This window comes from Schistocerca gregaria, chromosome 4 (genome assembly GCF_023897955.1).
Source record: "Schistocerca gregaria isolate iqSchGreg1 chromosome 4, iqSchGreg1.2, whole genome shotgun sequence".
Taxonomy (NCBI): domain Eukaryota; kingdom Metazoa; phylum Arthropoda; class Insecta; order Orthoptera; family Acrididae; genus Schistocerca; species Schistocerca gregaria.
The window spans coordinates 712,443,043-712,731,400 of NC_064923.1; the positions used below are offsets into that span (position 1 = coordinate 712,443,043).

Genomic DNA, 288,358 nt, shown 5'->3' on the forward strand with positions numbered 1-288,358 from the left:
TCTTGGCAGAATGAGATTTTCACTCTGCAGCGGAGTGTGCGCTGATATGAAACTTCCTGGCAGATTAAAACTGTGTGCCCGACCGAGACTCGAATTCGGGACCTTTGCCTTTCGCGGGCAAGTGCTCTACCATCTGAGTAACCGAAGCACGACTCACGCCCGGCCCTCACAGCTTTACTTCTGCCAGTATCTCGTCTCCTGCCTTCCAAACTTTACAGAAGCTCTCCTGCGAACCTTGCAGAACTAGCACTCCTGAAAGAAAGGATATTGCGGAGACATGGCTTAGCCAAAGCCTGGGGCATATTTCCAGAATGAGATTTTCACTCTGCAGCGGAGTGTACGCTGATATGAAACTTCCTGGCAGATTAAAACTGTGTGATACTGGAAGAAGAAGTAAAGCTGTGAGTACCGGGCGTGAGTCGTGGTTCTGTAAAATGTGAAGAATTGGTGGCTGATACACTTCACATTTGGATTTGCTAACGTAAAAAACATAAGAATAAGGTATTATTAGAAAAAAAGTTTTTCCATCGGTGGTCTGTGCTATTAATAACAATGGTCATCAATGTCGACATGTTCATATATTCCAATTATGTTCATTTGATCGTTGCTGGTTAACAGGCAACGAAATCACTATCGTTATCCAGTTATTCCTTACTCAGCCTTCACATCCCACTGGCCTATTCAAAAGTTTTTAAGTATGATTATCTGAACAGCAATTGCAGCTTGGTGGTCACATTGTTAGTGAAGATTAAATGACACTTGGCTTACTCGCATTTTACCTGGAAAAATTTATTTATGTGGTCATCAAAAGCAGCGTGATTTCTTCCAGGCCACCTTATTGCAAGTGATTGTAATTAATATAGGAATGCCTGCAGAGTGCCACATTTCCGTTGCTGATATGCAGTCCATGTCATTTTTAGAGCCGTGGTCACACATTGTTTGGTGCAATTACAGAACAACGAGTATTAATTCATTTCATACACATTCAGGTTACCTTCAGTTTTAGTGTATGTTTATCCTGTATGTCAGTAAATTACAGTTGTTAGACCAAACGTACTGCTGTATTCAGAGTACCGTGTTGAAAAAAGTATTGTCTTGCTCCACACAATATTTCCGTGATTAGTTCAGTCATGAGTCAGCCTTGCACAGCCGCGGATGTAAACGCCGGTTTCATTAACGTATATACTATTTTACTATTTTTTAAAGGAAATTATATTCGCCGTTGACTGTAGAATTATTTATTTCACTACTGCAATGTCGGCCTTTGGGCTATTTTTAAGTGTTACTCCGGAAGATTTTGCTTAAGCATCTTTTGAAATACCACATGAAAATGGTTCAAAGGCCGAAATTTTAATATTGAAATAAATAATTAATACTGTCAATGGCGCATATGATCTCCTTAAATAAATTCTACGTGAATGTGAACTCCGACTGCGCGAAGTGAATCATATACACCGCCGTTGCACAATTAAAAGATTATCTAAGTGTTCTGTATCAGAGGTTCAAATATAAAGCCTACGTATAAAGTTAACACTGTTAGACAGCAGTCACATCCAGAAGATGAGATGTTTCAGCACCACAGAGACTGGGAAGTCCATATACTCTAATTTCACATAGTCCCTTCACAGTGGTTACATATTGAGAGCTAGAAGTGTAAAGGTCATGCCTGTTGATCTTTCTGTCTACGATCACGATTTCATTGGTAGCTTCCGGTTCAACAGTTAAATGAAGAGCTCTATTCCTCTAACTGCACTTGCCACAAAAATGTACGTTTATATTCCGGCCTTTTTCTAACGTATTTTACGAATTGTATTTGTAAGCTGCAATAACACTGAAAGTGAGAGAGAATTTCTTATTTGTGAGCATTTGTGATGCATGCCGCTGTAATATTCTATGCCTCACCCATATAGATGAACAGTTGGTAACATTGTGGCTTTTTAAATTAAAACACAAAAACTAGTTACGTTTGTACTTTAATTCTGCTGTTCCAATGTGATACTTTTACTTTTGTGACCTTATCATAAATTATGGGAACGCATGTTGTTACTGTGTGAGAAACCGTAATAGCCTCATTAATGTAATAAATGTTCAAAATGATGTCCTTCAACTTCAAAGCATTTGGCAATACGCGTAAGAAATTCCTCTCAACAGGAAGTAGATCGCCATGTGCAATTGTCGCACATGCATTGACAATGCGCTGACACGTTTTCAGGCTTTGTCGGTGGATTACAGTAAGAAATATCTTTTAATTTTCCCTAAAGAAAGAAGTCCGCAGATATAAGGCCCGGCGAACGTGCAGGCCATGGTAATTACGACCAATTCGCCTGTCATTCAATATTCTACTTAATACTGCTCCAACTACACGCGTGCTATGTGCCGGACATCCACTATGTTAACAGTGGATCTCCATACTGTGATCAAGTGAAACATCTTGTAGCAGAGTCAGTAAAACATTAATTAAGAAATCGGCATACATTGCACCATTCAGATTGTAATCGATAAAATAAGGGCCAATTATATGTCTTCCCATAATTCCACATCATACATTATCCCGCCAGGGTCGCTGACATTCCACTCGTCGCAGCCATCGTGGGTTTTCCGTCTGTCACGATAACGATCAACATACATAGCACAAACTTGTTGGGCATTTTGTTCACAATAGCCATTAATCAACATCATCTCTGCCTTTTCTGCACTGTTAAATGTTCCATTTTAACAAGAGTATGACTTCCGGGTAATTATTGTGACTGGACAAGCGTATTCTCACAGATAATTTAGGTAATGAACAGCTCACAGTGCGTTGTTACATTTGTGATAATATTACACCACGAACATGACGTGCTACAGACGCGAAATTCAACCGACTGAAAGAAGATGCTGTCATATGCAAATGATAAGCTTTTAAGAGCATTCACACAAGGTTGGCGCCGGTGGCGACACCTACAACGTGTTGACATGAGGTAGTTTTCCAACCGATTTTTCTTACACAAACAGCAGTTGACCGGCATTGTCTGGTGAAACGTTTTTGTGATTCCTCGTGTAAGGAGGAGAAATGCGTACCATCACGTTTCGGATTGTAGCCTATCGCGATTGCGGTTTATCGTATCGCAACATTGCTGCTGTGTTGGTCGAGATCCAATAACTGTTAGCAGAATATGGAATCGGTGAGTTCAGGAGGGTAATACGGAACACCGTGCTGGATCCCAACGGCCTCGTATCACTAGCAGTCGAGATAACAGGCATCTTATCCGCATGGCTGTAACGGATCGTGCAGCCACGTCTGGATCCCTGAGTCAGCAGATGGGGACGTTTGCAAGACAACAACCATCTGCATGAACAGTTCGACGACGCTTGCAGCAGCATGGACTATCACCTCGGAGAGCATGGCTACGGTTACCCTTGACGCTGCATCACAGTCAGGAGCGCCTGCGATGGCGTACTCAACGACGAACCTGTGTGAACGATCCAGGTTCTGTTTACAGTATCATGATGGTCGCATCCGTGTTTCGCGACATCGCGGTGAACGCACATTGGAAGCGTGTATTCGTCAAGTCCATACTGGCTTATCACCCGGTGTGATGGTATGGGGTGCTGTTGGTTACACGTGTCGGTCACCTCTTGTTCGCATTGACGGCACTTTGAACAGTGGACGTTACATTTCAGATGTGTTACGACCCGTGGCTCTATCCTTCACTTGATCCCTGCGAAACCCTACATTTCAGCAGGATAATGCACCACCGTATGTTGCATGTCCTATACGGGCCTTTCTGGATACAAAAAAATGTTCGACTGACGCCCTGGCCAGCACATTCTCCAGATCTATCACCAACTGGAAACGTCTGGTCAATGGTGGCCGTGCAAGTGGCTCGTCACAACACTCCATTCACTACTTTTGATGAAGTGTGGTATCTTATTGAAGCTGCATGGGCAGCTGTGCCTGTACACGAAATCCAAGATCCGTTTGAGTCAATGCCCAGGCGTATCATGGCCGTTATTACGGCCAGAGGTGGTTGTTTTGGGTTCTGGTTTCTGAGGATCTATGCACTCAAAACGTAATCACATGTCGGTTCTAGTATATTATATTTGTCCAACTGAACTATTCACAGTAACACACTCTGTACTCTACCTTCCTATTCACAACGAATCCTTCTCCCATTATACCATTTTCCGCTGCTGTTGATATTACCCTATACTCATCTGACCACAAATCCTTGTTTTCCTTCCACTTCACTTACTGACCCCTACTGTATCTAGATTTAGCCTTTTCAATTCCAGTTTCAGATTGTCTAGCTTCCTACCACATTCAAGCTTCTGACGTTTCACTCCTCGACTCGTAGAACATTATTCTTTCGTTGGTTATTGAACGTTTTTCTCATAGTCACGTCACCTTGGCAGTCACCTCCCGGAGATCCGAATGGGGGACTGTTCCGTAATCTTTCGCCAGGGGAGATATCGTCATGAGACTTTTCTCAATTACAAGCCACATGTACTCTGTGTACTCGTTACGTGTCTTTAATGCAATGGTTGCCATTGCCTTCTCCATCCTCATGCCGTTGATTCTTCCGCGTTTAGGTGCAGTTTCCAATCCCAAAGGCTAGGGTGTGCCCTGAACCTGGCCTCGGGTTTCGTACCTGCGACCTATGACGTTTGGATTATGAACCGAAGACGCAATGTCTCTCTCTCTCTCTCTCTTTTTTTTTTTTTTTTTACCGGGATTTCCTGCTTGCATGGCAGACGCTCTATCCGACTTTTTTTCTCCCTTCGAATCACTTATTTAAGGCAATCAATTAAAAATAAAACAGGTCATTTAAAACAAAAACAAAAGGGTTAAATCAGGAAAAACGGATATGAAGGAATGTGGCGTTAATTTTAACGTGCCCATACCGTTTATCCTCCGTCACTCCTACATCGTGTAACATTTAAATCCAAACAAGAGTGTCCACAAAAAAGGGGGGAGTTCAACTCATCCAACTCCTTGCCTATGAAAAACAAGATACAGCATATTAGAAAAAAAGCTCTTGATAAAGTGGCATCCTAAGCCACTTCCAATGGGCTGTGGGCATCCATATATTGGGAAAAGGAGTCATATCTACTCAACAGCACGTAGCGGTCATACTATCCAACAAGCCACATGACGGCATTGTTCTTAGATCGGGGAAAGAAGGTTGAATCGGGACGCATGAGAATCTCCCCCAACATAGCCGCCTCCGACGACCTGAGGAGAAAAGCCAGTTGTCGGCGAAGCCATCTCCAATGGCCTTGACCGCAGGAGATCAACCGATGATAGAATGTATTAGTTTCATGGCAACGATTGCAGCGATTCGTCACACTGAGGCCAATATGAAAAAGTCGCACGTTGGAAGGTACAATATCATTGTAACCTCCCCACAAAATATATTCTGTAACCTCCCAACAGTAAAAAAACATATAATATGAGTAGTATTCTCCCAACAGTAAAAAAATATAAGTATATAATTCACATTCAGCGTAAACTCCCAATAAGTTTATTATTCCGTAAGCTAGGAATAATAAAAATGTGACTGACTTATAACCTTTCAATAATTGACTTTGAATTTAAACAGGTAAATTTTGGACGTCAGCAGTCCTGCGTCATGGCCCTGAAAATTCATTCTGAATAAATTGAAAAATCTTACATCAGTTAGGTCGCCGGATAACGCGTATATATCTGCTCCTATAAGAAATTTTTCTGGCGCAGCTCAGTGCAATGCTGGCCGATAGATTTGTTATGTATAAAAAGAAACAACTGATTTTTCTTTTCAATAATCGGGATGACCAAGGATTGGAGAAATTAGTAAATTCTTTAAACTGAAATGAAATATGGTCAAAAATTACTTTTTATGAGAAAGATTATTATTAACAGGTTTTTTTAAAAACATTTACATGGGACTTGATATAACAATACTACATATGCGCGCCGCTGCTTTTACCTTATATTACAACGCTCAGGCTCCGGCATTGCTCCACACGACCGGCCCAGCCAACACGAAACACCAGACTGCTCGCTAGCAACTACTTACTCCTAGTGCGTACAACACTGCTCTCTGGTCTGAGATTCTCTAATATATTACATATCGCAAGCAGCGCGTGAGCAATCTATCGAAATTACATCTGCTCGAATACGCTACCAACAAATTCCTTAATCATGGACCTCTTACATCATGAACAACTTGGTACCACGAGGACCCCACTTCCATCGGTAAAATCTGGAGGCTAACGTTAGACCAAACAATTTTCCTGTTCGTTTCTGGCGACAGGGCTGCCACAGAGAGATTGTTATGAGGAATCGGCCAGTGGCATAGCATCATTTTTAGGGACAGATTCGCTTGGATAAGAATATTTGCTCCTAAATAATTGACTTCAAGAAAAAATTCCTTAACGTGCCTCAGTTTACATCTAATCCTATCAATACCTACTGGAGGTGTTAAATTCGCAGGTCGGATACAGTCATGAAGGAGAGTTGTAAGTGACTGGGAGGGGGGGGGGGCGTAGACGTGTTAAAACGGTGCGACGGATGAATAAGGCAAAAGCCCTAACTCGAATGTCAGGGAGGGCCAAACCTCCCAGCAGACGGGGGTGCACCGTTACCCCACAATGCACGCGAAATATACAGTTGCGCCAGATAAACCTGCTAGTTAAACTTTTGCAACTTGCAGTACATCATCGCAGGAAGTGGAAAGATTTGTGCAATAAAATAAACCGTAATTAACACATACGTTTCCATGGCACGTACCTTATGAACAAGTGAGAGGGAGCGACGCTCGTGTTCATTGACTGCTCCCTGAATCTTAACCGTGACAGACGTCCAGTTTATCGTAGCCATCTTTAGCGGACAACTGTCAATTATAACACCTAGCGATCGATATCGGGTGACTTTCAAAGCCAATGGAATTTTAACAGCATCAAATCCTCGCAGAATGAGTAAGCGACATTTCTGGTCATTAGCCCGCGCTAACTTAAGACGACAAAAAGCATCCCAAACTTCCTTCAGCAGTGGTATATCATACTGAATTACGGAGAAGAACCATAACATCATCAGCATAAGCACGAACGATAAACCTTTCTCTTAAAAGCGACCAACCACCCAAACGAGCAGCTATATGTTGCAATAAGGGTTCCAGGAACAGAACCTAGAGCGACATAGATAGTGGATTGCCTTCAAGGACTTCCTAACACGCCGCGATGGGGGAAGTAAGACGACCATTTACGTAAATGGACGCCCAAATAATAGTAATTAGAGAGCTAAACAACGGTCGAGCAACATCGTTAAAACCAACAGTCGTCAATACTCACATGAGAAATCCGTGATTAACGCGGTCGAACGCATTGTGAAAATCAATGAAAAGCAAAGCGCTTGTCACGGGTATGGTGGAAGCAATCGAAATAAGACCACGACATTCAGCAACGGGAGTCAGCAGAGTACGACCCGGAAGAAATTTTAATGGCTTACGATGATGGTAGCCAACATCACCGATAGTCTGCTATTTACCACTCGCGCACTATTTTATAATCATAGTTAAAGAGGGTTATCGTCCGGACCAGATCTACACGCAAATGTCCCGGTTTCATGGGGATCAGGACAATTTCAGCAACTTAAAGAGGGGCGGGATAAGGCCTCCGTGGAATACTTCATTCACCATAGAAATTATCGTATCTCCTATAAGGGGAAAATTGAATATAAAATTCTTTGGGAAGGCCGTCGAAGCCAGGCGATTTGTGGGAGGGAGAACGAGCCACAGTATCAAGTATATCGTCGCGTTGGAATACAGAGAAAAACTCTTCCTGGAGAGTTGTCGTAACAATACTATCAAGGAGGGAGGTAAAGTTCACGCATGATATCAGATTGGGAGGACCACTCACGCCCGTCTAGAGAACGAATGGTAGTAAGTCACGTCCTTTGAGATCGTGTGTGAAGCTGAAGGAGATGATATAGAGAGGCCAACTCATGCTGTACGATTGAACGAGGCTGGGAACGCAGGCGGACACTATCGATCAGCCTACGTTTGAGTTGTAGAAGTTTTGCCTTCACGCGGTGGACGCCTACGACTCTCAAGGGGGCATCACGAGTTTTATTGTAAAGATCGCGAAGGGAAGCAAATAAAATTCCCTAGTTGCCTTATCCCCCCCATGAACCATGGACCTTGCCGTTGGTGGGGAGGCTTGCGTGCCTCAGCGATACAGATGGCCGTACCGTAGGTGCAACCACAACGGAGGGGTACCTGTTGAGAGGCCAGACAAACGTGTGGTTCCTGAAGAGGGGCAGCAGCCTTTTCAGTAGTTGCAGGGGAAACAGTCTGGATGATTGACTGATCTGGCCTTGCAACATTAACCAAAACGGCCTTGCTGTGCTGGTACTGCGAACGGCTGAAAGCAAGGGGAAACTACAGTCGTAATTTATCCCGAGGACATGCAGCTTTACTGTATGATTAAATGATGATGACGTCCTCTTGGCTAAAATATTTCGGAGGTAAAATAGTCCCCCATTCGGATCTCCGGGCGGGGACTACTCAGGAGGACGTCGTTATCAGGAGAAAGAAAACTGGCATTCTACGGATCGGAGCGTGGAATGTCAGATCCCTTAATAGGGCAGGTAGGTTAGAAAATTTAAAAAGGGAAATGGATAGGTTAAAGTTAGATATAGTGGGAATTAGTGAAGTTCGGTGGCAGGAGGAACTAGACTTTTGGTCAGGTGAATACAGGGTTCTAAATACAAAATGAAATAGGGGTAATGCACGAGTAGGTTTAATAATGAATAGGAAAATAGGAATGCGGGTAAGCTACTACAAACAGCACAGTGAACGCATCATTGTGGCCAAGATAGACACAAAGCCCATGCCTACGACAGTAGTACAAGTTTATATGCCAACTAGCTCTGCCGATGATCAAGAAATTGATGAAAAGTATGATGAGATAAAAGAAATTATTCAGGTAGTGAAGGGAGACGAAAATTTAATAGTCATGGGTGACTGGAATTCGTCAGTAGGACAAGGGAGCGAAGGAAACATAGTAGGTGATTATGGATTGGGGCTAAGAAATGAAAGAGGAAGCCGTCTGGTAGAATTTTGCACAGAGCATAACTTAATCATAGCTAACACTTGGTTAAAGAATCATAAAAGAAGGTAGTATACATGGAAGAATCCTGGAGATACTAAAAGGTATCAGATAGATTATATAATGGTAAGACAGAGATTTAGGAATCAGGTTTTAAATTGTAGGACATTTCCAGGGGCAGATGTGGACTCTGACCACAATCTATTGGTTATGACCTGTAGATTAAAACTGAAGAAACTGCAGAAAGGTGGGAATTTAAGGAGATGGGACCTGAATAAGCTGAAAGAACCAGAGGTTGTACAGAGTTTCAGGGAGAGCATAAGGGAACAATTGGCAGCAATGGGGGAAAGAAACACAGTTGATGAAGAATGGGTAGCTCTGAGGGATGAAGTAGTGAAGGCAGCAGAGGATAAAGTAGGTAAAAAGACGAGGGTTGTTAGAAATCCTTGGGTAACAGAAGAAACATTGAATTTAATTGATGAAAGGAGAAAATATAAAAATGCAGTAAATGAAGCAGGCAAAAAGGAATACAAACATCTCAAAAATGAGATCGACAGGAAGTGCAAAATGGCTAAGCAGGGATGGCTAGAGGACAAATGTAAGGATGTAGAAGCTTATCTCACTAGGGGTAAGATAGATACTGCCTACAGGAAAATTAAAGAGACCTTTGGAGAGAAGAGAACCACGTGTATGAATATCAAGAGCTCAGATGGCAATCCAGTTCTAAGCAAAGAAGGGAAGGCAGAAAGGTGGAAGGAGTATATAGAAGGTTTATACAAGGGCGATGTACTTGAGGACAATATTATGGAAATGGAAGAGGATGTAGATGAAGACGAAATGGGAGGTAAGATACTGCGTGAAGAGTTTGACAGAGCACTGAAAGACCTGAGTCGAAACAAGGCCCCGGGAGTAGACAACATTCCATTAGAGCTACTGACGGCCTTGGGAGAGCCAGTCCTGACAAAACTCTACCAGCTGGTGAGCAAGATGTATGAGACAGGTGAAATACCCTCAGACTTCAAGAAGAATATAATAATTCCAATCCCAAAGAAAGCAGGTGCTGACAGATGTGAAAATTACCGAACTATCAGTTTAATAAGTCACAGCTGCAAAATACTAACGCGAATTCTTTACAGACGAATGGGAAAACTGGTAGATGCGGACCTCGGGGAGGATCAGTTTGGATTCCGTAGAAATGTTGGAACACGTGAGGCAATACTGACCTTACGACTTATCTTAGAAGAAAGATTAAGAAAAGGCAAACCTACGTTTCTAGCATTTGTAGACTTAGAGAAAGCTTTTGACAATGTTGACTGGAATACTCTCTTTCAAATTCTGAAGGTGGCAGGGGTAAAATACAGGGAGCGAAAGGCTATTTACAATTTGTACAGAAACCAGATGGCAGTCATAAGAGTCGAGGGGCATGAAAGGGAAGCAGTGGTTGGGAAAGGAGTGAGACAGGGTTGTAGCCTCTCCCCGATGTTATTCAATCTGTATATTGAGCAAGCAGTAAAGGAAACAAAAGAAAAATTTGGAGTAGGTATTAAAATTCATGGAGAAGAAATAAAAACTTTGAGGTTCGCCGATGACATTGTAATTCTGTCAGAGACGGCAAAGGACTTGGAAGAGCAGTTGAACGGAATGGACAGTGTCTTGAAAGGAGGATATAAGATGAACATCAACAAAAGCAAAACGAGGATAATGGAATGTAGTCAAATTAAATCGGGTGATGCTGAGGGAATTAGATTAGGAAATGAGACACTTAATGTAGTATAGGAGTTTTGCTATTTAGGAAGTAAAATAACTGATGATGGTCGAAGTAGAGAGGATATAAAATGTAGACTGGCAATGGCCAGGAAAGCGTTTCTGAAGAAGAGAAATTTGTTAACATCGAATATAAATTTATGTATCAGGAAGTCGTTTATGAAAGTATTTGTTTGGAGTGTAGCCATGTATGGAAGTAAAACATGGACGATAACTAGTTTGGACAAGAAGAGAATAGAAGCTTTCGAAATGTAGTGCTACAGAAGAATGCTGAAGATTAGATGGGTAGATCACGTAACTAATGAGGAGGTATTGAATAGGATTGGGGAGAAGAGAAGTTTGTGGCACAACTTGACTAGAAGAAGGGATCGGTTGGTAGGACATGTTTTGAGGCATCAAGGGATCACAAATTTAGCATTGGTAAAAATCGTAGAGGGAGACCAAGAGATGAATACACTAAGCAGATTCAGAAGGATGTAGGTTGCAGTAGGTTCTGGGAGATGAAGCAGATAGCACAGGATAGAGTAGCATGGAGAGCTGCATCAAACCAGTCTCAGGACTGAAGACAACAACAACAACAACAGTTGCCTTATTTCATCCGCTTTTTCTGCGCTAAAATGCTTGAGTGTATTTCGAATCCGCAAAGGAACCCACCACTCTAGATTTGAGGTAGAATTGAGGGATAAAGCGCCTAGGACTGGATTGTCCGCCGCCATACGTCTGCGATAATGCCTTCCAGAGAGGGATCGGTGAGATGCAGAGTGTTTAGCTTCCATAAAGGGCGCGACCGATGGACCCACTGCGGGACGTGGTTAAAAGTCACTGAAACAGCACAGCGATCAGTGAAACTGGCAGGAATTACGTCAATCGATAGAAGCTGACTACATATGGTGGCAGAAAAATAATAGCGGTCCAATCGGCTACTTGAAGTAGCTGTAAAAAACGTAAACCGCACCAATGTAGGATATCTGCAAACCCAAGCATCTTGGAGATGCAAAGACGTCACCATATCACTAAGTTCACGACAGTATGTATAATTAGGGGTCTGTTTAGACGACGTAAGACGCAGCTAAAATCACCCCCAATAAAACTTTTCGCAGGTTCCGTCGGAGTAAATAAACAACTTCTTCCTTATAGAAACGCGCGCGGTCGGATGAACGACCGGATCCAGATGGAGCGTAAAGAAAAATTAAGGTGAGGTCATAAAAACTACAGTCTTTCAGCAGGATTCCATCTCGATAAAGTAAAGCCATATCGGTAGAATTATCTGGCGTGAAAAACATAGAGTATCCAGAAAGACAGAACACATCAAATAACTCCTCTTGTAAACACACGATATCAGCTTGGAAATCGTAAATAAACTGTCGTAACGCAGCAAGTCGTAATTTGGAACATATCCTATTAACATCGAGAATTAGAAATGTGTATGCCTGCATCCGTCAACACATGTAGTGTCAATGAAACAACACTTAGGAAAATGCACTCATCACGCCCTTCTCTCCTAAACGTCCGGAGGTGGTGGAAAGAAGGTGTAATTCTAATCCTTCCCATCTGGAAGTCGAGGAATCCTCGTTTTTCTTTTTACGACGCGCCGCTGCACGTGCAGGTTGAAAACGCTGTTTCACACCGATCCGTGAAAACATACACACTTGATGTGGAAGGGTTGGGGACACGCGAAGCTCCGAATTGAGAGAGGATCCATTTCCACAGCACTTATCAGAACGACTTATAGCAACATCAGGTACAGAAGAGACAGTGCCGGTGTCGGAGTGTGTAACTTGATCATCAGGACTGGAACACGTAGAATCCCGTTACCCCGACGTCTCAGGGTGGAGGAGATGTGGTGTTTCACTGGAACAATGTAAAGACTCGCCAGCAGGCAACGTCTGTGCGAGAACATCTGAACTCACGGGAACCATTGCGTTTACAGGTGAAAGTGTGGGACGCAGATACAACACACATTTCAACATCAACAGTAGCATCTACATCATCTCTGGTAATACTCGAATCCCAATTAATGTCAGTTGGAAACTCAGTACCGCCAGAAGGTGCACCCTCTGTCAACGCCGTATCAGAAGAACGAGACTGGAGTGTGACGTTCTCGATATCTGTACCCTCCTCAGTCCGCCGGCGTTTGACTTGCGCTTCAGGAGCCTTCGTCCCCTCATGGACAGAGGCCGCACCGGGACGCGCCGGTAACAGTGGCAATTCGCGAGGAGTAGGGCGTAATGGTTCCCCAACATCGCTTAAAGCTGGAGATTGACTGACAGCTGACTCGAAGACACTATGTCTGCTTCTTCTTCTTCTTCTTTGGGGATGGATCACTTAGGACCATGCGTAATCAACATTTGTTGGCCTTCCATTTCGCCCAGTATTCCTTCATAAACAACGAATGGGCTAGCTTTCGTTGAGTAGACCATATATTTCGGTTAGTTTTTCTCTCTTCTTCCTCAAAACCCCGTGTGTTTGTGATTCTTCTGATTTAATTTCTATCATGTACATTTGGAGACCCTAATTCTCTCAGGTCTTTTTCTGTCTGTTTGTACCAGTTCGGTCTTGTAGTTTTGTTCTTTAAAAACGTATGGATTTTGTGCGTTAAGCTGTTTGAGTCCATTCTCTCTAGATGCCCCATGAATTGGATTCTTCTCATGCGCATTGTGTCTGTTATTTTGGACATATTTTTGTATATTTCTGCATTGGGTTTTGGATAATGCACACCATCTTGAGTTCTTGGTCCTAGGATTTTCCTCATTATCTTACGTTCTTTCACGTCTAATTCCTCTTTTAGTGTTCTGTATTGAAGGTTTAGTGTCTCAGATGCGTAGAGATCTTCGGGCGTAATTACTGTTGTATAGTGTCGTATTTTGCAGTTACACGAGAGACTCTTTTCGTTGTAAATATTTTTTTGCTAACTGAAACGCCGTCTCCATTTTCTGGACTCTTGATCTGACAGATTTCTTTTCATTACAATTATCTGCAATCCATTCACCTAAAAATTTAAATTCTTTTACTCGAGAGATGTAGTTATTACCAAATTTGAGATCAGAAGGTGTATCTTTGATGTCAGTCATAAATTTCGTTTTTTCAAATGAAATTTCTAATCCTATTTTTGCTGCCTGCGTTTGTAATAATTCTAGCTGTTTCTGTGCATCGGTAATGTCTTGTGCGAACAGTGTCATGCCATCGCCACATGCTAAACACTCTAATTCTATGCCCTTACGTCTTGATCCCAGTCTGTGCGCTGCTGCACCTGTTTTTTTCCATTCTCTGACAACTTTTTCAAGGGCACAATTGAAGAGCACTGGGGACAGTACATCCCCTTGTAGTATTCCTGTGTCTATTTCAAATTCTGTGCTCAATTCTCCCATAAATTTTACTTTGGATTTGGTCTCCGTGAGTATTTCTTTTATGATGTTTGTTGTCTTTTGATCTAGTCCAAATTCTGCTAATACTTCAAGAAGGGATTCTCGGTCTATGCTGTCATATGCTTTTTTAAAGTCGACAAACGCGATGACATAACTTTTGCTTGAAGTACTATGCAAATATTTCATCGAGTTTTTCAAGTTAAGGATTTGTTCTACGCATGATCGACCTTTTCTGAACCCACCTTAGTATTCGCCTGGTTTTGAATCGAGCTGAGGTTCTGCGCGGTTTAGTAGGGCTTTAGACAGAATTTTGTATGTTATTGACAATAAAGAGATTCCACGATAGTTGTTGGGGTCTGTTTTACTTCCTTTTTTGTACAGAGGATGTATTATTGCAGTCTTCCAATCTGTGGGGACTTTTTCAGTGTTCCAGATTTCATGCATAATTTCTTTGAGTTTTGCAATAAGATTTTCTCCTGCATTTTTCCATAATTCTGCGATGATTTGGTCTTCTGCTGATGCTTTGTTATTTTTTAATGACTGAATTATCTCTTTAATCTCTTGTATACTTGGTGGCTTTGAGTCTGGGTTTCGTTGTGTATGATGGAACTCAAATTTTTCTGCAGGCTTTTCACAATTCAGTAATTTAGAAAAGTATTTTGCAAGAATTTCACAGTTTTCGGTGTTGGTATGAGCAATTTCCCCATGGACATTTTTGAATTGGAGTGATGGAGGAGAGTAATTTGTTAATTTTTGTTTGAATACTCTGTAGAAATTTCGGTAATTGTTTTTCTTGAAATGATTTTCTATGTCTTGCAATTTTTTGTCTTGGTGTTGTTTACGGACTGTTCGTATTGCTTTTGTGACTGTTTTCCTAGTATCTTTCAGATCATCCTGGGTCTTTTGATTTTTTTGCACAACCAATTTTGCCACGCCTGTTGTCTGAGATTTATCAGTTGGCCTCACTCACCTGTCCACCACGGGTGTTTACGTGTTCTTGTTTGCGGTGCTGCAGTTTCAGCTGCTTTTAAAAGTTCTGCTTACAGTTGTTGCAAATTTTGTGGTTTTAAATTTTGCGTTCTTTTGTAAATTGTTCATTGCCATTTATCTTTTGTACATCATCTTTACGGTGTGGAGATTTCTTAGTGATATTTCTTTTTTCTGGAATGACATCTAGGGAGAATTTTGTTGGGTAATGGTCGGAATCTAGGTCTAGTCCATTAAGGACGTTAAGTTTCATGATTTCTACTGTATTTACACGGGAGATCATTACATGATCCAAGTGATATTCACCTAGTACTGGATTAGGTGAGATCCAAGGTTTTGTTTTTGAGGCTCTTTTCTTGAAAAATGTTAATTAGAAAAATAGGTCATGGTTTTTGCAGATTTCAATGAGTCGCATGCCATTCCGGTTGGTCTGTGTATGCCCTGACCATTTACCTACCCAATATCGATATTTCTTTTCTGATTGTGCACTGAAATCGCCCATAAGGATTTTGACATGGTTATTTGGGATTTTTTGGAGAACATTATCTAATTAGTTCCAGAATTCTTCTACTTCTTCTACTTTGTTTTTGTTAGTGAGGTTAACTGGTGCATGTCCGTTGATTACAGTGTATATCTTATTAGCTGATTTTATTGTCATCGTGGAGAGTCGACCCGAGTAAGATTTGAAGGTCGCGACTGAATCAATTATTGATGTATCTACTATAAATCCAGTTCCAAATTGTGGACAATTTGCCATGGCTCGTTTTCCAGGTTTTCCTTTGTATATCCTGTATCCTTCCGAATCAAAAGGATTTTCATCTGTGTATCGTGATTCCTGAAATGCAATAATTTCGATTTTACGTTCTCTGGATTTGTCCAGGATGTTTTTTAGTTTTCCCATTTTTAAGAGAGAATTTACATTAAATGTCATTAGCCAAATTCTAGATTTTAATTTGATTTTGTTATTACGGGGTTTTGAGGTACTCCGATTTACCTCCGTGAACACTTCTGTGGTCTCCCCACAATCCGAATAGATCACTTGCCGTTTTTCAATCGTGGAATTTGACCCACTGGGGTAAATTGTCTTTGAAGGTGCTGTATCCATGTTGATTTAATTGGACTCGGTTTGTGACTGAAATTGAGATTTCAGTCTGGTTAAGCTTGGAGTTCCACTTCTGAGTTTTATAGATCAGCCGCCACTAACATGTGGAACAGACACTGTAGGGGTACCGCCACTAACCTGTAGAACCGTCGTACCCTTTTTCCAAATAACCTTGGACGACAGCTTTTATAGGATCCCAAAAAGCAAGGTTGCCTCTTCCGCCAGTTCCGCCGTACCGAAGATCTTCATCTCCGCCTTCACTGCCGTTGAGGTCTTCACCGTGTCCCTGGCAAGGGGTCCTCACGAGGTACGATCGTACTATCACCCGGGCCAGGTGAACCAAGGTTTTTTTTTATGAGGTGTTACTCCTCCCCCTCCTCCTTTTTCAACCGGGCATGGGACCGGGTATGTCTGCTAATGTTAAAGAAAGACGTTTTTGATAAGACGACGTCTGAACTGTAGTACGGCGAGAACAATCGGATCGTAGATGAGCGCTTCCGTTACAGAGACAATAGGTACCTTCTCGCCCTGCATACGTAACATGGGTGCGGTAACCACAAACAGTTAAGTGGGAAGGAATATTCTTTTTAACGCACATGTCCACAGTCCGGATACCATTATAACACTGGAAGCGGTGATGTGCTGACCAGCGTTCCCATCGGATATGTCGTATTACTCCAAACGGAAGCAACGCTGTTTTAAGAAATGAATCGTCCACTTAAGGAGGAAGGTTATAAACTCTAACCGAATCGAGTGCCACGTTTTCAAGGAAGGTAAACAACACTTTAGAGCCAACCCGAGAGCGAAGCCGTTCTACTTGAATGGGATCGTAAAACTTCACAAAGAATGCATACAAATCAAAATAAGTAGTATCTACCTGATCACGTGTAACACGGCTAACATCAGCCAACCAGTAGTGAATTTCTAGACCCGGGCTGAACACGATGCATTCTCCTGCCAAAACTGAAACGAACAGTAGCTCGACGAAGAATAGACTTAGGAGACTCGACAGACACCATGGCGCGGGCAGTAAACACCGCCGCCGAGAGATAAACGACAACAAACTCCGCTACGATGTGACTCCTGCCGATACACCAACAAGACTGAGTAATTTAGACACAAGCGGCGCTGCGGCACAGGCGGAAGTTAACTTCGACCTGCTCTCTCGACGCTCAAGGCGACACTACCCTGTTAAACACGCTACTAAATACGAAGGAAAGGCAAATATGGATGTTTCACGTAGTCTGACAGTGGTTTCATATGGGCTGTTAGAAGGATAAACATTATGAAGTATAGAGAAATGTGAACGTGTTTTATACATGTGAGTTCGATTCTTTAAATAATGGTAGTTTACTAGTGTAATGAGGAACGTCTACGGACACACTGTGGAAATCAATGCCGGTAGAATCGTAGCCTGTCGAGACTGCAGTTCACTGTTAAGCGATATTGCTGCTGGCGGTGGTCTGAATCTGATAACTGTACTGTGAATACACAATTTATGGATTTAGGAGGGCAAATTTTAACGTCGTGCGTCTCTGGGCAACAAGGGATTGCTCAGTCTGTCATGCAGTATTGTACAGCCACATCAAATACCGTGGTCAGGAAATGTGCTTGTTCCCTGAAATGTCCACGCGGACATTGCGACTACGTCCGCAGAACTTAGACCACTGCTGTGGCGACAGCACTTGAATATAAGAGTGGCACAACGTCGTTTTTTCAGTTGAGACCTGATTCTGAGCCGGCCGAAGTGGCTGTGTGGTTCTAGGCGCTACAGTCTGGAACCGTGTAACCGCTACGGTCGCAGGTTCGAATCCTGCCTCGGGCATGGATGTGTGTGATGTCCTTAGGTAAGTTAGATTTAAGTAGTTCTAAGTTCTAGGGGACTGATGACCACAGCTGTTAAGTCCCATGGTGCTCAGAGCCATTTGAACCAACCTGATTCTGAGAAGAGCGTCACAATGGATGTGTTCGTGGAAAACACTGCCAGATTGTATTCGCCATCGTCAAATGGGGCCAGCATCTTTCATAATGGCATCGGATGCCAATAGGTAGCCAACATAGTGTTCTCCGGTAATTTGGACCGCAGCTATTACATTTCTGGTGTGTTAGTGACAGTGGCACCGTCAGATATTCGACGTCTTCGTGAGGGGATCTTTCGTCAGTATAAAATAATGTTTGCTGATATTCTGTGGCGTCACCACTCACCTCCCTGTATGATTAATGCAGTCAGGCTCATACATAGTAGGTATGTAGCTGGATCACCATAGGACGGCGTATTTATCTGTCTTCGAAGTTCAGGTCACCTCGATGACCCGACGAGTCACAGTTACCTTTCCTGACAAAGACAGCAGCTCTGCACACACAATTTCACATTCGTATGCAGTCGCAAATTACCTATAAATTTAAAAAAGGATCCTTCCTATCATATGCTATAAGCGCTATATGTAAAATATGTCTTCGCTACCATTCCTATTGTTCCGGTTTCTTTGTTCATTGTGTAGAAAACGAGAAGAAAGTGACTTCATACATCAGGAGACGAGTTGTTCATGATGAACAGTCCCTCATTTTCCTCACTCATCAGACATTCCACTTAATTTGTGTCCTCCATCTTCTTCTATCTTATGCTGACATTTGTATCTCTGCTTAACTAAGCCACCATCGCCCTCTTCAGTATGTTTATCATATTCAAAATTTTGTCCATAACTACATTTCCTCTCCATTGCTGCTTCCGGTACTATATTGACGACTTCCAGATTGTGTAGCAGATATCGCTATAATTCGTCTTTTTTTCTTGTTATAAGGATATCCCAAAGGCTTATTTATCTTTAGCAGCTCTTGTTTGCATTTGACCTACGTCTATTAATCCTGATTAGTAAGGGACACAATATAAGGATAACAATACGATCGCCAAAATTCATAAATCAGTCTAATGGATAACAGTTTGTGTGCAGTTTCTTTCATGGCTGAGTTACATTTCCTTAACATTCTCCCACAAAATCACAGCCTGGCCTCTGTATTCCCTAACCTCCTTTCACAAGCATGTTTAGGTCGCTCTGCACGGTGAACTTGCAGATATTTCACAGTTGTTACTGTTTCGAAAGTTGCGTTTCCAGTAATTTTAATCGAACACCCTAACGGGGTTTCCCCCATATTTATGCGGTTATCTACATTGAGGAGTGAGTGGCAGTCTCTGCATGCAGATTCTCTCCTTTGTAGGTTATCCTGCGATTTTCTACAGTTTTGTGGCGCTGAAACGTATCTTCTTTGTGTGCTACCGAGTGAGATTGTGCAGCCGTTAGCACACTGGAATCGTATTACGGAGGACAGGGGTTCGTATCACCACCCGGTCATGCATGTATGGGTTTTCGGGGTTTTATTTAAATCACTTAAGCTGAATACTGGGATTGTTCCCCTGCCGGCCTGTGTGGCCGAGCGGTTCTAGGCACTTCAGTCTGGAACCGCGCGACCGCTACGGTCGCAGGTTCGAATCCTGCCTCGGGCATGGATGTGTGTGATGTCCTTAGGTTAGTTAGGTTTAAGTAGTTCTAAGTTCTAGGGGACTGATGACCTCAGAAGTTAAGCCCCATAGTGCTCAGAGCCATTTGAACCATTTTTGATTGTTCCCCTGAGACGGACCTGTTTTTTTCCCCCATCCTTCCCCAATCGGAGCTTGTTCTGCGTCTCTACAGACCTCGTCGTCGGCGAGATTTTAACCGCTAATCATTCTTACTTCCTTACTTTCTACCGAGATTAAATACGAACTACCTGCCACACATTTACAATGGCCTGTCATAATATAACCCAGTGCCACAGTGATATAGCTGCCTAATTTCCAGACACTGTTTACTTCTCCGCGTTAAGACGAGCAGCGTTTTACAGCTTTCATCTTCCGTACACTTGAGAAAGTGCCAGACTGCGAAGGCGGTAAAGCAGTTAGTTGTCCTGAGAAGCCCACTTTTCACACAACACTGCCGCTCGTCACGCAGTGAGGGGCAGCGAGCTTATTGCAGAGTCACCAGTAGCAGCTGGCCCAGCGGCAGGTGGATGCACAGGTTGCGTCACGGCCCCTGGGATGGGATCCACTTCACGCCTTGTTGCAGAGCAGGAGCCCCACGCGGCCGTGTGAGTCATTAGGACTTGGCAGCTGCTCGGTATTGGCGCAACACTGAAGCCCTTCACTCTCTCCCGGCTGCTCTGCCAAGTTCTCACCAACTGCTCCAACAACGCATCTGAAATGGAACGAAACTTCCTCTTTTCCTTTGACTGTGCGTTGAGGTACATGCAATTTTGCCGTTTTGCTTTTCTTTACTCCCTTTCTCTCTCTCTCTCTCTCTCTTTCTCTCTCTCTCTCCCTCCCTCCATCTCCTCTCTCTCTCTCTCTCTCTCTCTCTCTGCCGGCCGCGGTGGTCTCGCGGTTCTATGCGCGCAGTCCGGAACCGTGCGACTGCTACGGTCGCAGGTTCGAATCCTGCCTCGGGCATGGATGTGTGTGATGTCCTTAGGTTAGTTAGGTTTAAGTAGTTCTAAGTTCTAGGGAACTGATGACCACAGCAGTTGAGTCCCATAGTGCTCAGAGCCATTTGAACCACCTCTCTCTCTCTCTCTCTCTCTCTCTCTCTCTCTCTCTCTCTCTCTCTCTTACACACACACACACACACACACACACACACAGGACCAATGTAATGTAACTGAATGATTGAGCAGGCGTAGTACTAGCACTTACCTTGAAGTTCAGAAAATATGTCACCCTCCTCACACACACACACACACACACACACACACACACACATATACGCAAATAAACCAGGTGCTCCTCCTGGAGAATAGGGCGAACCAGAACTCCACCAAAAAACTTTCATAGTTAGTAGTAAGGAACTAAACAAGCAAATAGTCTCCTAAACATGAGCTTTAAAATATACTTGTTCACCGTCAGTACTGCAAAATACATCTCTTCTACTTCAGTTTATTCGCTTCCTATATTTTGGAAGGAGGTAGTACAGACCAAAATAAGAAAAAAATATGCAGTATACATAGGCTCCAAAAGGCATACCTTAAAAAGTTTTATCACTTGCTCAGTTGAAGAGATCTGTTTCATAGTTGCAAATATGAAGTGCTCTTAGCTCTTACGGTATGCAGGTTTGCCTGTGTAATTCTGGTACACCCTGTATACTCCTGTTGCCAGTTGTTGAAGAAACAAAAGGCCTGTGAACAACTTGTGCTATGGTTCTTAAATAATATCATTCATAGATTAAAAGCATTTTCGTATTGTTAATATGTTGTACCTCCCACACATTCTTTTTTTTTTTTTGCTTTAAATGTTTGTTCCAGAGCAAATCGAAACTATCATTTCGTAGTGGATGTTCATTGCAATGTAAACAAAAACATCGAACATAAAACACATGTCAGCCTGAAAATGACATTATCAATGTTAAGGAGTATTTATGCGCCACAGTAACTAATTTAGAATGTCTGAGCTGTTTGCACTGCCTCGGCTTCTACGTTGTGCTGAAAAAGCAAAAGAACCATGGCAAGACAAAGAACCGTTGACTGGAACATATATAATTGTGTTCAACTGTTTCACCCTGTACAGTACAGGCACTTTATCATGTAGTTAATATAAAAACAACAAGTAAAGTGACGTTAAATATCAAATATTCTTGTGCATTGTAGGAGCAGATGACATTGTGCTGGCGGAAACGTTAATGTAATCGTTAGCCATATTGAGATAGGAATGATAGCCGGAAACAGATTATGGCATTGAAATAAACCATTTTAAAAGTATTTGTACGTGTTTGCGATATTTACCAACAGTCATTAACAGCCGCGGAGTTCACGCGATGCAGCATGGATAAAATATCGTCTTGCGAATTCTTTGGTACCTGAAGCCCTCTGGATATTGTATTCTTTTAATATCTGTGACAGAGTAAAGTGAAATCATATGTAAAAAATTATATGCCACAAAACACAACAAGGACGTACAACATTTTGTAAATAGCAATTACAGAAAGTGCATTACTGAGAACGTATACCAAGTCTAGTACGTCTTTAGCAAAGAAGTTACTTCTAACTACTCTCGTAAGATGACATGCCTTCAAGTCACAATGTGGATAACGGGAAGCCATTCGGTAAAAAACAATTTTTTAATAATACGTCTTCTGATCAGCGATCACAATAAAACATGAAGCATATTTGTAGTTTTAGGTGCAAAACTGAACATTAGACGCAATCTTGTTTGATATTATTACAGAAATAAAAAAGGGACACACATAATACAACATGTACGTGTCGAATCATGTATGGTTAAGCAACAATGAGAAGGAAAATTATGTGTTTCCATAGGTTTTTTTAATGTTCTTGTTGGCAAATTACATCTGAATGCTGGACCGGTGCTTGGACTCATCTTCCTTACGCGGACAGTGATCGCACCGGCAGAGCTATCAAGATACGATTCACGGTAAGTTCCCGAAAACAATTCTAGTCCGTCGCAAACAAATCTCCGTAACACATTTACTGCCAGGAGTATAGAACCAGAAGATATCCATAATAGTTTCCGAGTAGTTTATGAGGTAATAGAAATTTAATAACTCATGCAAATTGTCAGATGGGTTGACAGTCGTGCTGGGGGATTTTAAATGGAACAATGACTACTGGCATTAACGTTCTGAAAGCAGGGTAAATTAAAATGTCAGTGGTTGCAGCATTTTAGGGCAAGTCGTTCAAGAGATATCGCATTTTGAATGTCCCCACACCGACACTTCTAGAGTAGCTGTTGTAGCACGCGCTAAAGAATGCCATGAGTGCATACACTATTTATGTGGATTCTGAACAGTAACGAGGCAACTGATGATCACAGGTTTTGTTGAAAATGACCACCGACAGTGGCAATACACACTTCTACACTGGTTTGGACAGACGGCTGGACACGTACTTCCATTTCAACGGAGAAGTCCGACCAGGTTGCAGTAATACGTCGTTGCATATCATCAGGTGTAGCTCGTATGTCCATGCAGAAAACATCTTTCAGATTTCCCCATAGAAAATAGTTTACATGCCTCAAATCTGGCCAAGGTGAAGGTCCTTTTACTGAAGGAAGCTTGCCCACAACCGATGTAAATGTCCTTGATGCCTTTGGTAGTGGCACTTGGAAGAGTTGATATCAGAACAGGTCCACACATGGTCAATAAAATTCTTCTTCGCTCTTGACCGCATTTTCAATGTGCAAAAGTGTTGCAACAGTGGCTGAAACGTCGGACAGATTTATACATTGACAATGCGGTCAACAGCCCAGAAGAATTTTATTGAGTGACAACGGCAGCGGGAACCTACGCTTACATGGTCCACACATGGTACATTGGAGACAAATATGGGTATCTTGTTGTCCACAGAAGTACTTCGGCATCACGCAGGCAGACTATAGAGATACGTGTAGTGGGTAGACGAACATTATCCTATTGATAAATGGCACCACAAGACTGTTGCATGAAACGATGTACGTGACGTACCATTGTGCCGTGACATGAAGTCAAACCCGATGCCTTCCCACGCCATGTACCCAATAATAACTCTGTTGTGCCTTTCCAAAACACTGGAATCGTGGGACCTCTTGCCAGGTCGTCGCCATACTCCCCAACGATGGTCTTCCGGGGAACTGTTGAACTATTATTCGCACCTGAACTTAATGTGACGCCATTCATCAGCGGTCCTTGTTTCCCGGTCAGGTCGTCACGTCGAACTCAGTCGTCTGTCTTGTGTTATTAACGGCAGTCCCTAAGCACGGGATGGTAATTCCCTAGTCTAGCTGCTCTTAGTCCACCACGAGTGGTGACTGGGATGACACGCGCGGATGAGAAGCGGTTACGATGTGATCGGAAAAACGGTGACGACTGGTATCCCTGACCTCAAATACCTGTGCAGTCAAACACTGAGCGACTGTCAAAGCTGAATGCACCAAAAGTCTGTATTTTGCACAATTCGATCAGCGGCCAAATGGAGACACACAATGAGGCCCCATTGAAACTCTGTCAATTAGTGATAACCTCATACGAGTACGTGGCATCTCCGTGTTCTCCACACCGATCACTTAACACCTGACGTTGTTCACAGTCGTTACATACCCTACCACACCTGATGACAACACGAGTAACGGTAATGCACTCTGGTGGTCGTTCTACCTGCCACAGGGAATCATCACTCTTGTCGTTTACATACCTGCCGATGACATGTACATGGAAGGAGATACAATGACATCCAATGATGCCCTCTGGGAGCTTCACCTTGTCAGGCAGGAAATATTTCGAGGAGAGAGACGGGAGGGTACATTGTACTGGTTCACGATGTGACAATCTTGATCCAATTTGCGGAGAATACATGTAAATGTGGACTTAGCTTGTTCAGTAGGTCTGAACATTCCTGCGAAAGGTGATCCTCTGCATGAGACTCCTGGCACGTCACGCAGTTTCATTTTCTCAGGAAGTTTCGAGAGTTAGACACTCCGTCGGTTCAGAATACTACTGATTATCAGGTGATGTTAAAAGTAAGCTTTTCCAAGTAACATATCGCGAATTTTATGGCGGAGAATCAAAAACAATTTTTTTCAACGAATGAAAAGTACTACCAAAAACAACCTTCACTTTCAATTCGGAACAATTTCTACACATTGCATTTCCTATTCTCAAGACACAAGAGCCTAATACAAAGCTTTACTCATTTTCTGCGAATTTCAAGCTACTACATCCACTAAGTAATCATAATATAAATTAAGGTTTCTTATCACATTTGGAGTCATGATGATTACCTGGGATTGTCAGCCGTATAGGAGGCGATCTCAGAATCTAAGCATAGTCGTTAACGAAATGAATTGGCAGTGTAAAAATTTTTTCGTCACAAATTATCTGAATATGACGATTTAATTACGCTGAAACTAGTAATCATTGTGTATTCGTTGTGCGAATTGGGCAAATAAATTTCTGCAATAAAAAGAACAATCATGTTTACATTTGTAGTTCAATGAGGCCGTGTTCGCTGACCTAATGAACGATATACTTTCAAGGTCCATGATTCCAGTTTTGACCTCTCCAGTAACTGCATGATCGGCGCTTTTGACAGTTATTTAGAGGACCTTGGTTGGAATTCTGGTACTAAAAACAAAACACCGTCCAAACAGGCCTTGGAAGGCCCAACAGTACTGACCGGCTGTTGTGTCATCCCCTCAACCCAGGGCTGTCACTGGATGAGGATATCTGGGGGTATGTGGTCAGCACACCGATCTTCCGGAGATTGTTAGTTTTCATGAACTGAACTGCTACTTCTCAGTCAAGTAACTCCTAAGATTGCCTCACATGGGCTGAGTGCACCCCGCTTGATAACAGCGCTCGGCAGACCGGACGGTCACCCATCCAAGTGCTAGCCCAGCCCGACAGTGCTTAACATCGGTGATGTGACGGTAACTGGTGTTAGCACTGCAGCGAGGTCGTTGGACGAAATTCTGGCACTACTTTCCTTTATTTTTAACACCTGTGGCTCTACTGGTAAGAATAATGAAGGCACCACTTACAGCCAAGGTGAAAACTCCAGTTTGGAACAGCCAACAGCAAAAGCCATGTGAGAGGTGTGGTAATTAAATGTCATTTCGTTTATCTGTTACCCTCTGAGCCTGACAAATTTTTACTTTTAGCTACGACTCTATTTTGGTGTTTTCAGTTTCAGTGAAAGTTGATGTGTACGTATATTCTTTCTCTCTGATAGATCTGGTTCACACTCACCAACCCGTCGCTAGTAACTTTTTCAGTTATAATCACAAAATGAGGTAAAATAAGTTCACTCACGCTAGATGCTCGTGTTAACCCTATGGCATAAGAGTATTTTACAGAAGCTACTGTAGTGGTGATGACATTACAGTAATTACAGCGCTCACAGGGGCTCTTAAGCAATCATTCCTTCGACACACCAAGGGTGAATGGAATGCACAGAAACAACATATGTTACAAAGCGAAATGTCCGCTACCATGCAACTCACAATGATTTATACATCCGTGTTCAGAAAAAACAGCACCTTGTACGACTAGGGGTGTTCGCAGGACATATGTTCTGCAGAAATTATCAGAATTTGAACCATGTCGGCCCGCGGGTACAAGGTCAATGTAGTTATCGCGGCGCAATACCACCTACTGATAAAATGTACCAACGGCTCTCGCTGTCACAATAAACCTATGGTAATGGATCAGTGTTACTTCACCAGATGTGCGGGATGCCTTACAGACATGTACGCGAACCGTACCATCAAATCAATGAGTTTGAAAGAGGGCACATTATTAGCATGAGATAATGTGATGCATCAATCCGGGAAATTGCTACTCGTGGGGAACGAAATGTTTTGGCTGTACAACGAGTGCGCGCAGAGTGGTTCACGGAAGGCCGGAGGACACGACGAGATGGGTCACGTGGCACACTGAGACGCCTGCTGGACAGATCTGCACCCTCCGCGCCTCTGGCCCAACAGTGTAACACATCTTACACTATCAGGGGTGACAGACTGTCGCCGTGTATTATGGCTTGTGTTACGTGCGTCTCGTCCACTTGTCCGTCCACGTCCAACGAATCTACAGATTGGCAGACAAATGGACTGGATGTACTGGCCAATGTAAGTCTCCAAATCTCGAAACTAGTCGACTATAAGTGGTATCACGTAACGATACCACACTATGGGTATCGCGAAGTTGGTAACGGCATTGCATGTTCCCTTCAGACGCTAATTCGACCGTGCGGGATGTGTGGAGCACCTCCAATGAACTACGTCTTCATTGGTTTTAGACTACGAACGGCCTTCACCGCCGCAATGTAGGACGACCAGCGTCATCAAGTCAACCCAATCGCTCTTGCATCCTCTTCGCTGCGACACCATCGTTCAAATGTTTCAAATGGCTCTGAGCACTATGGGACTTATATCTGAGCTCATCAGTCCCCTTAGACTTAGAACTACTTAAACCTAACTAACCTAAGAACATCACACACGTCCATCCTTGAGGCAGAATTCGAACCTGCGACCGTAGCAGCAGCGCGGTTCCGAACTGAAGCGCCTAGAACCGCTCGGCAACAGCGGCCGGCACACCATCGCTCCTGCTTACCTTAGGAAGCGCCATCCTTGTTGACACTCTGACAGCTGGACTCTTGCTCTTGCTGCATTATTTAAAATAAGTCTTCAGATTCTTGGTGAAATACAAGTTAAATAATATTCAGTTTGGTGCGTTAACTTGTTTGCTAATCATGTCTGCTCCTGTCGAACTTTGCTGTGACGACAGTTGTCACACCATTCTGTAGCCCATCTCTCCTTAATGTTGTGTATCAAGTCGTACATAACACAGGAAAATGACGGCAAGCAACTTTCAAGGCCGAGTGGGCCTTATGAGCCTTTGTTCCATCCTCTTGGAACCATACGTCGTTGTTCAACTTTTGAAGCAGGAACTTATCATAATCATCTCCTTCCAGGAATAATGTGCTGTAATCATCTGTTCCGGTCTGTAACATCCATCCATACATCTCATAAGAGTTCTACCTAGTTCTCTCTTTCCAGACAGATGATAATTCATTCTCTTTTCTTGCATTCAATTTTTTGCCATTTCATTCTATTTTCTTCTATCTTATCATTAACTGAAAATATTTTCAAATCTGATGTTATTGGCTCATTACTTAATTTATCTATTTTATTACAGCCTCTTACATATCTCACGAACTTCATCTCTGCTACTTCTACAAGTGATTTCCATTTTTCTGCTATTGTACATGACTCGGAACCATATACATAAGTAGGTAAAGCCGTAACTGTACAGAATTTCGTTTTTGTTTCTGTTTTTTTCTTTTATTGCTTCAAAAATTCTTCCAGTTGGTTGCACATAGCTTGATATTTATTAATGTTTTTTTCTCAGTATTCTTGTCATAGTTAAAACTAATATCACATCCTAGATACTTGTTCAAATTTTTTTTCATTTTTATTACTTTCGATCTGACTGGATTCTGTAATTGAAAGCCGTTGTCTTTGACTTATTAGCAGATGTAGTTAAGTTGTAATGTATTATGTTTTAGCTCAATCGATATACTGGCCCTTGTATCTTCTCTTTGCTGTGTTATTATCTGGTGATCAGCATTTAACAGAGTATTTAATGGTATGCTAGAACCTGTTTTAATTCCTGAGGGTGTTTTATCTTTCCACTTCATAACTAGGTCGTCAGTACACAAATTAAATAAATTGGGTGATCGACTGCATCTTTGACGAAAGACAAGTTTTATTAAAATTTAATGTGATATTTTCGAACATGAACTTACTACAATTTTTGTATATACGTATAGACTCTCTATGGTATTAATAATACGTTATGCAAACCTTTTATTGCCAGAGATTTCCACAACACAGAGTCCATTTAACCCTCCCAAAGGCTTTCTCAAAATCAATAAATGCTAAACCTATTTCTAAGCCAAATTCCCGACATTTTTCAGTAACTTAATTTATTATAAATATACGATATTGAAACGAAAATCCCTTTCTCAAACCTTATCACTCTTCTGAGATTATTGCATCAGCAGTAGTTTGTAGCCACTCATTAAGAAATTTTCCCATATATTTTATACCTTGCATTTAGTAAACTAATTCTTCTATAATTTCCTGTATCTTTCTATTGATTTTTTTAAATACAGAAATAACATTAGCTGTTTTCCATTTTTCAGGAACAGAACAGTTCTTCGAACATGTAGATAAAAAATGGGGAGTGTAAAATTTTTAAATGCCTTCTTCATATTTCATTAATTCAACATTAATGCTATCACTATCAATTTTTATAGCATAACTTTCTTCACTATCTTCATTAAACCGTAAATTTCACGTAATGGTGTATCCATTGATCTTATTTCATTATTTTAATTCTTACAGTATCTCTCTTCGTTTTATTGAGATGCTTCGTAAGCATAAACGCTATATTCTGTCCCTCCATGAATGACATGTTCAACACTACCAGAGAATCTTTCCCGTGATATACTATGGTATCTTTTTATTAGACTCTCTGTTTTATTTTTACTCAGGTTAGATATTTTCCATGATCCATTTGTTCATATTTATAAACGAGTGCTATAAGCATTTTGTTTTTCTTAAATATTCTTAGCTGTTTCTGTATTCGATATTTTCAGACTCCTTTTCAGGTATGATAGTTTACTTTTCCTAAGTACATTTGCAGTTACTTTCACCATTGATGTTTTTAATACTTCCCATTCGTCGTCAGTATTGTCTTTAGTTTCAACTATTTGCAATTCCTGGTAGAGTCTTTGTTGATATAAGTGCCTTATGCTTTCTTTTTATTATTTTGTTGATAGAAGTGCATTATGCTTTCTTTTCATTATTTTATGTTTCCAATTCTGGTTTTGGGTTTTCTTGTTTGTTTGCTCCATCTTCCCATATTTCAATGTTTGAAATTACTAGAAAGTGATCAGAACCTATATTATTACCTGTAAACACGAGATTATCTCTAATTTGAGAATTTTTTGTGAGCTACAACATAGTGTACCGTTAAGGGCGAGGCTCTTGAATTCCAATTGACTTTATTTGTGTGTTTCTTTCTGAGAAGGGTATTTGTTGTTTTTATCTAATTAAATATAGCAAAATGTCTTAAGTCTTGCCATTTTCACTTAAAATTATTTCACAATATGTACCGAATGCAACTACGAGGGTTATTCGGAAAGTAAGGAAAGATCGGTCGCGAAATGGAAACCACAGTCAAAATCCGATGAAGATTTGCACAGGTGTGTTGGGCAGTATCGGTAGTACAGAAGCAGTAACTTATACAGCCAGGATCGCTAATTATAATTATAATTATAAATAGCTATCTTGGATGTAAGCATTTTTACTTGTATACGTAACTAAAAAGGGAATTTGAAAATTCTGCATTACTGAAAATGAATAAAAATGCGCCATGTCCGATATAGCTTACACTAAAAGGCATGTTTCCAACAGAATACAACAAATCGCGTTTAGTCCGCCACAGACTTCGAAAGTTAAGCAAAAATGTTACCGTTTATTTAAAACGTCATGACAAACAACCCTATATGAGTATTTTGTATAAAATTCGTAAAAATTAATAAAACGCATTTTGTCGTATAAGTTATTAGTTTTCTTTGTTTCTCCTGCAAAGTACACATTCTGCGATATAATACGTTATGAAAAATTGCTCCATTCAAAGGACGCTGCTGGATGACCGTTACAAATAACTCGGTTGTAGAAGTCTACTTTTTGCCAATTTAGGAAAAGCTTAATCTAGAAAACCACCTAATTACATCTACATCTACACCTACATCTACATCTACATCCGCACTCCGCAAGCCACCTGACGGTGTGTGGCGGAGGGTACCTTGAGTACCTCTATCGGTTCTCACTTCTATTCCAGCCTCGTATTGTTCGTGGAAAGAAGGACTCTCGGTATGTCTCTGTGTGGGCTCTAATCTCTCTGATTTTATCCTCTCGGTCTCTTCGCGAGATATACGTAGGAGGGAGCAATATACTGCTTGACTCCTCGGTGAAGGTATGTTCTGAAAACTTCAACAAAATCCCGTACCGAGCTACTCAGCGTCTCTCATGCAGAGTCTTCCACTGAAGTTTATCTATCATCTCCGTAACGCTTTCGCGATTATTAAATGATCCTGTAACGAAGCGCGCTACTTTCCGTTGGATCTTCTCTATCTCTTCTATCAACCCTATCTGGTACGGATCCCACACCGGTGAGCAGTATTCAAACTGTGGGCGAACAAGCGTACTATAACCTACTTCCTTTGTTTTCGGATTGCATTTCCTTAGGATTCTTCCAATGAATCTCAGTTTGGCATCTGCTTTACCGACGATCAACTTTACATGATCATTTCATTTTAAATCACTCCTAATGCGTGCTCCCAGATAATTTATGGAATTAACTGCTTCCAGTTGCTGACCTGCTGCACTGTAGCTAAATGATAAGGGATCTTTCTTTCTATGTATTCGCAGCACATTACACTTGTCTACATTCAGATTCAATTGCCATTCCCTGCATCATGTGGCAATTCGCTGCAGATCCTCCTGCATTTCAGTACAATTTTCCATTGTTACAACCTCTCGATATACCACAGCATCATCCGGAGAATGCCTCAGCGAACTTCCAATCACATAATTCGTCTGGTAGTCTATATGCTCTTACTTTGTTCATTAAACGACTGTGGGGAACTGTGTCGAATGCCTTGCGGAATTCAAGAAACACGGCATCTACCTGGGAACCTGTGTCTATGGCCCTCTGAGTCTCGTGGACGAATAGCGCCATCATCTTTTTCGAAACCCATGCTGATTCCTACAGAGTAGATTTCTAGTCTCCAGAAAAGTCATTATACTCGAACATAATACGTGCTCCAGAATTCTACAACTAACAGACGTTAGAGATATAGGTCTATAGTTCTGCACATCTGTTCGACGTCCCTTCTTGAGAACGGGGATGACCTGTGCCCTTTTCCAATCCATTGGAAAGCTTTGCTCTTCTAGGGACCTACGGTACACCGCTGCAAGAAGGGGGGCAAGTTCCTTCGCGTATCCTGTGTAAAATCGAACTGGTATCCCATCAGGTCCAGCGGCCTTTCCTCTTTTGAGCTATTTTAATTGTTTCTGTATCCCTCTGTCGTCTGTTTCGATATTTACCATTTTGTCATGTGTTTGACAATCTAGAGAAGGAACTACAGTGCAGTCTTCCTCTGTGAAACAGCTTTGGAAAAAGACATTTAGTATCTCGGCCTTTAGTCTGTTATCCTCTGTTTCAGTACCATTTTGGTCACAATACATTTTGTTTTGGTCCACCTACCTCTTTGACATAAGGCCAAAATTTCTTAGCATTTTCTGCCATGTCAGTACATAGAACTTTTTTTCCGAATTCATTGAATGCCTCTCGCATAGCCCTCCTCACACTACATTTCGCTTAGCGTAATTTTTGTTTGTCTGCGAAGGAAATGCCTGCCACGCACTCGTTTCTTGAACCGAAGAATCCTGATGTAGTCACGGGAATACTGGGTGATGTTAAATTTGATAGTCCATTTAAGAAGCATGTGTGGCTGTATCCCGTCCCTAGTAATGTTGTTGATGAGCCAAATCGCACCACTGACAGCTTTCCGCAACGCTCCTTTTCCATAGGATCCGTTGATCCCATCGGCGGTTATGGTGGTAGGCTCCTATGACGATTTGATCTTTACAAGTGTAATCCGCTAACACCGTACCATGTCAGTTCCTAAAACTCACCTTCATATGGTCAATGATGGCTGAACTTTGCCTGTTTTGCCAGTGGTGAGTAGACGTGTTTCCACTGTTTGCTCCGTTCCTTAGTAATACACTCACTTTAACACGGTTAAAGCAGCCATCTGGACTGGCCTGACAGCTGCTGCCTCGTATAGGCGGAATTCCTGTGTGGGAGTGAGCAGTCGCGGTTCCCAATGGGTGGTGACATTTTTAACGTTAAAAATGTGATACAAGATATTAAAAACTGATCCGACAGCAGCTTTTACTTTCACGACCGTCGTCTCGATGATGATACGCCGGTCTTCGAGAACCAGGGTCTCTACTTCTCATGTGATTCACGGTTCTTCATAGCTAGATGGTCTGCCACTTCACTTTACGTTATTCAGACTTCCTTAACCACAATGAAAATGTCTCGAGTGCCTAACCATTGCCTTAAATGATAATACAGGATCCTGCATAATCAATAGTGGGATTTGACTGACGTAGTGTGCCCTCGGTGATTTGCCTTTGCAAAGTAAGAATGAGTGCACTGGTTGAGGAAGGACGGCAATTTTAATTATGACCCTGTAGAGTTCGGCATTTCGAGTTGAAGTGGCATGATAAAGCCCAGGATGGTCGGATGATTGTACTATGGGTGAAACTATTCACGACTACTGCATCCGTGCAATGAAGACGGCGACGAAGGACTGAGCGGACCCTGGAGCGAGTGTAGGAGGCGCGTCAAGCGCTCATTGAAAGTCCTCGTCGTTCTGCTGCTAGACGTATCTTGGCGCTAACACTATCAGATCGCTCCGTGTGGAGCATCCTCCGTGATAACCTCCTCTTCCACCGATCAAAATTGTGGGTCGTCCAGAAAGTAAACGAAGAAAAACGTTCCCGACGAACGACACTAATCCTCGCCGGCAGCATGAGAACACCCTGCCCTGTGAACATGTAACACTGTTGTGCGATGTGGCTTTGTTAGGCATAATCATTACATACTTTATTGAGGATCGTCGTGGTCGTGCAATAGCGATCACTATGACGAAATTTTAAATGACTGCCAAAGCCGGTCTCAAGCTTTGCTAAGAAAGGAGGACATGGAGGACTAACACCTTTTTAAGACATCCTGGTTCACCAGGCTCGTATGATAGTAACGTCTGAGGGACCTTGGAGTTGCGGCGAAGACTGCAACGGTCGACGAGGCAATGTGGAACCAGGTGCCCCTACACTGACTCGAAGAGCGGAAGCAGCAACACTCGCTGTTGAAGTTTAATTAGCAGAGAAGAAAAGGGGAGATAGGTGTCTTAAACCCTGGTCATTCTACCTAAGAAAAGGTACTCTGATTAAAACCCAGTTCTCCAGGGTGGAGATGTGGGATGGGATTAAAAGAAACCATAACTCATGGGTCCTTAAAGAATAAGCAGGATAGTTCTCAAAGGCGACGACAAGACCGTGGCATAGTAAAACGAGGTGTCGTTATAGACGTATTGGTTATAAGTACCTGTAATGTAAAGCACTCCGTCATCAGGCCACAAGTGGCTCATCGGGACCATACGACCGCCGTGTCATCCTTAGTTGAGGATGCGGATAGGAGGGGCGTGTGTTCAACACACCGCTCTCCCGGTCGTTACGATGGTTTTCTTTGACCAGAGCCGCTACTGTTCGGCCGAGTAACTCCTCAATTGGCATCAAGAGGCTGAGTGCACTCCGAGAAATGACAACAGCGCATGGCAGCCCGGATGGTCACCCATCCCACTGCCAGCCACGCCCGACAGCGCTCAACTTCGGTGATCTGACGGGAACCGGTGTATCTACTGCGGCAAGGCCGTTGCCCGACCTGGAATATAAGAGGACGTTTTAATACAAAGGAATTAGAACTTATAGAAAACTTGGAGCAAAGAAATATAAACATCATTGAAATAGCTGAAACAAAGAAGAAACGTGAGACGAACAGAAGATTTAAGTACCGTAATTAAACGTTAGTTTACAGCGCAGTCGAACAAACGAATGGATCAGGCCCTTTTATAGGTGAAAAATGGAAAAGAAATGCGGATTTTAACTACTACATAAATAAGAGGATTATAACCGCTAGTTTCAGAATTCATAAAGAACATTTATGTGTCATAGCAGTATAGGCACTTCAAGAAGAGCTCAAAAAACAGCACCAAAAACAAGAAATAGATACAATAAAACAGATGATTTGCTAATATTAGGAGACCAGGAGACTTAAATGCAAGAGTAGGATAGGTACCAATAGTATGAGGGCTATTCGGAAAGTAATGGAAAAACACAGTGAAAATTAAAATTGTTTTATTTGCAACCGTTAGCTGCAACTTACAGCTACATATCACAATAGTCTTCCGACTTAGACGTTTGTCGTAGCGTTGTACTAACATTCCAGCACTCTCGTTATAGAAGGATCCGCCAGTGCTTTCCGAAAATTCTCTACGCTGGCCTACAGCTCCTTGTCTGTGACAAAACATTGTCTTCATAGCCAGTGGTCCATGTGGGCAGAGATGAAAATCAGAGGGAGAAAATAGTTGGCTGTATTGTGGGTAATCAAACATGTCAAATTCAAAACGATCCAAGAGCATTTGCATTTCCCCTGGAGAATACCGCTGAGAATTGTCTTGAAGAAGAAAGCGCACAACAGTTATGTAATGTTGGCTTCATAGCTTCAGGCGAAATTTCTCACCAGGCCCTCGTACTTGGCGGGAGAGACTATTATTCTAGGTATCTTTAAGTGCTCCCTGTTTGCTGAGAACTAAAAAGACCGACGAAACGCGATCGACACTGCCAAAGACACCTGTTCAAAACTTCATCGGATTTTCGCTGTGGTTTCCATTTCGCGACAACAGGTCTATGTACAAATACCGATTGGTCGTTGTCGATCAGTTACAAGGTATCATTTCAGACCACCAATCTTACATTGTAGCCAATGTTGCTCAATAAAACAAAGAAAAAAAAACAAAGTGAGGTACATTTTATGCAGTCTGATACATTCATACCACAGGAAAAAATGCCATCTGCTGCATATGCTAATTTTCGTAGAAATTTTTGGGGAATTTATACTGCATTTTGACGGGAGATGATTGTGGAGGATGTGCAGAGCAGGTCAGAAAATACATGATTTACATCAAACACAGTTTTATCCACCACTGGAGATCATGTACGCTACTGGCCATTGAAATTACTACACCAAAAAGAAATGCAGATGATAAACGTGTATTCATTGTTCAAATATATTGTACTAGGACTGACATTTAATTACATTTTCACACAATCTGGGTGTATAGATCCTGAGAAATCAGTACCGAGAACAACCACCTCTCGCCGTAATAACGACCTTGATACGCCTGGGCATTGAGTCAAACAGAGCTTGGATGGCTTGTACAGGTACAGCTGCTCATGCAGCTTCAACACGATACCACATTTCATCAACAGTAGTGACTGGTGTATTGTGACGAGCCAATTACTCGGCTACCATTGACCAGACGTTTTCAATTGGTGAGAGATCTGGAGAATGTGCTGGCCAGAGCAGCAGTCGAACATTTTCTGTATACAGAATGGCCCGTACAGGATCTGCAACATGTGGTCGTGCGTTATCCTGCTGAAACGTAGGGTTTCGCTGGGATCGAATGAAGATTAGAGCCACGGGTCGCAGCCCATTTGAAATGTAACGTCCACGTTCAAAGCGTCGTCAATGCGAACAAGAGGTGACCGAGACGTGGAACCAATGGCACCCCATACCATCACGCAGGGTAATACGCCAGTATGGCGATGACGAATACACGCTTCCAATATGTGTTCACCACGATGTCGCCAAACACGGATGCGACCTCATGATGCTGTAAACAGAACCGGGATTCATTCGAAAAAATGACGTTTCGTGCACCCAGGTTCGTCTTTGAGTACACCATCGCAGGCGCTCCCGTCTGTGATGGAGCGTCAAGGGTAACCGCAGCCATGGTCTCCGAGCTGATAGCCCATGTTGGTGCAAACATCGTTGAACTCTTCGTGCAGATTGTTGTTGTCTTGCAAACCTCCCCACCTGATGACTCACGGGTCGAGACGTGGGTGCACGATCTGTTACAGTCATGCAGATAAGATGCCTGTCATCTCGACTGCTAGTGATACGAGGCCGTTGGGATCCAGCTCGGCGTTCCGTATTACCCTACTGAACCCACAGATTCCATATTCTGCTAACAGTCATGGGCCCTCGACCAACGCGAGAAGCAATGTAGCGATACGATAAATCGCAATCGCGATAGGCTACAACGTGATGGTACGCATTTATCCTCCTTACACGAGGCATCACAACAACGTTTCACCAGGCAACGCCGGTCAACTGCTGCTTGTGTACTAGAGATCGGTTGTAAACTTTCCTCATGTCAGCACGTTGTAGGTGTCGCCACCGGCGCCAGCTTTGAGTGAAAGCTCTGAAAAGCTGATCATTTGCATATGACAGTATCTTCTTCCTGTCGGTTAAATTTCGAGTCTGTAGTACGCCATCTTCGTGGTGTAGCAATTTTAATGGCCATTAGTGTATTTAAAAAACTTGTTTCTCTTATTTTCAGATTTCATGTGTGAACGCTTCCGCCTCACACAGGCCCAGAGGAAAGAGCCTGCGGTCCTTGCTGCGTGTTTACCAGCACCTCCGCGCCGCCGCGTCCACTGCTGCGGCCGCAGAGTGAGCCAGCAGGTCCGGTACGGCGCCTCAGCGTCCTCTGCAGAAGAAAGGCGCGTCCCTTCACCGGCTGCCCATCACCAGGGGGGCTCCGTGCACGCCGGCACAAGACTCCTTGACACGTTTGTGGGCGCAGCCTGGTTTCCGCTTCACATCCTTGGTGATGAGAACCGACGTTAACAGCGCAACACGCCGAGTTTCGTCATAACCCAACTCATCCGCTCTCGCTTAGCCTTCACGCTCATTTGAGGAAATCACTAAGGTGGACGTATTGCTCCACACCGCGCATCAATCGTTTCTGGCTGTTATCCATGATTCCAAGCGCATCTTCCACGTCCATAAGCCGAAAATCGGCTTACGGTGTGTGGCGGATATTATTTTAGGTAGAAATATCGTTTGCCTCCTTTCCTGCACCCGTCGTGAATAGTCTGTGGGAAGAATGCCTAGTTGTAAAGCCTCCGTATGAAATCTGATTTTTCCTGATTTTCCCGGCGTGATCGATTCGCGAGAATATGCTATGGATCCTATCGGACTTTCAACAGTAAAGGAATCTGATACTGATCGCCACAACACCTCTCTCATATCGTCTGTCAATGGCGTTTGCTGAATTCTCTAGCGCTTACAAAATGAGCCCGTGAAGAAATGCGCCGCTATTCGTAGAACCTTTATTAGTCCAAACTGATGACCGTTCTGGACTCCGAGGCAATACTGAAGAAATGGTCTAGCAAATTTTTTTCAAGCTCTCTCTGTTCTATGTGAATTACGTTTCCGTAATACAGCGTGTTTCAAAATTAATATACGGGATTTAAAGCCAAGTAGCACATATTACATTCACTTTACAATTATAAATAATACACCAAATGAAAGAGAAACACAAACAGTTTTTGTTACAGAATGAGATTTTCCACTCTGCAGCGGCGTGTGTGCTGATATGAAACTTCCTGGCAGATTAAAACTGTGTGCCGGACGGAGACTCGAACTCGGGACCGCTGCCTTTCGCGGGCAAGTGCTCTACCAACTTAGCCAAGCACGACTCACGCCCCGTCCTCACAGCTTTACTTCCGCCAGTATCTCGTCTCCAACCTTCCAAACGTCGTTCAACCAGTCGCGTTCTGAGTTATTCCTGTGAGGCAGCGCACCATATTGCTCCCAAATAAAGATGTGCTGTTCAGCTTCTTCCAATTGAGGCACGGACCATAGCTGTAGCAACCCGAGATAAGAAACTTCAGTCGCAGTTGATTCACTGAAAAAGAAAGGCTCATAAACTTTCCGTGGGGATACTTCTTGGGGCTAAGCGTGAAAGACTCACAGTAGTTCAACACGTTTTTCAGTCACTCTTTGTCATTCCACAGACTTCCCATTGTGCACAGGCATGCAAACAAAACTATTTTAGTTGCTATTTCGTTTGGTGTATTATTCACAGTTGTACGTTTAACATATTAAATGCTACAACGCCTTAAAACCGCTATGTTAAATTTGAAACACCCTGATTTATTATTATTATCATTATTATTAGTGAAGTGCAACCAGCGGTATTTTCTGCCTTTTGGCCGCTGACGCCCGAGCTACCTGCCCTGGAAGTTAGCATAGTTTTCTGGCAGCTTACCTTTCCTCGTCGTATTGATGCCATCCGACACGGCGTGTAGTTCGACAGCCTCTTGAATGTACTGTGCATATGTTTTTGGGAGGTCTACCTTGGTTCTAGTGTTTCCTTCGGCCTTGTGTGTGTTTCTGAAGACGTGGTACTGTCCGTCTCTGCGCCCTTGCCTCAAAATATTCGATCGTTGTACCCGTGATCGGACGTTAGGCTAATTGGGTAGTCGGTCACTCGGCGCTTAAGCTATCCCTAGTGTGAGATGCCATCCTGTTACGTGAGTACAACTCTTGGCTGCCTTTCTCGCCGCTTACACAGCTGAAGTCTCCTTCCTCAGGTCGACCCAAGTTACACTGTCTGTGGATCACTCCGTCTTATTTGGACAAGTTGTCATAACTGTTTAAAATTTACCCTAACCTTTTAACATGGTATTGTCTTCCCCACTTGTAATTCCGGCCTTCAGCCGTTGAGTATTCTGAAAATTGATTGTGGCCTTCAGCCCACAATAAATTTTAATCCATTCTTAATCTGGGATTCAGCAGTTAATTGTTTGTAACATTGCTTGTGGCCTTCAGTCGATAATAACTTACAGTTCTTCTAATAAGGCTGTCAGCCGCCAGTGTAGTAAAATCTTTTTAATAATGATGGTTGAGAGTTTTTTTAATGAAGCGTATGTGTTTCCTGTGCAAGCAACAGTAACTGATTAGACCACGTCCACATCTTTCCTCTTTTCCCTAAGTCCCACGTATCAATGTCTTTAAACTGGGCTTCGTAGTCTGTAACGATTAATGTTTGGACATAATAACTAAACACCCCATGAACCATGGACTTTGCTGTTGGTTGGGAGGCTTGCGTGTCTCTGTGATATAGATAGCCGTACCATAGGTGCAACCACAACGGAGGGTTATCTGTTGAGAGGCCAGACAAATGTGTGGTGCCTGAAGAGGGGCAGCAGTCTTTTCAGTAGTTGCAAGGAAAACAGTCTGGATGATTGACTGATCTGGCCTTGTAACAATAACCAAAACGGCCTTGCTGTGCTGGTCCTGCAAACGGCTGAAAGCAAGGAGAAACTACGGCCGTAATTTTTCCCGAGGGCATGCAGCTTTACTGTATGATTAAATGATGATGGTGTCCTCTTGGGTAAAATATTCCGGAGGTAAAATAGTCCCCCATTCGGATCTCCGGGGGGGGGGGGGGGATACTAAAGAGGATGTCGTTATCAGGAGAAAGAAAACTGGTGTTCTACGGATTGGAGCGTGGAATGTCAGATCCCTTAATCGGGCAGGTAGGTTAGAAAATTTAAAAAGGGAAATGGATAGGTTAAAGTTAGATATAGTGGGAATTAGTGAAGTTCGGTGGCAGGAGGAACAAGAATTTTGGTCAGGTGACTACAGGGTTATAAACACAAAATCAAATAGGGGTAATGCAGGAGTAGGTTTAATAATGAATAGGAGAATAGGAATGCGGGTAAGCTACTACAAACAGCACAGTGAACGCATTATTGTGGCCAAGATAGATACGAAGCCCACACCTACTACAGTAGTACAAGTTTATATGCCAACTAGCTCTGCAGATGAAGAAGAAATTGAAGAAATGTATGATGAAATAAAAGACATTATTCAGATAGTGAAGGGAAATGAAAATTTAATAGTCATGGGTGACTGGAATTCAAGTGTAGGAAAAGGGAGAGAAGGAAATGTATTAGGTGGATATGGATTGGGGCTAAGAAATGAAAGAGGAAGCCGCTTGGTAAAAGTTTGCACAAAGCACAATTTAATCATAGCTAACACTTGGTTTAAGAATCATGAAAGAAGGTTGTATACATGGAAGAACCCTGGAGATACTAAAAGGTATCAGATAGATTATGTAATGGTAAGACAGAGATTTAGGAACCAGGTTTGAAATTGTATGGCATTTCCAGGGGCAGATGTGGATTCTGATCACAATATATTGGTTAAGACCTGTAGATTAAAACTGAAGAAACTGCAAAAAGGTGGGAATTTAAGGAGATGGGACCTGGATAAACTGAAAGAACCAGAGGTTGTACAGAGTTTCAGGGAGAGCATAAGGGATCAATTGACAGGAATGGGGGAAAGAAATACAGTAGAAGATAAATGGGTAGCTTTGAGGGATGAAGTGGTGAAGGCAGCAGAGGATCAAGTTGGTAAAAAGACGAGGGCTAGTAGAAATCCTTGGATAACAGAAGAAATATTGAAATTAATTGATGAAAGGAGAAAATATTAAAATGCAATAAATGAAGCAGGCAAAAAGGAATAAAAAAGTCTCAAAAATGAGATCGATAGGAAGTGCAAAATGTCTAAGCAGGGATGGCTAGAGGACAAATATAAGGATGTAGAGGCTTATCTCACTAGGGGTAAGATAGATATAGCCTACAGGAAAATTAAAGAGACCTTTGGAGATAAGAGAACCACTTGTATGAACATCAAGAGCTCAGATGGAAACCCAGTTCTAAGCAAATAAGGGAAAACAGAAAGGTGGAAGGAGTATATAGAGGGTATATACAATGGCGATGTACTTGAGGATAATATCATGGAAATGGAAGAGGATGTAGATGAAGATGAAATGAGATACGATACTGCGTGAAGAGTTTGACAGAGCACTAAAAGACCTGAGTCGAAACAAGGCCGCCGGAGTAGACAACAATCCATTGAAACTACTCACGGCCTTGGGAGATCCAGTCCTGACAAAACTCTACCATCTGGTGAGCAAGACGTATGAAAGAGGCGAAATACCCTCAGACTTCAAGAAGAATATAATAATTCCAATCCCAAAAAAAGCAGGCGTTGACAGATGCGAAAATTACCGAACTATCAGTTTAGTAAGTCACAGCTGCAAAATACTAACGCGAATTCTTTACAGACGAATGGAAAAACTAGTAGAAGCCGACCTCGGGGGAGATCGGTTTGGATTCCGTAGAAATACTGGAACATGTGAGGCAATACTGACCTTACGATTTATCTCAGAAGAAAGATAAAGGAAAGGCAAACCTACGTTTCTAGCATTTGTAGACTTAGAGAAAGCTTTTGAGAATGTTGACTGGACTATTCTCTTTCAAATTCTAAAGGTGGCAGGGGTAAAATACAGGGAGCGGAAGGCTATTTACAATTTGTAGAGGAACCAGGTGGCAGTTATAAGAATTGAAGGACATGAAAGGGAAGCAGTGGTTGGGAAGGAAGTGAGACAAGGTTGTAGCCTCTCACCGATGTTATTCAATCTGTATATTGAGCAAGAAGTAAAGGAAACAAAAGTAAAATTCGGTGTAGGTATTAAAATTTATGGAGAAGAAATAAAACTTTGAGGTTCGCTGATGACATTGTAATTCTGTCAGAGACAGCAAAGGACTTGGAAGAGCAGTTGAATGGAATGGACAGTGTCTTGCGAGGAGTATATAAGATGAACATCAACAAAAGCAAAACGAGGATAATGGAATGTAGTCGAATTAAATCGGGTGATGCTGAGGGAATTAGATTAGGAAATGAGACACTTAAGGTAGTAACGGAGTTTTACTATTTGGGGAGCAAAATAACTGATGATAGTCGATGTAGAGAGGATATAAAATGTAGACTGGCAATGGCAAGGAAAGCGTTTCTGAAGAAGAGAAATTTGTTAACATCGAGTGTAGATTTAAGTGTCAGGAAGTCATTTCTGAAAGTATTTGTATGGAGTGTAGCCATGTATGGAAGTGAAACATGGACGATAAATAGTTTGAACAAGAAGAGAATAGAAGCTTTCGAAATGTGGTGCTACAGAAAAATGGTGAAGATTAGATGGGTAGATCGAATAACTAATGAGGAAGTATTGAATCGGATTGGCGAGAAGAGAAGTTTGTGGCACAACTTGACCAGAAGAAGGAATCGGTTGGTAGGATATGTTCTGAGGCATGAAGGGATCACCAGTTTAGTATTGGAGGGCAGCGTGGAGGGTAAAAATCGTAGAGGGAGACCAAGAGATGAATACACCAAGCAGATTCAGAAGGATGTAGGTTGCAGTAGGTACTGGGAGATGAAGAAACTTCCACAGGATAGAGTAGCATGGAGAGCTGCATCAAACCAGTCTCAGTACTGAAGACCACAACAACAACAACTATCTGTGATACATTCGACGATTCCATCAAGAATCAACTTGAATTATCTATGCCTATTAACACAACTTCAGAAACATACAGAAAATTTACTGGTGGTCACTGTTTTTTAACAACAACGCTCAGAATTTCGTCTTGGCCCCACGGTTGATCCTTACCTGTGCAACTGAAACGCTACTCTTCTCCGCTTTACTGCTTGTAAGAGAGTCACTAAACTGCAAGTACCCGTACGAATGCTTTTGTGGCTGACAAACTTACAACTTACTGTAGTGGCTCATGATGAAATAGTACATTCTCAGGCACGCAGATAGATGATTACGCACTCAGCACACTTGATCAGACGTACCATTGTAGCGTCATAGACTGGTGCGTCAGATCCAGTGAGTTGAGCTTCTATGTGTTCAAGACTACATGCCACTGTACTACATAGAGTGGCTCAATGTTTCACGTATGTAAATTTTCTGAAGATAGCAATAAAAGCTCTGCGAAAGAAGTAGCCCGTATGTGTAATTTCTGCGGCCTCGACAAATAAAATTTCTTTATTATAAGATTATATTTTTTACAATAAGAAGCGTAAACTTTGTTTTCATTCACAAGCCGTTCTCAGATGTTAACCAACTTTGTCACGCACTGCACATATCTGTTGTTAGAATTACGGGAAATGAAAAAAAAATCAGTAGCGAGATTCGTTCCAGAGACGTAGAGATTATGAAACTAAGAATTTACATTCTCGGATGCGAGCTTCCTACACTTCTCGGGCCATCTTACGAAGTATATAAGCATGCCTGAAATGTTCATACAGTTGAAACCTAAAATGTTCAAACAGTTGATAGTTCAGTCTCCCTCTTTATAAGTGAGGTCCTAGTTGTACCCTATAAAACCTGTCAATATAGATAAAATCCACGAGGGGAAGCTTTTGCGGACCCCTGGTTAGCTCCAACCTTGGGGGTTGTTTTCAAAATGAATTTCCACTCCTCAGCGGAGACTGCACTGATTTAAAACTGTGTGCCGTAGCGAAACTGGAACTTGAGACCTTCACCTTTTTCGGGAAATTGCTCTAAAAGTTGAGTTAACCAAGAAAGAAACTTAGAAAATGGGAGATGAGATACTGGTAAAATTGAAGCTTTGAGGGCCAGTCGTGAGTCGTGCTTGGATAACTCAATCGAAAACTAGTATCGACATTGCATCTCCAGACGATCAGCGTCGGACATATATATATCTCCCGTTAAGGTAAATGCGACGTTCGTCGTTGAACACAGTTACGTTCGGACACATTTACCGACGTCCCGACCGCCGACATCGAAGGACGTGTACAATCAGATTCTTCGACAGATCGCCCGGAACAAGGTAGAACAGAAACATTATGGTGGTAATTGGGGATGTGTTTCCATATCTGAGACTTATCAGTTTATCGACATCGTTTTTATTTTCTTGTTTCAACCTCATCGGTGATGACACTTTGGAGATATTCTACGCTTTGTTCAAACTTTATCCACGTTTATCTAATGGCAAAAAGAGTTTTAAAGGATCATCAGAATAGCAGGTGATGTGCGTTTTCATTTTCACATCATTTACCCTTCATCCACCATATATTTCTTCAAATGGATCCTTTTCAGTTCAGTGATCCCATCTACAGGCCTCAAAATTGTACTTAGTTCCTTGAAATCAAATATCTCCAAGTCTTCCGCTAAAATCCTTGTTTCGCTCACTTCTGCACAATGTCCTGGTACGTGTTTTCATTCAATATTTCTGAAATTATACAAGTTTCTTTTATACTCGACCAAATACTCCGTCAGGCGTTAAAAAGGAATGTCCTCGATGTGGAAAGCTGAGAAGTACATCAGTCACAAGCTCTAGAGATTCTTTGAATAACGAGGCAGCAATTGTATGAATAACGTGCTGAATTTTGTTTTAGCCAGTACATCCATCCTCCAACAATCTCAGAAATGTGGCAGATGTATCAATGGTCAATTTCTTTAATAAATCGGTGATGGCCGAGGAAATTTCCTGTGACCCTCTACGTGCCTGCGTTTCGGTTCAAATGTAAAACGTAGTTTCTGTACCAACCACATTTGTTACACAAAAGTAGTATAGAGATATCTGTCTTACATAACATGCCTAACGAATAAATAAGTTTGGGAAAGGTTGTAGCTGCTGTAAATCAAAGGCAAATGTCAGGTTACAGTCATACGTTTGCTTCATTAATTTGTGCTGACCCAAGTACAATCATTAGCTTATTCTTTATGTTGATGTCTGTAGCAGTTTTCATTTTGTGATACATTTAATGGCAGAAGGTAAGGGTATCACTTGCTGGAGTTCCAAAACCTAGATTAAATTTTGTGTTAAATATTTTCGTATAAAATGTTCTCTTCACTTTCACATCAGATGTGACTGAATTGTTATACGTGAGCAAAAGTTCGTTTATACTCAGGTCATTTGTCAGATAGAAGCTCTGGCTCTTACTTCTGGAGTGGTGAACCTCCCTTGTTTGTAGATGAGAAATAAATTCAGTTTCCTTTCTCCTTTCCAGCTTTATGGTCTCCTCCTCTCTTTCCAAGCACTCCTTCACCTGTTGTAAGGCCATGAACGATGGCATGCACTCTTCTTTGACCAATACCAAAAAGGTTCCTGAAGAGAGCAGCACACACAAGAACCATACCACCTTTTAAATAAACCTGAAAAGCATTAAAGGTAGCAATTACAATATTATTGCTATAACACGTTTTATCAGAGTAATAAATCATAAATTTGATGGTTTTTACTTGCATGATACTGCACTGTTAGAGCAGCTAGTATATTTTTCGTATCATTCCGTACTCTCCTGCGCTTAGGACTGTTCACATTGAAAGGAAGGAAAGCCTTTTATCTTGTTCCATTTGTCTAGTTTAGCAAACACTAGTTTTATGTAGACTGTTAACAGTAATCGATCAACAGCAGAAGAATGCTGCTTTATGCTGGCAAGGAGGAGATGAGGAGGAGATGAGGATCCTGACAATGAAAAGCTACAAGAGAAATAATTCTACAGGTAAGTAAAAATAGATTAATTTGTATAGCTTAGCAATAACACTAATTTTGTTACTCTTTACTATTACCTGTTTTCATACTCTAATTTCCTTTCTCATTTGCTCTTCATTCATTGTATCGTTCCACGATTCATTTCTTCTCCAACAGTCACACATTCACTCGCTATAAAACTCCTCCCTCGGGCACTGGTGTGTGTGTTTGTCCTTAGGATAATTTACATTAAGTAGTGTGGAAGCTTAGGGACTGATGACCTTAGCAGTTAAGTCCCATAACATTTCACACGTTTGAACAATTTTAATACTCCTCATCTTAGCACAAAAACGTTTTTACGTCTGACTTCTATACGTCTAACAGACAGTACAATAAACGCTTATACACAACGATGTTGTAATACTGGAAAATCATATTAACTGGTCATTTTTCGTCAGTTAGGATTTCGCTTTAGTCCACCAGTCTTACATTGTAGCCAAAATAGCTTAATAGAGCAAAATAAAGGCAACTGTTGGACTTACTGCAGTTTGATTCAAACATACTAGAGGACAAAATGCTATTTGTTGCATCTGTTACTTTTCAGCGCATTTTTGAAGGAGTGAAAATGCGTTTGGACACAATCTGATTGCAAGAGTGTGTAGAGCTGGTAATAAAATACCGAATTTCACATCAAACTCAATGTTGTCCTCCAGTGGACATAACGCATTTTGAAAGGTTGCTCCTCATTTAATGAGTGCTTATGATCAGGTAGTTCCCTTGCAACCCAACACAATTTATTCGTCTTCTTCCCAGTCAACAATTATTTATCTTCAGTCCTGAACAGCCTTCTCTGACCTGAACGACACAGATTTGTTTAAGTTTCGTCTCATGGCCATAAATTTATTCCATTTAGGAGTTTTTTCGACTTCCTGCACCGTATTGCACCAAATGTTAGATGATTACGTGCAAATACTTTGTAGTAGACAACTTGTCCTGACTTGCAACCAATGGCCGGCGAAACTGTAGTTCTTTCAGGCCAGCGCAATCAACATTGATGCAGAAGGTAGCTGTTTGCTACGGAACATAAAATGGTTGCAAACACATATCTGACACGCATCCCTGATTCAAGTCCTTATACACCTGAAATACTCACTTCCTACCATTGGTTCCACAAAGAAGTGAAGGATCCTCAATAATCAGTCTAACTATTTAGAACATCATTTCTATACATAAAAGAAAAGCTACAAAAGGCTTTTGCACGCTTATACACGCATCGATAGGCCTTCATACTTTTAAATTGACATGCCGAAAGCGATTCAGATTTTTACATATCTAAATGCTTCAGGTTTCAGCGAAACAATGAAATGATACTTGTTATTTTGTTTTTATAGGTTTACAAACAGCACCATTTCTGGCTTGCAGACATATCTCATTCTATTTTATTCATCATTTGTAGGCCAATACACCAAGTAGTGGTGTCAATCGCACTATGCCACTTCAGTTGACGGAACTTCGTACATGAATCACTTTCTCTTGGTGCACTTATAACGTGAGTAAAATTTTACGATGGGGATTTACTTCGATTTAACCATCCCCAAAAAACAGATAAGATCAAAGATATGTATTTGCAACGTTAGCATATTGGTAATACAACCTTTCATGATAGTTCCGTTGGTCAATTATTTGAAACTGATTTCTTTGAGATGTGGTCCATCCATGCAAAGACCCGGAAGTCTGCTTCTTTTGCCCCAGAAGCATATCACTTCATTTAATTTATGAAACATGTTCAGTGGCATCCAATATATATTGCAGATGTTACCATATTAGTTTTTTATTATTATCTTACTGTTAACAAGAACAAGAACAAGTAGCACATCTTAAACACTTCGATCCTTTTCTTTTCCGCTTTTCCCACGACTCATTATTCATTCCCATTCAACTCTGTGCTCCAAGGGTACATTCTCAGGAATTTCCTGCTCAAATTTAAGACGATGTTTTAAACTAGCAGATATCGTTCTCCCAGGACCATGCCCTTCCCGTGTGTCAGTTTGCATTTTATGTCTTTCTTGCTTTGTCAGTCGTACGTTATTTTCCATCGAAGATAGCAGAACTCTCTCACGAAGTTTATTTCTTCGTCACCAGTTTTGCTGTTAAATTTGTAGATGGTCTCGTTTGTGGTATTCATTAGACTACCTTCACTATCTTCACTACCTTCACTTTTGTCGGCTTATCCTCAATTCGCATCATGTACTAATTAAACTGTTGTTTCTATTTATTACCCCCAGCGCTCTTGACATTCACTAAGGACAGCAATACCGCCAGCAAATCTTACCATTGACATCCTTTCACCTTCAACTTTAATACAGTTTCCGAGCCATTTTTATTTCCGTAATTGCTTATTCAAGATTTAGATTCGACACTAGTGGCGAAAGGCTGCCCTTTTCAATCCTAGCACTTCGTTCTGGTCTTCCCTTCTTCTTAGTTTCTGTTGATTTTTATATATATTTTATACTAACCTGTTTCTCTATATCTTACAATTTATCTAAGAATTTTGAATATTTTGTACAATTTTACAATGTCGAACACTTTTTCTAGGTCGACTAATCTTGTGAAGGTGTCTTCATTTTACTTACGTCTTTGTTTCATTTCCAAGAGCAACGCCAGAACTGCTTCTCAGGTGCCTGATATCAAACTTATCGTTATGTAACAGACGTTAATTTTCTATTTGTTCTTGTGTGTATTATTCTGTTCACCAACTTGTATACATTAGCTGTGAAGCTGATTGTGCCATTATTCACGCAACTATTAACCTTTGTCATTTTCGAGATTCTGTGGATGATATGTTCTGAAGCCCCAATAGTGTGCCTCTAATTTCTCAGTTTATACACGCGACCCTAAATAACCGTTAGGTTTCCGCGTCCCCAATGACGTTTTGAAGCTTGTAAATAACGTTCATGATCCCTTTTGCATCGTTTTATTGATAATTTTAACAACGTATGTCACACTCATACTCTAATTGTGGATTCCTTACATGTTCCATATGAACTTCTATCTAATCTTCCTTCATGTCATCAGACCATTCCTCTCCCTCGTAGAGGCCGTCGGTGTACCCTTTCCACGTTTCCACATTTCCATTTGTAGTGAACAACGGAATTCCTTTTGTACTCTTAATCTTGACAAGTTTATTTTTAATTTCAGTGATGTTTGTAATAACTTTTCTATATGCTGAAGACGTCTTTACGACGGCAATTTCTTCTCATTTCTGAACTTTTTTTCTTCTTCGCAACAGTTTCGCCTTGGCTTCCCTTCACGTCTTATTTACACCATTCTGAAGTGACTTAAATTGTGGTGATCCTGTCTTTGCCTTGGCATTTTCGTACCTCATTCTTCCGTTCATCAACTGATATCTTTTATTACCCAAGGTTTCTTTCCATTTACCACTCTTTTATCCATATTTCTCTATCCCATTTACTTGATTTTCCATTTCAGAGATGTCTAATCATCCTCACGAGAACTGCCTACTGTGGTATTCATTATCGCAATATCTATGGCCTAAGAGAATTTCAAACTCATCGCATCGTTCCTCAACACTTGAGTACGCACTTTTTTGCACATTCATTTCACCGGGTGATTCTCTTAAACTTCAGCCTACTCTTCATCATTACTGAACTGTGATCTAATCTGTATCTGCTCCTGGGTACATCTTACAATACGATATCTGATTTCTAAATTTCTGTCTCACCATGATGTAATGCAACCGGAATATTCACGTGTTCTCAGCTCGTTTCCAAGTATACATCCCTCTGGTGATTTTGGAGGAATGCATTCGCTGAAGTTTACTGGAGATCTTCATCACTCTTCCTCCTCTCTCATCCCTACTGCCACGTCGTTATCCTCCTCTAATTCTATCTTCTACTGAGTTACAGCCCCATCTGTTAATTAAATTACATCTCCCGTCACATATTATATCATTTGTTCATTCTCCTTACACACTTCCTCTGCTTTTCGTCTTCTGTTTGTGACTGTTAGTGGCCCTGGCTTCCTGTTGATTTTGATGAGAACAATCCTACTGCGCAATTACCCACAGGAATGCTCTCTCTGCCTTACCTTCCTATCTGCGACGAATCCTACTCCGTTACACCATTTTTGCTGTTGTCGAAACGTCTGACTAGAAATTCTAATTTTTTCCCATTTTCCTTCATAGACATTCATTATATCCAGGCTGGTCCTTTACATTTCCCTTTTCTAACTTCCCTACCACACTCAAACTTCTGATATTCCACTCTCGGTTTGGTAGAATGTTACATTCTTGTTGCTTATTCAGTCATATCCTCACGGTCCGCACCTCGTTGATAGTTCTCTTCTGGAGATTATGACTGGCGTCTAACACGGGAGCATTTCTCAATGGAGGGATTATCATGGAACTTTTCCAGTTACAGACAACATACCCTGTGTCTTTAATGCAGTGATTTCCGCTGTCTTCCGCACCTTCATACCATTGACCATTTCTGATCCTTTCAGGGCTATTTCCCATCTCAAGAACCCATGGATGCACCCAACTTCTGTCCACTCGTCCACCGTCTTTGACAACGTTGTTCTCAGAATGAGGGAAACTCCTTATATCGGATGTCGTCGGCCACCATTGCTGATTATTTTTGTTCATAATTTAAGCAGCGGCTGCGACCGAATTCAGGACCAGCCGAAAATGCTAACCCTAAGTTCTAGAAATCTAATAAATATTGTTTACTGTTTCAAGCTAAAGCTAGCGGGGAGAAGCATTGATTCTAAGATGGAACTACTGAGTGGAGGATTCGGATTAAAATCCCTGTCCAGACATTGAGATTCAGATGTTCTATCTGTTTACTAAAAACGAATTCTTGACTGCTTCCTTTGGAACAACGAGGGCCGATTTTATTTCCCATCGTTAGTGACCTCTTATTCGCCTGGCGATTAACAGTACTCTCTATCCATCCTTTCCTCTACGTCGAGTTTGAGTTGCCTTGTTATCTGTTGTGGTATTGAAGCCGAAGACTTACGACTGGTTCGATGTTGGCTTACATGGTGATCTATTCTTTTTCTTCTGTGTATTTTTTTCCTGTCTTTCATTCCGTGTCTTCATGGGGTCGGCCTGTTTATCTGGATCTATGAGTGTTAGGGGGAGAGGGAGGCCGGATGCCCTTTCTGCCGTTCTTCAGGAAGAAAATCCAACAGAGGACCGAGGACTACAATGTTTGGAACCTTTATATCTTTTGTTCTTCACGAAATTGCAAATCACATCGTACTGTCTCGTCGTTTTACAATGAAAGATAGCATGGAACATCAGCATGTCAAATATAAAATATCGTAAATATATAACATATATCCTGTTGTGCTGATGTCCTACTGACGCACTCGTTCATTTAACACCGCAGTGAAAACTCAGAGAAGGTATTTTCATTGTGTATTTAAGCATATATGTATCAGTCTTAATGGCAATGATACATGGCATGAAGTACGTGAGTAGGGGGTGGACTATGTGAGGAAGACGTTCTTACACTTATTGTATTACCTACATTTTGTCATGCGGCAATACCAGTTTATTTTAAGAAATGTAATTATTAGCAACGATAATGATGGAGGCTGAAGATATGAATTAAATTTTGTGCCCCGGCCGGGAGACGAACCCGGGTCTTTTTGCTTACTAGGCAGAAATCTACAGCTACATCTACTCCGCAACCACCTGAGGGTGTGTGGCGGAGGGTACCTTGAGTACCACTATCGGTTCTCCCTTCTATTCCAGTCTCGTATTGTTCGTGGAAAGAAAGATTGTCGGTATGCCTCTGTGTGGGCTGTAATCTCTCTGATATTATCATCATGGTCTCTTCGCGAGATATACATAGGAGGGAGCAATGTACTGCTTGACTCCTCGGTGAAGGTATGTTCTGGAAACTTCAACAAAAGCTCGTACCGAGCAACTGAGCGTCTCTTTTGCAGAGTCTTCCACTGGAGTACATCTATCAACTCCGTAACGCTTTTGCTGTTACGAAATGATCCTGTAACTAAGCGCGCTGCTCTCCGTTGGATGTTCTCAATCTCTTCTATCAACTCTATCTGGTACGGATCCCACACCGGTGAGCAGTATTCAAGCAGTGGGCGAACAAGCGTACTGTAACCTACTTTCTTTGTTTTCGGATTGCATTTATTTAGGATTCTTCCAATGAATCTCAGTCTGGCACCTGCTTTACCGACGATCAACTTTATATGGTCATTCCATTTTAAATCACTCCTAATGCATTCTCCCAGATAATTTACGGAATTAACTGCTTCCAGTTGCTGACCTGCCACATTGTAGTTAAATGATAAAGGATCTTCCTTTCTATGTATTGGCAGGTCATAACACTTACCTACATTCAGATTCAATTGCCATTCACTGCACCATGTTATCCACAAGGTCATTTATATATACTGTGAATAGCAACGGTCCAACGACACTCCACTGCGGCGCACCTGAAATCACTCTTTTATCAGAACTAGACATGATTGTCTTATTTGGGAGTTCCGCGATCGTTCATTAAATAAAATATGGCGTTTCAGTCTTCGATCGCTATTCATTATTTTCAATCATTTACCGGTTTCGGGCTAGTTGCCCATCTTCAGATCATATGTTGTAGTTACAGAGTAACTTTCTGTAACTACAAGATATGACCTGAAGATGGGCAGCTAGCCCGAAACCGTTAATTGATTGAAAATAAAGAATAGCGATCGAAGACTGAAACGCCATATTTTATTTATGAAATCACTCTCACTTCGGAAGACTTCTCTTTATTGAGAATGATATTCTGCGTTCTGTTATCTAGGAACTCTAAAATCCAATAACAAAATTGGTCCCATAGACCATATGCTCTTACTTTCTTCATTAAACAACTGTGGGGAAGTGCATCGAATGCCGTGCGGAAGTCAAGAAACACGGCATCTACCTGGGAACCCGTGTCAATGGCCCTCTGAGTCTCGTGGACGAACAGCGCGAGCTGGGTTTCATACGACCACCTTTTCGAAACCCACTACACCATCGCAGCACTGTTTTTCTTCTTTCATTGTTTGTTTGATTATTATTCGTTCCATTTGTTCGTATCGGACATCCCATGACACCCCTTTAAGACATAGTTGACCCAATTACTCAGTTTTTTGTTACAGAGCACTATGGGCAATATTGCTGCGTGAACTACCCGTCCGTGCCATAAGTTTTAACTCATATCTTCAGCCTCCATTATAATCGTACATAAAGATGAGACTTCAATATCTCGGGGAAAATTTGATTATAAGAATTATTAGCAATTTATGTAATCAGTATTGTATTGTTATAAATCTACTGGCGAATGGTGATGTGTCACGAGTACTTGCCACCTGTCTGAAGACGTCAGCTACAAGACTGCAGCCTTCCTGCTGCGGAAGGACTTCGTCGCTGCAGGCGTCGCGGTTGCAGCAGTGACTCACAGAAGGTGTAGGTCCATGGAACCTTCCTCTGGTGAAGAGCGTAGCCGACCGACCGCTAGCCGCCGTCTCCTACTTGCCGGGTGGGCAGCTGGGTGCAGTCTCCCAGCCTGCTCGTGTGCCGCCTTCCTGACTACGCTGTGTGTGCCGAGGGAGATGTGGTCTTACTCCTCCACGAAAACCGCTGTCCGGAAGATGCTGTGGTATAAGCGCGCTTTCTCCTTCGAATGCACTGAAGCCTTCGAGCTCACAGCGGCGCATTCTAGGGCCGCCACACGTTGTGGCTGCTGCGTATAGCCGTACAGGCATCCATCTAAATATCAGAGTGACAATAGCGGAATGAAACACAACGTGTCGTGGCCGCCTCCGCGCTGCTTCAGACAGGGTGCTGAACTGCCGCAGGTTCGCCAGCTGTTTGGCTGCTACGTCCGGCGTTTCTCACCGCCGCGTAGGCGAGCGGCCGGCGGTATTCCCCGACCAACAGGGAAGACAATATTCACTGTAGCAAACATGTTAATGAAATGTTATTTCAGAAACCATTGTATCTCTGGAGCGTCACCAGCACTTGTGGTTCGGCCCACTACACATTGTAACGTCACCGCCTCACCTGTCCAACCTGGTCGCCTCTCCTGACCCGATAGGTGACCCTTACAACATTTTCTTACTTCATATTGAAACAGTAGCTGTCACTTTACGTGTTATGGAGACTTTAACTGAAATTAAAAAGATTACTCTGGAAAAATAAGGTTTTCGCAAATGTGGGAAACTGCTCCATGGTACTACACGGTCATGTACTTGTACCTAGGAACAAACATTCCACTCAAATTTAGAAGTGTTGCCAGTTTAGAAAATCTTATTGATATTGTTTTGTAAAAAAACACTTTGTTCGTTGTAGGCTGTATTGTTCTTTACTGAAACCTCGCCGTTGGCTAATTTCGGCCGTGAGCCATCACAAGCACGTTTGCTAGGTCATGTAATACATACCATGCTCATATGTGACACGGGAAATGTGCTTCATAATGGCTCACGGCCGAAATTAGCTAATATCGTGATCTCAATCAAGCACGATACAGCCACTCCATTCTTTTATTAAACACTTACAGGCTGTGGATCCCCACAGAAGCAAAATCATTATTAATACTCTATTTGATTAGTGCGTACATTACCACTCTGCTACACCCCAATAATCAGTAAGTGAAATGAAACAGAGAATTACCATTATCAAACATGTTATAAATAAATTTAAAAAAAAACATTTTGAAATAGAAGCTATTAGCGATTGAAACAAATTCCCATTTTCAAGACAGGGAAAAGTATTAAGAAGTTAAAGAAACTCATTTGCAAATATTACGTGTTCCTTGGTAAAAGACTTGGTACAAATGGCTCTGAGCACTATGGGACTTAACACCTGGGTCATCAGTCCCCTAGAACTTAGAACTACTCAAACGTAACTAACCTAAGGACATCACACATCCACGCCCGAGGCAGAATTCGAACCTGCGACCGTAGCGGTCTTGCGGTTCCAGACTGAAGTGCCTAGAACCGCTCGGCCACACCACCCGGCGGTAGAAGACTTCCTGCCGTTTAAAGGTACAAGATGGAGCACGGATGCCGAAATATAATTTAACAGTCTACATGCTATGTACTATCTACGTTTCAAAATACACGGTCTTTTATTCACAATAAAACCCTGTAACTTAAGAATTAACAATGTCCTCTAAATGGCTTTAGTGCATTATCCAGTCCTCAAACATGTAGAGTTCGTAATATTTACAAACGCTACACAAAAACAACCTCATGTCTCACTACATCGCAAACAGTAGAAAATGTCGTAAACTACTTACGGCGCGTTCCAGGGCGCATTCCTTCGTGTGACTCTAGAACCAGTCACTAGACTTAAATACCGACCGGGAAACACCACGTGTCCCTAAGCACACTGTCCTCCAGGTGCAATACACTATTACATTTTCCTTATCTCTATTTCATTCCACTACTGTCACTCTAATATCTACATGGATACCAATACGCTACTCTACATGTAGTTTACCTATGACTTTTTATTTCCATTCTCAGTCGAATTTTACATTGCTGTGACAGAAGAAGAGTTATGCGTCTACGTTATGTATGCTACTTGTCTTGACTAATCTTACAGTTATCATTATACCTAATGTTATTAATAAAGTTACAACAGCATATACTACTACAGCATATACTACTACTACTAGTAGTAGTATAATAACAAACAATATAACTACTAAATTTTTTTAAAAAAATTCTTGATATTTTTATCACCGATTTAGCGACTGCTATATCTACTCTAAATTTTGTTACTGATTTTAATACTAATACTTCTACTACCACTACATATCATAATGTTAGGCAAACTGACTCTCGTAGATAAGTTAAACAGCAAAATGCCTTGCGTACTTCACTATATCTCTTTACTGTACTCCGAGATTGACACACCAACACAAGTTACTGTTAACGGAATATGTCTGATATCTCTATATGTTTCTTACCAGATCGGCCAACTCGTCGGATCCAGCAATATTTGGCTACAGATCAGAGCACACCATATATTTCGACGATTCTTCCGGTCTTCTTAGATATGCTGGTGTTCACCTTCCTTCACTCTTCCATCACTGGACCAAGCGATCGTAGTGCTATAAGGCCTCGTTCTCCTTCGCCAGGGTCATACAAATTCCTTGCTTGTCTCTGAAGCGATGTCTATTCGCTATACTTGCACCTTGCTTTTTTTGAGATAGGATGAGCTACAAGATTCACAGTATCCACGCCATCTTTTATATCGTGCCATAAATATTTTTGTAGCGAGCACAGGAAGGAAAACAAAACCTCCTTTACGCCCATTTTAATAAATTCATTAATTGTAGAACTCCCTTTCCTTTCTATAAATACTAGTGGACACTGAGTGTTGAGTGTTCCTCCAGGTGCACACCTAAATAATTGCTCCCAGTTCGCCGTCGAATAATCTTGTGATTTATTTTAATGGACGGATTCCTAATTAGTCTTGTTTTAAGTAACATGTATGTCGCGCTTGAGTAGCACAGTCGGCCGAGCACTCTTCGCGAAAGGCAAATGTCATGCCTTCGAGTCTCGGTTCGGCACACAATTTTAATGTGCCGGGAAGTTTCATATCAGCGCACACTCGGCTTTAATGTGAAAAAATTCATTCTGTAAATTCATGTTGATGTTTGTAGTCCTACCTTAAATGGCACCTTCGAGCACCACTCATACATGATGCCAAGGAGTTTGTCACAATTGTTTTCTAGGGTATCTCGAATTTTTGGTGTGCACTAAGAGTTGTACCATGCTCCAGGGCCAGCGTTTTCGATTATTAATCAAAACGTCCTCGGACCTTGGTTCACAACTCGCCACCACTTAGACGTTAAATGAAAATCATCAGCAATGACGGACGAAGACTTCCGGTACAAAGAGTCACCCTCATGCAGCTAACGGTCATGTCAAAGGCGGAGAAGTGGACAAAGCTTCAGGGCACTCTCTTACCCTTGGGGCAGGAAACTGCACATAAAAAACAGAAGAGTCAACAATGATCGATGTATCCACAGGATATGGGCTGTAATTGAAAAAGTGTCTTGATCGTCTCTCCATTAGCAAATGATAGTGTGGGCTGTCATAAGTCAGATCGTGGTAGGTGGATAGAAAGTCTGAGAACGGAGATGTTAAGGCTCAGTCTAGTGGATGTCAGTGAAGTGAAATGGAAAAGGAACAAGGATTTGTGGACAGATGATTATACCGTAGTATCAAGAGCAGCAGAAAATGTTTGAATTTGTTATGAATAGAAAGATAGGTGATATGACTGGGGGCAGGATACAGGGGCTGCTGGATTGGATGGCTGAGCAACAATTTGAGGATACAATGTAAATTTTAATTTATTGCGCAAGAAAAGTCCTGCAAGGTACTGGTAACAACATAGTGACATAATTTGTTCAATTCAAATGTACATCAGCTGATTTAACAGGAATCATCAACAAGTTATCTAACATCAGACAACCTGCAAATATGAGACTTAAACCATTCCCAAAATTGTAATGCTTGTAAAATTTCATTACGAAACACAGAAAATTACCAAACTGATCACTGTATTTAAGCCTTATATAACCCTATGAAATGGCTCTGAGCACTATGGGACTCAACTGCTGTGGTCATTAGTCCCCTAGAACTTAGAACTACTTAAACCTAACTAACCTAAGGACATCACACACATCCATGCCCGAGGAAGGATTCAAACCTGCGACCGTAGCAGTCGCACGGTTCCGGACTGCGCGCCTAGAACCGCGAGACCACCGCGGTTGGCTAACCCAGTGAATACAATGGCTTACAGGAAGAAATATCACAGACGTATAGCAATATCTGTCCACTACAGCACTGCGTTACGTGATACTGTGTGCCATAATGATTCAAAGAACCAACACATATAGTTAAATGGTAAATATTGCCCACAACGGCGCTTGCGTTATAATCTTACGTAGCACACCGATTTACCAAGACAATGCAGTTAACGCCAAGGAAAGTCTAGTCCAGAATAACCACTGATTAAACTACTGAGAATCAGTAATGAACAGTTTTACAGGGCAAGCACATTCAGTTCAGACAAATTAACAATGCAGTGCCTCCATTTGAATTTTACGACAGGAATCTATGAATAGTAGTAGGCCCACAGGTAAACAGCGGTGTCACAGTAGACGTAAACTTTACTTGACTAGCGTGACAATTTGGGCGTCCCTTAACTGACATAAGTTCAGTAACGAACTGAAATGCAATTTAAAGACACTCAAGTAAGTGTATTGTGAAACACTTCATCAACAATTTAAGCAAACACGCCCACATAGGCACTCCATTCATACGTAAATCAACCAGGGCACAAGTCAGTATTTCGACACTCGACGTGGAAACACTCACTGCTCAGCAGCGCAAGCCAGAATACGCCGGAAAGAAGTCTCGCTGTAACTCCACCAGATGAAGATGCACCAAACTAACAGCTCACCTTTAACAATACTAATCGAAATGCCGCTAATAAGGTAATGGCCAGAGTAACACCAGCCCGAGGCCACAGCGTGAGGAAGGTTGAACTCGTGAACAGAACGAACGACAGCGAGTCACTGCAGCACCTCCAGTTCCGCTGCTCTGCCGGCCCCAATGCAGCTGCCACACTCACACTATTTGCCGAGGCGACTTAAGCGATCTTCCGCCCAGGTCCGCTCGTCTCTCTATCTCTCTCTCTCTGTCTCTCTCTCTCTCACTGCGCCCGAGACTCCCTTTCGGCTTCCTGCACGGAATCCCAGAGGGCGCACCAACCCACGCACCGCAAAGCCAATCGAAAGAGATCGAACACACTACACCGGAACAATCAAATCGCAAGAGCACACGGCACAATAGGGCAGGGAGTGAGTTACTGTTATCAGTTCAGTGATGGAGTTGTTCTCGTCAGCATGGACAGCAAACCGACACCGATGAAAATAGTTCAGGTATGCATGCTGAGGTCGCAGGCTCACGATGCAGAGATAAAGTATATGAGGATACTGAACAGGTAGTTCAGTACCTAAAGGCATGTGAAAATCTAATAGTCGTGCGGTTTCTAATTTAGTTGTAGGGGAAGAAAGGGTTAGACGAGAATATGGGTTTGGTACTAGGAATGAGAGAGGAGAAACACTAACTAGTTTCTACAACGTATTTGAGCTAGTAATAGCGAACATTCTGTTCAAGAACAACAAAAAGTGGAGGTATACGTGGAAGAGGCCGGTCAATATGAGAAGATTTCAGTTAGATTACATGGTGGTCAGGCAGAATCCCAAAATCGGATACTGGATTGTAATGCATACCCAGGAGCAGATACAGACTCAGATCAAATTTAGGAATAAACGTAAATATGGTCAGTAGCAGGCTGTAATGCGATGTTTGTTTAATCGTGCGATTAGCTAATTTCGACTAAGGGTCATTGTCAAGAATATTTGGCATATCTGCATTTCATGTCATTTTCAAATCACTCTTGATTACATGTCATTGTAATTACATGAAATACATATCGCACGATTAAATAAACGTCGCATTACAGCACACTACGGACCATATTGACGTTTATTAAGCATCTGGAGGCTGTGGATCCTAAAATGCAAATTTTTGAATTTAAGAATAATGAAAAATAGGCTGAGGTCCATCAGACTTGTCAGGAATAATCAATGCGCAAAGGAGTGGGGTCTTAACATCTGAGGTCATCAGTCCCCTAGAACTTAGAACTACTTAAACCTAACTAACATAAGGGCATCACACAAAGCCATGATCGAGGTAGGATTCGAGCCTGCGACCGTAGCGGTTCCAGACTGAAGCGCCTAGAACCGCTCGGCCACACCGGCCGGCTGGAAAGTAGTAAGGAATGAAGAGATACGCTTGAAGTTCTCTAAGGCTCTGCGTTAAGGAATAGCTCAGTAGTCAGTTCATTTGAAGAGGAATCCCAGTCACTAAGAAGGACAATCACAAACCTGGAAAGGAAAACATTCGTACGTCAAAGGTGAACGAGGAAGGTAATTGTGAAGAAACAACAGAAGAAATGCTTCAGTAAATTGACGAAGCAAGGGAATACAAAAATGTTCACATAAATAAGGTAATACAAATATACAAGTCAGATGGACATGAAATACAAAGGAAGTGCGGCGAACTGAAGGTGAAATGACTACACGAAAGCTATGAAGAAATCGAAAAAGAAGTGATTGTCGGAATATTTGACTCAACACATAGAAAAGTCGAAACAGTCTTCGTTGAAAGTAAAGGCAAGAGGGGTAACATTAAGAGTGAAAATGCAAAAGGAGGACATTCCAGGTCTCCGTGAGGGAGAGGACTAATCTCATGACGTTACGGCAACAAAAACGGGAATAGATGTACAAGAGATAGAGGATCCAGTGTTACAATCAGAATTTTACAAGAGCTTTGGAAGACGTAAGATCAAATGAGCAGAAGGGATAAATAACATTCCATCAGCATGTCTAAAGTCATTGGGAGAGTAGCAACAAAACGACTATTCACTTTGGTGTGTTGAATATATGAGACTGGCGAGATACCATCAGACTTTCGGAGAAAAACTTCATCCACACAGTTCTGAAGATCACAAGAACTGAAAAGTGCAAAAATTATCGCACAACCAACTTCATACCTCTTGCATTCACATTGCTGACACGAATAACATACAGGAGATAGGAAACGTAAGTTGAGAATGTGTTAAATGACGATCAGTTTAGTTTTGGGAAAGTTAAAGGTAACAGAGAAGCACTTCTGATTCAGTCGTTAATCGGATTTGATGACAATGTTAAACGGTACAAGACGCTTGATCTTCTCAGAAAAGTAGGGATAAGGTAAAGGGAGAGACTGGTAATTTACAATACATACAAGCCGACAGGGAACAGTAAGAACGGAAGACAAAAACAAGGTGATCAGATTACAGATTCCGTCTATGAATCGAAGGACCAACGACGGAAATAAAATAAATTTTCGAGAGTGGAAATAAAATTCAAAGTGAAAGCACATCAACGATAAGAATCGCTGATGACATTCTTCAATGAAAGTGAAGAAGAATTAGAGGTTCTGTTGAATGGAATGAACAGTCCAATGAGTGCAGAATCTATATTGAGAATAAATTAGAGAAAGCAAGAAGTAATTAGAAGTAGCGTAAATGAGAACTGCGAGGAATTTAACATGAGGTTTGGTAATCACGAAGCAGATGAAGGTAAGGAATTCTGCTACCTAGACAGCATAATAATCGAAGACGGATGGAGCAAAGAGGACATGAAAACCTAACTATCACTGGCAAATAGGGACTCTGTGGCTAAGAGAATTTTGCTGGTATCAAAGAAAGGCCTTAATTTGAAGAAGAAGCTCCTGAGAATGTTCGTTTGTAACACATAATTGTGTGACAGTGAAGCATGGACAATGGGAATACCGGAACAGAAGAGAATAGAGCCTTTTGAGATGAGGTGTTAGAGACGAATGTCGAAAATTAGGTGGACTGATAAGGTAAGGAATGGAAAGTTTCTGCACAGAATCGAAGAGGATAGGGATGTTTGGAAAGCAGTGACAAGGAGAAGTGGCAGGATGGCAGGGCATCTGTAAAGACATCGGGGAATGTCTTCCATGGTACTAGAGGGAGTTCTAGAGGGCGTAAAACTGGAGAAGGAGACAGAGATTGGAGCATATCCAGCAAATAATTGAGTACTCACGCTGCAAGTGCTACTCTGAGATGAAGGGGTTGGCACAGGGGAGGAATTCGTGGCGGGTCGTGTCAAACCCACCAGTCAGAACACCGAGGACTAAAAAGAATTTTAAAAGAAGCAAATAGTCATCAGCATATGCTACAATTATTAACACTTCCTGACTAATTTTTAATCCACCCATAAATGGTCCTTGGTTAACTTACCAGAGTTTGGGACCGCATTCAGTGCCCTGAAGGCATCCTTTCGCAATTCGAAGAATCAGAAAACTGGGCTTGAGTGGGTCACGAACTGAGTGCGGTAAAGAAACCATGCGAGTTTCAGGCATCGGTAAAACCCTACTTCCAGCATCACGCCCGTTGCTCAGAAATGAATACATATAATTTGAGACAGCCCTAGTGCACAACGAACAAAGGGTATGAGTACGTCGAGAACTACTTTAGATGAACCGTCCCGGTAGGCACCACGGCTCCTTGCAAACTGACCACGAAGCTAGTATCTGGAGGGGATAATTGTATGGGATAGGATGGCGCATTCTGACAAGACTGCCATGGTTTTTCACAGGCGAACAACGCAGGAACCGGGTTACAGTTGTTTGCATCCGGTTGTTCAGCTGTCATAGTCCGCAGGTGACCTGTAGCTACAGAAAGATTCCCAGAATGTGTCGCATTGGTTTCAGCAACGCTCAACCTGTTCAGGGAATGCTTGTGTGACATCCTCAGGCCCATTGAAACAATTCCTTTTCAGGACATATGGGACACGATGAAGAGTGCGTTTGACACAGCTCCAACACAGCAGACAGTAGAGCGGTTATGGATCTGAACGACAATTTCGATGTCTCACGGTGGAAATTATGACGCAATGGACCACCGTCGATATCAGACAGAAAGCGAGAGCGATATTATACTAGATGGATGTTTGACAATTTCACGAGGACGATTTTCGAAATATTGTCAATATGTGGCCAGGATGTAAACTCACTTTAATCCGATTCTTTAGATCTCCCAGCCTACAATATCGTACGATTTTATGCTACGTTTAAGGTAACTTAGCCTTTGAATACCTGGAAAAACACCAATAATTATCGTAAACTTTACTCGGCTCTAACGTGAACTGTTAGTAGGATGAAAACTGTAGGACAACAGAAGTGTTTCTTGCTCAACATTTATATACAATTAATCACATTGGTTCTCCGTTGACTTAGAGTTTTTCTTGGAGATCAGTAAATTACACTTTTCTATGCCGGCCCTTACTTGGAATCTACGCACTATCTCCTTATTCAGATGGTTGAAATTGGAAGTAAACATTAACAACATTTGTATCTAGAAAGTAACTACAATCATGTCATTTCAGATAACAGTTTTTATTCTAGAAATATTTACAACTGATAATCACAATTAAGATTACTTTTTATACTTAATCAATGCGCTTTCTCCTTTTTGTTGGTAGTAATTTAGTGTATGTAGTCTAATTTCCCCCTAATAGTAACCTGAAACATCCCAAAAAATTTCAGACTTCCAACTCAAATATACACATCAAAAATATTTTGCATCACCTCGGTTCCGAGAGTTCCGGAACCTGTACAGAAAATTGGAGTAGAAATGACCATAAACATCATTTCTGCCCTTTTTATTGCTCATGAAAACCGCACAGCGAGACGTTCAGAGGTGGTGGTCCAGATTGCTGTACACACTGGTACCTCCAATATCCAGTAGCACGTCCTCTTGCATTGATGCATGTCTATATTCGTCGTGGCATACTGTTTGAGTCGTAACACGACGTCCTGTGGCTGCATGAAAAGCATTATTCAACATGGTGGCTTTGCTGTCAGGATTTGTTCGAGTCATAATCCATAGGTAGCGGTAATCCACTGCAGTAGTAGCCCTTGGGTGGCCTGAGCAAGGCATGTCATCGACGATTCCTGTCTCTCTGTATCTCCTCCATGTCCGAACAACATTGCTGTAGTTCACTCAGACACACCTGGGCACTTCCCTTGTTGAGAGCCCTTCCTGGCACAAAGTAGCAATGAGGACGCGATCGAACCGCGATATTGACCGTCTAGGCATGGTTAAAAACAGATAACACGAGCCGTGTAACTCCTCCCTGGGGAAATGACTGGACCTGATCAACTGTCGGACCCTCTCGGTGTAATAGGCGCTGGTCATGCATGGTTTTTTACATCTTTGGGCGGGTTTAGTGACACCTCTGAACAGTCAAAGGGACTGTGTCTGTGATACAGTATCCACAGTCAACGCCTGTCTTCAGGAGCTCTGGGAACCGGGGTGATGCAAAATTTTTTTGATTTATGTAGATTTTTAGTGCATAAAATAAACATGTCAGAAAATTTAACTATCGGGAAATTCAATTAAAAGTTTCATTTTATCTGTGACTAAGCTCTGTTGTTCCTAATTCACCGCAGTTGCATAAACATCATAGTTTATGTAGTGCTGATCTTCTCTCTTCCGTTTCTTATTTCTTCTTGTTATACTGGCGTATTCAATTGCTTCTAGGACCCACTTTACAGCTTCGAACACACTCACAGAATCACTTGTCAACAGTCAGTGTCTCATATTACACTCACGATATATTCTTAGCAGTTCTAGAATGTCACATCTGCTAACTGCCCCACGTTATAATAGATTACAGGCATAAAATCTTTTGAGGATGACAAAATAGCAGCAACTCAAACTACCGAACAGTTTATAAGGAAAACAGTGCTCGAAAATCAAAGATACAATGTGGAAACATGAGAGCGCTACAAAGCCTATCTTCTAACATTGCTGCCAACTTGATAAACAGTTGTGTAGTACACGCTTCTCGAATAAGAGTCTAATGACAACAATGATGTGTGGAAGCACCATAAATATCGGTGTGGACTCACGCCGAGAGATCTTTACCTTGATTTTCAAACAACTTCTTGATGTTTAATTCAGTTCTTTTAACGACTATTGTCCTGGAAAGAAAATTAAATAAATAAATAAGACAAACCTATAAAATAAATCTTTAAACATCTATTCAAGATACGAAACAAAAAAATCGCTTTTTTTTATAAGTGTATTCACAGGCAAGTTACTTTAAAGCCTCAATTTTAATGTCAATCAGTGGAGGAAATAGGAATACCGCTTGTGAGCGCTCAGTAGATGCTGTCACGCGCTTATCTGTTACTTTTCAAAATACTTCGTGCCTGAAAAGGATGATTGAAACATAGGCAGCAATGGCTGTCCTTGATAGGCCGCTGACATAGTCCGCAGTCGAGGCTACGTGTAGGCTTGGTTGCCCTTTAACCTTCTCAGGGCGGGCTAATCTCCTGCTAATAATTTGCGTTGGAGGCAAAGTGCAGCTGTGAGATGCCTGGAGGGAAATTGGCGGTCGCCCAATCCCAGAGTTAAGTCCCATGTCACGTGCTGTATTACAGCCTGATGTCTCATATTCCAGCGTTTAGTACGACATCAAGACTGATACGTAATTTAATATCTGTGTCAGAATGCTATTATCCACTATTGAGATACAGGCTGTACAACGTTACAGGTGTTTCAGCAGCAAAGGAAGGTGTAGTACGAAAAATCCGAAGGTGATTTGGTGCTATGCGATCTCAGTAAACTCATAAAAATCATCTGTTAATTTGTTTAGTAATTATTCTGGCACTGAAATGGAAGAAGACTGAGAGAAGGCCGAATTACTGACTAGGGAAAGCCACGACGTTTGGAACGGGGATTCGCTTCAAACTTTGTACAATCGTAGTACTCCATTAGGACAACAAAATGTGTAAGCAGTAGAGCGTACTTCTCAAGCGTTATTGAGAAAATTGCAAGATAATTTCAATCGTCAAATATATAACTGTGCATGCCACCGAGTGGGTAGCGTTCAAGCCACGTAAGCGCTGGATCGTTGGATCGAGTCCCGTTCATCAGTTTTATTTTATTTTTAACAAAGTCATTTTCATTACTAATTATATTACAGTTGATGTAATGAGAAAAATACGTGCAATCGGATGAACTTTTATTAAAATTATAATGTTATTTGACAGTCTACAAATTTTTATTATCACAAATAATATAATATCGTAACTATCGACTAGTAAGCGACCAAACGCGTAAAGTGATACTGAAGATGTATGCTTGTCCGTGAAATCCCTTACACCTGGATGGAGCCCGAAACTACTTGTTACCTCCAAGTTTTGACCGGCACAGACGGCTTTCGAAAGATGTACAATTAATCGTCGCTTTCGACATTACGAGTCCAATGGCAGGACGGTTTTTGTCGTAAAAACATGGAAAACATAAAGTTAAACGGCACCAGCTGCATTGAATAATTGCTGTTTCCGCATACGCAAGGTCTTTTGAGGTTTTCAGTGGAAAAACAAACCTCGTTAACATTTTCAAAAACCTCTCTTTCAGACGATAATCTGGAAGCAGAACCATGGATAACGCAGCATTTCCTCAAATATCGCCGCTGATATTTGATGATTCAGTATCGAGTGTATTTTAACAGCGTTTTCAGGAGAAGCAATTTCTCGTTCTTTTTCAATTAAATACGAACAATTTTGAAGACACGGACAAACATACATTTTCAGCACCATTTTATCCGTTTTGTCGTTTACTATTCGATACTTATGTATATTATATTATTTGTGATAATAAAAATTCGATTACGGGCCTTGAACGCTACCCTCTTTTTTTCTTATTTTTCGTCGGCTGCCGCCGCATCCTGGTAAAAACGGCCACGCACAGGTATATCATTGACGAACGAAATTATTTTGCGATCTTCTCAATAATGCTTGAGAAGTACGCGCTTCTGCTTACACATTTTGTTGTGCTAATGGATAGATCACGTAACTAATGAGGAGGTATTGAATAGGATTGGGGAGAAGAGAAGTTTGTGGCACAACTTGACTAGAAGAAGGGATCGGTTGGTAGGACATGGTTTGAGGCATCAAGGGATCACAAATTTAGCATTGGAGGGCAGCGTGGAGGGTAAAAATCGTAGAGGGAGACCGAGAGATGAGTACACTAAGCAGATTCAGAAGGATGTAGGTTGCAGTAGGTACTGGGAGATGAAGCAGCTTGCACAGGATAGAGTAGCATGGAGAGCTGCATCAAACCAGTCTCAGGACTGAAGACAACAACAACAACAACAAATGGAGTACTACGAGTGTGCGAAGTTTGAAGTAAATCGGCGTTCCAAACGTCGTGGCCTCCCCTTGTGATTCCGCTCTTACTAATTTTCAGCTACAGAAGGTCGTAATATGGATCTCTTTCTAATAAAAGCGCAAATACTGGGATCGCAGATATTGAGATAAATGATCGCAAAATATAAAACCAAATAAAATCAAACTGATAAATGGTAACTGGTGCTGACGAAATGCCCTGTACGTTTACTTACAGGTAAATTGCTCGCTTTCTAGCGGTAACGTAGGTCGCTGAAACGAAACAGTGTACCAAGCAATATAAAACTATCATCACTGAGCCATGCTGCGGCTCATGTCGGTGCTGTTTGTAGGCTTCCGCCTCTGTTGCAGGCCAGACGGTATCGTTTATTTGGCATGGTTGCGGTTGTTCGTCTTCTTCTTGTGTTGACTGGTGCCACTGGGGTTCGCAAGCGTTGCCTGTCCGCTAGTGGCAGCAGCGGCGGTTAGCGATGTGTAGTAACTGTTGCCCTATCGTTCAGGCGACGTGGTTATGTTTCAGGGCCGTGTGAGTGGGCCACTTCGGTGGGGGCTGAGGAGAAACCAGGTCCGCGCTGGGCGCGAACGCGCCGGGACCACTGGTGGCGCATATGGACTGCTGGATGGAGGGGGTGAGCTCACGAGGATGCACGACCTGGTCGTAAACCGGGTCCAGCAAGCCTTAAGATGAATGCATTTCCATCCAAGTAGAGCGGAGTCAGTCACCTGTGTGGGCCCTGTAGTACGTATGTGACGTTGTGACACATTATCATCGTGCTGTCATGTGCAGTTTGGTGGGTCTGCGTACCGCCTGGTACTTGAAGACCCTACTGTGTTAAAAGCACTTGGATCAGTGACTAGATGGTGTGGTTACTCAACTGTGAATTAATAAAGCAGTGAAGAGATTTGTTTCATTCTGCCAACCGTCGCCAGCCGCTGTTGCCGAGCGGTTCTAGGCGTTTTACTCTGGAATCATGTGACCGCTACGGTCACAGGTTCGAATCCTGCCTCGGGCATGGATATGTGTGATGTCCTTAGGTTCGTTAGGTTTAAGTAGTTCTAAGTGCTAGGGGACTGATGACTAGACCACGGATTTTTAGGTCGTAAAAAAGTGTGTTTTAGGCACCTAAAATAGGCTCCTTCAGTAGTTCATTTAGGCTATATAAAACCTAAGATAGGTTCTAAATAAAAATGATGCAGAGAAAATAAAAGTAAATTAAAATACACAGTGTTGACAGTATGAACATCTTATTAATCATTAAAACAAGGGGAATGAATATTTACACAGTTACAGAGCACATCAACCTACAACATTAATGTTGAACATAACTCCAAATATTTTTGAGTTCCTGCAAGATAAAGATCTCCGTAAAAAAAGATGTCGCAATTGTATAATTAGTACATTCGTAGTTTCACATATTCTGACCATACTGGGCTTCACAATAAATAACCAAAATCTTTTCTAGGTTTTCTAGTGAAAAACTGTGGCGCTTGTCAGTCAGAATCAATTTATACGCTGAAAAAGAACGTTCTACATCAACAGACGTGACAGAGGTGCACTTCATTTTCAGCACATGTTGGACAGGATTGCTGCACGCAGGAGTGCTAGATTTTCCACTAAGTATGTCGGCAGCTGCACACAACTCCTTCAGGGTACTTTTTAGGATTTTGATGCCGAAATAGGCAAAATTAGGCGTCAACGTCGAAATACGCAATTTTAGGTCCTATAACACTAACCGTATTCAGTTTAGTTAGTCATGAAACGCAGAAGTACCAACGTATGTGCAAATTGGCAAATTGGAGCTTAGGGAAAAAAAATAGGTTTTTACCTAAAGATCCGTGATCTATTTTTTACTTGTGAATAATAAAACACCTATAAAGAGTATTTGGTATTAACAGGGATAGCGATATAAAAAAATAAGAAAGACCGAAATGTTAGGCAAATACGAAGCGTGAGCGCATATCAGCTAGCCACCTTGGTCCACGCTGGGCAAAAAAATATTTTTTCTCATCTGACGTATAGTTGGGAAAAACTTGGAGCCACTGCCTTATATTATGAAATAGGAACTTTTTAGGATATTAAAGCCGAAATAGACAAAAATAGGCACTAACGTCGAAATAGCCTTTTTTTTAGGTTCTATAGAATTAAAGCTATTAAGTGTAAATAGTCATGAAACGCATAAGTACAAATTTTTATGCAAATAGACACTCAGGAACAAAATAGGTTTTTACCTAAAATCCGCGGTCTCCTGATGACCTCAGAGCTTAAGTCCCATAGAGCCGTCTGAACCATTTGAACCAACCGTCATCAGAGTTGCGACAGTGAGTTCAGTGTGCGTTTGTGTGTCTAATGAATTTGATGTCACTCATTTGGTACTTCGTTTTGGTTCACTTTGCGACTCTTTCCGCAGTGACGTGTGGTTGCTGATTCTGTTTGCCTCGCACGCAAATCGAGTGGTGTTTTAGTTACTGTTAGTTTGTCTGGTCTTCTGTACTGTGACTTGTTTGTTCAGATTTTCGGGTGTGACTTGTTTGTTCAGATTTTCGGGTTTGTGGAATCAACCGGAAATATGGCAGTGGTTCCTTTCTCGTTCCGGGCGCTCTAAACACGGGATTCCTGGGACGTAGTGATGAGTGACGGTTCCGGCTTTGACGTACTGTTCCATCGTTGCATTTGGTTTATGGGACGTCAGGTAGCTTCAGCAAGATTATCATTAGTCATTCGTTAGATTGCCACTAATCTGAGTTACCATCTTGTGAAGTTAATGCCACTCTTGTCTGCCTATCTCATCGCTCGTAAAAGTGTTTGTTGCCGGACCTTCTCGGAGGTCCATTCCTGGAGCGCCGTCTGTGGCTGGTCCTTGTGTTTTATTACTGTATTATTTATTACAATAACTTGTAATGCCTACATTGAAGGTTATGTATGTCTACTTAATAGTTCCGGTCGCCTTCTGGAATACATCTACCGCTGTGAGGGTTGTGTTACAAGGTTACCATCATCTTATTTCACCCGATTGGTGGTCAGTTCCTTGTTTCTTGTAATTAATGTTTGCTTGTATTTACTATTTTGCAGCACGTTTCTAGATTTTATATATAATTACCGTTCCTGGCGTGTAAGGCCTTCAGTCGTGACTGAGGTCATTTGCTTTGAAATAATAATTCGATATTTGTATTTTAGCTAAATCACATATGAGTAATGCAGGACTAGGTTTAATAATGAATAAAAAATAGGAGTGCGGGTAAGCTACTACAAACTGCATAGTGAACGCATTATTGTGGCCAAGATAGACACGAAGCCCACACCTACTACAGTAGTACAAGTTTATATGCGAACTAGCTCTAAAGATGATGAAGAAATTGATAAAATGTATGATGAGATAAAAGAAACTATTCAGGTAGTGAAGGGAGACGAAAATTTAATAGTCATGGGTGACTGGAATTCGAGAGTAGGAAAAGGGAGAGAAAGAAACATAGTGGGTGAATATGGATTGGTGGAGAGAAATGAAAGAGGAAGCCGTCTGGTAGAATTTTGTACAGAGCATAACTTAATCATAGCTAACACTTGGTTCAAGAATCATAAAAGAAGGTTGTATACATGGAAGAATCCTGGAGATAATAGAAGGTATCAGATAGATTATATAATGGTAAGACAGAGATTTCGGAACCAGGTTTTAAATTGTAGGACATTTCAAGGGGCAGATGTCGACTCTGACATCAATCTACTGGTTATGAACTATAGATTAAAACTGAAGAAACTGCAAAAAGGTGGGAATTTAAGGAGATGGGACCTGCGTAAACTGATTAAACCAGAGGTTGTATAGAATTTCAGGGAGACCATAACGGAAAAATTGACAGGAATAGGGGAAACAAATACAGTAGAAGAAGAATGGGTAGCTCTGAGGTATGAAGTAGTGAAGGCAGCAGAGGATCAAGCAAGTAAAAAGACGAGGGCTAGTAGAAATCCTTGGGTAACAAAGGATTATTGAATTTAATTGATAAAAGGAGAAAATATAAAAACGTCTCAAAAATGAGATCAACCGGAAGTGCAAAATGGCTAAGCAGGGATGGGTAGAGGACAAATGTAAGGATGTAGAGGCTTATCTCACTAGGGGTAAGATAGATACTGCCTACCTGAAAATTAAAGAGACCTTTGGAGATAAGAGAACCACTTGTATGAACATCAAGAGCTCAGATGGAAACCCAGTTCGAAGCAAAGAAAGGAAAGCAGAAAGGTGGAAGGAGTGTATAGATTATCTATAGAAGGGTGACGTACTTGATGACAATATTATGGAAATGGAAGAGGATGTAGATGAAGATGAAATGGGAGATACGATACTGCGTGAAGAGTTTGACAGAGCACTGAAAGACCTGAGTCGAAACAAGGCCCCGAGAGTACACAACAGTCCATTGGAACTACTGACGGCCTTGGGAGAACCAGTCCTGACAAAACTCTACCATCTGGAGAGCAAGATGTATGAGACAGGCAAATACCCTCAGACTTCAAGATGAGTATAATAATTCCAATCCCAAAGAAAGCAGGTGTTGACAGATGGGAAAATTACCGAACTATCAGTTTAATAAGTCACAGCTGCAAAATACTAACGCGAATTCTTTACAGACGAATGGAAAAACTGGTAGAAGCCGACCGCGGGGAAGATCAGTTTGGATTCCGTAGAAATGTTGGAACACGTGAGGCAATACTGACTTTACGACTTCTCTTAGAAGAAAGATTAAGGAAAGGCAAACCTACGTGTCTAGAATTTGTAGACTTAGAGAAAGCTTTTGACAATGTTGACTGGAATACTCTCTTTCAAATTCTCAAGGTGGCAGTGGTAAAATACATGGAGCGAAAGGCTATTTACAATTTGTACAGAAACCAGATGGCAGTTATAAGAGTCGAGGGACACGAAAGGGAAGCAGTGGTTGGGAAGGGAGTGAGACAAGGTTGTAGCCTCTCCCCGATGTTATTCAATCTGTATATTGAGCAAGCAGTAAAGGAAACAAAAGAAAAATTTGGAGTAGGTTTTAAAATTCATGGAGACGAAGTAAAAACTTTGAGGTTCGCCGATGACATTGTAATTCTGTCAGAGACGGCAAAGGACTTGGAAGAGCAGTTGAACGGAATGGACAGTGTCTTGAAAGGAGGATATAAGATGAACATTAACAAAAGCAAAACGAGGATAATGGAATGTAGTCAAATTAAATCGGGTGATGCTGAGGGAATTAGATTAGGAAATGAGACACTTAAAGTAGTAAAGGAGTTTTGCTATTTAGGAAGTAAAATAACTGATGATGGTCGAAGTAGAGAGGATATAAAATGTAGACTGGCAATGGCAAGGAAAGCGTTTCTGAAGAACAGAAATTTGTTAACATCGAATATAGATTTATGTATCAGGAAGTCGTTTCTGGAAGTATTTGTTTGGAGTGTAGCCATGTATGGAAGTGAAACATGGACGATAACTAGTTTGGACAAGAAGAGAATAGAAGCTTTCGAAATGTGGTGCTACAGAAGAATACTGAAGATAAGGTGGATAGATCACGTAACTAATGAGGAGGTATTGAATAGGATTGGGGAGAAGAGAAGTTTGTGGCACAACTTGACTAGAAGAAGGGATCGGTTGGTAGGACATGTTTTGAGGCATCAAGGGATCACAAATTTAGCGTTGGAGTGCAGCGTGGAGGGTAAAAACCGTAGAGGGAGACCGAGAGATGAGTACACTAAGCAGATTCAGAAGGATGTAGGTTGCAGTAGGTACTGGGAGATGAAGCAGCTTGCACAGGATAGAGTAGCATGGAGAGCTGCATCAAACCAGTCTCAGGACTGAAGACAACAACGACAACAACATTTTAGTAGTAAGCCTTAAAACCTTATTTACTGCCATTCCTGGCGTCTCATACCTTCTCCTGTGCTTGTGGCCACTTACGTTTTAATATTTCAATACCTGTAAGTTTTAATTCCAGCGGGTTCTTAAACATTCATATTTTATTGCCATTCTTGTCGTGTAAGGCCTTCAGCCGTGATCAAAGTGGCTTGTTTCTTTTTAAACATTATCTGCATCTGTATTTCATGGTGATTTGTTAAACTGTAACGCACTCGAAACACTATTATTTACACAGATGTTTATTCCTTCATTAACAATGTGTGGTTTTTTTTTTTGTTTATTGATGAGTCGGGAATTACTGTTTTAAAAATAAATGTGTGTAACTGTAAAAGGCAACCAAAAGTAACTGATTATGGCCCCGTCCACAATCGTAACCGAATCCTGCCTTCCCTTGACTACCAGTTTTCAATCACCTACATCTGTTCGACGATATTTCAAGCAAAATTTATCCCTGATATAGATATATACCTAATGGATGTACGAGTATAGGTTGTATACACAAGGTTGACGACACACAGAATTTCTGGTCTGGCCGAGATTCGAGCTCGGATAGCCAAATGGTAAGGCGACCGCTAACGATAAGCGGTAGACACGGGTTCGAGCCCCAGTCCGGCATACATTTTAATGGCCATAATTCCATAATACAGTGCAGCTGATGGTTGTCCGTATTCACAACTGCGAATACATTTCGTGTACCTAGGTACTTGTATGAGTTGGATTCCAATTATTACTCACTGATATTATGGTCATAGGATACTTTGTTTTTGCTTTGTGTGAGGTGCACAATTTTATATTTTGAACATTTAAAACAACTTGCCAATGCTTGCACAACTCCAAAATCTCGTCAACATTTGACCTGATATTTGTACAGCTTTATGCGCATAATACTTCATCACACGTCCACAAAATTCCTCAGGTTACTTTTAATATTGTGTGCATGCTCACTAATACACGACATGAAACAACAAGCGTTCCATCAGACATTCCTGGCACTGCTAATCCGTCAGCAACTCTCCAAGACATCACGCTGCTAACAAAAAATCCTCCATATAGTCACAAACTTTGTTTGCTACGAAATATGATCTTAATTTCGGTTATATACATGAACTGTTTCAGAAAACTTAAACCAGATATAATTGTAGACAATCAGACAGAGACATGAACCCCACCCCTCCAGAAAACGAACAGAAATACGGTCGTTCATCTACAGTAAGGGAAGAAACAATATATATTTTATTTTGTCGTCAGAATGACTACCAAGATTTCCGAGCATGCAGATTGCACGAATGGCAAGCTCTCACGCGGTCCTGATTTACACAAAGAGAATGTTGCAAGTAAGCGGGCCGTTATATTCCCGAAGGGAATTGTGTAGCCTAGCAACGCACGTCAGGCAGTAACTGAAGTGTGTCAAGGTTTGTTGGGCAGTCGCTCTCCGCTGTCCGTCCACTGAAAGCTAACCCCGACCTATCGCCCGGTGACTATCACACATCCAAACCGCCCAAAAGAAATCCGTCAAGGACTGCCTAGTCGTTAATAACTTTCGACTCAAATAACTCAGTAAAGGCTGGGGTCCCATTTCCAAGGTGCCTCTTTGCTCGTTGCATCGGCAGTCTCGCGATGTGACTAGAATTTGACTTCAGTGAAGACAACAATTTGTGAGGTACCTGATCCCTTTTTCATAAATTGCTATACGAACAACTAACAATTTTCACGTGGCAAGCCACGCGGGATTAGCCGAGCCGTCTCAGGCGCTGCAGTCGTGGACTGTATACGGCTGGTCCCAGCGGAGGTTCGAGTCCTCCCTCGGGCATGGGTGTGTGTGTGTTTGTCCTTAGGATAATTTAGGTTAAGTAATGTGTAAGCTTAGGGTCTGATGACCTTAGCAGTTAAGTCCCATAATATTTCACACACATTTGAAGATTTTTTTTTCACGTGGCATAAAACATTACTGTTGATTATTCCTTGGATACCTTCACACTGCTCACTAACAGCCGGCCGCAGTGGCCGAGTTGTTCTACGCGCTTAAGTCCCGAACCGAGAGACTGCTACGGTCGCAGGTTCGAATCCTGCCTCGGGCGTGGGTGTGTGTGACGTACTTAGGTTACTTAGGTTTAAGTAGTTCTAAGTTCTAGGGGAGTGATGGCCTCAGATGTTAAGTCCCATAGCACTCACAGCCATTTTAACCATTTTTTTTTTTTTTTGCTCGCTAACGCTTACTCACTTACTCCGTTACGTGCATTACCTCACAGTAATATTAATGAATCCATAGATTCATCTGCACATCTTGTTTAATACTAGATTCATATGAACCTTCCTACCTCAGTCTCATCTGAAATGGCAAATCCTAAGAATGTGAGCTTCTTAGGCAATACCAACATGGGCTCTAAAAGGCAAAAGAGAATGAAAGGGCGTAGTGAGCACCAGGATTCGAAATCACAATCAGCTATAAATAGGGGCACTGGGCCAAAAATAGTTCAGAAGTACTCGTAACAGCACAGCTCGCAGCAACTGGAAACGACGACTGAATTGTTCGTCGAAATATTGAGCATAAATTGGGAACAACAACTTGGCTGTACACCCAGAAGCACATCGGTAACTTACACTGAGACCAAAAGTCACGGGATATCGATATGCGCATGCATAGATGGCGGTACTATCACGTACACATAATATAAAAGGGCAGTGCACTGCGGGAGCTGCTATTTCTACTCAGCTGATACACATGAAAAGGTTTGCAATGTGAGTATGGGCACACGAAGGGAATTAAGAAATTTTGAACGCGGAATGGTAGTTGGAGCTAGACGAATGGGACATTCCATTACCTAAATCACTAGGGTATTCGATGTTTCGAGATACAGTGTCAAGAGTGTGATGAAAATAACAAATTTCAGACATTCTCTATCCCCATGGACAACACGGTGATCGACGAGCTTCACGTAACAACCGAGAGCAGCGGCGTTTCCGTAGAGTTTTCAGTGCTAACAGACAAACAACTCTGCTTGAAATACCCGCGGAAACCAATGTGGGACGTACGACGAACGTATCCGTTAGAACAGTGCGGCGAAATTAGGCCTTAATGTGCTACAGCAGCAGAACACTGAGGTGAGTGCATCTGTTATCAGCAGGACATCGCCTGCAGATCCAGGATTTTAGTATGTTCATCCTCTGCCACCCTTCTATTCTATGCCATTATCGTCACTGGGTATCTGGACAGACACGTTGCCTGCTTACTAACTTAATGTAAAACGTCTTATGATTTTCTGTCAGATCGGTTAATAGTACTTTAATTTCGAATGATGTGAATTTTGACAGAAGGATCCTTTCAGGTTTTCATCGTCCACGAGGTTTTGGCTACGATTCAATATGTAGTGTAGCTCTTTCTTTTCGGAGAAGCTTTCTAACGTAGGTATCTAACCGACCTAGCCTCTCCATTTCTCAAAATTTAACTCCGCATGTTGCTGTCGCGGAGCGAATGGCCCTGGTAGCTAAGACAAAATGGCTGCAGGAAAAATGTGCATACATCAAAGAAAAAAAAAAGTATTGTCGGAAGGACAGAACACAGGACAGTAAACACAACCTTCGGTAACATTAATAGTGCAACGGAAATACTACTGTTAAATGCAGTGGAGACAACGGATAGGTGGAAAGAATACATTGAAAGCCTCTGTGGGGGGGAAGAAGAAACAGAATTCCATTTGGAAGAGATATCGGTTCCAGTATTAGAATCAGAATTTAAAAGAGGTTTGGAGGACTTAAGATCAAATAAGGCAGAAGGGATAGATAACACTCCATCCGAATTTCTAAAATCATTGAGGAAAGTGGCAATAAAACGACTATTCACGTTGGTGTGTAGACTGTAAGAGTCTGGCGACATACCATCTGACTTTCGGAAAAGCATCATCCACACAATTCCGAAGAAGGCAAGAGCTGACAAATACGAGAATTACCGCACAATCAATTTAACAACTCATGCATCCAAGTTGCTTACAAGAATCCTATACAGAAGAATGGAAAAGGAAAATTGAGGATACGCTAGACGACGATCAATTTGGCTTTAGCAAAGGTAAAGGCACGAGAGGGGCAACTCTGAGGTTGCGGTTAATAATGGAAGACATGTTCATAGTATTTGTCGACCTGCAAAAAGCGTTCGGAATATAAAATGGGGCAAGACGTTCGAAATTCTGAGAAAAGTGGGGGTAATCTATAGGGACAGAGGGGTCATATACAGTATGTACAACCTCCACGAGGGAATAATAAGAGTGGATGACCATGAACGAAGTGCTCGTATTAAAATGGGTGTAAGACAAGGATGTAGCCTTTCGTCCCTCCTGTTCAATCTGTACACTAATATCAAATATTGGCCTTAATTTGAGGACGAAATTTCTGAGAATGTATGCCTGGACTGTAGGATATGTATGGTAGTGAAACATGGAATGTGGGAAAATCGGAACAGAAGAGACTCGAAGTGTTTGAGTTGTGGTGCTACATATGAATGTAGAAAATTAGGTGGGCTGATAAAGTAAGGAATGAGGAGGTTCTGCGCAGATTGAGAGAGGAAAGAAATATGTGGAAAACACTGATAAGGAGAAGGAACAGGATTATAGGACTCCTGTTAAGACATGAGGGAATGACTTCCATGGTACTAGAGGGAGCTATAGAGGGCGAAAACTGTAGAGGAAGACAGAGGTTGGAATACATCTAGCAAATAATTGAGGACGTACGTTGCAAGTGCTACCATGAGATGAAGAGGAGAGGCGTGGCGGGCCGCATCAAACCATTCATACGACTGATGACCAAAAAAAAAGGTTTACAAATTTTTTATTCACCCAACGTAATGTTTATTTATAACTATTGATAGCATTTATAAGACACTACCTTAGCTAAAATGCACAAGCCTTTCTGAATGGTGTAATTTTTTGTAACTGTGAAGGAAAAAGTAATTTTGTCTGCTGTAACAATTTGCATGAAGTTAGGAAAAATGCAGATCATAAAATATTCCTTGTGTATTCTTATGTTAGTCCACTTTTTGTGCTTTTAGTTCGTGTTTCAGATAAACTGATTAGTTAAAAGAAGAAACAGCTGTTAGGGATTTCACAGTCAGTAGAGAATGTAGGATACATGAAAAATATTTAGGAGTACTAAACGAACCTTTCATGACTAAAATTGTTATACAATAATAGGTACTCCTAATTTTGGGGTTCTATTGTGGATTACATTCTCCTGAGCAACAAACACTGCAGTGAAATTTGGAAAATGTAGGAGTGAAAGGGGGGAGGATTTGAATGTTTTCAAAATAATGTATGTGATTAAAATCGGAGAAAATTTCGCTTGCATTTAGATAAACATATGATGACCATGATGCATTTTTTCATACTAAAGGGACATTTAGTAATTGAATATTTCACTATGTGCGTAGAAAGCTATAGGTAGGTCTGGAGATGTTTTCTGTGATGTAAGAGCAACCCATTTGCACATCAGTGTGTTGGATGTTGATTTAATAAGAAAAGAAAGTTATTGTATTATATTACAGAAATGCAGTATAATGAATGACTGGATTACACTTCCAAGGATAGAAAAAACTATGATGAAAACTGTGTTTTATTAAAGAGAATGTTTTGTGAGATGAAATAATGGTGAAGTTGTGGCAGAGTTACTAATAAATGATGTGGTAGTAGATGATATCGATACGATGATGATATGTTAGCGATTATTATTAAACTGAAGATCCAAAGAAACTGTTGCACCTGCGTAATATCGTCTAGGGCCCCGCGAACACGCAGAAGTGCCACAACACGACGTGGCATGAACTCGACTAATGTCGGAGGTCGTGCTGGAGGGAACTGACACCACAGATACGTAAGATCATTAGGGGGTGGAAATCTGCAGATCTGCAATCTCTGTGATAACTTCACATGTAGCAAATCCTTTGGGTGTGTGTGTGTGTGTGTGTGTGTTTGTGTGTGTTGTGTGTGTGTGTGTGTGTGTGTGTGTGTGTGTGTGTGTATGTGTGTGTGTGTGTGTGTGTGTGTGTGTGTGTGTGTGGCGCTGTGCACACTATGGTGATGTACAAATTATATGATTGCTGGATATACTTTGGAATATTCGAAAAATACAATCCTGTAACTTCGCAACAAAATCGCGCGGAATTTTCGACGGCAACAACACACCACAAATCCTTTGCCAGAGTGGAAGAATAAAAATCGAAAATGGACGATAATGTCAAGTATATCTTGAAAATCATGTGAACAGCCGTCTGATGATGAACTTGCCAGTTCGAAACCGGTAACGGTCCTATTTACCTTAATAAATGGCAGTATTAATATTGGCTGGTTGCTGTCTTTATTTATTTATTTATGCATTTATTTTACCTGGCAAGATTAGGGCCTTCAGGCCCTCTCTTACACCTAACCAGGCATACTCAGATTGAACGAGTTACAGTTTCTAAATAACATTAAGGACATTTAACGTATTATGCAGTATTGATGTTAAACAAACAAATTGAGATTATAACAGGAGTACAATGATAATTATAACAATAAAAATAATTATAACAATCAAGAATAATAATGATAATAATAATAATAATAATAATAATAATAATAATAATGATAGTGACTATGTATATGAAAGTAAATATACTTTTCTTTTGTGAATGACAGTCCCATTGTTAGTTGGGAATTTTCTCGTTATATTGTTGCAGCTTGTGAGTTATTCTCATCGAGCAGAGACATAAGACGATAGAATGGGGTGAAAGAGATATATAAGAGGTAGATAGGTTAGAGGACGAGAAAAAGAATGGTAAAATTGGAAGCTGTGATGGAGAGGAGAAAGAAAGAGATGGGAGGGGCACAACAATGGTGGCTATACCGTCCCTAATATGTAAGTTTTGAGTTCCCTCTTCAATGTTGAGTAGTTCTGGATAAGACGCAGATCACAGGGGAGTGCGTTCCATAGTCGTATGGCTGAGATGGAGAATGACACGGAGAAAGATTTTGTGTTATGTAAAGGTACAGCCAAGATGATAGACGTATCCGATCTGGTATTGCGATTGTGGAATGATGATAGGTGTTTAATGTGAGAAGATAAGTATTGGGGGCACCAGTGGCTAAGAAATCGATGAAGTAAGCACATCGTGTGGAGATCGCGTGCCTTATGTGGGCGTATCAAACCTAGCTGGGAGTATGAAGGACTGATATGATCATACAACCGAATATTGCACACGTATCTAACGCAAGCATTCATCACTAGCTCGAGGCATCTAGAATTTTCACTATTTGTGCCGTGTTGAACTACATCGCAGTAGTAAAGCTTAGGCAAGACTAGTGTTTGGACTAATTTTTGTTTAACATGGGTTGGAAATATTTTTCTAAATTTTTGAATTGCATGTAGGGAGGAGAGCGATTTCCGGCAAGCTGTGACTGTTAGTTCTTCCCAGTTTAGGTGTTCATCCAAGATTATTCCAAGGTCTTTTACTGTTTTTTGGTATGGTAGTTGGGCACCATTGAGGAGTATTTTAGGGACCGTTTCGCGAAAGTACCGGCTGATTAACTTTGGATGAGATATAAGTGTGACCTGGGATTTCTTGGGGTTTAGTTTCAGACCTAGGTTCTGTGCCCATCGAGAAACAGAGCAAAGATCTGCGTTCATACTCGCTACTGCGCCAGCAATGTTTTTGGGGCTTGCACTTATGTACAGTTGGATGTCGTCAGCATATAGATGGTAGCTGCAGGAGTGAATCACTGAAGAAATATCATTAATGTACAGTGAGAAGAGTAGTGGACCAAGGACGGAGCCTTGGGGAACTCCAGAGTGCACGCTTTTCCATGATGACTTTTCCGACCCACAAACGACTTGTTGACTTCTGTTTTTGAGGTAGCTGTCGGAGCAGTGTATTGCGCTGATTGAGAAATTCAGCTGTTTCATTTTAATTAGTAATATATCGAAGTCAACTGTGTCAAAAGCCTTGCTAAAGTCAAGCAGTGTTAGGATAGTAGCTGCACGTCTGTCCATAGCATGTTTAATGTCATCAGTTACTTTGATTAATGCAGTTGCTGTACTATGGTGCTTTCGAAAGCCTGACTGATATTCGTCATCGATGTTATGAGTTTTGAGGTTATCCGTCAGCTGTTCATGGACGATGTATTCTAGGGCTTTAGATATTGCAGGTAGTATGCTGATCGGCCTGTAGTCACCTGGCGACTTAGGGTTGTCAGTCTTGGGTATAGGCTGGATTAAACTTTGCTTCCACTCAGTAGGATATATACTACTGACAAGAGACAGGTTGAAGATGTCTGTGATAACTGGAATAATAGTGTCTACGACGTTTTTAATCATGCCAATGCTCACTACATCATTTCATACTGCCTCGGAAGAGCTTCTCATAATTGCCTTGTGTACTGTGCCGGTAGTGACATGTTTTAGGAAAAACTTGTCTCTTGAGAGATTGATATATTGGGGCTGGTAATTTGTCGCTGCGTGGCAGATTACAGCTGTTGAGAAGAAATCGTTTAATTCTTCTGCAGACGCTTGATAAACAGCGTCATATCTTCGCTTCCCTATACCGAAACTGCGCAGCTTTTTCCACAGTGCAGCAGGTTTTGATATGCCGCATACGACAGAGCGGGCATGTCTGATTTTGGCATTCCTCACGCTTTGCTTCGTTCTGTTTCGGAGTTTCCTATAAGCTTCGTACGCCTCGGGAGTTGGGTTACGCTTGAAGGCCCTGTGTGCAGCATCACGTTTATTCATTAACTGGCGTAATGCAGTGGTGAGCCATGCAGTGGTGAGCCACGGAGCAGGACCTCTCTTTACCTTGACAGTGCGTTGAGGAGCATGTTTATCATACAGTGCAATAATTTTGCTACATAATTGCCGAATTTTTCCGTCTAAAGTCGGTTCATTGCTTATATCATGCCAAGGGATGTCTGAGCAATCCTTTTGAAGAGCGTCATGTTTAACATTTTTTAAGTTTCTGTAGGTTACCAGGTGAGATTTTTCTTTGGTAGTATGCACTGAGTAATTTAAGAATATCACGTCATGAGCAGAGAGTCCCGGAGCGGATGTCTGATTGGCGCGGATTATTTTATCTGGTCGCTTTGTTGCTATTATATCTATGAGTGTGTGGCTGTGTGGCGTGTGATGAGTTGGGTCCAGCGGTGTTAAACTCATATCATTGGAGTGGAACAGGTGCCTTAGTTTTTCGGCAGAGGGAGATTTTAACTGTAAGTCGATGTTTGTGTCGCCCATAATGATTATGTGTTCATACTGTGTCACGAGTGAGGACAGGGCAGACTGAAAGGAGGACATGGCACCGACGTTTGGAGGTTTATAGATTACTCCAATTAGCAGTTTCTGATTTGATGTATTTATTTCGAAAAACAAGAACTCTGCTTCTCCTTCGCCCTTTGCATCCGATGTGCATAGTACAGTAGGTGTCAGATCAGAGCGAACATAGGCACCCACACCACCCCCGCGTCGTGTTTCACGATCTGCCCTTAGGAGAGAGTAACCAGCGATTCGGATAGCGTCGGAAGAAATGTTTGGTTTCAACCAAGTTTCAGAGACGAGGATAATGTGGAACAGCGACTGGCAGCACAGGTCACAGAACTCGTCGAAGTGAGCCGTTAGCGACTGCGCGTTCGCGTGGGCCACAAAGAGCCCGCCGCCTGAACCGGTCCGTCCCATTGTGGCCGCCTGTAGTACCGAGCGCGCTCCGTTTACCTGCTGGCCGGAAGAGGGACAAAAGCTGGATTTCGCGGGGGAAGACATGTTTACAGGTGTCCAAGGTCGTGACTGACTCAAGCGTCTGTGAACTAAAGGTGAAAAACACGCTGGAAGTATCGGAGAAGGGAGCGAAAAGAAAGGTGGAAAGTGGCAGTAGTGGTTACGAAAAAGATAATAGTAGTAGTAGTAGTAGTAGTAGTGGCGAAGATGAAAATAACAGATATAGAAAGGCGGTTGTAAGGAGATTCCTGTTAATGGAGAATGTTAATTCCCATTTGACTGACAATATGAATATACATGAGCACTTATGATAGACAAATAAAGAAACAATATTTTTGTGAAACAATTGACTGATTTTAAATAGAGTACTTATGGTACTTATAGAAATAACGGAGCAGTATTTAAGCTAAAAAATGAAAAGAAAGAATAAAAATTAACTTATATTAGACAGATTACAATATGAGACTTTGTGTCTCGCGAGATTTCGCTCAGTCTTTCAGTTCGAACATGTACGTCACCGTTTTCCTCCCTCCTTCCGTCTTGACTACGATCCTGCCGTCCTGGGTCCATACATTTTGAAGGCCGAACTGTGTGATCGCAGCGTTCAAAACTTGTCTTTCGCGCGTCAGATCTTCCCTCAGGGTAACCCCACTCTTGGCGAGTTTTCTTTTCTGAGCAAACACTTCAGCTCTTTTCCGGTAAGACACAAATTTAATTATTATAGACCTGGGTTTCGTGGCGCCTGGTATCCTGCGCCTAACACGATGGCTTCTGTCAATATCGGCCACGTCGATCTGCACGCCAAGTTTCTCACGCACGAGGCTAATGGCCAGGTCGTCGGTGTTTTCGCGATCGTTTTCAGCTACCCCGAACAAGCGCAAGCTGTTCCTTCGCTGATACTGCTCAATTTCATCGGTGGCAGCAGACAGTTTAGCTTCTAGCTCGGCGGCTTTTTTCTCTTGTGCGGCCAAGGACTTTCTAAGAGACTGGATTTCGGTGCTGTTGCGCCCGACAGACTCTTGTAGTTTGTCCATGACCGCGGCCGTCACAGAATCCGTGATGGATTGCACGATTACGTCTAGCGTGTCTTTGCTGTGCAGCGCCGCACTCACCTGGGACCGGACGAGCTCCCCGATGTCTTCTTCTTTGTAAGAATTAACCTACATTAAATTGTATTAACAGCAGTTAGCAGGGTCCAGTTTGAACTACTCACGACTACATTCGCTCTTTCCCCTGCGTAACACATACCTGCATATCCTTTTTCATAATTTCCCGTCTGGCATAGTTCACATTCTCACTTGACTGCTTTCCACTGTTATCGGTCAAATACTGTCACACTGGACTCGCATTCGGGAGAACAACAGTTCAATCCCGTGTCCGGCCATCCTGATTTAGGTTTTCCGTGATTTCCCTCAATCGCTCCAGGCAAATGCTTGGATGGTTCCTTTGAAAGGGCACGGCCGACTTCCTTCCTCATCCTTCCCTAATCCGATGAGACGGATGCCCTCGCCTTTTGGTCTCTTCTCACAAAACAACCTACATAAATATTGTCTGAGCTTAGTGACTATTCACTGTAGTAATAAGTCTCGCCCTAATATGGAACAATAAATAGGTCCCTATCATTGCGAGCAGTCGTTTTTTGTGTCTATGTAGTATTAAGCCCACTTCACTATTTTACGGTCTCTTTTTTTATTTCGTTTGATTTGCTTTGTTCTCTTCTATCCATGGACAATCAATGAAATCCTCCACATCTTCACTCTTTTAATTATTTTCTGCCGATTTCAACAAATATCATTTTCTAAATTGACTCTTTGTTATTTGTGTAACGTTTCCTGTGATGAAGCTGTCACTCACTGTTGCTGCAACATTTGTAATTTACAGAATGTATCTGCTATTGGTACAGAAATATGAAATCCGACATTCCCGAACGCGTTCACTAATTAAATACAGATAGCATTCCAGAGATTCCACATCGGTTGAGGGAAGTATCATACCAGCACAGAAATCGAATTCAATAACTTTCTGCCATATACAAAACCCTCATCCTTGTGCACGATACATGCCATTCTATTTTCATTATATGATGCATCGTTCAGTTGTCGGAACAGATGATTAACCATGTTTTAAGTTACTGATAAAACTTTGCAATGTTTTCATCAACTTCCAAAATAAGAACTATTACAAATTGAATAATGATACAAATTAATGTATAACTAATTACAATGCTTTTTATTTCTGTTTTTGACTGGGAACATCATTATGAAATTTAATTCGATGGCACAGGGTATTGGAGGCGATCTTTTGGTAAGGAACTGTCTCTGTATTCAACTGATATGATTTAGGAAACAAAGGAGAACGCAAATCAGCAAAGGTTGATGGAGTGTATTGCTAACAGTAAACAAATTACCAACTGAATCAGCCATTTCTTCAACTAGGGCATACGCCTTCCTCACCGACTCAATGGTAACATATCTCGATTTTGTCTCTGTACCTTTTAAGTACCAATTGTTACAAATGTTCGAAATAGGAAATACACCACAAAAAGCAAAATCCTTCCCACTAAACTTGTTCAAGTGGCAAAAAGGATGAGATTTTAGTATCATCATATCATTAACATCTCACATAATCACATCATCATTATCGTATTGCTGTTATCACCATCAGCAGCATTAGCCGTCCAACGTTCATCCCTCCCCCTGCACCCCCTCCCCCTTCCCCCTCCCACCCCCCTCCCCCGCACGCCTGTGCACCCACTTTGGCTTTCAGCCATATGCTACTGTTGCATCATGTTTCCTAGTCAGGTTCTATTACGTCGTTTAGATTCATCCTCCGTCCTTTCGCTCGGAAGCATACCCCCCCTGAGCGCCACATAATTTTTGCTACAGTCTCCACCTCAAATGTGTTTTATGATTGTTTCTTTTTCTGCCCTATCTAGTAATTTCTAAGACTCATCTTTCTACTTACGGCTGAACACAGTTTCTGAAATGCTTCCTCATTAAAAGACAATTTCTTGCAGCCATAATTAAAAACTGACAATACCAACTTATTACATACTTCCAGCTTTCTGTTACTGAAAACTTGATTCTAAGAAAGTCATTCCAAACTATAATTCCTCTTATGATTTATTTTATTGTTGCATTCAGTCGTTGCCTTTACATGGATTAAATACAAGAAAATCGTTATTCGATTCTATGGCATCCCTGTTAATATGCGCTTCCTTCCATTCTGTGTATTGATAATACATTATTTTGCCAACTTTTAAACACGCCCTGGTAAGTTGATCCATTGCTGAATGTTATTTACACCTAAGGCAATGGATTAGTGTAGCAAGGGAAAAAATAAAGACTGTTGTAACATATTGCTTTAAAGTACATTACTTTCATTTTTCCGAGTCTGGGGAGTACTTCCCTTAAGCTGCTCAAAATAGTTTGGTGGAACAGACGGGCTTTCCCTACAAGGGCCATTTTTTGAGTTCGAATTTTCCGCTGTTATGCACTACTGACGGCACATAAACATATGTTGAGTCAGTTCCTTAATTATCACGAGCTGTCACTACAGATTTCTTTTAATCTTAGTGAAAGACCTCCGCAAAATATACGACTCCTATATAAAACGTAAAACAGTTGCTCTGATTCACAATTTCGTTTACCGATTTCTTGTTCTACATCTACTTTTACTTAACTTTTTCATTGAAAATTGTCAAAAATTACCTTTTTACAGCACGGTTTTGAAAAAAACATTACATTATTCAAAAAGGTACAACAATTGGACCGTTGTTACAAAAGGAAACACTAAATTATATGAAAAAATATTAAATGCAAAACAAATTATTGAACTTTTGTTTGGTCCCTTTGTTCAGTGCAAGTTCCATGTTATAGTACATTCTTATCCCACAGGTGCTTATAGAGGGTTTTGTAGCAAAAGACTAACCAACTGTTGGCCAGAAATTTCGTCGTCGGGAGGATGTATAAAGTTATTTCTCCCTAGCTACTGTACGGCTGTGCGTCACAAGTCATCGCGGTGATCCCCAGAAAGGTAGATTCTTTTTTAAGATCCTTACCTGAAACTATAGGCCTGTTTCCATTCGCTTTTACTATTTCGTTGGGTATTTCGAACTTACTCCAGAAAAGCTGAAATGCATAGTTTTTGGCATGTTAAACTATTTTATAACCCATTACTTCCATTTTTGGTTCAAATGGCTCTGAGCACTATGGGACTTAATATCTGTGGTCATCAGTCTCCTAGAACTTAGAACTACTTAAACCTATCTAACCTAAGGACATCACACACATCCATGCCCGAGGCAGGATTCGAGCCTGCGACCGCAGCAGTCGCGCGGTTCCAGACTGTAGCGCCTAGAACCGCACGGTCACACCGTCCGGCCACTTCCATTTTTCTTTGATTTGTTGTTTCACCTGCCCTTTGTAGATTAGTGGAATACTCTAGGGCTTTGTGAAAAGCTTATTATGCTCCCTAACTCTGAATTTATAACTTAAACTTTTATAGGTATCAGTGTCAACTCTAAAAGCTTCCACGTGTTCTGTCATATTGGGGATGCCTCCATAAAACTCACCTTTTTCGACAGAGCGTAAGGGTCTCTTGTCGTCCTTTGGCATAGTGCTTTTGACAAACTGAATACACCGAGTTGCTGATTACATTTTTAATTTCGTCGAAGTACGCTGAGCAAGTGTGAAAACAAGTTACTGCTGGTGTCGGAGCTTTTCTGATCCTTAGGCGTCCCCTCTTTTATTTAGAAGTGAACCAGTAGCTTCCTGATTCCAACTCAAATTCTGCAAAGCTAGTACAGTGCCGTGTGATTGGTAACAGTTTCGTGATTACATTTCCAGTTACGTGGGTACTCATCAGTTCCTTTCTTCTTCCGAATTGCAGGAGTTCGGCAGCCCGTCTTTAAACTACCCAATCCATATTTTGATATGCGAGTCTCTGCCTATGCTATAAGTTAGGAATTTCCTCAGTGAGAAGAAATGCAGACGGACGGAAAGCCCGATGCTGTACGCTATTTTCTCACGCTGGCCTTTTCTTGCAGTGACACTAGGTTGTAAATTTTCTTTTCTTGCTCATTACTCTCTGCTGCGTGTCCTAATGGCGCCTCCTTAAGAACCCACCAGTGCTTTTGAATGAAATTAAGTCTTTCCGTGAGTTCAGCTGGTCCAGTAGCTACACATGCGGATCACTTGTCAATATGTTGCATAATGAGATATCAAGGAGTTAATTTCGTCTACAAACTGCGTCTCATGAGAAAATAAGATGTTTGCTTAGTCATTTTTCTTAAAATTTCACTCAACCTAGACTAGCTAACTTGTGTTCGTTTCCAAACTATCCATCATTTCTGTTATCTTATCAACTATTCGTCCAATGATTTCAGTTGGGAATCCAGTTTCCGTTGTAGGCCCCTCATCTTTTCCAGAAATTCTTTCCAATCATCTTTGGCCTTTTTCGCATCTGCCTCAGCTATCCTGTCTTCCTTCCGTGCTTCTTTCATGTCCGCTTCAGCTTTCCTATCTCTCTTCTGTGCTCTCTTGTCTCTCTCTCTTCGATTTATTTGCTACATGCTTCTGTTTATTTATCTATCTTGTTTGGCTCTCCTATCTTCCTCATGAATTTCTCCCTGATTGTTTCGCTTTTTGTAGCATTTCTTTCATCCGGAATTGAGAAGCCCCCATGTTTCCGAGATTCGAGCTGCTCTGTGCAACAGGCGACTCTGTTTCAGAAGCTTCGCTAGTTTCACACCGCCCGGCTGTCAGGGTAGTCCCCGAGTTTCGGGCAATACAACTACTGCTGATGCCTCCTCCGCTGAAAATTTTGACGCGACTTCCTCCGCCGCTTCCTTTGAATATTTCTGGCTAAGAATTCTCCTTGTCTTTTTATTGCCTCGACTTGCCAACCCCTATCCACTTAAGAGAAATAAAAAGGTAAAAGAAAAATGAAATCAGAATTTAAGAGTGTTTTCCAGGAAGTAAGTTTCTTGTCGTAGTGTTTTATCAACTTTCCAATATCCTCGTCATGAAAGCAACCGCCTGTGCTTTTGGCCATTTATCTGCACTTGTCTACAGCTCGTTGTATGTGGAAAAATTTTGTCTTCACAGCCAGCGGTTCTTGTGGGCAGAGATGAACCCTAGGGATAGCCAATTACGGACTGTATCGTGGGTGATCTAACACTTCCCATCGGAAATGCTGCACGGGTGTCTTCATTGTCCCTGCAGTGTGCGGCTTAGAACTGGCATGAAGAAGGAATTGCTCGACAGTTATGTGGGCTACATGACACAGGGGATATCTCTAACCAGGCCCTCTTACTTAGCGGGAGACGCAATTCCCTATGCTTCTTTACTTGCTCACTGTTCACTCAAAACTGAAAAGAGCGACGCGCCACGATCGACGAGCATACTAGAGATACTGCCCAACACATCTGTGCAAAGTTTTACCGGATTTTCCTAATGGTTTCCATTTCACGACCGACCGGAACTTACATTCTGGACAACCCAAGTATTACACAAAAAGCTACCGCTATCGCAAATTTCACCTCAGAAAATTATCCTGAGCACAAAACCCAAATACCTTCTCACGTAACAAGAAAATAATCTTCACATAAAAACAAATTTTTACACCAGAATCTCCCTAAATATAGGCACCTACGCAAAAGAGCAAATTTTATATAGGTCTTAGATAGCATGGACCGTGCTAGCTAGTCCCGTCCTGCACATTAATGAATACCCTAAAAATGAGACAAAAGTGATTGCTACAACCTTTTGCAACCCCAAGATGTCTCACTGTACCTCTTAACTGCAGAATGTCAAAAGAAGCCAAATGTGTGATCGTGGATAAGGGTCGTCATGAAAGTTGTGTCCCACCTCTGGACCAGAGTCAAGGAGCGTAAGTGGTTACTAGCGCAGTGTTCACCTAGTGGGACGCCAGGAAGCGCCTTAAAACCATGCCCAAGCTGGCTGACACAGCGGTCCTCAACGTTAATCCACTGGTCGGACTCAAACTGGGGTCGGCAGGCCTCCCTGTCCCGGAAGCGGGAGCTGTAAGACACACTGCCATCCGGGCAGGTGACTTGTTGAGATCGTCTGGGGCTCAATTGTGAGTAATTGCAGATAGCTTAAAAAATAAAGATTCAAGTACAAATTTTAAAAGTTTGTTACTTTACGTCGTACCATAATCCTCGAATCTGATCGGCCGCAACTACATTAGGCAACATGGAATGTATAGGGCACGACTTCTGACACGAATGTGCTCAGGGCCTGGGTAGCGTGATTTACTATTTCATATTTGCAACGACCAAACAATAGTACGCTCAATATGGACTTCTGCTGCCAGGTAGGAGACCCTATCCTTTGGCAGCGAGCAGCACAAAGGCCGTCCAACGGCAAGCGGGGCACAGGGGTTCGATTCCAGGAACACGAGCACCATTCGCAAATATTGACGGGCACGGCAAGGATGCCGGGAGCAAAGGGATCAATCAAAAAAGCTGGTTTTCTCCTCCCACATGGTGTTTGTAGGGGAAAGAAGCAGAAAAATCCGGCAAACTGGAACAATCTGTTTCTGTTATAGTGGCAGAAATGAGAGCTCGTTGATGAGAGAAAAATGGAAATTTAGCAAGCAACGTGCCAACCTTAGCCCCAGTCTTCGCGGAGGTGAATCGTGTTGGTAGGTATCTTGGTTTCATTGCAGTAGGCAACATGGAGTGCATAGGGCACGACCAACTGAAAGTGATGTAGGTCGAGGACATTCATTTCATCATGGCGTAGTTCGATTTAATTATGAGCCTGGAGTAATTCTTTTAAAAGGTAGACATGAACTGTCTTTTCTGTAAAGGATTAATTACACCTTGTGCGACCTCCGTTGGGATGATAACTGACGAGCCCTTCAGACAATATATAAACAAACTTATAAATATTGTAGGACACATGTAGCTGAATAAAAACTGAAACTCGTCTAGTTTGTTCATTCAAATGTTCAAATAAAAATCGAGTGAATGGACCTTAATCTCAAGTGTTTAACTTTAAGATAAATTTTTATTTCCTATGGTGAACACGTTATACACTGAAGCGCCAAGGAAACAAGTATGGGCATGTGTGTTCAAATACAGAGATATGTAAACGGGCAGGATTCGGCCTTGCGGGTGGCAACGCCTCTATAAAACAAGTGTGTGGTGCAGTTGTTAGATCGCTTAATGCTGCTAAAATGGCAAGTTATCAAATTTTAAGTGAGTTTGAACGTGGTGTTATAGTCGGCGCATGAGCGTTGAGACAGCATCTCCGAGATAGCGATGACGTCTGGATTTTCCTGTACGACCATTTCACGACCGTAACGTGAATATCAGGAATTCGGTAAAACATCAAATCTCCGACGTCGCTGTGGCCGGAGAAAGATTCTGCAAGAACTAAACCAATGGCGACCAAAGAGTATCGTTCAATGTGAAAGAAGTTCAACCATTCCACAAATTGCTGCAGATTTCAGTGCTGGGCCGTCAACACGTTTCAGGTTGCGAACCATTCAACGAAACATCATCAATATAGGCTTCCGGAGCCGAAGGCCAACTCGTGCACCCATGACAATTGCACGATACAAAGCTTAAAGCCTCGCCTGGGCCCACAACACCGACATTGGGTTATTAATGGCTGGGAACATGTTGCTTGGTCGGACGAGTCTCGTTTCAAATTGTATCGAGCGGATGGACGTGTACGGATATGGAGACAACCTCATGTGCCCACGAACCCTCCAGGTCGGCAGGGGACTATGGAAGCTGGTGGAGGTGTGTGCAGTTGGAGTGATATGGGACCTTTAATACATCTAGATTCGACTCTGACAGCTGGCACGTACCTAAGCATCATGTCTGATCACCTGCATCCATTAATGTCCATTGTGCATTTCGACAGACTAGGGCAGTCCCAGCAGAGCACGTCCGTAATTGCTACACAGTGGTTCCAGCAACACTCTTCTTTGTTTAAACACTTCCGCTGGCCACCACACTCCCCAGACATGAGCCGTGCGGAGTGGCCGCGCAGTTTGAGACGCCATATCACGGATTACGCAGTTCCTCCCGCCGGAGGGTCGAGTCCTACCTTGGGCATGGGTGTGTGTTTTGTCGTTAGCGTAAGTAAGTTTAAATTAGTTTAAGTAATGTGAAAGTCTAGGGACCGATGACTTCAATAGTTTTGTCCCTTAGGAATTCACATTTGACAGTATTTTCCCCAAACACGAACATTATTGAGCATATCTGGGATACCTTGCAACGAGCTGTTCAGAAGACATCTCCACCCCTCGTACTCTAACGGATTTATGGACAGCCCAGCAGGATTCATGATGTCAGTTCCCTCCAGCACTACTTCAGACATTAGTCGAGTCCATGCATGTCGTGTTGCGGCACTTGGGCGTGTTTGTGGGGGCCCTACACGACATTAGGCAGGTGTACCACCTTCTATGTCTCTTCGGTCGTGCTATGTAGGAGAAATGACCACGAGACGAAACTCTGAATTCACAACAATGAAGCGTTGCCTTACACTGCTTTCTGACAACACACGTCAGACACTCCATTTTTAGTAAGGGAAAGGAAACTCCTTGTTTTGTGAGAGGAAGAATCACCCATTTAATTGAAATTGAGAAGATGAAAAACACTGCATCAAGAACTGTAATATTTGGAAACTAATCAGACGTGATAAAATCTTTGTAATAGTTGCTTCGAGTGGGATTAGGTACACATCACATTTTCTACTAGTAAAATTATTCAGATAGTGTAACACATGAAAAATAGCGTATATGACGAAATGGACGCTAGAAAATTTGCTTATACGGTCAGTAGCCTCTTGTTTAGAAGAGATTGTGACTGAGTTCACGTAGTGAAACGTCCCCTTAGAAAAAGTGTTGAATTACTGTGCAGATAAATCTCTTACATTATTTGATTTTCAAACAGCTGAGTAGAACTGAACGTACTCAGACATTTCGCTCTTTACCTATTCTGATCAACACTAAACCGACACACAATATTTTTAGCGCAACGCAATCTGACTTTCAGTAATCCCTACAAGAGAATAGCCCTGACTAACATTAACCTATACCTTTCACAAATCACTTACCTCACAAAAATCGTCGTTTCTAGAAATACTGCAATACAGCGAGAGCCACTACTGCGAGCTAACTACAAGATTCAAATTACTGAAGGCACTAACTATTGATAGACATAGTTAGCAAATGAAAGATTTTGATAGAGAACAAACAATGTATTTACCTTAATAGAGTTCAAAAGTCATAATATGTATAGCAGTTCGTGACATCCAGTCTTACAAATTTCAAAACTCCGCCATTTCTCTCCCCACATCCACCACTGCTGGCGGCTCACCTCCAACTGCGCAACGATACGCGCTGTTCACATCCAGCTGCCCAACACTACAATAGCAAAGAACAATGCAAATCAGCCTCAGACTGGACATAGCACAGCCAGTGATTTTCATACAGAGCGCTATGTGGAGGTGGCGTTACCAATATAAAAACCTAAACAGCCTACTTACATAGCCCCCATGCTCCCCACAAAAAATTCTACAAATAGTTTTGGGCACTGGTCAATACATATTTGTTAAAATTTTTTCACAATTACAGTAACAAAGAAATCAAATGCACACATTTATTGACACAATGTTGGTCAAAAACTAAAACATTCTCACAATCCATAAAGACAGTCGTGATCGTTCATCACAGTAAAATTGCAGTGTTTTTTTTTTTTCAAAGTCTGATCAGTAAAAGAAAATTCACATAGAAGTAGTGGATTTCCATACAGTCTTGAAGAAGTAGTGTTGTCTATCGAACGGAAAGACAGTGCTGATTCTTGACATGCAGACAGGAAATGGGCCACAACAGACAAACCCACAGCAGTGTCAGTCGAAGTTTTGAAGAATATTGGTAAGTAGGTCATCACAGAGCAGAACCACTGTAGTCGTGGTAGAGAATATGGTATTGGTTGGCCACCAGAGGTGCAGACCCACTGCAGTCCTTGTAGAAATTATAGTATTGGAGAGCCATCAGAGGTGCAGACCCAGTTCAGTCCTTGTAGAAATAATGGTATTGCAGGGCTATCAAAAATGCAGACCCACTGTAGTGCTGGTAGAGACGGCCAACAGCCATCTGTTGCGACTGTGCAGGTTCACAATCACAATCGATGAGTCTTGTACTATATAGCAAGTCCATAAACCACCACTTGTGCACTCACAAAGTTTTTGGAATTATCCTTAGAACCAGCAATGCTGTTAACCAGTCCCTTGCTGAATTATCAACACACGTGCAAACACTAACAGTCCCAACTTGTCACATATTGTGCATTTACTATGACCAACGGAACTGTGTGCAGTGAAATGAATGCTTACAAGTTACTTAATTTGATGAACTGGTGTCCATTACAATTTTATAACATGAGAATACAATTACAAAGATACAGAAAACATCATTAAAACATAATAATACAGATAATATTTGCAGTAATACAGGCTTTACAAAAGAATAGAAATAGACATATACATCAGTGTTACAGGAATTATGACATAAGTAAATATATAAAATAATGAGAACAGTTTTCGAAACATTAATTTCACACATAAGCATTAAAACAAAACAGAATAAATAATGTCTAAACATCTTTACAAAGAAAATAACATATTATAAATGCAAATTATATTTGAGGATAACAGTATTCCTCATCATAGTGAATGTAGCTGAGTATTAGAAAAATTCTACAACATAAGTCTTATCAGACAGAAAGAACACAAATACACAAGGTACACAGACACATAGTGGAATAGTGGAATAACACAAAAGGACAGGACAGGGTTTGTTAGTAGTGTGACATTTGGTACTGCAGTCCAACCCAAAACTTCATTTCAAGGATGTTTCCTCTTATTTTAATATTTGCTCTGGCAAAAAAAAGTCCTATTGAAGCATGCTTCCTGTATTCCTATTCTCCATAGTTAGTTTCTTATATAGTTTTCCCCCTTTTAAGCTAACTTAAATCTACTGAGCTCAGATGTATATACTAAGGGACGAGGCAATGTAGCAAACACACAACAAATTAACACTAACAGCAATGATAAAAAATGCAAATTGGCAAAGCAAGCAGCAGTACATCTAAAGTAGCAGAGCAAATGCAATATTACAACTAATATAAGGCAATGTGCAGCAAACAAGAAAAATAAATCAGTAGTAAAACTGGCCTAATAGAATGTAAAATTCTGTAGAACTATACCTGGCAAACAACAGCAGCAAACATGGCAAAGCTCAAGCAGAAAAAATATTACACTAAAGACAACAATGCACATAAGGGAAATGTCTATTCACATCTTACTGTCTATGTAGTTAAAGTGGTGCACCACAACTTATTCTACAAAAGAAATTACCAAGCACTTGAAAAGAAAATTATGTATGCAATTCCTGTAAAGGGAAATTTCTTTTTGTGCTGCTTCGTTTTTTGAAGTAGATCATAAAGTTATTATTTACTGGATATGTAGGCATAAAATTTTTATATTAGTACATGTATAAAATTTTATTGTAACTAACGCAGCAGTGCAGCTAGAAAATAGATATTAAACGAAATGAGCAAATACATATATAAAGCAACATATGAAACGTCATTCACTACGCAAATGGCGTCTCCAAAGGCACAAAAAGTCGCTCAACTAGAAGTACAAAAGATGCAAAATGTTTCTCATCATTTCATTAAGCCTTTTAGTAAATATCATAAATTAAGAGCTCCACAGTTTAATCATATGTTTCCAAGTTTGAGCGTGTCGTATTTGCCATGCTTTCTAGAAAGGAATGTCAATAGCGAGGTTAATGGTCTCTTTTTTTCCACCTAATGGCTTTTTCTCCAAGTAGGTAGCACAGCTGGGCGCTCAGAAACCATTACATGAAGGTCACTTAACCTTTCTTACCGAAATATTTACGACACCAGTTTGCGCTACAGAGACAGTCTCATAAAAAAATTTCACAGGTCGAGAATTTGCGTTACAAATGTGTAGAAACAAAATCCTGTAAATATAACAGTGTCCAAAAAATTTTCGCCGGCATTGTGATACATTCACTCATATACACACATTTCATAGCTCTTAAAGTACGATTCTTGGTTTCCAACATCCTTTTTCACAATCCAGAGTTCCTAACTACTACCCATTATTTCTTACCTTATTACATATATACATATTCGTCTACACTTCTTCAATATTACATCATAATAAATACCTCATATAGCATGAGCTTATTGATCATAAACATACCTCAACAGCATAATACACATCGTCGTCGTAATAATAGCATCATAAAATCTCAGTCAAATCTCAAAAACGTCGTAGCTTCCTCCAATAATTTCAAAACCTAAAGAAAATTCTCTGCTCATTTCAATAGTGTCATCTACCTCAAATGTACTTTAAAAATCATGATCCCATACCAAATACATCATTCAAAGTTCTCATAGTATCACAATGGTCTGGAAAAAATATGAACAGTTTACAAAGTACAGACAAAGTACAATTCCATAAATATGAAGTTCTCCAACTGTGTAATTGCGTAAACATGTGTCACTGACATAGTAAAAAAATGTTTGTCTCTCTCAGTTAAATGACCAGATAGCTGTGTAATTTATGTGTTAGAGAAATATGGTACCAATGTGTAAAGTTCTATAAGCAAATACCATATTAGCTAGGGCTCCTTGTGCTTGCCAAACACATGGTACACAAAGTAAGCGTATACCTCCCTGAGGATTAATGTAATTATACCCTCAGGTGTTACAGATTACAGCAATGGAATTAAATGTATCACAGAAAGCCTTTGTATCTTTTTAATTCAAAACTGTTTAAAAATAAATGCTTTAAGTACAAAATTAATCACTAAAATACGTGTACTGTAGCGCTAAACTGTGCGTCTTGTTGTAAGATAATCTCTGTCATTACTTGACGGTAAAATATGTGCCAATTGTCGTAGTTATCGTCGTCTGTAAGCAAAGTCCTTACCTCGCAATAAACAAAAGTGAAATGCTGTGCGTATAGATATTGTAGTTATTACGTACCGTACCATAATCAAGAAAGTACTATAATGTAACGTATTGTTATGTTATGGAAAAGACTTTCTCATTGTAGCTATACCACAAAAGTTACTACTAAAACATGTTTTCCTTTCCAGAAGAATTCAGAAAAACTGTGCAGAGATAAATCAGATACACGGCGAAAGCAACAATGTAAATTGTGTCACACATTAGTAGCGTCGTTATATAATCGTGTAGCTGTCAAATAGACTAACCACTGTGTCATCTGGTATGGCTCTGAAAGTATTTTAAATTCGGAATGTATTTTCAGATAAATCAAAATGTTGCATTACAATGTCATTAGCAATACCGGTATACGTTCTAAGTATGTGAGTCTTATAGTCATTACGTAATAGTGCTACTAACAAGCAAGAATGTACACACACAATAACACTGTGTCGTCTGTTCACTATAACAATGCATACGTAATTACTGTCCAAAGACGTTGTCCAGGTTCTTGAGTGGATAGTTAACTTTAAAACATTGTTGCATGTTAACAGTTTCTAAGTGTGACAAAGCATACTATTAACGTGAAGTGAAAAGTTTTATGGCAAAGACAAAGTTAAAAAGCAGATTATCTTTCAATAAACGGTTTTACTTGTGAAATGTGGTGCAAGCCTTTACTCTTCCTACTATGCAGAGCTCCAGCTTCAAGTGAATTATCATGTGGAGTACGGTACATCGGTAAAGAATACTCATATTTTTCTCAAGGTTAGCGTCTATCGTATTTTTCTCTGAGCCAGCCAGCGCACGTAGCTGCCTGCAGTGCGAGTCATTGTCTCGCTATCTCTTTGTTGACGTGCGTAGTTATTGGTATTAGGAGAGCTGACTTCTACAAATTCACCTTGCTGAGAGCGCCCAGCCCTGTTTGAATCCCGCCAGTTCTGATGAAATTCAGGTCTGTCGTTATGATTATATCGTCTGTCGTCATGTCGGTAGTTCCTGTAATTTCTTTCTTGTCGGTTAAGTGGTGGAGAAATTTTCCCTGAATTATCACTGCACGGTGGACCGTTACGTCTGAAGTTATCCTGTCTCCCGTGATAATAATAGTTCTGGTTGCCATATTGTCTGTTTCTATGATTGTCTCTGTCATATTCATTACTATGGAAATGCGATCTTTCTCTGTAACTATTACTCTGCCAGTGGTTGTCATACGGGTGGTTTCTATTTCTGTCACGATTTACGTTGTAAGAATATCCTTGTCGTGTCCAGTTATTATTTCTGTTATGGCGGAATTGTGACGGATGCGACCTGTAATTGTTGTGCTCCTGTTTTCGCGTTCCGCCATTGTGAGTGTCACTTTCCAATTCTTGTAACAGTCCCTGAAAAGCTTCAGCGTCGTCTTTGCAACCTCCTGCCAAAATAATATATCGTAAATGTTCAGGCAATTTGGCTAAGCAAATGCCGATGAGTTCTGAGGGGCTGTATGGGTTTGAAAGATACTAATTCTTATGTAACATGTCTTCAAAATATTTCACAAGACTGGAAAATTCAGATTGTTCGAAATGTTTCATCATTATGATGCTATGTTTTACTCGGTCTTTTGTAGCTTGAGACCAATATGCTGAGAGGAAGGCATGATAAAATTCTCGTTCACTGTGACAGTCGTGAATGACCGATCGCATTCTTACAGATGATTCATTCTCTAAATAGCCACACATAAATTCTAATCTGTGCTCTAATGACCAATTGGGAGGAAAACAAGGAGAGAATTGATGAAGCCACGCTTGTGGATGAATGTCTTTGCGAGAATTCTTAAATGTTTTAAATTTACGTGTAGTAATAAACAGCTTATAGTCAAAATCATCATGTCGGCGAGTCGCATGTCGGTCATTGTTACGTCGTTTCGGCGGTTCCATCTAAAATTCGGTGTACCTTGCCAAATTCTTTCATAATTTCTGAGGTGCCGTGTGTTATTATTTTGTGGCTTTTCCGTATTTCTAAGTCCCTCTTCCCATGTTGGAGCGCGAGTCTCCTCTGAAATATGTAATTCTTGTATTACTTGTGCCAACTGATCTTTTACATTCCGGATTTGTCTTTTGTGTTGCGTATTAATTTGATTCTGATTTTGTCTGAACTTCCTAATTTGTTCATACTCTTCTGTGTCATTGAAGGCTACGGGTCTTCTGTCATTCAGATCATCATCTACCTTTGTAGATAAGTTAGTGAACTGATCCGAAAGTTGGGCTACTTTCTCCGATAGTGAACAGATTTCCTCAATGTGTTTTTCTGAACCAAGTTTCAGAGTGTCCATTTGTGTTGAAATCGTATCTACTGTGTCCTTTAAGTTTTCCTGAGTTTTTGCAAGTTGCGTAACCGAATCGATAGATGCAACTGAGTCAATTTTAGCTTGCAAGGTCTCGTGATTTTCATGAACAATAGTTTGCAGTTCTTTTATGGCTGCTTCTTGATTCTGTAATGCATTTTCATGACGCGAAAAAATAGGTTGAAAATGCTCACAGCTTAGAGTTTTTACGTCATTACAGACTTTTGATAATTCGATTCGATTTTAAGTAACTCAGCAGTTAAAGCTTCACGTGTTTGTTCAAGCGTTTGTTCCACTGAGTCTAACTTTTGAAGCTGTTGCTGTGTTTGTCTCTGATTTTGTTCCATTTTGTCCGATTTGTTGCATTAACTGTAATAACAATGCACTGGTGTCTGAAACATGTTCCTCAGTGCTATTTGGCAGTGCATCTGAACTGGCAATATTCGCATTTTGAAAAGCAGATCATGTGTCTTGACTTATTTGAGAAGACGGTGAGGACGCAAAACCTGAATCTACAGTTTGCAAGATTGTGTCTTGTGATTTCGGATTCGTGAGGCGAGCTGCTGCCGACCGATCGATCGATAATGCTCCACTGTTCATTAATTGTTTCACTGTCTACACGATTATTTGCAGCCCGCTCCATTTCCCTATGCACAATTACCAAATTACTACTTTGAACATTAGTTAATTCATTAACGGTGCCGCTAACACACTGCTTTCGTCTTCACCGTCATTTCTCAGTTTACTTTGGAGCCTAGTATTACGTTTTCACACGCCATCATTGTCACAATATTTCACACGATAACACAGAAAAGCACAAATTTAAGAGCAAAAATAAGAAAACACATTAACATAGCACTGAAAATAATATCTAGTTAATTGCAAGCGCAGCTGTGAAATACTTGGTGCAAATCTGCATGCATGCCACAACTCTTTTACTGTACAACAATGAAAAACTACAACTACAAAGGAAATTCTTTCTATAATTACGCGCTAGCAACGAACAATAGCTACACTAATTACAGAAACTACAAGAAAAAATCAGACGAATCCAGTGAGGTGTCCTCGGCTAAGGGTCGACATTATTGAGTGTTGTGCTGATAAACCTCTTACACTATTTGATTTTCAAACAGCTGAGCAGAACTGAACGTTCTCAGACATTTCGCTCTTTACCTATTCTGATCAACACTAAACTGACACACAATATTTTTAGCGCAACGCAATCTGACTTTCAGTAATCCCTACAAAAGAATGGCCCTGACTAACATTAACCTATACCTTTCACAAATCACTTACCTCACAAAAATCTTCGTTTCTAGAACTACTGCAATACAGCGAGAGCCACTAATATATATCCAATATTACAAATTTACTCTTTCTGATGGACACACGTCCAGATCGTCCACTTTAAAAATTCCGCCATCTCTCTCCAGACATTCACCACTGCTGGTGGCTCACCTCCAACTGCGGAACGCTACGCGCTGTTCACATCCAGCTGTCCAACACTATAATAGCAAATAACATGCAAACCAGCCTCAGACTGCACACAGCACAGCCAGTGATTTTCATGCGGAGCGCTACGTGGCGGTGGCGTTACCAATATAATAACCTAAACAGCCTACTTACACATGGAGCACATCCTGTTGCTAGTATTGATCGGGTCTGAGTGAAATAGCAAAATGTGTTAGACGTTTGATTGTCTTTTGCGAATGAAACACATAAAATGGCGTAGGAAGTGACTTTCCATACTGTAAAGAAATATTTGACTTCTATGGTGAGCTATGTACAGGCTTAAAAGTGATTTTATAATGATTAATACATGTAAAGCCACGCCCCTACCTACTTTCTCACTAAGATAATGGTAAGTTGTGCCATACTATTCAGCTTGTTTTACGAATTTCTCCAATGTCATCAATCATTTGCTAGATGTATTCCAATCTCTGTCTTCTTCTACAGTTTTTAGTCTCCACAACTCTCTATAGAACGATGGACGTTATTCCCTGATGCCGTAACAGATGTCCTATCGTCCTTTGTTCTTGTTAGTGTTTTCCGTATATTCCTTTCTTCTCCGATTCTGCGCCGAATCTTCTCATTCCTTATCTTATTAGTCCAAATCATTTTCAACATTCTTCTGTAGCACAGCATCCCAAATGCTTAGCTTCTCTTCCGTTCCGGTTTTCCCACAGTCCACGTTTCACTACCATACAGTGCAGTGCTCCAAACTTATATTCTTAGAAATTTCTTCCTAAAGTCAAAGTCTTTGTTTTCTTTGTTTGATACTATTAGACTTCTCTCGGCCAGGAATGTTCTTTTTGCCAGTTAGTCAGCTTCTTTTGTCCTTCTTGCTCCGTCCGTCAGTGGTTATTTTGTTGCGTAATTCCTGAACTTCATCTGCGACGTGACCATAAGTCTTGATGTTAAGTTTCTCAATGTTCTCATTCCTGAACTTCATCTGCATCGTGACCATAAGTCTTGATGTAAAGTTTCTCAATGTTCTCATTCCTGAACTTCATCTACATCCTGACGATAAGTCTTGATGTTAAGTTTCTCAATGTTCTCATTCCTGTTACTTCTCATTACTTTCATCTTTCTTCGATTTTCTCTCCATCCATATTCTATACTCATCAGATTGTTCCTTCCATTCAACTGGTCTTGTAATTCCTCTTCACTTTCACTGAGTACAGCAATGTCATCAGATAATTTATTATTAATACCCTTACACCTTGAAATTTTATTCTTCCCCTGAACAATTCTTTTATTTTCGTGATTGCTTCTTCGACGTGAACACTGAACAATAATGGTGAAAGACTCCATCCCTGTCTTAACATCCTTTTTAACCGGAGCACATCTTTCTTTTTCTCTCACTCGTATTATTCCCTCTTCGCTCTATTTCATTTTGTGTATTACCCGTTTCTCTCTATATCTTACCGCTACATTTCTCAGAATTTCGAACATCATGCGTCATTTGACATTGTTGAACGCTTTCCCAGCTCGGCAAATCCCGGAATATGTCCTGATTTTTCTTTGGCCTTGCTTCCATTATCAACCGATACTCAGAACTGCCTCTCTGGTACCTTTACCTTCGCTAATACCAAATTAATCGTAATCTAACACGTCCTTAATTTTCTTTTCCATTCTTCTGTATATTATTCGTGTCAGCAACTTTGATGTACGAGCTACGAGCTGTTAAGCTGATTCTGCTATAATTGTAGCACTTGTCAGCTCTTACAGTGATCCGAAGTGCTCTCAATGATTTTCGAAATTCTGATTGGATGTTATCTTTATCTTCAATCATTTATTTTTCGATTTCTTCACATTTTTCATGCACCCAGTTCGCCTTAGCTTCCGTGCACGTCCTATTTATTTCATTCCTCAGTGATTTGTATTTCTGTATTCGTGAATTTCCGTGAACACTTCTGTACTTTCTTCTTTCGTCGATCAACTGAAGTATATCTTCTGTTACCCATGGTTTTCTCGCAATTATCTTCTTTGTATCTATTTTTTCATTCCAACTTCTGTGATTTCCATTTTTAGTGATGTCCATTCCTCTTCAACTTAACTGCCTACTGAACTATTCCTTATTGCTGTATCTATGGCCATAGATAACTTCAAGCGTAGCTCGTCATTCCTTAGTGATTTTCACTTATTTGCGTATTTATTCCTTCTGAGTAGTCTTTTAAACTTCTGCCAACTCTTAATCACTATTAAATTGTGATATGAGTCTGCATCTGCTTCTAGGTAAGCCTAACAAGCCAATATCTCATGTCGGAATCTCTGTCTGACCATGATATAATTTAACTGAAATCTTTGCTTATTACCCGCCCTTTTCCAAGTATACCTCCTCCTCTTGTGATTCTTGAACAGAGTGTTCACAATTACTAGTTGAAATTCATTGAAGAACTCAATTAGCTTTCTCCTCTCTCATTGCTATAATCAGGCCCTTGTTCTCCATTGACTCCTTCTTCTACCCCTTACCCTAAAACTCCACTACAGTCCCCCACGACTATTAGTTTTTATCTCCCTTTACGTAGTGTATTACCCGTTCAATATCCTCATTTACTTTCTCTATCTCCTCATATTCGGCTTGTGATGTTGGCATGTATAACTGAACTAAAGTTGTCAGTGTTGGTTTGCCGTCGATTTAAGTTACCTTGCGCTGTTACCCTATCCTAGAGTTACGACGCGTTGTGCCATTTCTTACTGATAAAATTGGGTTAAATAATGAAAGTGATGTTGAAGCAGAGCGATTTAGTCTATTGTGAGACCATGGCTCCCAGCTCCTGAAATTCTGGAAAATTATTACTATTATTTTAATTTTATGCAGAGAATTTAGATGGAGGCGACGATCTTCACGGCGACGCTGCTCAACAATAGAGGTACGTGAATGTGTTCATCTTTTTCCTTTCGTGGCCGCTACCGTCAATTACAATATATTTACCGCGACATTCAAAAGCTGCAGTCTTTCTTTTCATTTAATTTTAATTTAGAAGTGCACGCTTTACGTTCTAAGATTAATAAACGCATTTTACTGTAATTCTTTTTATCCAGGCCACGGGGGATTATTGCACTCAAAATGCACGTGTCTCTATCCCATTCGCATTTTCGCATATATTTGAGTGTGTACAAGCGTGACTAAACTTAAGACTCATTTCCTACACAGTATTAATCCTTTTTTTTACCACTCATTCGAGAATGTACGTGCCCACTTATTTGACGTAGTCAGTGGGCCGTATTTTGTAATATTCAGTGGCTTAGTTTCCACAGTTGATCTTTCGCTGTGTCGGAACAGCGCTTCACGCGAAATATTTATTACGCGACATCCACAATGACTTTTAATTCAAAATTTCGACCACCGACTGAGTAAAGATTTTTCTAACAATAACAATAGCAAAACATTATAAGAGGACGCGTTACAGATGCTGATGAGAAAAACCCTACCACTGTAACACACTCTCTAACCTAACCTCCTATTCGTAACGTCTCCTAATACTCATATGACCAGAAACCATTGTTTGAATTTTCTCATTCTGAGGGTACTCAAGGGCGACATGTTTTCATTGTTAAAAACCATTCAACAGCCAAGATCGCTGAAGAATATTTCTTCATTTAAGAGAGCCGGATTCAACAGGCTTTGGTGTCTTCTTCAGATGTTGAAACTGTGTTTGTTGTCAAATATGTTCAATTTACGCTGAACCTCACGCATAAGATGGCCACAGTAAATTTTTAAATGCAAATTTTAATTGTAAACAAAAATCGTTGATCCATTCACTGAGTATTTTTGTTGCAGAGAGCAGTTGTCCCTCCGACCGTACACACTGAGCTACCATGCCGGCGTTCCTAGACCACCGATAGAACTTGTTATGTGCTTGTCTAAAACACGCTTCATTACCCTAGCATTTCATCACCGAAGTCCGGAGTTGAAGTATTATTTTAACGGAAAGAACTATTTAACTTTCACAGTATTTATTTTTCACCTGCGGTAATTTAGAGAGTACAATGCTTGCTACTGTACTCTCTAAGAACTAACGAAGCCCATGTGTTGCACGATTACTCTGAACCTGGCTCCCATGTAAGTTCCTTGGATTGTGATATGGAGTACAAGTTACTTTGAGCATGATGGGAAACACGTATGCTAATTGAATTGCAGGATAGGTCCTCAAGAATGAGTGTTATTTTTATCAGACAGTATAAATGTTTACGGGCTAACCAACACCATCTTATATAAGAAAGATCAGAGAAATAGCTGAAATTTTCAATAACGCGTTTAATTTCAATATAGAGGACGGCTATAGGCTTCCGGCAGCGGGGCTCCCCGCTATCAAGGAAGTGAATATGTGGCCGCGGTGTGCTAGCAACATAATCAACACGCTGCAAATCACCCCGGCGGACAATAATATTTGAGTAAACATTCCCCTTCTCTTACTCTATCCGTTCCGCATCTAGCCAACGAAGATGGCTAAGCAATAGCAGTAGAAGGAATTTCGACAACTGCCCCTTCTCCAGCGTAAGTGTGGAATAGTGGCTTTCAACCCTATGACGAAGGCCCACCAATGGTAGCCATAAGAATTTTAACCGGATGAACGGCGTCATTTTTAGTAAAACCTTTTCTATCATCTACATCTACAACCATACACCGCAAGCCACCTGACGGTGTGTGACAGAGGGTACCTTGGGTACCTCTATCCGTTCTCCCTTCTATTCCAGTCTCGTATTGTTCGTGGATAGAAAGATTGTCGGTATGGCTCTGTGTGGGCTCTAAACTCTATGATTTTATCTTCATGGTCTCTTCCCGAGACATGCGTAGGAGGAAGCAATATACTGCTTGCCTTCTCGGTGAAGGTATGTTCTCGAAACTTCAACAAAAGCACGTACCGAGCTACTGAGCGTCTCTCTTGCAGAGTCTTCCTCTGGAGTTTATCTATCATTTCCGTAACGCTTTCGCGATTACTAAATGATCCTGTAACGAAGCGCGCTGTTCTCCGTTGGACCTTCTGTATCTCTTCTATCAACCCTATCTGGTACGGATCCCACACCGGTGAGTAGTATTCAAGCAGTGGGCCAACAAGTGTACTGTAACCTACTACCTTTGTTTTCGGACTGCATTTCCTTAGGATTCATCCCATGGATCTCAGTCTGGCATCTGCTTTAACGATAATTAATTTTATATTGTCATTCCATTTTAAATCATTCCTAACTGCTTCCAGATGCTGACCAACTTTATTGTAGCTAAATGATAAAGGATCTTTCTTTCTATGTATTCGCACCACATTACACTTGTCTATATTGAGATTCAATTGCCATTCCCTGCACCATGCGTCAATTCGTTGCAGATCCTCCTGCATTTCAGTACAATTTTCCATTGTTACGACCTCTCGATATATTACAGCATCATCCGCAAAAAGCCTCAGTGAACTTCCGATGTTATCCACAAGGTCATTTATATATACTGTGAATAGCAACGGTCCTACGACAGTCCCCTGCGGCACACCTGAAATCACTCTTACTTCGCAAGGCTTCTCTCCATTGAGAACGACATGCTGCGTTCTCTTATCTAGGAACTCTTAAAACCAACCACACAATTGGTCTGATAGTCGGTACGCTGTTACTTTATTCCTTAAACGACTGTGGGGAACTGTATCAAACGCCTTTCCGAAGTCAATAAACGGGGCATTTAGCTGGGAACCCGTGTCTATGGCCCTCTGAGCCTCGTGGACGAACAGCGCGAGCTGGGTTTCACACGATGCACATACTGATTCCTACAGAGCAGGTTTCTAGTCTCCAGAAAAGTCATTATACTCGATCATAATACGTGTTCCAAAATTCTAAAACTGATCGACGTTAGTGATATAGGTCTATAGTTCTGCACATCTGTTCGACGTCCCTTCTTGAAAACGAGGATGATCTGTGCCCTTTTCCAATCTTTTGGAACGCTGCGCTCTTCTTCTAGAGATCTACGGTACACCGCTGCAAGAAGGGGGCAAGTTCCTTTGCGTACTCTGTGTAAAATCGAACTGGTATGCAACCAGGTCCAGCAGCCTTTACTCTTTTGAGCGATTTTAATTGTTTTTCTATCCCTCTGTCATCTGTTTCGATATCTACCATTTGTCATCTGTGCGACAAGCTAGAGAAGGAACTACAGTGCAGTCGTCTTTCAGATATCCTAGAAGACGGAATGACATGGTAAAAGATCTGCTTCACATAGTAGATGCTACCAAACCTCCCATCGGAAATGTCGAAGCAAAGCTAATGTTGTGCGCGCTGTGTTGTATTGTTGTGCAGGAGGGCAATTCCTTCGTTTAATTTTTCTAATTTTCTTGTTCCTTACGCCGTTGCGAAGCGATGTCAGCGTTGCAGAATTCCGGTCGACATTAGTGCTTGTGCCCTTTGCCCTTAACTCTAAATTTATAAATCCTTCACATTTGAAGAAATATCCTACTGGTGGTATAACTCTGGATTTCTTCCGTGGGGTCTAGAAAGTTCACCTCAATTCAACAGATACTCTCTTCATTGCACTTGTGAAATGACAGACCCATGTCTTATCTCTTGGAATGACGCAACTTAAGAAATCACTGACTTCCTCGAGTAACGCTCAACGAAGTCCAGAGGCACGATAACCCTTGCACCTCCGTGTGCAGCTGACAGCGATCGCTGCAGCCTCCGTGACCACAGTTTCCGATCCATCAGGTGATTTCGGACAGTGGTACGAGCACTGCCCATTTGAGAAACTGAACTGCGGAGCAATTTCCGAGACAGTCTCTCTGCGACTGCTGCGAGTCAGCTCCTCCATTGGGTGCACGTTGTATTATGTGAATGATGTAGATGATCTTCCTTCCCGATCATTATAGTGACGTCTGTGCAGTCGTGGTCAAATTTTTGGCACCATTTCAGTACGGCTCGACGCGACATTGCGTTTGGTCCATGTTGTCGTTGTGGTCTTGAGTCCAAAGGCTGGTTTGATGCAGCTCTCCATGCTACTCTGTCCTGTGCAAGCCTCTTCATCTCAGAGTAACTATTATTGCAAGCCCGCTCGGCTAGCCGGATGGTCTAACGCGCCGCTTCCCGAGCGGGATCAGCGTCGAGGACCGGTGTGCCGGCCAGCCCTTGGACGTTATGGCGGTTTTCCATTTACCTCGGTGAATGTCCGTACTCGTGCAACATAATTACTGTACCACGCAGACATTTGGGGTTTTCTTCGTCTGGTATAAGATGTTTCAGTAGCAGGGGTGGCTGGGGAAGAGGGGGGGGGGACACTTGGGGCCGAACCGCACAATAACCCTAGGTTTGGTGTGGGGCGGTTGCGTGGCTGGATTGCTGTAGCCTGTTGTGGGGTTGTGAACCACTGATGGCTACTGTAGGACGAAGCCTCTCCGTCACTCCTAGTCCCCGGTTTAATACACAATACACAACTACTGCAACCTACATCCTTCTGAATCTGCTTAGTGTATTCATCTCTTTGTCTCTCTCTACGGTTTTTGCCATCCACGCTTCCCTCCAATATTAAATTGGTGATCCCTTGATGTCTCAGGACGCGGCCTACAAAACATTCCCTTCTTCTAGTCAAGTTGTGCCATAAATTCCTCATCTCCCCAATTCGACTCAGTACCTCCTCATTAGCTAAGTCATCTACCTATCTAATCTTCAGCATTCTTCCGTAGCACCACATTTCAAAATCTTATATTCTCTTCTTGTCTAAACTGTTTTTCGTCCATGTTTCACATCCATTCATGGCTATAGCCTATACATACATTTTCAGAAAAGACTTCATGACACATAAATATATACTAGATGTTAACAAAATTCTAGTCTTATGAAACGCTTTCCTTGCCTTCGACAGTCTACATTTTTTATCCTCTCTACTTCTACCATCATCAGTTACATTGCTCTTTGCTCCCCGTCTCATTTCCTAGTCTAATTCCCTCAGCATCGCCTGATTTAATTCGACTACATTCCATTACCCTCGTTTTGCTTTTGTTGATGTTCATCCTATAGCCTTCCATCTTATATCCTCCTTTCAAGACACTGTTCAGCTGATCTTCCAAGCCCTTTGCTGCCTCTGAGAGAATTACAATGTCATCGGCAAACCTCAAGGTTTTTATTCCTCTTCTCTGGATTTTAATTCCTGATCCAAACTTTATTTGGTGCATAAACAGCCAAAATTTCACTGTGAATCTGTGTGCAATCAACACATTTTGCCCGCAAGAACCTTATTGGCCGCTTACTTCAGTTTGGGTTTCTAATTGCCGCACCAATCCACTGGTACACAGTGACGCAACTCTATATCCGTATCGCGGCAGAGTTGCGTCCGCGGAAACCCGGAAAATATACTCTCTTCTGACAATGCTTCCCCCTTTTTGCGCAATGATCTTAGTGTGAGACAACACTTGTAACTCACTTTCTCGAGTCTACATACAACCTGTTACATTTTAAGGACGTTTGAAAATCTTCGTCCGCAGCTCGTGGTCGTGCGGTAGCGTTCTCATTTCCCGCGCACGGGTTCCCGGGTTCAGTTCCCGGCGGGGTCAGGGATTTTATTTTCCTCGTAATGACTGGGTGTTGTGTGATGTCCTTAGGTTAGTTAGGTTTAAGTAGTTCTAAGTTCTAGGGGACTGATGATCTCAGAAGTTAAGTCCCATAGTGCTCAGAGCCATTTGAACCATTCTTATAGTGGATCTTACTACACCGTATATAATGATGTAACAAGATCTATTGCACCTTCTGAATAAGACTGTTTTAAAATGGTCTAAACCTAAGTTAAGGGTTCAAATAAATATTTATTTGCAACTGCTTGGAATATTTTTTCAACCTCTCCTAGTTTTAAAGGTATTAAAAGCTGTAACAAGAACGTTACAAACTTAAAAGGCTGTGCTCCTTGTTCTTCTCCGTTTTCTTATTATTATTCTTCTCCTCCTTATTCCCGCCCTTACGCCGTATCTTCATGAGATCGAAGTATTAATCTCCAGTTGACAATATTAGTATGAGAGGGCGTTCTGAAGCCACCGATACCCTTCCTGTCGTCACACCTTACCGCCTTCCCCTCCGAGACGGAATTTGTGCACCCCGTCTGTCTGCCTCTAGTCTTGTCCCATTTGAATGTGTGGCAACGTTTCCAAAGCGTTTACAAATCGTGTAGCTGAAGCGGGGCGTGGGGCCAGCCTAGTATTCGCCTAGTCGGATGTGGGAAACCGCCCATAAACCCCATAGAGCAGGCACATCCAAGAATTGCGTCCCACGGGCGCACGGCAGTGTAGTTGAGCGCCCCGTCCGCGACCGTGTGTCGCTAGTGTTGCCGTAGGAGCGAAAGAGAGGGAGAGAGAGAGAGAGAGGGAGAGAGAGAGAGAGAGAGAGAGAGAGAGTGCTGCGAAGCGAGTGAGACCCCACAGCACTGCTCTGCGCTGGGCTGTCCCGCGGTCTGACCCAACGTAAACAAAATATTCTATTTTAGAAATAATTTTGTGTAAGGGATATAGTGTCTCATTCTTACTCTTAGTAGTTACAAGTAAATATTTTTTGTTGTACTTCGTACAACAACTTTTTGTATCACTTTTCAGAGTTTAGAAATCGGCTGCTTAGTTTCCTGTTTTGTACGTAATAATTGTAACTGACCAAGTTTGAAAATCTATTAAAAATAGAATTAAGGTTATAAGGCTCTTTAATTCTGAAAGCCAACTTTGCTAAAGAAGACAATTAACATTTTACACGTTTTTCTTTTTCGAGGAAACGATTTTGTCTAGGTTTGGTACAATATTCCGTGACACTGCTAATCTCAATGAATTGGTCAAATTTTATCGGCAAGTAGTGAAAGGTTCTTAGTCTTAGCAAGCATTAAAAGAGAGAAAAAGCGCTCTCAATTATACGTAGAACCAAACATTGAGATAAATTTGGCCGCGTGATTGCGCAAAAGAGGTTATTTCTCTGGTGGAAGACATCTGTAAAAGACATCCAAAGTATTACACATGAGAAAGCGGTTCTTCAGGCGGATATGGCTCTCCAGGTCAATCAGCTCTAGTTGAAGCACTTGTGAGACGTCCTCTGTCCACAGGGAAAACGGGCGAACAAATATATATAAGGCCGGTTGAAGCTCATTTATCTCCAAAAATTTGTTTTCACACTGTTCTTGTAATTCGCAAATGATTTGAATATAATCTGAAAAATCCACATCTTCTTTAACACTGTCTAGTGCAGGAAAGTTTCCACAATTCTTCTCGCGCAACTGTTTTTCCCACAAAATAATTTTTTTTAAATGCTTGAATCGTCTGCACTAAATCAGAAACAGAATGATTTTCGCCTTGGAGTGAAATGTTCAAAGTATTTAAATGACCAGTAAGGTCACTCAAAAAAGCGAAGTTCCACACCCACTTAGGATCACAAAGTAATTCTTCTGGGCGGCCTTTCATTTCAAAAAGGTATTTATTTCACCCCTCAAAGAGAAAAAAAAAAACGATGAAGCGCCTTTCGTCTGCTCAGCCATTTTACTTCCGTGTGGTAGGGGATGTCAGGGTATTCCGCTTCGACATCAGCCAGAAATACTTTAAATTGGAGATGTGTGAGTCCGTACGATCGAAGATAATTAACCGTTCGAAGAATTGTGTCCATAACACTTTTTATGTTGACAATCTTCGCGCAAAGTGCCTCCTGGTACATCAGACAATGGAGTGCCGCGAATAAGGAACAGCCAACTTCAGTCATTTTTGACCTGACGTAACCCAGGTTCAAATGGTTCAAATGGCTCTGAGCACCATTGGACTTAACTTCTGAGGTCGTCAGTCACCTAGAACTTAGAACTACTTTAACCTAACTAACCTAAGGACATCACACACATCCATGGCCGAGGTAGGATTCGAACCTGCGACCGTAGCGGGTCGCGCGGTTCCAAACTGAAGCGCCTAGAACCGCTCGGCCACCACCCGTAACCCAGGAATCCAGTGCGTATCCCTCGTAGCGCAGGGGTTCCATCCGTTGTTACAGTAGTCAGACGTTCCCATTTAAAACCCATTGACTCTACCGCGTTTCCCACGGCTAGAAAAATATCCAAGCCCGTGGTTGTGTCTTATAATGGTGTAAGGTCGAGAGGCGCTGCGGGTGGTCGGGCGGTCCGTACGGCCAGCTAAGCGACAGGGCGATCGCGGGCGCTGGCGCCCCAGGGGCGCAGTCTGGACGAGCCTGCCTTAGAGGCCGCCCTGCACACCGGCCCTTCTCGTTAGTCCACCGGCCTGGTTCGATGCGCGTCTCCCCAAATCCCGGAATCGTTGCGCTAACACTCACGGCTATCCCCGGGAGACGGCTGTTCTCGTAAAGGGGGGAGAAGCAGGAGCGGGTGTATAATTTTTTCTGCCGACCAGTCGTCCCGCCGAGTGGAGAAAGCCCGTCTCCATAAACGTGGGCCGCACACGATGTCCGGCGGACGCTACGCCTGCGATGTGCGTCCGCATACCCGCCAGAGAAACCGCTGGCTAACCAGGCGCGCAGCCGCCTCGGCGCTTGAAGAGCTGCCAGTGACCGCCTGGCTATAAAACTGCGGCGCGTGCCGCCGAATACAGATGTGGCGCAGAGCTGCGCCGCGCCCACCCCCGACCTACCTGTTACGAAACAATCGACTCTGGCGCTGTCGTCCGCGGTGGCGATATTGATTTCACGCTGCACGATTACGTCGAGGTTTCAATTATCAGAAGGTTCGGGGAAAGGCACAAGAGTTTCTGGCTCGGAGTGTTTGTAGATATTTGGCGATAATCACGAAACTGTTCGTGCGATGTTAAGGCCTGGCGCATCGTATCGTGCTTGTGGCAATGGATTCCGTGACCTGCTTTATGCTGTGCAAGCACAGTCAACACTCACCTATAACCTCACTTCGCACACACACACACACACACACACACACACACACACACCACATTGCGTAACACGTGTGGATAAAACTCATCACAGACTACAAAATTAAGGCCGTCATCTGGTTCCCAACCTAGAGGAAACGATTCTGTGTCAGTTGAATGCTGTTTTTATTAAAACTGCCGGTAAACCTACACGTAAGCAATATTCCTGTCGCTCCCCATATTACACTACTCAACCATTAAAATTGCTGCACCACGAAGATGACGTGCTACAGACGCGAAATTTAACCGCCAGGAAGAAGATGCTGTCATATGCAAACGATTAGCTTTTCAGGGCATTCACGCAAAGCTGGCGGCGGTGGCGACACCTACAACGTGCTGACATGAGGAAACTTTCCAACCGATTTCTGATACACAAACAGCAGTTGACCAGCGTTCGCTGGTGAAACGTTGTTGTGATGCCGCGTGTAACGAGGAGAAATGCGTACCATCACGTTTCCGACTTTGATAAAGGCCGGATTGTAGCATACCGCGATTGGGGTTTCTCTTATCGCGACATTGCTCCACCCGTTGCTCGAGATCCAATGACTGTTAGCAGAATATGGAGTCGGTGGGTTCAGGAGGGTAATACGGAACGCCGTGCGAGATCCCAACGGCCTCGTGTCACTAGCATTCGAGATGACAGGCATCTTATCCGCATGGCTGTATCGGATCGTGCAGCCACGTCTCGATCCCTGATTCAACAGATGGGTACAATTGCAAGACAACAAACACCTGCACGAACAGTTCGACGACGTTTGCAGCAGCATGAACTGTCAGCTCGGAGACCATTGCTGCGTTTACCCTTGACGCTGCATCACAGACAAGAGCGCCTGCGATGGCGTACTCACCGGCGAACCTGGGTGCACGTATGGCAAACGTCATTTTTTCGGATGAATCCCGGTTCTGTTTACAGCATCATGACGGTCGCATCCGTGTTTGGCGGCATCGTTGTGAACACACATTGGAAGCGTGTATTCGTCATCGCCATACTGGCGTATTACCTTGCGTGACGGTATGGGGTGCCATTGGTTACACGTCTCGGTCACCTCTTCTTCGCATTGACGACACTTTCAACGTGGACGTGGCATTTCAGATGAGTCGCGACCCGTGACTCTAACCTTCTTTCGATTCCAGCGAAATCCTACATTTCAGCAGGATAACGCACGACCTCATGTTGCATGTCCTGTACGGGCCTTTCTGTATACAGAAAATGTTCGACTGCTGCCCTGGCTCTGTTTGGCTCAATGCCCAGGCGTATCAAGGCCGTTATTACGGCCAGAGGTGGTTGTTCTGAGTACTGATTTCTCACGATGTATGCACCCAAATTGCATGAAAATGTAATCACATATCAGTTCTGGTATAATATATTTGTCCAGTGAATACCCGTTTATCATCTGCATTTCTTCTTGGTGTAGCAATTGTAAGGGCCAGTAGTGTACATGGACTACCTGATCAAAAGTAGACGGAGACCTATTAGTGGGCATTAACCCTCCTTATACCACTGCGGTCAATAAGAACCATCAACCACATTGGAAATATATAAACCTTTATTTTCAGTACTATTATTTTTTAGGTATATGACTATCTACATGACTCTCTCTCTCCCTTTGTGTCAGTTTAATACACATTAAAATTTATTCATGTATTTTTTGCACTATTTGTGAGGTCAGTACAACCCCAACCTATATTTCTTTTCGTTCCTTGAGTATAATATTCATGAAAATATGTTAATTACTAATAAGCAGTAATTATGCATCCACTTTCACTGGGTCAGGAAAGTCAGATATCATGCAAGGAATTAATTTATTCCTCATATGTTGCGTTTCGGAATTTACCCACATCAGGTACATACAAAAAAACCAAGTACAGAAACAAACACAGTAATGGATACCTATAAAACTCAACCTGGTTGAAGCCATGTGGCACAAACTGTACTACGCCTTTCCCGGAGCGACTGTTGCACGTAGATATGGCGTTTCAAGTTGTATGGGAAACGAACATTTGCAGGCTACAGACACAGACCAGTATCGTGCGTACCAAGAAGATTGAAACGTCCCCTTGGAAAAATTTATAAACGACTGTGCTTAAACTGACACACAATATTTTTAGCGCAACGCAGTCTGACTTCCAAAACTCCCTACGAAAGAATGGCCCTGACTAACATTAACCTTTACGTTTCACAAGTCACTTACCTCACAAAAATCTTCGTTACTCAAGCTACTGCAATACAGCGAGCGCCACTACTACCAGCTAAATAAAAGATTCAAACTTCTAAAGCCACTAACTACTGATAGGCATAGTTAGCAAATGAAAGATTTTAATACAGAACAAACAATGTATTTACCTTAATAGTCATTATATATATATATATATATATATATATATATATATATATATATATATATATATCAGTTCGTGACACCAATTCTTACAAATTTCAAAACTCCGCCATCACTCTCCCCACATCCACCACTGCTGGCGGCTCACCTCCAACTGCGCAACGCTACTCGCTGTTAGCATCCAGCTGCCGCTGCCCGACTCTACAATGGCAGACAACAATGCAAACTAGCCACAGACTGCGCACAGCTCAGAGCGCTATGTGGCGTTACCAATAAGAAAACCTAAACAGCCTACTTACATAACCCCCATGCTCCCCACAAAAAATTTTTACAAATTGTTTTGGGCAGTGGCCAATAATGATTTGATAAAATTTTTCATAATTACTATAACAAAGATATCAAATGAACACACTTATTGATACAATGTTGGTCAAAAGCTAAAATTTTCTCACAGTCTATATAGACAGTCCTGATCATTCATCACAGTAAAATAGTTGTGTTTTTCTCAAAGACTGAGCAATAAAAGAAAATGCACACGGAAGTAGTGGATTTCCATGCAGTCTTGAAGAAGTAGTGTTGTCCTTCCAACGGAAAGACAGTGCTGACTCTTGACATGCAGACAGGTAATGGGCCACAACAGAGTCAGTCGATGTTGAAGACTATCAGTAGGTAGGTCATCACAGAGCAGACCCCTTGTAGTCCTGGTAGAGATTACTATTGGTGGGCCACCAGAGGTGCAGACCCACTGCAGTCCTTGTAGAAATAATGGTATTGGTGGGTCATCAAAGGTGTAGACCCACTGTAGTCCTTGTAGAGATGGCCAGCAGCCATCTGTTTGACTGTGCAGGCGCACAATAACCACTGAAGAGTCTTGCGGATAATATAACAAGTCCATAACCATCACTTGTGCACTCAGAAAAATTGTTTTTGAAATGTCCTTAGAACCAGCAATGCTGTTATCCAGTCCCTTACTGAGTTATTAACACACGTGCAAACACTATCAGTCCCTACTTCTCACATATTCTCCATATACTATGACCAACAGAAACGTGTGCAGTGAAATGTAACTTACAAGTTACTTAATTTGATGAACTGGTGTCAATTACAATTTTATAAAATAAGAATGCAATAACAAAGGTACAAAATACATCTTTAAAGAACATAACAATACAGATAACATTTGCAGTAGTACAGGCTTTACAAAAGAATCGAAATAGCAAATACATCAGTGTTACAAAAATTACGACATAAGTACATACATAAAAGATCAGAATAACTTTTGAAACATCAACTTCACACATGAGCATTAAAACAAAACACAATAAACAATGTCTGAACATATTTACAAAGAAAATAACATAGTATTTGAAAAATTCTACAGCATAAATCTTATTAGCTAAACACATAAAGACAGGAAAAAGACAAATACACAAGGGTACATAAACACATAGAGGGATAATACGAAAGGAAAGGACAGGGTATGTTTTACTGCAGTATTTTGCATAGAGATCTCCCTTAGTTCATCATTATTCCCAAAAAGTCCTATCTAAACCTGCTTTCTGTATTCTGTTCACATCCTTTTTCAAAAATAGTTTTTCTCCACTGTACACTACTTTTTTGGCCAAACCATTTTCTTATAGCTTCTCAATGCTTTTCTTCCAATTCATCATAGTTAGTTTCTTATATAGTCTACCCCCTCTTAAGCTAACTTAAAGCTACTGAGCTCAGATGCTAAACCAAGGGACGAGGCAATGCAGCAGCGCAAAACAATTTATACAAACAACAATGAAATAAAATGGAAGTTGTCAAAGAAGCAGCAATATTAAAACTAATATAAGGCAATGCACAGCAAACAAGAAAATTAAATCCGTAGTAAAACTGGCTTAACAGAGTAATACAAAGTGAAATTCAGTAGCACTATGCCTGGCACACAGTAGAAGCAAATGCAACAGCTTATAACTAAACATTACAAAGCTCAAGCAGAAAAAATATTACAGTAAAGACAACAATGCAGAAAAGGGAGATGTCGATTCACAACTTAATCTCTATATAATTAAAGTGGTGCACCACAACTTATTCTACCATAAAAATTACCAAGTACTTGAAAAGAAAATTATGTATGCAGTTCCTGTGAAGGGAAGTCTTTTTGTGCTCCTTCGTTTTTTTAAGTACATCATAATTATTTACTGGATCTGTAGGCATAAAATATCTATTTAGTACATCAATTAAATTTTATTGTAACCAATGCTGCAGTGCAGCTAGAAACTAGATATTAAACAAAATAGGCAAAGCAAGGCGTGAAACATCATTCGCTAGCCATAAGTCATTTCATAATGCAGTAAACAATCTCCCAACTAGCAAGACAATAGACATGAAATGTTTCTCATCATTTCATTTCAGTAAATATCATACATTAAGAACTCCAAAGTGTAAACATATGTTTTCAAGTTTGAGCGTGTCGTATTTGCGACGCTTTCTACAAAGGAATGTCAATAGCGAGGATAATGGCACTTTTCTTTTTACCTGTGCCTCTGAAAGGCACACACTAATGGCTTTTTTCCCAGGCAACTGTCGCACAGCTGGGTGCCCACGACGCATTACGTGCAGGTGGCCACTTACCTTTCTTACTGAAAAATTTACGACAGTAGTTTCCGCTACAGTGACAGTCTCATATAAAAAAATTCACAGCTCAAGAATTTGCGTTACAAATATGTAGAAACAAAATCCTTTAAATAGAATAGTGTCCAAAAACTTTTCGCCAGCATTGTGATACATTCACGCATATACACACATTTCATAGCTCTTAAAGTACGATTCTCGGTTTCCAACATCCTTTTTCACAAACCAGAGTCCCTAACCACTACCCATAATTCCTTACCTTATTCGTCGACACTTCTTCAATATTTCATCATAACAGATACGTAGCATAATCAAATAACTCATACAGCAACAGCTTATTGATCATAAACCTACCACAACAGCATAATACACATAGTCATCGTAATAATAACATCATAACACCTCAATTAAATTCTCAAAATCGTCGTCGCTTCCTCCAATAATTTCAAAACTTAAAAAAAATTCTCTGCTCATGTCAAAAGTGTCATTTACCTCAAACGTACTTTAAAAATCATGATCTCATACCAAATAAATCATTCAAAGCTCTCTTAGTATGACAATGATTCCAAAACAATATGAACATTTCACAAAGTACAGACAAAATACAATTTCATAAGTGTGAAGTTATCCAGATGTATAATTGCATAAACATGTGTCACTGTCGTAGTAAAATAAATGTTTGTCTCTCTCAGTTAAATGATCAGATAGCTGTGTAATTTATGTGTTAGAGAAATATGGTACCGATGTGTAAAGTTGTATAAGCAAATACCATATAAGCTAGGGCTCCTTGTGTTTGCCAAACACATGGTACACAAAGTAAGCGTGTACCCCCCTGAGGATCAATGTAATTATATCCTCAGGTGTTACAGATTACAGCAATGGCATGAAATGTATCACGGAAAAGCTTTGTATCATTGTACTTCAAATATCTTTAAAAATAAATGTTTTAAGTACAAAATTAATCACTAAAATACGTGTACTGTAGCGCTAAACTGTGCGTCTTGTTGTAAGATAATCTCTGTGCTGTGGAAGTGTCGTAGTTATCATCCTCCAAAAGCTAAGTTCTGCAGGAGGCAATGTACTTACCTCATGATAAGAAAAAGTGAAATGCTATGCGTATAGATATCGTAGTTACTACGCTTATTGCTGTACTATAACGTATTGTTGTGCTACAGAAAAGGCTGTCTCATTGTAGCTATACCACAAAGCTACTACTAAAACTTGTTTTCCTTTCCAGAAGAATTCAGAAAAACTCTGCAGATATAAAACAGATACAGTGCAAAAGCAACATTGTAAATTGTCACTCATTAGTAGCGTCGTGATAAAATCGTGTAGCTGTCACATAAACTAACCACTGAGTCATCTGGTATCTCACAGAAAGTAATTCAAATAAAGAATGTATTTTCAACTAAACCAAAATGTTGCACTAAAATCTCATTAGCAGTACTGGTACATGTTCTAAGTATGTAAGCCTTATAGTCGTTACGTAATCGTGCAACTAACAAGCAAGAATGTACAAATAACAACACTGTGTCGTCTTTTCACTATAACAATGCATTCGTAATTTCTGTTTGAAAATGTTCCCTAGGTTCTAGACTGGATAGTTAACTTCAAAACATTGTTGCATGTTAACAGTTTCTCAGTGTGATAGAGCATACTAGAAATGTGAAGTGAAATGTTTTATGGCAAAGACAAAGTTAAAAAGCAGATTATCTTTCAACAAACCGTTTTACATGTGAATTGTAGTACAATCCTTTACTCTTCCTAGTACGCAGACTGTCAACTGAAAAGCAATTATCATGTTTTATACGTCGGTAAGGAATGCTAAATCTTTTCTCAAGGTTAGTGTCTCTTGTTGTTTTTTCTCTGAGCCAGCATGCGCAGGTGGCTGCCTGCGGTGCGAGTCATTGTCTGTTTCTTTGTTGGCGCGCGCCGTTATTGGGATTAGGAGACCTAACTTCTACAAATTCACCTTGCCGAGAGGGCCCAACTCTGTTTGAATCCCGCCAGTTCTGATGAAATTCCGGTCTGTCGTTACGATCATATCGCCTGTCGTCATGTCGGTAGTTCCTGTAGTTTCTTTCTTGTCGGTTAAGTGGTGCAGAATTTCTCCCTGAATTATCACTGCACGGTGGACCGTTGCGTCAGAAGTTATTTTGTCTCCCGTGGTAATAATTATTTTGGTTGTCATATTGTCTGTTTCTCTGATTGTCTCTGTGATAGTCACTACCACGGAGAGATGATCTTTCCCTCTAATTATTATTACTCTGCCAAAGGTTGTCATACGGGTGATGTCTGTTATGGTCACGATTTACGTTGTTAGAATAGCCTTGTCGTGTCCAGTTATTGTTTCTTTCATCGCGGAATTGCGACGGATGTGACCTATAGTGAATGTTTTCCTGTTTTCGCATCCCGCGACTGTGTGTGTCAATTTCTAATTCTTGTAAGAGTCCCTGAAAAGCTTCAATGTCGTCTTTGCAATGTCCTGCCAAAATAATATGTCGTAAATGTTCAGGCAATTTCATTAAGCAAATGTGGATGAGTTCTGTGGGACTGTATGGGTTTGAAAGATATTGATTGTTATGTAACATGTCTTCAAAATATTTCACAAGACTGGAAAATTCAGATTGTTCGAAATGTTTCATCATTATGATGCCATGTTTTACTCGGTCTTGTGTAACTTGAGACCAATATGCTGACAGGAAGGCATGATAAAATTCTCCTTCACTGTGGCAATCGTGAATGATCGATCGCATTCTTACAGCTGGTTCATCCTCCAAGTAGCCACACATAAATTCTAATCTGTGTTCTAATGACCAGTTGGGAGGAAAACAAGGAGAAAATTGATGAAGCCACGCTTGTGGATGAATGTCTTGGCGGGAATTCTTAAATGTTTTAAATTTACGTATAGTAATAAACAGCTTATAGTCAAATCATCATGTCGGCGAGTCGCATGTCGCTCATTGTTACATCGTTTCGGCGGTTCCATCTCAGAATTCAGTGTACCTTGCCAATTTCTTTCATGATTTCCGAAATGCCCTGTGTTGTTATTTTGTGGTTGTTCTGTATTGCTATGTCCCTCTTCCCGTACTGGGGCGCGAGTGTCCTCTGAAATATGTAATTCTTGTAATACTTGAGCCAACTGATCTTGTACTTCCCGCATTTCTCTTTTGTACTGTGTGTTGATTTCATTTTGATTCTGTTTGAATTGTCTAATTTCTTCATACTCTTCAGCGCCAGTAAAGGCTACAGGTTTTGTGTCATTCAGATCATCATCCACCTTTGTAGATATGTTAGTGAACTGATCCGAAAGTTCGGCTACTTTCTCCGATATTGAACACATTTCCTCAGTGTGTTTTTCTGAACCAAGTTTCAGAGTGTCCATTTGTGTTGAAATCGAATCTATTGTGTCCTTAAGTGTTCCTGAGTTCTTTCAAGTTGCGTAACCGAATCGGTGGATGCAACTGAGTCCATTTTAGCTTGCAAGGTGTCATGATTTTCACGAACAATAGTTTGCAATTCTTGTATGGCTGCTTCGTGATTCTGTAATGCGTTTTCATGCCGCGAAAAAATGGGTTGAAAAAGCTCACAAATTTGTGTTTTTACGTCAGTACAGATTTTTTGACATTTCGATTCAATGTTATGTAACTCAGTAGTTAAATCTTCATGTGTTTGTTCAAGTGTGGTGTCTAACTTCCGAAGATTTTGTTCCATTGTGTCTAACTGTTGCTGTGTTTGTCTCTGTTGTTGTTCCATTGTGTCTAACTTTTGAAGATTTTGTTCCATTGTGTCTAACTTTTGAAGCTTTTATCCCATTTGTTGCATTAATTGTAATAACACTGCACTGGTGACTGAAACATGTTCCTCAGTGCTTTTCGGCAGTGCATTTGAACCGGCAATATTCGCATTTTGAAAAGCAGAAAATGTGTCTTGGTTTATTTGAGAAAACGGTGAGGACCCAAAATCTGAATCTACAGTATTTGCGAGATTGTGTACTGTCATTTCGGAATCCTGAGGCGAGCTGTTGCCGACCGATCGATCGATAATGCTTCCCTGTTCACTAATTGTTTCACTCCCTACACCATTGTTTGCAACCCGCTCCATTTCCCTATGCACAATTACCAAATTACTACTTTGAACATTAGTTAATTCATTACGTGTTGGTGCTAACACACTGCTTTCGTCTTCACTGTCATTTCTCAGTTTACTTTGGAGCCTAATATTACGTTTTTCACACACCATTATAGTCACAATATTTCACACGACAACACTGAAAAGCACAATTTGAAGAGCAAAATAAGAAAACACATTAACATATCACTGAAAATAATATCTAGTTAATTGCAAGCTTAGCTGCGAAATACTTGGTGCAAATCTACATGCATGCCACAACTATTTTATGGTACACCAATGAAAGACAAAAAAAATTCTCTCTATGATTACGCGCTAGCAATAAACAAAGGCTACACTAACTACACAAACTACAAGAGAAAATCAGAAGATTCCATTGAGGTATCCTTGGCTAAGGGTCGACATATGAAACGTCCCCTTTGAAAAATTATTACACGGCTGTGCTTAAACTGACACACAATATTTTTAGCGCAACGCAATCTGACTTCCAAAACTCCCTACGACAGAATGGCCCTGACTAACATTAACCTTTACGTTTCACAAATCACTTACCTCACAAAAATCTTCGTTACTCAAGCTACTGCAATACAGCGAGCGCCACTACTGCCAGCTAAATAAAAGATTCAAACTACTAAAGGCACTAACTACTGATAGGCATAGTTAGCAAATGAAAGATTTTAATACAGAACAAACAATGTATTCACCTTAATAGTCATTATACACTCCTGGAAATGGAAAAAAGATCACATTGACACCGGTGTGTCAGACCCACCATACTTGCTCCGGACACTGCGAGAGGGCTGTACAAGCAATGATCACACGCACGGCACAGCGGACACACCAGGAACCGCGGTGTTGGCCGTCGAATGGCGCTAGCTGCGCAGCATTTGTGCACCGCCGCCGTCAGTGTCAGCCAGTTTGCCGTGGCATACGGAGCTCCATCGCACCCTTTAACACTGGTAGCATGCCGCGACAGCGTGGACGTGATCCGTATATGCAGTTGACGGACTTTGAGCGAGGGCGTATAGTGGGCATGCGGGAGGCCGGGTGGACGTACCGGCGAATTGCTCAACACGTGGGGCGTGAGGTCTCCACAGTACATCGATGTTGTCGCCAGTGGTCGGCGGAAGGTGCACGTGCCCATCGACCTGGGACCGGACCGCAGCGACGCACGGATGCACGCCAAGACCATAGGATCCTACGCAGTGCCATAGGGGACCGCACCGCCACTTCCCAGCAAATTAGGGACACTGTTGCTCCTGGGGTATTGGCGAGGACCATTCGCAACCGTCTCCATGAAGCTGGGCTACGGTCCCGCACACCGTTAGGCCGTCTTCCGCTCACACCCCAACATCGTGCAGCCCGCCTCCAGTGGTGTCACGACAGGCGTGAAAGGAGATACGAATGGAGACGTGTCGTCTTCAGCGATGAGAGTCGCTTCTGCTTTGGTGCCAATGATGGTCGTATGCGAGTTTGGCGCCGTGCAGGTGAGCGCCACAATCAGGACTGCATACGACCGAGGCACACAGGGCCAACACCCGGCATCATGGTGTGGGGAGCGATCTCCTACACTGGCTGTACACCTCTGGTGATCGTCGAGGGGACACTGAATAGTGCTTGGTTCATCCGAACCGTCATCGAACCCAGCGTTCTACCATTCCTAGACCGGCAAGGGAACTTGCTGTTCCAACAGGACAATGCACGTCCGCATGTATCCCGTGCCACCCAACGTGCTCTAGAAGGTGTAAGTCAGCTCCCCTGCCAGCAAGATCTCCGGATCTGTCCCCCATTGAGCATGTTTGGGACTGGATGAAGCGTCGTCTGACGCGGTCTGCACGTCCAGCACGAACGCTGGTCCAACTGAGGCGCCAGGTGGAAATGGCTTGGCAAGTCGTTACACAGGACTACATCCAGCATCTCTACGATCGTCTCCATGGGAGAATAGCAGCCTGCATTGCTGCGAAAGGTGGATATACACTGTACTAGTGCCGACATTGTGCATCCTCTGTTGCCTGTGTCTATGTGCCTGTGGTTCTGTCAGTGTGATCATGTGATGTATCTGACCCCAGGAATGTGTCAATAAAGTTTCCCCTTCCTGGGACAATGAATTCACGGTGTTCTTATTTCAATTTCTAGGAGTGTATATATATATATATATATATATATATATATATATATATATATATATATATATATATATATATATATCAGTTCATGACACCAATTCTTACAAATTTCAAAACTCCGCCATCACTCTCCCCACATCCACCACTGCTGGCGGCTCACCTCCAACTGCGCAACGCTACGCGTTGTTAGCATCCAGCTGCCGCTGCCCGACACTACAATGGCAGACAACAATGCAAAGTAGCTATAGACTGCGCACAGCACAGCCAGTGATTTATCATACAGAGGGCTATGTGGCGTTACCAATAAGAAAACCTAAACATCCTACTTACAAGATATTTTAGGCACCAGGTGACACTTCAAAATGAATAGCGGTCCCAAGGCTCATCAGCTGACATACATTTATTAGACCATATGTCTGATGGCTATGTACTAACTATTATAATAGACATGAAAGATGTATTTGCTTTATGTAGCTGGTAATGACGAAATTACAGTGATAAAAGGTTACACATTTTTTTTAATTCGTTAATATTACGTGGTATCTCGCATCGTCAAAAGCTACAATAAGAACAACTACGCGATGTGACAATAGAGACATAAAATCAAAATATAAAACAGCAATACAAACAATGCCTCATAGTTAAATATAGGCAGTTAAACAGGGACATGACGTCTGTCAAATCGAAATCCACTACCAGAAAGTCCCCAATGTGCTCCATTGCGCTTACATCAAATAGAAAAATCGTTTTTTGATAACGAGTACAACCACTTTACTTATAAAACATAGGAAATAGTTTAGGTCAAACGAAAATCAATCAAGGGAAAGTACACGTCACGTCCATACGAAACTAAGAAATATTACTTGGTGTCATTCACCGTCAAACTATCTTGTGACGCTTTACGGACGCTATAAACTACAACTATAAAATATATAGTCTAATCGCGTATCTGAAATCATAAAATATACAACATAGACGATAGAAACGAAGGGGGATGGTGTGTGTGTGGGGGGGGGGGGGGGGGGGCGGAAGAGGGAAGAGGATACACAACGTAAAAATCAAACGGAAACGAAAGCTGTAAGATGTCAGGCAAGTCCAACACCTTCCATGAAAACCCTGATGTGATAAGCAAATCCAGTAGTATGTCACATAGTTCCGAACAAATCGTGACATTAAATTAACCAAAGTAATACAAGTAACGAGTGAGCAAATGGGATACCCCAGATTAACACAAGAATACCTAAATGCATGTCGTACCTTCCCACCGAGAGACCGACGCCGTTCCAAGGGGAGAAACGAGAACAGAAGCCGAGAGCAGAACCGTGTGAAGCTAGAAGACCCTACGATAAGGGTCGGACTGGACACCCACGTCGCCAGCTAACCACTAGAGCCACACAACCCGCACGTTTTAGTGTGAGACTTTTTCGCGTCTCTGTTACGTCAAGAACCCCCCCCCCCCCCAGCTCATGTTAAAAGCTAGAGCCCTCCAGAAAAACATTATAGATCTTACGATAACACAAAAAGGACCACTATCACACGCAAGTTTTAGCGTGAGCCTTTTCGCGTGTCTGTTACATTAGGACCACCCCCAGCCCACGTTAAAAGATAGAGCCCTCCAGAAGAACAGTATAGATCTTACGATAACGCTAAAAGGACCACACCAGATGCAGGTTTTAGCGTGAGACTTTTTCGCGTCTCTGTTACGTTGCAAACTTTAAAAACATTGCCCCACCACGAAAAGTATGACGTTTCTCATTGGATGGACAGAATTTTTGTAGGCGGAGCTTAAGGTTAACATTGAGACCCTGATTGGTCAGATGAAAACACAGCCAGATAGTTTTTTTTTTTTAAAAACGAACGTCGGTAAATTGTAGTAAGGAGAAGTTAGGGGAGAGTTGCTTCCGAGATGGCAAGGTGAGCGGAGCTGTGCTGCCCGCCGCTGCCATGTCGTTGCTTAAACACCGACAAGGTAATGAACGCACGCGATGCCGCATTTTTAAGCACATAAGGCTTCACTGAGAACTGCAGAAGTCTCATCTGTTACACGCCCTTTTAGCGTAATACTAGTGTCGATCATTAATTAAAACTCATGGTGTTCACATTTGCCACTTGACGTAAAAATGTGAAACGCGATAATTTTTCTGTTATATAGTTATTGAGAAGCCACATCAGCCACTGTAATTTACGACAAGTTAAGTAAGTAATTAAAGATAATTGAGGGTCACTGTAGACCATTTTGATAGTTTTCTCTTTTGTGAAACTTAAACCTAGATTATAGATGTGATATGGCATAGGTCATCCTTCGATCCATTGTAGAACTTGGAAACCCATTCAGGGAATATTCGTTCACATTTTTGTTGAACGCAGTTGGTTTTTACCATTCTGTATTAAAACATTTCCTTTTATCAATAGTGCAATTTATAAACGATGTATTGTGAGTAGAATAAATTTCCAATAGTAAACGTAACTGCTTTTTCGACGTTATTCTACACGCTAACTAAAAATAGGAAAGCCTTGAACCCTTTCCACTAAATTTAGTTAGTATGAAATTTCTTTTACAGGGACTGCAGTGGAGCTGACGCTGAGATGATTAAGTATTTGGTTATATCATCGCTAGTTTCCCTGAACTCTTCTGAATTCTACATGTCATGTGTGGTTTGGCGTCTCCTTACCAGCAACAGGTCCCAGGTTCAAACTAGTTAATTACCTAAAAAAACACACTCAGAGAGTCGTTGCGCGGAAGTGGTAGGGAGACACGATATAGAACAAACAGACACTACCATGAATGTTTAGAAGCGTTTATCAGAATTAAACATACAGTACTCAATGCCGGCAGCCGCGCCCAGGACATATCCTGCCAAATATCGAAACACCATTTCCTATGGGAGCGAATCTGTTCTTTCAAGATTCCATCTCGGTTAACATTAAAATGCGTAAAAATCTCATTTTCTTCCAAAATATCGAAGTCTCAGCCTTTTGGCTCTAGGTCTGAGATCGTTGGAGATTTTTCAGTCGTATCTAAACGATGCTTCTTACCGCTGAGATGACAGTCCTTAAATCTGGTTAAAAAGCCAGGCTATATCTGCCTAGTGTAAAAACTATCACACGCTCCACAAGTGATTTATATACAACCGAATTTTTTAATTTTTTAGTCTTATTATCAACAGGTGTCTCACAAACTGTCTTAAGTTTCTTGCGTGTCTGTTCCCATAATAATGTGAAGGAGTCCTCAGGGGACACGTCTGGACATTGGCGACAATCTGGTCACCATAGATGTCACGTTCCCCGTCACATAGGAACCTCCTGAGCACTCATTGATATTACTAAGGAGGCACTTCGACGAAGACACAGTGGATCTGTTACGCGACGCACTTACTACCACATACTTCCAATGTGGTGGTAAATATAGACTGACACAGGGGCCACGGGTTCCTCCCTGGCACCATGTATAGCAAACATACACATGGAACAGTTCGAAGAAATGGTTCTTTGAACGGTGCTCCTGAAACCGAAGGTGTTCTATCGCTAAGTGGACGAAGCGTTCGTCATTAGCCGCATGACGAAGAAAATCTGCAAGAATTTCTTGACCACGGTATACATGACAATATTAAATTGACTATGAAGGCGGAAGAAAACGGCTGTCTGCCTTTCCTCGACATCATGATAAAGAAGAAGACTGAGGGAAGGTTAGGTCGTTCTGTTTACAGGAAGAAGGCACGCACCGCCCTTAACCTTAAGGCCAGTAGCTACCAGTATTCAGCATAACGCAGATCAGTGCTCACCGCCTAGGTGCGCGGAGCACGATCATATGTGAGTAGGAGAGTCTACCTGCCGAACTGTAGCAGCTGAGAGAAACCTTTCGCGAGAATGGCTGTTCTGAGTTACAGACGACGCACTTTCCGACTGAGCAAGAAGAAAAGACATACGTGAAGAAGACACTAAGCGCTTGTCGTTTCTTCCTTGCGCTGGGCCACCCAGACTGCCCAGGTATTAGAAAAGAGTAATATTAAAACTATCTTTCGCTCATCAGTCAAAGTCAAAAATTGCTGGACTCAGCTGAGGATAAACTAGGAAGACAGACATCTGGAGTCTACAGAATCAGCTGTGAGTGTGGCAAAGGGTACCTCGGCCAGATGGAGCTACGTACATCGCAGTGCTCCTCAGAACAGGTAAGGAGCGTCCGCCTAGGGCAAACGGAGAAATATGCAGTCGCGGAAGGCAGTCTCAAGAAAAACCATATGTCTCATTTCAGACAAACACAGCTGCCTTGCAGAGAGAACGTGTTCTGGGATATGGTCTTTAAAGAGGCTATTTGAGACACGAGTCTATGATAATCTTGTCAGCGAATATAGCAGTTTCAAACTGAGCACCGCATGGGATGCAGCGATAACAAAACTACGCCAAGAATGCTCCGATGCGAAACTGGCGAAGGAAGTGGACGGGATGGACAGGCCCCAAAAGCACGTGACCCCCGCACTCGTAAGCACGCAGGGAGCGCCGACCACCGGCCGCAACTCTCTCCCACACCTCTTCCGGAGGCGCGCGATTGGCGCTGCTGATGCAGGCGAGGCAGAGTCGCCTGTAATCCAGCGGCTGTAAAGAACCGGACAGGACACGAACCGGTCACATCGTCTGATAATTAAAAGTAGGAAACTTGTTGAAACGTTGCCGCCAAACGAAGCCTTGACTCAGCTAATAACCAAAGAAGACTTGATAATCGAGATTAGCCGAGATAGACTGAAGTCGTTTTAAACTACTGTTAATACACTACTGGCCATTAAAATTGCTACACCAAGACGAAAAGCATATGACAAACGGGTAATCATTGGCCAAATATATTATACTACAACTGATATGTGATTAAATTTTCCGCAATTTGGGTGCATAGACCTTGAGAAATCAGTACGCACAACAACCACCTCTGGCCGTAATAACGACCTGGATACGACTGGGCATTCAGTGTACAACTGCCCATGCAGCTTCAACACGATACCACAGTTCATCAAGTAGTGACTGACGTATTATGAAGAGCCAGTTGCTCGGCTACCATTGATCAGACGTTTTCAATTGGTGAGAGATCTGGAAAATGCGCTGGCCAGGGCAGCAGTTGAACATTTTCTGTATCCATAAAGGCCCGTGCATTATCTGACTGAAATGTAGGGTTTCGCAGGAATCGAATGAAGGGTAGAGCCACGGGTCGTAACACATCTGAAATGTAACGTCCACAGTTCAAAGTGACGTCAATGCGAACAAGATGTGACCGAGACGTGTAACCAATGGCACCCCATACCATCACTATGGGTGACATGCCAGTATGGCGATGAGGAACACACGTTTCCAATGTGCGCTCACCGAGATGTCGCCAAACACGGATGCGACCATCATGATGCTGTAAACACAACCTGGATTCATCCGAAAAAATGAAGTTTTGCCATTCGTGCACCCAGGTTCGTCGTTGAGTACACCATCTCAGGCGCTCCTGTCTGTGATGCAGCGTCAAGGGTAACCGCAGCCACGGTGTCCGAGCTGATAGCCCATGCTGCTGCAAATGTCGTCGAACTGTTCCTCCAGATGGTTGTTGTCTTGCAAACGTCCCCATCTATTGACTCAGGGATCGAGACGTGGCTGCACGATCCGTTACAGCCATGCGGATAAGATGCCTGTCATCTCGACTGCTAGTGATACGAGGCCGCTGGGATCCAGAACGGCGTTCTGTATTAACCTCCTGAACCCACCGATTCCTTTTTCTGCTAACAGGCATTGGATCTCGACCAACGTGAGCAGCAATGTCGCGATACGATAAACCGCTATAGCGATAAGGTATAATCCATCCATTATCAAAGTCGGAATCGTGATGGTACGCATTTCTCCTCCTTACAAGAGGCATCAGAACAACGTTTCACCAGGCAACGCCGGTCAACTGCTGTTTGTGTATGAGAAATCGGTTGGAAACTCTCCTCATGTCAGCGCGTTGTAGGTGTCGCCACCGGCGCCAACCTTGTGTGAATGCTCTGAAAAGCTAATCATTGGCATACCACAGCATCATCTTCCTGTCGGTTAACTTTCGCGTCTGTAGCACGTCATGTTCGGGGTGTAGCAATATTAATGGCCAGTAATGTCCAGTAATGGAGTCTATATAACCCCACCGGTAATCAATGAAACAAAAAAATCCTGGTAGTTTGAGGTTTAAAATGGTGTGCGTTCTCTCTTCGCCTTTATGACGGCTTGAACTCTAATGGGGACACTTTGAGCGAGGTGTCTGATTGTCTGTGGAGAAGCAGCAGCTCATTCATCTTCAAGTATCGCAACCGTAGGAGGTAGCGACGTTAGAAGCTGGTGTCTACAGCGATGATGATGTTCTTTCTCATCCCAGGGGTGTACCATTGGGCTCACGTCAGGACTCTGGACAAGCGCAACCACACAATAGCCCTGGGTTCGCTTTGGGGTGGCGGAGGGGTAGGTGAACTGCTGTGGCCTGTTGTCAGTTTGTGAGCCACTGAGGGCTACTGTGGGATGAAGCCTCTCCATCACTTCGAGGTCTCCGGTTTTATATTCTCCTCCCATTGTAACTTATAAATGGTTGAAATGGCTCTAAGCACTATGTGACTTAACATTTGAGGTCATCAGTCCCCTAGAATTTAGAACTACTTAAACCTAACTAACCTAAGGACATCACACACATCCATGCCGGAGGCATGATTCGAACCTGCGACCGTAGCAGGCGTGCGGTTCCGGACAGAAGCGCCTAGAACCGCTCGGCCATAGAGGACCGCAATGTAACTTTAAGTAAGTAATCTTCGTATATCATGACAATTGTCATCAAGGTTAATGTTTTGGTCAAATTTAATGTTCTGTATATTATTTTATAGGATTTATTAAAATTTTCATTCTGAGGAAGACATCCTTAGAGGTGTCGAAACCTAGGTCAATGTACCAAACAGTTACTTGCAACCAGTTGGATGTTGGAATTTATATATTTTTCCTGTGAGACAGCCACATTTAAAATTGTAAGGAAACATACTTTGCTTTTTTTTCACGCACCAATAGCATATGGAATTGTAATCTTGGGTAAACGTCTTTAAGAAATTAAGTCTTCTTTGCAAGAATCGTGACATAAGAATAACATGTGGTGCTCATCCTCAGTATTCATGTAGACCGTTGTTTAACTATATAGGGATTTTAAATGCAGCATCATAGTGTATCTTAGTAATGAAAATCAGTCTAGATCGCAATCAACAGTTTATTTACAATTACGGTAACCCGTTTGATTCCATACAACTGTCTTCAGACCAAAGGCCTCAGATGACGTGAGGAGCGGGTTGGCGGAGCATTGTAACACGTGCTGTTGTTAGTCACATAACTGCAACTTGTGAGGGCAGTGTCTCGCTGGCACCTGTGGGTGTTACACACCAGCTCCGTGAACCGGCTCCTCATGTCATCCTGTGCCTTTGGTCTGAAGACATTCTTATAGAATCAAAGTGGTTACCGAATTCAAGGGATCTCCGAAACGATACATCGTACGACAAAAATATTATAGGAGATAAGTTACTTTTAGTAAAGGCGAAATCCGACCATGCTACAACTGGCCACCTCCTAACCTCTTGTGTGGGAGGGGTCAACCTTGCGTTCCCAAACGGGAACCCGCCATATCTGAATTCTATGCAAAATAATATCCACGTTTTACTTAAACCATGGTTTCCCATTCGTGAAAGATGGCGCTGTAATCGACAAATATCAAGTGTGCCGGTTTTTTCAATTAGGACCCGACACATTGAAATGTACATTTCATCGATGATGTAGGGATTGATACTGTTGTTCAAACTTTACTTGGGTGTTGCAAATGTGATTGTTCAGTACAAATAATGTTGCTAGACATTGAAATTTCTGGCAAATTGGCTACTTGTGTGGTAACTTATATATCTACTCAATACGTTTGAGTGTTGTGGGTCCCCAACCTATCGAATACTTGATTCCGGTGGTCGCTCTCCAAGCCCGCCATCAGAGTGACTGACGCCGGTGTGTGTTCCCATCCAACCACCGTAGTTCTCGCTTTGGCCTCTAGGCCGTTACCGGCGGAATACAAAGGTAAAATAACAATGAAGTGGTAGTGTCAGGCGCGCCTGCCGTAGATGCTCGCCGAAGTGAAACAACCCAATGTTGAGACTCACCGACATCAAGCACCCGAATAATGAGAGGCAAGGGAAATCACCGATATCAAGCATACAGACAGAAACAGAAAACTACACTCATGCTCATAAATTAAGAGTAACGCTGATACATGGTGAACCAATGCACTGGTGAGCGGTTTTCTGGTATAAATCACCTCGGGGTATGACCATGGGGTGCATTTGACCTGCGGTCGTCGCACGGTGGCGCTGGCAACAGTACACATACGCAGATGGTGTTGGTGCATGTCAGAGTATGATGCAGCGAGTAAGTGTGGAGACGTTTCAGACGTGCTAATGGTGACTGTGTGTTGAAAATGGCTTAAAGAACACACACTGATGACGTTGAGAGGGGTAGAGTACTCGGGCGGCTGGAGGCTGGTCAAACACAGCATGCCTTAGCACGGGCCCTCCGTGTGCCACAAAGTGTAATCTCAAGATTATGGCAACGATTCCAGAAGACAGGAAACGTGTTCAGGCGCTATAGTACGGGATGTCTCACCATCATTGCCCGCAGACGGCCGTGGAGTACTGCAGGCAGCCTTGCTCAGGACTTTACCGCAGCCACTGGAACAGTTGTCTCCAGACACACAGTCTACAGACGACTGAACAGACATGGTTTACTCGCACCGAGACCTGCAAGGTGCATTCCACTGACTCCTGGTTACAGGAGAGTCCGTAAAGCCTGAACACAGTACATGGTCATTGGAACAGTGGTCCCAGGTTATGTTCAGGGATGAGTCCAGGTATAGTCCGAAGAGTGACTCTCTGAGGGTTTTCATCTGGAGTGAACCAGGAACCAGATACCAACCGCTTAATGTCCTTGAAAAGGGCCTATATGGAGGTCGTGGTTTGATGGTGTGGGGTGGGATTATGATTGGTGCACGTACACCCCTGCATGTCTTTGACAGATGAGCTCCAACAGGTCAGGTGTATGAGGACGTCATTTTGCATTGGTATGTCCGCCTTCCTTTTCAGAGGTGCAGTGGGTCCCACTTTCCTACTGATGGATGATAAAGCACGGCCCCACCGAGCTGCCATCGTGGAGGTGTACCTTGAAACAGAAGATATCAGGCGAATGGAGTGGCCTACCTGATCTCCAGACCTAAACCCCATCAAGCACGTCTGGGATGCTCTCGGTCGACGTATCGCTGCACGTCTTCAAACCCCTGCGACACTTCAGGAGCTCCGACAGGCACTGGTGCTACAATATGAGGCTATACCCCAGCAGCTGGTCGACCACCTGATCCAGAGTATGCCAACCCGTTGTGCGGTCTGTGTACGTGTGCATGGTGATCATAACCTATGTTGATGTCGGGGTACATGCGCTGGAAACAGTGGCGTTTTGTGGCCCATATGTTTCGGGACTGTTTTCTCAACTTATCACCAATACCTTGGACTTACAGATCTGTGTCGTGTGTGTTCCCTTTGTGCTTATGCTATTAGCGCCAGTTTTGGTAGTGCCACGTTGTGTGGCACCATATTCTGCACTTATCCTTACTTTATGAGCATAAGTTTGTTACGCCCACGTCGTCGATCCTGGATCACGCTAATCGTAGTTTCTAAGCCGACATTGAAACGAGTAACCATATCGTACTGTAAAATCAAATCTGGGACACTGAAGTAAATTTCGAATATAAATATGAACCGTTAGATCAGAAAATTTTACATTTACGTAGTAAATGACATTTGCAATAAATTGCGTTGGTTCTTAATCGCAAAAAGAGGCTCAGTTAATATCTGTCGATTACAGCACCATCAACCACGAATGAAAAACAACGATACGTGCACAGAATCCGAATAAGCAATAAAAATGGAGGAGGGGGAGAGGGGGGCATGGGTCGGTTTCCATTTCAAGAGACAACGTTGACCCTTCCTTCGCAGGAAGGGTGGTTGAGAGATTGACAGTTGTAGCTCAGACAGGCGTCGCCTTTACTAAAATTAACTTTTCACGTAAAACTTTTTTTTCTGACTATGCATTGTTTTCGAGAAATTTAATTATTTGAAGTTAGAGGAAACAATTTATATAAATCGTCTATTGCGATCGAAGTGCTATTTAGAATTAAAATATTCAGTACGACCTCTGGGAGGAAAAGGAAGGGATTACTGATATCAGCCGCACCGGGGCATTCGCGGAGAAAATATGTACCCGACCGGATATCGAACCGGAGAGCTCCTGCTTACTGGACAGGTGCGTTAAGCACTGCGCCATTCGGGACATAGCGTTATCGCAACTGCGTGGACTATCTGAGCACCCCTCACGGCCGACCCACATTCTGACTTTGCGTCACCTATCTGCAGTCCGACTCCATTTCCTCTTTGCATTGACATAAACTATAGATTCACACCCTCCACTGTGCATGCACATGTACCTTCGACCTCCACTGAGAGCTTCAGAGCATCGAGGATTGGAGGAAACGGAGAGGGTTTGCGGATAGATGGCGCTCGGAGGGAATATGGGTCGGCCGTGAGGCGTGCTGAAATAGTTCGTGCAGTTGCGATAAAGCAAGGATGGAACAGTGCTTAACGCACCTGCCTAGTTAGTGGGAGATTCCAGTTCAGTAGACATTGTCACTCGTCGCCACTGATTATGCGTAAAGTCCCGATGCAGCTGACATCAGTAATCCCTTTCCCTTCCTTTCCTTCTTGCCCCCTCCATATTCAATTTACATATGATGTATCACAGCTGCGGATTCCACATTCGGAAATGTCCGAAAGAACACACACCACGCATTCATGTAACCAAAAATTATTGTCATAATGTATACACTGAAGAGCCGAAGAAAATGGTACACCTGCCTCATATCGTGTAGGGCCCCCGCAGCACGATGTGACATCGACTCGACTAATGTCTGAAGTAGTGATGGAGATCACCATGAATCCTGCAGGGCCGCCATAAATCCGTAAGAGTAAGAGAGTGTGGAGATCTGTTCTGATGCCCAATAACCATCATGGCTGGGGAGTTTGGTGACCAACCGAAGTGTTTAAACTCAGAAGAGTGTTCCTGGAGCCACTCTGCAGCGCTTCTGGACCTGTGGGGTGTCGCATTGTATCGCTGAAATTGCCTAAGAATCCTTCGGAATGCACAATGGACAGCAGGAGATCAGACAGGATGCTTACGTACCTGTCACCTGTCAGAGTCGTATACAGAATACGTCCCTTATCACTCCAACTGCACACGACTCAATCCTTTATAGTGCCTTCACACCAGCTTCAACAGTCCCTTGCTGACATGTAGGGTCCATGGATCCTTGAGGTTGTCTCGATACCCGTACATGTCCATCCTCTCGATACAATTTGAAGCGAGACTCGTCCGACCAGGGAACATGTTTCCAGTCATCAACAGTCCTTTGTCGGTATTGACGGGCCCATGCGAGGCGTAAAGCTTTGTGTCGTAAAGTCATCAAGGGTACACGAGTGGGCCTTCGGCTCCGAAAGCCCATATCGATGAAGTTTCGTTGAATGATTCGCCAGCTGACACTTGCTGACTCCCAGGCATTGAAATCTGCAGCAATTTTCGGAAGGGTGGCACTTCTGTCAGGATTGTAGGATCTCTCTCTGGCCACAACGACGTCGAAGATTCGATGTTTCACCAGTTTCCTGATTTTCACCGTACACTAATGAAATGATAGCACGGGTGAATCCCCACTTCATCGACATCTGGGAGATGGTGCGTCCCATCGCTCGTGCGCCGACTATAGCACCACGTTCAGACTCACTTGGATCTTAGTAACCTGCCACTCTAGCAGCAGTAACTGATCCAACAACTAGTTGTCTTATATAGGCGTTGCCTTCCGGAGCACCGTATTCTACCTGTTTACATATCCACGTAATTGAATACGCATGCCTATACTACTTTCCTTCGCACTTCAGTGTATTGTGTAAGATTAAATCCGCAATAAATAGTCCGTTACTTTCCAACAACCATAATGATATCCATAATTAGAATAATACAAGAAATAATTATCTTCATTAGTGTTGCTTCAAATTGACTTATGCTCATAAAATTGAGAATCCTGCAGCTATGTCCATCACGTTACCCGATGATATTAAATATCCGCCAGATATCAAAGCTAAATTTCTAAAGTAAACTGTGGAAGTTCATCTTGGGCAACTCGTTCTACTGCAAAGGAACAACTTTTAGTCACAAACATGTTCCTTCATTCAAAGAAGCCCCATTCTCAGGAAATGAGCATAGGTGATCAAATGCAGGAGTCCTGCATCACTGTTTTAGGAGGACCCTAGTGGAGGTGGTTTGCCGTTGCCTTCCTCCGACATGTACAGTACCTGTTTCGCGTTGATGACGAATCAGTGCCTGTACAGCACAGAGGTTGTGTTGTTACGGATGAAGGGAAGGGAGGTGTTAACACATAGCCTACGACTTCAGAAGCGAACCAAAAGGGCCACCGGGTTTAATTCCCTCATCACACAGACGGATCGTCTTCAACAATGTCGCATACACTCACGTCATGGGATACTACGGAGAGGTAGACAGTTTAATCCACGATACTGGCGCAAACGCTGGCGATTAGGACCCTTTCTTCCTCTTGTCGGCCAAATGCTCGCAGTGAAAATGTTCGACCGCTAGTATTTCAACCAGTTTAGTTGCACTTCGAGCTTCTTTGACCAGACATGTAATTACCCGCGGAGGCAGGCTCGTACCGTAATTAGGGCTTGTGTTGCTAAATGAAACCCTGCTTTCTCCCATCTGAATTCATATGAAAATGGTAGTATGTATCCACATAGAAATAACCTGTCCCGTTCCGTGACATGTCATGTCGTGCCAACTTACCCTTGGAATATGTATCCAACTAACGGACAGCAGAGAACTCGCAGAAGGGTACATTTCAGGTCTCTGTCTTCTTGTGACTCTCTTGGGTGTAGTATGGCCTATGAAACTGGAAATAACTCATCTGTTAGTAGGGACTTTTCTATGGATAGACCCAGCGATTTGGAGCTACGTTTAGCACACTGGACTTGCATTCGGATGGGCGTCGGTTTCAATCCTCATCCAGACACAGCTTTTCCGTGATTTCTGTAAGTGCAAGGACGTTTTTTCTGAAAGGGTTGAAGCGATTTACTTCCCATTCTTTCCCAATACTAGTTTGTGCTTCGTCTCTAATAACGCCGTTGTTGACGGGTAGTTAAGCACTAATCTTTCTTCCTTTGTATGATTAGCAAGCCATCATTTCTTTCCAAGAAATTCCTCAGCAACTTTCGTTCATTATCGTTAATATTCTCAAGTGCCGATAGTACTTTCTTCGACCATCTGGAAAACACTCTTGGTTCATATGCTCCTTCCCCGTGAGTGAGACACATGTGAAAGCATGGAACTCCAATAGTTCGTGCAGCGTACTCAGACAATGAATCTCTGCTTGCTGCTTGTAAACCACATCCGGTGCCGATTTATACGCGAGTTACGAGTAAAGGGATGTATCCTGTAAGGTTTTATATTTCTTTCTATTGTAAATATTTCACTTTTACTGTACTCGGACATGCATGAGTGCGCTGTACGAGTAGTGGACAAGATCCTTGACTCTGTGTTTAATGTAATCTGCGATGCGCTTGGTCGCTTGTCAAGTTAAGCAACGACAGAGTATTCTTATTAGAGACAGTAGAGTTTTAGAGAAGGAGATCTGATATTTGTGAATCTGGAAGAAATTACCTGGGATACTTTATTATGGAGATAAAAACTTGTTTGTAAAGATATTTTCTTGACTGTATGGATGGAGAAAATATTTGGAGGAATATGTCAAGGTACCGAACACACGTACAAGAATGAAATGTTTGTCAGAACTATGAATCGAACGAAATTTTTGTCCCTCCAGTAACTGATATTATTCATGATTAGTGTTAATTTGATCTCCTTTTTTCCACTATGTCACAAACAACGCAATTGGTTTAAATGTAAGTTATGTAATGAGAGTACATCATAATCGTTAAAGTCTGCTTATGTTGTACAGTCTTTCTTTGACAATAATCAAGGTTTAATTATTCTAGAACGCTATTCTTTAAAGTAAAATCCTTTTCCATCATGCTTGTATGTATGTATTGACCTGGGGACCTAGGAACGATGGAAGGGCTTCGTGCCCACCGTAGCCCTCAGTGGTACACAACCCCACAACAGGCCACTCACCCCACCGTCGCCCCACACCGCAACCAGAGTTATTGTGGGATTCGGCCCCCAGGGGAACCCACAGGGAACGTCTCATTCTAGATGAGTGGAACTCCAATGTCTGCGTGGTAGAGTAATTATGGTGTACGCATACGTGGAAACGGTGTTCCGCAGCAATCGCCGCGGCGGAATACGGGGAACCAGCCGGCATTCGCCGAGATAGATGGAAAACCGCCTTAAACACCATCCACAGGCTGGCCGGCACACCGGACCTTGACACTGATTTGCCCAGCTGATTCGTACCGGGGACCGACGCGCCTTCCCGCTAGGGAAGCAGTGCGTTACATCGCACGGCTAACCGCGCCGGCTCCATCATGCTTAGTAAAAGTATTTTGTCGTGTGTGCTTTGCACACTACGCCACACGCACCCACAGATTGTTTCTGACAAGGAAACAAAAATTTAGTAGCGTTTACTCATTTAAATTTGCTTTTGAGAACGTCAGTATACCAGATACAAAATTGCATGCTGAGCAAGAAGTAAGATTTCTTTTTGTCCAGATCTCACTTTGTATTCTTGTGATGAAACAGTATGTAGCCAATGTAGCCATAATTTTCAGGTGTTGTGCTAAGTAACCTGGTTCATTTCCAGTGAGCCAGAAAGGTAATCTTTCCTTCCGAGTTGAGCAGTATTGTATTGTGTGGGTATTTGAAGTCGGACATTGCACTTAATATTACGTAACTTTCATAACGTATTTCAGTACTGAGTTTCATTTGAATAATTTTCACTGAGTACACAATTAGCTTCTTTTAGAATTTAGTTAGATTCATTTTCATTATTTCATAATCAGCATTTCACTAAGATTGAAGTTTTGCTTCACGACACTATTCACAAACGTAACACAGGGGAAACCAAAAGTCAGTATCGCTCAGAAGCTGAACACGTTATCTTAAGGACACGTTACATCAGGAGAAAGTTTTTTGAAAAAGATTATTCAGTATTTTATGTATAGATAAATTAAACAGACAGCTTACAATCCCTTGCGGAAATAACACTCAACGTGTGACATAGAGTGGCTCCCGCATCCCACTCTTCTCACAATTCTCTATGTAATTTATATTCTGGGTGACTTATCGTATAAACTTGAGAAACGAATCTTTGAAAACCAGCACAGAGAGAGAAAAGGTATATGGGTGTTGTAACGAGTAATACGAAAATGGAGAGAGCATTTCTTCTAGAGCGTTGCTTCATTTTCTTTAAAACGCAATACACTTTACAACTGGTGCGAAAAGCGGAGACCCTGTTTAGCATGATTCCGTCTATCGGCATCTGCAACGAAATGAAATGCAGACTTTCGTTCGTTCGCGTGTAGCCATAAAACCGCTTTCACTAATTTTTACATAACTCTTGTCGTGTCTTTACCTTAAAAGATAATGCTTCACTCAAAAAGATGTAGTGAGCGGTGAATCTGAAAACTACTTTCTTTTACCTAATAAGAAAGTGTGTTAGACAGACTTCGGGAGGAGAGCGAACACCTTTTCCGGCACAAATAGTGTGAATAATGTTGTTGTCACCTTAGAAGACTACAAAATCATACGGAAACCAAAGATGTCCAACTCATATATATCTGGAAGGGCGAAAACAATGCAAATGAAGACTAATACAGACGATGGGTATGCTGGTCATGATATGCGGTGTTACAGATCGATGCTGAAAATTTGGTGGACCGATGAGATAAGAAATGAGTAGGTTTTCCGCATGATCGGCGACGATAGAAAAATGTGGAAAACTTTGGAAACATAACGGGCAGACTAATTGGACAAGTGTTAAGACATCATGAAGTAGTAGAGAATAAAAACTGTAGGGGAAGACAGAGATTGGAGTATATCCAACAAATAATTGAGGAGTCTGGTTGTAAGTGCTACTCTGAGACGAAGACGTTGTTACAGAAGAGGAATTCGTGGCAGACTGCATCAAACCATTTTGAAGAATAATCACTGAGAAATAAATAAATAAATAAAAGCTGCATGGACATTAGTAATACGAACATAGTAATATTGTGTCTGACTTGTTAATTTATTAATGTGAATGCAGTACAAGGAGCATAGATATGGCTGAATCTGCAACTGAATAGCAGCGTAATCTTAGATTCTGGCTGGACAAAGTACGTAAACGCAGGTTGAAGGCTAATATTTACAGTCGTACAAATCAATACTAGCAGTCTGAGTAGCAAAATATTGCTTCCGCGTACATTACACTCAAAAATAAATGCAATGCTACAGCATGCCTTACAATTTATGAAGACGATATTAAATTGAAAATTGAGATAAGAATCAGAAAAGGAGGATCATTTCAACCAAAACTATTTTCGCTGAAAATGACTCTCAAGTTCATGGCGCCAGTAATGCTGGAATTCAATATGGTTTTGGCCCACCCTTAGCCTTGATGGCCGCTTCCACTCTCACAGGCATACGTCCAATCAGGTGCTGGAAAGTTTCTTGGAGAATGGCAGTCCACTCTTCACGGAGTGCTGCACTGAGGAGAGGTATCGACGTCGGCCGGTGAAGCCTGGCACGAAGTCGGCGTACCAACACATCCCAAAGGTGTTCTGTAGGATTCAGGTCAGGACTCTGCGCAGGTCAGTCCAGATGTCTGCCTATTACACATTGCGGCCCTCTTCAACTGTCGGCGGTCTCTGTCAGTCAACAGACGAGGTCGGTCTGTAACCTTTTGTGCTGAACGTGTCCCTTCACGTTTCCACTTCACTATCACACCGGTAACAGTGGACCTGGCGATGTTTAGGAGTGTGGAAATCTCGCGTACAGACGTATGAGACATGTGAAAATCAATCACCTGACCACGTTCGAAGTCCGTGAGTTCCGCCGAGCACCCCATTCTGCGCTCTCACAATGTCTAATGACTACTAAGGTCGCTGAAATGGAGTACCTGGCAATACGTGGCGCACAATGCACTTCATAGGAAAACCGTATGTTTTCGAGGGTGTCCGGATACTTTTGATAACACACGGTATCTCCTAGAAGTTACTGAAACATGAAACTGAGAAACGAAGAAGGAATACGTGTTAATAAAAGATATAAGTCATTAAGATACTTTTGAGCTACAAATGCCTATGAACATTAATTACTTCCAAATTACGAGTAAAACAATATATAGCCTAAACATCGAAAAGAAAACAGCACAAATGCGCGATGAAGTCATACAATTATCTGATACTTTTTTGTAATTAGAACAGCTGTAAACGTTTTGGGAAGCGACAAAAGAGATTAGAAGAAGAGTAAAATCTGGACGCGGTGTGTTTAACAAACTAACTACGGTTCGCGTCATTAACTTTCAGATACATCTGAAAATGAAAACTTAGTAGCTATTTTTGTTACTGACTCTGAACTGCTGGAACCCATTCTTGCTAAATACGTTGTGCACCGTCACGATCTATTTCAAGAAGCCTGAGGTTGTCCTAATGTCTGTGCTTCCCACAAATCACTTCACCTGGCTCTCAGGAGGAATCACGGTCGTTCACTTCCACAAATTTGTTGAAAAGCGATAGTGGTGTGTCTGCAATGACCCAGATATCGACGAGGCGCTTTACTTCGACCTCCCTTCCTCTTCTCTAGAATAAAAAGATCCTCAGTTGATTCAAACGCAAGATAGTTTCCAGTCATTACAGTCTCAGAGAATTCACTGTCAGTGTAATATTTCCTAGAGAATATACCGATAAGAAGAATGCCTCGGAAAATTTCAAGTGATAGCCTGTGGTAACTAGTACTGGAAACATTTCCTACGTACCACGTATCCAGTTTTCCGTTCCAATTATCGAAGAATTCAGTATTTAAGCTAATTAGCAGGAAACATAATCCAGCTTACCGAGGAACTGAGAATTTATTATACAATATTTTACACAAAACTGATCGCTCAGCTGGTGTAAAATTGCCTCGATTTTTGTGCAGTTCTTTAGGGAATTAGGTAGAGACGAAATTCAATTAGAAGAAATCTAAATCGGATTCGAGTTCACGGAAAATTTATATGATGCAGGCGTTCTCAACAAGGGACTAGGAAACTATGGAAAGACACATTTTAATGAGACAGTAATGCTCTTAGCCTTTTCAAAGAGCTTGTCTGAAAGGAGTAAGACGCGCAGTAACGGAATTCTCTTAAATCTCTCCTGTTGTGTCACATAGAGTTCTCTGTGCTGTGGTGAGTTTATGAAAGATCATCACAACCTGCTTTCCTCCTGTAATTGTCGACGTAGCTAAAATGTTAAATTCTACTCAAACTTCCTTTCTCTACTCAGGGAGTTAATGGCAGAATTAGAAAATAAAATTTGTGTTCTGCTTCAATTATGAAGACCATTTGACACATTAGAGAGCATATTTACTTTTTTTCAATGCAATCCACATTCATATACGCAACACATACGCATAATTATCAGCAAAACTCAGACTTTTGAAGGAAATTGTCGTGGCACTATGAATTGACATTTCAAACCTTAAAGCTGAAACAAAAGGCTGATGTTCCAGTATTCGAACAGATTTCCTTTTAATCGACTTTATGGGGCCTAGAATAAATTGTACAGTATCCTTCACACGTGGCAGAATGGCTTCGTATAAGGAATGACATCCCAGTTACTACATAAGTTATGAAAGCTTTTGCTATTTCTAACTATTTTTTCTGCCTACGAATGCCTGTTTATGACTACGGGTTTCGTGCGCTAAAAATATCAGCCTTTTTATTATATTTGACTCATTGTTGAACAAAAAACACGACCTTACCATTGTTAATGAAATACGAGGTAGTGAGTGAACATTCATAGATAAATTGAATATGCAACTGTAAGGAGGTGTTTAGCATGTGTTATGTTAGCACAAAATAGTATCCACGTTTTTCAGTCGTCCTAACACAGCCTATAAGTATGGCAGTGTGTTTTCTTATAGAAGGAGCGTGCAGTTCAGATGAGAGTGGTATTTGTATGGTCTGATACCTGGTAGCAAAATGAATTCTGAAATATAATGTCTCGAAATCATCACTGCTGCAACACGTGCCTGGAAAGTTCTCTGCGACTCACAACATACCTCAATGTGGCTGAAAATCTTCATGAATAGTGGTAAATATTTCATCTGCTAAACACATTTTGTTGTGGCATAGATTCTGCTGCAGGTAGCTCGATTGTAATAAGTTGTGCTGGCACTTGCGACTTCTGAGAATATAAGCTAAACGAGTCCGTGTACCAGTGGCTCTAATAAGCAGTAATCTTAAAGAATGATTTCGTGACAAATAGTATGTTTTAGCTATTTAAAGTTACGTTCATATGTTATTGAAAATAAACATATTAATTCCTGAATGATTGATAGAAATGTCCATTGTCAAACCAAGTCGTTGTACAAACACTAACACACATTCACAGAAGCAGAGAAGAAGCCGATATATAAGGTGAGTCAAAAAGAAGAAAACAGATTTCCGTTGTTTATTACAGACAAACTACATTTATGTTCAGAAAAGATGAAACACCTTGAACGACTAGAGACTGGACGTTCAGACTCACAGGACATTTACAGTGTTTACTATTAAAAACAGTCTTGATCACGATTTATTTATCAAGGAGTCCGGTTTCGACCACTACTGTGGTCATCTTGGGACCTACAAGTTGTATACATGGCTTTAATTAGAGGGCTACATAAATTAAAGAAAATACATAAAGCTATAAAACGATGAATTACCATTGAGTAGGAACCTCTTTCTGTTGGAGAATCACTACTGGAGAAACCAGTGCACATATTACTACATATAATGGAGGCTCCGCCCACATCTGATGGCTTGATGTCATTACTAACCAATGAGTTATAAGTCGAATAACAGTGTAAAATTTCTTAGATAAAAGAACATTGTCAAGAATTAAAAACAAATACATACTAAACTTAGCTTATTAAACAGCTATTGTCAATAAGCGTTAAAAATATTTAAATATGTAGCATAAATGAACTTCGGTTTGGCAGTACATGGGTTGCCCTCTCAAGACCATTTGGAACCACTGGTTGCCATGGTGAAGTTCGACACCGTTCCACATCTTTGCACTGGCGTTTGTCCTCGTCATGGCAACCACAAGTTCGCCTATCGACTTTACAACAACTTCAGTGGAAGGAAGCCTGCAGCCTCATCTTTGGAACGGCGTCCAACTTCAGCATGGCAACCAGTGGTTCCAAATGGTTCACTAACAGGCCTTGAGAGGACAACCCATAACAACCGTAACAACAACATTCCTAGTCATTCAATGTGTTCTGTTCCTCCTGAACATGAGTGTATGAAATATGGAAACACATTGCACATGACAACGGATAGAGGAAGGTTCAAAGTTTTTTCACAGCTACACTGTTGATTGTTTGTAGCAAACATAGCGACTACATCACAAGAAAAATCATTTAGTTTGTCGGAATTCGAACGAAGTCAGTGCTCTGTTCAGGAGTAACGTGCATTTCTCTGTCGATCAGCAGTAAACGGCCTCTGCACAAGCAAATTTACGACTCTTGGAGGTTGGTTGGGTATGTGAAGGGAAGAGCACTGTTCAGCCTCGCACGTTTGATGAAAATGTCTAACGTGTCGGAGAGTCTTGCACACAGAGACCTCGGAAGTCCACAAGAAGGGCAGGCCAAGAGCCTGAACGTACTCAAACAACGGTGCAGCGTGTTCTGAAACGACGCCCTCATACTAAACATTACATGTTGCAGTTACTGCAGCAACTGCGTCTCGGCGACTATAGCAGAAGATACGAATTTTGCATTACAGTTCTCCAGGATACGGCAGAGGACACATTTTCTACACGACTCTTCTTTTCGGAGGAATCGACGTTTGATCTATCGGATACAGTATACAGCCATAGTGTAAGAATCTAGGGATCACAAAATCCTGCCGTGGTTATCTAACATGAAAGAGACTCACCGAAACTGGATGCGTTTTGTGCCGTTTCTCTGCACTGAGTTTATGGACCTATCTACCTTGCGGAGCAAATTGACAGGAGTGTCATACTTGGACATGTTACTGGTTGTTTCCTCAGGTTCACGAAGATACCAATGATTTCATTTTTACCCACGACGGCGCTACATGTCACTTTCCCCTAGAGGTGTGAACGAAGTCAGTGCTCTGTTCAGGAGTAACGTGCATTTCTCTGTCGATCAGCAGTAAACGGCCTCTGCACAAGCAAATTTACGACTCTTGGAGGTTGGTTGGGTATGTGAAGGGAAGAGCACTGTTCAGCCTCGCACGTTTGATGAAAATGTCTAACGTGTCGGAGAGTCTTGCACACAGAGACCTCGGAAGTCCACAAGAAGGGCAGGCCAAGAGCCTGAACGTACTCAAACAACGGTGCAGCGTGTTCTGAAACGACGCCCTCATACTAAACATTACATGTTGCAGTTACTGCAGCAACTGCGTCTCGGCGACTATAGCAGAAGATACGAATTTTGCATTACAGTTCTCCAGGATACGGCAGAGGACACATTTTCTACACGACTCTTCTTTTCGGAGGAATCGACGTTTGATCTATCGGATACAGTATACAGCCATAGTGTAAGAATCTAGGGATCACAAAATCCTGCCGTGGTTATCTAACATGAAAGAGACTCACCGAAACTGGATGCGTTTTGTGCCGTTTCTCTGCACTGAGTTTATGGACCTATCTACCTTGCGGAGCAAATTGACAGGAGTGTCATACTTGGACATGTTACTGGTTGTTTCCTCAGGTTCACGAAGATACCAATGATTTCATTTTTACCCACGACGGCGCTACATGTCACTTTCCCCTAGAGGTGTGGCGTTACCTTAACAAACCACGTTACAACATTGTACTGCGGCAACAAGGTGTTGTTCATTGCTTTTGGCCTCCCAAGTCACCAGACCACACACCCTGCAACATTCTTTCTGTGCGGCTACATAAAAGTCAGAGTCTCTGTCCCACTCACGGCAGCTAAACTTGAAGAGCTTGGAAAGCGAATGGTTGAAGGTGTCGATTGAATAAATAGAAACCCGTTGATTCGTGTGTAGAGTGAAATAAACTACGGTTTCGATGTACCTCGACTATTGCATGGTCCTTATGTTAAACAAACTTTTAACATTTCGCTATCCAATGACCTTTCCATTGTTTTTCTATCTTTCATACTTTGTCTGTGATAAACAACTGAAATCTGTTCTTCCTTTTTGAACCTGTACTTCAAAATTCCTGTCATGCTATCAAATGAATGCGAAAGTATCGCGATATGTGGCCTTTACCCAAAGATGGCTTAATAAAACATATTAATCCTGGTCTATTCTGACAAAGCCTCGATTGGAAAAAAGAAACCTAACCCTATATACACTCCTGGAAATTGAAATAAGAACACCGTGAATTCATTGTCCCAGGAAGGGGAAACTTTATTGACACATTCCTGGGGTCAGATACATCACATGATCACACTGACAGAACCACAGGCACATAGACACAGGCAACAGAGCATGCACAATGTCGGCACTAGTACAGTGTATATCCACCTTTCGCAGCAATGCAGGCTGCTATTCTCCCATGGAGACGATCGTAGAGATGCTGGATGTAGTCCTTTGAAACGGCTTGCCATGCCATTTCCACCTGGCGCCTCAGTTGGACCAGCATTCGTGCTGGACGTGCAGACCGCGTGAGACGACGCTTCATCCAGTCCCAAACATGCTCAATGGGGGACAGATCCGGAGATCTTGCTGGCCAGGGTAGTTGATTTACACCTTCTAGAGCACGTTGGGTGGCACGGGATACATGCGGACGTGCATTGTCCTGTTGGAACAGCAAGTTCCCTTGCCGGTCTAGGAATGGTAGAACGATGGGTTCGATGACGGTTTGGATGTACCGTGCAATATTCAGTGTCCCCTCGACGATCACCAGAGGTGTACGGCCAGTGTAGGAGATCGCTCCCCACACCGTGATGCCGGGTGTTGGCCCTGTGTGCCTCGGTCGTATGCAGTCCTGATTGTGGCGCTCACCTGCACGGCGCCAAACACGCATACGACCATCATTGGCACCAAGGCAGAAGCGACTCTCATCGCTGAAGACGACACGTCTCCATTCGTCCCTCCATTCACGCCTGTCGCGACACCACTGGAGGCGGGCTGCACGATGTTGGGGCGTGAGCGGAAGACGGCCTAACGGTGTGCGGGACCGTAGCCCAGCTTCATGGAGACGGTTGCGAATGGTCCTCGCCGATACCCCAGGAGCAACAGTGTCCCTAATTTGCTGGGAAGTGGCGGTGCGGTCCCCTACGGCACTGCGTAGGATCCTACGGTCTTGGCGTGCATCCGTGCGTCTCTGCGGTCCGGTCCCAGGTCGACGGGCACGTGCACCTTCCGCCGACCACTGGCGACAACATCGATGTACTGTGGAGACCTCACGCCCCACGTGTTGAGCAATTCGGCGGTGCGTCCACCCGGCCTCCCGCATGCCCACTATACGCCCTAGCTCAAAGTCCGTCAACTGCACATACGGTTCACGTCCACGCTGTCGCGGCATGCTACCAGTGTTAAAGACTGCGATGGAGCTCCGTATGCCACGGCAAACTGGCTGACACTGACGGCGGCGGTGCACAAATGCTGCGCAGCTAGCGCCATTCGGCGGCCAACACCCCGGTTCCTGGTGTGTCCGCTGTGTTGTGCGTGTGATCATTGCTTGTACAGCCCTTTTCCATTTCCAGGAGTATATATATATATATATATATATATATATATATATATATATATATATATATATATATATATATATAGGGTGTTACAAAAAGATACGGCCAAACTTTCAGGAAACATTCCTCACACACAAATAAAGAAAACATGTTATGTGGACAAGTGTCCGGAAACGCTTAATTTCCATGTTAGAGCTCATTTTAGTTTCGTCAGTATGTACTGTACGTCCTGGATTCTGATCATCAAATTGTAAATTTTCACAATCAACATGTGTGGGCTGACGAGAATCCGCAAGAAATTGTGCAATCACGTCATCAACACAGATTTTCTGTGAACGTTTGGCAGGCATTTTTGGTGATGTCTTGATTGGGCCCCATGTTCTTCCACCTACGCTCAATGGAACACGTTATCATGATTTCATACGGGATACTCTACCTGTCCTGCTAGAATATGTGTCTTTACAAGTACGACACAACTTGTGGTTCATGCACGATTGAGCTCCTGCACGTTTCAGTCGAAGTGTTCGTACGCTTCTCAACAACTGATTCGGTGACCGACGGATTGGTGCAGGCGGACCAATTCCATGGCCTCCACGCTCTCCTGACCTCAACCCTCTTGACTTTCATTTATGGGGCATTTGAAAGCTTTTGTCTGCGCAACCCCGATACCAAAAGTAGAGACACTTCGTGCTCGTATTGTGGACGGCTGTGATTCAATACGCCATTCTCCAGGGCTGCATCAGCGCATCAGGGATTCCATGCGACGGAGGGTGGATGCATGTATCCTCGCTAAAGGAGGACATTTTGAATATTTCCTGTAACAAAGTGTTTTAAAGTCACGCTGGTACGTTCTGTTGCTGTTTGTTACCGTTCCATGATTAATGTGATTTGAAGAGAAGTAATAAAATGAGCTCTAACATGGAAAGTAAGCGTTTCCGGACACATGTCCACATAACATATTTTCTTTCTTTGTGTGTGAGGAGTGTTTCCTGAATGTTTGGTCGTACCTTTTTGTAACACCCTGTATATATATACGGAAGCCCAAGTGCACATGTAAAAAGATGTAAAATGTAATGACGACAAAGCAATTCAGTCGTGTTACGCCTTCACCAAAATTTCTGGAAGCTATAATTCGGTACTGTCTACCTCCGATCATTCAAGGGACAATATGTGTGAACTTTCACTAAGTTTTCGATGTGCAGCGCAACGTTAAGAGCGTCTCCTGCACCTAGGACGAAGAAAAAGGAAGAGGGTTTTTTCCGCACATACGGAGGCCAAAGGAACCCGAATGTAAACACCGAGCGACCTGACTAGTTGACATGGACTGACTGACATGGCTTCACCTTCTAAGTATTGCTTGCAGCTATACTTGCATAACCAACGATGAGACTGTGCTAGTAGATCTGGTCTTTGCATGATGAAAGTGATTCGCAACTCGCAGGGTGATACTTCGTATGAAAGACGTATCTACAGACGGCCTTCGATAGATATTTGAACTGGTTCTTCTCTGTAAAAATGCGCACTAAGAAAATGTGTGAACAAATATGTAGTTTGTGGGAATGTAAGCAATCGGCTTGGAAAAAAATTGTTCTAAAGCACCTGGGACCAAATGTCTGAGGTTATCAGTCCCCTAGAACTTAAAACTACTTGAATCTAACTAACCTAAGGACATCACACATATCCATACCCGAGGCAGAATTCGAACCTGCGACCATAGCGGTCGCGCTGTTCCAGATTGAAGCGCATAGAACCGCTCGGCCACATCGGCCGGCCAACGGATTGCACCGAGCAATATTACACAGCATTAATTATACTGAAGCCATTTTCTTCAGTTCAGTAATTCAAACCCTCGTCGAGCGGTCGACATTAGTTTCTCTGTGTTTACCCTAAATCGTTTAAGATAAATGCTGTGATTTTCTTTTGAATTCGCGTGACTGTTTCCTTCCCGTCACTTATAGCGAAATGAATGTTGTATATAGGCAACGGACCCCAGTACTGCTAATTTCATCACATAAAATTATGGTTCCTCTGGTGTTGCCATTTTCGTGCAAACTAACAATAGCACCACTGCGGCGTTGCACTGGACTTTTCGTATGTTAAATGCTGATATTAGCTGTGCCAACTATTAAACATGAAACTGCACTTCTATTCGAAAACGTGACACTCAGAACATTTGATCTATGAATAGTGAAGAGGAAATCAGTAATAATCAACACTCAAAATTTCTAGCGATTAACTGTCGTATATTAAATGTGTTTACAGCTATTACTGTCAGTTCGGGAACATTAAGAAAAGTTGCAACTGCTTACTTCCCTAATTACATCACTGAATAGTTCGTCTTGAGCCTAAAATTTATCCTAACCTGAGCGATGGAAACTCTGCTCTTCTCTGCTCTGTCCAAATACCTACAATAAATCACTGAGGTACATTTACCTGAAAGAAATCACTGCGTTACACGTATGCTTAAAATTATTGTCACTGTATGCTGAAACTGAAAGCTTTCGTAAATAATGCAATTAGATGACGACGCTACGGCGCTACGTGTGTCAGTAATGAGCCGTGCACGGCTCGCGTTTATCCCATTTATTGTTTGTTATCTTCTATTACGGTACTCCCGCCTTGTTTTCTTATTTCATTTACTGGCGTCACTAACTTCCGGCCTTTAGAATGTGTAGAGGAGATGTTCAGCTTCATTCTTCTTTCTTCAGACCTCTCCACTGATTCTCGTAGTTAGAATTCGCAAGGAGAAGACATAATCACAGCAGTTTCAGCTCCTTTGTGGTAATTCTGGTCAGAGTAGGTGGGGCACTTATTTCGAGAAACAAATTTGGGATTCTATTTCGTAAAGGTCTAGCTGTGGTTCGGCACGGGAACCTGTGGTTGGAGAGAAGATATAGAGATTTCATCTACATTAATGGTTGCTGGAAGTGTGTTTCTTGGAGGAAGTCGTTGGGTTGAAATATTTCAGAGCTGAAAGATGATGTGCCACTTGTTATGAACCCATTCAAAGCGACATCCATTGTCGCTCTAAATACAGGTACCTTGCTGCCCGGTGGTATCATCATGACTCCTCATTAATGATATCCATGTCAGGTTGCTCATGGAGAGAGTCAGCAGCCACAAATAACCTGTAAACATCAGTAAAAATTTTAGTATAAACACAAAATAATATAAACAATAATAAGGTAACTGTTCACCCAGTGACATGGACACCACTTGCAGTAATAAAAACTTACCAATTCTACAACTAGATGTATTTGTGTTGCAGATCATATTCCAGTGTAATCACGCTGCCAACGAATACGGCAAAACAATATGAAGGTTGGTCTAAGGAAAGCCAGCGTCAAATCCTGAGACAACAGTGCATATGTGGCACCTGTGCCACATATCAAAAGTTTTTGTTTTTATCTCCTCTAGTAATTCCACATATTTATGTACAGAGTCCTTTTTACTTTCTTTTTTTACACCCTGTTGTTTGAGTAAAAATGTGGAAGATAAACGTACTTTTGTAACTTTGCAAAGTTATTTAAGAGATGCTGCCTTGTTGACGTAGTGGCCAGTCTTGTGGACTTGGTGAGGAGGGACTTTTGCCAGCAACCCGCACCGTGCTTAAGTGCGCCCTCGAAGCTGCTTTCTGAAAGTCAAGATTTGTGAGCGACTCGAGCTTCAGTAACTTGGTAATATTTAGACCGAAGATTTTCCAAATCCTAATCATCAGCATCTACACTCCTGGAAATTGAAATAAGAACACCGTGAATTCATTGTCCCAGGAAGGGGAAACTTTATTGACACATTCCTGGGGTCAGATACATCACATGATCACACTGACAGAACCACAGAAACATAGACACAGGCAACAGAGCATGCACAATGTCGGCACTAGTACAGTGTATATCCACCTTTCGCAGCAATGCAGGCTGCTATTCTCCCATGGAGACGATTGTAGAGATGCTGGATGTAGTCCTGTGGAACAGCTTGCCATGCCATTTCCACCTGGCGCCTCAGTTGGACCAGCGTTCGTGCTGGACGTGCAGACCGCGTGAGACGACGCTTCATACAGTCCCAAACATGCTCAATGGGCGACAGATCCGGAGATCTTGCTGGCCAGGGTAGTTGACTTACACCTTCTAGAGCACGTTGGGTGGCACGGGATACATGCGGACGTGCATTGTCCTGTTGGAACAGCAATTCCCTTGCCGGTCTAGGAATGGTAGAACGATGGGTTCGATGACGGTTTGGATGTACCGTGCAATATTCAGTGTCCCCTCGACGATCACCAGAGGTGTACGGCCAGTATAGGAGATCGCTCCCCACACCATGATGCCGGGTGTTGGCCCTGTGTGCCTCGGTCGTATGCAGTCCTGATTGTGGCGCTCACCTGCAAGGCGCCAAACTCGCATACGACCATCATTGGCACCAAAGCAGAAGCGACTCTCATCGCTGAAGACGACATGTCTCCATTCGTATCTCCTTTCACGCCTGTCGCGACACCACTGGAGGCGGGCTGCACGATGTTGGGGCGTGAGCGGAAGACGGCCAAACGGTGTGCGGGACCGTAGCCCAGCTTCATGGAGACGGTTGCGAATGGTCCTCGCCGATACCCCAGGAGCAACAGTGTCCCTAATTTGCTGGGAAGTGGCGGTGCGGTCCCCTACGGCACTGCGTAGGATCCTACGGTCTTGGCGTGCATCCGTGCGTCGCTGCGGTCCGGTCCCAGGTGGACGGGCATGTGCACCTTCCGCCGACCACTGGCGACAACATCGATGTACTGTGGAGACCTCACGCCCCACGTGTTGAGCAATTCGGCGGTACGTCCACCCGGCCTCCCGCATGCCCACTATACGCCCTCGCTCAAAGTCCGTCAACTGTACATACGGTTCACGTCCACGCTGTCGGGGCATGCTACCAGTGTTAAAGACTGCGATGGAGCTCCGTATGCCACGGCAAACTGACTGACACTGACGGCGGCGGTGCACAAATGCTGCGCAGCTAGCGCCATTCGACGGCCAACATCGCGGTTCCTGCTGTGTCCGCTGTTCTGTGCGTGTGATCATTGCTTGTACAGTCCTCTCGCAGTGTCCGGAGCAAGTATGGTGGGTCTGACACACCGGTGTCAATGTGTTCTTTTTTCCATTTCCAGGAGTGTACTTTGTGCTTGAGACATATTTCATGAACATGCGTTCAGGACTGTCACATGTGATCGAAATCTCTGGATATTTTTCACAACGAGTTTAGAGAACTTCGAATTAGAACCACTTGCATCAGAACAATGTTACTTTCGCATTTACATAGTGTGTTGCCGCTATCTGATATGATTTATTAAAGATTATCCAAAGATGATTGTGAGGAGAGAGGTGTCACCAAACCATTGCAGTAGTGTATTTTGATTATTATATGCATATTTATATCGTTGTTATAAATTAATGATTTAAATAAAAATATTCTTAAAGTGTGACCTACTCCTGATGATGCTAGAATTGTGTTGTGAAGTCCGAAGAGCGATGTACCGTGGCAAGGTTAGTTCGCTGCAAGGGAACCAAAAGTGGCCATAGTCGCTCCCAGAAACAACGACGAACGAGAGACGGTGGAGCGGACACACCCAGACGAGTTTCTATGCGGCTCCTCGCACTTACGGTAGAGCAGAGTTCCGCTCAGCACGGTCAGTAACCATCGCCAAGGATGACAGCGTCGTCTCTCTACTGATCAGCGGTGCGATGTTTATATTGGACAAAGTTCTGCATGAAAGTTCATAATCAGTTGTACTGTGTGCGAAAAGACTCGAATGTGGTTCGCTATCAAGTGATACATTAATGTTCCGTGACAGTGATAATTATTCGTGACAATCTTGTGATCACGGACTGTTATAATCTTTAATCCTTGATGTTGTCCAGTTTGTATTAAGGGCATTTTTTCACATTTTCGGATTTTTATGTCATTATATATATATATATATATATATATATATATATATATATATATATATATATATCACGGACTGTTATAATCTTTAATCCTTGATGTTGTCCAATTTGTATTAAGGGCATTTTTTTCACATTTTCGGATTTTTATGTCATTGCATGGGAAGTATCCACAACGAGATTTTCACTTTTCAGTGGAATGTGTGCTGATATGAAACTTCCTGGAAGATTAAAACTGTGTGCCAAACCGAGACTCGAACTTGGGACCTTTGCATTTCACGAGCAATTGCTCTACCATGAAGTATTTTATTTTTTAAAATATAATTTAGACCAGTTGAAAATGTTAAGATTTGTATGTGATATAACAAAATCGGTAATTATTTTATATAGAAGGCTGTGGATTGCATTGTCAGAAGGTTAAATTACGTGTTTGTATTGGTAGCACTATCAAAAACAGTATCGTATCGATTAATAATATAAACACGCGTTGTATGTCGACGTGCTAACGTTTTTCCGAGAAAAACCGACGAATAGATTGGTAAATGTCTCTAGAAGTAAAGTATGACGCCAAAAGGAAATGTTTTTAAGAGGCGTGGGTTTCATGGCAGTAGACTTTCGAATAAAGGGAAGCAACTGATGAAAAACCGTTACACCACCTTTGCCCTCCTGGATCTGATTCATGGTACAGCTACTGCAATGCCCAGTACTCATACAGTTCATACAGCCGTAAACATTCCATCCCAGCAGCAGTCATGGATACCATTAAAGCTATTTGCAGAGACCTGGCAAATCCTGAATTACTGAAGAAGTGTCTGCACTGTCAGACTCAAAATCCTAATGAGTCGTTCAATAATCTTATATGGACTCGCTTACCACAAAACGTTTTTGTTGGAATGAAGACATTAAAATGAGGGGTCAGTGATGGTGTTATTGCTTTTAATGATGGCAACATTCCGAAAACAAAGGAAGTAGGTTACAGTACGCGTGTTCGCCCACTGCTTGAATACTACTCAGCAGTGTGGGATCCGCACAACATAGAGTTGATAGAAGAGATAGAGGAGATCCAACGGAGAGCAGTGCGCTTAGTTACAGGATCATTTAGTAATGGCGAAAGCGTTACGGAGATGATAGATAAACTCCAGTGGAAGACTCTGCAGGAGAGACGCTCCGTAGCTCGGTACGGGCTTTTGTTAAAGTTTCGAGAACATATCTTCACCGAAGAGTCAAGCAGTATATTGCTCCCTCCTACGTATATCTCGCGAAGAGACCATGAGGATAAAATCAGAGAGATTAGAGCCCACACAGAAGCGAGAATCCTCCTTTCCACGTTCAATACGAGACTGGAATAGAAGGGAGAACCGATTGAGGTACTCAGGGTACCCACCGCCGCACACCGCCAGGTGTACCGTTTCTGTAAATTTACATTTTCTGTTGCATTTTCCCTAAATGTCGGAAACCACTTCGAGTAGAGTATTCAGATTTTCAGGGAGTAATAAGATACATATCCTGAGTCTACCGAACCAAAATATGTAAATAATATTATGTACAATTAAAATTATTTAGGACAACGCACAAAAAAGTACACAAAATTTTAACATTGTAATTAAAAATTTTTATTTCCGAAAGTAGTGGCTGAAATGCAATTATTGTAGTTCAGTAGACTCAGAACAGAATTTAATATGCTACAAAAGTTTCATGTCAATGGATACAGAGGTTCCTAAAATACAAGGAAACCACGTCACTAAATTTAATTGTCGGGATAGACGGTTCCAACTGCCCTTAAAGTAATCTAGTATTTCATATGTTGTCGTATCAAGTCGGCCACCTCCAGGAGTAAAGCTAAGAACCCGTCACTGTACCAGTGAGTGTTATTTCGTCAGGTACAATAATTTTATTATTACGAAAATAGCAGTATTCTTCCATCTAAATGAAGAAGTCATTAGGCCCGAGAACGGCCAAGCCTTGTCCCTAGTCATTTCGTGTCGAGAACGCCTTCTCTACGAGAGCAAACGCGCAGGAATGGAAACCAGTGGAAAGCGTTGCAAAGGGTTGGCAGGTGTGCTTTGTCATTTCCGTTCTGCGAATGCCTTTTATGTGGAACGAGATATACCTCAAATAGACGGAACCATATGGAAATAGCTAACTAACTGTGCATGAGTGACGTTCAATATTGGTGCCGACTGATGGTGAAGTGATTACGGAGTAGAAATGCGGGGCAAAACCATAGCTACAACAAGACTAGGCAGACCCCGTATTCCGACAGACGAACATCGTGTATTGTGGAGGCTGGTTGTAAAATATCACATGAAACAGTGGAATGAATCACCCGTGGGTTCCAAACAGCTAACAGCAGTCCATCTGGCACTGTGTGCCTACAGAGTTAAATATAATGATAAGTAATGGTCGAACGTCTCTTCATAAATTACTCATTTCTGTAGTCGGCGGGAAGAGACGCTTGTGGTGGTGTAAAGAGGAACGCAACTGGAAAGTGGAAGACTGGAGAGGAGTCATTTTGACTCATGAATCACGCTATACCCTCCGACAAGCTATTGAATGGGTTTATGTTTGCCAAATTTCTGGAGAACGTTACCTTACCATCAAGTGTAGTAGCAAGAGTGAAATAAGGTAGAGGAAGTGGTATTAGGTATAGGAGTGTTTCCTGCAGTTGTTGTATGGTACCATTATCGTGCTTAAGGAAACGTTGACTGCAGAAGGATACAAACAAGTTTTACTGCAGAATATAAGAACAGTTCTGCAGAGGCTGTTGCCAGGAGGTGCCATATTAAAACTCATCGAGAACTTTCCTTGGGATTTATTTGTTTCCATTACAGTGCCTAGAACACCTCGGTCTGCATCACAGGGTCCTGCAATGCTGATGCCACCGTCCCAGCGACCCAGTGCAACCCTCTGTGTGTCGGCCTTGTATGCCAGCAGAGTGTGGCCTAGTCAGGATGCCAGGAGTTGGCTCAGCGGTCTGCGTCCCTGCCGACTCAGCGCCCCTCAGGTGGCCAGCTGTGTCCTTCTTCTCGCCGGTGTGGCTGAGATCGCAGCGATGAACAAGTGCCCGTGATCCGGAGTGCGCATCTGTGGCCCTTGCCTCGGGATGCCTCCAGCGTGTGTTGGAAGCCAGGTCGACTGTCTGCAGTAGCGAGCCGTGGAGTGGCCGATCACTGGTTGGCTGGCTATGGACCCTGAGTCGGCCTCAGGGGTCGAACCAGTGACCCGCCATGGACTGTAACGCTGGCGCTCCATCTGCTGCTGTGTGAAGCTTGTGGTGCAACACGCCCCGCCGTCCAGGAGAGCTGCCACACTTGAATGACTCTCGTTATAAAACGGCACCTAGAGAGCTGCTATATATATTTCTGGCCTAATAATGAAAATACGAATATTTATCAACGAAAATGGTTTATTGTTTTTCAAAATATTCTCCATCTAGATTTATACACTTTTGCATGCGCTCAAACCAATTTTCGAAGCACTTTTTCCACTCCGATTGAGACACCTCCAAAACATGGTTCTTGAATGCTGCAACAGCATCTTCTGGCGACGAAAATCGTTGACCACGCATTTTTTTCTTGATGTGTGGGAATAAAAAGAAGTCATTGGGTGCCAAGTCAGGGCTGTACGGCGGATGACCCATCACTTCGACGTTTTGGCTGGTCAAAAAGGCGCTGGTTTGAGCCGATGTGTGACAGCTCGCATTGTCATGGTGCACAATGATTCGTCTTCTCTTGTTCATTTTTCGAATTTCTCCGAAGACTTCAGGCAAACAAATGGTGGTGTACCACTCAGAATTGACCGTTCTACGTTGCTCAAGCGGAACAGTCGCCACATGACCAGTTTTGCCGAAGAAACAGGCGACCATTTGCTTCGAAGTGCTTCTTCCACGAACAACTTTCGTTGGATTTGGCTCGTCTTGGAAGACCCACACGGTCGATTGCTGTTTTGTTTCGGGCTCATACGCATAGATCCATGATTCGTCACCTGTGACGATCTTATAAACGTCTTTTGAAGCACCGCGATCGTATTTTTTCAGCATTTCTTTACACCAATCCACACGAGCTTTCTTTTGAGCGATTGTCAAATTGTGCGGGATCCAACGAGAAGAAACCTTTTTTACGGCCAGGTGTTCATGCAATATCGAATGTATGCTGGTGGGAGAAATGCCTAGGCATGCCTCTATCTCACGGTATGTCACATGACGGTCTTGCATTATCAGTTCACGTACGGCATCGATGTTTTCTGGCACAACGGCTGTTTTTGGACGACCTTCACGGAATTCGTCTTTGAGCGAGCGTCGGCCACGATTGAATTCGTTGTACCAGTTTTTCACAGTGCTATAGGATGGTGCTTCGTCGCCATACAAAGATTTAAGTTCATCGATGCACTCTTGTCGTGATAATCCACGTCGAAAGTTGTGAAAAATGATCGCACGAAAATGTTCACGAGTTAATTCCATTTTTGTGCCAAATTGATTTCTTCAAGTCCCTGTAAAAGAAAAAAAAATTGTCGTAAGTCAAAAAGTTCTGAGTACATTTATGCTAAAAAATGTGAAACTTTTCAATGGAAATGTCAGATTGCACCTGGCAACACTTAGTGTTGCCTAGGCCAGAAATATATATAGCAGCCCTCGTATTTATAATCGGCTGTGCGCCCCTGTTTTGCTAACGCGTCTGAGTCACATACTCACCACACCTAGGTTGCTCCAGTGGGCCCCTTCAGCCTGTAAATTTCGCCATGAATACCGCTGCGTTTACTTTTTCAGCGGTTCGACGGCCCTGTGGCCTGCATTCTACTTCGCAACCGCTGATCAACGTAACTTAACTGTCAACAGGCCTGCACCTGGCTGTAACTTGTGCGCTCGGAAATGTTGCACTGCACCTAAGTTTCCGACCTTAATCTGTGGTGCCACTACAGTTCGGAGACGATGGCTGTCATGCTAAGGACAATGCACCCTGTCTTAAAGCAGCATCTGTGACGCAAGAGACTGGCCTGAGCAGATGCCGTACCTGAACCCAATGAAATAGCCTTTGGTATGAGTTCGAGCATCAACTTCGATTCAGCCGCAGCGTCCGACGTCACTAACTTCATTCGTTTTGGCTCTTGAGGAAGCCACAGATATTCAGTCACAATGAAAGTGTTCTCAACAGAGCAAAAGCCGTCCAAACAGGGAAGGGTGGGTACACGATATATTGAAGTCCATTAATTGGGGTACAGGTTCTTTTGATAACATAGAGTGTGTTCCATATTCAACTTTATATGTCGATGACAGACAACACTTATTGCTCCAATTCATTCTCCGTAAAAGAATGAGTAGAGTCTGATTTCCTGAACAATTAATACAGGTAATTACACTCAGAATTTAGTTAGCATACCTTCTTCATCACAGCAAACGGTCCAGGAAAGGAAGCGAAACTTTCTCACTCTTAGTCCTTTGTTACATGTTTTTAACATAGTTGTTCACTTTATTCATCTTCGATGGTCTATGTGCAACTGATATATTATTATTCCCATATCGGTGAATTTCTTTGTTTTATAATATTAATTTTGATGATCTGAATTTAGCTACCACAATGCCCTCTCTCGGCTGTGACAGCACTCCTCTCTATTTCTATTATGGAAACTAGTTTTTTGTCTGATACAAATCACCACAGGAGTTTCATGTAAGATTGCAAGTTTACGTGGCCGTTGACACTGAGGTTTAAATATTATGCGTTACTAGATGGCGTCATATTTCCTCTAAAATAATCGACGTTTCGACCCCTCTGCAGGGGAACACCGGACGATCCTGAGACAGCAGAAGGGTGCAACGTCATTTGTTTTAGAGGAAATACACTCCTGGAAATGGAAAAAAGAACACATTGACATCGGTGTGTCACACCCACCATACTTGCTCCGGACACTGCGAGAGGGCTGTACAAGCAATGATCACACGCACAGCACAGCGGACACAGCAGGAACCGCGTTGTTGGCCGTCGAATGGCGCTAGCTGCGCAGCATTTGTGCACCGCCGCCGTCAGTGTCAGCCTGTTTGCCGTGGCATACGGAGCTCCATCGCAGTCTTAAACACTGGTAGCATGCCGCGACAGCGTGGACGTGAACCGTACGTGCAGTTGACGGACTTTGAGCGAGGGCGTATAGTGGGGGGATGCGGGAGGCCGGGTGGACGTACCGCAGAATTGCTCAACACGTGAGGCGTGAGGTTTCCACACTACATCGATGTTGTCGCCAGTGGTCGGCGGAAGGTGCACGTGCCCGTCGACCTGGGACCGGACCGCAGCGACGCACGGATGCACGCCAAGACCGTAGGATCCTACGCAGTGCCGTAGGGGACCGCACCGCCACTTCCCAGCAAATTAGGGACACTGTTGCTCCTGGGGTATCGGCGAGGACCATTCGCAACCGTCTCTATGAAGCTGGGCTACGGTCCCGCACACCGTTAGGCCATCTTCCGCTCACGCCTCAACATCGTGTAGCCCGCCTCCAGTGGTGTCGCGACAGGCGTGAATGGAGGGACGAATGGAGACGTGTCGTCTTCAGGGATGAGAGTCGCTTCTGCCTTGGTGCCAATGATGGTCGTATGCGTGTTTGGCGCCGTGCAGGTGAGCGCCACAATCAGGACTGCATACGACCGAGGCACACAGGGCCAACACCCGGCATCATTGTGTGGGGAGCGATCTCCTACACTGGCCGTACACCTCTGCAGATCGTCGAGGGGACACTGAATAGAGCACGGTACATCCAAACCATCATCGAACCCTTCGTTCTACCATTCCTAGACAGGCAAGGGAACTTGCTGTTGCAACAGGACAATGCACGTCCACATGTATCCCGTGCCACCCAATGTGCTCTAGAAGGTGTAAGTCAACTACCCTGGCCAGCAAGATCTCCGGATCTGTCCCCCCATTGAGCATGTTTGGGACTGGATGAAGCGTCGTCTGACGCGGTCTGCACGTCCAGCACGAACGCTGGTCCAACTGAGGCGCCAGGTGGAAATGGCATGGCAAGCCGTTCCACAGGACTACATCCAGCATCTCTACGATCGTCTCCATGGGAGAATAGCAGCCTGCATTGCTGCGAAAGGTGGATATACACTGTACTAGTGCCGACATTGTGCATGCTCTGTTGCCTGTGTCTATGTGCCTGTGGTTCTGTCAGTATGATCATGTGATGTATCTGACCCCATGAATGTGTCAATAAAGTTTCCCCTTCCTGGGACAATGAATTCACGGTGTTCGTATTTCAATTTCCAGGAGTGTATGATGCGGCCTGAAAACCCAGAAGATTTTTACTTCACCACAAGGTAGATACGACTCACCAGTCATAAAAAAAATATATTAGTCGCTATCAGTATCGAGCCTCTACAGATTTCTTAGGCACGTCATAAGTGAATTATGTACAAACTTATTACCAGAATATTAAAACAACAAGTGTACGAGCCATATCTTGTTAGCACAGACATTTGGCAGCGAGTCTAAGGCTTTTATCTAGCCACTCGCTGACCAGTCCGATGTGGCAGCTGCGGACAGCAAAGCCAAAGCTAAAGTTTTAAATTTCACGTTAAAGAAATCGTTTGCGCAAGAGATCGTTCAAACATACCGTCGTCAAACTCACGTATGGACGACATAAGTAATACGCATCCTTGGCGTAGAGAAACAAATGAAAGGCTTGAAAACAAATAAGTCGCCGGATGTGGGTGAAATGCAAAGAATACTCTACGGCACTGGCCTCTTACTTAGATTGCATTTATCTAAATCAGTTGTCCAAGCGACCGGGAAAAAGCACAGATGTCTCCTGTATACAAGAAGGATAAAAGAACGGACCAGAGAAATTACAGTCCAATATCCCGATCATCGATGTGCTGCGGTATCAATGAACATATTCTCAGTTCAGATCGAAAAGCTTATGTCGAGCGTCAGCACGGTGTTAGAAAGCATCCCTCGTGTGAAACTCAGCTTGTCCTTTTCTCTCATAATATACTGAACTATGGATGAAGGGCAACAGGCAGATACTATACTTCAAGATTTCCGGAAGGCGTTTGACATGGTGCTCTACTGCAGACTGTAACCGAATGTGCGAGCGTAAGGAGTAGGTTACAAGAGATGTGAGTAGTTCGTAGACTTCTTAATCACAGACGAGGGTATCGTGGGAGTGCAGCAGGGAAATGTGATAGAACCGATAGTGATCTCTCTACAGGGTGTTTCGGCAAGAGAGTGTAAAAATATAACACGGCATAGAGAATGCTCCACTAAACAGCTTGAGATAGGAAAGCCGGGTGTGAAGAAGCCTACTTAAGGAGACATAGAAATAAACTTGTCTACCGCTTTGATCTAGCATTACTGTTTCCCGGCTTATTTACAGCAAACATGAGTACAAGTTCACAAGTACTGTGCTGCTTATTTACATGTACATTCTTTATTTCCTGCAAGGAAACAAGGAGGACGAGCCTGAATAATAGGAAGTCATGACGCAGGTTTTGTTTACTTAAGGTTCGTGCAAAGAGCTCTTCCTGAGTTGTTGGAGAACATACCCTTGGCTTTGAGGATGTGGATACAACATTGCGGAGCAAGCCCTCACTTCAGTCTGGCTTCCCGCAGCCATCTTAATGGTGTATTTCCTGGTCACTGGATTGGAAGGGGAGGTTCTATACCACGGCCTTCGAGGTCACCTGACTTGAACCTCTTGCTTGTTTTCTAAGGGGATATCTAAAGTCACTAGTGGATGAGACACCAGTGGATATAGAGACGGAATTAGTTGCCAGAACTGTAGCTGTCTGTGAGGGGATTGGAAACACACGAGGGGTATTTGTCACAGAGCGTCGGTTTCAGCACATTTTCTAAGGTAAAGTACACATTGTATTTTTATTGTGTCACTGATAGTTTTTCCCGTTAACTGTAACTAGTGTAAATAAAAAAGTACACAGTAATATGATTTTATTCCCATTGTCTGCCTAAGTTATCATCTCCGGCCCCAGGTTCCCTACCTCAAACAGTTCAGTGGAGCATCTTCAATTTCCGGTTTTCTACACGCTCTTACAGATACACCCCGTACACATAAAGGATCTGTCGAACAGGGTGGCTAGCAATCCGCGGTTTTTTTTCTGATGATGCTGTGGCGTATAGGAAAGTTCAAATGGTTCAAATGGCTCTGAGCACTATGGTACTTAACATCTGAGGTCATCAGTCCCCTAGAACTTAGAACTACTTAAACCTAACTAACCTAAGGACATCACACACACGCATGTCCGAGGAAGGATCCGAACCTGCGACCGTAGCGGTAGCGCGGCTCCAGACTGTGTCGTCTATAACCGCTCGGCCACCCCGGCCAGCTATAGGAAAGTGTCAACGTTAAATAGCTGTAGGAGGATGCAAGTTGACTTAGTTAAATTTCTACTTTGTGTAATGAATGTCAGCTAGCTATGAATCTAGAAAAAAGGTAAGTTAAGGCAGAGAAGTAGGAAAAAGAAATCAGTAATGTTTGGATACAGAATTAGTAGTGTCCTGCTTGACACACTCATGTCTTTTAAATATCTGATCGTAACCCTGCATTGCAAAATGAAATGGAAAGAGCATGTGAGGCTTTTGGTATGGAAAGCAAATGGTCGACTTCGAATTGTTGGGAGAATGTCGGAAAAGTGTGGTTTTGTAAGTAGTCCGTACAGGTTTTTTTTATTGGTAACACCACGTGGCGCCCTGTATGAAAATCACTTCCTGTGCTGTCTGCAGTCTGTGGCTGGTTTGCATTGTTGTTGGCTATTGCAGTGTTGGGCAGCTGGATGTTAACAGCGCGTAGCGTTGCGCAGTTGGAGGTAAGCCGCCAGCAGTGGTGGATGTGGGGAGAGAGATGGCGGAGTATTGAGAGCGGAGGATCTGGACGTTTGTCCACCAGAAAGAGTAAATTTGTAATATTGGATATCATGGACTGATATATATATATATATTATCAATTTTGAACACTATTAAGGTGAATACATTGTTTGTTCTCTATCAAAATCTTTCATTTGCTAACTACGCCTATCAGTAGTTAGTGCCATCGGTAGTTTGAATCTTTTACTTTGCTGGTAGTAGTGTCGCTCGCTGTATTGCAGTAGTTCGAGTAACGAAGCTTTTTGTGAGGTAAGTGATTTGTGAAACGTATAGGTTAATGTTAGTCAGGGCCTTTCTTTTCTAGGGGTTTTTGAAAGTCAGTTTGCGTTGCGCCAAAAATATTCTGTGACAGTTTAGTGTTGATCAGAATAAGTAAAGAGAGTAATGTCTGAGTACATTCAGTTTTGCTCTGCTGTTTGAAAACCAAATAATGTAAGAGGTTTATCAGCACAGTAATTCATTAATTTTTCTAAGGGGACATTTCATATGTCGACCCTGCCAGGATACGTCACTGGAATCTTCTGATTTTTTTCTTGTCGTTTGTGTAATTAGTGTAGCTATTGTTTACTGCTAACGTGTAATTATAGAGAGAGAATTTCCTTTGTATTTTTAGTTTTTCATTGTTGTACAGTAAAACAGTTGTGGCATGCATGTACATTTGCATAAAGTATTTCGCAGCTACGCTTGCAATTAACGAGATATTATTTTCAATGCTATATTAACGTGTTTTGTTATTTTGCTCTTAAAATTGTGCTTTTCTGTGTTATCGTGTGAAATATTGTGTCAATAATGGCGTGTGAAAAACGTAATACTAGGCTCCAAAGTAAACTGATAAATGGCAGTGACGACAAAAGCAGTGCGCCAGCGCCACCGCGTTATGAATTAACTAATGTTCAGAGTAGTAATTTGGCAATTGTGCATAGGGAAATGGAGCGGGCTGCAAATAATGGTGTAGACAGTGAAACAATTAGTGAACAGGGAAGCATTATCGATCGATCGCTCGGTGGGCAAAAGCTCGCCTCAGGAATCCGAAATGACAGGAAACTATCTTGCAAATACTGTACATTCAGGTTTTGGGTCCTCACCGTTTTCTCAAATAAGTCAAGACACATTTTCTGCTTTTCAAAATGCGAATATTGCCGGTTCAAATGCACTGCCGAGTAGCACTGAGGAACATGTTTCAGACACCAGTGCATTGTTATTACAATTAATGCAACAAATGCGCTAGCTGTGTTGCAGTAGTTCGAGTAACGAAGATTTTTGTGAGGTAAGTGATTCGTGAAGCGTATAGGTTAATAATAGTCAGGGCCATTCTTTTGTAGGGATTTTTGAAAGTCAGACTGCGTTGCGCTAAAGATATTGTGTGTCAGTTTAAGCACAGTCATGTATAATTTTTCAAAGGGGACGTTTCAGTTTATCTGTAAAGTAGAGCGAATATAGGACGTTAGTGCGTGCTCGAGTGCTTGGGATCTCTACACATCGGATTAAAGGAAGACATCGAAGCAAATAAAAGACGAGCTGCTATATTTGATACCTGTTGGTTCGAACAACACGCAAGTATTACGGAACTCAAATTTGAATCCCTGGAGGGAAGGCAACAGCACTATCGAGGAAATAAGAGCACTGGTCACTGTAGTGGCGGCAACATACATTTGGCGTAAGGACCACGAAGATAAGATACGAGAAATTAGGGCAAACAGACAGTTTGTTTCTCCCTCGCTCTGTCTGCTAGTGGAACGGGAAAGGAAATGGCCGCCCTGCGCCCTCTACCGTCTGGAAAACGGCCCCCAGCTGCCAACGAAGAACCAAGTTTACAGTACGGTGGCTAGAGGAGTATGTATGTACATGTAGATGATAACAAAAAAAAAATGAGCGAACGATACTGTTCCCTCACAAGCCAGACTACCGGACGTCAGAGTCAGCTACACACTTTCATTTAGCCCAGTGGGTTAATGAAAACCGAATGAGGATCGGTCGCAATGTCGTTCCGACAATGAAAAATTTAAGAGGGTTGCAGCGGCCGCTCGGCTGGTCGAAAAACCTTAGGGTCAAACCACCACGATGTCTGATTTAGTTCCCTGACGTTAACACACAGTTGATCATTCCCTTGGAACAGTTTTATTTCTCTGTTCTAGAGTCACGTCGCACGCTGAGTGTCGTTAGAATTTAAGGCAACAAGACAACTTCTGCCTCGCTTGGTCTGCCGAAGGCAAACGGAGCGCAGCCCGTGTTCCCCCAGCACCGCTCACGCCGCTGCCTGTTGTTCTGCGTGGCTCTGCAGCTTTCCAGCTTTCGTTGCCTGGCAGGACGCGGCCGTAAAGCCCGCCCGCTGACCCGACTGCCGCCCCCGGGAGAAGGACTTTTCCGCCGCGCCATTTACATCCGCGATTTACGGCCAGCCACCAGCGGCTCGTCGGCAGCGACATGACCGCCGGCGACGCCTGCTCGGTGCACTGCTAATTCTCTCTCCCCTTTCTCTTCCTCTTCCCTCTTCCGTTGTCTTTCTCTCCACTTGTTTCTACGACGATGTCTGCCTAGCCGAGCGCCCTTCGCCCGTTCGGTCTTCTTGTAGTACTGTTTAAGTTCGGCAGCGGAGGACGATCTCCTAACTCAAATGGCGGTAAAATGGCGCTGAATAATTGCTATTTAGAGAAGTTGGCGCGCAGCAAGCGGCCGGTAAAAAACCGGAGCGGGCAGCAGTGGCTCTGAAACAAAAAGCGGCCGCCGTCTTGCGCCCTCCATCGTGCGGAAAACTGTCCTCTGCCGCCAACGAAGAACCAAGCTACAGACGCAAAGCCTAAACCGTGTGGAACAACTATTGGTAAAATCAATACAGGAACACAGTGACCTAAGTATGGCTGTCGGGGCGCGTGTCCAGGAGGTGTGATCGACATGACTTTTGGCGTGGGAGGACAGCGTCTTAATTCTACTTCTACATCAACAGCCACACTCCGTATGCCACCTGACGGTGTGTGGCGGAGGCCTCGAGTACCTCTATCGGCTGTCCCTTCTATTCCAGTCTCGTATTGTTTGTGGAAAGAAATATTGTATGCCTCTGTGTAGACTCTAATCTCTCTGATTTTATCCTCTTGGACCCTTCGCGAGATATACGTAGGAGTGAGCAATATACTGCTTGACTCTTCGGTGAAGGTATGTTCTCGAAACTTCAACAAAAAACCCTTACCGAGCTACTCAGAGTCTCTCCTGCAGAGTCTTCCACTGGAGTTTATCTATCATCTCCGTAACGCTTTCGCGATTACTAAATGATCCTATAACGAAGCCCGCTGCTCTCCGTTGGATATTCTCTATGTCTTATATCAATCCTATCTGGTACGGATCCCACGCCGGTGAGCAGTATTCAAGCAGTAGGTGACCAAGTGCACTGTAACCTACTTCCTTTGTTTTCGGACAGCATTTCCTTACGATTCGTCCAATGAATCTCAGCCTGGCATCATCTTTACCGACGATTAATTTCATATGGTGATCCCATTTTAAATCACTCCTAATGCCTACCGCCAGATAATTAATGGAATTAAATGCTTCCAGTTACTGACCTGCTATATTGTAGCTAAATGATAAAGGATCTTTCTTTCTATGTATTTGTACCACATTACACTTGTCTACATTGAGATTCAACTGCCATTCCCTGCGCCATGCGTCAATTCGTTGCAGATCCTCCTGCATTTCAATACAATTTTCCATTGTTACAACCTCTCGATAAACTACAGCATCATCCTCAAAAGCCCCAGTCAATGTTCCAAAGGTGAACAGCAATGGTCCTACGACACTCCCCTGTGGCACACCTCGAATCACTTCGGAAGACGTCCTCCACTGATAATGACATGCTGCGTTCTTTTATCTATCCAGTCACACAATTGGTCTGATAGTCCATATGCTCTTACTTCGTTCATTAAACGACTGTGGGCAACTGTACCAAACGCCTCGCGGAAGTCAAGAAACACGGCATCTACCTGTGAACCAGTGTCTATGGCCCTCTGAGTCTCGTAGACAAATAGCGAGAGCTGGGTTTCACACGATCGTCTTTTTGAAACCCATCCTGATTCCTATTAAGTAGATTTCTAGTACCCAGAAAAGTCATTATACTCGAACATAATAAGTGTTCCAAAATTCTACAACCGATCGACGTTAGAGATATAGGTCTATAGTTCTGCACATCTGTTCGACGTCCCTTCTTGTAAACGGGGATGGCCTATGCCCCTTTCCAATCTTTCGGAACGCTACGCTCTTCTAGAGACCTACGGTACTCCGCTGCAAGAAGGGGGGCAATTTCTTTCGCGTACTCTGTTTATGTTAACCGAGTCCAATCGGCGCGTACGCTGTTCACATTGACAAACAAAGTAAGACAATATGGAGCCTACATAGAGACAGTGCACTGGTTTAAATGGTGTTCTAACACATATGACAGCCGAACGAAACTTTAAGGCTAGAGTTTCTAGAGAAATTTAAACACTGTTTGTGGGACACGTGGAAGAAATGAAGCACTTTTTTTCATTTTTTAACGAGTTCTTAAAAGTTTCTTCTGGCATATGGAGACGATAAAAGTTCGTCAACCTAACGTATTTCTGTTTTTAGGTTTATTTCAGATACTTATCGGATATTAAAACTCAGACCTGAAATATTGATATTCAAAGGACTTTAATTCAGAAAATATACTTGTTCTTTTACAGTATCATCGGTGTTAAGAAAGACCAGTTTACATCGAAGCTCGAATGGTTCAAATGGCTCTAAGCACTATGGGACTTAACATCTGAGGTTATCAGTTCCCTAGACTTAGAACCATTTAAACGTAACGAACCTATTACACTCATCCATTCCCGAAGCAGGATTCGAAACTGCGACCGTAGCAGCAGCGAGGTTCCCGGCTGAAGCCTTTAGAATCGCTCGGCTACAGCAGCCGGCCTACATCGAAGATCCTCAGTTTAAGAAGCAAAGCGTGTGATACTTTTTTTCAGTTCTAAAGTTCTAAATGCTTAAATTATTCTGTATCTGTTATAGTATTCATTAGATAATGTGCACCACTGCTAAGTGTAGTTCTCCTTCTTGGAATCTGATATAAGTTCTTTAAACTCGCAGGTCATATTTTTTGCTACATACATAAATAAATTAATAACGTTTACATAGCTTCTTTCGTTTCATTTACTTTGTTTTAGTGTGATTTGTTTTCTCAGTCAACTATAAAACACATTGCATCATTTTAGTTGATAATTTTGGGGATACAACAGCACTGAATTTGAGGCCCTTTTAACTTCTGCCGTTGGCTAGAAATAGTAATGTAGCTCGCAGCATACAGCCTCTCTTGTGACTGTATTCTTTTTCTTTGCTTCTTTTTTTCTCTTCGTTAACAATGGTTTGATGATATTTAGCAGCTCTGATATACGTCATTCAGCCATTTTTATATAATTATGAAAATAAGGGGCTCCCAACTATTTAGGTAACAGAACATTGCTACATTTGCCAAATATGCAGCAACCAGTCGCAAACTCATGTTTTATTTATTCACTTTTGCAAATCGATTTTAACTGATTAACAGCCATCATCGGTGCTATAAATATAACAATAAAAATAATTAATAACTGTGACCAAATGAATAAATGTACATAAAGGAACGTAAACCAATGTATATATACGCATTAAACCATTTAAAATGAACAGAGAAATTTACCTTTCAACCAATATGTGCCCTGAGTAGTAATAATGTCTGAAGCAGAGATCAAACATAAAGTGATACATTGAGAATTGACTATGACAATGAGAAGGCATAAGGGGGCGCTGCAAAGCAAACCCGCCCTCTATGCGGAAAGATATAGCTAAAATAAAATGAGAAGAAGAAAGACGTATGACATTCAAATTTAGGTAAAATATAATGATATAATACTAAAATATTTACAATGAAATGGATATATTGACAAAGATTTTGTCAACCACGTAGTACAGTTATATACGCCAAAAGCGATTGTAAAAATTAGTAAAAAGGAACAAACACAGATGAGAAGCACACCATCGAAAAAATTTAAACAAAATTTTTAAATCTTTGAAAAATTATTTATCATGTTTTGATCCAAGAAAAAAAGTTAATCATAATGCCAAAACGTAAAACGGTGTTGGCATCCATCTAGCGTACAGTTAATGACATTCAGGAAGATCGGACTTTTTTTTCGTAGATGGCCCCACATTGCTACAAATGTTGGCTTGAGTTAGCCACTTACTTGCACACAACTTTCTCTAGGCTTTTTGAGTTTACTACCTCTAAAACAGCCAAAGCAAATCCCACTTGTTTCGTGTAAAATCAAGTGGTTTCTCGTAGAACGTAAACTCAATGATAAACCACCACAACAGGGCGGCGCCGTAATCGCTGAGTGCAGTCAGTAGGGACGTGTTTAGGCTGCCACGAAATTGGTCGAAAGATCGGCAGACAAATTAGTGCGTGTGTAGGGGCCTTAAGTCTTGCTATACTTCTGCTTGTCGCTTCTCAGTTACTGTACGTTGTTTAACACTGATAAATGTAAGTAGAATCTGTACCGATGTTTGTTGCAGTAGATTATCACACCAACTTTTGCAGGCTAGATTTTAATTCGTAACGGACTTTATGAACTTATCCAGTATAACTTACTTGATTTTTAAGGGCAATAAAGAACGGTTACAGGCTGTTCCGCTGCTGACTGTAAAACTTGTAGCGCAGAGGGTTCCACGAAGCTAGTATTTTTAAATGAAGAAGGACTGTGGGCAGTTAAAATTAATCCGGGAGAAAGGAATCTAAAGACAGTTTATGGAAACCAACGATTTATTGCTTTCTGCGCGAAGCATCTATTTTGCGCTAAGATATGCCAACCAACAAAATTTCGTTGTGACTATTACTGTTACGCAGTCATTCAGTGTTTGTAAGTTGCTAAACAAAAAGGAATAGAAGTACCACATTTTTTAATTGTCGACAGCTTTTATAAGACTATTTTAGCAGTTGACTTACAAACTGGAATCTCATTGACTGGAGTGGAATTTTCGTTGATTGAGTCCCGCTTCGAACATAGTCCCAATGACCAGCGAAAACATATCAGTCAGCGGTTGGATACTAACGTGACTGCCACCCATCGTATGGCATGAGAACCATCGCTATGGTCTTCGCTCTTGCCAAACCCGTCCTTTTTCTTCTTCGCACTCCACTACACACTTTTCTTTTGCGCTTTTTAACATCTCAACCCTTTAACATCAAGACGTCTATTGGTATGAATAATTAGCACTTCCACCAAACTCCCTGTCTACACCGGTGCCGAAACAATGTAAACACGATGTTGTTCATCCTTATAATGATGTGGAATTTATAATTTAGTTTTTGGTAGAAACAGGTAATATTCATCTGAAGCGAATTATTCGCCTCCTCACAAAATACTGAATTATCAATGACAACGACATCGATTTCCACTCAAAAGAAAACATACAAGTATATATAAGGTACATTTTGTAGCAGTAATAAGCACTGTAGAAACTAAACGAATAGTAATCTGATTATAGATAGACTGTTTAATGAATCACGCAATTCGCTACTGAAATGCAATGACCACAGATGTGGTGCTGATAGAAGTGCACAGTTATTGCATAAATCAACATTTTAGCTAAAATAGTGGAATGTGAGGAAAATAAAATTACAGGTAACTCTGTTCCGCAAGTTGATCTGAAAAGGATTGCAGTGCACGAAAACAGGATGCGGGCGATAATTTATGACAAGAAATTATAAGAGATTCGAAACTGACATTGTTAAGCAACTGTACTGTAAGATCAACTTTTTTCATGATAAGCAGACGCATGTTCGTCTTTTCCGCCGTTAAATGGAGCCACTTTCGTTGCTCTAAGTGAGGTAAAACAACGGAACTTTTTGTTCGTTACGGCTTCGTACTAATCGTAGATCGGAGGGGTTTATCAGTATGACATATGCTATGGGCCTCTCCCCGTCATTCGTCACTCACCTGCAGAGAAATGACACGAAGGGCTCTACACGATATTAGCCATGTGTACGAATTTCTTCGGCTCTTCAGTGTATAAACACCGTAAAAACTTTCAGACCTCGTCTTTGACATACTGTATAACTTGTTAAATTGTTCTGAGCCATTTACCTGTACCGATTTTTTGAAGTGTGTCCCTGTTTGTATCTTCAAGGTGGATAATAACTGCTGAAGCAGTCTTTTTAAGCTTCGGTGACAGAATTGTACGGGAAAAACGTCACGAAACTTCAGTGCTGTCACATACACTTCCGGAAAAGATGTTACTACACCTGGAAAGGCGTCGATTTTCATCCGACGATGGCATTTGGGGAACAACAGATGTACTGACAATGGTTTGAACTTCGTCCACCAACAGAAAGCGTAATGGCATATCTACCAGAGCGCCAGAAGTCTCGGCGTGGTGCAAACATGTGAAGCAAGCAAGCAATCATGCCACTCAGACGTGCTTCCTACAGCCAACTGAACGAATTTGAAATTAGTCACACTGTGGCCTTCTAACAGGCACAAGGGTCGTTTCGGAGAATTTCCACACATGTTGGTGGTGCTGTAGTCGTGCAGCAACACTGGACTCACGGTCACTTGAACATTCTCTCACTCGTAGACGAGGTTCTGGACGCCCGCCAGGATCGCCGTACTGTAAGGGCAGTAGTGGGAGATCGTACTGCTACCACAAAATGGATAAGTGTGCTTCCAAATCCAAACGTGCCACCAGGAACTGTTGCGAACCGGTTATTAGCAGTGAGATTACTCGCACACACGCATACCTACAGCCCATCTTCCACTCACGCCACAGCATCGACTTTTAGTGCTCTACTGGTATTGTCAGAGGATCTCTTGGAAGAAGGGATAGTGCGCCATGATCTTCGGCAAAGAAAGCACATGATGCCTGTAAGCAGGTTGTCACACGATAGCTCTAATGCTCTACTGATTTATTTTGCCTTATGTTTTATTTAATGTTACATTGTTGAACTTCTGTAATTGGTGTATGATTAATTCGATACTTTTATGGTGTAATCTCTGTAATATGTACAATATGAGCAAATGATGTTTTGTCTTTCTCATATAATCTCTTTATTATCTTTGAGGTTGAATAATTTTGTTTAATTTTGTTTTTGTTTTTAGAAATATCAATATGTGCAAATGTTCTGTTTTATTTAATGTGTTTGGTTGCTGTTTTGTACATTGTTGACCTTCTCTTAGGGTTCTTAGTTATTTCCTATGTTAAAGGTGTTGTGGTTCCCCTCGGGAACGGAAGCACGCAGCGCGCGCAAATTGTGGTGGGCCTAGATAGAAAAGGTGGAACCAAGAGTCAGTCGGGGACCAGCTACCAAACTAACAACTGCTCATGTAAAAGTTTTGTATTGAGCTGGTGTCGAGAGAGGCTTTTCGTGACGCTTTCCAATGCCTCGGATAGATGGATAAACAGCTAGAACTATTCTGGAATTGGTATCTATCATCGCCTCCAAGAAATGACAGAATCTAGCATTTCCGCCTGCAAATCCACCCACCAACATGCAATAGCCACCACGTTGCGAAATCACTGTAATGGGACACTATAGTAATGTATAGTGACTAGGTGATTTAACCTCAGTCTCACTTCCACTTAGGGTCCCTCCCACTCTAAAATGTTTAGCGAGTGTCGTTTATTGAAGGCATATTAAAATTAATATGGCATAGCTATTAATAGAAATACCACTATTTATGAAAACAATAATTTCTTTATTCAAAAGACAGTGAGAAGTAACCTGTTAGTGAATTCCATTTACCAAAAAGAAAATAGTTCAAATGGCTCTGAGCACTATGCGACTTAACTTCTGAGGTCATCAGTCGCCTAGAACATAGAACTAATTAAAACTAACTAACCTAAGGCCATCACACACATCCATGCCCGAGGCAGGATTCGAATTCCATTTAACTTTCATTCTAAATAGAGAAGCATTTAGCTGAGAGAGACTTAACCTGTGACCAGTTCATAATTTTGCAGTGAACTACATTTACAATTTTATGTCAGCTAGGGAAATGTTTGAAAAGTAATGCTGAACCTATGTCCAATTTATGATTCTACAGTGATTATTAATAGTAGTGTTATAAGGACCGTCAGTATGAATAAGCCCTGAAAGTAATAGTGTGTATTGTTACCTGCTATATGTATGCAAATGGTTTGTTCTGCTCTGTCAGCCCCTATCTTACCGTGAACATATGCAGGTGTCAGAGTTCATTGCACTCGCGTGTGACTAAGTATAGGTTGTGTTTGTCCGCTAAAGTTACTCATACTTATATTCTTGAACAAGAATGTCAACCATTCTCTTGCCTAATTAGGCTGTCGACCGGTTTCCTTATTCTTTGAACAGTGCAGATAGGTAAAATATTGTTTGTTACTGTTTATAAATACTTACGTAATACTGACTTTCACTTCATATAAGGCGCCTCCGATAGGTACAACACGGTCAAAATAACAAAATTCCTCTCAGAGGGTAACACTGCTCTGTTGCTTTATACCATAATTATTTTAACAAGATAGTTTTTATTTCACGAACTGCCTCCAACTTTAAGTTTATGGTATAGTAGTAGCGGGCGATAATGTTACAATGTAATGCTCGTTTGCTCGTATAACGTAGACCTGGTGAGAGCAGCCTCGTAAGGTGCATTTGACCAAGGCACACTGGCGCCACCCCACGCCTTGTGGTCTATGCTACGATAAGCTGCAGCCCTCGTTCACTTCTGGTGCTAGCTCGATACGTATGAACTTGTTAGATCCGTTCTTCTGTGTTCTTGCGACAGAGAGGAGATGTGTTGTTCCAAAAGTATACTGCTCACCCATTAAACTCAACGTGCTCAGTAAGACGTGCACCAACTTCTCTCGCAAAAACGATCTCCGGATTTGTCTCCATTCGAGCACGTTTGGGATGCGAGGGGACGATAAGTCACTCGTGCGCCTCATCTACCATCAACTCTTACATAACTACACTACTCGCCATTAAAATTGCTACAGCAAGAAAAAATGAAGATGATAAACGGTTATTCATTGGACAAATATATTATACTCGAACTGACATCTAATTACATTTTCACGCAATTTGGGTGCATAGATCCTGAGAAATCTGTACTCAGAACAACCACCTCTGGCCGTAATAATGGCTTTGATACGCCTGGGCATTGAGTCAAACGGCTTGGATGGCGTGTACAGGTACAGCTGCCCATGCAGCATCAACACGATACCACAGTTCATCAAGAGTAGTAACTGGCGTATTGTGACGAGCCAGTTGTTCGGCCATCATTGACCAGACGTTTTCCATTGGTAAGAAATCTGGAGAATGTGCTGGCCAGGGCAGAAGTCGAACGTTTTCTGTATCCAGAAAGGCCCGTACAGGACCTGCACCATGCGGTCGTGTATTATCCTGCTGAAATGTAGGGTTTCGCAGGGATGGAATGAAGGGTAGAGCCACGGGAGGTAACACATCAGGAGATGTCCGTTCACTGTCTAAAGTGCCGTCAATGCGAGCAAGTGGTGACCGAGACGTGTAACCAATGGCACCCCATCCCACCCCACCCCCCCTCCTATACCATCACGCCGGGTGATACGCCAGTATGGCGATGACGAATACACGCTTCCAATTGAAACGTCCCCTTAAAAAAATTAGTGAATTACTTTGCTGATAAATCTCTTATATTATTTGATCTTCAAACAGCTGAGCAAAACTGAACATATTCAGACATTTCGCTCTTTACCTATTCTGATCATCACTAAACTGACACACAAAATTTTTAGCGCAACGCAATCTGACTTTTAATTATCTCCACAAAAGCATGGCCCTGACTAACATTAACCTATACGTTTCACAAATCACTTACCTCAGAAAAATATTCGTTACTGGAACTACTGCCGAGAGCGCCACTACTAAATAAAAGATTCAAACTACTGAAGGCATTAACTACTGATAGGCATAGTTAGCAAATGAAAGATTTTGATAGAGAACAAACAATGTATTTACCTTAATAGTGTTCAAAAGTCATAATATATATATATAGCAGTTCATGACATCCATTCTTACAAATGTACTGTTTCTGATGGACACACGTCTACATCATCCGCTCTCGAAAATCCGCCATCTCACTTCCCCACATCCACCACTGCTGGCGGCTCACCTCCAACTGCGCAACGCTACGCGCTGTTAACAGAAAACTGCCCACTACAATGGCGAATATTCCAACAACAATGCCAACCAGCCACAGACTGCACACAGCAGAGTCAGTGATTTTCATACAGAGCGCTACGTGGCGTTACCAATATAAAAACCTAGACAGCCTACTTACATAATGTACGTTCACTGCGACGACGTCGGAAAACACGGTTGCGTCCATCATGATGCTGTTAACAGAACCTGGATTCATCCGAAAAAGCGACGTTTTGTCATTCGTGCACCCAGGTTCGTCGTTGAGTACACCATCGCAGGCGCTCCTGCCTGTGACGCAGCGTCAAGGGTAACCGCAGCCACGGTCTCCGAGCTGATAGTCCATGCTGCTGAAAACACCGTCCAACTGTTCGTGCAGATGATTGTTGTCTTGCAAACGTCCCCATCTGTTGACTCAGGGATCTAGACGTGGCTGCACGATCCGTTACATCCATGCGTATAAGATTCCTGTTATCTCGACTGCTAGTGATACCAGGCCGTTGGGATCGAGCACGGCGTTCCGTATTACCCTCCTGAACCCACCGATTCCATTTTCTGCTAACAGTCACTGGATCTCGAGTAACGCGAGCAGCAAAGTCACGATACGATAAACAGCAATCGCGGTAGGCTAAAATCCGACCTTTATCAAAGTCGGAAACGTGATGTTACGCATTTCTCCTCCTTACACGAGGCAACACAACAACGTTTCACCAGGCAACGCCGGTCAACTGCTGTTTGTGTATGAGAAATTGGTTGGAAACTTTCCTCATGTCAGCACGTTGTAGGTGTCGCCACCGGTGCCAACTTTGTGTGAATGCTCTGAAAAGCTAATCATTTGCATGTCATAGCATCTTCTTCCTGTCTGTTAAATTTCGCGTCTGTAGCACGTCATCTTCGTGGTGTAGCAATTTTGATGGCCAGTAGTGTATGTAAGCACGTCGAGCAGGTGGGACATATCGTAATCCATGACAGTATTCGCCATCTGTACGACCTACTGGATGCCAGAGTCAGCTCCTGTAGGCTACACCTCGTACTAATAAGGGTTTCTCATCGTGGGTGGATACGGTACCTCAGAACAGCTTGTGCTGTTGGTCAGCAGATGTAACTACTCCATTTACTCCACATGCACTGTTGCAACAATAAATCTTGAGTGAACTGGAAACCTGTAAAAGGTCGCTCTAATTTTTAACCGGTAGTGTATAACAGGAGGTGGGCGCGTCCACGTGTTACGAGAAGGCGGCCACTCGCCGGCGGACCTGCGTTAACCGCCCGGCTGCCTGGGCGGCCAGATTGGCCTGCCCGGCAATCAGCGCGCGCGCTCCCACAGTGGCCATTATTACGTCACATTACGGCAGCGCTTCCTCGGCTGCAGTGATTAGCTGCTTTCACCCGGCTGCGTACGCTGTGCGAAGCAACGGCAGGCGCGATGGCCGCCGGCCGTGGCGGCCGTTCCCACGACGGGGAAACGTGCACAGTACAGCGGCCAGGTCGGCGGGTCGGCGAAGCACAGTGAACAAGGCGGGTTTCGACGTCCGCTCGTGTACTCCGCAAATGACGCTACAGTGCGTGCTGGATGTATTCGCGTGTTATGGCGTATTTGGAGAACGAAGATCTCTTCTATGAAAATCAGAATGGATTTCAGAATAAAAAGAAAGGTTTGCGATACTCGGCTCATTCTGTTCGTCCATGAGATCTAGAACTCCATATACATCGGCCCCAGGGTTGAAGCCTTGTTCATGCACTTCAGTATCACGCTGTAGTGAGAAAAGTACTTGCTTGGTGAGTTGAAAGCCTCCCACTCCTTCTGAAACTGTACCTGAGGATTCATGTAAGATTAGGAACGTTGCTTCTGCCCTGAAATATACTCCAAGACACTGAATATGACCATTAATAACTCAATCTGTTATTATGAAGTTTCGGAGATGGTAAAACCTTCAAGAAGTGTAAGGGAAGGTAAGGGGGGAGGGCTTTAGTCGAAAGTAACACAGAAGAAAATTACATTAAAACTTCGTATTCACCGTAGAAAACAGAATCAAAGCAGCAATTGGAAGCACTTAATTCCATAAGTTATCCTGGAGTAGGCATTTGAGTCATTTAAAGTTGATGATCATATGCAGCTGATCGTCGATAAAGCAGATGCCAGACTGAGATTCATTGGAAGAATCCTAAGCAAATGCAATCCGAAAACAAAGGAAGTAGGTTACAGTACGCTTGTTCGCCCACTGCTTGAATACTGCTCAGCAGTGTGGGATCCGCACCAGATAGGGTTGATAGAAGAGATAGAGAAGATCCAACGGAGAGCAGCGCGCTTCGTTACAGGATCATTTAGTAATGGCGAAAGCGTTGCGGAGATGATAGATAAACTCCAGTGGAAGACTTTGCAGGAGAGGCGCTCAGTAGCTCGGTACGGACTTTTGTTAAAGTTTCGAGAACATACCTTCACCGAAGGGTCAAGCAGTATATTGCTCCCTCCTACGTATATCTCGCGAAGAGACCATGAGGATAAAATCAGAGAGATTAGAGCCCACACAGAAGCATACCGACAATCCTCCTTTCCACGTACAATACGAGACTGGAATAGAAGGGAGAACCGATTGAGTTACTCAGGGTACCCTCCGCCACACACCGTCAGGTGGCTTGCGGAGTATGGATGTCGATGTAGATGTAAAAAGTGTAATAAAGCATGCGATGTAGGCTCAATCTCCGCAAAACAAATTTGTTTATCATTTGTGAACTACACTTCCTAGTAACCTAAAATATTGTGAGCTTCTTTCGTAGTAGAACTAATTGCTTAAGTTTGCCATCTCTGCCGCCATGTGTTTCAGAGTACTTTGTTTACGTCGTCTTTTCGGAAGTGCTGTTAAATCCTTATTAACTGCAAAGGCGGCTTCTTTGTAAATTGTAGCCCTTGACGACATTGTAATACAAATGAACGGAAAACGTTTTCAAGAAACAAATCTTAAGTAATCAAAGATGAAAATATGCTACAGGTGTTGGAAGTCGTGAACGAAGGAAGGAGTGCCAGATAATATTTTGCGAAGACCAAACTTATTGCAGATGTAATACAGGGTGAACCAGAACTCCCTCCAGGCATATATTCCGAGTGTTTTGGTAAAGGGCTCCACGGTCTCCCACCCTTTGCAGAGATATTCCATTTGTCGTCTTGCTATACTTAGCTTTGTATGTGTTTTATACTAAAAATAGTGCAAAACACTGCAAATGTCAACAGGATTCGCTTCAGTCCGGAACCGCGCTGCTGCTACGGTCGCAGGTTCGAATCCTGCCTCGGGAATGGATGTGTGTGATGTCCTTAGGTTAGTAGGTTTAAGCAGTTCTTAGTCTAGGGAACTGATGACCTCAGATGTGCTTAGAGCTATTTGAACCATTTCAACAGTATTCGCTGTGTATCTTGCTTCCATTCACTAATGGTACCTGCTGTTAACAACACTAATGGGTCTTTTAAACTCGTTAGCCTCAAGTTAGAATACAGTAATGGTCGGTCCTGTGTAGGGTATTGTTTTTCCAGTAGTGTTAGTTGTGCGTTGACAGCGATACACGCCACTACTATGGACAGGCTTACTGAATAAGAGTTCGCCTATATGCACTTCGCTAATGGGTTCACTGAATGCAATGGAAGAGCGTCATAGTGATCCAAAGTTGAGCTGTCCCCGCACCGAGACCAACGACGTCAGCAGTACATTGTCGCTTAAGAGAAACCACATCTTGCTTTTTGTATTGTACGTTTTGGAAACTACATATTACAGTATTCTTCACTTTTATGCAGGTATTTTCTCAGCGAAAGGTCTAACAAATTGAATAAATCATAATTACACTATTAATATGTAAAAGAGATGAAGGAGAGAGTGAGTACCTTATACCAAAATACTGAGAAAACACCTTTGCACGACCTCTGAAAGTTGAAGTATACATGTATCGGGTTAAATCAACCAAACGGTTCGTGTGAGAAGAAAGCCACCTACTTTACACGACATAGGAACGTTTTATAGATCAGTTTGGCTTGTATTACAAATGACTCTTAGAGAAACACATTATCTGTCAGTCGTATTATAAAGAAAATTTATTTAAAAAATTAGTTTGTTCACTGCATCTTAATGTATGTGTTTGCTGTAATGTATCAATTTACTGAGACATAAATGGCCGTAGCACGAGATTATCAGTCTTTTGAGTCAGAGAATCGCTACAAAGACTTTAACTTTCACAGCTACATTTGTAAAGGTTGGACACATGAAAGGATACATTGCCTTAAAATATAAATAAAAGTTTTGTTCAATAAAATAACGCAACGGCAGGTAGAACAGTAGCAGCGGGGAGACCTAGTCGTAGCCGAATCTTGGGCGAGATGTGAAGCTGACTGGTTGCCTCACCTGAGGAGCTTTGGGTCAAAACAAGTGGTTCTCTTTTGAAAACGAGAAATTTTGAGCAGTGGAGAGTAGCTAAGTATTATATATTATTGAAGGCAAGATTTTTTGGAATTTGAAACGACTCACCAATAAAAAGATATTTGTTACATTGCTTTTGTGTGCATTTAGCGATTATAGTAGTTTATTAATTTTCATTGTTCAGTGATTTCGAATTTTAGGTGAAGGACATGATTTATCAGTCATATATCAAAGGTGGTAGCGAGTTCCATCCATTTCTGTTAGCAGAAAGGAGATCTCTATTGAATAGTTTAAAAGTAACACTGATGGCAATTTTGCACTTCAGTAAGGCCTGTGAACGGGTTGAAAAATGAGTAATTGCAGTAAAAGGGGCTTGAATGTTAGATATGCAATTTCAAGGAAAGTAAATAATTTTTTATTTCATTTAATTTTTCATATGTCATCACGCTTTCCCTTTTCTTAAATGACATAGGTTTTGAAGACATTTTGAATGCAGCAACTATGAAGAGAATTGTTAGGAGATGAACAGAACAATGAATGGACAAGGTGTTGGCCTTCTTGACAAGCGGTAAATTACAGCATGCACCGCAGTGCTTTTCTCTTTCAGCTTATTATATCGCAACGGCAGTGTCATTGGCAGCTACGCTGATACAGAACAGAAGCGAGCATCAGTTGCAGATAATACATTATCAGGGGTTAATTACGGAACTCTTTTGAAACGAGATTTCCTTGTTGCCTGCAGTGAAATATATTACATGTGAACACATTCTCGACACATAACGTATAGTCACTGTGAGTGAGCATTTCCGCGACGAGGTTAGTTTCATTTAATGCTATGTTCAATGTTCCTTTCATGTTCAAAATTCCTAATTAAATAGCCTTCATTTTATTTGATATTTTCCGTAATTTCCCGTTATTAAATATTCCTCGTTAGATACTTTCACAAGTAACATCTGCTCCAAATATCATAGCCGGGAAAAATTAGTAGTAAAGTTACACATTTCTGAAACACGATCTTGCTTGTCAGTGTAAGCCAGACGAATTTACGGATGCCTTACTAAGAACCGATACCGATCACCACGTGTTGTGATGAGACCAAAAGTGAGAACAAAGGCATTACATTTTCCACAGTAGGTTCAAAAGCAAAATACACTGCGAAACAGACAGAGTTGTATGCAAAATCCCGTGCAGTTTCCAGTCACGTAATACAACCTGGAAGCTCCACGCTTGCTCCAATCTCACGGTGATACTGAAAGTTGCTCGTCGAATGCGCTCATCACGAAACCACAAGTGCCTCCTACATCGCCACAGTGTGCTGCCAGCAATCAGCGTGGTTTGTGCTTTAGCTACTCGAGGTGTCCAACTGAAAAATACGTGCCCAGTGCTCTAACTGACCATCTTCGGACAAAGCTTTTGTGGCTCCATGAGAGATCCGTGAATTCCTATTTCAAATACGCACCGCTCCAACAGACAGAGTCGGCTAGTATCGGATGGTATTTGAGTTACCGAGTGACAAACGCGTAATGCGGAGCACACGATTGTGAAAGATAATCGCGTGACGGTGGCCGTCTTACAGAGTAAAGGATCAGATTTATGACACGATTCAGAACTTCGGCGCCGACAAAATGGAACAGGTCGCTATTAATGAAATTAAGTAGGTTGTACACTATGTGATCAAAAGTATCCGGACACACAAGTTCGTGGCGCCCTCCATCGGTAATGGTGGAATTCAAAATCTTGTTGGCCCACCCTTAGCCTTGATGACAGCTTCCATTCCCGCAGGCATACGTGCAATCAGGTGTTCGAAGGTTTCTTGGAGAATGGCATCTCATTCTTGACGAAGTGCTGCGCTGAGGAGAGGTATCGATGTCGGTTGGTGAGTGCTGGCACGAAGTCGGCTTTCCAAAACATCCCAAATGTGTTGTGTAGGAGTCAGGTCAGGACCCTCTGCAGAGCAGTCCGTTCAGGGATGTTATTGTCGTGTAACAACTCCACCACAGGCTGTGCAATATGAAAAGATCCTCGATCGTGATGAAATATGCAATCGCCATCCTCAAATTGCTATTCACCAGTGGGAAGCAAGAAGGTGCGTCACACATCAATGTAGGCCTGTGCTGTGGTAATGACACGAAAAACAATAAGAGGTGCAAGCTCCCTCCATGAGAAACACGACCACACCATAAGACCACCGCCTCCGAATTTTACTGTTGGCACTACACACGCTGGCAGACGACGTCCACCGGGCATTCGCCATACCCACACCCTGCCATCGGATCGCCACATTGTGTACCGTGATTCGTCACTCCACATAACGTTTTTCCACTGTTCAATCGTCCAATATTTACACTCTTTGCACCAAGCGAGGAGTCGTTTGGCACTTACCGATGTCATGTGTGGCTTATGAGCACCGCTCGACCATGAAATCCAAGTTATCTCACCTCCCGCCTGACTGCTATAGTACTTGCAGTGGATGCTGATGCAGTCTGGAATTCCTGTGTGATGGTCTGGATAGATGTCTGCCTTCACGTTACGACCCTCTTCAACTGTCGGCGGTCGCTGTCAGTCAACAAACCAGGTCGGCCTGTACCCTTTTGTGCTGTACGTGTCCCTTCACGTTTTCCACTTCACTATGGTTGTACAGACGCATGACGCGAGTGACACGCAATCACGTTCGAAGTCCGTGAGTTCCGCGGAGCGCGCCATTCTGCTCTCTAACGATGTATAATGACTACTGAGATCGCTGATATGCAGTATCCGGCAGTAGGTGGCAGCACAATGCACATAATATGCAAAACGTATGTCTTTGGGAGTGTCCGGATACTTTTGAGCACATAGTGTAAGTAAAATTAATTTCAGGAGTATCCCAAAGAAGTGTGATACTTTGCTCCAGAGTGAAAACTCATTCGTTATCTATGGCTCTGACATAATTAAATTTTCCTTGAGACATGTGAGTCTCATCCGTATCTACGATAACGATATAAGTTGAGAACATGAATTAATATTTGTGCCATGTCTGGGACATAAACCTGAATCTGCCTGCTTACTAGGCAGGTTGTTGTTGTTGTTGTTGTTGTTGTTGTTGTTGTGGTCTTCAGTCCTGAGACTGGTTTGATGCAGCTCTCCATGCTACTATATCCTGTGCAAGCTTCTTCATCTCCCAGTACCTACTGCAAACTACATCCTTCCGAATCTGTTTAGTATAATCATCCCTTGGTCTCCCTCTACGATTGTTACCCTCCACGCTGCCCTCCAGTACAAAATTGGTGATACCTTGATGCTTCAGAATATGTCCCACCAACCGATCCCTTCTTCTGGTCAAGTTGTGCCACAAACTTCTCTTCTCCCCAACCCTATTCAACACTTCCTCATTAGTTATGTGATCTACCCATCTAATCTTCAGCATTCTTCTGTAGCACCACATTTCGAAAGCTTCAATTCTCTTCTTGTCCAAACTATTTATCGTCCATGTTTCACTTCCATACATGGCTACACTTCATACAAATACTTTCAGAAACGACTTCCTTAAACTTAAATCTATACTCGATGTTAACAAATTTGTCTTCTTCAGAAACGCTTTCCTTACCATTGCCAATCTACATTTTATTTCCTCTCTACTTCGACCATCATCAGTTATTTTGCTCCCCAAATAGCAGAACTCATTTATTACTTTAAGTGTCTCATTTCCTAATCTAATTGCCTCTGCATCACCCGACGTAATTCCACTGCATTCCATTATCCTTGTTTTGCTTTTGTTGATGTTCATCTTATATCCTCCTTTCAAGACACTGTCCATTCCGTTCAACTGCTCTTCCAAGTCCTTTGCTGTCTCTGACAGAATTACAGTGTCATCGGCAAACATCAAAGTTTTTATTTCTTCTCCATGGATTTTAATACCTACTCCAAATTTTTCTTTTGTTTCCTTTACTGCTTCTTCAATATACAGATTGAATAACATCGAGGAGAGGCTACAAGCCTGTCTCACTCCCTTCCCAACCACTGCTTCCCTTTCATGCCCCTCAATTCTTATAACTGCTATCTGGTTTCTGTACAAACTGTAAATAGCCTTTCGCTCACTGTATTTTACCCCTGCCACCTTCAGAATTTGAAAGAGAGTATTCCAGTCAACATTGTCAAAAGTTTTCTCTAAGTCTACAAATGCTAGGAACGTAGGTTTGCCTTTCCTTAATCTTTCTTCTAAGATATGTCGTAAGGTCAGTATTGCCTCACGTGTTCCAGTATTTCTACGGAATCGGAACTGATCTTCCCCGAGGTCGGCTTCTACTAGTTTTTCCATTCGTCTGTGAAGAATTCGTGTTAGTATTTTGCAGCTGTGACTTATTAAACTGATAGTTTGGTAATTTTCATATCTGTCAACACCTGCTTTCTTTCGGATTGGAATTATTATATTCTTCTTGAAGTCTGAGGGTATTTCGCCTGTCTCATACATCTTGGTCACCAGATGGTAGAGTTTTGTCAGGACTGGCTCTCCCAAGGCTGTCAGTAGTTCTAATGGAATGTTCTCTACTCACGGGGCCTTGTTTCGACTTACGTCTTTCAGTGCTCTGTCAAACTCTTCACGCAGTATCGTATCTCTCATTTCATCTTCATCTACATCCTCTTCCATTTCCATAATATTGTCCTCAAGTACATGCAGGTATGCTAGCCAATATAACTGACACCCCTGTACAGACCACCCTAGGTAAAGATGAGACTAAAATATTTCAAGGAGAATTTAATTATGTCAGATCGACAGATAACTTACACCTGAGGTACAGGCAGGATTTCCCCATTATGTCCACTGCTAGGGTGCTATTCCAATACTGGAGAATCTGGGCAATAGTGACTATCTCAGAAGGGGAAAAATAAGTTGATGACATGAAGTTTTTGTTATTGAGTGCATTGGAGTAAGGTAGTCTGCAGTGGTGTAATGGCTAGCACACCTACTTCGAAAGCCAGGAGACCTGCGGTCAAGTTCCAGCCAAGTCACAAATTTCAATTCATTTTTGTCAGCTATTATCGTTAATGTATCATTTAAGATTGTTATTGTTTACAATAAATGATCTACTGGATAACGTTGGAAGCTCCACAGTAACAACAAAAGACTGTAACAGTCTGCAAGAAAACCTTTAGGGGTTGGTGACTGCTTCATGACTGGCATTTTCAACGTAAGTAAATGTAGTATAATATGGATAACTAGATGAAGGAAATGGAAGAGGGAAGGAGGGGTCAGTTAGTTGTACCAGAATACCCTCCGCCACAAATCGTAATATGGCTTGCAGAGTGCCTTGTGGCAATACTAGTGTCCTTCAAATTTTGTCTATAAGTCGTATTTGCGGACGTGATTATACTGAACGCACGATAAGTACAGGCTCTTTCAAAAAGACTCACACGTTTTCACAAGACTAAAGTGAGCATCATTTACGACGGCAGCTGAGTTTAGTTCTGCGCATCTGACATCAGAAAACACAGTCAGGCAATGAACAGAGAACGACGTTGCCAGATCTCGACTGCAGTGCAGGGCACAGACGAGTGTCTTCAGTTTTAGAAACATTCAGTCATTAAGTAATTGAACAAAAGCAATGTCTTGATAGCAGACTTTCTTATATAGAATGTTTGGAAAAATCATTTTTATACCAATTGCTTCATATTCTATTAATTAATTAAACCAAACAAACAATAGGCCTCTTGATGCAGGCGATAGCAAGGAAAGGTGTTTGGATCATTCTCGCGAACCACTTTTTCGCAATAAAGAACAGCTGTCATTGTTTATTTCCTGCTGTACGTCGATGAAACGTGATTAATTCATATTGATACCAACAGTGTTTGTCGGTATTTTGCGTGATATTTTAAAGTCCTCCTGGAGTAATGTTAAACTACGCCCTGTGTTAGTGTAATGGTTAATGTGTTAGGCTACTAAGTGGAAGGTTCCAAGCTCCATATTTGATCGGTGCTTTACATTTTCTTTATTTAATAACCATATCGACGTGTCTTACTTCATGAATTTTATTCGTTTGAATGTAATTTTTTAGAAATTTCTAGTGATTTGAATCTTCATTATAATCATAATAAGTTCTCGGCTTTTCTAATTTTGGCCTCCAATATTACTTTTCACAGCTATTAAAAACAATGAAAAGGCACACACATACAATATTCATGTTATCTGTTTCGTTTGTATATCTTCTCTTCCGCAGTCGCTGTTTTACTATTCATATTGAGATATATTCTTTAGCGACAGTATTAAAAGTATTATTTAGAGCAAAATTTCGGCTCATACGTTGCCGAGCTACTTGATTGTCTGACGCAATTCTTTGCTTCGCTGCTTTGGCAACATCATATTCAATGTTTTCGTCGACTGATCTATGTTTTGGCAAGTATTTGCTGTCTGTTGTGACAAACACAAATTGTTTGCGCACTGCGCCTCATTGACAACATATTTTAGTTTCTCTGTTTTATTACGTCCACAATTCAGTTTTATGTACTTCGCCAACTTTGTTTTAATCAGAACGTTTTAGAAAAAAGCGAAAGTACTCTGGTATAAATGAAAGTTTTATTACCGTCGCTAAATATGGAATATTTTTCCAATTTGTAAAGACTGTTTATGTTATAAAGGGTGTTCATTTTAATTGGGGACATTGAAATCTCTTGAAAACAACACACAGAGCAAAAAGGAATCCTAATGCAAATTAGTTCCTCTCGCAAGGGGACATCCAATTATAACAAACTTGACTACAAATTCGTCGGATTTGGTATCATTGGATGTCCCCCTCGGAGACAAACAAATTTCAGTTATAAATTTGTTTTATCCGATGTGTAGATTTTCGGATATTTCAGTGTCTTCAATTAAAATGAACACACTGTATAGTTGCAACCATGAACGACTGCGGTCGATTAAGGACAGTTCTACGGACCTGACGTCACGCATCCGCTGACAGCCAATGAACGCTCAGCAGTTTTCTGAACGGTCTGCTGGGAATGTCTTGGTGAGTGCGAGTGTTTAATGTGATTGTAGTTATTACTTGGAGAATTTTTAAGGCGTTTGTTGCAAGTTGTCATGGCTGATGATGGTGGTAAGAGACTCTCTCCATAAACAGCCGAAGGACAGGATACATGCTTTTTTCAAGCGCGAAGCAGAAAACGATGGACCTATCACAGACGTCGCCAGATCTCAGGGGAAACCCACTTTTCAGATCACTAGGGAAATATCTCACTCGTGAGAGAACTGTAACCAATTTGGATAATTTCGACAAAGATCTTCTAAGAAGAGAAGTGCTCAACATGTACAACATAGGCGAATTTCCTACTGTAGAAAAAATCACTGTGAAAATGCGTGAAACCATAAATTTTAAAAGTAGCATCACTTCAATGCATAGAATAGTTGAAAACATTCGATTCAAATATCTACACACAAATGACGGAAGACAGTTTTTGATGTAACGTAGTGATATCGATGCTTCAATGGCACAGTTTTTAAGATGAGTTATTGCAGTAATAAAATCCCCCGATTAGAACTTTTTTTTTCTAGGACGAAACATGGGGAAACCAAAATCACTCAAGGAAAGTGTGTTGGTAAATGAGTGATGATTCGGGTGGATTTAAAGTACCAGATGGTAGAGGTGGACGAATAATTGTGCTACACGCTGGTTCTGCTTCCGGATTCATTCCAGAAAGCAACTTAGTGTTCCGAGCAAAAAAGAGCAATTCAGGGGATTATCATTCCGAAATGACCTCAGAGACATTTAAATTGTGGTTTAGGAATCAGTTTCTCCCTTTCTTGCCTGCAAACTCGGTGATTGTAATGGACAATGCGAGCTATCACTCCGTTGTTGTTGATAAGACACCCACAACAACTACAAAAAAAGCAGATATCATGTTGTGGCTTGCAAGTAAAAATATACCACTTACTACCAACCATACTCGTGCTGAAATGTTGAATCTTGTAGCGCTCCATAAGCCTCGCACAAAAGTTTATGAAATCGATTGGATTCCACAGGAATATAGACACATAGTTTTGCGTTTGCCACCGTGTCATTGTCAGTACAACCCGATACAGTTAATTTGGGCACAAGTGAAAGGGTATTTCGCAGAACGAAACGTGACATTTAAAATTGCCGATACAGAATGGCTTTTGTACGAAGCACTTGACAGAATTACTCTTTCAGCATGGGCTGAATGTGTTCGGCATGCACAAAGGCTACAGGAGGAGGACATGTACAGGGAAATTGGAATTACCAATCTGCTTGAGCCCATCGTCATCACTCTGAGACCTGATGATTCGGAATGCGATGCAGATGACAATCGCAGCTATTGACAACAATGAAAGGTAAGGCACATACACAATAATACTCATGTTCTCTTTCTTGTTTTTGTTCCACAGTCGCAGTTTTACCAATGGTATTGAAATACACTCCTGGAAATGGAAAAAAGAACATATTGACACCGGTGTGTCAGACCCACCATACTTGCTCCGGACACTGCGAGAGGGCTGTACAAGCAATGATCACACGCACGGCACAGCGGACACACCAGGAACCGCGGTGTTGACCGTCGAATGGCGCTAGCTGCGCAGCATTTGTGCACCGCCGCCGTCAGTGTCAGCCAGATTGCCGTGGCATACGGAGCTCCATCGCAGTCTTTAACACTGGCAGCATGCCGCGACAGCGTAGACGTGAACCGTATGTGCAGTTGACGGACTTTGAGCGAGGGCGTATAGTGGGCATGCGGGAGGCCGGGTGGACGTACCGCCAAATTGCTCAACACGTGGGGCGTGAGGTCTCCACAGTAAATCGGTGTTGTCGCCAGTGGTCGGCGGAAGGTGCACGTGCCCGTCGACCTGGGACCGGACCGCAGCGACGCACGGATGCACGCCAAGACCGTAGGATACTACGCAGTGCCGTAGGGGACCGCACCGCCACTTCCCAGCAAATTAGGGACACTGTTGCTCCTGGGGTATCGGCAAGGACCATTCGCAACCGTCTCCATGAAGCTGGGCTACGGTCCCGCACACCGTTAGGCCATCTTCCGCTCACGCCCCAACATCGTGCAGCCCGCCTCCAGTGGTGTCGCGACAGGCGTGAATGGAGGGACAAATGGAGATGTGTCGTCTTCGGCGATGAGAGTCGCTTCTGCCTTGGTGCCAATGATGGTCGTACGCGTGTTTGGCGCCGTGCAGGTGAGCGCCACAATCAGGACTGCATATACGACCGAGGCAAACAGGGCCAACACCCGGCATCATGGTGTGGGGAGCGATCTCCTACACTGGCCGTACACCTCTGGTGATCGTCGAGGGGACACTGAATAGTGCACGGTACATCCAAACCGTCATCGAACTCATCGTTCTACCATTCCTAGACCGGCAAGGGAACTTGCTGTTCTAACAGGACAATGCACGTCCGCATGTATCCCGTGCCACCCAACGTGCTCTAGAAGGTGTAAGTCAACTACCCTGGCCAGCAAGATCTCCGGATCTGTCCCCCATTGAGCATGTTTGGGACTGTATGAAGCGTCGTCTCAGGCGGTCTGCACGTCCAGCACGAACGCTGGTCCAACTGAGGCGCCAGGTGGAAATGGCATGGCAAGCCGTTCCACAGGACTACATCCAGCATCTCTACGATCTTCTCCATGGGAGAATAGCAGCCTGCATTGCTGCGAAAGGTGGATATACACTGTACTAGTGCCGACATTGTGCATGCTCTGTTGCCTGTGTCTATGTGCCTGTGGTTCTGTCAGTGTGATCATGTGATGCATCTGACCCCAGGAATGTGTCAATAAAGTTTCCCCTTCCTGTGACAATGAATTCACGGTGTTCTTATTTCAATTTTCAGGAGTGTATATTCCTCATCTGCAAGTGTAATAAGCGTCTTCTTTAGACCAGACGGGTTTTTCTCTTTTGAAGCATATTCAATGGGCAGTATTTTGTCTCCTCCATTGCCGAATCACCTTTCGTAATTTTTTGCTGCGGTAACACAATATTCAACGTTTGTGTCGGCTGATCAGTGTTTTAGCAAATAAATGCTGTTTGTGTGTGCCACACACAAAACTTATATTTGAGATAGCTCAGAGCACTTCACTGATACACAGTATATTCAAGTCCTAATGATTTTGTAAGTCCATAGTTTTGTTTAATGTATTTTGTCTACTTCCTTTTGATTGATTGAAGTGATTTTAAATAAAGCCAAACGCGTCCGGTGTATATAAAACTTTTATTACAGTCGCGAAAGACTGACTATTTCTCAATATTACATACGACACCCATCTGATACTTAAATGAGATATTGTTATGCAGTAAATTTTATATGAAATTTAGGTATCTTGTCCACATTTCATTCTCAACATTGTGGCAACTAAAATCGACCATACGGAAAGTATACCCTGTGGACTTTTACCTCTGCAAAGTCTTTACAGTTTCGTGCAATGGATTACTACATTTAATGCTGCACAATAACTGCGTTGAACATCGAAACAAAATTAATTCATTTATGGGGGAAAGGTATCAGTCAAGAAGACGTGTAAAAATCTAATTTTTGGGCCAAATAGTTTTTGTGAAATGGAATGATAAGTGTGTCAAAGCACTCGGAACCCCATGTGTCTGTACAGGCGAGCAGTGCAGTGATGACAAAATCACGCACAACGCGGAATGCGGGGAGCACGTCTCTGTAGCAGCGAAAGGGTTAATGCGGCCCTAGTGGCTTTACTTCATACACTGCGCGCTCCCCCCTAAACTAAGTTTGCGAACTATACTATACTATGGCGCTGCTTCTCTTGGCGCGTGCGTCGTTTTCAACTCGCAACGCAGCAATCTCCGGCGTCTGGGCGGGCATGGGCGAGCCGCCAAGATAAAAGAATTCAACTATAAGTGTTCTCTATGATTTGAAGCAGAAACGTGGGGTGAATTTCGAGTTACGAACTGAACTTCAAAGTCCGCATTTCCGAAGGGGCCATTCGATTCCGTAAGACTACTAGAGTCGGTCGGCCGCATTTTCTCTAGTTTTACGGCAGATATTCATAATTTCATTTCTGCAATGTGTAGCAGGAATTAGCCTAAACAAATACTGCTCATCACTTCTTTCATGCGATCACCAGTGTCGACGCAAAGTGCCGGTTTGTTTCCCGTTACAAATACTACAATTTTCAAAGCCGAATTTTACGTGCCCACTCGGTAAACTGGTCTAAGATTAGTCTACTGTGATATTCATGTCATTGATATGTATTGATAGGGTCAGCAAAACACTAAGAAATACGACTACTCCAGCAGCGACTACACTGCTATGACCCCCGCTGACATCGACTGCTACGGTCACAGGTTCGAATCCTGCCTCGAGCATGGATGTGTGTGATATCATTAGGTTGGTTAGGTTTAAGTAGTTCTACGTTCTACGGGACTGATGACCTTAGAAGTTACGTCCCATAGTGCTCAGAGTCATTTGAACCATTTTACATCAACTGCCATGCATTTGGTGTGATTTGACTCTGTTACTAGTTTTCTTGTTCTTGAAGGAGTTGAGGACATACAAATGTCCGTTCTTGTTACGAGTAGGTTCAGTCTTAACATTCTAAACCTAAAGTTGATAACAGGGTAGCGATGAGCACGACGTTGAACGACCTAAACAAACAACAACAAACGAAGTTTCGAAATTAATTCGATGACTGACATTAGCTGTATTAGTTATATATCTGCTATCATTAGTGACACATGAAAGTTTTTCGGGCACAAATTTTCATTTGTCACTATTGGATAGTAGAGCTATACCTAATACAGATTATGCCAATAAATCCGCAATCAACAAATTAACATAGTAGTATTTCGTACAGCTGTGGATCATCAACAATGTCTGTTCGTTCAGACATTTCTGTAAAATTGATTTACGTTCCTTCACTTTATATGCGTAAGAACTCCAAGCTGACAGTTGAAGCTCATGATAAGCTACGTTAGTTCCGCTTCTTGAATATGTGATGACAGATTGACAGATCAGTGATGTATAACAAGGACAAGAGCGGACCCAGTATCGATACCTGTGACACACCTAAGTGCCTTCCTTAGAAATGGTTCTGTAAACAACGTTCCTCGCCGGCCGCGGTGGTCTAGCGGTTCTAGGCGCTCAGTCCGGAGCCGCGCGGCCGCTACGGTCGCAGGTTCGAATCCTGCCCCGGGCATGGATGTGTGTGATGTTCTTAGGTTCGTTAGGTTTAAGTAGTTCTAAGTCTAGGGGACTGATGACCTCAGATGTTAAGTCCCACAGTGCTCAGAGCCATTTGAACCATTTTTTAAATGTTCCTCCCAGTTTCCCCGCGAAGTCTCTGACGCTTACTTCTTTTGGTCCCCCTTGTTCTTTTCATTTTCTTTAAGATTTCAAAATACCATGCCTAATCTTCTCGTGATAGGCACATACATTTTGCCGCCTCATTTCGGTCAAGGGTAAGAGAATAATTCCAATAAAAAATTACAGTAGACAATGAACCCAAAGGAACAGAAATAGGTTGTGTTATGTAGTAATAAACCAAAATTTGTGAAGGCGCTGATTACTATACTTGATTTATACTGACTTTCTTCCTCATTCCATCCAAGTATGGATATGCGAGGAATTACCCTTTACAGGTCTCCATGCGTCCACAATCTTTACCAACATATTCGTATTCCCATGGTTCTTATATGGTACAGTCGATCGAATTCATCGAATTGTCGCTACGTTTCCTTCGAATACCGGTTCTCTAAACTTACCCGAAAAAGTTTCTCTAGTACTACATAGTCTTCCAGTTTGCCTGAGCACATGCTTGCTACACACTTTCACGTGGACAATGCTGTCACGTTAGGAAACTATTAGGATATCTCTAGTGTGGTTCAAGGATTGCTGTTGTGTACACTTGAAAAGGACTAAATACTCCGGAACAATTCTACATAAATACTTGCATTAATATAGTATCTTGACCGCGGATTTCCTTACAACACAATTTCCTGGACTTCTCTCTACATTAATTTAAATCTTACGCTCACCTTTCCTACATGTCATTTCACGCGATAGCTTCGTCGCTTGCAGACGTTGTTCGTAACAGGCGCGTAGCTTCTGCTCCAACAGTAGCCTCTTGTAAAAGTGTGTTAGCGGGTACTTGGATACGTTCCTATTGACGATTTTTCTTCCATACGAACCCTTGGCGAAACGTTTCTTCTCATTATGACGCCGGGCGCTTTTTCTGCGTATTCATTCTGATTTCCGGGCAGTATATCCTGTTGTACAACACATTAAATGCCGGACTGCAAGATCCTGCAGCGAATACTACTCCATATTCGGTAATCAGCGAAGAACTGCAAGCCGTGATGGGCATAAACTGTGGACGTATCACAAACTGAATGTCGGCGTCGTAGGCAGTTATTTGTTGTAAGATATAAACGGTTTACAGGCTTGTGCATCACACCCATTGCTTGAATGAGCAATTGCCTGCAACACACTGCCTGGCAGAATGCAAAGCACACGGAAGACACGGTCGTGTGTCTAGGTAACTTTGTGCTCGTACACCCTATCGGCGAGTTCTGTGAGTTATCAGAGTTGCAATTCTCTGTTACAGGTATCACAGGTGCATTAGTGCTCATCGTGTTTAGAGATTTTACCAGGCCTGGTAAGGTATATGGGGCGTTAATAACATCAGATGTTAAGTCAACACTAAAGTACAGGGAGATATCCCATACCCGTCTGCTTTATCAGCACCTAACAGTTTGAGACGGGCCTCATTGTGGATAACAATTAGGCCGGCTAGTCGAATCGTGCTCTATCTACACTCATGCTTATAAATTGAGTATAGTGCTGATACATGGTGAAACTACGCTCTGGTTGGCAGTTTGTGGGTTTGAATCAAAACATCTAGACTTATTCACGCTTCTTTACGAGTTAACCCTGCTTCCCCTACTACATCACCTCGGGGTATGACCATGCAGTGCATTTGACCTGCGGTCGTCGCACGGTGGCGCTGGCAGCGGTCCAAATACGCAGAGGTGTGTTGGTGCATGTCAGAGTACGGTGCAGCGAGTAAGTGTGCACCCGTTTTCAGACGTGCTAATGGTGACTGTGTGTTGAAAATGGCTCAAAGAGCACACAATGATGACGTTATGAGGGGTAGAATACTAGAGCGACTGGAGGCTGGTCAAACACAGCAGGTCGTAGCACAGGCCCTTCGTGTGCCACAAAGTGTGATCTTAAGAATATGGCAACGATTCCAGCAGACGGCGCTACAGTACGGGACGTCCACAGTGTACAACACCGCAAGAAGACCGATATCTCACCATCAGTTCCCGCAGACGGTCACGGAGTACTGCAGTTATCCTTGCTCAGGACCTTACCGCAGCCACTGGAACTGTTGTCTTCAGACACGCAGTCTACAGGCGACTGAACAGAAATGGTTTACTCGCCCGGAGACCTGCAATGTTCATTCCACAGACCCCTTGTCACAGGAGAGCCCGTAAAGCCTGGTGTCAAGAACATAGTACATGGTCATTGGAACAGTGGTCCCAAGGTATGTACGCGTACGAGTCCAGGTATAGTCTGAAGAGTGAACCAGGAACCACACATCAACCCCTTAATGTCCTTGAAAGGAACCTGCATGGAGGCCGTGGTTTGATGGTTTGGGGTGGTATTATGATTCGTGCACGTGCACCCCTGCATATCTTTGACAGAGGAACCGTAACAGCTGCCAGCGTGGAGAAGTACCTTGAAACAGAAGATATCAGTCTAATGGAGTGGCCTGCCTGTTCTCCAGACCTGTATCCCATCGAACACATCTGGGATGCTCTCGGTCGACGTATCGCTGCACGTCTTCAAACCCCTAGGACACTTCAGGAGCTCCAACAGGCACTGGTGCAAGAATGGAAGGCTGTACTCCAGCAGCTGCTCGACCACCTGATCCATAGTATGCCAACCTGTTGTGCAGCCTATGTACGTGTGCATGGTGATCATATCCCATACTGATATCGGGGTACGTGCGCAGGAAACAGTGGCGTTTCGTAGCACATGTGTTTCGGGACGGTTTTCTCAACTTGTCACCAACACCATGGACTTACAGATCTGTGTCTTGTGTGTTCCCTATTTCGCTATGCTGGTAGCGCCAGTTTTGTGTAGTGCCACGTTGTGTGGCACCACATTCTGCAATTTTCATTACTTTACAAGCATGAGTGTAGATTTGTGGGGGATGCAGATGAGACAATGTCCTGGTTTTGTACTGTAGGGGAAAAAGAGGGCAGACTTAAATGTCGTGGAGGTTCCAGTCGACCACGTCTAATCACCAAAAGGGAGTAGTACCGTGTTGTGAACCAAGCACATCGTAACCCCTTCACATCTGCAACTGACATTCGAGAACAAGTAATGGACTCGCTGCGACATTCTGTATCATCTCGCGCCATTGGTCGTAGCCTAACAACAGTCAGACTAGGAAATTACTGTCATAAACGCAGGCTATCGTTTACGTCAAATCACAGACGGTTGAGATTCAGCGATTAATAACGGTTCTGCACTTTCCCAGATGACATTCTGCGGCGTCTACTGGGTTGCCCTGGCCTGAGATCTCATTCTCCCAATGCTTTAGAGAGGCACAGTGGTGCTAATTCTGGCATCACTCGCTTCCAATCACACTCACGCTTTCACACAGGAGACCAAGAAGTACTCCTCAAAGTGCGTTTACAACTGTCAGCTAGCACACTGGACTGTCATTCGGGAGGATGACGGTTCAATCCCGTCTCCGGCCATCCTAATTTAGGTTTTCCGTGATTTCCCTAAATCGCTTCAGGCAAAGGCCGGGATGGTTCCTTTGAAAGGGCACGGCCGATTTCCTTCCCCATCCTTCCCTCCCCCGAGCTTGCGCTCCGTCTCTAATAACCTCGTTGTCGACGGGACATTAAACACTACTTTCCTCCTCCTACAACTGTCCGCTTTCCGGCGCATCGCTTTGCGGCTGTAGCTTGTCTCACTCGCAAGTAGACCTACGCGCGTAGATTGCACGCCTCTTCCTCAACATTTGCATGAGAGTAATTTCATTGACACCTAGGCTCACACTGGGCGCCTGTACTTCCGCAAGCGGTAAGAAACAGCCGTAACGCGCTGAGTCGCAAGGCGTACAGGTGTAAATGCAAATTCGAGGCAGACTTTAACTAGACAAAATATAAGATAGTGTAGAAGAGCCTCTGTCTGATTAATCAACTGGAAAGCAAAAGATCAAGCTGTCACCCGAGAAACATATTAAAATCTTTCACTTTAGAATTTTAAACACTTGCCATGAACAGTCCTTGTTGTCTTGTCAACAAACGGCTCTTATCTCTATGAAGAACCGACGTGCGGCAGTAATGTACCGAGATCTGTCACCAATTGAACATGGGTGGGACCGAATCGGATGTAAAATCCATCTCGAAATATCAAGAACTTGGTTATAGCTGTTGTGGACCATCTTGCCTCAGGAGAGACTTTGACACCCTTCCCAAACAAATATGTCTGTGTATTAAGGCCGGATGGGGTACAACATCATACTGATCAATGTCCTCATACTATAAAGATCTTTGTGTGTTTGCCACTACTTCGTAATCACTGGGATAACATTACTTACTCCTCTCAATCTGTGAAATTTCATAACGTTTCGTTTCCTCCTCCCATTCTCAAAGCTACAAAATTATTGTCATGCCGTGTAACCGCAATCATTGTTTATTTCTCTCAAAATTGTTCAGGGCCGCCTAATGACATCTCAGTTTTTCCCGTGAAAACTCGAAATATACTGTGTAACTGTAGACATATGCATGTTTAAGCATCTGATATCGATCTGTTGTAGAATTTTAGAACATGCTTTTTGCTCGCGTATCATATCGTTTCTGGAAACCCAGGATCTACTCTGTAGGTATCAACATGGATTCTGGAAACAAAGATCATGTGAGACACAACTCGCAATATTTGTGCATGAGACCCAGAAAATATTAGATACAGGCTCCCAGGTAGGTGCCATTTTCCTTGACTTCCGGAAGGCGATCGATACAGTTCCACACTGTCGCCTGACAAACAAAGTAAAAGCCTACGAAATATCAGACCAGCTGTGTGGCTGGATTGAATAGTTTTTAGTAAACAGAACACAGCATGTTGTTCTCAATGGAGAGACATCTACAGAAGTTAAAGTAACCTCTGAAGTGCCACAGGAGAGAGTTATGGGAACATTACTTTTCACAATATATATATAAATGACCTAGTAGATAGTGTCGGATGTTCCATGCGGATTTTCGCGGATGATGCTGTAGTACACAGAGAAGTTGCAGCATTAGAAAATTGCATCGAAATACAGGAAGATCTGCAGCTGATAGGCACTTGGTGCATAACGTGGCAACTGACCCTTAACATAGACAAATGTAATGTATTGCGAGTACATAGAAAAAAGGGTCCTTTATTGTATGATTAAATGATAGCAGAACAAACACTGGTAGCAGTTACTTCTGTGAAATATCTGGGAGAATGCGTACGGAACAATTTGAAGTGGAATGATCATATAAAATTAATTGTTGGTAAGGCGGGTGCCAGGTTGAGATTCATTGGGAGAGTGCTTAGAAAATGTAGTCCATCTACAAAGGAGATGGGTTACAAAACATTCGTTCGACCTATACTTGTGTATTGCTCATCAGTGTGAGATCCGTACCAGGTCGGGTTGACAAAGTAGATAGAGAATATCCAAAGAAGAGCGACGCGTTTAGTCACAGGGTTATTTGTTAAGCGTGATAGCGTTACGGAGATGTTTAGCAAACTCAAGTGGCAGACTCTGCAAGAGAGGCGCTCTCCATCGCGGTGTAGCTTGCTGGCCAGGTTTCGAGAGGGTGCGTTTCTCGATAAGGTATCGAATATATTGCTTCCCCCTACTTATACCTTCCGAGGAGATCACGAATGTAAAATCAGAGAGATTCGAGTGCGCACGGAGGCTTTCCGGTAGTCGTTCTTCCGACGAACCATACGCGAATGGAACAGGAAAGGGAGATAATGACAGTGGCACGTCAAGTGCCCTCCGCCACACACCGTTGGGTGGCTTACGGAGTATAAATGTAGATATAGATGTATATCCATGCTACGTTAATTGAGTTCATTCAAGCACTTCCATGCTATCTGCACTGGACCGATACCGGGTACAATTCCTGTTTCGCTTTACAGCATTTCCTGTATATTTCATTTATTACCCACACGTACACACTCTCATCAAGCTAGATCCCCCGTTATAACTATTTTCATTGACAACATAACGGTTTTCTTCATCTGTGCCGTTCGACGCCATTCGCGCCTCACAGGTTGCGCACACTGAGCTGTTTCCACGTAGCAGCGAAATCAATTGTGACTTCAGTGTTAGCTGAACGAGATAAAACTTAGTTGTTTGACCTGGGCACTTCAGCTCACTTGTTTTCATTAGCTCGTCATGCAATGTGAATACATGTAAGTAGTACTTTTTAGGTTTTTAATACTTCAGGTGCTACATATATATTTTGTTATTCTCCATTGTCGATTACAAATTTTTATAGGTAGTTGTAACTTATTCTGTTGAGGATACCTCCAGTTGGTACCGAAACCATATCAACGCAAAAGTCTTGTGTAGACGGTTGCCTGGTTTCATCTTTCATTAAAATATTAGCCATGTTCAATATTGTTATATCCATCTAGTATTCCTAACATGCCAGTTAGTACACTGCATCGTTTCCCTACGCACAGATGGGAAGATGCTGCCTCAGTGTGATATGATACACTAACAGATGTGTAACACAAGCATTTCCAAGCCATGTGGCTGAGGATGAAACCTTCTGATTATAAAACAAAGCAATGAACAGAAATTATCACTTTATTTTAGATTCGCAAATTTTGAGAAACCTTCTACTGAGCTTCAATAAAATCTCAGGAAAAACCCTTGAGAAACAAGACACTGATTCACCCTTTGATTGTGTACTAGAGAATATGTACAGCTCTGTTGCAGATACCACGTAGGGAGTACTCATATTTGGAAAACGAGCTAGACCAGGAGATTATATATCATCGACATTTTTCTCAGTGCAGAAGTACGTGTTATCGAAACATATCTGAACTACATGCTTTACGTGAAGAAAAGCTTCAAAACGTAGAAGAAAAACTCAATGCATTAATTTTCAAATTGGACCAGAAAATCAGTTATATTAAAACTGAAGTGATGTATAATCAAAATATCTAAAAACATTGTTTAGCTTACGAAAGATATAATTTTACTGGACGGATGGTAAAGAAAACAAGAACTCCTTACCAGAGACTCAGATTGCTTATTCTCAACTAAATATGGTTTTCGAAAGTATGAATCTGACCTGTCTGAACTGTGAAATCGACAGTCGGAGGGTAATTACTTGCCAGTTCTGATTCATGACTTGAGACAAAACACATTTGACGACAAAACGATTCAAAAGCATTGGATTTCTTAGTGCGAAATGGAGAGAGGAATGTTAGAAATTACTAGGAAACACAACAAAGCAATAAACATATTTGATGACATAATTATAAATGTAATTGAAATGATATGGAGATTTGTAGAACATTTAACCACGCGAATGGAAGGATGCACTACGATGTTTTAAAACATAAGACCGAGATGAAGATATAATGGAAAAGTTGGAAGGTGGCATTAGAAAAAAAGCAGTTATGTTCTAAAAGTATTACTATACTCAGTAAAAGAAACTGAATTTCATTATTTATATTATTTCATTTAATGGAGACTTTCAATTACTCTTATAATCTAACAGAGAAACACCTGTTAAGTAAGACATAATTCAGTTACTCATCTAAACAAACGTATTTCACCTCTGTTTGCTTATTGTAAAATTTACTGAAAAACTTATTTGCCTGATATGTGTTTTTCTCTTCCTATAGGTAGATTGTACCTCATTCTTGTTTCATGATAGAGGACACAATAATTTTTAAGCTATTAATTAATGTTTTGTAGAGGATAAGTAATCTCTGTCATATTTTTAAAATAAACATTTGAAAAATTTATGTAACGAGCCTAGATAGAAATTTGAGTTTCTTTTCGTGTGCTCGTTTTGAATACCTTACCTATAATGCTGGCATCTTATGCATTTGGACTCCATGCATGATTGCGAATGATTTGATACTAACCATCAACTGCAAAAACCATTAAAGGTACTAGGTGAGTGAGAATGTCAACATCCACTGCAGTCACGAAAGCTAGATGTTCGTTTATCTACTCTGCATTGTGTTCTTCCTCCCAACTTCGTCAAGACAATGTTTAATTCCTCTGTGCTAGAAGATTATTCCACAAGAGTACATAGTGTGAAAGAATTTAATTAATTTTGACATTTTTATTTGCAGATCAACGTAATGAGGTATGCTCTACCCAAACGCGTGTAGTACCAAATTTTAAGTCAATCTTATCTACTTGTTGATACTATTTTGTTATTCATTCGTACAAGAGTTTCTTCAGTGAATTTAATCTGTTTTTTGACCACTAATTCAACTTTCCTTTGAATTTCTTTAGTATCTAATTACATAGCATGAACCTATTACCAGTGCTACACGCTTTCATTGACAGAAAATAGATGTAGCCTACGTTATCCCTGCAGAAAGATTACATCGATTTAGCTGCGTGGGTGATATGAATTTCGCATTCATAGTTCTCCATAAAACGTTAATTGCGATGTGATTTTTCGATACAAATTGGAAAAAGCACGTAATTGCAAAAAATGTAAAAACCGCACGCGGGATTAATACAGATTTATCGACTGAAACACGGAATGTTTTGAGCTCCGTGCTCACAGTCGGTCACGCAGTAACTTTTTCGCTAGGGTATTATTGTTTGCAAGCTTTCATTCGACAGATTAACCGTTATACGCTGCACAGTTTTAAACTGATGTCATGGACGTAATCGGCTTGGCCTTCGTAATCCGTCCTCGTTAAATTGTCCGCTAGCATCAGGCCATGCTCTCTGTATACGTCAGTTTGTAGTGCAACCCGATTGAGCGAGCTAACTCTTGGAGAGGTCGAAATAAAAAGGTCGCTGTGTCAGTAAATTTAATTTAAACTGCTATTCTGCTGGATATTTTACTAATGAACCGAAGTAATACTAGAGCTATTTTGGTATGCCCTGCGGGTGAAATACAACGGTTTACTGGAAAATACTTTCCGTTAGGACACAGTAGAATCAGACATACCGGTGAATTGCCGAGGCGAAACAATGACACGATGAGTGTGCAACGTTCAGCAGGTCGCTTTCTTTAGAATTCATGTAAGTGTTTGCAATCAGCAATCTTGTTTTATTCCTTCGTCACCTTTCACTATCTTTCGGTACCGTTGCAGAAATTAAATTCTGTGTGATAAAAAGTCTGCAGCTTTTTAATTGACTATGTTGCCAAGCTCAGTTTGAAAGAATCTTTGCTACAGACGGAGCCATGAGCTATTTTATTTATTTCTCATGTTCCGTCATCCGTGGGACCGTGCGAGCGAAAGCTACACGGTCATGGAGTGAGTCAGTGTACAATTTATAAAATGCTGTTTAGAAAATTTCAGAACAAGTAATTAAAGAAAATACAGAAAGTATACGAGGAACTCCCGTACCGAAAAGGAGTGTACCACAAGAAAACCTTTCCACTTTGATTTGAATATTTAGGGTTCATCACTAAATTACGTCTTGCTAGATGACTTCAAATGGTTCAAATGACTCTGAGCACGATGAGACTTAACAGCTGCGGTCATCAGTCCCCTAGAACGTAGTACTACTTGAACCTAAGTAACCTAAGGACACCACACACATCCATGCCCGAGGCAGGATTCGAACCTGCGACCGTAGCGGCCGCGTGGTTCCAGACTGAAGCGCCTAGAACCGCTCGGTCACTTAGGCCGGCGCTAGATGACTATCGAAAATGAAACCTGCTGAAAAGTGCACACCATTCTGTACAATGCTTATGGAAGTGTTAACCAAGTGCATATCGTTTTTCCATTAGAGTTCACCGAATAAATGTTTCAGTTTCTTCTGACAGAGGAAATATTATCAAAAGCAAATCCCAAAATGGATGGGGCGAATCAACTTCCGTTTTATGCAGCCCCTTAAAGTTCTGTATGGCTTAAGTGTCTCTCAAGGCGACACAGGCCAAGCAGTGATCAAGTTACAAGTTCTTTCAAACTGAAGATCCAAAGAAACTAGTACACGTTGAAACGGTACAGTAGTTTCCGCTGTTTAAGCAGCAAGTTTCGGTGCTCGCTCGCACCGGGAAATAGAAACAGAGGCGGCTCCGCAGCCAATTTTATTACACGAAGTGGCCGGCCGCGGGTGCAGCAGAACCCATGTGGACGGGTGGAAAGAAATGTGTCAGGCTTCATAATACGTATTTATATGTGTCGTGTATTATGCATTTCTTGTACGTGAATGTGAATCTGCACATGAACTTTCCTATTCCTCCTCACACCTTTCCGTAAAGCGTGGCCAAATCTTTGTTGGAAAGTAGTTCTGTAGTATAGTGGTGCCAACCTTACTCCTGGGTAGGGGATCAGAGAGACAGCACAGGCAGGTAAAAGTCAAAGACTTTCCAGTGTCACTAAATTTGGGGTGGAGAGGTTGGTCACGGCCAAGTGGTTCGACCACCCCCTCCACCGGGGCCCAGGAAGACCTCCGGGTGCCCGCCATATTCGAGGAGTGTTACAGAAGACGGGTAAGTGAGCAGATTTGCCCTCAGTGCGTCTGTCTCAATTTTCACGCATGGAAGAGAGGTATTTGAATATTTGTTCTAATTTTTTTATTTCCAGCTTCGGATTGTGCGAGGAAATGAATGATCTCGTTAATTTGGGAAATTTGACCCCCTGTGTTAATTTATCTGGTCCTCAGTTTGCCCGTTATCCTCCTCACATAGTGGATGTCCTATGAAAAATATTGGGAGAGATTGGTGGTATACATTTGGCCAACGCAATTCTCTCTTGCCCGTAGAAATGTCCTCGCAGATTAGTATGTAATATACCCGAGCTATAATCAATTGTCATCAATCTTTAACATACCTTAAAAATAATAAAGAAGTCAAGTTAAAGGAATTCATATAAAATAAAAGATATAGAATGCAGGGACCCACACATCAGCATGTGAGCCCTCCAGCCACTTGCCTAGTATCGTACAGAAAGAGCGCGCTCTCTAGGTAGCGCTCTCAAGCTCCTTTCCACAGTTATCCGTTGCGCAATTTTGATTCAGGGCTTGACGACATCAGCTTTCATCTGGCGTCCCTAGGAAAGGAGGTTAGACGGTAAACTTTCAACCTTCCCAATATCGTGTAGGGCTCACGCGACCACAAGCAAGAGCCGCATCACAACGTGGCATGCACTGATTGATGTCCGAAGTGCCGGAGAACCTGACACCACGAATCCTGCACGGATGTCCTTCTATCCGGAAGAGTACGAGGGGGTGGACATCTCCTGTGAACACCACTTTGTAAGACATCCCAGACATGCTCAATAATGTTCATTTGGTGGTCAGCGGACGTGTGTAATCTCAGAAGAGTGTTCCTGGGGCCACTCTGTAGCAATTTTTCATGTGTGGAGTGTCGCATTGTCCTGCTGGAATTGTCCAAAACCGTCGGAGTGCAGAATGGAATTGAATGGATGCGCGTACTCACACAGAATGACTACGTACGTGTCACCTGTCAGAATCGTATCCAGACGAATCAAGGGTCCCATATCACTCTAACTCCACACACCCCACACTATTAGAGAGCCTCCGACAGCTTGAACAGTCCCCTGCTGACATGCAGGGCCCATGGATTCATGAGGTTCTTTCCATACCCCTGCACTTCCATCCGCTCGATGCAATTTGAAACGAGCCTCTTCCGATCAGGGAACATGTTTCCAGTCAGCAACAGTGCAATGTTGGTGTTGACGGGCCCGGGCGACATGTAAAGCTTGGTGTCGTGCAGTCATCAAGGGTACACGAGTGGGCCTTTGGCTCCGAAAGGCCATTTCGGCGATGTTTCGTTGAATGGTTCGCACGCTGACACTTGTTTGTGGCGGAGCATTGAAATCTGCAGCAATAGGCTGTCGCGTTGGACGAATCTCTTCAGTCGTCGCTACTCCCATTCTTGCAGGATCTTTTTCCGGCCATAGCGATGTCGGAGATTTATATTTTACAGGGCTCCTGGTATTGACGGTACATTCGTGAACTTGTCGTACGGGAAAATCCCCACATCATCGCTACGCCGGAGATGCTGTGCCCAAACGCTAGTGCGCCGGCTAAACGACACTTTCAAAACTCACTTAAATATTGATGACATGCCATTGTGCCGGCCGGTGTGGCCGAGCGGTTCTAGGCGCTTCAGTCTGGAACCTTATGACAGCTACGGTCGCAGGTACGAATCCTGCTTCGGGAATGGATGTGTGTGATGTCCTTAGTTCTAGGGGACTGATGACCCCAGATGTTAAGTCCCATAGTGCTGAGAGCCATTTGAACCATTTTTTTGAACATGCCATTGTTGCAGCGGTAACCGATCTAACGACTGCGCCAGATATTTGTTGTGTTACATAGGCGTTGTCGACCGCAGCACCGTATTCTGCCTGTTTACATATCTCTGTATGTGAATACGCGTGCCTATACCAGTTTCTTTGGCTCTTAAATGTGCGTCTGCTTCGACGGTAAAAACAAGAAGGCATGCACAAAATACAGTGTGTCACTGGGTACTGGTACAGAGGCTTGACAGAGCTGCTACCTGAATTCACCTGACTGTTTCTAGTATGTAATAACACCAGTAGGACCTTCGTAGAAAAATGCACTTGCAGGAAAATCCAAGTTCCGAGCATGCCATGCCGATTAGGTCCGACACAGTTACAGAAAAGACTATACGTAATACAGTCTAAGTTCGCAATGGGGAGCAACGATGAAAGCTGAGAATAGCAGCATCTTTCCCTACAATGGGCTTCGAGAGGTCCTGAGACAAGGAGGCGAGTAGCAGCTGCCCAGATGCCAATGCTTTCAATGACTTTATGACTAAACGTGATAGGAACCTCACAAACTTCAGAATTTATGACTAGCCCAAGGAGTTAGTAAATGCAAATTTCGTTCATTTTTGGTGAATTTTACTCTCAATATAATTTTTAAAGAGTCGTTGAAGCGTGAGTAACGAATTGAACTTGAAAATGACATTCAATGGGGAAAGGGCTACTGACGCTTAAATCCACCTGCGTGGAACATCGCAGTGTATGCCCTGCCGGTACCAAATACCAAATCTTCTCCTGGTTGCGGAGCCAGTGCATCACTGTGTTAATCACCTCCTCATAGTAATGAAAATGTCTTAAATATCTTCCACGAATGACCTGCTTTAATAGCGTCTGTCTTTGCGAGTGATAACATCAGCTCGCTGCAACATGTGAGGTGTGACAGCCGTGGATGGTCTCCCCGACAACTGCAAATTGTTGAGCTCCGCCGAAACGGCTTCTGAAGACCTCACCCTCCATGCCCAGCGACTAACATTACTGTCGACAGCAGACGCTCCATATACTTCACACAAGCGTTTGTGAATATTCACCACAGTTGACTTCTATGCAGTGAGAAATTCTGTACATCACCTACTGACGCTATTTTGAAACTACCCTGCAGCTAAGCTATCTGTCAGAAGTAACGGAAACTTGTCGCGCTCACTCAGGAGACTTCAAATAACACACGCGAATTGTTTTCGGCTGGGAAAAAAAGAATGCTTAAGTTAGCCTTGATTTTGTGACTTCGTAGGCTCCCGGTGTAATAAGCATTGAAAGTCTCTTCGAGTGAGCTGCCGGATTAACTTGATTGAATATTTAGGCGATCCAACTGTTCACCATCTTCAGGAGAACGCTGCGTTCTCCTGAAGATGGAGAACAGTTGGATCGCCAAAATATTGAATCAAGTTGATTTTAGGACCCGGTAACAAACCCGAAGAGACTTTGTAGCCCCAAATTTTTGCTCCTTTACAGTTTTAAAACTATTTCTTAAGTCACGTACGTCTGGCATTTCTAAGATAGTCGTGAAGTCCTTTCTTCAGAAGGAACAGAAAGAGGAGTAGTGCCCACCCGAAACAGACACGGCAGTAACATTCTTTAGTTTGACACTTGTGAAAATCTCCGCCCCTATCACCTCTTCACAAAGTACAGCGAGGATGTGGTTTCAGAACTAGAAGTCTGGATGGTCTACTTAGCACTGTGTGAAGATGAACAGCGAACAGCGGAGAGCCGTCGAGCTGCTTTGCGTGGCCGGGCACATAGTCAGACAGATTGCACGGCGCAGCCACGTGACCTACAATATGGCATGGTGACTGAAAGTGCTACATTGGATATTCATTAAAATGGTCAAAAATGCCTATAGATGAGCCATAGAGTATATATGAATACCTCCGGCATAAAGGGAAGCCTAGGACGCAATAAAATTGTCGCCATATTTGTGGGTAGTCTTGTTTAGAAGTTATTAAAGTTTAAGGGTTCATTTACTTATAACAAAGTAATAAACATTTGCAGGTATGCTTTTAGTATATACGAGACACTTACGAACAAATCATGATTTCAGCTACATGATGACCAATATTGATTGTGCGATGCGTATGAAACTCAACTGTTAAACAAATTATTTATAATATTTAATTCAGTGGTGATAAAACAAAGAATTCCTCCTGTGCACAATATAATTTAGCCTCTACATGTTGACATTACAGTATGAACTACGATATATAATAATGTATCTAAGCAGCACCTCTCAAATTTGCATGACTTAAGAATCGTGCTTTGGATGAGGTAATGCACCAATATGCACTTCACTAAGTTTTGTAACTTCTTCTCAGGACAAATGCAACTATAAAAAATTAGTATGGCAAAGCATAGATATTTAGGGGTAGAACAAGATGTATAAACACATAGATTTATTAATATGCTTATTAAACCTATGTAATACATACAAATCAATATAAAGTGCATTGTTTCGATTAGGTGGCCCAGAGAAAAAGCAATGTTGACTGCAGTGGTTCGTCATGTGACAAAACTTTACAGTAAACAAACAGAAGAGTCTCTTGCTGTTTTGGCGGCGTGATCTCGGTCGGTAAGTATGGTGAGTCTGGGCAGTCGTCCCGGCACAAGTGTCAAAAGTTGTTTAGGATATTTGTATAAGGCCCTTAGAGCCTAGGTGAACGCATTTGGATATTATAGTAATACCCATTTGAGTACTACAACCGACAGCAGTGTGTGTTAACTTTACCTTTTAATTTTTAGTAAAATCGTAGATAATATTGCACATTGTTGTAACTTTGATATCTGTGCTGTGAGAGTAGCTGTCGTCGGAACTTTGTCGCTCTGCTTGCTTTTTTCTACTCTGTCGATCCATAAACTTCAAAATTTGCGGTAAACCAACAGCCTCGTATGGTAACATTTTCGAATGTTTCTTCTTTTGCTTACAATTAATTTAAAAATTGAATTTAAACCATTGCATTATGAATAGTTATTCTCCGGGATACACTACCCCATTCATTTTGTTAGCACTCTGATTTACATGTGCTGAAAACCTCTGCTTAACCATGTACATAGTACGCTAACATGCTAAACTATAACAAAGCTTACTAGTTATTTGGGACGAAAAAAGACAGCAGTTCACAATACTAAGATATTATTCGAGGCACAATTACTGTAGACTATGTGCTTCCTCAGTCATTGTACAATACTGGACATTAAAATTGCTACACCTCGAAGATGACCAGCTACAGAAGACGAAATTTTATCGACAGGAAGACGATGCTGTAATATGCAAAAGATAAGCTTTTCAGAGCATTCACACAAGGTTGGCGCCGGTGGCGACACCTACAACGTGCTGACATGAGGAAAGTACCCAACCAATTTCTCATACACAAACAGCAGTTGACCGGCGTTGCCTGTTGAAACGTTGTTGTGATGCCTCGTGTAAGGAGGAGAAATGCGTACCATCACATTTCCGACTTAGATATAGGTCGGAATGTAGCCTATCGCGATTGCGGTTTATCGCATCGCGACATTGCTGTTAGCGTTGGTCGAGATCCAAAGATTGTTAACAGAATATGGAATCGGTGGGTTCAGGAGGGCAATACGGAACACCGTGCTGGATCCCAGCGGCCTCGTATCACTAGCAGTCGAGATGATAGGCGTCTTATCAGCATGGCGGTAACGGATCGTGCAGCCACGTCCCGATCCCTGAGTCAAGAGATGGGGACGTTTGCAAGACAACAACCATCTGCCCGAACTGTTCGACGACGTTTGCAGCAGCATGGACTATCACCTCGGAGACCATGGCCCCGGTTACACTTGATGCTGCATAACAGACAGGAGCGCCTGCGATGGTGTACTCAACGACGAACCTGGGTGCAAAACGCAAAACGTAATTTTGTCGGATGAATCTAGGTTCTGTTTACAGCATCATCATGGTCGCATCCGTGTTTGGCGACATCGCGGTGAACGCACATTGGAAGCGTGTATTCGTCATCGCCATACTGGCTTATCACCTGGCGTGATGGTGTGGGGTGCCATTGGTTACAAGCCTCGGTCACCTCTTGTTCGCATTGTCTGCACTTTGAATAGTGGCTCTACCCTTCATTCGATCCCCGCGAAACCCTATATTTCAGCAGGATAACGCACGACCGAATGTTGCAGGTCCTGTACGGGCCTTTCTGGATACAGGAAATGTTCGACTGCTGCTCTGGCCCGCATATCCTCCAGATCTCTCACCAACTGAAAACGTCCGGTCAATGGTGACCGAGCAACTGGCTCGTCACAATACGCCAGTCACTACTCTTGATGAACTGTGGTATCGTGTTGAAGCTGCATGGGCAGCTGTACCCGTACACGCAATCCAAGGTTTGTTTAACTCAATGCCCAGGGGTATCAAGGCCGTTACTACGGCCAGAGGTGGTTTTTCTGGGTACTGATTTCTCAGGATCTATACACCCAAATTGCGTGAAAATGTAATTACATGTCAGTTCTAGTACAATATATTTGTCCAATGAATACCCGTCTGTCATCTGCATTTCTTCTTGGTGTAGCACTTTTAATGGCCAGTAGTGTATATTGCTATTGATAGGTCCCGAGTGAGTGGACAATTGGTCTGCTTGTCCGAAAAATAACCCAGTGCCCTCACAACGTGCCGAACGAACGCCATCGCAGAACCACTTGTCAGTAAATGTCAAAACTTGCACCCTCATTTGGCACGTTCCTTACCAGTCGCTGTCGGCAGAGTTTGAACGGCCCGTTGTGCTGCTCCTCCGGTTCTGTGGCGCTCGCGGTCTGCAAAGAGAGGTGTTGCTTGAGAAGTGGACAACGGCGCTCTGGCAGGGTGAGTTGTGTTTTACTGGCAGCAGCACCTTGGCGGTAGGAGCTCGTAGGGATGGGCTAAGCTGTGGCTTCCCGATATCAGAATTTTCTGTTAATGCCTGTTTAACAGTGATTTTTCGTGGCGAATTTTTATAATTAAGATAGCAGTTCACAATTTCACAGCTTGTATACCTCCACCCTCTACCAACGCTAATATGCGATTTCTGCGATTTATCACAGTAAATGTTATATCATGATTAGTCGCAAGTAGCAACTAACAGGCACTGAGCCCGCCAACACCGACATTCGACTGTTTATGTCTGGAAACATGTTGCTTGGTCGAATCAGTCACATTTCAAATTGTATCGAAGGGATTGACGTGTATGGCTGTAGAGACAGCCTCATGAGTCCATGGACGCTGCATGTCGGCAGGGGACTATTCAAGCTTGTGGAGGATCTGTAATGACGTGGGTCGTGTGCAGCTGGAGTTATATGGGACCCCTGATACAATACATCTAGATACGACTCTGACAGGTGACAGGTACGTAACCATCCTGTCTGGTCACCCGCGTCCATTATCGTACATTGTGCATACCTTCAGACTTTGGCAATTCCAGCAGGACAAAGCGACACCCCACACGTCCATACTGCTATAGAGTGTCTCCAGGAACACTTTTCTGGGTTTAAAAACTTCCGCTGTCCACCAAACACCCCAGACATGAACATTATTGAGCATATTTCGGCTACCTTGCAACGTGCTGTTTGAAAGAGATCTCAGCCCCCTCGTACTATTACGGATTTATGGACAGCCCTGCACGATTCATGGTGTCAGTTCACTCCAGCACGACTTCATACATTAGTCGAGTACACGCCACGTCGTGTTGCAGCACTTCTTCGTACTCGAAGGGCCCTACACGATATTGGGCAGTAGTAGCGATTTCTTTAGCTCTTCAGTATCTCACTGCGCAGCAAGCAAATTAAAATCAATTTTAGGGAATCAGCAAACACTTATGAAACCTCATATGGAGTTTTATCATACCAGAACTTGAATATTACGAAGAAATGTTTGCAACACACGTGAGAGTTTTAGCTAAGATTGAGATTCGAATTTTCGCTGATGATTTGGCAGAAAATTTATAGCTTATTGATAGATTTAGTAGAGAAAATAACTTGTCGGGTAAAGATTTCTATCAAAACTGTATGAAGAACCTCACAGAACTGTATACAGGAAACCTATGTCTGCAAGTTTCATGCATTGATTAAGGTTCAGTCGACAGCAAGTTGAAAATCTTTTTAAACAACTGTTTTATTATTATCGTGTAATTTTGATACATAAACAGATTTATCTGCTCATGAGCCTCAAACGACCTTTTTTTTTATACTTGGAAATCTACATTTTGATGCGTCGCCCATACTGCCCGACACTTTTCTGAACAGCTGTAAGGTTTTAAGTTTTGGAAAATCGTTTCCTTTCTGTGTGTCGTTTTCGTTAGAAATATTTTTCTTCGTCATTTACGCGGAAAAAAATGTTCGAGCAAAGATTTCATACAGTTATACCTTTTCAAAACAACAAGAAGTGTTTTATACCAGTTTGGCTTTGTGGCCGATATCAGACGCTTTTCTCCTACGTGTTCTTCCTTCTGTATATAATAGGTTCATGTTTATGTTTCACAAATTCTGAAATTTACTTATTTTTACTTTCCTCTTACAGATATGATAATAGGGAGTAGAAAACTTTCCGCTAGGACTCACAATAAAGATTATTTATTCGTCACACGACCAATTTCAGGCTTATGCCCATCCTTACGTGTTTATACGTTCATGTACAAGTTTATATTGCTGAAGATCACTGCTTAAATACAAAGATAATTATTTCATGGTGACTGAACAGATGTAAGTATTGCAAGTGGCAACGCAGCATTTGTCGGAAATATATCTGTACTTACATAAGCATGAAGCATCCTTCTTATAATGGCTCAGTTTTTTGACCATAACCTACATGTTTCTGTATGAGCAACATCTTTGCTCCTCCTACGTCTAAGTCCCTTGACCAGAGCCTATATGTTTGTAAGTAAACACAGTGTATATCAAATGGTCCAAATGGCTCTGAGCACTATGGGACTTAACTACTGAGGTCATCAGTCCCTAAGAACTTAGAACTACTTACACCTAACTAACCTAAGGACTTCACACATATCCATGCCCGAGGCAGGATTCAAACCTGCGACCATAGCGGTCGCGCGGTTCCAGACTGTAGCGCCTAGAACCACTCAACCACCCCGGCCGGCAAACACAGTGTATATCACGAGTGCACGGCACAGTAGTGAAATATGGAGATATATTTTAAGAAACTGAAAGATGGGTGTGAAAATGATAACAATTGTGCAACTGAGTGGTAAAACTCTCTCCACAGCATAATTGTAATAAGGATGCTTCATCTTTGTGTAATTACAGATATATTTTCGACAAAAGCTGCCTTGCAACTTACAATACTTGTATCTGTATAGTCACTAGCAAATAATTTTCTTTTTATTTAAACAGTGATCTCCAGCAATATAAACGTATACATGAATGTATAAACACATGATGATGTGCACAAGCCCGAAACTGGTCGTGTGACAAATAAATAATCTTTTATTGTGACTGGTAGCGGAAATTTTTCTACACACAATAAATAAAACGGTCAAGGAGTTCAACAGCCTGCAATATGGATAAAATTCACTTCAGAGCTGACAATGTAATCGGATCTTTCCAAGTAAAATAAAATATGACAAAGATAGTGAATTCGAAGGTTTATTGGGCACATTGGCTGTCTTCCTGTTGATGATGGAGTGCTCTTGTGATACCTCACAGCAAGGAAACATATATCTGGAAACATTTGTTACACTCAGTGACGAACTAGCTGGTATTCGATTTTCGTTTGGATTTCATTAACAAATTGTCTCTCTCTGATAACGTAAATATAGACGAGGCAAAGAATGTTTTCTTTTTCCTTCAGTAACTTACGGGAGACTTGGTCGTGTATATTGAGAGCATTACTTCACAGAATTTTAGAAAACGTTTCTTAGCTCTTTCTGTTTGTCCTTCTGTTTGCTGTTTGTTATTAGCGTATATAGAAATAAAGAAACTGAAAGCGCATGAAATTAACATACGATTATCGGTATACAATTATTTTATGATGTTTATTTTCACGTTCCTTCATGTGTGTTGCATAAATATATATCGAAGGTTACATATGTAATGTTGTACTATATTCCTTCACTTCTCGTTCAAGTAACAGACAGTATGATAGGTATAAAAGTGCCCAATCGTAACCACAAGCTGCATTGCAAACAGGAGACATGCACAGGCGATTAGCGCAGTATAAAGCTGTGCTTTACCCGCAAAATCGCTAGCACGAGACCAGAGGCACGACGCAAAGGCGAACAAAAGGGAGGCTCCATTGTTTCCGGGAAGCAACATCATAATGGATCTGCAGAGAAACGGTTACGTGCAGTGCACAGATATTAAACTTCTGCGCCCAGCTGGGGACAATGAGATTCTACACAGAGGTAACAGCGCTGGGCAGATACTGCAGAGCATTGCATCTTTCTATGAGCATCAGAAAGAAAAGTCCTATAATCGTTTGGCATTTCGCAGTTACATTATTTCGAAGCTAAACTAGAAATGTATTTGCCTGAAGCCGTTTTGTTACATTTAGCTGCTGCTACATGAAACGTTTCCCTGAAGAAATCGAATGGAAAATACCAGGTCTACAACTTTGCTTCCGGCGTGTTTTCTCGAAGTTCGGGGCTTTATTGTGAAAAACGTACAAAAAAAAATAATTATGATTCATAGTATTGCCCATCGCTGGCCACTGCATTCTCCCATCTTTCGGATAGCATACAAATCCCGTGGCGGAAGAACTGGGCTTTTGAATCGATTCAATTTTGCACTTGTTCATATGATCTAAAGTGCTTGTCAGCCAGACTATGCCACTGACCGAAATAGGTGGAAGTCAGAGAGAGCAACGTCTGGAAAATACGACGGGAGGAATAGGAGTTCTAATTTCAACGTTTCCATGTATATTTGGATGGGTTCTGCGACATGGGGTCGAACACTGAGCTGCTGCAAAATGACCTTTACCTGTCTATCGCTGTATTGTGGCCGTTTGTGTTTCAGTGCTGGGCTCTAACGCTTCAATTGCTTTCGATAATGATGTCCTGTGACTCACTTCGTCTGTTTCAGTAGCTGCGAAAAGTTCTGTCTTCCCCCGCCATGGCGGCCTTCGATATCAAAGTCACCGCTCTTACTGCATTGAAAACATTCTCTGCTCCTTCTTCCACTAATAGTTTTCCCTCACCATTGGTATCACCCAGCATTTTAAGTCTCAAAGCCGAATTTTTCTTCAAGTTAAGGCAGAAAATTAAAACTTCCCGCAAATGGCGAAAAATGGGTACGTAAGTTGATGTAATTAATCGAGAATAACCTTGTGATGCAATCATAAATCGATTAATATTTTTTATGGCATTATGTTTACAGATGCTTAAGCTTATTGCATTACACCTATGACCAACCAAACGAACCCCACTTGCCGCTACTGCCGTCTATTGCAAAACGGCGGAAGCAAAATTGCAGACCTAATGAAACACAACCTTTTGTACCTTACTCTGCTGTGTCACAAAGAAATATAATAGAATGACTTATATGTCAGTATATATAAACGATTTATCAGTGATGGTCCGCATTACTGTTGGAGTTTTCGCTAGCGATGCTGTTGTCTTCAGGGAAGTATGATCGTTGGACATTCGCAGGTGATTTGCACAATGACTTAAACATAGTGTCCACTTCGTATATTAAATGGTACCACTCTTTAAAAGCTAACAAATGCAAGACAGAGCATATAATGAAGATGAACCACTCGACATATCCGATTGCAAGGTTAGCGGCGAATGTTTGGGGCATGTCACTTCCTTAAAATATTTATGGATAGTACACTGTCAGAACTGAAAGCTGTTACACCACAAACACCTTTACCTTACGCCACCAAACTGGTACTGAACCTTTTTTATTCCTATTACACCAGTTTTCTAACTGGTCGGATGCGACCCGCCAAAAATTCCTCTCCGGTACCAACCACTTCATCTCTAAGTAGCAGCTGCAACCTACGTCCTCAATTATTCTCTGTATGCATTCCAATCTCTGACTTTCCCTACAGCTCCTTCTAGTACCGTGGAAGTTATTCCCTAATATGCTACCATTCTGTCCTTTCTTCTTGACACTGTTTCCCGTAGATCCCTTCTCTCACCGACTCTGCGGAGAAACTCCCCTTCCGTATCTTAGCAAACTCCACCAAACGGGAATACAGCTTTCTCATGCCTGTAGGGTATGTTGATTAAAATTTAATAGCTAAGGGGAATAACTTTTAGTATTTTCAGTGCAGCCATTCCTACAGCTTGAGAATGGCTTAAACATATGTTTTCTGTTTGGTGTGCTTGATATTGCTGGATCTTTTAAGCTGAAGCCTGCGCAGATGATAATTATGTGTAACTTCGGGCAAACTTTATGAATTTGAGAAAGCTCAGGTGACTGAGATGAGGGATAATGGAGCGTTCTAGTGCCAGTTAACAAAGACTCCTGACTGTAGTTCTATGATTCCATAACAAAATATGACTAGGCGAACTCCGGAGAGCAGCGAGAAATGTAGACAGATCTGGCCAGAAGTTTCGTTGCGCAGCTAAATGGTATACTAGTAGCAGATGTCTGGCGTGCGGTGGTTGCGTAATAAGGATAAACAGGCGGGGGGTGGCCAAATACAAACATGCAAGGAGCACATTGCCACAAATTCTGCGAGCGTCAGGAACACTTGATTCAGCAGCAGTAGATCATCGCAAAGAAGGCGCTAGGATATTATCTTAATGGGGCGGCACGGAGTAGCTACACCTAAAGACTACGCAAGAATACCTTTCAGGCTGCAAACCTTTCATAAAACCATTCTGAGAAGCTCCGAAACTAAAGATTAATCCCACAGATAAATCTGACAGGCTCAAAAACTGGAGTGTATTTAGTCACCAGCAAGGGGGAGTCATGTCACCAACTACCCTTTAACCGTCTTCTTTCTTCAACTCAAGGACAGTGATTGTTCCGTCTGTACCACTGATCTGATACCAACATAATACCAGCGCAGTTAGTTGCATGATAACCTGTTGGCAAACGAAGAAGAATTGCAAGTCACTGCCAATTTGGAGTCTACTTTACTGATTCCTCAGCCATCTGGCATGTGAGAGAACTTCAGCTCTGAGAGCTCCCATTCCTGCACGCCACAACAGTGACTTACTGAAGATGAGAGCTGGGCAGATCTTCACTGGATGAAGAACTAATGCGTCTGACTGCAAGCTGTTTGACTGGGAGCAGGGTGCCTGGTGCCACCGCCACCAGGGGGCTGGGACCACCTCTCAACGCTGTCCTCTGTTTCGCCGTTGAAACTTCCACCTTGCTGCTATCACGCCAACTATCATCGGGGGTGCGCAGATTTCTGTGGGTAACCTTAGCGCTCACTAGTCACACTAGGCTGTGGCAACACGCTGGCCACTGCTCCGCCCTGTAGGAAGCCGCAGAACTGACCACTGGCAGCACCAGGAGCTACGATCACAGATTACATGACAGGTGCTGGTACAGCACTCAGAACTTTTCTGCGATGTGTTCCTAGCAAGACCGCTATCAGGCTGCACATAGGAGGACACTGAATCACTGTAAAACGTTCACCAATAAATGAATGTTAATTTAATGTTGTCTAATTGACGCAACTAATTGACGCCTTGCACGTGATGCTGAGGTCCTCACCACCAACTCTTGTCTCAGCCGTCCTGAATCCTCGTAGGGGGACACATACAGTGATCCTTACAGCTCTTAGGCTGGTTTGACTGCCTCTGATCAATAAACCGATGGCAACAGCTGAAATCCGGGCTTCGGTTACAGGCAGAGCGTTACAGAGAACCGTCAGGAAGCGATTACTGCAAGCTCTAGAGTGCCCATGGGTAGTTAACTGCTGACACCATACAACAGAGAACAAAGACTCGCTTTTGTAGTGCTGACACTTTGAGTAACCTTATATAGTCTCTCATTTGCGTTTGAGGTGGACGTCAGTGTGTCTGTGGGCGACTTGATGAGAGATTGTTACAGAGACCCTTCCTAAAACTTGGGACTATCGTCTTGGGAGCTGATGGATACGACAGCTGGTTTGTTAATTGCTGAAGCGAGGCAGAAACGCTGTTGAATATGTTAGAATTTCTAGCACTAGGGTAAGGTTGAGCAACGATTCTACCATCACCATCGCATACCTCACATGGGAATCGAGATAATGAGAAACAGAGACCAGGGCGAGTACAAAGCTACACAATATTTTTTCCCCTCTCACTAGACAATGAAATTATGTGGGGAATGAACCTCAACGAGGCAATATAGATCATCTTTACTATTATACATGTAAATTTTTCTCCGATCATTCTGCATCATATGATGGTAAACTACTGAGGAACGATGAGGTGCGTTTGAATTTCTGTAACGCTACAGATACTGTGTTAATATTACCACAATAGACAGTAAATCTGAAAAGGAATGGACTGAAAAAGGGGCAATTATAGAAGTTCAACAGACATATGTAGAGACGTTAGGTAAAAGAACACTTAGTTCGACTGATCGACGAAAGAATGAGTACGAAAGTGTTTAGGAAGATGAATATGAATACTGCAAAATTTCTTATTGGTCACTAACCGAAATGCCACAGGTTGGAAAAATTAGGACGTTTTTGGCGCATTTCGGGAGACACCCATTATCAGATAGTCTGGAAACGAAAATGCGAACGACAGAAAGTATACAAAGGTGTAGAAAGCGACCGGACAAGAGTACCAGAATTACAAAATTTCATCATATTGAGAGCTGACATAAACGCCATGATCATCTACGTATTCACATGCGAAAGGACACATTGTAACTGATACAGGCTAATTTCATGACAAACTAATTTAACAATTACGTCATGCTTATTAGGTAGACAATTTACGCCACCATAGGGTGGTGAAGCATCCATAGGAAACAGAATGTTAAACTTTAGTTCATTTACATAAAAATATTTGAATGAAAATCATAAGTTTCAGAAAGGTATAAAAGGCAAGAAAGTTGTAAAATACAAAATAAAACAATTGTTACATTGGTATAAAATGTCATCAGCGAAATGGACATATAAATTGATATGCTTACGGTGTACAAACCAATTGCACAAAGTTAAAATTATACACAAATGACGCATTGGCAAAAAGTGTGAACCGTACAGCATACAGATATACAATAAAATGTACGAAATTCCAATGTAAAAAAAAAGCAATAGTGTTATACGACCCAAATACAAGCACTCACAGGCTCAGGTAATGGAACTAGTACCACTGAAAGATACTAAAGTAAATCAAGAGAAATGTGAAACAGATAAAATAATGTAACGAAGCCCCACGAACACAAAGAAGCATGGAGGGATAATAATGCTTTGGAAATGCTTAAGAGTTAACGGAACAAAAATATTATAATAAATGCACAAAAGATTTTTACATTTAAAGAATGTCAGGGACTTTAACCATCTAGAAAACACATCAAATGCATTTTGTACGTAAAATCTACTCCTGCATGATGAATTGTATAGATGAATCATACATATAGCAATAAATCACACTCTCGCAGGACGGAGTGAATGAGATCATACAAGTAAGAACGTTAGAATGGATAACAAGTGAAATACTTTGCATAATATAAAAGAAGTAACTAATCATTAATGAGTTAATGAAATACAAAATTGAATGCCAAAGGCGCCAGAGACTCAAGACATCAAGGCATTATTATCAGTAATGTTTCTGACCTTCCATTTGCACATAATCGTGCATACTTTCAATCATTGTACCATCGATTACGTAAGTTTGAGCTCAGCACAAAACTTCTGAATAAAGGGTTTAGGATTATTATACAAGCTGATCGTGCCAATAGCGATTCGGATTTATTCATGTGTGCTATCGAGAAAAAGGTCTTTGAAAAATTTATCTTAAAGATAAGGCAGCCTCTGAAAAACTTTGTGTCTGTATTTTACACCACATTGTGAGACTATTGCGCGTACATTTGAGAAAGCGAAAGCGTAGATCAACTTTCGCACACTGAAAAAGTTAGGTTTGTTGTTGCGGAATTCTGTTGACGATAAAGCGAGGAATGAAACTGCGTCTAGAAAATTAAATATGGTTCCTGTGAATCAGTCTACGTCTGTCAAACTGAAAGAAGTTTTGCCATTAGGTACATGAACATACTCGTACTTATAAAAATAATTCCGCACCTGGGTGGCATTTAGCATACGAGGAACGTCTCACTCTTCCTATTGTCAGAGTTCTTAAGACACTTCATGTCGAGCCAAAAGGGCATGAGTTAGACTTACTGGAAGCGTTATAAATTTTTATACAGCAACCGTATGACCCATCTTCAGTGTTGAATGAACAGCTCTCTTCAAGATGACAATGGTTCCATAAAATATTTGTGGAAACACTACACTGTAACTCTAAGTAGCCTATTCCCCACATGATCTACCTTACTCCACACATGTATTCGTTCATGCGGTTGGTTGTTACATCTTTCACTTTCGTCGTATTTTATTAATTAAGATAAATACAGAAATGTTTTTGTTGGTTCCATAAAATATTTGTGGAAACACTACACTGTAACTCTAAGTAGCCTATTCCCCACATGATCTACCTTACTCCACACATGTATTCGTTCATGCGGTTGGTTGCTACATCTTTCACTTTCGTCGTATTTTATTAATTAAGATAAATACAGAAATGTTTTTGTATGTACTTGCACCACTTTCTATCATCCTACATAAGTTTTGTACTATTATTTTGCACTGTGTTATTGTAGGCAGATGTATTGTTTCTGAGCACACTTTTTAATCTGTATTTTTCTGGAAGGGTTGAGTGCCGAACAGCTTTAGTATTCAAAGTTATATCGTGTCTCATTGATTCATTAATGAGTTGTTATTACTTTTTCTATATTATGCTCAGCATTTCACTTGTTACTTATTTTAACGTTCTTACTTGGACGATCACCCTCACCATGTCCTGTGAGGGTTGAAGTTATTGCTCTATGTATGTCACATTTATATGATTTATTATGCGGAAGTAGGCTTTCCATACATATTGCATCTGATGTGTTTTCTTGAGGGCTAGAGTCTCTGACACTCTTCAAATGAAAAATTCTTTTGCTCATTTGTTATAATATTTTGTTCCGTTAACTCTTAAGCATTCCCAAAGCATTATTACCACTCCATACAGCGTTTGTTGCTGGGGTTTCGTTACATTATTTTGTGTACTTCACATTTCCCTTGATGTATCTTAGTGGCAGTAGTTCCATTAGCTGATCCCGTGAGTGACTGTATTCGTGTCGTACGCCACAACTGTGTTTTTTCTTTTCTTTTCTGAACTGGAATTTCATGCGTTTTATTGTATTTCACTATGTGGTATGGTTCACACTTTTTGCCGATACATCATTTGTGTATAATTTTGATTTTGTATAGTTGGTTTGTATACCTTAAGCATATTATTTTGTATGTCTATTCCGTGGATGGCATAATATACCAGTGCAAAAACTGTTTTATGATGTGTTGTTTAACTTTCTTGCATTGTATACCATTATGAAACTTAGGTTTTGTATTCAACAATTTATATGTAAATAAACTAAAATTTAACATTCTGTTTCCGCCACCATGCGGCACCACCCATGTATGCTTCACCACCCTATGGTGGCGTAAATTGTCTACCTAGTAAGCATGATGTAATTTTGAAATTAGTCTGCCATGAAATTAGTCTTTATCAGTTACAACGTGTCCTTATGCATCTGAATATGTAGATGACCATGGTGTGTATGTCAGCTCTCAATGTGACGAAACTTTGTAATACTGGTACTATTGGGATGTCGCTCTTTATAACTTTGTGTATTTTCTGTCGTTCACATTTTGGGTTCCTGATTATTCGATGATGGGTCTATCCTGAAACCCGTCAAAGAAGTCATTGTTTTTTTTTTTCTAGTGGCATTTCATTTAGCGACCAATCAAGTAATTTCAGCAGTCATCTTAATTAGCAATGTGGTTGTATTCTTCCTGACATGATGTCACAATTACTACACTAAGAAAAGGCAGGAATACAGCAACACATGTCCTATAGGTGTGAGGTATGTGGAATGTGCAGGGATGCTAAGGCAAAATGGCTACATTGAAACTGCGAAGAAATAAAGAACAATGGTCGTCGGTAAGACTGGTCCAGTGTATATAAACGCTAAAACAACTTTCGGTGAAATTAAAAGCAAAGGAGTGACCATTCAGATCGCAAGAAGTAAAACGCCTGTGAAACAGAGATGATAGACAGTAGATATGTGGATACACTGATCACCCTTAGGAAGTGGAGAAACTTGTTCTGGACGTGACAGGAGAAGAGAAGGATGTCGTTTCGAAGACATGGGACATCTAATACTATAGCTCTTGTTTCACTGGACTTTAAAAGATTTGCGAGAAAATGAGACAGAACAGATAGATAACATTCCATTGGAGTATCTAAAATCACTGGAGACTATGGCGACGAAACGAGTGCTTAAGTTAGCGTGTGAGGCTGGAGACATACATAAAAACATAAGCTGCAATTCCCATGCAAATAAAAAGGCAATTCTAGTTTATAGTCTCATCTACTCATTTGCCACAGCAGCAGGGGCATATAAAGGCGAAAATTATGGCACACTCAGTGCAACATCTAGTGCCTCCTAGTTGCTGACAAGAACGATACAAGTTTCTAATTAAAATCTATTATTTATTAATTGCAATTGTTAAATGCTCAACATAAGTTATTGTTGTAGTCATCAGTCCACAGACTGGTTTGATGCAGTTCTCGACGCCACTCTATCCTGTGATAGCCTCTTCATCCCCAAGTAATTACTGCAACCTACATTGTAACCTCCCAATAGAAAAAAAGAGTAACATTCAGTATAACCTCCCAACAGTAAAAATAAATATAACATTCCGTAACCTCGCAATAGTTTATTATTCCGTAACCTCGCAATAATAACGTGACTAATCACTCAATAAAATTGTGGCTCACATATAACCTTTCAATAATTAACTGGCTGTGAATCTAAACTGGTACATTTGGACGTATGAAGTGCTACGTCATGGCCCTGAAAGATCATTCTGAATAAACTGAAAGTTCTTATCTCAATGAAGTGGCCGGATAACGCGTATATATCTGTTCCTATAAAAAAATTTCTGGCACTGCCCAGTGCACTGCTGGCCGCTAGATTTGTCATGTATAAAAAGAAACAGCTGATTTTTCTTTACGTTAATCGGGATGACCGTCGATTGCAGAAATCAGAAAATTCTTTAAATTCAGACTAATGGTTGTCAAAGAGTTAATTTTATAAAAAAGATTAATATTAAAAGATTTTTTAAACATTTACGTAGGACTTGATATAACAATAGTACAAATTTTGTTGTAACGAACTACATATGCGTGCGGCTGCTTTTACTTTATATTACAGTGCTCAGGCACCGCCATCGCTCCCGACTACCAGCCCAGCCAACAACATACACCAGACTACTAGCTACTACTTACTCCTACTGACACTGCTCTTACTGCAGGCAACACTGCTCTCTGGTCTGGTATTCTCTTATACACTCCTGGAAATTGAAATAAGAACACCGTGAATTCATTGTCCCAGGAAGGGGAAACTTTATTGACACATTCCTGGGGTCAGATACATTACGTGATCACACTGACAAAACCACAGGCACATAGACACAGGCAACAGAGCATGCACAATGTCGGCACTAGTACAGTGTATATCCACATTTCGCAGCAATGCAGGCTGCTATTCTCCCCCTTGGAGACGATCGTAGAGATGCTGGATCTAGTCCTGTCTAACGGCTTGCCATGCCATTTCCACCTGGCGCCTCAGTTGGACCAGCGTTCGTGCTGGACGTGCAGACCGCGTGAGACGACGCTTCATCCAGTCCCAAACATGCTCAATGGGGGACAGATCCGGAGATCTTGCTGGCCAGGGTAGTTGACTTACACCTTCTAGAGCACGTTGGGTGGCACGGGATACATGCGGACGTGCATTGTCCTGTTGGAACAGCAATTTCCCTTGCCGGTCTAGGAATGGTAGAACGATGGGTTCGATGACGGTTTGGATGTACCGTGCACTATTCAGTGTCCCCTCGACGATCACCAGAGGTGTACGGCTAGTGTAGGAGATCGCTCCCCACACCATGATGCAGGGTGTTGGCCCTGTGTGCCTCGGTCGTATGCAGTCCTGATTGTGGCGCTCACCTGCACGGCGCCAAACACGCATACGACCATCATTGGCACCAAGGCAGAAGCGACTCTCATCGCTGAAGACGACACGTCTCCATTCGTCCCTCCATTCACGCCTGTCGCGTCACCACTGGAGGCGGGCTGCACGATGTTGGGACGTGAGCGGAAGACGGCCTAACGGTATGCGGGACCGTAGCCCAGCTTCATGGAGACGGTTGCGAATGGTCCTCGCCGATACCCCAGGAGCAACAGTGTCCCTAATTTGCTGGGAAGTGGCGGTGCGGCCCCCTATGGCACTGCGTAGTATCCTACGGTCTTGGCGTGCATCCGTGCGTCGCTGCGGTCCAGTCCCAGGTCGACGGGCACGTGCACCTTCCGCGGACCACTGGCGACAACATCGATGTACTGTGGAGACCTCACGCCCACGTGTTGAGCAATTCGGCGGTACATCCACCCGGCCTCCCGCATGCCCACTATACGCCCTCGCTCAAAGTCCGCCAACTGCACATACGGTTCACGTCCACGCTGTCGCGGCATGCTACCAGTGTTTAAGCCTGCGATGGAGCTCCGTATGCCACAGCAAACTGGCTGACACTGACGGTGGCGGTGCACAAATGCTGCGCAGCTAGCGCCATTCGACGGCCAACACCGCGGTTCCTGGTGTGTCCACTGTGCCGTGCGTGTGATCATTGCTTGTAGAGCCCTGTCGCAGTGTCCGGAGCAAGTATGGTGGGTCTGACACACCGGTGTCAGTGTGTTCTTTTTTTCCATTTCCAGGAGTGTAGCTTACGTATTGGAGGCAGCCAGTGCGAAATCCATTGAAATTACATCTGCTTAAGAGCACTAGCAATAAATTCCTTATTCATGGACCTCTTACAACATCCTCCTGAATCTGCGTAGTGCGCTTATCTCTTGGTCTCTCTCTACGACTTTTAACTTCCACGATACCCTCCAGTACTAAATTCGTGATCCCTTGATGCCTCAGAACATGTCCTACTAAACGATTCCGTCTTCTAGTCAAGTTGTGCCACAACTTCCTCTTCTCCCGAATCCTACACCCACACTATTTACGTGACCTACCCATCTAATCTTCAGCATTCTTCTGTAACACCACACTTCGAAACCTTCTATTCTCTACTTGTCTATTTATCGTCCATGTTTCACTTCCATACACGGCTACATTCCATACAAATATTTTCAGGAAAGACTCTCCTGACACTTAAATCTATATTCGATGTCAACAAATGTCTCTTCTTGAGAAACGAATTCCTTACCATAGACATTCTATATTTTATATACTCTCTTTACTTCGACTATCATCAGTTATTTTGCTCCCCAAACAGAAAAGCTCCTTTCCTAATATAATTCCCTCAGCATCACCCTGTTTCACTCCTTTCCCACTGCTTCCCTTTCATGTCCCTCGACTCTTATAATTTCCATCTGGTTTCTGTACAAATTGTAAATAGCCTTTCACTCCCTGTATTTTACTCCTGCCACCTTCAGAATTTGAAAGAGAGTATTCCAGTCAACATTGTCAAAAGCTTTCTCTCAGTCTACAAATGCTAGAAACGTAGGTTTTCCTTTTCTTAATCTGGCTTCTAAGATAATCCGTAGGGTCAGTATTGCCTCACGTGTTCCGACATTTCTACGGAATCCAAACTGATCATCCCCGAGGTCCGCATCTACCAGTTTTTTCCATTCGTCTGTAAAGAACTCGTGTTAGTATTTTGCAGCTGTGGCTTATTAAACTGATAGTTCGGTAATTTTCACTTCTGTCAACACCAGCTTTCTTTGGGATTGGAATTATTATATTCTTCTTGAAGTCATTGTATTTCGCCTGTCTCATACATCTTGCTCATCAGATGGTAGAGTATTGTCAGGACTGGCTCTCCCAAGGCCGTCAGTAGTTCTAATGGAATGTTGTCTACTCAAGGGGCCTTGTTTCGACTTAGGTCTTTCAGTGCTCTGTCAAATTCTTCACACAGTATCATATCTCCCATTTCTTCTTCATCTACGTACTCTTCTATTTCTATAAGATTGCCCACGAGTACAGCGCCTTTGTATAGACCCTCTATATACTCCTTCCAGCTTTCTGCTTTGCCTTCTTTGCTTCGGACTGGTATTCCGTCTGAGCTCTTGATATTCATACAAATGGTTCTCTTTTCTCCAAAGGTGTCTTTTTTAGACAAAATCGATCTTCCCCACAGTGATATATGCCTCCACATCCTTACATTTGACATATAGCCACTCCTGCTTAGCCATTTTGCACTTACTGTTAAACTCACTTTTTAGAAGATTGTATTCCTTTTTGCCTGTTTCATTTACTGGATTTTTATATATTCTCCTTTCATCAATTAAATTCAGTAACTATTCTTTTAACCAAGGATTTCTACTTGCCTTCATCTTTTTACCTACTTGATCCTCTGCTGCCTTTATTATTCCACCTCTTACAGCTACCCATTCTTCTTCTACTGTATTTCTTTCCCCCTTTCTGGTCGATCGTTCCCTAATGCTCTGTCTGAAACTCTCTACAATCTCAGTTTATCCAGGTCCTATCTCCTCAAATTCCCACCTTCATGCAGCTTCTTCAGTAGACTGGTCAGAGTGCACAATTTAAAATCTGATTCCTTAATCTCTGTCTTACCATTATATAATCAATCTGTAACCGTGAAGTGTCTCCAGCCTCTTCCACGTATACAACCTTCTTTCATGATGCTTAAACAAAGTGTTAGCTATGATTAAATTATGCTCTGTGCTAAATTATACCAGCCGGCCTTCTATTTCATTCCTTAGCCCCAACTACTTTGCCTTCTCTTCCTTTTCCTACTATTGAATTCCATTCCTGCATGACTATTAAATTTTCGTCTCCCTCCACTATCAAAATAATTTATTTTATCTCATCACACATTTCTTCAATTTCTTCGTCATCTGCGGAGCTATTTGGCATATAAATTCGCACTACTGTGGTAGGCGTGGGCTTCGTGTTTATTTTGGCCATAATAATGTGTTCACTATGCTGTTCGTAGCAGCTTAAAACCGCTCCTTTTTTTTATTCATTACTAAACCTACTCCTGCATTGTCCCTATTTGATTTTGTATTTATAACCCGGTATTTATCTGACCAGAAGACTTGTTATTCCTGCCACCGAACTTCTCTAATACCCACTATATCTAACTTTAACCTATCCATTTCCTTTTTTAAATTTTCTAACCTACCTACCCGATTAAAGGACCTGACATCCCAAGGTCCGATCCGTAGAACGCCAGCTTTCTTTCTGCTGATAACGACGTCCTCCTGAGTAGTCTCCGCCCGAGATCCGAATGGGAGGCTATATTACCTCTCGAATATTTTACCCAAGAGGATGCCATCAACATTTAACCATACAGTAAAGCTGCATTTCCAAATGAAAAATTATGTCTGTAGTTTCCCCTTGCTTTCAGCCGTTCGCAGTTCCAGCACAGCAAGGTCGTTTTGGTTAGTGTTACAAGGCCAGATAAGTCAATCATCCAGACTGTTGCTCCTGTAACTACTGAAAAGGCTGTTTCCACTTTTCAGGAACCACACGTTTGTCTGGCCTAACAACATATAACCTTCCGTTTTGGTTGCACCTACGGTACCGCTACCTGTATCGCTGAGGCACGTAAGCCTCTCAAAGAACGGCAAGGTCTGTGGTTCATGGGGAGAGGGAAAATAAGTACATTGAAATAAACCTGTAAAATTAAATGGAATAAGATAATTGCATTTAGTTTGTTACGTTTATGGGCTTAAAACATTTTAAAAACGATGCGCTAGTTTTCCCTGCTAGAAACGCATGCTTACCTCAGAGTCCTGTGAGGCTATAAACTAGCATGGCCTTTCTATTTGAATGGTCAGTGTAGTTTATATTTCCTGGATAACCGCCTACGTTATATCCGTTCCTTTAAGTTGCAGGATCATTGCACATCGTTAAGTTTTTTTCAGTAGGCTACGAATAAAATACCTACTAAATTCGCTGTTTTTCCCCTAGTACTCTCTGGGGATTCTATCAGAGATTTTCATCCAGGATCTGATTCCAGGTGACTGCCAGGCTTGTGAAAGATGTGAGTACGCTGGAATATGTATGCGGAACATACGTTTTGGTCAGATGTTGCGTATACTCTTTACGATCTCCAATCACTGCCACGAGGTATGCATAATCCGATTTGTACATTTCCTCACTGCATCTTGCACAGACAGTCGTCAGTCGTTTGACAGAATTCACGTATTTCTCTCCATACCAACGCCGCTAATTTTTGTGGATTGTCTGTGGTGATTAACTAGTTGGCTTTGTAACTAGCACCACGTATATATTATGTTATAGTTCCAAGGCGACAGTACACCTAATCAAGTGTTTCTTCACCAGAAGTCGGTCGTTGGACTATTCTGCAAAAAAAAAAAAAAAAAAAAAAAAAGGTACCTCTTGCAGAACCATTTTTAAGGTTCTCGGAATTGTTACTCACTTCCCAATGTATTTACCTCTTAAAGGTTTTTTGTTGGTCATGATAAAAATTAGTTCCAACGGAACTGTGACTTGATCACAAAGCAAGAAACAAATAATTGTCATGTGGACCTTGTCTCCTTGCGTAGCGCTCAGAATATACTTACTTACACTGAAATGAAGATATTCAATAAGTTACCGTCTACATAAAGAAAGAAGTTGGGAATCCCTACCGGTTTAAATCTACAAATTATCTAAATAGCTAGATTGAGTTCAGTTAGCTATAATGAAAGTACTCTTGAAACGTCCCCTCACAAAAATTGTACATGACTGTGCTTAAACTGGCACACAATATTTTTAGCGCAACGCAATCTGACTTTCAATAATCTCTACAAAAGAATGGCGTAGACTAACATGAAACTATACCTTTCACAAATCATTTACCTCAGAAAAATCTTCGTTACTCAAACTACCGCAATACAGCGAGCGCCACTACTGCCAGCTAAATAAAAGATTCTAACTACTGAAGGCACTAACTACTGATAGGCATAGTTAGCAAATGAAAGATTTTGTTAGAGAAAAAACAATGTATTTACCTTAATGTTGTTCAAAAGTCATATTATATATAAATTCATGATATCCAGTCTTACAAATTTACTGTCTCTGTCCAGATCATCCGCTATCAAAACTCCGCCATCTCACTCCCCACATCCACCACTGCTGGCGGCTCACCTCCAACTGCGCAACGCTACGCTCTGTTAACAGCCAACTGCCCAACACTACAATAGCCAACAACAATGCAAAGCAGCCACAGACTGCACACCGCGCAGCCAGTGATTTTCATACAGAGCGCTACGTGGCGGTGGCGTTACCAATATAAGAACCTAAAGAGCCTACTTACATAGCCCCCATGCTCTCCACAAAAAAATTTACAAGTTGGCTTTGGTACTGGCCAATACATATTTGTTAAAAAATTTTCACAATTACAATAACAAAGAAATCAAATGGGCACACTTATTGATACAATGTCGGCCAATAGCTAAAATTTTCTCACAGTCCATAAAGACAGTTCTGATCATTCATCACAGTAAAATTACAGTGTTTTTTTCTCAAAGTCTGAGCAGTAAAAGAAAATGCACACGGAAGTAGTGGATTTCCATGCAGTCTTGAAGAAGTAGTGTTGTCCTTCCAACGGAAAGACAGTGCAGACTCTCGACATGCAGACAGGTAATGGGCCACAACCGAGCAAACTCACCGCAGAGTCAGTCGAAGTTTTGAAGAATATTGGTAGGTAGGTCATCACAGAGCAGACCCACTGTAGTCCTGGTAGAGATTACGGTATTGGTGGGCCACCAGAGGTGCAGACTCAGTGCAGTCCTTGTAGAAATATGGTATTGGTGGGCCATCATAGATGCAAACCCACTGCAGTCCTTGTAGAGATAATGGTATTGGTGGGCCATCAAAGATGCAGACCCACTATAGTCCTTGTAGAAATAATGGTATTGGTGGGCCATCAAAGATGCAGACCCACTATAGTCCTTATAGAGACGGCCAGCAGCCATCTGTTGCGACTGTGCAGGTGCACAATCACCATCGAAAAGTCTTGCGGAGAATATAGCAAGTCCATAAACCACCACTTGTGCACTCACAAAGTTTTTGGAATTGTCCTTAGAATCTTCAATGCTGTTAACCAGTCCCTTGCTGAATTATTAACACACGTCCAAACACTAACTGTCCTCTTTTTTTCACATATTGTGCATATACTATGACCAACAGAAATACACTCCTGGAAATGGAGAAAACAACACATTGACACCGGTGTGTCAGACCCACCATACTTGCTCCGGACACTGCGACAGGGCTCTACAAGCAATGATCACACGCACAGCACAGTGGACGCACCAGGACCCGCGGTGTTGGCCGTCGAATGGCGCTAGCTGCGCAGCATTTGTGCACCGCCGCCCTCAGTGTCAGCCAGTTTGCCGTGGCATACGGAGCTCCATCGCAGTCTTTAACACTGGTAGCATGCCGCGACAGCGTGGACGTGAACCGTATGTGCAGTTGACGGACTTTGAGCGAGGGCGTATAGTGGGCATGCGGGAGGCCGGGTGGACGTACCGCCGAATTGCTCAACACGTGGGCGTGAGGTCTCCGCAGTACATCGATGTTGTCGCCAGTGGTCGGCGGAAGGTGCACGTGCCCGTCGACCTGGGACTGGACCGCAGCGACGCACGGATGCACGCCAAGACCGTAGGATACTACGCAGTGCCGTAGGGGACCGCAGCGCCACTTCCCAGCAAATTAGGGACACTGTTGCTCCTGGGGTATCGGCGAGGACCATTCGCAACCGTCTCCATGAAGCTGGGCTACGGTCCCGCACACCGTTAGGCCGTCTTCCGCTCACGCCCCAACATCGTGCAGCCCGCCTCCAGTGGTGTCGCGACAGGCATGAATGGAGGGACGAATTGAGACGTGTCGTCTTCAGCGATGAGAGTCGCTTCTGGCTTGGTGCCAATGATGGTCGTATGCGTGTTTGGCGTCGTGCAGGTGAGCGCCACAATCAGGACTGCATACGACCGAGGCACACAGGGCCAACACCCGGCATCATGGTGTGGGGAGCGATCTCCTACACTGGCCGTACACCTCTGGTGATCGTCGAGGGGACACTGAATAGTGCACAGTACATCCAAACCGTCATCGAACCCATCGTTCTACCATTCCTAGACCGGCAAGGGAACTTGCTGTTCCAACAGGACAATGCACGTCCGCATGTATCCCGTGCCACCCAACGTGCTCTAGAAGGTGTAAGTCAACTACCCTGGCCAGCAAGATCTCCGGATCTGTCCCCCATTGAGCATGTTTGGAACTGGATGAAGCGTCGACTCACGCGGTCTGCACGTCCAGCACGAACGCTGGTCCAACTGAGGCGCCAGGTGGAAATAACATAGCAAGCCGTTCCATAGGACTACATCCAGCATCTCTACGATCGTCTCCATGGGAGAATAGCAGCCTGCATTGCTGCGAAAGGTGGATATACACTGTACTAGTGCCGACATTGTGCATGCACTGTTGCCTGTGTCTATGTGCCTGTGGTTCTGTCAGTGTGATCATGTGATGTATCTGACCCCAGGAATGTGTCAATAAAATTTTCCCTTCCTGGGACAATGAATTCACGGTGTTCTTATTTCAATTTCCAGGAGTGTATGTACAGTGAAATGAATGCTTACTTAATTTGATGAACTGGTGTCAATTACAATTTTATAACATGAGAATACAATAACATAGGTACAGATAACGTCATTAAAAAACATAATAATACAGATAACATATGTAGTAATACGGGCTTTACAAAAGAACCGAATTAACATATACATCAGTGTTACAGGAATTATGACATAAGTACATACATAAAAGATCAGAATAACTTTTGAAACATCAACTTCACACATGAGCATTAAAACAAAACAGAATAAATAATGTCTAAACATCTTTACAAGGTAAATAATATATTATCAAAAAAATTCTACAACATAAATCTTATTAGCTAAACACATACAGACAGGAAAAACACAAATTCACATAGTGTCATAACACAAAAATGCAGGACAGGGTTTGTTTTCAGTGCAACATTTGGTAATGCAGTCCAACCCAAAAATTCATTCCATAGATCTTTCGTCTTATTTCAACATTTGTTCCCACCAAAAATATCCAATCTAAGCTTGCTTTCTGTGTTTATATGTTCACATATTTCTTACCTCATTATCTATTTTCCGTTATCTTACCTCATCATTTATTTACAAGAAAATCCTACCTAAACTTGTTGTCCCTAAACCCTACTTTTTTGTTCGTATCCTCTTTCAAAATACTTTTTTGGCCAAACCATTATCTTATAGCTACTCACTGCATTTCTTCCAATTCATCACAACTCGTTGTCTCATATACTCTACCCCCTCTTCAGCTAACTTAAATATACTGTGCTCAGATGCATAAACTAAGGGACGAGGCAATGAAGCAGCACAAAACAATTAACACAAACAGCAATGACAGAAAGATGCAAATTGGCAAAGCAATCAGCAGTATATATAAATTATAAAAGCAATTGCAATATTACAACTAATATATTTTTGTGAGGTAAGTGATTTGTGAAAGGTACAGTTTAATGCTAGTCAGGGCCATTCTTTTGTAGGGATTATTGAAAGTCAGATTACGTTGCGCTAAAAATATTGTGTGTCAGTTTAAGCACAGTCATGTATAATTTTTCTAAGGGGACTTTCACACTACTGCCCATTAAAATTGCTACATCACGAAGATGACGTGCTACAGACGTGAAATTTAACCGACAGGAAGACGATGCTGTGAAGCGTAAATGATTAGCTTTTCAAAGAATTCACACAAGGGTGGCGCCGGTGGCGACGCCTATAACATGCTGACATGAGGAAAATTTCCATCCGATTTCTCATACACAAACAGCAGTTGACCGGCGTTGCCTGGCGAAACGTTGTTGTGATGCCTCGTGTAGGGAGAGGAAATGCGTACCATCACGTTTCCGACTTTGATAAAGGTCGGATTGTAGCCTATAGCGATTGCGGTTTATCGTATCGCGACATTGCTACTCGCGTTGGTCGAGATCCAATGACTGATGGCAGAATCGGTGGGTTCAAGAGGGTAATACGAACGCCGTGCTGGATCCCAGCGGCCTCGTATCACTAGCAATCGAGATGACAGGCATCTTATCCGCAAGGCTGTAACGGATCGTGCAACCACGTCTCGTCCCTGAGTCAACAGATGGGGACGTCTGCAAGACAACAACCACCTGGACGAACAGTTCGACGACGTTTGCAGCAGAATGGACTATCAGCTCGGAGACCATGGCTGGGGTTACCCTTGACACTGCATCACAGGCAGGAGCGCCTGTGATGGTGTAATCCACGACGAACGGGGGTCCACGAATTGCAAAACGTAATTTTTTCGGATGAATGCAGGTTCTGTTTACAGCATCATGATGGTCGCATCTGTGTTTGGCGACATCGCGGTGAACGCATATTGGAAGTGTGTATTCGTCATCGCCATACTGGCGTATTAGCTGGCGAGATGGTATGGGGTACCATTGGTTACACGTCTCGCTCACCACTTTGAACAGTGGACGTTACATTTCAGATGTGTTATGACCCGTGACTCTACCCTTCATTCGATCCCTGCGAAACCCTACATTTCAGCAGGATAATGCACGACAGCTTGTTGCAGGAGTATGGGCATTTCTGGACACAGAAAATGTCCGACTGCTGCCCTGGCCAGCACATTCTCCAGATCTCTCACCAATTGAGAACGTCTGGCCAATGGTGGCCGAGCAACCGGCTCGTCGCAATACACCAGTCACTAGTCTTGTTGAACTGTGGTATCGTGTTGAAGCTGCATGGGCAGCTGTACCTGTACACGCCATCTAAGCTCTGTTTGACTCAATGCCCAGTCGTATCAAGGCCATTATTACGGTCAGGGGTGGTTGTTCTGGGTACTGATTTCTCAGGATCTATGCACCCAGATTGCGTGAAAGTATAATCACATGTCAGTTCTACTACAATATATTTGTCCAATGAATACCCGTTTATCATCTGCATTTCTTCTTGGTACAGCAATTTTAGTGGCCAGTAGTGTAACTAAGAACCCTAAGTGAAGCTCAGCAGATTTTATAACAGCCAACAATCAATTTAAACAAAACATATCATTTGCACATGTTTGTAGTCCTACACGAAATTATTTAAGTAAAATATTTTTATTTTAAAGACAGCCAAAGAGAAAGACAAAACATAACATATTATTTTCTCATTTTGTGCATGTTACAGAGATTACACTTCCTTACTGCATCGAATTAATCATACACTAATTACAGGAGTTCAACGATGCGATGTTGAACAAAACAGAAACCTAAATGAATCAACAAAAGGTATGTAGTGCCTAAACCTGAGTAACAAAACTATCAGCTGCATACGTCGAATTCTGATGACGTCATTATGTACTGCAAACGCAGAATAACATCTGCAGCTAAACCAATACCAGACAGATCTGCTCTACTGAGGAACAGCGACCGTCGATCATTGCAGCGGGTGGTTGTAAAAACCATGAGAAATCAGCGGAAGCTGCTTCGAGTAGTGCAGCTAAAATGATAGCTAAGGAGTTATATAGAATGCGGTAAACGGTCGAGCACCTCTACGGCGGGGCGGTTCCTTCGGCCCCTTTACGACGAACCTGCACCTACCTGTGAACATTGTCTCAGCAGATCATCAGTAGGGAAGCCGAGTGAAACTGCTGTACTTCGACGTGAACCAGGCTGCAATTAAAGTCACTAAACCTACGTTTCGGGAGAAAGTTTTCACACGATATGAAAGGTTGTAAATATTGTCCTTGATTAATATATTCTGAAAGTTAAGCGAACAAGTATCACTACCAAGCCCGAGCTACTTTTAACACAGTCACTCACAATCCATTTCACTCACGTTAGCAAGTTTATGGTGCTGCATTTCCTGAAAACGTAATAGTTACAAAAATACTTATTGTTTTTGATTGAAAATGCTCGCCAAATATTAAGTCTGTCGGCACCAAATGTAGTCACAGTTTTTAGCCACCAACCTGCTTAATACGCCACGCGGAATATATGTCTTTTCTCGTCACAGAATTCACTTAAAAATTCCGAAATTCCTACACACCCATCGCAATAATTTTGCCGTCACTTTACAACACTGTTGATGTATGAAACACTGCTAGTTCCCGCAACGTACCATTTCCGTCGGAACTACTACTACACACGTCCGAAAGGTTTCATGGCTAGGCTCCGACTCCTCTGTAGAACATTCTTCTTTGCCAGCAGAGAAAGTCGGGCGAAGAATATGTCTTTAACATTGGTCAGTTTACTCGACATGCAATAGCAAAACAACATTCCCCCGCGTCAGTCGGTGCTTTTCATCAATAACCAATTGCAAAATAGTAAACCTAACGACTGCACTCTTTACCGACGTAATTATCTAATATGCTGGAGTTTTGGCTATACATAAATTTATTTACTATTGTTATTTATACCTCAATTAACTTTCCCTTTACCATAAACTTACTTCACAAATCTATTCTACAAAAATCCCCTTCTGTCCACATCCATACTCCTTCGAAATGTTCCCACACTAAATCCCACTACAGAACTCGTTAACCAATTGTCTTCATATTAACCTTAAACCACAGTCACGCATGACTCAAACTGCTAGAACACAAAAAGACATAATAACACTTTATGAAAATACTATAATACCGAGCGAGGTGGCGCAGTGGTTAGCACACTGGACTCGCATTCGGGAGGACGACGGTTCAATCCCGTCTCCGGCCATCCTGATTTAGGTTTTCCGTGATTTCCCTAAATCGCTTGAGGCAAATGCCGGAATGGTTCCTTTGAAAGGGCACGGCCGATTTCCTTCCCCATCCTTCCCTCACCCGATCTTCCGCTCCGTCGCTAATGACCTCGTTGTCGACGGGACGTTAAACACTAATCTCCTCCTCCTCCTACTATAATAGTTTATGAAAAACATTCTATTACTTTAGTGCACTCTAGTGGGCACAATCGAAACTAAATCACAGTCCCCTATCCAATACTGTCCTCTTTCGGCCGATATATAAACTACGTGAGCGTCCAGTCTCGCGTCACCATCTGTCACTGTTCAGCTCTGAGACACATCTCCCACTTAACCGCATCCAAATCAGGATCGGCATACTATGCTACGCCTCACCTCCTCATAAGCCACACATTTCGGCAGTTAGTGCTAAGCGACGCTTGGGGTGCACCACAGTGGTGAGTGAAATAGTCTCCTCTAAGATATGTTGGCGTAATACACCGTTGCGAATGAGGTTTCCCATTGGAAGTTATGAAATACTGGCCTGTCCTACCTCGCGGCATGTAGGTGGGACGTTACGTTCCATTGGATGTTCTAGGTCCATTGAGGAGCATGTCGTGTCATAGAATTGTAATGTGCAATAAAAAAAAAACGGGGGGTTCTCATGGAAGATTTCAAAGTTGCCCTCACCACCCACTCACGGCGTGGGGTGGCCGGTGGAGTGTGGTATCACTGGATGTCCACCTTCGAAATAAAAAAATTGACGTTATAACATTTTTGATCCGTTGTACCGTTTTCGAGATATTTCAATGTCTTCAGTTAAAATGAACACCCTCTATAATCAACCCAATTGTGTGTGAATTAATTTCAGAAGCACAGCAACATCTCTCGTAGAAACTACTCTCCCCTCCCAGCTACCACGACCATATCGCCTCTTCATCCTCCTGCACCGCAAGTTAAGAAACGGATATTCGATCCTTTTGTGTGTTCAGCACCTGCCTGATAATTTTCCGGGCGATCAAGACGCCTTTTCGTTAGCAAGAGAACAGTATTGTCGTTGCTTCGGCGTCGTAAATTTCAAGCGTTTTCAATGGTGCCAGCCGTGGTCTCGGGTGTGTAGGCGCTAGTTGGTACTTCGGTTTTCGCTCTTCCGCCGAAGAGCTTCGGCTTGTTGATAATGGCCAAATAAACAGACGGTGCAACAATAAATCACGGGTAATACGTAGATAAATCAGGCGAGAATCCAATATAATGCCATTGCCTAGGCTGTAAAACCCTGGCCCGTTAATTACGTCCAATGAAAGACGAGCTTGTTTCGCCGCAGCGTGCCGGAACATCTCCCAGCTACACGAGCGGGTTAACGCTGTGCTCTGTGGAAGCGCGTGCGCTAAATTCGGCGTCCTAGCAGAAATTCTCGCTGATTTATGAGCGTTCTCACTCGCTGAACTGAAGAATAAATTTTAATACGATAACTCCAGTATAGGCTAACTAGCTGCAATAGAGGCGGGAATGATGGCCTTCACGAAACAAAAGTGTTACACATATGTAATTTGGTAAACACAAAAAAGGCATAAATCTTTGAAGTCTCGTGGCTTGACAGAAAGGCATAGTTTAGATTATATCCCAAGTAATACATGACCAGGCGAGCTATTGTAGTCGATCTACCGACAATGTTAAAAAGTAAAGCTGAATTTCAGAAGAGCAGTCACAAAAGACTTTGAGACAAACACAAGACTCAGGCTTAAACTGTCTCCAATTTTGCTCAGTCCAGCACTGGCCAAAGTTTTTCAGGAAGCGGAAAACAACTGAAAGTGGTACCGGAGACGTTAGTTGCACATAAGCGAAGAGAAAAAATGCAAAGGGACAATTTGCCGACTGGAGGAAACTATCCACAACGTGAATCGAAGAAGCGCTAGCCAAAGAACAAAGTACGAACTGCGACTATAAGATCACGGTGCAAACGTAGACAGATCCAATTACCGATTGCTGGGAGACTAAATATCTGTGAGGAATATTTGGGGTTTTCTGACTAAGAAAGGATGGGGAAGGAAATGGGTCGCGGCTTTTCAAATAAACTATCCCGGCATTCGCCTCGATAGATTAAGGGAAAATCAATGCGTACCTTCATCAGCGTGGCTGGACGGGGATCTGAACCATTGTCATCTACAATACAGGTCTGTTGTGTTACAAAGCAACAGTAGCAACAAGTGGAAAACAAGGAGACTGAAGAATATGAGAGCGGATTATTACATCATCAGAGAAATGTGCATTCTAAGTAACTGTGACGAGGTCGAAATCAGACATTACAAAGTCAAGGAAGAGGCATGCAGTATTATAATGGGACCAAGACAATACCGATAGTTAAACACATTTAGCGACAAAAACAATTGCAGAATGAAGAGCTCGAGTTTTTCAGAAATATGCTGCAGCCAGATTACGAGGTGAAAGATGAGAAACAAAATTACGAAATAGCCATACTTGAGTAGCAGGGCAGGAGCAGTGGAAATCAGACTGAAAACTAAAAGATATGCTGGTTCTGTGAGGAGGATTGGCGTGAATGGGTGGCCAATGAGTAAGGTAAACAAGAATTACGACGAAATGAAATGCTTGAGCCTCGTTTGTTAACGCATTCAGGAAGCATCAAAACGGAGCAAAAGATACTTAGTAAAATACGCCGACTCCCGTCTATACTGCAGGTTACTAAGGGAAAGAAGATGACTCTGGAAAAGATAGTCAAAGGAAAAGACGAGATGGAATGTACGAAGTACCACGTAACAACAGTGGGAGAGAAAATGCATTAAAATAAATTGCGAGGGTTATAAGAGCTACGTGTCTTACACAGACGATGATGAGGAAAAGGACCATGGCGAAGGAAAAAGAATACCTCTCTCTGTATGGTGCGAGCCATGTTAAGACAAGTGGGCATGGAGGATCAAAAAACGTTTCCATCATGGCTAACAGGTGACCAATGTAGATGAAACTTTAACGAGAAACCTACCTGCTTTCGATGAGCACTTTAAAAATGCAGCTGTTCATACACTAAGACTCACGAGTGTCCTTAGCACCTGGATGTAGGCTACACTGCTGCTCTATAATTTGCTAGTAGGCATGCGAATGTCAAAGGTTGCCCGTCTGTAAGCACCTAGGATTCCGCACAATTTGTTTCCGTACCTGTGTATTGTTAAATTGCATAACAAAGGAGGGAGGATGGCGCTCTGGGTGTTCCCGAACTGGGGTGGATTTCAATGTTTTATTGACGCATGTGTCAGTGTCACACTCCTCCGTAATCAGGCCAAAGCAGTGGGAGACATAGCATGGTCGAAAAATAAGAAGTATAGTTTGCTACTTCGGATCAAGCTCAAATTACGTCGAATGGTTCTGGAAGGTCCCTAGTGGTTCCGATCTATACACTGGAGTAACAACTACTGTCGCGCTGTACTCCAAAGGGTTGAACTTACATTCAGTGGGGCTCCTGGCTCACGATGTCCTTAGAGAAGTATTGGATCGTACAGCGCGTGTCAACAGTGTCAAAGGTTATCAAGGAAGTCTTTCTGTTGAAACTTAAAGGCAGATTATAACTGTGTGCCTGGTGGAGAATCGAACTCGGGACCTTTGCATTTCGCGGGCAAGTGCTCTAGCCAAGCATTACTCACAGAATTACTCCTGCCAGTACCTCGTCTCTCACCTTCCAAACTTTACAGAAGCTCTCCTGCGAACCTTGCAGAACTAGCACTCATGAAAGAAAGGATATTGCGGAGACATGGCTTAACCACAGCCTGGGGGATGTTTCCAGAATGCGATTTTCACTCTGCAGCAGAATGTGCGGTGATATGAAACTTCGTGGCAGATTAAGACTGTGTGCATGGCCGAGACAAGAACTCGGGACCTTTGCATTTCGTGCGCAAGTGCTCTAGCCAAGCATGACTCACGCCCCGTCCTCACAGCTTTACTCCTGCCAGTACCTCGTCTCTCACCTTCCAAACTTTACAGAAGCTCTCCTGCGAGCCTTGCAGAAGTAGCACTCCTGAAAGAAAGGATATTGCGGAGGCATGGCTTAGTCACAGCCTGGGAGATGTTACCTGAATGAGATTTTCACTCTGCAGCAGAGTGTACGCTCATATGAAACTTATTGGCAGATTAAAAGGTAGCAGACAAGGTACTGGCAGAAGCAAAGCTGTGAGGACGGGGCGTGAGTCGTGCTTGGGTAGAGCACCTTCCCGCGAAAGGCAAAAGTCCCGAGTTCGAGTCTTGGCCCGGCACACAGTTTTAATCTGTCAAGAAGTTTCATATCAGCGCAAACTCCACTGCAGATGAAAATCTCATTGAGGTCTTTCTGTTGTTCTTCACACTGTGAAATGTCTTTTTCCACAGCGAAATGTGTGGGAATCAACACACCAAAGAAAAGGGTGGTTTTGTTGACGCACTTTTTGGCAGCCCCTAAGGGCTTTCCTGTCGACTCTGAGGGGCGGTGTCTCTGGGACGTTTTCCTTGACTAATCATAAGGAAACCACGTGCTGGGCCTCGCAGTTCATACGTACATCGGAGAGGCTTCAAAAGAAGGGGTGAAATGAGGCTAATAGGACATGCGACGATTTTCTCATCTCGTTTGATTGCATTGGTTTCCGGTGGTGGAAGTTTTGGCCGCTGGGGCAACGTTTCCTAGGAGTGCCGGCATTTTACTTTCTTCTATGTAGCATGTAAGTAAAATGCACACGTGGAGGCACCTTCCTTGCTCTAAAACCCAATCCCTCCAAAACTCAAGTGAGTGCATTCCATCTGAACTCGAGGCAGGCAAAGTACAGGGTCAGTGTTACCTGGGATGGTTCAAATGGTTCAAATGGCTCTGAGCGCTATGGGACTAAACATCTGTGGTCATCAGTCCCCTAGAACTTAGAACTACTTAAACCTAACTAACCTAAGGACATCACACAAATCCATGCCCCAGGCAAGATTCGAACCTGCGACCGTAGCAGTCCCCCGGTTCCGGACTGCGCGCCTAGAACCCCTAGACCAGCACGGCCGGCTACCTGGGATGGGACATTACTAGAACACACAGATACTCCCACCTACCTTGGCGTCGTGTTGGACAGAACATTGACATACAAATATCATTGCGAAAAAACACGCAAAAAAGTAGAAGCACGAAATTCCGTAATAAGAAAGCTGTCCAATAGCAAATGGGGTGCCAAACCTACCGTGGTCAGAACCTCAGCCCAAGCTTTTTGCTTCTCAACTGCCGAATATGCCTGCCCGGTATGGTGTAGATCCGCCCACGCAAAAAAAGGTAGATATTAGCTTGAATCAAATATGCAGGATAGTGACAGGCTGCAAGAAACCAACCCTTATAGAAAATCTTCACAGGGCCGCAGTTTTCACAAACCCTGACTCACGTAGGAAAGCCCATGAACATACCGAGAAGCTAAAACAAACCTTTGATGCCCGTAACTCAATATTTGGCCTAGAGTGTGGCCCCAGCAGACTCAAATCTAGACGCTGTTTCCTAAGCTGCGCCTTAGATGAGCCCCCCATGTACTATCCACTAAGAGACTACCCACCAAGCGGCGTTTCTGGTGATTGGGAAACCTGGAGAATGCTTAACCGCATCAGAAATGGGGTGGCTCCTGCGAAATCTAATCTGATCAAATGGGGTTTGTTGGACGAAAATGACGACAAATGTGACTGCGGCACTCGGCAGGACATGGAACATCTCCTACAATGCCCTGCCTGCCCCCACAGATGCAACCTCGACGATCTATGGCTGGCTAAAGAAGAAGCATTGGACATTGCCCAATACTGGACAAACAAATTGTAGTTTCCGGACACGAAAAAGTAAGTCTCATCTCCTGACATGTCCACGGTGAGGTTGGGCAAAATTGTGCTGAAATTGGCGCCAATGTGACATCGTCAAGCCACCTTACACCTCACACGACATCTGAGCTGTGGCCTTTTTTCGCATGAGTCGTCACCTTGCAGTTTGTAGCGTCACAGAGCCCAAGCGTGACGTTGCAGCGCTCCACGCTTTTGCACCAATACAGACGTCACCGTGGGAGAAAATTACTGCATTTCGAAAAAGTGACCCTCTAATTTTGTTGCTGCCGGACAGGTGGCCGAATAGTTCTAGGCGCTTCAGTCTGGAACCGCTCGACCGCTACGGTCGCAGGTTCGAATCCTGCCTCGGGAATGGATGTGTGACGTCCTTAGGTTAGTACTTCTAAGGTCTAGGGGACTGGTGACCTCAGATGTTAAGTCCCATAGTGCTCAGAGCTATTTGAACCATTTTTTGAATTGTGTTGCTCACTTTACAAGCAGACCGTTGAAAAGTCAACTTAGCAACTCACTTGGCTGTCTTGTTTTTTACTACCTTCATTATAAATCATTGTAAATGATTTTTAATGAAAAGCACTTGGATATTTTTTCACATAAGTATTTTAGTTCTGTTTGCGTAATAGAACAACATTATGTTCACGACATTCATTTTTGAAATGCTAGTACATTTTTGGGTGCCTCTTATAAACCAATTACAGCGAACACCGATATCAATGTCACTGTTTACTGATTACTTCCCACCTGTCAGGCCAATTAGAGATTGTGCGCCGTCTCTAATTAGATCATTGTTGAGGGGACATGAGAAGCTGCTCTTCCTTTCTTTTTCATTCCCACACTACAGTCCTTGTGAGTTCACAGTATTCTCATATACGACATCACTGTTACATTCCGGAGCCCCGAAGCAACAGCATCAGACCAAGAATTCGTAAATTGTGTTACATGATACTAAAACAAATTGCGAAGTATAGAAGTTTGACATGTTGTTAAGTGGACATAAATAGGAGACAAATAAATTATTATTCTCGTATATTTGGCTACATCGTGGAGCAAGCATGTGCTGATGCATCTCGATTTCTCCACACTGCGAAGGGAATTAGGATAATGGTCTAAGATGATAAAACAAGCCGTCAAGCTCTCTTTCCCTCCATTGTTGTTGTCGGGCATACGTTTCAAAGAGTTTAAAAGTTTAAATACTTGAGATCAATTTGTTTCTTTCTTTTTCAGTTATCCGTCCCCTGACGGATTTGATGCGATCCGCCACGAATTCGTCTCCAGTGCCAGCCTCTTCATCTATAAATAGCAGTTACAACCCATGTCTTCAATTATTTGCTGGGTGTATTCCAATCTCTGTCTTCCTCTACAGATCCTTCTAGTACCATCGAATTTACCCCATATTGTCTTAACAGATGTCCTACGATCCTCCCTCTTCTTCTTGTCACTGTTTTCCATACGCTTCTCCACTCACCAATACTGAGGAGAAGCTCCTCATTACATACCTTATCAGTCCACCTAATTTCCAACATTCTTATGTAATATCACATCTCAAATACTTCGGTTCTCTTCTGTTCTGGTATTCCCACAGTTCATGTTTCACTATCATACAATATTGTGCTCCAAATGTACGTTTTCAGAAATCTCTTGGTGATGAATACCCTTTCTCTAGGACTAGTCTGCTTTTTATGTCCTTGCTCCGTCCTTCATAGGTTAATTTTCTGCCTACATAGAAGAAATCTTTAATTTCGTCTACTTCGTGATCCTCAGTTCTGATGTTATTCTTCTCGCTGTTCTCTTTTCTGCTAATTCTCATTACTTTAGTTTTGTTTGATTTATTCGCATCCCACTTTCTTTACTCCTTATAGTGTTCATGCCTTTCAACAGATACTGTAATTTTTCTACACTTTCACTCAGAAAAGCAATGCTAGGTCGCAGATTCGAATCCTACCTCGGGCATGGATGTGTGTGATGTCCTTAGGTTAGTTAGGTTTAAGTAGTTCTAAGTTCTAGGGGACTGATGACGTCAGAAGTTAAGTCCCATAGCGCTCAGAGCCATTTGAACCATTTTTGAAGGAAAGCAATGTCACCAAAAAACCTTAGCATTGATAACCTTTCACTCCAAATCATAAACCTGCTCTTAAACCTTTCTTTAATTTCCGCCATTGCTCTTTCGATGTTTAGCTTGAATAGTGGCCGTGAAAGAGTACATCCCTGTCGTACACACTTCTCAATCTGAGCATTGCGTTCTTGGTCTTCAACTCTTATCATCTCTTCTTGGTTCCTGTACCTGTTGACTGTTAACCTTTTTTTCTTATAGCTTATTCCTACTTTCTAGCAATTTGGAATCTATTGGACAATTTTATGTAGTCGAACGCTTTTTCCGGGTAGACAAATTCTATGAACGTGTCTTGATTTTTCTTCATTCTTGTTTCCATTACCCACCGCTGGTGCCTTTACCTTTTCTAAAGACAAGCTGATCATCTTCTAACAATTCCTCCTTTTTCTGTCCCATTATTACGTATACACTATTATTCTTATCAGAAACTTGGATGCCTTAGCTGATAAGCTGATTGCACAGTAATTGTCGTGCATGTCTTTCTGAAACTCTGATGGTACGTCTCCAGACTCAAACATTCTGCACACCAATGTGAAAATTGTTTTGTTGCACCTTCCCCAATTACTTTGGAAATTCCCATGGAATGTTTCTTTCCCTACTGCCTTAAGTGATCTTAAGTAGTACAAAGCTGTTTTCAATTCCGATTAGAGTAACTAATCTCCTATTTTTCCCTTGTCGACTTTTGCTTTCTCTTCTATCACGTCATCAGACTAGCCTCCCCGTCACGGAGGCCTTCAATGCAGTCTTTCCACCTATCGACTCCCTCCTCCGAATTTAACAGTGGAATTTCCATTGCATGCTTATTGTTGCCAACATTCCCTTTAATTTCAGCGGTAGCTGTTTTGATTTTTTTAAATGGTGTGTAAGTGTTTCCAGCACTCATATCTTTTTTGATTTCTTCATATTATTCCTGTAGCCATTTAGCCTTAACTTCCCTGCATTTCTGTTCATTTCACTCCTAAGCGGCTTTTGTTTCTGTATTCCTGAATTTCCATGAATATTCTTGTACTTGATTCTTTCGTCGATCAACTGAAGTATTTTCCTGTTATCCATGTTTCTTCGTAGTTACATTCCTTGAACCTTCTGTGATTGCCTTTTTCAGAGATGCCCATTCCACTTCAACTAAGCTGCCTACTGAGCTGTTCATTATCGCAGTACCTGTGACCTCAGAGTTCGAGTGCATCCCTTCATTCCTTACTGTCGTACCCAACTTTCTTCCGCATTGGTTCTTCCTGACTAGTCTCGTAAATTTCCGTCTACTCATCATCATTAATAAGTTGCGATATGAGTTTATATTTGCTCCTGGGTACGTCTTGCAATCCAGTATCTGATTTAAAATCTCTACATGATCATGATGCATTCCAACTGGAATTCTTCTGCATCTCCTGGCCTTTTCCATGTATACCTCCTTCTCTTGTGATTCTCGAAGAGAGTATTCGCTACTACTAGCTAATATTTACTGCAGAACTCGCTTTTCCTCTCTCAATCCTATTAATAAGCTCATATTCTCTCGTAACCCTCTCTCATACACCTTCTCCTACAAACGCAGTTCGGTTACCCCTAAATATTAGTTTTGGATCTACCTTACTTACTGGATTACTTGGTCAATACCCTCAGATACGTACTCTGTCTCCCCATCAACTGCTCGCGACATCGGCATGCGTACCTGTCCTCTTCTTGTCGGTGTTGGTTTTCTGTCGATTCTGACGAGAACTCCCCATCACTAAACTGTTCACACTAACTCACCCTCTGTTCTACCTTCCTATTCATGACGAGTCCTACTACTCTTATACCGTTTCCTGCTGGTAAAGATATTATCCTTTACTCATTTCTAGAAATCCTTGTCTTCTTTCCATTTCACTTCAATGAGAAACACTACTTCTAGACTGAGCCTTTCCATTTCCTTTATGAAATGCATCACACACTATTGTTGTAGTTGTGGTCTTCAATCCTGAGACTGGTTTGATGCAGCTCTATCCTGTACAAGCTGCTTCATCTCCCAGTACGTACTGCAGCCTACATCCTTCTGAATCTGCTTAGTGTATTCATCTCTAGGTCTCTCGCTACGATTTTTTTCCCCTCCACGCTGCCTTTCGCGGGCAAGCGTTCTACCATCTGAGCTACCCACGCACGACTTACGCTCCCTCCTCACAGCTTTACTTCCGCATGTACCTCGTCTCCTACCTTCCAAACTTCACAGAAGCTTTTCTGCGAACCTTGCAGAACTAGCACTCCTGGAAGAAAGGATTTTGCGCAGACAAGACTTTGCCACAGCCCGGGGGATGTTTCCAGAATGAAATTTTCACTCCGTACTGACGGAAGAACAGCTTTGAGGAGCGGGCGTCAGTCGTGCTTGGGTAGCTCAGACGATAGAGCGCTTGCCCGTGACAGACAAAGGTCCTGACTTCGAGTCTCGGTCTGGTTGAAAAATGGCTCTGAGCACTATGGGACTTAACATCTATGGTCATCAGTCCCCTACAACGTAGAACTATTTAAACCTAACTAACCTAAGGACATCACACAACACCCAGCCATCACGAGGCAGAGAAAATCCCTGACCCCGTCGGGAATCGAACACGGGAACCCGGGCGTGGGAAGCGAGAATGCTACAGCACGACCACGAGATGCGGGCTCTCGGTCTGGCACACAGTTTTATCTGTCAGGAAGTTTCATATCAGCCCACACTCCGCTGCAGAGTGAAAATTTTATTCTAGAGACTAATACAGTTGCTGTCCACCTTTGCAGGATACCAGAGCGTATTCTAAACACAAATATTCTGAATTTGACATTTCTGGAGGAAAATACGCTTGCCTCATAAAATACGAAAGGTTGTTGTTGTTGTGGTCTTCAGTCCTGCGACTGGTTTGATGCAGCTCTCCATGCTAATCTATCCTGTGCAAGCTTCTTCATCTCCCAGAACCCACTGCAACCCACATCCTTCTGAATCTGCTTAGTGTAGTCATAACTTGGTCTCCCTCTACGATTTTTACCCTCTACGCTGCCCTCCAATACTAAATTGGTGATCCCTTGATGCCTCAGAACATGTCCTACCTACCGATCCCTTCTTCTAGTCAAGTTGTGCCACAAACTCCTCTTCTCCGCAATTTTGTTCAATACCTACTCATTACTTATGTCATCTACCCATCTTATCTTCAGCATTCTTCTGTAGGACCACATTTCGAAAACTTCTATTCTCATCTTTTCCAAACTATGCATCGCCCATGTTTCACTTCCATACATGGCTACACTCCATACAAATATTTTCAGAAATGACTTCCTGACACTTAAATCTATACTCGATGTTAACAGATTTCTATTCTTCAGAAACGCTTCCCTTGCCATTGCCAGTCTCTCCCTGATGTTATTCAATCTGTATATTGATCACCCACTAATGCTGACTTATTTATATTTTATTCCGATCGATATTAGTCATACGAAATAAAAAACTTAAATCACGTCAAAATGCAGACACGAATTTACACGGTCACAAGATTTGGAATGTAACAGCAGAAAAATTAATGTCGAAAAATTAATCTGCAGCCAACATTTTATTTCTAAACCAAAAGTAATACGAGACATACACTGGTATTACAGGGTCAGAACTCACAGTAAAGAGTTCAATGTGCAGTGACTATGAAAATATTACATTCGTATCCAGCATGAAGATAACGCTAAAAACAAAACCCTTAACAAAATTGTATTCGAAGCAAACATTTTCAAGAGGAGAAAATGACAAATATTTAAAGTTGTATTACATAAGGCTTTTTACATACTTGATTACTGTAACAACATCCTCTGTCATCATGAAGACTAAAGAATAACATCTTTGCACCAAAATATTACAACGTTATCAGAATGAGGTAAATACCATACTGCAAATATGTAGTTAATGCTAAAGTAATCAGCTAAAATGTATTAGTTCCATTTACGGAGTTTTATGGAAAAACCTACCGTCCAGTAACATATCAACTATTTCATCTGAAATATCGTCGTCGTCGTAGTCACAATCAAGTGAAACGTTAGAAGCAGATGTGACCCTTGGGGACCTATCTCGTGGCGTAATCAGAATCATAATCGTTCCGAAGTGAATACTAGCACAATATCATATTAACAAAGTGTACACGTAGTCTCATGTAACATATTTGAAGGATAGTAACAATTTTAATAATTTTCATTTCAATAGTTGCCTTACTAACAATGCCATTGTGCCGGCCGCGGTGGTCTAGCGGTTCAGGCGCTCAGTCCGGAACCGCGCGACTGCTACGGTCGCAGGTTCGAATCCTGCCTCGGGCATGGATGTGTGTGATGTCCTTAGGTTAGTTAGGTTTAAGTAGTTCTAAGTTCTAGGGGACTGATGACCACAGATGTTAAGTCCCATAGTGCTCAGAGCCATTTGAACCATTTGAACAATGCCATTGTCACTAAAAATGTATTTAAAATGAGTACAAATACAATTTGCTAAGTGAAAATATAAATATATTACCTTAATGTAGTCAAAGACCTTGGGACAGTCGAATAGTATAATTAATCAATTCATGCTGACCTACAAAGCCAGAAATTAGAAGACCTAGGCAGCGAAGAAGTGTTCAATTAACAGCGGCACGAGGAAGGTGCTGGAAGCGGCACGTTTACGTGCCGGAAAACGACTTGGCCGCATCTGGAGTCATGGCGCGGCCTAGTCTCAGTTGAAAACCGCTGTTTGGGAAGGTGTAATTTGGAAAGGACCTTCCCTTTGCGTGCAACAGCGCTCGGTTGCACAACATTGGTGCATCCCGAAGGAGACAGGCGGTTGCAGGAACGGTTAGAGGTTTGTATTGCTGTCACTATAAGGTCGCTGCGTCCTGGTTCCATTTACACGCGAGCACTGGATAATTCCAGGTGAAGTTGAGTGATTTTGTTACTGAGTACTTGCCCATCACGGTGTTTTAGTTGTTCATCTTGCAAAATTTTAGTTGTGTCTGCCCTTGTGGGGCGCCATAGTTCCACATCTTCGTAACTGGTTATTTGTTTGTCTTAACTGTTCACGTTACAAGGTTGTCATTGAGTTTGTCCTCGTGGGAGCCACTATTTTGTATGCATGTGTGGGACATATGGTAACTGATTTATGTTTCAGGCGTTATCGTGCCAATTTAATGATGTGTGTAATGTATTACCAGGACTAGTGCGAAAGACTGACTTGTGAAATTAAATAAGATGGCTCTGTAAACCCACTGAGATAGTTGCGGATTAATTATAACGTTGAAGATTTGTTCTTGAGCTAAGTAATACCTTTTGTAATAGAACAGCTCTCGTCTCTTAATTTGGCATTTATCTGAAGGAGTTTCGCACCTAAACTTGATTGGTACTCCTGTACAGCAAATGAGCAGATTTTAAATTGTGGCTCGAGAAAAACTAGTTTGTACAAAACGTGTGATAAAGGGGTCCCGCTGTAATTTGTTGTGTATTTCACGACCTTTTGCTAAATTGGATTTATATGAATACTGTTTTTAGGTTTGAACTGCTGTCAGTTTGTTATTATAAACAATTTTAAAGTAGTATTGGAGATTTGAAATTTTGTTTCACATCCGGTTATCGAGTTTGAATTGAAACTTTTAACTGATATTATAATTGCTTTGGGCTGAAATGTGACACTATCGTATCACCAGTATTTTACCCTTGATATTGGATCAGTGTAAATATCATCAAATGGTTAAGCCTGTTGAGTAAGGGTGTTTGTTAATAAATTTGTTTTAAAGGATGTCTTAATTAATGTTATCCCGGCACCGTATCACACCTTCATAGCTCCTAACATACAACGTGTGAGGATCAATAATAAGATATGACCATCTAGGAGATTAACTAAGCGAGAATCGGCATCGTAAGCATATTAGCTGTGATGTACCTCAAACTACACTCCTGGAAATTGAAATAAGAACACCGTGAATTCATTGTCCCAGCAAGGGGAAACTTTATTGACACATTCCTGGTGCCAGATACATCACATGATCACACTGACAGAACCACAGGCACATAGACACAGGCAACAGAGCATGCACATTGTCGGCGCTAGTGCAGTGTATATCCACTTTTCGCAGCAATGCAGGCTGCTATTCTCCGATGGACACGATCGTAGAGATGCTGGATGTAGTCCTGTGGAACGGCTTGCCATGCCATTTCCACCTGGCGCCTCAGTTGGACCAGCGTTCGTGCTGGACGTGCAGACCGCGTGACACGACGCTTCATGTAGTCCCAAACATGCTCAATGGGGGACTGATCCGGAGATCTTGCTGGCCAGGGTAGTTGACTTACACCTTCTAGAGCACGTTGGGTGGCACGGGATACTTGCGGACGTGCATTGTCCTGTTGGAACAGCAATTTCCCTTGCCGGTCTAGGAATGGTAGACCGATGGGTTCGATGACGGTTTGGATGTACCGTATACTATTCAGTGTCCCCTCGACGATCGCCAGAGGTGTACGGCCAGTGTAGGAGATCGCTCCCCACACCATGATGCCGGGTGTTGGCTCTGTGTGCCTCGGTCGTATGCAGTCCTCATTGTGGCGCTCACCTGCACGACGCCAAACACGCATACGACCATCATTGGCACCAAGGCAGAAGCGACTCTCATCGCTGAAGACGACACGTCTCCATTCGTCCCTCCATTCACGCCTGTCGCGACACCACTGGAGGCGGGCTGCACGATGTTGGGGCGTGAGCGGAAGACGGCCTAACGGTGTGCGGGACCGTAGCCCAGCTTCATGGAGACGGTTACGAATGGTCCTCGCCGATACCCCAGGAGCAACAGGGTCCCTAATTTGCTGGGAAGTGGCGGTGCGGTCCCCTACGGCACTGCGTCGGATCCTACGGTCTTGGCGTGCATCCGTGCGTCGCTGCGGTCCGGTCCCAGGTCGACGGGCACGTGCACCTTCCGCCGACCACTGGCGACAACATCGATGTACTGTGGAGACCTCACGCGCCACGTGTTGAGCAATTCGGCGATACGTCCACCCGGCCTCCCGCATGCCCACTATACGCCCTCTGCTCAAAGTCCGTCAACTGCACATACGGTTCACGTCCACGCTGTCGCGGCATGCTACCAGTGTTGAAGACTGCGATGGAGCTCCGTATGCCACGGCAAACTGGCTGATACTGACGGTGGCGGTGCACAAATGCTGCGCAGCTAACGCCATTCGACGGCCAACACCGCGGTTCCTGGTGTGTCCGCTGTGCCGTGCGTGTGATCATTGCTTGTCCGGAGCAAGAATGGTGGGTCTGACACACCGGTGTCAATGTGTTCTTTTTTCCATTTCCAGGAGTGTACATCGTCAAACCAAGTATGTAACGTATAATTATACAACATTAGAGATTATAAGCAATTTCTGCAATGTTTATATCACACACACAGTAATATCACGTCATCCGTCTCTCACATTTCCCATTTTACATTTTCTAGCTTTCTTACTACGTTCAAGCTTCTGACAATTCATGCTCTGACTCGCAAAATGTTACCCCCCCCCCCCCCCGTTCGTTATTCCATCGTTTTCTTATAGCCACTTTGTTAATCCTTGTTAATCCCCTCCCGGAAATGCGAATGGGGCACTAATACACAACATATGTCTTCACACAGTGGTTTCCATTGCCTTCTGGAGCCTCATGCCATTGATCATCGTTCATTCATTTGCCCTTCGAAAGATCTATGGACCCGTCTGCAATACCATGGAAGATAAACTGGAACGAAGAAGTCCTGCATCAACGGTTTAGAAAGCAACGCAATGACCAAATATTACACCTAAATTGGTTTCGCCGTATTTTTCGAGCAGACACATCCCACCGCAACCGAGTCCTTCATTATCAACCTGTTAGAAAACGGCCAACAAGACGTCCACGGTCGCAATGGAATGATCGATTACTAAGAATTCTTAAACAAGTAGTGCCAGCAGCAATGGGAGAAGAAGCTAGAGCTCGGCGATGACGGAATTCAATTTGTGGTAGATATCTCCTCTGTTGTGATTGATTACATTCGCTATTTATTGTGCTTTTTGCAATATTTTCCGTTATAATTTTTGTTCACTGTTCAGATTTTGTATTTACTTTCTGGAATGTGGCTTTGTCTTTTGTTTTCTGCTGCAGCCCTTAAGGCCCATCATCATAATAAATGGTGATGGTCACGAGTATACTTTATTGCATTCTGTTGCTGGAATTGTCTCTAAATTTATAACGAGTTTCGTTTATATCCCGAACATCTTCAGATCCGTTGTAATTGAAGAGCGTCAAAATTATGTACTCTGCAGAGCTTCCATAATTCTCAAGATTAGTGACTTACGAAAGCTTCGCACGGAACATAAGATCGTTAAGTTACCTGGAACCACAATAGATCTAAAGATGTGGATGTGACCGAAACTGGTTTTCAAATTAAAAACGGTTGCGGCAGTAGACTGTAATAAGAAATACTGGTATAAATTTTGAAGTATTTTGCTGTACATCGGCTAGTCTCTTTTGCCTCGGATACAACACATCTATCGCCTAAACGTATAAGGAGACACCAGCTAAGTAATAGTAGTAGAGAATATTTAATATTAGATTAATCCAATGATCACATGTCAGCGGGGACCGCTTCTGAAGGAACTCTTGATAGAAGAATTCGAGTAACGGCTGAGCTCAGTAGGATTCTTACAGGATTTGTCATAAATTAGGGCACTGCTGATGCAATCCATGATGTATGCCTATTAGTTGAGAAGAGCCGTGGAAACTGTTCCGTCTACCTTTCCCGGACCTCTAGAAGGCTCTCGATCGTGTATCGAACGACTTGATCTTAGTGGCTCTTTGAGAATATTAACTTCGTGACTGCCTACTCAAGTGAATGTAGGTGTATACAGAACTGACTTCCCATTTTCAAGACGCTACAGGAACTACGTATAACTTGCGATGATTTCGTTTTAGCTGTGATCGTTCCTTCTATGAAATCACCTGACGGAGACTTTTACAGCAAATCCTCGCCAGCAGCTACTATGAATTATACGCTGATGATATGATGGCCAGAAAGAACCTACAATCTCAAATACCCAAATTCAAACGTTGAACTTAAGTAAGGTTGAACGTTCTTACAAGTTGATTGTGGTATTACCTTAAGCATTAAGTGTTCCTCCTGGGGAGGAGGGGGGGGGTGTGACATTAAGCATCATTTTACCCTACTTGACTCGATGCATTATACTATATAACTTGAGTACTAATAGTAGCAAGATGTTTTGATTGAAATGTCTTTGAATCTGTCAGATAAGTTGAAAAGCTGGTTCCTTTCTTTTACAGGCCTAACTCTGCCCACCGCATATTCGCCTTTTTGTGCTATCACAGAGGAACTTTCCATTACGATTATTATTCTTCGAGACTCCAAAAACTATGAATGACCATACTGTTTATCCCATTTAAATCTCGCCTACTTATACATATCGCTCCTCCTAACAATAAGCCCAGGTACGTATTTTTTCTGATGGGTACACAAAACGCATTGAATCTGTTCTCAGGGCTTTAGAATATTAAATTTTGTGTTTTATATTAAGAATTATCTTTTATACAGAAATATTCTTACTTACTGAGAACAGAGTTATTATTCTGATGGTTCAACTTTTCGATGGGACAATAAACACAACAAAAAATAACACCGAAGAACGTTAAATCTTCTATTATTAGGGAACTTTGCCGCTTATTATGACAAAGCTATTATGTGTTCAAGAATTGCGTAAATACATTTAACTGGAAAGCTCCAAATGCACAATATGCACAATAAAAATTAATCTCTAAAAAATATAATTTCTAGATTTGAGTCCTGCTAAAGATTCTGCTAATTAAAGTAATTACCATTTAATTCATTGCGGCCAGTGCATTTCAAAGCAAGAGCTATTGTTCCGACCACAAAGCGTTATACAAACCACGGGCTGCTGACTATTTAATGAATGACATCTGCATGACCATCCCAGATTCAAATTCATATCCGTCGTTTTCTTTGTTTTTTTTTTTATCAATTACACGGATTAGGAATTCGTTGCTGATTGCCAACAGAATGAATATGATATGGTAACCACGGATGAGGTAACATGCCTGCCCACTGGCTTATTGCAGGTAACGTGTTTGCATCGCAATAATTTCCGAAGTACGCCATCAAATATGATGTAGTAACGACGCATGAGGTAATGCGTCTGCTCACTGGTGTGTTGTAGGCAACAGGTTTACATCACAATTTCCAAAATACAACATCACATTTAACATAGGTATAAATTTATGTAGTGAATACCTTTCAGAGAATGTTAAACACAAACTAAATTATGATATTTGCATTAGTCACAACCCACCAAAGCACAGCTACCTCACACTGTTCTCTGAGGCAGAAATATGTTACATTCTACTTCAAGCATTATCTTCCAACACGATTCTTATTCCAGAATTTCTGTATCGTTCTATTACTAATATGAAAATTCAGCCAGCTTCTGATGATTTCAGATGAGACTAAGGAAGAATGAGAAGTACAGAATATGAAATCGGGAAGGGATTCATGTTGTCAGTAGCACTCTCGTGCAAATGATGTCACTTATATATATATTTGACGATGCTGGTGCTGATTCTGCAATTAACATTTGACGATACCACTATCGCTGCAGTACATTAGGATTTAGTTTTTATAAAACAGACCTGATGATGGTCATTATCGACCGAAACGGGTAACCTGTTAACAAAAAGTTTGTGACCATAGACGTAAATTAAAGTAAACTTATATTATGATGTACTGGAACCCTGAATGAAAATCACTTGCTTTCAGAAAAGAAGTGTTGCATTGGTAATCGATTCGCAAAACTCGGATAGATAATAAATAACATATGAGATAAAGTGCGCAAGTCCGGTAAGCAAAAATTATCTTGTAAAGCCATCATTAAAGTCACAAGTACAGCAAACCCCTCTGATTGACATCAGACTGAATTCATCATAAATTTCCCTTTCGCACTTGATACAGTTTAATGACCAGTATTCTGCTAACGATTTCACACGGTATTGTGCTGAGTGAAATCGGGATATAATGATCGTCTTCCTACTGTTGACATTCAAAAGCGTGTACATATTTCAAGGGAAATGGACAGCACACTTAGCATAGAAAGTTGTTTAAGGAGAAACAAAGCGTTGACGAAGATAGTGAAGAGGAGTAAGAAAGACGATATGGACTTTGTTCGCATCAAAATTGGAAGGACACAGTAATAAAAGATGGGGAATGAGTGTTGAACGTAGGACGCAAATTTACACAGTATCGCCAGTAGAGGATGTAAGTAATGGGATACCGATATGCCCATATACAGATGGCGATAGTACTATGTACGCAAGATGTAAACGGCCCGTGCATTGGCGGAGCTGTTATTTGCGCTCAGATGATTCGTGTGACAAGGTGATCGACGCAAATTACTGAACTTAGAACACGGCGCCGCGTGGATTGCCCGCGTGACTTGAGGCGCCATGTCACACACTGAGCGGCCCTCACGCCCGAGGTTCGAGTCCTCCCTCGGGCATGGGTCTGTGTTATTCTCAGCATACGTTAGCTGAAATAGTGTGTAAGTCTAGGGGGCAGATGACTTCTATAGTTTTTACCCTTAGATATTCACACACATTTGAACATTTCTTTTAGAACGCGGATTCGTAGTTAGGTTCAAATGACTATAAGCACTAAGGGACTTAACAACTGAGGTAATCAGTCCCCTAGACTTAGAACTACTTAAACCTAACTAACCTAAGGACATCACACACATCCATGCCCGAGGCAGGATTCGAACCTGCGACTGTAGCATCAGCGCGTTTCCGGTCTGAAGCGCCTAGAACAGCTCGGCCTTAGCGGCTGGCGATTGGTAGTTTGAGGTAGACCCATGGGAATAAAGAGTGTACTGAGAATATCAAATTTTAGGCCACGGACAACGCAGTGGCCGAAGGCCATCTCTTAACGATCAAGAGCAGCGGCGTTTGCGTATTGTTGTCGGCGCTAACAGGCAAGCAACAGTGCGTGATATAATTGCAGAAATCGATGTGGGACGTACGACGAACGTATCCACCTGGACAGTGCGGCGAAATCTGGCGTTAATGGGCTATGGCAGCAGACGACGGACGCGAGTGCCTTTGCTAACAGGACGACATCGGTTGCAGCTCCTGTCCTGGGCTCATGACCATATCGGTTGGAGCCTAGACAACCGGAAAACCGTGGCCTGGTCAGATAAGTGCGGAGTTTAGTTGGTATGAGTTGGTGGCAGAGATCAAGTGTGGTGGAGACTCCACGAAGCTGTAGATCCAAGTTGACTACTAGGCACTGGGGAAGCTGGTGGTGGCTCCGTAATTGTCTGGGTTGAGTTTATATGGAATGGACTGGGTCCTCTGGTCCAACTGAACCGATCATTGACTGGATATGGTTATGTTCCGCCCCTTAGAGACCATTTACAGCCATACATGTACTTAATGTTCTCAGATAACCATGGAATTTTTATGGATAGAAATTCACCACATCAGTGGTCGCAACAGTTCGCGATTTGTTTGAAGAACTTTCTGGACAATTCGTCCGAATGATTCGGCAACCCAGATCGCTCGACACGAATTCCATTGAGTATTTATGGACCATAACCGAGAGGTCAGTCCGTACACAAAATCCTGCACGAGCAACACTTTCCCAATTGTGGACTGCTATAGAGGCAGCATGGCCCAATATTTCTAGAAGGAACCTGCAACGACTTGTTGAGTCCATGCCACGGTGATTTGCTGCACTACACTGGGCAAAAGGAGGTCCGAGACGATATTAGGAGGTGTCCCATGATTTCTCCTCAGTGTAAGTTAGAGGTCTCAATGCAGAAATATTTTATGTAGAAGTAAAGAAGAAATTTTTGAGGGTGTTTGGGATGAGCGGAGAAGTACATGTACGATATTTAAGACGTTTTCATGTTCTACACGAACTTCTATCTAGAAAGTAAAGTAGAGGTTATAATATGTATCAGTTATTATTTATGTATTCTACAATATCTTTGCAAATCACTATGGCGTTTTGATTTCATGTCTAGAGCATCCACGTACCATTCTCATGTATGAAGGAATATAGAAAAATCAGAAACGATTGACAATATCATTAAGGACCTATGATCACTGCTTGTGTCACATAGAGAATTTTTTGTGAGGTACTTTCAACAACACTCGACTTTCTTAATTAAGAACATCATCTGTAATGTGATGACTGAATCCACTGACACTATGTGCTAGATTTCAATCAAATGTGGCACACAACCAGATCACTTCATTAATACTAACATTGTGGGCTTAGAACCTCCTAGCTCCCAGAAGAGCGTTGATACAGACAAAAAAGGTTTTGCAGTCCCTGAAGTGCAGGCTTCTCTGCACAACAAGCTTATTGCGTGAAAGTAATATCAGCTTGTCTTTGCAGTGCAGCCTATACGGCACGGACAGAATAGGCTTACAAACCACTGAAGTGTCGGCAGCATGCATGACAGGCACGTTGAGGAAATAGTATAGGTCTGCTTTATCGAGAGGTTGGCTAGAGAGGATGGGTAGAGTGTGGGGGTAGGAGAAGATGAATAGGGACAGGTGGCAGAAGGAGATAGAGATGGGGGCAGCATAAGTTAGACAGAGACAGGGGGAGGAGATAGAGTGGATGGATAGGAGCTACAGACAGAGAGCTGGGAGAAAATGGAAAGCAAGGGGAGCAGGAGAAAATGGACAGAGAGAGATGAGGGACAAGGCAATGGCAGACTGTTGGGATCAGAAGGAGTTCAATAGAGAGGGAGCGTGAGGAGGATTTGAGCATAGGCAAAAGATGGAAGAGAGGAGGGAAGATATAGATAGAGGAAGGGAAGGAGAAAGAAACTGAAAGGGGACCTACAGTTAATGATAAAATACAAGATCGATTACTTTCATAGTAAAATATTTTTTTTCATATTGCTTCTGCAAACCTTAACTGTTTAAATATAGCTAACTGATATGTTTTGCGATCTGTGTAAGCCACAGAATGTATAGGTGACGATGACGATTTTATGTAATTAAATGTCTTACAAACAATTGACATGAACTTCATTTCATTCAAAATGAAGAAACTGAGTCTGAATAATACACACTGGAAGAAGAAGATACTTTAAAGACATGGAAAAATCACAGATGAAGTGCCACAGCAAATTGTAGATTCACAACTATCGCTTATACATCAAATGATCATCTATTTAACACATATTAAGCACCACGGATAGTTTTGCAGGTGAAGCAAGTGTTTAAATTAATGCACCTACAGGAACCGCAATATAAGAATTTCGTAATAAGGAATGCTGAAAATCGTCTCTCCATTAACTTTAGAAAAAGCGTAATACCGTTCTTTGCAACAAATAAAATAACACCAACAATTAATGTAAGTCATGAATAGGAGTCGGTGAACAGAATAGATGTACACATATTTTGAATATAAGAATTCGAATCGAACCATTGCTTAGAGTTTCGATGAATATCACTACCAATGGCAACCAGAGACTTCTGGTATAAATGGTCAATGTACTACTGACAGCTGAAGAATGAGAGGTAGATAGGAATTTGGGGCACCCTACTGCCCTACAGGGAGAGCTGCCCATACTGGAGGAAGAATCAGCAATGATCTACATGAAGCTTCTGAAAACAAAGTACTTAAATAAAGATAGTTTATGTTTGGAATTGTGGCCTTTTACTGAAAATATGCCAGTGATCTCTCCATAGCCAAAAGAATTCAAGCTAACGCACATCAGATGTCCGAGGGGGAGGGAGGGTGGGGGAAGAAGGGGAAATAATTTCAAGGGGGAGGTAACAGTGGGAAACGACATGGAAAATCAACAAAAAATTAGGAGCTTATTAAGCGAATCGAAAAAAGAATTGTCTTTAGAAAGGAATGTATGAGTGTGTCCCAAAGTACAGAAGTGTAAGGAAGTGATTAATGAACATTTGGAAGACCAGAAAGGAGGACAACAGGAGCATTTGGATCAGAGTGTTACAGATGATGATGATGATGATGAGTCCCATACTCCGTTTACCGAGCGTAGGGGAGCGACGCGGGATACCCGCGCCGCCATACTAGGCAAGGTCCTAGTGGAGGTAGTGTTACAGAAGGAAGTTAAAAATTAAGAGTGTAGGTAAGAAATGAAGTAGTTCTCTGCAAAATCGGTGAGGGAAGTTACGTATGGGAAATTATAACTACTAGAAGGGATAGGATGACGGGTCGTTTCGACGTTAGAAAATAACTTGCATTGGTACTATGGGAAGCTGTAGAGGCCAAAACATTAGGGATAATCAGAGATTAGAATACACCATCTGATCAGAAAAATATGGGAAGTTATTAATGGACATTTATAAGGCAAGTGTCAAACCTTCGCCTTTATGATGTCTTGAACTCTGTGTGGGACACTGTTTATAGGATCCCTGAATGTCTGGGGAAATTGGGGCTGATTCGCCCTCAAGAGCCGAAACCAGAGACGGGGTCTTCTTCAGGCATTCGCCATTTTGTAAGCCTTCTATCAAATTGCCAAGGGGTAGATCGGGATTCATCAATCCAAATCACTCGTTTACAGTCATCATTGTCCAGTGGTGTCACTTTTTACACCACCTGAAGCGTACCACAGAAATGTGTGATTCGTTAGGAGCTGCACGATCATTGTACTCTATACGTTTTAATTCCTTATGCACACTGATTGTGTTAGATGCTTTACTGGTAACACTCTGGAACACAATCGTGATTCCTTAGGTTTACTTCAATCAATTTTTTACAACCGCCCTCAACAATGGTCCACTGGCCGTCATTCATGAGGTCTTCCTGGTATTCGTTCAGTTGTAGTTACTTCTTCGCGTTTCTACTTTACAGTCATATCACTGACAGTCGGGGGACATCGAATGACAAGTTTACGTTCGAAATCACTGAAGTGTCCTGAGCGAACCATTCAGCTGTTACTTGTTCCCTACTGCCAACACAACGGTCCTCGTCTTCTTGCACACTGTCGCTTCCGCCTCTCGTGAGGTCAACTTGTCAATTTATAATTACATAATGATGTCCTATTTCTTGGATCAGATATTCATTTACATTTTTTCCCTTATTCAGCATGACCAGATTAGGGCTTTGAGGCCCTCTCTTACATCTGAACAGAAACAGGAACAAAAACATCGCATAACGTTGGAAGTATATTGAAGAAATACCTAGTGCGGTAGAAAGTCAGTAGCTGTCTTTTGAAGTTTGAAAGGATTTTAATTTCTCTAATGTTTTGAGTGAGATTGTCCCAAAGTCGGGTTCCTAATAAAGGAAATGATTTAGAGATTGTGGCAGCGTTGTGCAGTGATACAGAGAGGTTTTTACTTTGTTGAGAACGAGTATTTTTGCTCTGTTGTTCAGACAGTAGTGTAAGCAGGGTTCGGGACACATTCCAGAAGAAATTCAGTGATCGTATTGAGAAGTGCCAGTAAGGGGCTCCCATCTTGGCAGAACACGAGATAGCAGCCATGGGGCCCTGAATGTTTACTTTCCTGTCCGACTTTCTTGGCCAACTCCTGTTTTTTGACCCCAAGGGTATTAGGTTTAGATTCCAGAGGAAGACTTTCGTTTTGCGTCCTCAGCTCAGACGTTTAAAGCTGCTGCCTTACAGAATAAGGTGTTGGATCACCAAAGGCTAATGGAAGAAAACACTGAACAAAAAATCTGCGCATCCTGCTGCCTTGCATGGGTAATGGTGTGGCAGCACCGAAGTCTAAGAGATGCCCGAACTCCCAAATAAAGTTTGGTGAAAGCACCCACCCTAGCGAAAGAACAATCTTGAAAACCAATCCCCCGACAGCCAGGCCAGTAGCCTACTAGAGACGTAATTTCACTGCTCAGAGAACCACTACTGTGTCTCGGAAAGGACGTACTGCAATTATGATGACCAAGGCTAGGAACAGGTCTAGAGACGGAAATATAAAAATAATTTGAGATCTGGAAAACGGAGCATAAAATCCTTTAAAAATGAAGATAAAGAGCTTATAGAGAAACAGAAACATAATGAAACACCAATATGCAGTACCCAAGAGACAAAAAAGACAGGCAAAAGGCAGACGGTATATGAGCAGCACCTACTAATTGACAGAGGACTTGAGATGCAGACAAGAGCTAAAGCAGGAGTACGGATACTTATCTACAAGAAATACAAAGATCTTGTTGAGGAGTGCCTATACATATCTGAGGGAATATTTTCAGTAAAACTGAAACTGGCTCATCAAGCCAGAGGATTGTTAACACAGAAGACAAAGAGAATCCTTCTATGAGCAGTTGCAAGAAGTTATCAATCTGACACCTTCAAACGAACTTTCAGTCATAATGACGGATTTTAATGCTCATATTGGAAACAGTGTCATCCCTCGAATTAAGCATCGATTTAATTAAGACTTTCTAAATGATAATGTTGAGATTATAATGACCTTGTGCTCAAGCAAAGAACTGAGAGTAAATAATATCTTCTGTGACCACAAAGACCAGTATAAATACACTTTTGAGAAAACAAGAGGTCATAAATTTACAATAGATTACGTTGTCACATCCATCCGCAGTCATTGTTAGATGTTAGGACTTAAACTCTGCCAACACAGGGAATGGTCACAGCTTACTCATGGGAAAAAATCTGATTGCTTGTCCAAGCTGCCCAAGTTGCCCAAGTTGCAAAAGAACCAATCTTAAAGGAAGAAAGCTTTAACACAGAGTCATTATGGAATTAATCTGCAAAAATTTTGTATCAGAAACGATTGAGAAACCACGAACTCACAAAATAACGTAGATCAGTCTTGGGATAAGATCTTTGCTGAATCAGCAGCTCAAGGAGCACTAGGTCCATGCGTCATAAGGCGAGAGACATAAACAAGCAAAAGACCATGTTATCGCGAAGAGGATAGAGAAATGTGTAAAAAAGGGATGTTCCCGTATGGAATATATCACATTTAAAACACAAGACTCTTATGAAGATTACGAAAGATCTCGTAATGAGACAAAAATACTAGTGAGTCGTTATAAACTGGAACATTGGGAAACATTTTCTAAAAATTTAGAACATGTCTTATAATGCCTGCAGAAACAATTTTGGAGACTAATACGACAGCAGAGGAAAGAATTAAATTCAGTATTGAAAGTGAACGACTTAAATGAGGAATCATAGGTTAAATGTTTAACAAAGTTGTATAAAGGAAAAAATCACCAGAGAACGAAAAGAGATCAGTGTACAAGTAAATGAAAATATAACTCTTTCACATTCAGAGGAAGCAGAAACTATAAGTCTGTTAAAAATATGAAATCTCTAGGGGCAGATAGGATTCCCAATGAATTACTGAAGTATGAAAAATATCCGTTAATGAACTATTAATCAAGTTGGTTAACAATGTTATAATTGGTAATACAATTCCAATTAGTGGATAACTCTTATTGCAATTCTCACGTACAATAATGAAGATAAGAAAGACCCATCCAATTACAGAGTTCGGTTCTTAAACTCATAAAAAATAACGAAAAATAAAATAAAAGCTACTACAACACTTGCAGAAAATCAGTATGGTATTAGATCCTGTTTGTCACGCAAAGATGCAGAATTTGTACACAGACAGGTTGTACAGTTCATTGAATACAATCGACCAGCTTATCTTTTGTTTTATTTATCTACAGAACGCTTTCGATAATATTCATTCAACAGGCGTAGTAAACGTGCTTTCCAATTGGGATATGCCTTCGAACTTAATAAAAGCAATTGGAACCATTTATTCCAACAACTACAAGCAGGTGAAAACCGGTCCTAGGTTAATTAGGTGCAAAGAGGTTAGCAGTTGTATCAGACGAGGGGACTCTGAGCCCATTACTTTTTAATATAGTCATGGACCTGGTGATCAAGAAGATATTAGCTGGTAGTGGTTACAGAATTGGGGACGAAGAAACAAAAATCATTTGTGACGTGTACAATACAGTTCTGCTGGTAAACAGTGAACATAATCTGCACAAACTTTTATTTATACTTAATGTGGCACCCAAAAACCTAAGTATGATCACATGCGCTAAAAAAATGATTGACCACATCTGTATCACCACCGGGATGCAAACTAGATGTGAACAGAATAAAATTGTTAAATAAGTAAAGACATTTAAATATCTTGGTACTGAACTGTCCAGCTGTGGAAATATCGAAAAAGAAGTTAAATAACAAGTAGCCAAAGCAAATAATGGGAAGGGTGTTTGAATGATACTATTTGGAAAAGTAACTATGTAGCTAAAGATCAAAAGGCAACACTCTACAAAAGAATAGTAAGATGAACTGTGACGTACAGAGCTGGGACAAGACCGGTAACATCAAAAAGGAAAAGGAAAATATTTTTGGAAACCGCGGGAATGAAAATTTTGAAAAGTATACAGAGAGGACACTTCAACACAAGGAGAGAAGTGAAAGATTATAAAAGGATGTAAAGTGTACTCAATTAATTAGCGGATACATAATGCGGATACATAAGAGAAAGCGTGAATGGAACGAACACAGACAGGATGGATAAACGGATAATAGCGATATTCTAAGAAATAAATTTTGAGCTGATAAAAGAAAAAGTTGGAGCAAGAGCCTCAGCGTAGACTAAGGGGTACAGGAGTAAACAGTCTTTAGCCTAGGAAGGAGAAGAAGAAGAAAGTCACGAATGAGAAAATGATAGATCAAACATAGAGTACGGCAGTATCTTCGCTTATCGGCACGTGGCCATGATAAACAGGGCGTGTCACTGCTCCCAACTGTCAGAAACATTGACGCACCAACGTATCCAACAGCCAAATACTTGAATACATTGCTGTTCCCACATCCGCAGCTTGGAGGACTTCTTCCAACATCTCAAGCAACTAGATATTACAGAATCTAACATAATGGTAAATTTTGATATCGTATCCCTCTACACTAGGGCGCCACTGAAAGACTCTCTGGAATTGATTACAGAGAAATTTGACGTTGCTCTGATTATCTATTCAGACATATACTGACCTCATTTTCTGTACGGTAGCCAATATTATGAACAGGCAGAAGGTGTAGCCATTGGCAGCCCTCTGCCTTAAGTGGTTGCCGATATTTTCATGGAGAGATTTGTAGATGAGCCATTAGAGATGGCTAGATACAAACCCACATTTCTTCAATATCAACATTTCGTTGAAAGGGAACAGCAAATTTATTTATATTCCTTAACGCGTTTATTAATGTTTCTGTCTATTATTTATTAGGCGACTGTAAGGGTTCGAAATGGTTCAAATGGCTCTGAGCACTATGCGACTTAACTTCTGAGGTCATCAGTCGCCTAGAACTTAGAACTATTTAAACCTAACTAACCTAAGGACATCACACACATCCGTGTCCGAGGCAGGATTCGAACCTCCGACCGTAGCGGTCTCGCCGTTCCAGACTGCAGTGCCTAGAATCGCTCGGTCACTCCGGTCGGCAAGGGTTCGAAAGTAGTTACCTAATAAATAAATACAACTGTTGACAACACCGTGAAGAAACCTCCATTCTTCTTCAGGTATCTGGCCTCATCATGGGTAAAGGCTCAGTGAGTTTCTGGAACATTTGAACTCGCGCCAGCCAAAGATTGTGTTCACCATGGAACTGGAGAAGGATGGCCAGTTGACGTTTATAGATGTATTTGTCAAAAGGAGAGCAGATCGCTCGTTTAGATACAGTGTGTGTCGCAAACCTACACACACTGATTTACACCAGCAAGCCACCCAATACAGAAGAGCAGATTGGTCCACAGACAACACACCTCGTCAAATCCATACAATCTGACGGTAAAAACAGCATCTGTTATCAGAGTTCTACATGACTGGATACATGGCCAGACAGATTCAGGAGGCTCCCCACAACATCAAGTGTGCATTCTGTCTACCTATTAAAATAAAAGGCCTCCTGGGAAACGTGACAAACGGCCTCGGACTTACGAAACCCAGGAATGTATAATACACCTTGCCAAAGCGGCATCTCGTACCTTGACTTACAAATAGGGCAATGAAAACCAGACCAAAAGAACGCCAGTGACAGGCCCTTGTAAGACAGCCAAATAAACGAGCAGTTGCCGAGCATTTTCTGAAATTCTACTATTCCATCAAGTAAGATGAAACTAGGTTTCTGGCACAGCCCCCAGATACTGTACAGTGCTATAAGAGAGTCTATAAAGAGAAAGATGACGAATAACCTGGTCAGTCGTGACGCTGAGTATCTGAACTGATGACACAGAGTTGGAAAGCAATCACCAGATATAATGCCAGGCTCAGCAGACTGAAGATGGAACGCCCCAGGCTGCTTATGGAGGCAGCGGACAGCAGTTGGAACACCGGAAATCGCTCCGGATCAGAAAAGCAACTCCAGAGCACAAACAGGTGCATGAGACCGAAGACGAAACACCAGCAATCGGTCTGACGCATCACACCGAAGAGGAACCACATGAGAACGAGCGCTCCAAATCAAAGACGGAAAGCCGTAGGACGCTACTAGTGGAAGCAGACCACAGAGGGAGCGACTAGAACCTACGATGGAGGTGGAAGAGCGTAGGTATAAATCCTGGGCCCGTTCCTCTTGACGAGATCTCTCTGCAGCATCGCCACTGTTGCTCGTCTCGCTCGCCTACAAATCCCAACATGTTGTTGTTGTTGTTGTTGTGGTCTACAGCCCTGAGACTGGTTTTATGCAGCTGTCCATGATACTCTATCTCCCAGTACCTACTGCAACCTCCATCCTTCTGAGTCTTCTTAGTGTATTCCTCTTAGGGTCTCCCTCTACGATTTTTATCCTCTATGCTGCCCTCCAATATTAAATTGGTGATTCCTTGATGCCTCAGAACATGTCCTACCAAACAATACCTTCTTCTCGTCAAGTTGTGTCACAAACTCCTTTTCTCCCCAATTCTATTCAATACCTCCTCATTAGTTATGTGATCTACCCATCTAATCTTCAGCATTCTTCTGTAGCACCACATTTCGAAAGCTTCTATTCTCTTCTTGTCCGAACTATTTATCGTCCAGGTTTCACTTCCATACATGCCTACACTCCATACAAATACTTTCACACACGACTTCCTGACACGTAAATCAATAGTCTATGTTAACAAATTTCTCTTCTTTCCTTGTTATTGCCTGTCTACATTTTATATCCTCTCTACTTCGACCATCACCAGTTATTTTGCTCCCCAAATAGCAAAACTCTTTTACTACTTTAAGTGTCTCATTGCCCCACTTCGCTCAGCATCACCGACTTAATTCGACTACATTCCATTATCCTCGTTTTGCTTTTGTTGATGTTCATCTTGTATCCTCCTTCCAAGACACTGTCCATTCCGTTCAATGCTCTTCCAAGTCCTTTGCAGTCTCTGACAGAATTACGTTTTTATTTCTTTTCCATGTATTTTTATAACTACCCCAAATTTTTCTTTTGTTTCCTTTACTGCTAGCTCAATATACAGATTGAATAACATCGAGGAGAGGCTATAACCCTGTCTCACTCCCTTCCCAACTACTGCTTCCCTTTCATGTCCCTCGACTCTTATTTATGCTATCTGGTTTCTGTGCAAATTGTAAATAGCCTTTCGCTCCCTGTATTTTATCCCAGCCACCTTCAGAATTTCCCAACACGAATGGTCGCTGAAATGGCAGGGAAGTCAAGAGGAAGGCAAGGGGAAGGCACCTTAGTGTCGAGGTGCTCGAGTTGGTCAGCACTGTACTCGGCGACAAGATGATCCAGCCGCTCTACCACTGCCTAAAGATGGTCCAAATGGCTCTGAGCACTATGGGACTTGACATCTGAGGTCATCAGTCTCCTAGAACTTAGAACCACTCAAACCTAACCAACCTAAGGACATCACACACATCCATGCCCGAGGCAGGATTCGAACCTGCTACCGAAGCGGTCACGCGGTTTCAGACTGAAGCGCCTAGAACCCCACGTCCACACCGGCCGGTCACTGCCTAAAGCTTGGCCACATTAACTACTGCAGACGATACGTGACGTGTATGAAGTACGCACAAGTGCACGACACATGTGCCTCTCTACCAAGATACATGACACCAAGTCGACTGCTGTCAACTTTGGAGTACCACTCATGCCGAGTTCTCTCGGCTGCAGCTGCATCACGCGCTAGAGGAAGAAAAGAAGAAGAAAATGACTCCTCCATAGGCCTACAGTGAAGATGAGGTTGCTGCCAGCAGCGCTATATATGAACACAAGCTGCCCTCCCCCCATCCTGCAGTCAGGAGGGGGAAGCTAATACGTGGTGGCGGACGCGTGTGCCATTTACTTTTTGCTGTGTGCTGCCACTGGCGCTGCGATGGCTGCCTTCAAAGTCACCGTGGTTTCACAGAGAGGGTAAACTTGAGGGTGAAAGTAGAAGACGTCTGCCGCCAGCTGCAATAGCAGCGGAAAGATCAGCGAGCCGCAAAAGAAGAGACTCCTGGCCCACTGTCTTCTACCCCAAAGGACCGTGCCCGGGGATGGGACCTGCCACGCAAAAGGATGCATCCATGGCCACTGCAGAGATACTGGGGTCCATGGAGCTGGCCAAAGAAAAAGTGGAGGCTTCGCAGCAGGCCCATAGTGAGGTTGTGGTGCCAGCATTGGTCACCTCCCCACATTCCGTGCACAGGGATGAGCAGACTTGCAGACAGATGCTCCGAAGGTGGCTTGTTCATCGTCGCTACCCATGGCATGCCTAGCAGTAAAGACACCAGGCCGCCTGTGCATTGGGAGCACGGAAGCAGTGCTACTAAAAATGGCACAATTGCTCCAGTATAGCCCCTACTCCCAACCATTTCAGTCCCTACCCATTCACTCCCTCTGACCACCCTAAACCTACCTTTCCCCACATACCCTATCTCTTGACTTCTGAGAAATTACAGCCACTGCTCGAAATGCTTTCGCTGAAGTCGCTGAGGCAAATCAATGCCTATGCCGTCGTCACTCTAAGTTACCGAAAACATCCTGTTAGCTGTGGCGAAGAATGGGTTGACTCTGAGCACTATGGGACGTAATTTCTGAGGTCATCAGTCCTCTAGAACTTAGAACTACTTAACCCTAACTAGCCTAAGGACATCACACACATCCATGCCAGAGGCAGGATTCGAACCTGCGTCCGTAGCGGTAGCGCAATTCCAGACTGTAGCGCCTAGAACCGCTTGGCCACGGCGAAGAAAGGGAAAAATCTTCCTCCACATTGGTATGAAGAGCTGCAGAGACGAAGATAAGGCTAACCAGCAAAAGGCAAAGCCTACAGCGAATAGAACCTCCGAGCAGTACCTTGGAAAGCCATCAAGGAGGAAGAAGAAAAAGCAGTATGTACTGCAAAATTAAGTATGTGTATTGTGTATACCAACTGCACAACAGAAGCTGACATCGTACAATGTTAAACTGTAAGTTAGTTTCATATTATTACCGCTGTTAAACATATATCTACAATATACCATGTTGTAACACAAAAAGGTAATATCAACACGCAAACAACTAAAAAACCTGATGTAAATTACTAAAAAGCACCTAAAGATAAGCCTCCATGGCTCAAAATGCATAGTGCAGTAAATAAACGCAACTTTTGACTGAAGGCGATTTGTTCTTCATTTTACGAAAGTAAAACAGTCGCGGACGAAACACTGAAAAACAATGGATATAATCAACTTTTCTTCTTCTTTTTGAGTCACCAGTCTTCTGACTGGTTTAATGCGGCCCTCTACGAATTCCTCTCCTATGCCAACCTCTTCATCTCAGAGTAGCACTTCCAGCCTATGTCCTCAATTATTTTCTGGATATATTCCAATCTCTGTCTTCCTCTACAGTTTTTTACCTCTACAGCTCCCTCTAGTACCACAGAAGTCAGTCCCTGGTGTCTTAACAGATGTCCTATCATCCTGTCCCTTCACCTTGTCAGTGTTTTCCACATATTCCTTTCATCTTCATTTCTGCACAGAACCTCCTAATTCCTTACCTTATCAGTCCATCTAATTTTCAAAATTCATCTGTAACACCACATATCAAATGTTTCGATTCTCTTCTGTTCCGGTTTTCCCAAGGTCCGTGTTTCACTACCCTGTCGGCTGTGGCGGAGCGGTTCTAGGCCCTTCAGTCCGGCACCGCGCTGCTGCTGCGGTCGCAGGTTCGAATCCTGCCTTGGGCATGGATGTCTGTGATGTCCTTAGGTTAGCTAGGTTTAAGTAGTTCTAAGTCTAGGGGACTGATGACCTCAGGTGTCAAGTCCCATAGTACTTAGAGCCATTTGAACCATTCACTACTCTAAAATGTTGTGTTCCCAACGCATATTCTCAGAAATTTCTTCAGTAGACTTCTCTTGGCCAGGAATGCCCTTTTTGCTAGTGCTACTCTGCTTTTGATGTCCTCCGTGCTCTGTCCATCATTGGTTATTTACTGCACAGGTAGGAGAATTCCTTAACCTCATCTACTTCGAGACCATCAACCCTGATAAGTTTCTCGCTTTTCTCACTGTTCTCATCATTTCGTCTGTCATCCATTTATTCTCAATCCATATACTATACTCATTAGACTGTCCATTCCATTCAGTAGATCATTTAATTCTTCTTCACTCTCACCCAGGATAGCAATGTCATCAGCGAATCGTATCATTCATACCCTTTCACGTTGAATTTTAATTCCACTCGTGAACCTTTGTTTTATTTCCATCATTGCTTCTTCAATGTGCAGATTGAACAGTAAGGGGCGAATTCCTACGTTTCTTTCACCCATCGAGGACTGCCTCCAATGGTGTCTAGCGCTAGCTGCAGCAGCTGTGGAAGGAGCTGAGAGCTGCCGAAGAACAGACGCCCATATCCGCCATATTCCCTCCCTCCACACACAGAGTTGAGAGCTGGGATCAAAGCCACTGAGGTGCCCCAGAAGAAGAAGGAACACTTGCAAGGAAGGAACACTTGCAAGGAAGGAACACTTGCAAGGAAGGAACACTTGCAAGGAAGGAACACTTGCAAGGTAGGAACACTTGCACAAGTCGTCCCCTCCTTGGGCCAGCAGCCACGAAGCTGGCAGAGTCTGACGCCGATCGAGCCCAGGGCTTCAGCGACGCCACCGAAGGCCAATCCGGTGCATTCATCAGGGTCGATACCCGATTGTTGTCCTCTCATCAGATCTCTGTGTCTTCTCAGGACAACATCTATCCTCCCTACCCCTTCACTTTCCTGACCAAACCTAAACCTCTCCTTCCCCATATTCCCCACATCTTCACCCAGCGGCTACCAGTGGTGTCGTGTTATGGTCTCCCCTGAGATGACCTGAGAGGCATCGACGCCCTTCCAGTTCACTAGCGAATACTAGCACCACGCTGATGCGGAATGGCCGGCCGTGGTGGCCGAGCGGTTATAGGCGCTTCAGTTTGGAACCGTCCCAGGTTCGAATCCTTCCTCGAGCATGGATGTGTGTGATGTCCTTGGGCTAGTTAGGTTTAAATGGTTATAAGTTGCGGAACATTGTATTTCTAATGGACATTCAATGGAGTACGACAAAACTTCGATTTTGGCCACAGCAACAACTTTTTGGGACTCCATTATTAAAGAATCCGTTGAAATACGCATTGCTGGAAATTTAATGAACCGGGACAGTGGTTACCAACTGAATAATGCATGGAATCCCGTCATCACAGAAATTTTCTCGAGACGAAGACGCCAGAAGACATCGATAAATGCGGCCAGCGACAATACCGACGGCACCTGAGTTTCGCAGTTCCACCAGCGAGGGCGGTGTTGCTGGGCGGTGTGGTCCTTCTGTCTCCGCGACTGCAACGCATGCGCGGCAATACTATCAGCGCACTATATAAGAGGGAATGGAGAACGTCTTCGTCAGTCCTCGTTCGGCTCACCTGAAGATGGCTGGCAGTTGTCCAGCCGAAATATCGTGCGAAGAAGTTTACGACGACCGGCTGCAAGCCCGAAATCTATTTGAAGAGTTTGCTTGTTGTCAAATATGCGTGTGTTTTCGTGGTTTACAGAATCAGCTGCAGCGAATCCATCAACAGAGGCAACAAGAAAATCTAGCCGACAGAACTGTGCAAGAATATCACTCCATTGCTTAGCCTGTGCCATCTCAAGCCTAGGTTTGAATTGTCATTCCAGTAATAATAATAATAATGTCGTGTGACGAGGGCCTCCCGTCGTGTAGACCGCTCGCCTGGTGGAAGTCTTTCGTTTTGACGCCACGTCGGTGACTTGCGCGTCGATGGGGAGTAAATGATGATGATTAGAACAACACAGCACACAGTCCCTGAGCGGAGAAAATCTCGGACCCAGCCGGGAGTCGAACCCGGGCCCTTACGATTAACGGTCCGTCGCGCTGACCACTCAGCTACCGTGGGCGAACTGTCCTTCCAGTCATCAGTGATCACTGCCACAAGGAGCAGTCTCATGTAGCACCTAATGAAGATAACGAGTCACCAGCCGGAATGCCGTACAAGAACGACGATTATCTCTGAACACCTTAAGATTTCAGTTATGATAATTGCCCATACTCAGGAATGACACGATCGAAGCAGCGTACATCGCAATATGTCGCACACAGGGATTCATGGGCAGTTCCAACTGGCATGAGCTCTCATACTAAAGTCTTTTAGGAGAGTACAAGTGACTCTGCGAGTTTCTTTTCAAGTCCTTGAATTAGTCCCTTTTGTATTTCTGTACTGGATGAAGTGATGGTGATAGTTACTTACAGACTGCAGTTGTGTGTTCAGTCCTGTCTCAGTAATGGTCCAGATTTCCCCAAGTTCTTTGCAGAAGGAGAGAGCAATAGTGCGTATCCACAAATAGCTTCGGATGTTTAGTTCAGGTGCCACTTTTCAGTGAATAGATAGGAACAAGAGAAGATATCGTGAGGAACCACATGAAAAAAAAAATTCAGAACATAACTCTCCCGAGGACACCACTGGTTTGTTCCTAATAAAACAGAAGAGTTATCAAGTTACTACTCCTTACACATTTATTGCAGACACCTACATTAGCGCTCAAGGTACGCCAAGACTGCACTGCTGCGTCTGTACCCATACCTAATCTAATTGCAGTCTTTCCCAGAGTTTGTGGTGTGTGTCAAGAAATATCAAACTAGTAAATCCTTATCGTCCGCCTTACGGTATTTTAAAGGACTTTTTGCTGATAACCTAACGCCTGACGATTGTTCACTGCACTGGACACCTGTAGCCCGTACATTTTTCGAATCTAGTAAATGGCTGTCATGACATACATACTCACAAATCCGGTATATATTTCCTGTAAACTTAATCGTCCCGCTGCCATCAAATTGAATGACCTTCTTCGTCAATGAACTGTTTTTAGGCGCATTTTCCGATGTTCTTATTATACTACTCGGTTTGAGAAAATAATTAGTATTAACTGAAGTCATTAAATGTAAAAATTAAGCGTAAGGGGTCATTTGCAGTAAATATGAAGTAGAAGGATTGTAATTGAAGATGACTATAACTGTTTCTCTCTGCATAACGAATGGTTACTTTGGACTACTGCTAAACTCATTGTAGGTTCCCTTTTGCAAAATTATTCTGAAACAGTGCATTTAATTCTATAGCACATTATCTTAGTGTAACTTTTCAGGAACCGGCCGGGCTGCCCGAGCAAATTCTAGGCGCTTCAGTGAGGAACCGAGCGGCCACTACAGGCTCACGTTCGAGTCCTGCGTCGGGCATGGATGTGGTGTTGTCCTTAGGTTAGTCATGTTTAAGTAGACCTAAGTCTAGGGGACTGATGACCTCAGATGTTAAGTCCCATAGTGCTTACAGCCATTTGAACCATATTTGAACTTCTCAACATATCGATTGTTACTTTGAGGGAAATGTAACGTACGGTAGTATTAAGAATGCAACGAACTCGGAAGTAGACGTTATAATAAGATTATGCCACTGAATAAATGCAAGTATACCATTTTAATTACAGTGGCTACTCTACTGGCCATTAACATTGCTACACCACGAAGATGACGTGCTATGGACGCGAAATTCAACCGACAAGAAGAAGATGCTGTGATATGCAAATGATTAGCTTTTCAGAGCATTCACGTAAGGTTGGCGCCGGTGGTGACACCTACAACGTGCTGACATGAGGAAAGTTTCCAACCGATTCCTCATAAACAAAAAACAGCTGACCGGCGTTGCTTGGTGAAACGTTGTTGCGATGCCTCGTGTAAGGAGGAGAAATGAGTACCACCACGTTTCGGATTTTCATAAAGGTCGGATTGTAGCCTATCGCGATTTCGGTTTATCGTATCGCGAAATTGCTGATCGCGTTGGTCCAGATCCAATGACTGTTAGCAGAATATGGAATCGGTGGGTTCAGGAGGGAAATACGGAACGACGTGCTGGAGCCCAGAGGCCACGTAACACTAGCAATCGAGATGACAGGCATCTTATCCGCATGGCAGTAACGGATCGTTAGGCCACGTCTCTATCCCTGAGCCAACAGATGGTGACGTTTACAAGACAACAACCATCTGCACGAACAGTTCTCCGATGTTTGCAGCAGCATGGATTATCAGCTCGGAGACCATGACTTCCGTTACCCTTGACGTTGCATCACATGCAGGAGCGCCTGCTATGGTGTACTCAACGACGAACCTGAGTACACGAATCGCAAAAAGTCATTTTTTCAGATGAGTCCAGGTTCTGTTTACAGCATCATGATGGCCGTATCCGTGTTTGGCAACATCGCGGTGAACGCACATTGGAAACGTGTATTCGTCATTACCATACTGGCGTATCACCTGGTGTGATGGTATGGTGTGTCACTGGTTACATGTCTTGGTCACCTCTTGTTCGCATTGACGTCACTCTTAACAGTTGACGTTACATTTCAGATGTGTTACGACCCGTGGCTCTATCCTTCATTCGATCCCTGCGAAACCCTACATTTCAGCAGGATAATGCACGACCGCATGTTGCAGGTCCTGTACAGGTCTTTCTGGAAACAGAAAAGGTTCGACTGCTGCTCTGGCCAGCACATTCTCCAGATCTCTCACCAACTGAAAACGTCTGGTCAATGGTGGCCGAGCATCTGTCTCGTCATAATACGCCAGTCACTACTCCTGATGAACTGTTGTATCGTGTTAAAGCTGCATGACCCGTGGTCTAGGGGTAGCGTCTTTGATTCATAATCAACACGTCTTCGGTCCCGGGTTCGATCCCCGACACTGTCTAAATTTTAATAAATAAACAGCATTGGCGGCCGAAGACTTCCGGCATGAGAAGTCAGCCTCAATCTGCCAACGGCCTTGTCAAAGAGGGCGGAGGAGCGGATAGAGGTTCAGGGCACTTTCTTGTCCTAGGGGTGGGAAATTGCCCCTAAAGGCGGAAGAATCAGCAATGATCAACGACATGAGGATGCACAAGGTAATGGAAACCACTGCATTAAAGACACGTAACGTGTATCCACAGGACATGTGGCCTGTAGTTGAAGAAGTGTCATGATGATCTCTCCATTGGCAAAAGATTCCGGAATAGTCCCCCATTCGGATCTCCGGGAGGGGACTGCCAAGGGGGAGGTTACCATGAGAAAAAGATTGAATAATCAACGAAAGAATAATGTTCTACGAGTCGGGGCGTGGAATGTCAGAAGCTTGAACCTGGTAGGGAAACTAGAAAATCTGAAAAGGGAAATGCAAAGGCTCAATCTAGATACAGTAGGGGTCAGTGAAGTGAAGTGGAAGAAAGACAAGGATTTCTGGTCAGATGAGTATCGGGTAATATCAACAGCAGCAGAATATTGTACAACAGGTGTAGGATTCGTTATGAATTGGAAGGTAGGGCAGAGGGTGTGTTACTGTGAACAGTTCAGTGACCGGGTTGTTCCAATCAGAATCGACAGCAGATCAACACCGACAACGATAGTTCAGGTAAACATGCCGACTTCGCAAGCTGAAGGTGAAGAGACAGAGAAAGTGTATGAGGATATTGAAAGGGTAATGCAGTATGTAAAGGGGGACGAAAATCTAATAGTCATGGGCAACTGGAATGCAGTTGTAGGGGAAGGAGTACAAGAAAAGGTTACAGGATAATACGAGCTTGGGACAAGGAATGAAAGAGAAGAAAGACTAATTGAGTTCAACAAGTTTCAGCTAGTAATAGCGAATACCCTGTTCAAGAATCACAAGAGGTGGAGGTATACTTGGAAAAGGCCGGGAGATACGGGAAGATTTCAATTAGATTACATCACGGTCAGACAGAGATTCCGAAATCAGATACTGGATTGTAAGGCGTACCCAGGAGCAGATATAGACTCTGATCACAATATAGCAGTGATGAAGAGTAGGCTGAAGTTCAAGACATTAGTCAGGAAGAATCAATACGCTAGGAAGTGGGATACGGAAGTTCTAAGGAATGGTGAAATACGTTTGAAGTTCTCTATCGCTATAGATACAGCAATAACGAATAGCGCAGTAGGCAACACAGTTGAAGAAAAATGGACGTCTCTAAAAAGGGTCATCACAGAAGTTGGGAAGGAAAACATAGGTACAAAGAAGGAAGCTGTGAAGAAACCATGGGTAACAGAAGAAATACTTCAGTTGATTGATGAAAGGAGCAAGTACAAACATGTTCCGGGAAAATCAGGAATACAGAAATACAAGTCGCTGAGGAATGAAATAAATAGGAAGTGCAGGGAAGCTAAGACGAAATGACAGCAGGAAAAATGTGAAGACATCGAAAAAGATATGATTGTCGGAAGGACAGACTCAGCATACAGGAAAGTCAAAACAACCTTGGGTGACATTTAAAGCAACGGTGGTAACATTAAGAGTGCAATGGGAATTCCACTGTTAAATGCACAGGAGAGAGCAGATAGGTGGAATGAATACATTGAAAGCCTCTATGAGGGTGAAGATTTGTCTGATGTGATAGAAGAAGAAACAGGGGTCGGTTTAGAAGAGATAGGGGATCCAGTATTAGAATCGGAATTTAAAAGAGCTTTGGAGGAGTTACGGTCAAATAAGGCAGAAGGGATAGATAACATTCCATCAGAATTTCTAAAATCTTTAGAGGAAGTGGCAACGAAACGACTATTCACGTTGGTGTGTAGAATATATGTGTCTGGCGTATACCATCTGAATATCGGAAAAGCATCATCCACACAATTCCGAAGACGGCAAGAGCTGACAAGTGCAAGAATTATCGCACAAGCAGCTTAACAGCTCATGCATCGAAGCTGCTTACAAGAGTAATATATACAGAAGAATGGAAAAGAAAATTGAGAATGCGCGGGCCGCGGTGGTCTCGCGGTTATAGGCGCGCAGTCCGGAACCGTGCGACTGCTACGCTCGCAGGTTCGAATCCTGCCTCGGGCATGTATGTGTGTGATGTCCTTAGGTTAGTTAGGTTTAAGTAGTTCTAAGTTCTAGGGGACTAATGACCACAGCAGTTGAGTCCCATAGTGCTCAGAGCCATTTGAACCATTTGAAAATGCGCTAGGTGACGATCAGTTTGGCTTTAGAAAAAGTAAAGGCACGAGAGAGGCAATTCTGACGCTACGGCTAAAGAAAAATCAAGACATGTTCATAGGATTTGTCCACCTGGAAAAAGCGTTCGACAATACAAAATGGTGCAAGCTGTTCGAGATTCTGAAAAAAGTAGGGGTAAGCTATAGGGAGAGACGGGTCATATACAGTATGTACAACAACCAAGAGGGAATAATAAGAGTGGGCGATCAAGAACGAAGTGCTCGTATTAACAAGGGTGTAAGACAAGGCTGTAGCCTTTCGCCCCTACTCTTTAATCTGTACATCGAGGAAGCAATGATGGAAATAAAAGAAATGTTCAGGAGTGGAATTAAAATACAAGGTGAAAGGATATCAATGATACGATTCGCTGATGACATTGCTATCCTGAGTGAAAGTGAAGAAGAATTAAATGATCTGCTGAACGGAATGAACAGTCTAATGAGTACGCAGTATGGTTTGAGAGTAAATCGGAAAAAGACGAAGGTAATGAGAAGTAGTAGAAATGAGAACAGTGACCAACTTAACATCAGGATTGATGGTCACGAAGTCAATGAAGTTAAGGAATTCTGCTACCTAGGCAGTAAAATAACCAATGACGGACGGAGCAAGGAGGACATCAAAAACAGACTCGCTATGGCAAAAAAGGCATTTCTGGCCAAGAGAAGTCTACTAATATCAAATACCGGCCTTAATTTGAGGAAAAAATTTCTGAGGATGTACGTCTGGAGTACAGCATTGTATGGTAGTGAAACATGGACTGCGGGAAAACCGGAGCAGAAGAGAATCGAAGCATTTGAGAGGTGGTGCTATAGACGAATGTTGAAAATTAGGTGCACTGATAAGGTAAGGAATGAGGAGGTTCTACGCAGAATCGGAGAGGATAGGAATATGTGGAAAACACTGATAAGGAGAAGGGACAGGATGATAGGACAATGAGGGAATGACTTCCATGGTACTAGAGGGGGCTGTAGAGGGCAAAAACTGTAGAGGAAGACAGAGATTGGAATACGTCAAGCAAATAATTGAAGACGTAGGTTGCAAGTGCTACTCTGAGATGAAGAGGTTGGCACAGGAAAGGAATTCGTGGCGGGCCGCATCAAACCAGTCAGTAGACAGATAAAAGGGCAGCTATACCTGTACACGCCATCCAAGCTCTGTTTGTCTCAATTCCCAGTATCAAGGCCGTTATTACGCCCATAGTTGGGTGTTCTGGGTACCGATTTCTCAGGATCTAAGCACCCTAATTGCGTGAAATAATAATCACGTGTCAGTTCTAGTATAGTATATTTGTCCAATGAATATCTGCTGATCATCTGCATTTCTTCTTGGTGTAGCAATTTTAATACCCAGTAGTGTAATATTAGGAGTAGATTGCTCTAACCTTATGTTTGTTATTTATAACACTGAAATAATGAGGCCCTAGATGCTGAATTAGTTTTAAGTAGCCTGATAGTAGAGAGATGGTTTGGAACTTGTACAAAATAAGGGCCTGCTTAGTAGCAATTCATGGTCTTATAGGAAAATGGTATTCCTTAAAAAAGTATTCTTTGCACGGAACGAATAATGAGTGTATGTTACTGGTGTTAGGGTTAAACGAACTGACATGAGCTGTGATTAATTTAGGACATTATGCAAGTCCCGCCTGTTATGTTAAAATTGCGTAATCCCACAAAGGAATAAAAATAGACCGGTGTACCAGTTAAACACCGGAATTATCTCTGCTACAAAGAGGTAATGGAGTCTCGCCAATGAACACACGTTGCTTTCCAATTTATTCGTAATTGGTTCTGATAAAAGCTGCCGCTGTCCGCTGTACGCCCATTTTGTTCGTGTCGGTGCGAGGCGCCTGTGAACTCCACACCCAGGGGTCGCTGCACGCTCATTTGAGGTAACAGCCCGTCCCTTTGGGCACAGACGTTCATTTAATTATCGCTAGATCTGTTCCGCACAAACTAGCAGCCAATCCAAACGTACTGAAGGCCTCTGCTACGTTCCTTTTAGGACTGTGGGATTATGGGTACGACAGATAACATAGTATATCACTGCCGAGGCAGAATCATATCGTCAAATTTCCTTCTTCCTTACACAGGCAGTTGACTATCCGTGGCATGTTCTGCTAATGGGGGTAACCCTGAAATAGTCAGAAGGATAATGAATCTCCCCCACACAGAGAGGTCACAGCCTCTGTGGTTCGTGAAAAAAAAGAAGAAACAGATCTGTCAGATTTGCTAAACTTGCTGAATGCCATACAACATCTTGGGAGCGAAGTAATGAGATCCCTGCGTTTGAGAAGAACCCACTCTAGAACACTTTTTTTTTGTTTTCTTTTGTTTTCAGGGTGGGGGGGGGGGGGGGGGTGGTCGGGGTTTGATACGATCCACTACGTTTTCCTCCCATGTGCCAACCTCATCATCTCAAAGTACAATTTACACCCGACGTCCTATATCATTTGTTCGATACTTTCCAGTGTCTGCCTTCACACGCAGTTTCGACCCAACGCAGAAGCTATTGTTTGACGTCTTAACACATGTCCTATCATTCACTCCATCCTATTTATCGATTACTTCCTCATGTTCCTTTCGTCACCGAATGTGTGGAGAACTTCCTTACCTTTCATCTTACGAGTCCACTTAATTTTCAAAATCTTTCTAGAGCAGTACATCTCAGACACCTTTATTCTCTACTTTTCCGGTTATCCCATAGTCCACGAGTCACCTCCATACAGTGCTGTGCTCTAGGAGTACGTTCTTGGAAATTTCTTCCTCAAACTAATGGCAATGATAGGTAGGAGACGGATACTGGCAAAAGTAGAGCTGTGAGTACCAGACGTGAGTCGTGCTTCGGTAGCTCAGTTGGTAGAGCACTTGCCCGCGAAAGGCAAAGGTCCCGAGTTCGAGTCTCGGTTGGGCACACAGTTTTAATCTGCCAGGAAGTTTCATATCAGCGCACACTCCGCTGCAGAGTGAAAATCTCATTCTGGAACCATCCCCCAGGCTGTGGCTAAGCCATGTCTCCGCAATATCCTTTCTTTCAGGAGTGCTAGTTCTGCAAGTTTCGCAGAAGAGCTTCTGTAAAGTTTGGAAGGTAGGAGACGGATACTGGTAAAAGTAAAGCTGTGAGTACCGGACGTGAGTCGTGCTTCGGTAGCTCAGTTGGTAGAGCACTTGCCCGCGAAAGGCAAAGGTCCCGATTTCGAGTCTCGGTCGGGCACACAGTTTTAATCTGCCAGGAAGTTTCATACTAACAAATTTACTTTTAGTTGTGACGCCCTATGCGCTAGCGTGCTTTTCATGCGCTCCTTTTTTGTCTGTCGTACATTATTTTGCATCCAAGGTAATAGGATACTTTCAGTTCGCCTACATCGCGGCCCTCAGTTCTTCATGTTAATTTTCTAACCTCATTTATGCTACTCCTCATTACTTTTGTTTTTCTTCAGCTTACTCTCAATGCAGTTTTTATGTTCAACAGCTTGTTCACTCTATTGAGTATGTCTGGTAACTGCTCTTAACATTCACTGACGGCAGCAACGTCATCAAGGAAGCTGATCTTTGATATTCTTTCACCACGAATTTTAATCCCACACCCAAACCTGTCCTCTCTTTCTGTCGTTACTTCTTCGGTCTACAGATTGAACACTAGGGGAGAAAGACAGACTGTATCCCTTTTTAATCCAAGTACATTGTTTTTGTCTTTCACTACTAGCAAATGATTTTTTTTATTTATTGTCCTACTGGGGTGTTATGGTGTTAGGAGAAAGCCAGTGGCAACTAAAAGAGTGATGAATGAGCTAATATGTTATCCCTATCAGAAAGCGAGTGAGTCACTCATCTGCTGTTCTTCTATACCCAGAACGCGAAGGCATCCGTCTTTAACAGCTACTTGTAGGGATTTCTTTCTCGAGTCGATGAAATACTTAAGAGGGACAACAGAATGCTACAATATTTGAAATGCCTCAGAGGAAGTTAAATATGGAAGTACAATGACGGGAAAAGGCGGCACACCAAAAAAAAATTGTTAATGAAAACTACTGAAATTTCAGGGAAAAAAATTTGTCTAGGTAACATATTTAAGTGATTAACATTGCAAGGTCACAGGTTAAGGTAAGCTCGAGATAAACCACTGCAAATGTGAAATGTGGAGATGTCGTCCGATGATGTTCCACAAATGATCTATTGGAGACATCGGGAGAACGAGAATGCCGTGTAGAGCGTGTCGAGTTATAACAGCGGTGTCTGGGCGAGCGTTGTCCTGTTGGAAAATACCCCCTTGTATGCTGTTCATGAAGAACAGTGCAGCAGTCAAAACGCTAGATTGATGTACAAACTATCAATCTGGGTGCGCGGAATGTCCACGAGAGTGCTCCTGCTGTCATATGAAATCGCACCTGTGACCATAACTCCAGGTATAGATCGAGAGTTTCTGCGCCGCAGGTACGTTAGTTATAGGGTCACAGGCCTTCAACTGGCTTCCCCCTAACCAACGAATGGTCATCACTGGCACCGAGGCAGAACCAGCTTTCAGCACCTCCACTCTGATCCCCAATGAGCTCTCGCTTGACAGCACTGAAGTCGCAAACAGCGTTGGTCTAATGTCTGTGGATTGCACGCTAAAGGGCGCCTGGATTGGAATTTTCCTTGAAGTAAACGATATGTAACATCGTGTCACTGTGGTGGCAACCGCTACTCAGATTGCTTCTGCAGATTGAGTTCGATACGCCAGAGCCATACGCCCAACACGATGGTATTCCCTCTCGGTAGTGGCACCCAGTATTCCTGCGACAGTACGTTTTTGTGACTAGCGCTGCCAAAAATCTTCTACGGTGGCTACATTCCTGCCAAGCCTTTTTAAAATACCGCGGAAGGAAAATCCACCTTGTGGTATCCCAATTACATTCAAACTCAGTGAGATGCTAATAATGGCGTCTTTCGCGCTTTAAAGGCATTCAGACTAACATATATCACCATGTCCAATCTCAGAGGTAGATAATGCTCAAGGCTGTTACACCGTGTATTAAAAACAAACCGGATTTGCGTCCTCACAGTGGCGCCACTAGCGCCACTCTTACGCCACTGGAACGAAATTTGGATAGGCATCATCTTTCAGATGTAGAAACACGCCTACCAACTTTTGTTTACGGAGCACAACTATTTCTTGGTGTTGTGATTTTTTTTCTGCCGTCAGTGTAAACTGAGAATCAAAAAGACACATACTGAGGTAGATTCGTCACAAAATTACATTCGTTCACTCGCATCTACGAGCTACACTACTGGCCATTAAAACTGCTACACCACGAAGATGTCGTGCTACAGACGCGAAATTTAGCCACAGGAAGATGATGCTGTGATATGCAAATGATTAGCTTTTCAGAGCATCCACACAAGGTTGGCGCCGGTGGTGACACCTACAACGTGCTGACATGAGGAAAGTTTCCAACCGATTTCTGGTGATACGTTGTTGTGATGCCTCTTGTAAGGAGGAGAAACGCGTACCATCACGTTCCCGACTTTGATAAAGTACGGATTGAAGCCTATCACGATTGCAGTTTATCGTATCGCGAGATTGCTTCTCGCGTTGGTCGAGATCCAATGACTGTTAGCAGAATATAGAATCGGTGGGTTTAGGAGGATAATACGGAACGCAGCGCTGGATCCCAACGGCCTCGTAACACTAGCAGTTGCGATGACAGGCATCTTATCCGCGTGGCTGTAAGAGATCGTGCAGCTACGTCTCGATCCCAGAGTCAACAGATGGGAACGTTTGCAAGAAAACAACCGTCTGCACGAACAGTTCGACGACGTTTGCACCAGCGTGGACTATCAGCTCGGAGACCATGGCTCTGGTTACACTTGATGCTGCATAACAGACAGGAGCGCCTGCGATGGTGTACTCAACGACGAACTTGGGGGCACGAATGGCAAAACGTCATTTTTCGGATGAATCCAGGTTCTGTTTACAGCATCATGATGGTCGCATCCGTGTTTGGCGACATCGCGGTGAACACACACTGGAAGCGTGTATTCGTCATCGCCGTACTGGCGTATCACCCGGCTTGATAGTATGGGGTGCCATTGGTTAAACGTCTCGGTCACCTCTTGTTCGCGTTGACGGCTCTTTGAATAGTGGACGTTACATTTCAAATATGTTACGACCCGTGGCTCTACCCTGCTTTCGATCCCTGCGAAACCCAACTGAAAACGTCTGGTCAATTGTGGCCGAGCAACTGGCTCATCACAATACGCCCGTCACTACTCTTGATGAACTGTGGTACCCAGTTGAAGCTGCATGGGTAGCTGTATCTGTACACGCCATTCAAGCTCTGTTTGACTCAATGCCCAGGCGTATCAAGGCCGTTATTACGGCCAGAGGTGGTTGTTCTGGGTACTGATTTCCCAGGATCTATGCACCCAAATTGCGTGAAAATGCAATTACATGTCAGTTCTAGTATAATATATTTGTCCAATGAATACCCTTTTGTCGTCTTCATTTCTTCATGGTGTAGAAATTTTAATGGCCAGTAGTGTATTTCGCGAGCTGCGTTACTATTGTATGCGACGCTTTACACATGATAAACACACCAAGGGGTTCAGTGAAGACAATAAGATAGAAATCCAGTCCCTGGAAAGAGAGCGAGAGCTAATGGTTAGAGCCGGACGTGAAAATGGAAAAACGTAAGCTGTGGGTATCGAGTCGTATTATCAGAAACAGGGCAGCACACTGAAGCTTCATACATTGCTGCTGATTGACTCACTGTACTGAATTCGAATGAAACATTCACTGTGACGTCAAGACAGCAATTACCATATTTAGTGCTAGCTCCCGATCGCCGACCACGTTATTCGACGGTTGTCCCGTCTGCATAATAAGCTGCTTACAAGATACTGCGGAGTTAGCCATGTAGTAAGACGGCAGTAACTTCCGTGTTGTGGCTACTCATGAACTAACACATCTAAGATGTCTCTGAGTGCTTTTGTTGCCTTGTGTGGCACGCTGCACTACGCTTCTGTGCGAAGCGAAGAGTTGCCCATAGCTAATATAACCAGGGGAGGAGGCACTTACGGTTCCTGTGGTCTCAGACCGGCAGTGCAGCTCGACCGTTTGAAGTTTAGGATGGTAGGCCTGTTTGAGAGCCTCTTCTTCGAGCGCGTGGTTATCCGAATGTGCAGACGTGCCCTCTGGTCAGAAAAGTAGTGGCCCTATTTTTGAAAAATCTCGTAAATTTGAGTGATTTTGATATTAACCGTATGGTGATCGGGAAATATGATTAGCCCCCTCCATCCAAAAGTCTGCCATGCGGGTATGGTATCGGTGGTGTATTTTAATATCGTCCGCAGCTTGTGGTCGTGCGGTAGCGTTCTCGTTTCCCACGCCCGGGTTCACGGGTTCGATTCCTGGAGGGGTCAAGGATTTTCTCTGCCTCGTGTGACGGGGTGTTGTGTGCTGTTCATAGGTTAGTTAGGTTTAAGTAGTTCTAAGATCTAGGGGACTGATGACCATAGATGTTAAGTCCCGTAGTGCTAAGAGCCATTTTTTTTTGTATTTTAATACTGTAGCACTTTGTTTAGTTCACAGGTAGACCTAGTGAAAATATTTGAATTTTTATTTTTATTTTTTTTTTTTTGTCTTAATATTAGACTTACATTCCTCTATTGTCACATTGTAGCCTGAAACCGGTTATGATAATGCCATAAAACGGGGCGTGAAAACTGAAAGAAAACATTCTAGTATGTGAGTCATCTTATTTGAGTGTGGGTGATGGCATCGGTCGCGAGAGGCCTTCCACTAGCGCCCACTCCGAACGAGCGCGTCTCTCACCGGGCCTGAAAGGGATTCGGCACCGTGAGGCGGCTGCTTGGCCACGTGGCTGACAAGCGACGGCCGGGCTTCCGAGCCACGTGCTCCCGTCAGCTCCAAACTAACGGATGTGACGTCAGGTCTGTCGCTAGCACGCACTAGGTGTCTTATGTATTATTGACAACTGCGCACAGTTTGAGAGCCGTAACAGATATAGTGAAGGACGATTCGTCAAGGTAAAGAAGAGAGCAACATGGTTCTGCCAATATGCAAATATAACTTGTAAATAATACACAGCACCAACAAAATTTTTGTCACCGGTTTTCAGCAAATCTTTAATAACGCACATTATTTAATTTTCAGTGTCAATAAAATTCATGAACAGCCGTGTACTTTACGATATTTTATGTTATCCTGAAGGCAACCATTTTTGGCATTTCGTTATGCCATCTTCAGCCGCATACACTCCTATCCAAATAAACGAACTCGTCGCGTAGGAGTTGCTGTCACGTCTTCGAATGAAGCAGTTGTATAACGACTGAATTCACGATATCCAATGTTTTAACGCGCTATACGACAAGTTCGTTTATTTGGATGGAAGTGTATGGGGCCTGAAGATGGAATAATGAAATCCAGAAACAGGTTGCCTTCAGAATAAAATAAAATAAATCTTAAAGCACACTGTTGTACATGAATTTCATTGACATTGACATCTATTTAACCAGCCGATGTCCCCTGGCCATGATGGACCAACAGAGATTATATTATTTAAGGTACGAAACAGACCAAGCACTCAATTTGTAATTCTATGTGATGGCCATTGACTGAACTACTCATATATTTTGTAACATAGTTAATTAAGCCATGAGGTGCTTCGTAATTGAACTTCAATTAAAAATCAATATAAAAACTGACAAAACATACATACAAATCAGCAAGGCAGTGTGCATTGGCGGATGTTGTTGAACACTACATCCAACATTTAGTTCGTAAGATTTATATTTTTCAAAAAACGGTTAAAATGGCTCTCAGCACTATGGGACTTAACATCTGAAGTCATCAGTCCCCTAGAACTTAGAACTACTTACCTAAGGACATCACACATCCATGCCCGAGGCAGGATTCGAACCTGGGACCTTAGCAGTCGCGCGGCTCCAGACTGAAGCGCCTACAATCGCTCGGCCACACCGGCCAGCGATTTATATTTTTATTGTAGATTTAACTGATGCTTTATAAATTTGTATAGTTTCGCCTGTAACTTTAAATCTGTTATATGGATCATAATTCTAAGTATTGCAATGGAAAGATGAGGAAAAATCCATTACAAAAGTAGTGTCATATTGACATTTGTGTTAATATTTGATGGCAAAGGAATTACGAACTGATTTTTAGCAGCGAAATAAAGTTTTATTTGGCTTAAATTTAAATTATGAATGAACTACTGCGCATAAAATTAAATATAAGGTATCAACTTCTATTACAGCTTTAACGTACATCACAGGATATAATCAATTTCTGGATACAGAAAGCTGTGATTCAGGTTGATGTAAGTAGAAAGTCATTAAGTGATGTAGCTGTAGGGTGTTTCTGTGGAAGGGATCTCCGAGACCTTGAAGGGGTGGTTGCCATCTTGCAGGGAGACAATTTTGTATGAGTTAGAAAACGCAATATCCATCATGAACTGAACGGTCATCGAGCTGCGCACATTTTCGGTGACAGGAATTTTTCGCGCTGCCATTCGATACTTAAAAATATTTTGCGCAGGTTCATTGGGACTTAAGACTTATCGTGCATTAGTAAGGACTCAGATTTATTTCTGCCTGCAATTCAGCAGAACCTGTATTTTTCGGGTATGCAGTTGTTTTGGACTCATAAATTGTGCACTGAGTCTGGACAGTTTGAATATTTTTTGATATTAATAGATTCTTAGGTCAGTGAACTGTATATCTGTTAGGTTCTAATTGTGGGTTAGTTTGGAGTTGTCTTCAGTTAGATTTTAGCTGGGAACGCTGTCTGTGTTTCACAGTGGTTTTTAATTTATTTATTTCTGTGTGGTTTCCTAAACACATGAAGCTCGAGCTATATTCAAATCACTTAACTGCTTAGTTGCTTTCAATACCTTTCAAATTAATGTCTGAACGTATAAGTAAATTAAACTTTTATTAGCTAAAATTTAAACACTAACGTTGTTGATACACAGTTTAAAGTAAATTGCAGGTAAGTTCAAACCGAGCGAGCTGGCGCAGTGGTGGCACACTGGACTCGCATTCGGGAGGACGACGGTTCAATCCCGTCTCTAGCCATCCTGATTTGGGTTTTCCGTGATTTCTCTAAATCGTTTCAGGCAAATGCCGGGATGGTTCCTTTGAAAGGGCACGGGCGATTTCCTTCCCAATCCTTCCCGAACTCGAGCTTGCTCTCCGTCTCTAATGACCTCGTTGTCGACGGGACGTTAAACACCAACCACCACCACTTAAGTTCAACCTGGTAATGATTTGCACAGGAGAGTAATTCATCAGGGGCGAATTTATATATCATTCTTAATTTTGAAATCTCAGAATAAGTAGGCGAAGACGTCATTCTCGCAAAAGGCAACGAGAGGCATCGTTTCTTAGCCCTTTTTGTCACATACTGTCTCTTGAAATGGGATTTTATTTCTTCCAAAATCTATGCCTAGCCAAACCGAAGACGTTAGCGCTGTTTTGAATCTCAGATATAAAGAACTTAGGTACCAGGCTAAAACTGACTACAACAAGATATGTTGAAATATAAGGGTAATTTCTAAATATGCAGGAATAATGGTGAACAATTCTTACAAACGTACTAAAAAGGACAAACGTGAGCGCGACTGAAGGTAGGTAAAACCACAGTTAAAGGGGACGTATAAGATACACTTGCTCTGAAACGAAAAATATAGAGAAGCAGCACTTATCACCCAATAAAATTCCTTTACCCGTAGAGTTCTCCGATGTGTGGAATATGATTAAGGATCACGTGCGTAAGGAACTAGTTTTAGTTAGGATGAGACACGAAAAGAATACTTTCAATTTCAATCTTAACAGGAACTGACAGAAAAACAGCAAAGCACTGGAATTCCACCCATTTTTTAAAAATGTTTAAAGTTTATCTACTACGATTTTAAACATTGAAGAAACACAGGTTACAAACAAAGATTTACAGTAGAAGTTTTGTATAGGGAACAAACGGGAGAGAGCTACAATTAAAAATATGATAGCTGTGATTGACGGCGAAGTAGGAAAATTGAGTAGAAGTGAACAGTTCGTTGGAGCAATCAAAAGCAGGACGTTCGTAGAAAATCCACAGAAACTTTCATAGTAAAACGTCACAGGATAAAATGATTCAGAAGCTAAATAATAAGCTACGAGATGAGAACCGTTCTCGTTACTGGTGTGGACAAGGGTAATAAATCCGTATTGATCGACAATAACGATTACACTCAAAAGAGTGAAGAACTCTTTGCGAAGAATAATGCTAGAAGTTAAAAATACTTGGCAAAGATTCCAGAAAGAACTAAGCCAGAGACAGATAATCGCAATATTTTCTTTTCAGGTAAGGACAAAAGGCAACTAAAGGTCGCGAATGCATTACAGCTGTCCTGAATGCATTTAAAGTGCATAAAGAAGGCAAGATGTCCAGTAGTTACTAATATAGCTTATTCTAGATACAAAATTAATAGGCAGCTCAACAAAATGGTTCAAATGGCTCTGAGCACTATGCGACTTAACTTCTGAGGTCACCAGTCGCCTAGAACTTATAACTAATTAAACCTAACTAACCTACGGACATCACACGTCCATGCCCGAGGCAGGATTCGAACCTGCGACCGTAGCGGACGCTCGGTTCCAGACTGTAGCGCCCAGAACCGGACGGCCACTCCGACCAGCCTCAACAAAATATTGAAACCAAATTTTACTCACGAAAAATGCTATAATATTAAAAAAAAAAGAAACAGTGCGACCATCCAGGGAAAAAAAAAGATATTGATATAGCAGATGGCGCTACTTTTGCGTCAGTGGATATCGACAACTTGTATACAAGAATCCTTACTGACGTTGCATTAAAATTTATTAAACCGACAGACCTGCTATGGGAAACTGCTTAGCGGGGAACATTACAGGTGTCTTTATTAACCAGCTCGAAAAGACTTTTACAAGGTGAATCCAGACTTTTACCAACATAGTAAACTGCAGAAGGTATGCTGATGATTCAGTTATTCTTTACAAAGAGAATGAAACACAAAAAGAGAACTTGGCCAAAAAATTGAGCAGTATGTGTACCAAGATAAAATTCATAATAGAATATGAAGTAGACGGAAAGGTAATTTTTTTTAGATGCTTTTAGAATTGACATTGTAAAACAAACAGAAGACTTGAATATACAAGAAACGGACATTTACGAACGTCATTATTAATACCCATTCCAATCACCCTCTACATCACACACATACGATTACTCTGAGATACATAAAATAAAATTGTTTACATTGTGCCAAGCGCAAGTAACAAGAGAAACAAGCATATTAGGATAGATGGCCCTTTCAAATGAATATCGGCCACACATAGTTAAAACTACATACAACATTCAAAAGAATATAGAGAAGAGAAATAAACTATGTACAGACGACATCCAATAAAATCATGTACGCTGCATGAAATACGTCGGTAAAACGTCAGATAAAACTTGGGACATATTCCGGAGAAAGGTCTTTAGTACATAGGATAACGCAAAATATGAGTTCGTCATAACTTACTGCGTAAGTAAATAAGTACGAGAAATCTGGAGATCATAAAATATCACGCATATTCCGGAGAAAGGTCTTTAGTACATAGGATAACGCAAAATATGAGTTCGTCATAACTTACTGCGTAAGTAAATAAGTACGAGATATCTGGAGATCATAAAATATCACGCAGTGACGGCGATGAAGACAGGCAAGTCTTGATTTCAGATTTAAAGAGCACGAATGTGTCAGCAATAAAACAGAATTAGGCTTTCATACTAAAAGGAGGGACATAATTCTGGTAGCACTGAAGGTCAACTACAAATTGTGCATGCAGTAGGAGAAAACACTCTTGCGGTTAGAAATTTTAGAAGAACACGAGATTTGTATTAAGAAACGCTAGGAGCTGGATAAATTCCTCACTGGGCAGAATGAACTTGCTACAAATTTATATTTTAATATTTACTACGATCTATTTAGCTGCGTCATGAATACACGCTCCAGCTGATGATTGGGCCTCCCTGTAACGGAGTGCCACAGTGTGCACTAGGGGCTGCGTCCGATCTTACTGAAATCTGCCCACCTGTGTAAACCCCTCTTTGGGAAGAAGAGTGCCATCGAGCTGAAGCAGGTAAATGCTCTGGTCGTCAACTGCGTGTCATCCCTTCCAAGCTAACGGGCAGTGGCGTAAACATCTCGCAGCCTGAAACGCAGCACCATCAGCCATCTAAAACATGTACCAAAGAATTGCCACTGTGCCTCCTTTACCTTAAATACCTCACTCTGCTTATGTACATATTTCTGTTTTAAAGACCTGTGTTTACTCTAATATTTGATTAATAACTGACTGAGATGTTATTGCAATATTTATCATATTATATGGTTTTCAGAAGGGAAGAATTTCTCATAGAGGACGCGAGAATCTAACTCAGAAAGTAGGGAAGAAAATGCGCTCTGACAAGGAGAACACAGCAAGTGTCATAACTAGACTTCCCAGAAACTTCGCTCTGTGGAAGAGGGGTCGAAATAATTGTTTGTAGGTATCGGATTACCCGTAGATACTCGACCGTTTGTGAGAGGTACTTTATGTGACTTTTAGAGAGCCAATAGTTGGACCGACGTGGTGGCACAGTACCTAATGCTCCGTGATCCAAACCCTGTTATTATGATATATTTTATGCTAGCTGTGGTACTACTGGAAATGGAATTGTTGATTGTTATTATTTTAATTTTTGTTTTT

The 288,358-nt window shown here is 42.5% G+C and overlaps 1 pseudogene; it reads right to left on the minus strand.

The window, feature by feature from the left end:
- Positions 1-34,263: 34,263 nt before the first annotated feature.
- LOC126268353 (5S ribosomal RNA) lies at positions 34,264-34,381 on the minus strand (annotated as a pseudogene).
- Positions 34,382-288,358: the final 253,977 nt, after the last annotated feature.